This window comes from Calonectris borealis, chromosome 3 (assembly GCF_964195595.1).
Source record: "Calonectris borealis chromosome 3, bCalBor7.hap1.2, whole genome shotgun sequence".
Lineage (NCBI taxonomy): Eukaryota > Metazoa > Chordata > Aves > Procellariiformes > Procellariidae > Calonectris > Calonectris borealis.
The window spans coordinates 12633106-12921463 of record NC_134314.1 but is presented as its reverse complement, the minus strand read 5'-3'; the positions used below and the strand labels follow the sequence as shown (position 1 = coordinate 12921463).

At 39.5% G+C, this 288358-nt stretch overlaps 5 protein-coding genes across 21 annotated transcripts; 3 read left to right on the top strand and 2 right to left on the bottom strand.

Annotated features, from left to right (window-relative positions):
* The first annotated feature begins 78785 nt into the window (after positions 1-78785).
* Positions 78786-169404, top strand: VSNL1 (visinin like 1). 6 transcript variants are annotated; one of them, XM_075145017.1, is made up of 5 exons: positions 78786-78927; positions 79477-79610; positions 118668-118834; positions 167275-167490; positions 168431-169404. In XM_075145017.1, the coding sequence occupies exons 3-5, from the start codon at positions 118673-118675 to the stop codon at positions 168626-168628; spliced, it is 576 nt and encodes a 191-aa protein (XP_075001118.1). In that variant the 5' UTR covers positions 78786-78927; positions 79477-79610; positions 118668-118672; the 3' UTR covers positions 168629-169404. The 6 variants fall into 6 exon arrangements, with proteins under 6 accessions (XP_075001118.1, XP_075001121.1, XP_075001122.1 ...); XM_075145021.1 differs by lacking the exon at positions 78786-78927 and adding an exon at positions 78992-79083; XM_075145018.1 differs by lacking the exons at positions 78786-78927; positions 79477-79610 and adding exons at positions 79623-79925; positions 80929-81136.
* Positions 169405-172830: 3426 nt separating this feature from the next.
* Positions 172831-208467, bottom strand: SMC6 (structural maintenance of chromosomes 6). 3 transcript variants are annotated; one of them, XM_075145002.1, is made up of 28 exons: positions 208324-208467; positions 205557-205707; positions 202848-202996; positions 201502-201619; positions 200611-200716; positions 199305-199441; positions 198696-198757; positions 197704-197784; positions 196048-196149; positions 195743-195862; positions 195540-195638; positions 194005-194151; positions 193523-193611; positions 192859-193023; positions 191698-191876; positions 190448-190649; positions 190196-190310; positions 188096-188256; positions 186242-186377; positions 185238-185318; positions 183166-183336; positions 181203-181340; positions 180302-180447; positions 179472-179597; positions 177935-178040; positions 176456-176608; positions 174625-174722; positions 172831-173284 (listed from the first exon to the last, which is right to left on the bottom strand). In XM_075145002.1, the coding sequence occupies exons 3-28, from the start codon at positions 202989-202991 to the stop codon at positions 173176-173178; spliced, it is 3291 nt and encodes a 1096-aa protein (XP_075001103.1). In that variant the 5' UTR covers positions 202992-202996; positions 205557-205707; positions 208324-208467; the 3' UTR covers positions 172831-173175. The 3 variants fall into 3 exon arrangements, with proteins under 3 accessions (XP_075001103.1, XP_075001104.1, XP_075001105.1); XM_075145003.1 differs by lacking the exon at positions 208324-208467 and adding an exon at positions 207855-208154; XM_075145004.1 differs by lacking the exon at positions 196048-196149.
* Positions 208468-208485: 18 nt separating this feature from the next.
* Positions 208486-230573, top strand: GEN1 (GEN1 Holliday junction 5' flap endonuclease). 10 transcript variants are annotated; one of them, XM_075145009.1, is made up of 15 exons: positions 208487-208719; positions 211971-212168; positions 213960-214146; positions 215367-215543; positions 217374-217484; positions 219831-219904; positions 220416-220507; positions 221329-221479; positions 221597-221633; positions 221732-221812; positions 223117-223247; positions 225044-225105; positions 225658-225801; positions 226029-227171; positions 229277-230573. In XM_075145009.1, exons 2-15 carry the CDS (start codon positions 212008-212010, stop codon positions 229357-229359), a joined length of 2634 nt encoding a protein of 877 aa, XP_075001110.1. In that variant the 5' UTR covers positions 208487-208719; positions 211971-212007; the 3' UTR covers positions 229360-230573. The 10 variants fall into 10 exon arrangements, with proteins under 10 accessions (XP_075001111.1, XP_075001110.1, XP_075001107.1 ...); XM_075145010.1 differs by having other exon boundaries at positions 208486-208605; positions 214025-214146; positions 226029-230573; XM_075145006.1 differs by having other exon boundaries at positions 226029-230573.
* Positions 230574-245686: 15113 nt separating this feature from the next.
* MSGN1 (mesogenin 1) lies at positions 245687-246202 on the top strand. Its single transcript, XM_075148019.1, has one exon. It carries the CDS (start codon positions 245687-245689, stop codon positions 246200-246202), a length of 516 nt encoding a protein of 171 aa, XP_075004120.1.
* A 9611-nt stretch (positions 246203-255813) lies between these two features.
* On the bottom strand, positions 255814-268586 carry LOC142079937 (uncharacterized). Its single transcript, XM_075144615.1, has 21 exons — positions 268564-268586; positions 268259-268311; positions 266623-266715; positions 265127-265254; positions 264306-264449; positions 263544-263627; positions 262820-262987; positions 262655-262751; positions 262335-262558; positions 261322-261475; positions 261038-261246; positions 260834-260951; positions 260465-260670; positions 259883-260000; positions 259019-259188; positions 258164-258237; positions 257959-258086; positions 256983-257172; positions 256405-256546; positions 256024-256120; positions 255814-255887 (listed from the first exon to the last, which is right to left on the bottom strand). The coding sequence occupies exons 1-21, from the start codon at positions 268584-268586 to the stop codon at positions 255814-255816; spliced, it is 2694 nt and encodes an 897-aa protein (XP_075000716.1).
* Positions 268587-288358: the final 19772 nt, after the last annotated feature.

Sequence of the window (288358 nt, the reverse complement as noted above, 5' to 3'; positions counted from 1 at the left end):
CTATAATCATAGAAAAGATTAATCCTCATTCTGGATTCTCCCTGCCCCGTTACCCTGTGATGCCAGGTCAATTGGGTTTTAAAACATTCCTCAGACTAAACTTTCCGCAAAAGATCATGATGATGACGGTTGATGAGGAGCTCAATATGACCCGGCAATGTGCGCTTGCAGCCCTGAAGGCCAACCGTATCCTGGACTGCATCAAAAGAAGCGTGACCAGCAGGTCGAGGGAGGTGATTCTACCCCTCTACTCTGCTCTTGTGAGACCCCACCTGGAGTCCTGCGTCCAGTTCTGGAGCCCCCAACATAAGAAGAACACGGACCTGTTGGAACGAGTCCAGAGGAGGGCCACAAAGACGATCAGAGGGCTGGAGCACATCTCCTATGAAGACAGGCTGAGAGAGTTAGAGTTGTTCAGCCTGGAGAAGAGAAGGCTCTGGGGAGACCTTACAGGAGCCTTCCAGGACCTGAAGGAGGCCTACAAGAAAGCTGGAGAGGACTTTTTACAAGGGACAGGAGAAGGGGTAATGGCTTTAAACTGAAAGAGGGTAGGTTTAGATTAGAAATAAGGAAGAAATTCTTCACTATGAGAGTGGTGAGGCAATTCAACAGATTGCCCAGAGAAGTTGTGGATGCCCCATCCCTGGAAGTGTTCAAGGCCAGGTTGGATGGGTCTTTGAGCAACCCGGTTGAGTGGAAAGTGTCCCTGCCCATGGCAGGGGGGTTGGAACTAGATGATCTTTAAGGTCCCTTCCAAGCCAAACCATTCTATGATTCTATGATTCTATGATTCTATGATTGATCTTCCAGGATCACATCTATGCCCATTTTACCCAGTTGCCAGAGGACTTACTCGGCAGGCAGGATTTTACTTCTTTTCTCCCTGCTGGTTTCAAAGCAAAGACTTGGCCACACACACCAGAATAGGTTTCTAATTCTCCAAATTCTTGGTTTTTCTGAGAAAATTACCCTGAATCTACCATTTTTTACATTCTTTCACTTAATTTCTTTAACTACTGATAAAGCCACAGAGAAAGGTTGACTTTTTAGGCTCTTGGTCTAGAAGTATTACGAGTACTGAGGCAAAATAATCAGATTCAAGTCCCTTTTCCAGGGATTAATTAAATACCCAAAGCAGAGCAATTTCCATAGAGTTATTGAGTGTTGTGCATCCCTCCACCTATAGCACTTCTTTACATATATTTTTTCCAGCTATCCAGAAAGTCTGGTCAGAATATGCAGAGGTACCTTATCATCCCCCATGAACTCCCCCATGAACCACTATATGTATATAGATTTTGCTTGGGGGAAAGTTAGGTTTTGTGGTTTTTTGTTGTGGATTTTTTTTCCCCTGCTTTGAACACTGAACTCCAGAAGAATTTTAAACAGCAGCACTAAGCAATTCTAGCAAATTTTCATTCATTTTGTTGCTTTTATTTTGCCTAGAGTTTTCCCTGTAGATATCAGACATTGGATGCTATACGTCATGGTTTCCACAGAGCAAAACACCCAAGAGTTAAGCATTTCAGCACTGATCTTTGTAATGCTGAAGTTCCTTTGCAGATTTATCTTCAGGCATACTGTGAACCTGAGTCCCCTATAGCCTTTCATAAAAGGCTATAAAAGAGATTCTGATAAACAAGGAAAACTGTGTACTAAAATCTGAGCCATGTTGAAATGTAAGCTTCTGGGAATACCATTAAAAAATAAATCTAAGACAAAACCCAAACAGGTCTATAATGCTTAGATATACATTCTCTCAACATAAATAAAACTTCTTTTTCAAAACTCTGAATGTGTTGTTCTCTTGGTCATGGGCTTCTGTAAGTAAATCTGAGAAAGGCAATACCAGCAAAATCAGCTGGTCTCTGATGAGCTAGAAATGTATAGATATTGGTACTCTGTTCTAGACAGTGGCGCCTTTAAATATACCTCCTTTAACAATTCTTTAGAGATAACAATAAATGAAAAATTTTTCCAGCAAGCTCTGCCATGAGATATAACAGATGGGACTGCATAACAATTTTAGCTGACGCTACACAAAAGCACTGCTCCCTGCTTCTTCTGAGCAAGGAGCCCCATGCTGCCGCACAGCTTTGCTGATTTGGCTTCCAGGTGGAAGCGAAGAAATGTTCCTTCCTCAGAAGAAATCCCAGCCGTTATCATTTCAAAACAAAACACTCATTAGTAAGCAGGCTCTGAAAATCTCTTTGCACTGAGTTTTGGTGACTTTCCAAAAGACATTCCCAAAACTTTGAGTATTTCCTTGTTTGCTTACTCTGAACAAAACATCAATACATTTTAATTTCAGACAGCACTGGACAGACAGACAATGTACAAGCCAATGTACAGCCAAAATGGCCTTTCAAAGCATTTAGCTTCTGTGTTGCTACAGCTTGATGCAGATGTCCCTCTGATCCCACTCAATTTTTATAAGCATGACAGCTCATGGGGAACACACTCTGTCCAGGTACAGACGAGAGGTAGAAAGAGGGGTCATGATCTGGAGGGTTCCCCCTACCTGCTGCATGGTCATTCATCCCTGTGCAGAACTCTATTCTGGCAGCAATTTTTCCTATAAAAGAGATGAATCAAAGTAAAATCTTTCCAGCTTGCTTCCCTCCCTCCGTTGTCTTGGATGCCAGATTTTTGCATTTTTTTTTAAGTACATCAAGAATGATCTTTCGTTCAACCTATACCTTGCTTTTTAATGCATTAAAAGCTATACTTTAGGACTTGGAAGAAAATTTTTTGAACTAAAATGGAGGATTCAAAGTGAGTGTTCCAGTGCTTGCTTCTCCTCCCATTTCCTTTGATGTGATCCAGGAATAACTCAAGGGGAATGGAGTTGCATTTTATCAAAGTTAGCATAAAAAAGGTCAGAGACAGAAGGTCTGAAATGAATATATTGGTGCTTAATATAGCTAGCAGAAAATGTTCAAGAGATTCAGGTTATTATAGCAGAAAGACTTGTGATGACTGTAGATTGTTTGTAATAGTGAAGCTATCAGAAGTTTGTGCCGTATGCTTTTAAAGTGTCGGTCCTTTCTCAGCCTCTACTTCTGTTCCAACTGCTTCTCCAACCACACAAGTGTCCTTCTGATCACAACGCACTTGGTAGTCAAATAGATACAATTATGTACCACAAACTCTGGGGCCAAACTCTGTGCTGCAAGTGGGATGTTCTGGTAATAACGTCAGATGTGAGAAAATACAGCACAGCCACGAGGCTAGAGGGACACAGCAGGCTTCAAACCCTTCGGAACAAAACAAACCGTATTATTTTCATGAGCTGAACTTAAATAAAAAACTCTTAATGGAAGAATTACTTCCACATATCTCCAATTTGTAAGTTGACGATATATTTTCTTTAATAAAAGTCTTTTTCTTCAGATTTTTACTGTCATACATACGTGATATCAAAGGCAGAAGCTGACCTTTAGATATTGACTGAAGTGACAGTGTAGGAACGGGCTGTGAAAAGACGTTAATGAGGATCTTCATTATTTCTTCTGTTACACAGGGTAGGGCAGGCATGCAGAAATCATTCTGCAAAATGTTGATTGCTGATGACATTGAACAAGCTCATACATATCCAAGATAATTCTCGTATCCCAGATGAAGCTTTTATTAATGGCTGCTATAAAGACCTTGAAGGTTTTGTGGTGGGTTTTTTTTTTCCTTTGACAGGTAACTTCTCTTGAGAGAGAATAAACATGAACTCAGTAGTGCCAGCTACCTAGGTGGGAATGAATTCTTGGTTACAGTGAGGTCTTTTTCACATTGCTGCAATAAGGTGAGGGTATCATACCTGCCTTAGATCCCTTTATACAGCCAGAGGTATTAAAGGCACCACAGAGTAAATGTGAATCCAGACTTTATTTTTTAATCGGTGCATTCCTTCTCACAGAACCGACATATTTAAGACAACTCTGACACACTGACTTTGCTATGCTTGCCTTTCCAAGTGACCTCCTTTTCCCTTTCACCTGTAAACTTCCTAAATGCGCTATAAATACCTGCTGCCTGAAGGTTTTCTTTCTGTTTCATCCCAGTGTCTCCCCAATTCATCTTATTCCAATAACATTTAAATCAAATTATTCTTGTCAATAGGAGTTGCCTAAGTATCTGTTTCTGAGGGAAAGTATGAGGTAGGTGTCTAAGCTTCCATTATAGACAATGAATTGAATTAGTACAGGCAGTGGAGTCTAGAGAGAAATTCAGCTGACAAGAAGCTTAATTCAGTTGACTAAAACGTAGGTACTGAGTGCTATTTTAGATGCTCTAAGGAACTTGAGACACATTGACATTAGGCTGTCAGATATGACAAAATACCTACAAGACACCACATATATCCTTGAGCAGTAGATACCATAGTAGAGACCAGGTAAGATACCATAGAGCATCTCAGATACCCCAAGATGCCAACATCTAGGCACCTGTATCCTGCCCTGGGTGTCTATTTCACAATGAAATATGTTCTTTAAGCCATATTTATAATCATGTTGCAGCTTTTTTTTTCTTTTTTAAAAAAAATGCCATACCTCTTTTATCTTAATTTAATTTCTATCTATCTTACAAATTTTGAAACTAGGAAGCCTTTCACGTTATTAACGTCATGAGTTGACTGAAAGGGGCAGGAAGAAAATGCTCTGCCAGGATAAAAACTAGAGACAGTTGTCTTGCATCAGTTATTCAGAAGAAGATGAAGAAGAAAAGCTTAATGTCAGAGAAATGCAAACTCTGGGCAGATCTGTTCTGACTAACATAGGACCATGGAATAGAGAACAAGTCTACATCTCTTCTGCTAAACAAACCGCACCAGGACACATTCCCTGGTCCTTTACCTTACTGCTGTAGCATGATCATACCCATATATTATCTTACCATTTATGGCAGAGTAACTGCATCCAAACTGTGGAGAATAGTTCCTGTTCTGTTTTATTTCCCAAATGGAGCCTGAAATTGTGGAACTTGCTAGTTGCCTGACTGTCAAAACCAATCAGACACTGTTCTAACAGTTTAAACATGATCAAGTTCCTTTGTTTAACTGAATAGTACTGACATCCAAGGCATAAAAGGAGCACTCAGAGATGACAAAAGCATTGCAAAGAAACTAAATGAATTTTTTTCATCAATTTTTGCTGTAGAAGAAATTGAGTGGATTCCCACACAAGAACCCTTGTGGAGGATGGAGGGACTGAGCAGTGAATTTCTCTGAAATTGAAGGAACAGAGGAAGTGAGTATGGTACAAGCAGACCAAATGAACTCCAATAAATCACCAAAACCAGAAAGAATTTATCAAAGTATTCAAAAAGATCTGAAGGATGGAACAGCTGAACTACTAACAGCAGTGTGTAACCTCTCACCAAAAACTTCCTTGATACCTGAAGAATGGAGGCAAGCAAACATGATGCCAATCTTTAGAAGAGATTCCTGGGAAGGTCAGGGGAACTTACAGGCATGTAAGATGAAAGCTGAACAAGACAAAGCAGTAGAAGCTATAATAAAAAACAGATGTGAAAAATAAGCTCTGAGAAGAGTCACCTGTAAAGGGGACACTTGCCTCGCAAACCTCTTGCAGTTCTTTGAATGAGTCAACCTGCATATGGATAAAGATGAATTATCTGATTTTTCCCTATCCTTTTGATACTCTCACCAAAAGCTTTTAAAGAAATTAAGTAGTCACAACAGAAGTGAACATTTGCTAGCAGAAGAGAAAATGTGCTAGGTATTTAATATGGCTAAATAATTGGTAAAAAGAAAAGAAACAGTTAAGGTTTCCTAATACTGGAGAGAGGTCAACAGTAATAGAGGGCTGTGCTATTTAATAGTTTTATTTAAAAAAATGAAAAAGCAAGTGAGCTGTGCTATGACAAAGTTTCATGTTACAAAGTTATTCATGCTAGGAAGAACAAGGCCTAATTGTGAAGAATTACATAGGCCTTCATAAGATTCAGTATCTATGCAATTAAATAGCAAATGAAATTCAGTGTATATAAACGTAAAGCAATGCACATGGGGAAAAACAATCCTAGTTTCACATAAAAATGATGGGCTCTGAGCTGAGCATTAGCAGTGAGACCTTGAGATTATGATAGATAGTTCCTTGAAAACATCAGCTCAGTACTCAGTAACAGTCAAAAAGAAAAAGTAAAAAAAACCCTCCCAACTGTTAAGAGTTATTCGTAGAACAATAAAAAATAAGAGAACAAATATGACTGTGCCACTATACAAATCCATTATTCACTCATGCAGGAACACTGTGTGCATTTCTGGTTTGTTCGTCTAAGGAAGGGCATATTCAAGCTAGAAAAGGTTTAGAAAAGGTGATCAACAGCGTGGAAGAGTTTCCATATATGGAATAATTGAGTAGGCTGGGGGTCTTCAAACCTGAAAAAGAGATTGCCTAGGAGCGTATGACAGAGATGTACAAACACTACATGGCATAGAGACAGTGGAGATGAATTGGCTGTTTACTATCTCTTCCTGTATGTGTTTAAACTCAAAAGGAATTTTTGGACTGAAAGATTATACAGTTTAGATGAGACTAAAGAGTTAATAAGTGTAAAAAGGGCTGCCTAATATTATTGATTTATTTCGTCTTTTTAGATCTCAATTTTGCAATACTTAAAAGATGTAAATTTTATTTTTGTGGAGAGATAAAAGGGACATATAATTCTTTGCATATTTCTTTTATTTAAAAGTCCAATATTTGGGCAATAGGGATCATAAAATGTGCTACATTAAGCTTATATTATGCAACATCCTTTTTGTGTGATGGAGCCACACTGAATTATACAGGAAACTGGGAATGATGAAGCATTATTACTAACAGATTATTGTATCATTCTTCACTTTTCTGTATTTCTGAAATAATTCTAAAAGCAGAAATAAACCACAAAGGAACATTATATTTGAGAATGAAAAATACTGAAAAAATATGCATCATAAGTAAAGAGGAAATTATACTTTGGTGAGTGTGCACACTTGCTTTTGTGAATAGGTATAGCTATGCTATAGCTATGTTATAGAGGTTCTGTTGCTCTTATCTGTGACCCTCCAGGGCGAAACAAATATTGTAGGCAGAGCTAATAGTTTTTATTAGACCAAAAGATATGCTCAGAAAAAGCAGAAAAGCTTTCAGGCACACAAGCCCTGCAGATATGAAAGAAGCAGACAGAAGTCTGCTTCCAATGCTTTAATAAAGCACTGACTTCCTACAAGGTCTGCCTGCTAAAACCTAGGCTCAAGCCAGAGTTTTTGGAGCCCAGCAGATGTACACAAATGCTCTAGGGGACAGATGATCAGTGTGGCTACCTCCAAAGCTAGGAGAAAATAGAGAGGTAAAAAGAATGATGGTTTCATGGAATGGAAGGAGAATCAGACAAAAATGTTTCCTGAAGTCCTCCCATCCTAAACTCATCCCTTCCATACTCTTTTTTCTAGCAGAAGGCACCTTGCACTTCCCCATTAACCTCTCTGAGATTGTCCTGTTCTTTCAAATATGACTGTGCTGGAGAGAAAGAACATGAACGTTATCTTAAAGAAATTGCAGGGAGAAAAAAACCTCAAAAATGCAGATAGGGAAAGAAGGCAAAATAAAATGTATTTGTGCTCAAGAAGAGCTATGCCACAGCTGGGGTTTTGTTAGGAAGACTGTTGTAGCTGAGGATTTACAACTCATAAACAGATATGTGTGAAATCTTTTCAGAAAGGATCATCACTTGGTCATTTTTATGTCCATATAACTTAATTCTGCCACAGAATTAGCTTTTTACTACCAACGGTAATTACAATATCCACATTCCTAAAGCTAGTCTTTTTATTTGGCATCAAATTTATGAATGCAAATTGCATACAAACGTTGAAATTTATACAAAAAATGCTCCAGTCAAATACCATGAGAAGTAAACAAGAACATCATTTTAATTCAGATTTTCAGCACAATTATTTTTCATAGGATTGGCAGGTGGGATGATGCATTATGCCACACTGACAGAAAGGGAAAAGCACAACCCTTGACCTGAGGAACACACTGTAGGCACCATGTTTTCACTGCAGATAAGTTGTTACACTTTTCAGATCATTAAACTGTTTAAATTAACCTTTGAAGTTTCTTCGCACATATTTGTCCATAAGCTGTTTAAGCCGCTACAGCTCAGTGCAACAATGAAAGGCAGAACTGTAAACAACATATTTACCATCAGCATTTCCACTCCATCTAATCCTCTAGGTTTTTGTTACCTTCCATCCATGTGAAAGACAAAGATTTAGCCCTTTCAGAATTACACTATTTTGTATAATAAAAGACATGTAATAAAAACCAGACAGCTATATTATTGATTTTTATTATTTTGATGCTTTCTTTTGAAGTGTAACATTTTCATCATTTCAGATCCAGAAATTATGGTGTCAAAATGCAAGCCTGAGCAACCCCATTCTTCATATTTTGTGCCTGTTTTCTTGACTCATGTAGATGAAAATAGGACTTTTCCATAAGCATTGGAGTATGTCTCCCTCTCCTGCATCCTCCCTCTGAAATGATAGTCCTCTCTCAGGACATGATATGGCTCAAAAAATGGGTATTTGGGGAAAATCTCTTTGTATTTTTGCCCTCGGTTGACCTGGCTCCCTATTATAACAGAGTTAAATGGAAGTGATTCCCATCTCTCTAACTGCATGGTCTGCTACACATCCCATGCAAGAAGGGATTTCCTTACTCCAGAAACATATGCATTAAAAACATATGGGACTTTTTGCTATACTTCCCATATTTTTTAATATGGGACATACATAGGATGTAAAGCTGAAATAGAGGCAATTCTCCTGCTACCCATTCCCTTCCCAGCTCTGCTCATTACAAGCCCAGAAATGCCTCCTGGACATCAGTAGCGGTGGGCAAGAAGGACAGATCCCCCATCAGCTTTCCCTTCTCCAGGCTGAGCCAACCCCGCTCTCCCAGCAGCGGCACTGCCCCAGATCACTGGTTTTCTTTTAGCAGACATCACCCTGGGCCAGTGGCTGGTCAAGTCTGGCATGGTCTGTCTGTCGGCGTTATAAATTCCTTTTGTGGATTGCTGCAGGGATCCTGGCATATTATTATGATGGAGACATTTATGCTAGATGCTGCCCTGACACACAGAATTCAATAGGACAGTAATACTGTAAATGAAGAAATAGGTTAGTCGTTATGGAAAAATAAGAATACACACCATTTTTGATAAAAATTGAACCTCAACAGCTTTAAATAACTTGTCTGAGGTCAGAATGAACTGAATTATGAAATAAGGCTAGTGAAATGTCAACCCTAATTAGTGGCTGTCGTTAAAATAATAGCACCACAGATGAAAAATACGTATTCAAAGAGTTCAGTGATAAATGCTAACCAGGGGAAATGTATTTGGATATGGATACTATGATGTTTTAATGATACTGTTTAGAGATGAGTTTTGAAGAACAGCTGCTTTCAGAATAATTTTCTTGATAATTAAGGTGATTTTATGTAAGTACCACTAATGCCACAACAAGAGTTAACACAGAAGATAAAGGGGCTTCTTGTTACGAGGAATTTACAGACTAAGTGCTAAAATTAATTTTGAAGTCTCCATTTTTCAATTATGAATAAAATTAATATAGAAATAGTCAGTGAGCACTGTGTTGCAGTAATTTAAACGCATTTTATTTTACTTTGCATTTCAGAGCAGTCTAAGCAATTACATTAACAAAATGTTGTAAAAAAATCTCAAATGGCATTTTGTGTTGTTCTGTAAATGTATGCTTTCATATTTTATTTTATTTTAGGATTATTTGGAAGAAGGGTCATCACTAAAATAATTGAATTACATGCTCTTGAATTCTATGGCATTCTTTTCCTAGTTTTATAAATGCAGATTTGTGTATATATCTCAGGAATACTTTTGTGAAAACTGAACCAGAAATATCTACTTCGGAGCACTGGAGTAGCTGATAACCAAACTGTTTCCTCAAGTGTCACATCTTCCTGAAAGCTTCTTCTGCACTGCTGGATTCTTTCATTCATTTGCTCATCCAAAAGATCAATGTTAATCTTCTTTCTTAAGGAGATGAGTAAAGAGATGAATGTGGCTCTTGGCAGCCCTTTGAGTGCTGCCACTCTTCTCATTTCTAGACAAATACAGGTAAGGCCTTGTTCACCAATATCAGTATTACAGACACATCAACCCAGAAGCTTCCCTTGTTAAATTTTAATTTATATTTATTCATGGAGAATAAAGGTGGGCTGTAGGAATAAAGTTTGCTTCTGGATTACATCAATCTATGGTGTAAGATCAAAGTCAGATCAGAGCTAGGCTGAGAATCAGACTGAAATTTCATGAGAGGCTGACATGAAGTTTGAACCTCATATGAAAAAAAAATCCATTCCTCTGGTATTCAAAGATTTTCATATTCAAGATTATCCTTTTCCCCTCTAAATTAAATTAAAATAAAAACATTGAAAGCATATTTAGATGGGTTTTTTGATTGAATTTGTTTCTCTCAGTTTGAAAGGGGGAAATATACTCTTAGCTTTAGCTGCTGTCTTGTTTCTTTTATATTTACTTATTGAGGGGCATTTACGCCTATCAGTATAAAAGACAGTGCTCACTTTTCATATTGATCCCAAAATTGTTCCTGTATAAATGGGAATTGCCTCATCTCAGCAGCCTAATCTTAGATACATTTTAAAATAAGTAGTATGGAAGAGGAGAAGGAGAAAGAGCAAGAGAACAAGAACTGGTATGAACAGAAATGTCTGGCGGGATATTATATTTCCCTCTTAACCTCGTCAGACCCGGTGTACACACCTTTCCAATTAGCTATAACAAACCTTGGAAAGAAATCTGGCTTTCAAGCTCACTGAAAAAATTTGGTAGTCCACATATCCTCAATCACATACTTTGAAATACAGCTACAAACGCTGAGGGTAATTGGGTGTGAAAAGGCGGTCGCATCTAGCTGGAGTTGGGTCACTTTGGGATGTCACGCTCTAGCACAGAGCTGGAGCGTTGGATTAGTGAACACTGACAGTTGTTACTTAACAACTAGGGTTTTATAATCTAGAAAAAAAAACCAACCACATGTTGGTGTTAGGTTATGTAAAGGAAACTCTTTAACCTCCAGTAGCCACAACGTATTCCTAATCCATTTGATGCAATGGCTTTAACCTTTGCTAAAATGCGAAAGTGATTTGGTCCATATTAATTAAATCATGAATGCCCCACTAATGTGCTAAGCTCGTCACATGTTTCACTGTGTTAAATCTCGCCAGACAACACTGCCCTGGCAACATACAAAGTTATTTTGCCTTGCTACAGAGCAGTAACACCTCTTACAGAACCACGGGCAAGTCTCTGCTAATAAAAGAAACAGGGCTGGGACACGGGAGCGGGGACTCGATCATCTGTGCTGTTAAACTGTTAGGCTGCTCCCTGACCGTTTTGGGGCACCGTTCAGAAGCTAGCAGAGACTGGGCAGCACTTCCAACATGCAGTCTTCATGTTTTTAAGGATAAAATGATTTAATAGTACAGATATGGGCTATTCTATTCTACAGAATGGTCCCACACTTGTTTAATTTCCTGGTACAGACGTAGCCACAAGGTCTGCCTCTCTCTTCCCACTCCACCGCTAGCTAGCTAGCTAGTTATTTCTCTTTCCTTTTAAAACCCTTCTTTCAAAACCTCTTCTGAAAATTGCCAAAGTATGTCTTACCTGTTCAAAACAGGCTTGAAACCTGGACTCATCACACTGTGGCGGGATTTCTTAAAACAGCAGCATGAGTATGAACCTGAATGTAAGGAAATTTGAGCTCAATTGCTATCTTCACTAAGGATGCTATTTGAGACACCGAGCAAAATAATTAGGTTGTGGGTAAACCTTGTGTAGAACAAGATAAATCTGAAAATAGATTATATTCTTTGTATATTTATCTTGAATAAAATACATAATAATATCGATACACATTGACAGCATTAATAATACAGATGTGTTTTTGTATTCTGGTATTAAGAAATCCCTAATATTTTTAATGATTTTTTTCTGATCAGTTATTTTCTGAACATTAGAAAACATAACATATGGCTTAAATCACCTACAAAATATTTTTAAATTTTGTAACTCTTTAAATGGTTGCACAAGGCAGTTTCATAGAATAAAAAGAGATCAATGATCTCCACCATAAGAGAAGCAATAGGACTTCAGTGATCTAAACGCTTTTAAACCTTAAAAAAAAAACAACCTTATATTGCTGGTGAAAGATAATCTAAGACTTAGCAGATGGTCCTAGTTATGATTTACAGACAATCTCTCTTAAAAATGCATATATTTTTCCAAGTCTGAATTTCTCCACCTAAAATTTCAGTGAGAGAGGAGTTTGTTTTCCTTATTTTGTGTATATTCCACACAATATATTTAAAATATTTCAGTAATTAAAGCAAAACATACTTGTACTTGTTTTAGTCTCTGAGATGTAAATCCAGAGACTGAAAATCCTGTTGTGTGGATTCCCATTGACGTTAACAAGACCTACACCTGCAACCTGGAGAGTTGAGCTGAACCTTTGCAACAAGAAGAAAGAAACTTCATTTATTTCTAAATTAATTCCTCCACCCGGAGAGGCAGAGTATAGCCTGCACACTGTACTCATGCCATGCATCTGGTTGTAAGGCACTCAGTTGTTCTTTATATTTCTGATTTCTCATTGTGGTGGTGCATTCCCCCCCCGCCCCGTCCTTTTCCCTGGGCTGCTCGTTGATCTCAGGAATTCCCATGAAACTTCGGCCTTGGTGCATTGAGTCTGGTGGTTGAGCGCTCCTTGACCATACCAGAAACTCTGCATGGCTGAGCTGGGAACGTACTCCCACTGCCTGGCCCAGGTGCCACCTTATCTGAGTCGTAGCTCAGTTGTAACAACACTGAAACCTTCAGAATTTTAGTCACTACTGCCTTGGACTGTGGCCAGGATGGAAATTTACAGATGACTAAAGTCAATCATTTTGGGCACCTATAAATGGTGGTCCTAAGTGAGACCCTTTGAGCTCTCCTGGACCGCAGCGGGCTGCACCCAGCATCTCCCTCTGAGTGGAACGCTCCTCAGAGTTTGCGATCTCCCCAGTTTGTGATATTCGGAGGACCGTCACCAGCTGGCACGGGACTGGGCTGCAACACTCCTCGAGGCTCAACTCTTGAGAAATGCCAAGACATTTTACGTGAGTATTTCACTGAACTCGAGGGAGATTTTTAACAGGTATATCATTGTATATTTATCCATCTTTGCATCCGTGTGCATGCATGTGTGAATTGATGGAAGTACCTGCTAGCAAATATAGTCTGTTAAAATCTTATGATCTATCTTAAGATTGTAAGTGAACTTTAGACTACTGCTAAACACATATAATCCCTTAGACATATACCGTTGACCAAGTCTGAAACTAGGGGTAGATCTAGCCGGGTCTACTCTGAACCAAGTGACTCAATCGGAGAGTCTTCCTTAACCTTTTCATTCTCGGCCTCTGTATAAATCATCCCAACTCAGTTCTAACACGATACCCTGGTTTCAGCTGGGATAGAGTTAATTTTCTTGCTAATAGCTGATATAGTGCTGTGTTTTGGATTTAGTATGAGAATAATATTGACAACACGCTGCTGTTTTAGTTGTTGCTAAGTAGTGCTTACACAGCCAAGGACTTTTCAGCTTCCCATGCTCTTTTCCTTTGTATGCTTCATCCATGTAGTAAGTGATCGAGTGAACCTTGCCATCGAACTCTGCTAAGTCGTGCTTTTATAAATTTCTATTAAAATCACTTTCTGTTAATAACTTCGACAGTGATTCTTTGAGCGGCCTCTAAATCACCCATTCATGACACTCATCCTCAAGTTTTTGTTCACACATACGAAGGGAAGAACAAGCAAAGCAGATTTCGTGCTATCTTTGTATTTTCCAAGGGATGCAAAACTGTAGTATACTGGTTAATCTACTCCAAAATGTGCTGTGATGATACCCTGCAACATTGACTCAGACTACCTTCACATGAGTCAAGTGTGTCTGAGACAGACAACTGATTAGTTTGGGAAATGGCGAATAATAATAATTACAATAAAAAAGCATGTTTGGACTCAGCTCAGACACCTAGCAAGAACATGACAGTAATTACTCATCAGCACTTTCACCTGCAACTATATGCAAAAGGATTTGTGTTTTATTAGGTATAACAGGCAACTGTATGCAAAAGGATTCACCTGCAACTATATGCAAAATTATTTGTGTTTTATTAGATATAACAAGTCTTCCAGGAAAGGAGTGAGGCACCTTGACAGCCCATACAATGGAGAGTCAGAGCTCTCCCAGGCATGCAGTGCATGTGCAATGGATAAGCAGGATTTCATTTTCTAGTGCCTGTCAATCTCAGACCTTTCACAAACACAGATATTGCTTTTAAGGTTAAAAACACTGAATTACTTAAATCTAAGAAACTGGCTGCCAGCTATGCACATTAATCGTTTATCAACAATAGTTTCATTTAAATACATTATGCTTACAGTGGATAACTGGCAGCTACCTCACCATCACCACTAGTGTCTCTATTAATTCTCTGTGAAGTTTGTTCCGCAATTACTGATTTTCCAGGTGAGCTGATAAGCAACTGAAAGCTGAACAGCTACAGTGAGATTCCTGAGGCATTCTCTTCTGTTAATAATGTCAGAAAACAATCCAGAAGGCTAACAAATTCTTACAGTAAGCTTCGGGGTTTTTGCATACTCTTTTACTAGAAATAAAAATTACTTGAATTTTAAGATATTAATATTGGAACTAGAACATGATCTTGGTAGAGATAAAAATCTTCCTATTGATTGCATCTCTGAAATGGCAAATGATAGACAGAAAAGAATTTTTGGTAGCCAGGTACAAATTTTCTCCAGTTCCTTTCTCTAAAACTTTGAAACATCTATAAAATACTAGGTAAAGAGCTTCTTGCTATGATCTACTCTAATAAAAAGTTTGCAAAAAATCATGGATAAATTATGACCATTTAAAATATATATATAAAAAAAAAAAGAATACTGTAGTATCTCTTGCATTTCTAAGCCAATCCTGCTTGGTGATATTTTTGTAATTCCGGGGGGGGGGAGAGGGGGGGAAAGATCAGAAAAAGCTGAGACCTTCATATCCTGCTAGCATAGAGAGGGCAAACCAATTTCCAAGAAATAATCAGAACTAGAGATAAAGCTGGCAGGTTAACCTGATTCACCCTTTTCACTGTGCTACAGGACAGTGAAAATGGGAAGGGGGAGTGGGAGAGGAGAGGGAATAGAAAAGAGGGTTGCAAAAAACAGGTAAATGCCTGTCCATGCTGAGCATCTGGACCTCAGACAGTCACAGATGCAAACTCAACAACGCTGTGGCTCTTTTACAGGCTTCCTAAACACTAATTAACAAAACTTCAAAAGCAAGCAAAAACCCTGAATGATAATATTATCCCTTCAGTAAACAAGGGTCCAAGAAAATATATAAGCTGAAGAGTTTTGACATTCTCAGCACTTTCCGTGACGTTAAACTGGAAGAGTTCTTGCAAATGCTGTATTTGATGAGACAGGACCAGCATGTCCTCTTTTGGGTTTACACCACAGATGAGGAATAAACACCTGGCTTTGGTTTTTTACTTTTTAATATAAAATGATCAACATGTCATTTCTGGTTTAATATAAGTGCAAATATATAGACTGAGGTTCCAGAGCAGGAAACTAGTACTCACCACAAAACTGGAGTGATGGAGTGATGTACTCAAAAAGTGTCAAACGGTAACAATACAGAAGTTAAGAATGCGTATAAAACATAACCTTTATAAAATCTGACTGGTTTGACATCTTCTGTGTTAATTTGGGAGGAGGGAAGTTACAAATTGTAAGCAATAGTGGAGCTGAAGATAGCAATCTTTCAGGATGAAAACATTACTAATTATTAAAAGACACCTTTTCAACTTTTATCTCACTTTACCTTTTACCTCAATTTCAAAAAAGGCATGCATGACTTTTAGGAAGTAGTTAATATTTACATATAGCTTGACAAAACTGTATCCTAGTATATAAATAACCAGAACGTTTCAGCATCATTTATTTATCTGAATCAGTCTTTCCCCAATTCACTCCTACTAGACTATAAACTCCTAAGGACAGAGGTTGTGGTTCCAGCTCCTCATTTACTTCCGCAAAAGGTGGAATTATAATGTCTACCCACACAGTTCTACTACTTTTTCCTTCTATTTTATCTTTTTAGAGGATCACCGAGGTTTTCATTTCCACTCTCACTGGTTATGCACTAGTGTTGGTTCCCTGAGGTCTAGAAAGTGATTTCTGTGTTGCTGTGGACTTAGCTGAAAGCCAGGCTCATTAATTCCTATAAATTGTTTGAGTGAATCATTTCTCATACACTAAGACAGTTCCTTCCATTGTTATAAGACAAATTTCAAATGTCACATGTAACATTTTATTTTTGTGTGAAATATTAAATTTCAGCAGATACGAAGGATCAAATTAAAGCCTTCTCTAATTTAACTGATTTCACCAAAAGCTCACCAAAGTTCAATTTGCTTTTGATCTTCAAATGCTAGAAGAGATTGGTGTGATTACATGGACTTACATAATGGAAAATATATATAACAAAGTGTGGAAGTAAATTACATGATCATTCTTGCATTTTACTGAATTACACTGAATTACAAAGCAGTTTTTAAAGTTGTTTTGGTTTGGTTTTTTTTTCAGAAAATACTGGTCTATTGGAACTGAAACTTTTTGCCAGTGTGTGATCTTTCCCAATCCTTTAACTGGGACAATTTTCACAAATAAAAATTTTAATTACACAGCTCACAACATAAAAACCTATCCATCACTTATATTTTGATTTTTGGAACACTTTTTGGAGATGTGAGAAAATCCACCTAGATTCCCTGAAGTCCATTGATGTTACATCTACGTGAAAGAGGATTTTGGGACGCTCTCTCCTTTTTCCCCATACCCAAGAATGAAAATAACCTTGATTTAATCACAGTTCAGAACAGGACTGTTTTTTTGAAATGCTGAGATTTTGCAAGACTATTTTCCACTGAGACCAATAAGCAACATGAAAAGTTTTTAAGAGGAAATTAATGGTACTATGAAAACACACATATCAGTATAGGGAATATGTATATCAGGGGAGGATAAGTTTCTCATTCTCTTCACCCATGTAGTATGTTTATTGTCCATGGAGGATACTAAGCTCATTGGGAACTTATCACTCTTGCTGACTCCAGAGAGATTTCCCTTTTTAGTATGTATCCTTTCCCTTTTAAAATGTATCATGGTAACAAAAGCTTTAGACTTGGAGTCTATGTTTTACATATATTCACAGTAAAATTGAGAACATTGTATTCTTTCTGCTTGAGACAGACAAATACTGAACAGATATTTCCTATAGCTTTGGGGCACAGAAGATTTCCACTAGTACAACATGGAAGTTGCTTGCACTAGGACTGTAGTTTCAGAATTTTAGTACCCATTACATTATTAGAAATGTTTGCAGAAGAATTTTAATCAAGAAATTTTATTTTACATTTTAGGTTTCTAAAATTCAAGTGATTATAGTAGACAAAAAACTGAATAATTATTTGACCAACTTTTTGTGTAACTGTGCTGCCTCATACAAATTAAATGTATAGCTAAATCAAATGGGACAATATGAGTTTATTCTGGGCTCTGTTTTCATCCTAACAGCATCAGTACATATCTTTTCTGTGCATTTTATTCACTGAATTGGATGAACAATTACCATGTAATGGTTATTAGGCCATACAGACAATAGTTTCCCAACACCAATGCCCAGATCCAGGGCAGCGTTTGATTTGTTTGCATAGATGTAACTTCTGGATCCAAATCATTCTCAGGATCTCTATTGATGGTGAAAATAAAATCCCAGTGGATGACTGTTCCATGCCAATGGGTGCTCTTTGACAGTCAATGTTACATTTCTTTAGAACAATTCTCCTCCAAAACTCTGAAGGGGAAACAGAACAGAACAGAAACAAATTTGAACAGAAACCAGGAGAGGAAAGAGCCAGAAGACTTCTGCCACCTACGCACACATTAACCTTGTTACAACTTTTGCCTGACTCACTGATATTTGACATGTCTTTTCGTATATTCTAGGATTTCTTTATTGGATGTAAATGCATGTCAGAGAAGTTCTTGGAAACAGAGGTTCAACAGAAGTATTGCTTTTATGTGTATGTCCCTTAAGGACCTCATTCAATGCCCACCTGATCACATTACACTGCACATTAGCATGGTGTGTCCTTTCTTTCAGAAGAATTGGTATTTTTGCCATTTACGCATAATTACATAGAAACAGGTTGTTCTTAGTTTCTGTTGCAAATGAGTGGTTTAGAGGCTGCTCAAAGAATCACTGTTGAAGGTATTAGCAGAAGGTGATTTTAAGAGAAATTTATAAAAGCACGACTTAGCAGAGTTCGATGGCAAGGTTCACTCGATCACTTACTACATGGATGAAGCATACAAAGGAAAAGAGCATGGGAAGCTGAAAAGTCCTTGGCTATGTAAGCACTACTTAGCAACAACTAAAACAGCAGCGTGTTATCAACATTATTCTCATACTAAATCCAAAACACAGCACTATATCAGCTATTAGCAAGAAAATTAACTATACCCCAGCCAAAACCAGGGTATCGTGTTGGAATTGAGTTGGAATGATTTATACAGAGGCAGAGGATGAAAAGGTTAAGGGAGACCCTCCCATTGAGTTACGAGGTTCAGAGAAGACCTGTCTGGATCCAATCTTAGTCTCAGACTTGGACAATGGTTTTTGTCTAATACCAAAAGGGTAAGGAGACCCTCCCGTTGAGTCAAAAGGTTCAGAGTGGACCCGTCTGGATCTACCCCTAGTCCCAGACTTGGTCAACGGTATATGTCTAAGGGATTATATGTGTTTAGCAGTAGTTTAAGGTTCATTCCCGATTTTAAGACAGATCATGAGATTTAAGCAGACTACATTTGCTAGCGGGTATTTCCATCAATTCACACACATATGCACACAGATACAAAGACAGATAAATATACTAAGGTATACTTGTTAAAAATCTCCCTCGAATTCAGTGAAATACTCATGTAAAATGTCTTGGCATTTCTTAACGGGCAAAGGATTGAGCCTCGAGGAGTGTGGCAGCCCAGGTCCCGTGCCAGTTGGTGACAGTACTCCGAATATTGCAAACTCGAGAGTTTGCAAACTCTGAGGAGCGTTCCACTCAGAGGCAGATGCTGGGCGCAGCCAGCTGCGGCCCAGGAGAGCTCAAAGGGCCTCACTTGGGACCGCTGTTTATAGGGTCGCAAGATGATTGAATTTAGTCATCCGTCAAAACTCTCAAGGTTTCAGTAACAATAGTATTGTTCCACTTGAGCTACAACTCAGATAAAGGTATCAGGGGATGACAATTATCCCTGCTCTCGTCTTCCACTTGGGCCAGGCAGCGGAAGTTTCTGGTACGATCGGTACATTCCCCAGCCTCAGCTACGCACGAGTTCCTGATACGGTAAAGGGACGCTTCACCACCTGACTCATTACACCAAGATCAAGGTTTAATGGGAGTTTCTGAGATCGTGGAGCGGGCCAGGAAGGCAGGGGGGAATGCACCACCACAGCTTCAAAAGAAAAAAGAAAATCTATCTACCTAGAACATTTACTACTTTGTACCCTTTTCACAAATTTTCTGATCAAAAAAAAACAGGTTATGATAAATATGCCTTTCATCTTTTTGTCAATGTTCATTCATCCCTTTGCAATTTTCCTGCAGTCCCAAGAGTACAGTACAAGAAAATGAAGGATAGCAGCATGAATCATAGCTAACGTAATCTGAAAAAGATAGCAGTGCATGCTTAGGAATTTTCCTTTTGTTTCAAGCATTTGAACTTCATTTATCCACAAACACAAGAAGATGGACTTGCCACTCTCTTTCACCTCCAAGGACAAAAGTAAAAGTGAGCTTCTTCCTTTAGAAGGAGGTTTATAGTGATACCCCACCTACATCTGGTGATCTTTTAAGGAAATTTAATTTTTAATCCTGTCCAGCCAGGAAATGCCATGCTGTACATTCACTAACTGGACATTCTGCTTCTTTCTGTCATCTGAGGCATCAGAGCCTTTCTAGGAAGACAGGATTGCCATGCTACCTTTTCTTTGGCGATCATATGGATGTTTTTCCAACTCAATCTTAAGTTACCCTTCCAGCATATTATTTTAGAATAAAAATATGTTGAAATATTGTGTGTCTGAAACCAGAGCATTCAGAACTAAAAACTTACTTCATTTCTCAAAAGGAAAAATAATTAATGATCTAGTCAAGAATCTGCTTTTGAAGTCATTCCTTTAATATCCATGATATGTTGTTTGGTACCAAATTCATGACAAAAATTTACGTATGGATATCAAGGGGATCATGCAAAATGAGAAGGCTTAATTGTTGCAACTTAGTGAAAGTGCATAATGTGAAGACATAAACTTCATGATTAGAGAGTGAATCACTTTCCATCTTAGCATTCAGACATTTCCCATCCTTAAAAATAATCCTTTGACCTATTTGTTATAATCCTTGTCTCTAACAACTTCTACTTAATTTAACATCCCATTGTATCGGCTGCCTTTCTCTACAGAACCTCTCTTGCTCCTTTCTCTCTGACCTATTTTGCCCTCAGCTAATGGCAGTAGCCCTACAGTTTTTATTTTCTTGTTGCCTCTTCTGCCCCTGACTTCTTCCGTGTTGTGCTCTGTTCCTGGTAGTGAGACAGGCTCTCCTTCAAACCCTAGCAATAAAGTTTCATCTATGGCAAAGCTTGCCAACACCTAATTCATATAAATGTCGCCTCATCACTTACTTACAAAGTTTTCAACTAACCCTATAAATCTCCTTCCTGAGGGCTTGTCTACTATTTGATATAGGCAATGAATCTATATGCATGCCCATCTTGTCACGTAGCACACTGCCATTGCCTAAGAAATCCAAATAATTGATACCATGTATGAGTTAGACGCTATATTCACCTCAGCTGACTGTAGGTACTTTAAGTGTTTTCGTTAGAAGTTTGATTGCCTTATGTATCTCCTCAAGTCAACAGGGAAAGATGGACATCACTGGAAACAAATCAACTCAACTACAGTTTGAATTGTACTCTGGAGACCCATTCCTGATTTAATGCCTAAATAAGGTAGGATGAATTTGCATTTATTGAACTGTTTGATATCCTAATTGGCAAGTTTGTTGGTGAAATAAATAAATGAAAGATTAGAGTCTGTGTATCTCACTTCCTGAACCGCTTCACTGTTTCTAAATGGGATGAGCAAACCCTCTGAGTCAGTCCTAGTACCTCAATAGAAACTCTGCTGACTAACTAAGCAAGAGGCACAATTTAAAAAAAAAAAAACACGTTAGCACAAATTAGCAGCTAATTGTTGTGACAAATAACCTGCAAGGACATAACAATCATTGAACTATTTATATAAATAATAGAGCTATATGATTTCACTATTGGACTGCTAATTCCAGAGACAGAAATAGTTTTTATGCCTCGAAAATTCAATGGGAGAGTAATATTTCTAGCATATTTTGCATTCAAAATAAATTGTATTCAATTAAAATGTTTTATCAGACTTTGTCAGCTGTAGCCTATACCAAACATAGAGACAAAACACACTAGACATCTCCCTTTTTTCTTAGAGTTATTTACAGTTCTTCTGCACATATCCAAAACCACAGTACTCTGAGCAAATCCTGTTTCCCACCCAGGGCTGATTCAGAATTTGATGTTCCTCTACTCTGCTGTAGTGCAGCAGACATGATTACGTCTTGTTTAGAGCATATTTAACACACATGCACAACACTTAGGATCTCAAAAGAAGCAGGTATGATCACTTAAGCAAACAAAATCCAAAGAAAAAGATGGAGTCTGTCTTTTTTTATAATAACGTCATTGTATTTGGAGCACTCAGGAAAGATAAACTCAGTTGCCACCTTATCCTAGAAATATGACCCTGTCACACAGCTCAGGCTCTGCTCGTTTCTGAAGTCAAGAATGTGACACTAAGCAGAAAAGCCTGGACCAAAAAGAGTGCAGGTAAGCAGCAACACCATAGCACTCATAACACAGAATGTGATCTGGCTCTGAGCCTAAATTAGGATACATTTCTTAAGTGAGCTCCTAATTTCCCAGCTGAAACTAGTTTTTCTTTTTTTCTGCTCTGTTAAAGTGCAATCAGTTTAATTTAAAATCACAGTGGTTTCAGCAGAGAAGCAGCACCAAGTTGTCCTTCCCAACAGAGTTTGTTCTGCAAACATGTCTTTGTTCTAGTGGTGGAAAGTCAAACAGGTTTCAGCTGCAGAAGAGAGAAAAAGGAAAAACCCAACTAGCAACTCTCTCCTGAGAGGCAAGAGGACTCATCTCTGTGGCCACTGCCTACTGATACTGGTATGTGGCAGCATGAACACTTTTTCTCCTCTGCTCCAGTGCAAGTTAAATAGATTAGTATAAACGAGCTATTTGAAGCCATAATGAAATAAAACAGAAGTCCAGCATTGATTCCTGCTGTATCCAGTTATGGTTTCAACACCCTGCCTACAAAGGCACACCATTTTACAAGCTTAGGATGCTATTTGTGCAAGTGCATGACAAGTTATATCATCCTACTTGAACCCAGGGAAATGTACAGTGTAAGTGTTCTTTGGGACTGTTGGCTGATGGCTGGCAGCTAGAAGGTTGTGCTGAGTGCTCAAAAAAAATATATATAGTTTACGTCAATAGAAAGATAAATTGTCCCGAGGCATCAAAACTCTGTGTTGGTTCTATCCCAAACACCACTGTCTATTGTAAAGGAAGGCACTTATAAAATCCAACGGAGGGTGATGACATGATTGAATTCAGACCAGAGAGTTTAATGGATGAAATTGCAGCAGGAACTAAAGCTTCCCTAATGTGGAAGAACTGAGCACACCTGAGAGCAATTAATCCTTCTGAGCCAACTTTAATTTAATGTCAGAATGAATGCATACCTTGATATTTACTATGCCAACACCTAAGCAGGTCCCCGGTGGCAAGATAGCATTTCCAGTCATCATAAAATGAAGTTTAATGATTCTAAATACTTTCAAGAAGTTGACTGGGTCAGCTAAAAAATTTAATCTATCTGTGATACATATCACCATGAGATTTAAAAAATTATCACTATATCTTTATGAGCTATGTATAATAAAGAAGGGGGAGAGGGATTCAAGGTTTTTCCTTGCTGTCACAGAAAGGAAGAGAGTGACCAGCAGCTTATTCTCTCTCCTCACAAGTTCATTAATCTTAATTTGTAACTTCCTGCATGAGAAAGAAGATACGGTTTTTTGGTGGTGGGAAACTATTATCTTTGCCATGTTCATGTATATGAAGCATTATGCTCTGGGCCACAGAACAGCCTCAACTCAAAGATAATCGCTGTTGGAGCGGGTCCAGAGGGGGGCCATGAAAATGATCAGAGGGCTAGAACACCTCTCCTGTGAAGAAAGGCTGAGACAGTTAGGGTGGTTCAGCGTGGAGAAGAGAAGGCTCCGGGGAGACTTTATTGCAGCCTTTCAATATACAAAGGGGGCTTATAAGAAAGACAGAGAGAGACTTTTTACCAGGGCCTGTAGTGACAGGACAAGGGGCAACAGTTTTAAACTGAAAGAGAGTAGATTTAGATTGGACATAAGGAAGAAAGTTTTTATGATTAAGGTGGTGAGATCCTGGAACAGGTTGCCCAGAGAAGTTGTGGATGCCCCATCCCTGGAAGTGTTCAAGGTCAGGTTGGATTGGACTTGGAGCAACCTGGTCTAGTGAAAGATGTCCCTGCCCAAGGGGGGTTGGACTAGATGATCTTTAAAGGTCCTTTTCAACCCAAACCATTCTGTGATTCTACGAAAGATCACCGATGTTGATGCAAGTTATACTTCTGGCTTTGGTACACCTGGAGTGAAGCCCGTACGTCCACTCTTCATGACAACCTTGAGCGCTGCCCTCCTGCAGAGACCGAAACCTGCAACACTCCACTCTGTACCCCCTACAGGCAGGACATCTAAGCTGACAGGCAAAAGATACACTTCTTTAACGGGTGGAGTTTGTTCTCTGCTCCTCATGCTAAAACTGTACCTTGTAGTGTGAAGACACCAAAGAAAGGCAACACACGCTTCCAGTGGATCCATGGACTTGGTGCTTCCCCTGTATTCTAGAGAAACTTCCTCAAAGGCTATAAGCAGCATCCATTTAAATATTTTTTGAAACTTGATCTTTGCAGAGGGACAAAGTCACTGTTAAAGGCTAGATGTCACAGTGCTTTTGGGTCCTTTTGCTGTGTGCTTTAGAAAGAACAGCCTCTTTCTTCCTCCATCCAATTTATGCTTATAATGAATTCCCACCTGTAACTGCTCGTCTTTCTCTGGTGGCTTACACCTGGTTGGAATTTGACATGTGCTAACAGCTTCTTTTTTAATCAGGCAGTGAAATGTGTAGCTCTCTGGAGAACTGAATAAAAAAATCCCGCATGCACAGCCTGGCAATAGGGGTGTAATAACTCCCTCCCGGATCCAGCAGCCTGCCATTAAGTGAAAGGTGCACCTATCTCCCTCAGAGCATTTCTTTCAGATTTGCCTGGAGAAATACTCCAAACAAAAGTAAAGGAGCAGCAGTCATTGTTTATACAAAACTTTTGCATTTACAAAGGTATTTCAGTTATATTAACTAAATTAACAAGTTTTCCTGCAGTCAGCTGAGGAAAATGAGGCACTTCTGCCCTGATTCAGCTTTCAGACAGTACAAAAAAGGAGTAATGTCATTCCACTTATCTTTTTGGCACCAGAGAAGTAGCAATACAAAGGCTGAGCCCAATGAAGTCAGTAGTGATGCTAGCAGCCATTCGGTCTATTGATTTAAAATGGGCTTAAAATATCTTTTTAAAAGGGCTTTCCGGATCACTTATTACGCATAGCCTGGAGATGTCTGCCTGTGGTATTATTTGTAGCAGTCTTGAAGTCTAGTGCCAGGCGTTTCAATTCTAACAGTTAAATAACGTAATATGTGTCTGAAATATGTCACTGAATTTATACAGAATGACAATTTGTGATCGTCATTATTGTCACATTACTACACCACTATTGCTTTGGTACATGGTAGCACTTTCCATACATGTAGATGAAAGCCACAGCTCCAAAATGCCCACCTCAATCAGAATATTAATTACAAAACCAATCTGAAGCTTTACAGGGTAGATGTACTGAATCTCTGAATTTGCAGAAACAACCACTTTGTTATTTGTCTAGTCTGAAGAGTGAGGCTTCTGACTAGTTTTGAGATAATGAAAAAAAATTTGTCCTGGTTCCAGCTGGGACAGGGTTAACATTCTTCCCAGTGGCTTGGGGGGTGTGCTGTGTTTTGGGTTTGGTATGAGAGGAGCGTTGATGGCCCATTGATGCTTTAGTTGTTGCTGGGTGGTGCTTGCACCGGGGAGACTTTTGGTTTCCCTTTTCGACCTCCCATGCCCTGCCACGTGCAGGGGAGGCTGGGGCGGGGGGAAGCACAGCCAGGGTGGTTGATCCCGCGGGCCAATGGGGTATTCTGTACCATGTGACATCATGCTCAGTATAAAAACCGGGGGGGGGGGGGGTGGGCTCGCCCCCGTTCGTGACACGCGGTCGGCGAGCTGTTGCATTGTGCATCGCCTGCTTTTCTGTTATTGTTGTTGTTCTCATTGTTATTATTACTGTTCTACTTCATTTTATTTCAATTATTAAACTGTTTTTATCTCAACCCGGGAGTTTTCCTACTTGTGCCCTCCCGATTCTCTCCCCCATCCCACCGGGGGGGGGACGGGGGGGGAGCAGTGAGCGAGTGGCTGCGTGGGGTTTATTTGCCGGCAGGGGTTAAACCACAACAAAATTATATACCTTAATCATATCAGAAATAAGGTTAGAGATCTGAAGAATCATTCTGAATCTTGGTAGTTCCTAGCTTCATCTGGAGGTCTCCAGCCCATAAGTAATCAATGGAAGTCTCAAAAACATATAATATAAAAACGTTGCTGGGAAGAGGTGGGAGCTATCACTCATAGCTCATAACTAAGTCAGGAATGGTAGACCAAGGTATTGGCCTGATTTTTAATTGCTTTTCCTTTCAGACTTGTCAGTAGAGACATCATCTGAATGATGATGAGTAAGATTTTTTGATCCAAGTTCTGTCATATGTAGGCAACTCTACCACTCCAGTGCAGCCTACATCTGATTTTCCTTACCATGGTGTTATCTGGAACCTTCCTTGGACCATGGCTCCACCTCTGTGCCAGAGTTCCTGGGAATTTAATGCTTGTGGATTCCATGACATGGATACTTAATAACAACATTAATAAGTGCTGGGACTACATGAGAAGTACGTTAATTCAGCCTCTCTTCTTTCAAGTCAGGAATAATATGTTACAATAAGTCTGCAGATTCCATAAAAAAGTGTAACTTAAATTCCATACATAATAAAATTCATTTATGTTCTCCAAATGCATTTAGGATGATTTAAATACTAACCACTTTACGATCTCAAACTATGCAGAGGTTCACTTTTAATTCTGAGATCAATAAAAATTAACTATATTTGGTGCCAGTATAGCCCAAAAGCTTTTGAGACATAATGTTCATTAAAAAAGGAAGTCAGAAGTTTACTGAAGGAAGTTTATTAAAACTGTCATATCTTACTAACACAGTTTGCTTATCAGCTTTTCACCAAGCTTTTAATTTTCTAGAACAAACAAATATATCAGCAAGATCAATTTCAGTTTGGCCATTTAAAATGGCAAGATTAAAAACCAGGCTCAAACGGAAATAATTTGCAACTTTAACTACAGAGAGTGTATCATTAGAGTGTCCTTTAGGCAAAAGAGTCTGTCTTTTATCAACATGATGTATGATGCTAAATCATTGGATTTCAGTTCACAGGGGAAGGTATTCCTCAGTGCAGTGATGGGCCCTGAGACAAATGTGAGTTTAGTACGTGTTTCATTTTTAATTCTCCCTAGCAAGAATGTGAAACAGATAAAATAAAACTCTATTATCACTGGTAGAGTGGGATCTTCATTTTAAATGACCCCTTAATACATTAACTGGAGGAGAAACAAGATAACTTGATGACTTCATGTAGAAGTACTTGTTACTGTCCAAAGCTTGTCTAATAGCAGCATATTCTTATGTCACTGTTGCTCCTGGAATGACACTCAGGTCACTGCTATCTGCTACAAGTTAAAAAACACTTACTCTCTGAGGACAGCTTTGGCCTGTGTGGGTTTGTTTTTTTTTTTTAAATCTGCATTCAGGCATCAGTGTATAATTTTCTTTGTTGCCAGCACATTCACATTCCCCTGTTTTTCTGACTGTCTTTAAATGCCTGCCCCTGTGTCCTCTGCATTGCAGGCAGTTGCTGTGGATTGTATTGATCTTAACTGATGCTGGTGGATTGGTTTTCCTTAGTTCCCGGTATAAATTACAGAAATGTCATCCACGCCCTGTAAAATATTTGGCATAACATCTCTACATAGAGGAAGAAGGGCAGTAATATCAGAAAATACACTTTTCTTCTTTTTGCATTTATTGTAGCTGCCTCAGTTTTCATTATCCTTCTTATCCAGTTTCACATGAAACAGTTTCTTAATATGATAAGCCATGCCTAGTGATGAAACAGTCTGCATTTTAATAGGTTTGTTGTTTAAAATGTTAACACCTTCAGCCTTTTGGGGTGATTGGCCTAGTTTTAGCAAGCTTCTTGGGGGTCTTCATATCTTCTATTAGGGAAACCATTAGTAGCAGCTATAGCAACGTATCTTTTAAAAACCCAGTGAAATTTATTTAAAAGGTAGAGGTATTATGCATGCCTGTGCTGACACTTGCTTTACCTTGAATTAAACTTGAAAAGAACAGTTTCATTTATTCCCAGTCTTTATTTTAGATGCTGTTTATCCTTGAAGAAATGAGCAATGTGGGAAACGTGCTATCTCTCAGTATGTGAGACCAAATCAGACTGATCAGCCTAATTTTATAATTCTTTCCATAAGAGCAGACACATACATTTTAATTTTCTTTTCCAGTAGACCATGCAGAATGCATTATTTTTCTTCAGATACATCTAACTCTTCAGTGACCACAAAATCTCTACCACGCTCAATGTAAGTAGCACCTGACTCATGTCAGATATATGGGGCAGAATGCAGGTTTCAAAATCCATTTTAAGCAGCTAGCTAAACCTAATCTCCCTAGCTGTTTAGCTTTTTTTTCTTAAGCTTAAAGTGCTAAAAAAGTACCTCTCTGCATGTCAAGCCACCCTACTGTCAGTAAGTGGATACCAGCCCAGGCCCAAGGTCCCAGAATAAACAAACGTCTCCCTGAGGTGCCTCTGGGATTTCATCTGCAAAGTTTCTCAGACCGTATCAGATGTTGACAGAAGCAGATACCCAGCAGGACACATTTGTGACAGCACTATCCACCTTTTACCCTGCCATTTCTCTGTAAAGTGGGATGAATTCTCTTTTCAGCCTTTCAAGGTCAAATCTCCATCTCCTAACCACAATAGGTAGCTATTCTTGAAGGTAAAATGAGGATGGAGGAATGATATCCTACTCCTCCCCACTGAAACGGTCTCACCATGAGAAACTAGCTCAAATTTCTTTAGACCACAGTGTCAATAACATTAAGTAAAATTATGATTAGGGGATTCACTTGGGAGCAGAGAGTTGTGTCCTGGTCCACTTCCAGAAAACTATTTGTGCATTTTCTTATTAAATATAAAAACAATTCTAGGAACAGGAACTATACCAAAACCATCAATGGCTCCCTTTCAGCTGAGTGTCTACTGGTCAAATTATTAAAAAAAAATTCCTTCTAAACCTTCCTTTTTGGTCCAGTGAGCTCTGTGCAGGACCTGTCTTCCTACAGGTAAAAATGGCCTCCTCAAGGGCTGGGAAAGCCTCACTGCTAAGGTACTTTCAAGTGAGATAGGAAAAGTTGGTTTAAATCTAAGGCAAAGCAGCAAATTGAAATGTTCTAATTATCTGAATTCTGTATTTATGTAAGTATATATATGCAAAGGTATGTGTCACCGCATTCAGATGTACATTTATTGAGCTGGGAGGAAGGTAAGAGTTGGTCTCTGGAATCCTATCAACATATCACGTCAGCGGTCACAAGTTGTGCCTTTCCTCCTTCAGTCCTGCTGACTACCTTCTTGTAGAGAAAATATTTCCTGCACAGTTGCTTCCAGAAAGAAATTGTGAGCGCCTCTTCCCAGGCTGTGGAGCAAAAAGGACAAAGGTGGTCTGTAAACCCATGTGAGATATCTGAGACCATAAAAGAGGACTAAGACCTAAGAGGTGCCCTTGTTTTCAGCTTTTTCTCACCAGCTCTAGGTGGTTTTGCTCAGCATCATAACTGTTTTGGGTCTGTTCTGATGTAAAATTTGATAGGAAATTAGAAATAGAGTTTCTTTGAAAGAAAGGTGAAATAACTCTCTTTTTGAGGGAGTTTTAACATTTGACCAGGGATGTTGCAAGCCCAAAAAACCAGTTTTGACAAAAGAATGTAATGGTTCTTTCTGAGTGCTAAGTTGTAAAAAGTTTATCTATATCTGCCTTAAATTTCTTCCATTATGACTTACAGAGGGAGAATGGATTCAGCAGCACCCAGGGTCACTGTGGCACAGTGAGGTTTCAGGAATTTAAGCAAGTTCGGTCGGGCAGCTCCTGGCAGTTGACTAGTTTGGGTAGCATTTTCATAACACTTACAGAAAAAGGCTAAGTCTGAATAAGCTGATTTGTGAGCTTCAGGTCATCCAGACTTGCAGAATCACCTCACATTTTCCTTAAGGCTATCACCAAAGATATCAGGAAGCTCCGAATCTCGGATGCTGTTTGGTCTGAATGAAAACTAACAAATTCACTTTTCAGGTGCAGGACACAGCTCTGCTCAGTGAGACCGATTAAAATAAAAGCAAATTTTTCTCCTGTTCTCCTTGTCTTTCTTATCCTTGTTTTCAGTATTTGGCATGAAAAAGCTCTGTGCAGTTCTATGAAAGTCACCTTGAAGCCTGATCATGTGCCTGCTCCTCCAAAGAATCTCACAGCTTCTCCCGCCGCAGAATTGCTCCCGGTGTGGTCTCTGCCTCTTCCTCCCTCAGCTCCAGAAGTTTCTCCCTTCCACGAACGCTCAATCTCCCCTGGAAAGAGCAATCTCACCTCTGTCTAGGGAGCTCCTCCTGAGGGCAACAGCCTCGGAAAGGCAGTCTGGGGCCTCCCCTGCTGCCCGGACGCTGCCGTGATGCCAGGCCAGATCACACACTGTACCTAGGATAAAATGCCAACCAGAAGTGAAATACTGTCCTTTGCTCTCGGGCTGAAGTACACCAGCTTGAGTTAGCAGTGTAAATTCGATCTGTAATTGTCCCCTAGGGTTAAACTTGAACTTTTAAGACAAGCTTAAAACCAGCTGGCTCTTTATAATAAATAACAACTTACTATTATTTTGAGCCTGAGCTGAGGCCATTCCTTGTCACACAATGCTGACATGCCCTTTGTGTTCAGAGGTTTTACTTTCTGGCTGAAACGTTAAGTCAGAACGCTTCTATCCCTTAATGCTCTTCTACTCCTTGATTTTCATTCATTAATTCCTTAATCCTCAAGTACTACTTCTTTAAAAGTAAGGTTTTTGTCGCAGTGCCCTTGGCCAAACACCAAGTTGGCGCTTGGAAAATTTTGCCTAACTCAACTGGAGCTTCTGCTTGCCACGATGGGATTACCTGCTGTCTCAAACTGCTGCGTGGTGCTCTTCGCCGCAGTTCACAGCCAGCTGCTCTTCAGTGATGCTGGTAACTGTAAATTACACATCCCTGTAAATTCACAGCACTGTTGGGAACCTGTTGGGAACCTGACAGAATGTATATGAATGTGTGTGTGTGTCTGCAGTAGATACAATATCTAAAAGGTTGTCTTGGAGTAAGAGAGATCTGATAGAGCCAGTAAGTCCTCTTTCAAATTAGTTTTACAGAAGTAAAAAAAAAAAAAAAAACAACTTGGTTTAAAATGTACAGAAAGTTCCAAGGAAAGGTATTCAGTTCTCACACAATTACCTTTCGGCTGACCTTTGCTAGATTTTAGTGAATTAATATTAATGAATCTCCAGAACAAAAGTTATTTAATGAGAAAAACTTCTTAACACAGTGTTTTGGCCACTGGAAAGCTACTTCCTAGTTGCCTAATAAACCTATTCGCTAAATTTTAGAGTAAAAACACAAATGTAAATTTAATGTTAATGTATTATAATGGAATTTTTGTAACAGATTATGGTAGATTGGGAGCTTCAAGTTGAAACTTGCTTCTTTTAAGAGATTCAAGTTATTTCATTCAAACCACAATTAGACTTCATTTACCCTGTGATCTTCATAGTTTCTAATACTAGTTTCATTTTCTCACTCATAATACCAAAATCATAGTACCCCCAAATAATTTTCCCCTAAAGGTATTATTAGATTATTTTATGTTACTGTTATTTAAATAGGAAATATCATTAATAATTTTGTCATGTTTTCATTATATATTCTTTATGTTTTAATTACAAGAAGAACTAAGAGCTTACAGTTTAATCCCAGCTAATGCTGGTTTCACTCTGTTACAAAATCAGTGGCAGTGAAGAGCAGCCTGAAAGAAAACATCGGTTACTCTGATTACGCGTCGGACCTGATCCAAAGTACACAGACTAAATTATTGATGTCCTACTGACTTCAAGAGGCTTTGAATCAGACCCTTTGAGAAGCCAATCAATAGTGTCAATCACAATTGGGGATGAATAGCCAAATCAGTTGGTTAATCAAGGAATTCAAAAATGTTTAGATGGTTACATAAAAGCTGAACAATGCCAAGGAATTTGGTAAATTAACATTTTGATGAGTCACGTTAATTTGCCTGTGCTACATAGAGGAAGTGTAGGATTTAAAAGCCTTTTAGAAGAAATGTGTTGAAATTGCTGTGTGTCTAAAAAAAGCGGAGACATTGTAGGTGCAGAACGGTGGGTCTGCAGAGAAAATAACGATTTATATTGACTGTACTGATAATATCTTTTTTCATGGCATTTCTTTGTTTGTATATCCTCATCTCACTGCAATTTCAGGTTCTCAACCTTCATATTACTTTGCAGGATCAAAACCAAATTTATTCTTATCAAGTAAATTGTATTAGTGTGTTGTAACTGAAAAGAAAATCAGGCTTTTTCATCTACTGTAAAATAACATATAAGCCAGCCATGAATCTATATGAAATCGAAAAAAAAAGAAGATACTTTCATCTTAAATTTAAGAATAGTTTATTACAGCTGACAAGTGCTACATCTCAGATGAAACTTAATTTTGGTAAAATAAACTGCTGGATGATACCGGTTACTTTCATCTGCTAAATACTGTTATTTTCTTATTATAAATATGCGAGTTCATGTGGCTGACTTCTGTGAAATTGCAGATCTATGAACAGATGAATAATTACAGAATATTCCTCTGTTTTATTGAGTTTCAGTTATGCAAAAAAAGGTTCCAAACAGCATAAGCAGCATTCACATCTGCCCCCACTCAGAAAGCGCAGCCTGCCAGTCAGGCAGCACGAACAAAATGCTTCACTGCTCTCTTTGTTCAAACAGTACATTCACAAAAAGTACATATTTTTCAGAAGTTTGTGCAAATATGTTGAGTTTTACTCTTCTGGAAAGATTAATACGAGCCAGTGTTTCGAAAACATATTTGCCTGTTATTTATTTTGCCCCCCTTCCTCTTTACAGATTGCTTGTACGACTCCCAGATCTACATCGTATAATCTCATCATCTCATTACTCATAATTTTACACAACGCCATTATTCATGGCAGCAATCCTGTAGCCGATATGAGGAACCAGATAATAATATGGGGAATTCAGCAGCTTGAGAAAACACAGGGTAGAGTGCATCTTCTAAAAGTGCACCTTGGTGTGGGTTCCTGAGATAATGTTAAGTAAAGGTTATCAATAAAAAATAAGGTTTCAAGTGATATTTGCTTAAGCTTCTCCCCAAGGAAGGATGATAATCATTCACAACGGGACCTTGGAAGGTGCTCAATGCTGCCAGTGCAAGTTCAAGAGCATTGTCTGTCTCCGCCTGCTTCAACGAGACTGAGCACATCAGTACAGATACCCTGTTGTCAATGATTTGGGGATCATTAAATGGACATCATGAATTTATTGTCTTTCATGAAAAAGAACATTTTCTGCTGAAGTGTCTTAGATTCTACCCAGATAAATAATCAGGAAAAATAGCATTAATATACGCTCTATGTGACAAATATATGAGAAAAAAAAAACAGTCCATCTCCCTCATTTTCTAAGGAAGATACAAAAGGATCCAGACTCTGAAAGTGCTTATATAGGCATGTCTGTGTGGCTAGGAAGTGCTGCAGAGACTGCGGTTGCTGCCCCTTTCACCTGGATTGTAATCTGGCAGCTCTCCTAGAACTGGTTTACTAAATCGAGAAAATTACAGAGAAGGTTACTAGCGGTTGATAAGATTGACAGTAGGGAGCTTGACAATCAAATCAGTTTAATCCCAGTCTTCATAACAAGAAGAATGTTCCATCTGATAATAAACAAATTATAATACTTTCAGTAGTTTCCATAAGACCAATACAAATTCAGCACAGCATTCAACCGTGGATACAACAGCATTTGATACAGGCAAAGGAATAAAAAAGCAAAAAATCTCACAATAAAAGTGAACTGAAACATTACATCCTTGTGAACAAAGATGATAATGTGAAGTAGGAAATACAAGGACGGGAGAAAAGAAGTTGAAGCCATTTTTCTAAATTAATTAAATATGAATGCAGTGTGAGGAAGAAAGCTTCTAATAGACTCAGTACAATTTCATAGAGAGATGTAATCCCAAATGCTGCGGTTTATCACCTGATATTGCTGGATTAAATATGTTCATAAAGAGGACCTTTACTCCTCTAGGCATCTCAGCTCATGAGAGGGGCAGCATAAAGGAGAGTTGCACTTCTGCTTCAAAACACTCATTGACTAGAGGAGTTGCCTTTCAACTCTAAGTTTTCTCTGACACTGGAAGAGAATAACAATGATTCATAATGGGATTTGTTCAATTGACCATTAGCCATCTTACACTAACCATTTAGATGGGTGAGATGGTGCTGGAAGAAAGCTGTGCTTTGAGCAGTGAACAAGCGTTGCCCATGCCAATGGGTCAGACTCAGATTTATCCCACAGCTGGGGTTGACAAGAGAAGCAGTTTGGGCATATGACTGCAAAGCAACAAAGATATTGGCATCATGACAGCTAGCAGAAATAATAGCATGGCTCAGAAGACCATTTCCAGTTTAGTTATATCTAAGCTTAACAGCTTTTATTAATTTTTGTACTATCAATCATGCTGAAAAAAGGAGAAAGTTTTGGAGACTCTCTGCTAGGTAAGAATCTATTGCCAGTTTTTCCAACAGTACCATTATGGCACCAGAATCATACCTTTTCTAAGCAGATATACTTGGATTTGATTTCTCTGTGGAGTGGATTTCAGTGAAACTGAGACTGAGTACTCAGCTTCTCTTACTTAACATTTACAGTAGTCTAGGAACTGAAGTGATGAAACAGTCAGTAAGAAGTCAATTTATTCTTCAAGAATCACAACTCATTACTAATGTCATCATCTCAGAGACTAATCCTCCTTCAAGAACTGATACTAACCTGAGATTGAGATGGAGAACAAATTCTCCTGGTACACGCATAGCTCCTGCTCCAAGAGTGACTGCACCCTCTGCAGAGTTCAGAGCTCAGTGACATAGGAATATTAAAACTTTTTTATGTACAAACAAAACCATTTGGAATTATGTTCAACAAGGCCATGTGGAGATAACAACAGCAGTTACAGTGTGCATTTAAGAACTGGGATCTCGGAAACAGTATCTCAGAACAGAGTATATGACTGCTGCAGTGACTGTAATGCGTTCTAGCAGAAGTTGTTCCAATTTCTTCTTCTTCTGAAGCTCTTTCATCTTGTACAAATACTTAAAAATTCATGAGGAAGGAGGCGAGAATGATGTAACGGGTTCAATGCTCATGCACTTACTGAGAAGGTGGAACAAGCAGCTGTCAGTTCCTGTTAAAATAATTACACAAAGTAGAACGTCTGCAGTTGAATGGCTGAGTAAAGGTACACCTAGAACATGCACCAGGCAGGCAGACAGTGAAGAAGTGCTGTTTCTTGAAGGAGGATTTGAACTTAAGCCTCCAACATATTGCACAAGTGTCCTGACTACTCACGGAGGGCAATGTTCTTGGCCAGTGTTGTAACTGGTGCTTCAAATTTAGTGCTGTATTTCTATTGTTAGAAGTATCTACACTGGAAACAAAATGTTATGTTTGATATTGAACTAAATGTTTTCTTGATCCACAATGAATATTTTTCAGCCTTTCATTACATATGAGAAAAACGTCAAAAAAAAACTGCTCCGAAAAGAAAATCTCTAAAAAAAAAAAAACAACCTCCAATTCAGGCATTACTTTTCATGTTTGGCTCAGCTACCGAACAAAAAATAATATATTGAACAGTATTAAAAGAGATCACCCTTCTTATAAAGAACCAGCATGACATAAATTGTCAGTAACTCACAGGAGCACAGTAAGAACTGCCACAGTATAGAGTGGGACAAGCATGGCAAGAACAGACGCAGCGTCTCGCCATGGATACAAAGTCTGTGCCACAATAGACAGCCCAGCAATGTCAACAGGCTATGGCAGGGTTGGCTTGAAAAGCCATTAGCAGCCCAGCATCAGCAGCGGGAAGCACAGCAATGATAGATGAGTGAGCAAGAGGCAGAAGAAAATAGTGGTTTAAACTTTTAAAAACCACAGTTTTCTTCAGAACAGTAAAGCCAGGAGACAGAGAGTCGCATGGCAACATGGGGATCAAGAGGGATATTTGTAACGTCATCACCTCCCTGAATTTCAGATGTCTCAGTGCCAGTGAAACAATATCAATTGTCATCAAATTGGGAAGCCCAATACCACCTCCTTGAAACACAGCGAGTGCATTTGGTAGTCCAGAATAATTGATGATGACAGAAGATCTCTGATATCACATCTTTGGACTATCCTGAATGAGTTGTTAGTATTTCTGACAGACTTCTACCCCAGTATTGTCCAAAAGTGTCCATCCGCTGTTACAGGGATATTCCTGAGCTCTTTTGAAAAGACTGTCAAGGGCAAAGCTGTAAGTGACTGTGTATGTAGACCTGGTGCAAAGACTGACAGACTCCTACTACTCCTGCTTGTGGTTGCCCAGGAAGTATCATATACCTCCCTGTCCTATAGACAAGTATCTCAAGGAATCCTTAAGGACCATACCTAGGAATCAGGCTGAATAAGAATTTTTTCCAATATTTTCTTTGACAGAGAAAAATAGGTTGATGCAAAAAAATACTACAAGATATGGCCCTAGGAAGATCTGGCAATAGTCAAACAACCTCACATTTGACCAAACAATAAAAAGAAGAATATCAAAAAAAGGACTTGATTCTCTCTCTTTTTTCACCGTCTTTTTCATTGGAAGCTTCAGAAAAATAGGAGCCTTCATGCAGTGGGACTGCATGAAATATTGCTGTACTTTGGATTATTTTGTGCCATTAATGACATAGTTCATGCAGGTAAAGATTCATTCTAGAAATAAAAGTAATTACAAATACAATTCCATGTTCAATATTATTCATTCAACATTTTAGTAAACGTTAAGATTCCCATAATAAGTCCTAACATTTAACTATTTTTATTCCCTATAAAATCTAATTTCATTAGCTTACCTGGGAGATGCAGGAAATACATTATTCCTTTGTTTTTGAATGGGAAAATATGTTCAGCAGTGTGCAGCTGGAAACTTGTTTGTACGTATTCCTGGGGGGAAATAAAAAGTAGGTGGAGAATGAGTATAATGAAAGACTTGATACAAGCTTGGACTGCTGGTTTTTTTAATGGATTTTTTTTTTTTAACAGAAGAGCACAAACATGTATTTTTAAAAGCTGTATGAACAAATAAGAACAGCTCTGGGCAGATCTAATCTGCACGGCTAGCACTTACAGTATGCATTAAAGGATTCAAGCTGACATTGACCTTGGCAGCACTTGCAAAGGAAGAATATGCACAAGGATGAACACGTCCTACGCTGTGTCTTCAGTTCTGTGAACAGTCTTGTATTTTTTTTTTCAGTATTAACTATGCTTATTTCTCATACCGCCATTCTTTGTACCCTATAATTATTTTCAAGAAATAACATACTAAATACATGGGATAAAAGAAGAGTAGCATAGTGTAGTATACAAGCATAATTCAAGCCTTCATCATCTTTTAAAAAAGATCCTCTTCTGAAAATATGTCAAAAAATTTTTTCTACAGCTTTCCCCCATCCTGAAAGCTTTTTTACAGATACATCGTTAATGACAGGGTTTTTAAAAAACAAATAATAAAATAGACATATCAAATAGAAAGATACACAAAAAATGAGCATAGAACTATCCACAAATACTTATTTCATAGGGAGCAAAAGAAGAGTTATTGTTTTAATTCTCATGGCACTATCCTTATGGTACTGGCTCCAAAATCAATACCATATTTAAGTTCCCTCAACCATCACACTCCACAGGTTCCTGGAAACTGAACATTTCGAACACTACTGGTTTTTTATAACCATTCCTGCTAACCATTCCAACGCTGGGCAACTCTGAACTGCCAGTGTTAACATAGGCTTACAGAAATGTGGGAACCTCTCCCAAAGTGAAAATGGTGGACAAGACCAGTAGTCACCAAAACTGGTCAGTTATGGTGTACTTCTGAGGCACAAGCATATAACTTTGGCAAGCCCAAGCAGGTAAGTTTTGCTGTAGCTAGGTTGATCATAGGAAAGTCCAGCTCTAGTTGCTTTCCGCCATGCTGCCAGAACCTTCAGCAAATTCCGTCAGAAAAGCAGCTATGGAGAGGGAAAAAAGCGAGGCAGAAAGAAGAATGAGTTGATACATAGGGTAAGGGGCACAAGGAGCTGGCTCCAATGGCACGCAAAACATCATTCGTTTTCTCAAGGAAAAGGCTGCTCCAGAAAAGGTGGGAATGTTTGGAATGGATGAGAAGAATAAAACTCGAGATCCATCTTCAGATTAATCTATAGGATATTATCTTTCCCATGGTCAGGTCCCTGCCTGCTGCACATATATAACCCATCCCTTCCCTCATGCATCCATCAACATACTCCTCCAAATAAACAGAATTATTTTAAAATTGGAAAGATTCCTTTATCTACAGTGTAGAAGTAATTTGCTCTCTTTGAAAAGGTTACTTTTTTTGGTCATTTTGCCTTCATTAAATGACACAGTAATAAGCAATAAATAAAAGGTACATTGACAGACTGAAAAAATGAATTGTAAGATCTTTGGGACAGGAATCAAATCTTTGTTGCAAGATTTTGCAGTAAACAGTGAGTTTGTGACCAGAGGTCCGGGATGCTGTTGGAATACAAACCTTAGAATAACAGAATTTCAATGCCGGAAAACACTTTAAACAGCTATCTATTTCACCCTTAGCTACAAATAATAAATAAAAAAGATTTTTCAACTCTTGCAGTCCGTTGAAAACACTGGCTCTGGCACATGCTTTCCCTAAGTTCCCTCGCTAATCAATGGAGAGAGACAGTTCTGTCCCAAAGGCAATTCAGGTCACCTAGAGCCTACCTTCCTGTATTGACTGGGGTTTCCCAAGTCAATTCAATCCGTTTCCCATCTCTCCACGTGTAGCCATAACGTCTATTCAAAACTGTGAAATATATCATTGTCAATACGTTGCATTAGAGGCTCCAAAATGTCATTGTTAATGAAAATACATTTTGATTATACTTTAAAACATCGTAGGTTATACATGTACATATACATATATATATCCATGCCGATGCACTTATTTTTCATGTTTCTTTGGTAAGCTTTGCATATTTTTGCATATTTAAGCTTTGACAGAAAGTATTTTAACAGAGAATTAGTCTAGGCATCTTTCTTAGTGCATACACTGAATATAATTTATATTGAATTTTCATTATGACTCGTGGCTAAAAATATTTAAATAATTCAAGGGGCCTTGTTAAAGGGGAAGATGTTAAATAACAAAATGGAACATACACTTCTTTTTAGCTATCAACGCTTAGTCTCTTCTACCACGGCATTGACTCAGATCACATATCAAATGGTAGCATATATTTTGTAAGACGACTATTTACTTTGGTTACCTTAAGAAATCATGATGAACTAATTTTACTTGTGAAATTAATCATAACTTGTAAATGTTAAATTGCTACATTTCATTTAGACAGCTGTCAGCATTTCGTCTATCACCCAAACCATCAACAGACAAATGTTGAAACCAGTGTCCTTATTTCCATTTTCACTTGAATCATACTTAACACAAATAATTTTGAATAAAATTAACTTTATTTTCCCAAGTATTTTTAAAATGTATTTTGAGTTTACCTGACACTCTGTCTAGAAATGCTCTACTGATGGCTCAGCAGGAACACAGCAGGTAAAGAGACCTCAGTGGCTTGGCTAGGGGACAATGGCAGGTATGTTCTCCAGTGGTGTGTGGGAATAATTTGGTGGGATGCCCATGTTGGGAGCAGAGTGTTAAGATCAAAACTGGATGTGAATTGTAAGAGCAAAAGTTGAGCTCATCCTTAATTACATGAAGCTTCTTGGTAACGAATATTCACAAAATGCCCTGGCACCATCTTGCTTATATGCAGTCATTCCAGCACTTCCCTCAAAAGTTTGTTGTCTAGTCTTGTTTGGAAACTGTTTTCCAACAGACGAAGGAGTAACAGGGCTTCATCACCTCTTTCAATTCAATTCCCTGAAAGAGACAGTAGCTATACTTCTACTATACAGGTGCTGTTATTAAGCTGGATTTTAACAATCTTGCATTTGTTCACTTATTAATCGCCCACATTTATCCAAAATTCACTGAGAAGAGCAGTGGTAGCTTTGCATCCAGTCATTTAAAAGGCAGACAAAAAAGATACATTCAATTACTATTTATTAAAAAATCACATGTATTGGTACATATAACAGAATTCAAGGCTTTCAGTAGGCTATAATTGAATCCTTTTGTATTAAATAAGACATAGCTAAATCTATTGTTCTAGCAGCTGATAAAAATGATTCAGAAATTATATTTAAGCTTTTCTGCATAATTATTAAACTATAATGGCACTTAACATCTGCATTTCTGTTAGAGTCAGCATTACTAAGCTTAGAGAATTCAAAAAATATCACCAGATACTGTGTCTGCAATGAAAAAATTCAAAATCTATACACATTGCTTCAATAAAATATGCAAAGACATATGGCGGGATCTTTGCTTGGCATATACCCGCACGGCTCCAGAAGTCGATGGAACAATGCCAATTTCTATCGCGGATTTACACAGCTGAACGCTCACGTGCTTGTCTCCAATGTAACAAGGTACCTGAGCTTTTCCAGTTGACGGTGGCTGGGGAAGCTAAAGTTGGCAGAAGGCCAGCCTAGCATTCCCAGTGCCAACTCTTCCTCTGTTATTTAAGACGAGGGCATGCTGTTAGCTGCTATCTCCAGCTGAATCATCAGTGAAGCATAAAGTGTACATAATATCTCAGCTGGACTATTCTTTCTACTTGTCTGCATGGTCCGATTTTTGTTCTTTTACTTGATTGATTGTCTGGTTTTTTGTGGTTGGGTATTTTTTAAGTTTGAGAATACAATTTTGTATTTCCAGTATATTTTCTGGGATATTTTGGGACATTCTTGCACAAACTTTGCACCATTAAACAGAAGGAAGTTTGCCACTGAGTATAAATTCAGTGAATTAAGGCTGTCTCTTGTCCCGAAAAAGTGGCCTGTTTACCCCTGTATTCTGCACACAAGAGCATTGTAGTATTTTCATATAAAAGCATCAGACAGACATTTTTTAAAAACAGGTGAGTTCATTGATTTAAAAATAAGCATGTTTCTGAATTCTAAAAATTGTATATAATATAGATAGTTACCACCTAAGTCTTGGATATTTCAAAGATATTTCCTATCTTGTATCAGACTTTGTATCTTAACTTTTTACTAGACAGCAAAGTTCTTCCGTGGAAGTATGATTTGCTGTATAAACAATCTTGAGGTAATTTAATGGAATCTTTCCTTGGGATTGATTCCTGCAGATTTTAGTATAATCTGAGTTTCCAGGCATCCCAAAGTTTAGTATAAGGCAGAACAAAATCACCTAGGTATTTCAAGTAACAGTGTATTCTTTAGTTTCAGAATGAGCTATGCGAACAATCATTACAAGTACCCTTTGGTGGGGTCACATCAGCTCCACACATGACTTCACAACTTTTATTGATGTAACTGATTTCAGAACAACGAAGGCCATTTTCACGACTCCATGTTGGACACTAATAACAATCAGAGTTATGAGGCCTCCATCCTAGACATTTAAGGCCTTACCCCTGGACATTACAAACTCTGATCAGCCTGTGGTGTGGAAGCTGGTGGTAGACACATGTGCTCTGGTTGTCATCCTTGCACTGATCTGTAAAGTTCTATGGTTAGTGGCTTTTTTAAGGTGGTTGACACCCAGTATCACCATGCTCTGAACACTAGGAGTGCCCGGCTGTGCTAGGACAGAAATGGTAGGCATATTTCCAAGCCATGACCATCAGAGGTGCCCCACAATTATTATAAATGCAGTGTTTTCATTGTATTCCCAAGTTTCATTTCCCAATGCAGGAGGAGGACATGGGAAAATGGCCCCTTGGAGTAAAGATATCTTTTCCCTCTGGAGGTATAGGACAGGGAATGGCACAGCCAGAGGCTTTCCCAGAGAGATCAGAGAATGTGTTGTAAATACAAAAGTATCACTTCCATATTGTGAGAAATCCTCCTACTGTAAGCATCAACATTTACAAATCTGAGATAGAGAAGCTATTGTCAAGACGTCATTCCTGAAAGCTAATTCACGTTGGGCAGCACTCAAGAAACTGTTTGCCCAACTGAGGACAAAACTCCAGGGGGGACATTCAGCTACACATAGACCAGCTCTCCTTGCTCTGTGCCAGGTACACAATAAAGAATGTTTAGCTAAAGAATTTTGATCAGTTGCTACTTACTGGGATCCAGAGAAACTTAAGCTGATACTTCTTACAGAGCTCTGAGAAATCAGCATCCCTTTACTGTCTCTTCACAACTGATAAAATCTAACGACCTCACGCTTACAAGGGCTAACATGAAGTTCGAGGAAGACAAAGCAGCAATGCTCAGTTGCCATTGAGGGGTTGCTACCAAACACAAGTCCACAAGCTCCTCCACACTGTTACCCTGATCTACAATGCCAAGTTATCCTCTCTGATTGCTGCTGCTGCTGGTCTTACAAAGCATAGTCCATCCCGTGTCTGCTCAGCTGCCTGAGGCTCCTCAGGCTCATTTGCACATTCCCAAGGGAGTTGACTAATGGCCCCGCCTTTGGACCTGCTTCTGAATTGCTTCTGAATTTGTTTTCTAGTTGCCCATTTGTTTAGCCCTGCTAAACTTTTACATAGAATAGGTCTACCGATAAAGGAAGGATAATTTCTTGTCCTCTGACCTCCAGAAATATGCTTTCCATTAGCATGGACTGTCTTATGCTTGCATCATCAGTTTTTTAATGGGAGGTTAGTAAGTTTTACTGTTTAAAATTATTTTTTTAGACCAGGTACATAGCACTTACTACACCTTTTGGACAACCCATGGTCCACAGATAAGTTTAGAAACCCTTGTTTTAGAACCAGCAGTTCCTAGAAAAAAAAGTTCATCTGACATTTTTGTTATTTCATATGCAAATAATAGAAATTATAAACCAAATTATAACCATTTTCTTAGATTTTATTGTCTCATTGATTTCTCTCAATATTTTGTACTGAATTTCCTTTTCTTATTTAAGCCCCTATAGGATAAGCATACTGATATATTTACTATTATATATGACATACTCTGAAGGTTGCTGCTAAATAGATTAAACTGTGTAGTGACTTAATCTTTGCACTGTTCCTATAGATTCTGTAGAATAATTTATCTAGATGTATTTCGCTATTAATTCAACTTGCTCAGCTTTCCTTGTGTCAACTGCAACCAAGTAGTATTATTTGTACTGGGGTTTATCATCATTCCATCACTATTCTGTAATGCTTGTTATACTGAAATTCTCATCCACTGCAATGTAAAATATGCTCTTTCTAAAAACCTTTGTGCAATCACATACAGAGGGTTAAAAGCTTTCTTCTGGGTATCTGTTACTGGATTACTCTTGTTTTGACACTTCAGTGATTTTTTTTTTTTCAGACTTCACCCACGTTGCTTTCTTGCTGTGCTCTTATTCAGTTGAAACTGTCATTATTCTTTATTAGATAACACAAATATCAGTCTATTAACAATTACTAACAGGTGTTCCTAACCAATATCTGTATGCTTTAGATCAGCCCAAGTTTCCCCATTTTCTGAGATATATAGCTTCCAGAATTTATGTACCGCTATTTTGCCTCCATGTTGTATGCAATGGAATCTGTACCCTCAGAATAAGACATTCTGTCTGTAACATTTATACTTTTCCTCCTTCCCAACTCTGCACTGAAATTCAAGAGTTTTCTTTGTCTAATGGGACAAGTGCATGGAACAGAAAGTACATCAGAGGAAACGATTATGAAGCCTAAAACATAATCTTCCTATTTAGTAATCTAAATTTAGCTTCCTGAAATTCTCTTCTACACCTCTCTAAACATTTGTAACAAATCCCTTTAAAAATATGAATTGAGTTTTTAAAAATATATAAACACACACAGAGGATTCTAAGAATGTCTCAGTATGACAGAAAATTTCAACTGTATATTTTAATAGATAAGAAATACATGTCAAATTTTATTAATATTACATAAACTTTAAAAGGACCTCATCTTTCCATTAAAACTTCTACTAGTAAATATTAATTATAAATCCTTTTGCTATCAAATATTCACAGGAGTATTCCTAAATAAATCACTAGCAAATACTGCAATATTAATATCTAAAAATCCCATAGACCACAAAGATCAAACTATCAACAAAAAAACTTAACATAAAAACATTTCAACAGTTTTCAGGCAGAGTGATTCTATTTGAAGACTGGTAAAAGAATCCAGTAAGTCATTTCAGATACGGATGAAGCTGTTTGGGCCGAGCTTTTCTTGACAGCCCAATCCTGATGGGGCCCTTGCATGTTTTAAGAGGCTGTACTCTTATAACTTCACGTGACAGAAAGTATCCTATATTAAAAAAAAAGGAAATAAAAAGTGAAAGTAAAACCAGAATTACATATGATATACACCAGAATTACATACTGCCAAGATATGTAAATTAGATGAACATTAATTGCAGCTTCTCAGTCCTTTACTACATCCTGTCCCATCTCCATTTTGTTCAGCTGTCTAACATATTCTTTTGGGTTGAAATTGAAATGCTGACAGCTGGGTCACATGTAGATTCCTTCTAATTAGAAGGATCCTCAACCTAACATTACATAATTTTCCTAACAGACTGGCAAAAGCATATAGTTTGAACCAATTACCATTCCGGGACAAAGGGGACATGCTGAGACGAGCGTGCTTTAATATCTACTACTAGTGTGAGGTATTTAGATGTACAAATCCAAATTGCAGAGCCGGGCATCACTCTTCTGGTGATAATAATCATGATCGTCTTGTGCCACTCATCTTACAGAAAGTAGGACAGCAGGATGTGGATTTTCTGTTCCATAGTCTATTAGGTAAGGTACACACCATCTAGTAATCTGGAGCACGATTCAGTCATCCTTTAGAAACTGTTCTGTTTTGCATAAAATAATATACTCACTGGGGAAGAATGGAAGACCATGACCTTGTAAACTAGAAATTAGGACAATGAGTCATCGGAAGAAGTAATAATCACACAAGAAGGTGTCACATTTCTCAAGATCCTTTCCAGTTCTATTTTCCATTATTCTATAAAATGATGAAGCACTGAACCATTAGCTAGGATATCAAATAGTGAGCCCATCAGAGCCTTAGGCACTCAGCTGGAATCCTACTAAAGAGAGAAAAAAAAATCTTTAAGCCTTTCACAAGAATTTCAAATGATGGGATGAGAAAAAACCCATAGCTCCATTCTGAAGTCAATGATGAGATAGTAGTGCTGCTATGTCTTTTATAAGACTCATAAGGGTGAGTTGGAAGAGGAACTGCATGCACTAAAAGTCAATCAAGTGTTATGGGTTTATACGTAGCCAGTAAATCACGGTAGTTAGTCATGCTGAATTGTAAAACTCCTGAAGTATAAATCTTCTTGTCCCACCTAGGTATCTCCTTTCCAAAACAGTCACAGTTTCTGAGGCAACAGTCACTTCATGTGACCAAACAGTGGGATGCAAAACAAAGAACTCATTGATACCAGCAGTATAAAACCTGTTCCTCCTAATCTTCTAACTATGAGAGCAATATGTTGGATTAAGCCACAGAGTCTTGGCAACTAAATTGGCTAAATTAACAGGCTTGGATTCCATAGCAGAAACAGAGTGATCATATCCAAGATACATAACCAACCCAATCGTGTAAGAGCACATGTGATGGCTCAGAATCCTACTGAAAAATAGAGGGAGCCAGCCATACATCAACAAAACTGACATTAACTCCTATCAGTACAGTAAATATAGTATTCCTCTGACAAAAACAGATATAGTCCTTGCTTCAGAATAATCTCTAAGGCAATGTTCAGTGTAAATGGAAGAGAACTGTCTCTGCCAACCATAGATTACAGCACAGAAGCAATGTACCTCCCCAAGGAAAGAATATACTCAGCAATTCCCTGTTTGCTATCAACTGAGAATAATGATGAGGGGAACATTACATTTTTTCAGCTCCTTCTACTGGAAGCATATTAGATGCCCATTGATTCTGACAAAGCTCTGGAAATAAGATATAGAATGCCTTAGAAATCTGCCATCACCCTAGAAATCTGCCATTGCCCTAGAAATCTGCATGATTTCTCAGCAATCATGGGGAAAAAAGAAGTCACTCATTGCTAAGGTTTCCTTCCAAACATTTCCGGAGAAGCTCAGATGGGAACTTAAAAAACACTAGGAAGCAATGTAAAGGGAATAGTTACTGCTAATGGCAATGGAGAAAATGTCTGTTTTTCTTCGCCCTTGGCCTTGTGGTCCAAAACAACAGGGCAAGAAGAAAGGGAAGATGATCCAGGTTCAGTAATCTTCTGATCTTCTGCAGGAGCTACAATCTTCCATCTAGCAAGTTTCAATGCCACCTGAACAAAACTTCCAAGAAAAAGATGTTAATATCAACCACCTTGTGCTGTTACGCACAATATAGCATTCTGGAATTTGAATTTTCCCTAAGCAATAACAACACCTACTACAAAAGTCAGAAACTAGAATCCACCTACCTCAAAAAAAGAAACAAAACACCACGTTATAGAGCAGTGATACACAGTAAAAAAGTAGAGAAGTATTCTCTGTAAAATTTTGCATTTGGTATATGAAGTATTATCAAAAGATGACACATCTTCAATAAAAAACAGGTGAAAAGAACACCAGAAGTCATCTGTAAGTGTTCAAGATTTTCAGTCTCATTATTTCACAGAATGGCCTGAATGAAGGAAACAACTTTCTGAATTCTGAGAACAGTAAAGTGTGCATCAGTTTTAAGAGGTGCAATGGGGAATAAAAGTGAAAATATCTATACACAATTTGACTTAGTGAAACAGAAGTTATCTATAGCCTTTTCCTTACAATGTTTTAGTATTTCATTTCAGAATAAACCAATAGCCTTGTTTTACTAAATGTTTCCAAGTGTTGGAAAAATTGCAAAAGCATGTTTTTTGAAATCCTAACAGATCGATTGGCACTATCCTTCTGAATTTCCTTCCACAATGTGTCCAAAACTACAACTCTTCCAAGAAAAGTATATCAAATCATGTTCTCCTTGTAGTATGTCTTGGCTATATCACAATGCTTGGAGGCCCAAAGATGTTTGTTCCAAATGGCTCCCAAACAAGCAAAAAAGGAAACCCCACATTGTTAGAGTTCTTTTCTTCTATCCGAAGACAAAAAGGCTGCATGACTTGTTCTGTGACCCAAGCCAAAGATAGGACAGCTTTCTAGTAACCTACAATTAAACAAAATGTGATTGCTATAGAGAGAAAGCTAAAAAGGGAAGAAACAAATCAAATGTTTGAGAAATAAGTTTATTAGCACTGGTATTTGTGGTATAAATAACAGAATAGTATTACTCTTACCTCCCTCTTTCTGTAAATAATAGTTTTGTTCCTTAAGAAGTGTGCAGGGTAAAAAAGCAGGGTCCCATGTGTATGGCTTTTTATCAGCTGCATCAAAATAGTCTTAAAGGAGAAGCATAAATGCGACATTTAAGTTTTTAACTAATTTCTATAAACAAATAACTAAGTTTTTTTCATCTAGTTACTAATTTGTACTTCTTGTTGATGTCAGTAAAACATATATACATGTTATGGGAAATATTAATGAAGCTACAAAGTCTCACTCTCAGAGGCTTGCCAAAAGCTATCTATACATCTCATGAAGTTCTCCTTTGCATAGATCATAGAATCATAGAATAGTTTGGGTTGGAAGGGACCTTTAAAGATCATCTAGTCCAACCCCCCTGTCGTGGGCAGGGACATCTTCAACTAGATCAGGTTGCTCAGAGCCCCGTCCAACCCAACCTTGAATGTTTCCACGGATGGGGCATCTACCACCTCTCTGGGCAACCTGTGCCAGTGTTTCACCACCTTCATCATAACAAATGTCTTCCTTCTATCTAGTCTAAATCTACCCCCTTTTAGTTTAAAACCATTCCTCCTTGTCCTGTGCTAAAAAGTTTGCCACATCGTTCTTATAAGCCCTCTTTAAGTACTGAAAGGCCACAATAAGGTCTCCCCGAAGCCTTCTCTTCTCCAGGCTGAACAAACCCAACTCTCTCGGCCTGTCCTCACAGGAGAGGCGTTCCATTCCCCTGATCATTTTCGTGGCCTCCTCTGGAACTGCTCCAACAGGTCCAACTCTTTCTTGTGCTGCGGGCTCCAGAGCTGGACACAGAACTCCAGGTGGAGTCTCACCAGAGCAGAGTAGAGGGGTAGAATCCCTCAACCTGCTGGCCACACTTCTTTTGGTGCAGCCCAGGATACGGTTGGCCTTCTGGGCTGCGAGACCACGTTGCTGGCTTATGTCCAGCTTTACATCCACCAGCACCCCCAAGTCCTTCTCGACAGGGCTGCTCTCAATCCCTCCATCCCCCAGCTTTTATTGATACCAGGGGTTGCCCCGACCCAGGTGCAGGACCTTGCACTTGGCCTTGTTGAACCTCATGAGGTTCACACAACCCCACTTCTCAAGCTTGTCCAGGTCCCTCTGGGTGGCAGCCCGTCCCTCAGGCCTGTCGACCGCACCACTCAGCTTAGTGTTATCGGCAAACTTGCTGAGGGTGCACTCGATCCCACTGTTTATGTCACTGATGAGGATATTAAACAGTACGGTCCCAATACAGACCCCTGAGGGAACCACTTGTCACCAGTCTCCATCTGGACATTGAGCTGTTGACCACTACCCTCTGGATGCATCCACCCAACCAATTCCTCACCCACTGGACAGTCCACCCATCAAATCCATACCCCTCCAGTCTAGAAAGAAGGATGTTGTGGGGGACCGTGTCAAAGGCCTTACAGAGGTCCAGATAGATGACATCTGCAGCCCTTCCCATGTCCACTGATGTAGTCACTCCATCATAGAAGGCCACTATGCCCCTGCCTGACTCAGGCAGGACTTGCCCTTGGTGAAGTCATGCTGGCTGTCTCAAATTACCTCCATGTCCTCCATGTGCCTTAGCATAGCTTCCAGAAGGATCTGTTCCATGATCTTCCCAGGCACAGATGTGAGACTGACTGGCCTGTAGTTCCCCAGGTCTTTCTTTTTTCCCTTTTTAAAAATGGGGGTTATGTTTCCTCTTTTCCAGTCAGTGGGAACTTCACTGGACAGATGCAATGATGCAGTCTTTAATCCTCTGATGACATATAATTTTCTCCACTTGGATCTTCTTATTCCAGACTTAGGCAGAAAAGTGATCACTTAGTGAGCAATTTATCCAGTATCTAGTTAGGTTTTCATTCTCTGGGGCAAGGCATTCAGGTGTAACTTGCAGCACATTACACTGTTAAAACTCTACTGAACAGAATTCCCTCTGGGGCTTTTCTGTGACACTTTTCTAATTGCTTCACAAACACTAATTACCTTCACAAAACCCCTGCAATTCTCACTTTATAAATTTAGAGCCATGTCCCTGAGAAATTGATTTCAGAGGCCAAATTTGAGATGGCTGCATTTTTATCAGAGAATTTACCAAATATGACCAAAGCATATCTCTTATTGATTTTATTTGCAGCTGTGAGAACTCATCACTTCTGCAAACTGAATTTCAGTACAAAATCTGATAAACACAGTGTGTTGAGTGGCTGAATAATTTACTTATCACTATTTGTAAAAGAAGGTACAGCATTCAGATGGTTTTCTTCTTGGTGTCCTCCCTTACTCATTAAATACCTCTTGATTCTGTGGCAAATGGGGTATGAGTGTTAGAGATTACAAAGCAGATTTCCCACATATTGTTTGAAGTGGGGATCCGGTTTCTTCAAGAAAAAATAAGATTAAAAAAAGGCAGCATCTAAACTTTAAACAAACATAACTTCAGTACTGCCTAAACTTTCTGAGTGCCTGGCCTGGAAGCCAGAACCATAAGTGAGGCACATATGCTCCCTTTATGGTGGATGGAAAAAGTTAGGTCCTTCAAAATAGGCGGCTTTACAAGCAATGAACTAGGCAAGAACTGCTTAGGGCAATGCCATAAGAAAGATTAAGTGCAGAATATGTTGAGAAACCTACTGCTGCTTTCTGAGCTTAAGATCCTTAGTGCAGCAAACTGCCTTCACCTATCTGGGATCTATGGCCCAGAATTAACTACTGAGGACAGGTAACTACCACACACTTTAGAGAAATATGCAAGTATCACACATGACAAGTAGTGCCTACCACTCATGAATATACTCATATGTATCTTTATTAATCTACTACATGAACTTGTGTTAAACTGCCTATTTTCCCAAACTAATGTTCTTTAAATAGGAGATATTAGTATCCATGTCAGATGCAAAAACACGTAAAGGTTGCAAGACTAGTGTTGTGTTCACTTCTAGGTCTTAAACAAACCAGAGAGATTTAACAGGTGACTGTCACCACTGATCACCTAGCTCCAAAAGAATTTTTTGTGACTATTTGATTTCTCATTAATATGGTCTTCTGAATATTATGCAAAATCCATTTTGAACAGATGAAGCTGATTTTCATGACACTACAAAAGTTTTCAGTAGAACACATCCCTGGAAACATTCAAGGTCAGGCTGGACTGGGCTCTGAGCAACCTGATCTAGTTGAAGATGTCCCTGCCCATGGCAGGGGAGTTGGACTAGATGACCTTTAAAGGTCCCTTCCAACCCAAACTATTCTATGATTCTATGATTCTATGACATCAGTTGTAAGGAAACTGTTATCTCCTTTGTGAATATTGTATCATGTTTTAATTGAGCCTTTTCTCTCTGTAAATGTGCATCTTATTGAATTTTTGACTCTTTTAGAGACTTTAGGGCTTATTATGATGAACTGCAGGACAAGAGAAATAATCTGTAATGGAATTTGCATTAAGACAGGTTTGAGCAAGCCTGAAACTGACTGACTGAATTCTGAGCTACAACTGCTATGGCACGGTGTGCAGGTAGCAGTAGTAGTGTAGGTTTTTTGTATTTGGCTACCCATAGGCAAGTACCTTTTGTCCGTCAAACCTTGTAAAATTTCATGAAAACTCAGTTATTGTTATGGAATTATTTGAGTTGAGAAACACACCTTTAAAGCAAACCAAATATTGCCTAAAATTTAAACTTGCTTATTAACATAATAGCCAATAATACCATGTGCTTACCTTCTGCAATAGGTGAATGCAGCAATTCTTCACTTGACAGTCTTGAAATACGGTATTCCTCAGATACTTTTTGGTCTTCATTTTCATTTGATATCTTTTCGTTTAATGAACTTTCATTACCACCAGTTATGTTTTGCCCTTCTATAGTACCACAGATTGGAGAAGAATCTGTTTTCTTTTGAGAAACACTTGTAACATTTTCATCTATCCCCTCAGAATTATTTAATTCACAATAATTGTTGTGTGAGTTTGTTTCCAAACTAGATAAATTGTTTTCATTTCCCTTGCTAATTTCATGAAACATATTTAGCTCTTCTAGGACTAAATCAAATTTTCTCTTCAGTTCAAATTCATCTGTGATTTTATTTTCTAAAGGTAAATACTTATCTTTTACATCTTCAGGACATCCATTGTTCATTACAGATAAATGCATTTTTAATTTCTCTTCTGCAGCAATGAATGTTTTAGATTCATCTTCTGAATATGACATAATCAAGTTATTCATTACAGTCTCACATTGACTTTCATTAGTTACATGCAGTTGTTCATCACTTATCTCTTCCTGTTCTTTTACATATTCAAGATGTTGTTTCAAAGTTGCTGGCTCTAAACTGACTGCCTTATCGGTCTGCGTATGCCCTTGTAAAGAAAACTGCACTGTTTCTTTAGCCTGTAATTGCAAGTATGCATCTGTCATGGTAGGACTCCCTGGGGATGGATATTGTATAGTGGCATGATTTTTTTCACTTTGTTTTTGTTTGTCTGCACTTGGGGAACTCCTGCAGTGTCCATCTCCACTTATTACTCTATCTTTATTGACAAAAGAGCTGCTACCTAATGGCAAAGTGACAGACTGATAATCATTTGAGGAACTAGGAAATAAATTTTCAAAATTTAAATAAGTATTTCGGTCTTCTACTCTTTCTTTTTTATTTGCTGAATGTGGGCTATGTGTATCTGTTTTATTGCAATATTCAGGTTTGATAGTTTGGCTATCTTGTAACAAGAGAGAATTACATTTTTCCATTGTTGTTTTTGACTGCTCAGGTAGAATTAAGACATCATTTGATTTAGCAGGCAAATTATGAACCTCTTTTGAACTAGTGACTGCATTTTCTTCAGACAACTTTTTTTTGACAGAATTGTCTTGGTTTACAACCAGGATCTGGTCAAAGTCTTCAGAATCAGTAATAAGGGGAATTTTTTCATATGTGTCAAAAATAGAGAAAGATTTTTTAGAAAGAAAATTATGAGAATTTATTCGCAACTCTTTTGACTTACATTCTTTTCTGTGATCATTTATATAACCAGAAGTACCCAAATATTTTTTCATGGTATATGTGACTTCATTTGTGACTTCATTTGTAGACGTTATGCAATTTCTACATCCGGTAGTATCGTGTTTCTTATTTTCACATGAAACAAAAGGGAAAGCTTTAAATGTTTCTCCATGAAAAGAACTATTAAACATTTTACGTGGTTTCTTCTTCTCCTGCTTTACTGTAATGACTGATATATTCTGATTTGTACATTTACTATTTAACTTTTCAAATTTCAGTTGTGAATGGGGAGGAAAGTAACTCCAAAATCTAAGATTTGCTCCTATCAGATATTGTATTTTTGTGATATTGCAGCAATACATCTTGTCTAGTGAAGAACAATCAAAAGCGCCCTGCAGAAAGATTAGGCATCTAGAAATTAAAACTTGCTTTTTCATATTGTTTTTGTGACTGACCGACCTCAAATAGGTGCTAAACCCTTCACTCCCTCTGGATAAGAGGTGGTGCTTTCTGACATGTCTTCCCTTACATAAGCCACTTTTTTGGCTATGAAAGAGGGTTCCCCTTTTTAGGAAAGTGGACTCTCCTTCACCTAAAGATCTAGAAAAATGTCTTCTCTGCCATTCATTATGTAATTCAAAACCAATGCTTTCCACAAATTTAGAACTTACAAAGTCTGGAAAAGGTTCATTTTGTTTATGAAATTCTGTGTTTTGCCTCAAAGTATTATCTGTGCATGAGTTTAACTGATCTTGCTTTCTGCCACAGAAAGGGTGTTTCTCCACTTGCATAGACTTCCCTTCAGTTGGCAATAAAGTATTTATGCTATTGAAAAAGGAAGCAAGAATTGTCTTTAGTAATTCCACCTTCAGATGCTTTGAGACAATAGCCAGCAAAGAAATGCATATTTTATTATTGTGGTTCCTATTTATATTGCTCTTTACTAGCTCTTGAGCATCACACTGCTCGTTTAATGTTTCACAAAAATGAAACAAATGTGCAATACTGCCATCCTGACACATGGGCATATCTTTATATAAAGATTCAGTCCATGTCCTGACCCATCCAAACAACATGTTTTGAAATGAAAACTTTAACTTGAACATTTCCTTTCCCCTAAATATATTGTAACTCACTTTCTTATCTCGAAAATTCTGCACAATAATGCAAAGACAATTACTTTCAAATATAAAGTTTTTCGTTAAATATCTTTTGAAATCAAGTATTTCTTTTGTAGGGAGTTTTGACTCTGCTTTATACGAACTAATATCACTTTTGGAATTATGCACACCACCGTGTATGTCAAACTTATTTTTCTCTAATGCTTTTGTTATTACTGGAATACTGGTCTGTACATGAAATGTTCCCGCGTTCTCATTACTGCTTTTCCTCCCCATTCTCTTCAGAAGATCATTATAGCTGATACATTTCTCATTCTGAACGTTTTTAGCACTAATGTAAATGTGAATCTTTGACTTCTGGTCATCATCACCATCTGAATTCTCCAGCATTTTATCTTTGAAATCATTTTCAGCAAATACTTGATTACATTCAATGTCAGCACTGTTGCCTCTGAAATAAGTTACAGATACTTTTCCTCCTCCTGCCAAAGCACTGTGCCCTTGTTTGCTAATTGATGGGTAATTCTTTTCTTTACATTCAGAAACAGCAGTTGAAGCTTTTACACTGCTTTTATCATTTTGCAATTTCTGTTTCCCTATCTCAGACATTTTTTGCACACCATATATCTGTTTAGATTGCATCAAAGATGGTTGGCCTTTAAAATTCTTCCAATCCGTCTCCTTCAAGTTAGTTGATGGCATTTTACTATTTATTTTATTTGAAATGCTGGGAAGTTGAAAATTAGGGATTTCCAGTGGTTGTATACTTTTAAAAGGTTTTAATGTTGGAATTATATATGATGAATTATTTTTTTCTTTATTATCCCTTTCTGCAGTAGTTTCATTATCACTACTGGAATAATCTTTATCTTCTGTAGAACATACTTTTTTAAGAAAATTATTTTTCTCATGTTCTACGTGTGAAAACACAGAACTGGTACCACATAAAAATGGAATTTGCAAAAGCTGGTATTGTTTCCACTTTTTATCAGAGACAGACTTATGACTTAACAATTCCATCTGAAACAGGTTTCTGTTTAAGGGTGTAACTAAAGAATTTTGTTTGAGTTCATTATCACCATTTCCTTTATTATTTTGTTCTATATTGTTCTTCTGCTGCACTTGGGGTGGATTTAGTGCATGTAGATTTTTACATGTGTTAGCGGTATTCCACACATTGTGTAATTCTGTTTCAAGAGGCCATCCATGCACATTCAAAGAAATGTCATCTTCCATAGTAATTTGGTTTTCATTTTCAGGACTCCATTTTTTGGTGGACAGTTTATTTTCTGATACTCTACATGGCAATCTTTCACTACTACAAGTTTGAAAACAGAAAAACTCCCTCATACAAGTTTTTCTTGCTGTATCACAACTTTGCTTTTCTAATGACCAGCTCTTTTGTCTTTCTGATAAATATATAGGTTCATGTGGTGATGTTTGGTATCTGTTCACACTATGTATGCTTTGTTCTAAGTATTGCTGCTCCTCCTTCGTTATGCTTTTTTGATTAGTTTCTATTTTAATTCGCTTTGGATATAGGTAGCATTCAGTTTCATCTGATGATGCAGATAAAAATCTTTCAGAATATGTATTTTCCATGCTCACAAAAGTAAGTTCTATACGTGCTGAGACAGTCCTGAAAGTTAAAGAAATATTAAAGTGTTAGGCATAAATGATCTTTGAACGATTTCCAAAATGTACAGGACACAAAATTAGTAATTCTATCATCCATACATGTTACCACATAGGTATTTGTTCTGTATACATTACAGGCCTGAGATAAAGGCAGGATCATTGAACATTTAAAACCAAGATCTAGAATTTAAGATAGAAGTTATTTACTAAAGTTGCAGATGTATACAAAATTAAAATGGGTGATAATTTCACTGTGCCAACACGTTGCAGAGATTAACTGCATTTTTCATGCATTTGTCACAGTGTATTTTTGCCAAAAATGAACACTGAGAACAAATATCAAGAAAATAATGCCCACTGATGAACTCTGCTGAATCAGAGGAGTGGACCTTTTAAAATTGTTAAAAGCTGAAAGAAATTGCCAGTTTTGTCTTCACTGTGTGATAATTTGTAATGTGGAATGTAGGCAAGTTTATCAAAAGTCCTCAGGTATGACAAAACATTGTATCAGATTGTATCTTCATGTACAGAGAAACAGTGGTGCCGCAGGCACAAATCTAGGTTGTTAAATGCATTGGTGCTTGCGATGTTTACGTGCACGTCTCTTCAAGTTAAATGCACCCAGCAGCTTCATTTAAGAAGTGATCTACCTAGTGTGTGGAACATAATTTGAGCAAAATGCAATTTGATATACCGATTGAGGGATTTTATTATACTTGTAACAGACTGGTTCACCAGCATCAGTGAACAATCCAGTCACCGTGCAGAGTTGGCCTCAGAGAGCCAACAGGAAGGCATTCAAAACGTTTCATGAAGTATATATTTAAAGGAATTAATTTTTTATCCAGGACTGCATGATTCAAAAATCAAGTAGCATTCCTAATTGGACAGGTTTACTTCTTTAATGACACAGGAAAATCCAGGAACAGTTCCGTGATTGCGGGATATGCCAATGAAATGCAGAGAGAGAATGAATCCTAAAGCTTGTGTTTTTCTCGCCTCCCATCACAAGGCTGCTCCCTCCCCTCTCTGAGGAGGCTTCCCCCTTGCTGAAGGTGACAGGTCCCCTCTGCCCTGTCCCTGAAGTGGTTTCGCTCTCTGGTAGACAGCCACCCTCCTCCCTCCTCATCGGATCGAGTTTTACCGTGAGGGAAGCCGTCTCTCCCTCCTGGTTTGTGTAACTTCGTGAGCTTTTTTTTTTTTTTTTTAGTCTTCCACAGTGACTGTTTTTCCCCTCCCTGCAGCTGGGTCGCTTCTCTCTGAGTCCCTATCCCGCCCTGAGGTGCTTCCTCGGTGCACCCCTCAGGGGCGAGCACCCCCTCAGCCAACTTGCCCGCCCCGCCCCGCCCCAGCCGCCTCTTCCCAGGGCTCTGACTGCCCAGCACCCCGGCTGCCCTCTGAGCTGGGGACACAGGTCCGTTTCAGCTGGAAACCTGGAGAAGCGGAGCACGACCCTCGCGGTGGCCTGACGGAGCGACCAGCCAGCGGCACTGCCGCCGCCGCACCGCCACTCGCCGGCGCTGCCACCCGCCCGCTCCGCCGCTCCGGGCGCCCCAAGGCGGGAAGAGCCTCGGAGGCGGGAAGAATCCCTCCGCCCCGCTCCTCCCGCAGAACCTTGCGGCTGAGGGCTGGCGCTGGCCTCGGTACCGGCGTGTCCCTCCGCCCGAAAGAAAAGAGGCCGGTGGCCTCTCCTCGCCCCCGGGCTCCCAACGAGAAAGGTGAGTTGGGATTTATGCACCAAAGACTGAGGCGCATGGCTGCCAAGACGCTGTAGAAACTGCAGTTTGGTTGGAAAATCCTTTCTTTGGTGCCTGAGCAATGAGGGTCACCGACCAGCGCCGAGCAACCTGCCGCCAGTTATTTCTACAAGCTGGATGTATTTTTCTAAATTGCCTAAATCCAGACGCATGAGATCCTGCACGTGCAAATGCTCGTGTCTGCAGCCCTTTTCCACAACCCTTCCCTGATTAACACACAGCAGGGAAGACATTGCTTCCCTCATCTTTTTTTTTCACAGTAGCAAGCGTTGATTCAGCCAAGGACTTTATTCCAAAAATAACAAGCATTCATACAGCTTCACGCTTTTGAAATAGGTGTTTCCTCTTCAAGCGCTGAAATTTCATTTCAAAAAGGTTATTTTTTAAAGTTTGTGCTAAACCAGCGGGTTGCTTTAATACTGTTGAGGATCAGCAATAAAAATAGAAACATCCTTAGGGCCTGTTGCTGCAAATATTTTTTTTAAGGTTTATCGTCCATACTACAGTGAACAAATCCACTGAAGCCCAACAGATCCCTTGTTCCTGGTAGTAAATGTTACACACAGGAATTGTATAGAACTGAGCCTTGAAATAGTGTTCTCTTCAATATTTCTGCTTTTGTAAATAAATCTAGCTAATAACTGCTGTCTAATACTTAAGAAATAGTATTAATTGAATCAATCTTTAGTTAACAAGATATGGTCCCTGTCTATTTTCAGGCAACAAATAGTTTGACTGAAATCAACTAAATTACATTCACATTTTAAAACATTTAAAAAACCATATGGAATGAAGGTCATGATATAAACTAGAAATAGGATTTTAAAGCATGTAAGAGAGCAGCAGATTCACCACGGCACTTATGTTTGCTACTCCTCTGCATTGGAAAAGCATCTAGGAAGCATTCCTCGAAGACAAATTATTATATTCTTCTGAAGTGGAAATGCTGTAGTGTTCACAACTCTTTCTAACGTCTTCTGAATAGAATATTCCCCCACTTGCCTGTCAGCGTGAAGTCCCTTTGTATGCATGGTAGGTTGCAAGTAAATAGGAGTCAGTTTAAAGTTACTCATGTCTTTGAACAGTGAAAACAACCAGAATTACATGAAAAATAAAGAAAACTGCTTTTTCTTGCATCTACACAGCTATAAATCAAGAGTGCTTCCAGTTGTTTCACATCTATGGCTTACTTTGTTGTATATAACTTAGATACATAGCATAAGCTGACAGACTTCCACTGAAGCATATCCTGCATGCTCTGCACTTTTCAATTTGCAACTCATGAAAAAAATTTATTCATACTACTTGTTTACTGATAGTACAAATTGAATATAGCATATTTCTACTAATGGAGTGGAAAAAAGGCATAATTGCTTTCCCTGCTACTCGGTTCAATAATATTTTAATAAGGTGTAAACACCACATTTTTGTTGTAGAATTTTGATAATTTCAAACTTTCACCTTCTGTCCATTGGTTACATCTCTATCACACTTACCAGGTATATAACTATTATTATACTATGTTTGCAAGTTGACAAAGTAGCTTGTAAAGCAGCTTTTTGATGAAGTCAGCAAAGAAGTTTTGGCTTCTGACACAGCAACCAATTGTCAGAAATGTTCCTTCACTTCAAACCATTATTTAAAACTCTTACAAAAGGTTTTGTAGCTCTCATTCTCTTTTTTCTTTTTCATTTCTTTTTGTTGAAAAGTAGAAAAGAAAAACATTGCAAAACATCAAAAAAGAAAGGTCAGGAATAAATATTAGGACATTAAGTTAAATACCAACAAAGACAGCACCAAAAATAATTATGCTATTCTATGTGATCAGTAAGATGCTAAAATTTGACAATCTTAATTTGTCAAGTGAAACAGTGCAATTTGGCTCAAGTCCTTTATCTCAATTTAGCTGTGCTAGCTTAATGATTGCAGCCTTGTCCTTACAATTCATTGTAAGTAAACTGCCTTTTTAGAACATGAAATTTCAAGACTGAAGGACTGTTGTAATCCATCAGGTTTCTATCATGAACCGTAATGCCAAAAATTTCCACTCTGAAAGTAGCTCACTTTGTAACACTGATTCATCAAAGGTCATAATCAAGATTCCAAAGGGAATTTGCTGCTTTACTAGGAAAAGGTTCATTTTGGTACTTGTCTTATGAAGAGGATATTAGTCATTAACATTCTTAAAACTGTATTTTACAAATTACCTTTTTTTGTCATCTGACTGTTGCGTGTCACACAATCACTTCATCATTAAAAGTATTCATAAAAAAATTTGGTGTGTGAAAATGCTTTCTATGCTTTCTATCACAACTGCTGTATCTGCAGCCCTAACTCACGTACTCCCTATTGTCGTGGTTTAACCTGGCAGGCAGCCAAATACCACGCAGACGCTCGCTCACTCCCCCTGCCCTCCCAGTGGGACAGGGAGAGAATCGGAAGGGTAAAAGAGTGAGAAAAACTCGTGGGTTGAGATAAAGACCGTTCAATAGAACAGAAAAGGGAAAATAATAATGATAATGATAGAATATACAAAATGAGTGATGTACAATGCAATTGCTCACCACCCGCGCTGACCGATAACCAAGTAGCGATCGGTACTTCCTGGATCACACCTACCCTTCATATACTGAGCATGACGTCACATGGTATGGAATACCCCATTAGCCAGCTGGGCTGGCTGTCCTGATTATGTTCCCTCCCACCTTGTGTACCTAGCTCAGTCAGTAGGCACAGGAGCTGTCCTTGGACTAGGAGGGCACTTAGCAACAACTGAAAACATCAGTGTGTTATCAACATTCTCCTCATACTAAATCCAAAACACAGCACTAGGAAGAAATTTAACGCTATCCCAGCCGAAACCAGGACACTATCTATCCATGTAATTTTGAAATAACTTAAATAAAAACTTCAGTTCTTCCCTCTGTTCCGGAGTAATCCATATTGTTCCCAATAACTAATACTGACTGTTAAGCTTGCTAAAGGTTCTTTGGTATAATAAAGATAGAACTTCAACTTTATCCAATGTACTTTAAATCGTAAGGAAGCTAATGTGTCTCTGTATGCATTGCATGTATTAATTCCCTATTCTCAGCAGTGTCCATACTGACTAACAATGAAAAAGCATCATGTAGGACGTACACTATGTTACTTCCATGTGTATGCAAGTGACAGTCCTAGAGCGATTCAGTGCTAGTTATGTTAGTCCTTCAAAGCTGGACCCAGAATAAAACTGTCCTGAAAATCACAGACTCCCTGAAAAGTTATTTAGTAAAAGTCTACTAACTGCTCAGTAGCATTTCTTGAGATGCTATTATTTTTATATTTCCTCCCATTATTGTACTCCATTTTTTATTTTCCTTTTTGTTTCTGCTGTTATAAATGGTGACAACTCTTTCATGACCATCACAAAGTAGCCCTCGTAAAAGAAGAAAGCTGCTCCAAAATTGTTTTCTCTTGTAGCCTCATACAGAGTTAAATTGAAAGAAAAATACTGCTGTAAAACAAGGGAAACAAAGCATGTGAAGATTCACAGGGAGCAATCCAGAAGGCATTGTATCTAAAGCTAAGAGTAACAGGGAAGTGCAGGACAAAGGCCCCCTCTTCAGCCCTTGGAGAAGGGAGTGTGTCTGACACAGACCATCTTCTCCCTGCACTGGGCTGTCACTGCTGCCTGACTGCCACGACGACGACTTGAAGATGGTTTGGTGCTCTGATTTCCGCTGGTAATAGACTCTTCTGTTGCTTTCAAAGGGGGTTCTTCTACATCTTGAGGGATATGAAAAGAACATGCTTAAATGGCGTTTAAGAACTTACGCCAGCCCTATTTAACTGTAGGGTGAATCATACCCCTCTATGACCCCTTTATGAAGTCAGTGCTCGACTGCCTCATGTCCTACACATTTGACAGCTGTCACTTTGAATAAAAACTGCTGTTTATTGGACTTGATATTTTGGACACATTCTCTTCCTATCACCTGATACACTGTTTGATGATACGCTCCATTGCTGTGACCATATCATCCTCTATTATATTAACTCCCTGTACAATCCCGAAGGTGTTCTCATTTTCCAGCTGAAATACCTTGTTTGTAGCTTAATTCCAAAACAGAAGTAGTAAAAAAGGCATTTTCTATACAGAGCACTAATCACAGAGATACAAAGGATCTTCATCCAATTTTATCCGCCACTATCCACCTTCTTCATAAAGGGCAGTGAAAATAGTTCTGCCTGCCAGACAGTTCAAAACCTCTTTGTTGAAAGTCTGCAGTGCTGCTGAATTCAGGTCACACACATCCAAAGGCACTCGGAATGCAGTGTTCTTCTTTTCATGCTAGCAGGGCAATTAACTCAGTCCATATGATCCCTAAGCCTGATTTACTTTTGCTCAAGATACTGCATAGAACATACAGGCTTTTTCATAGAGCCACAGAAAAATTTAGGTTGGAAGGAACCTCTGGAGATCGTCTGGACTACTCTGCTCAGAGCAGAGCCAACTTTCAAGTTGCATCTAACTTCAGTCCTTGATCAGGCTGCTCGGGGCTTTTCTAGTCAAGCTCTGAGTATCTCTATGGTTGGAGATGCCGCAGTGCCTCTGGGGTGCTTGCTACAAAACGGTAGTTATAGCACTAAATTTTAAGCAGTCCATCTTCCCTTCTCCAGTGTTGCTGTCTTCTTTTAGTCTGTCCCGATGCTTATCATGTACAGACTAACTAAACCATGTGTAATACATGAGTATTCACTTAGTCTTATAGCAGTATCTATTTCTGATAAAAATCTAGTTAAGAATAACAGATTACATTTAACTAAACAACTCTTTGATGTTGATTTCTTCTTTAAACACATTGTGAAGATACAAAAATCTACAATTCCTGCTTTCCTCTTGAATTTTGTTTACAGCTAAGAAGCTATGTTTGAGAGTCACATGGTAAAGCTAAGTGTTAGCCATATCTGCTTATCAGTAGTTTTTTATGTCCTTGGAAATAAGCCTGGCTAACCACAAACACAGCACCCCTTCTGCCATTACTAGCTGGGTATATTGTAGAAGTTGCAGGGCTTAGCTGCTCAGGCAGCTTCTCAGGCAAGTGGAGCCATTTAAGAGGTGATAACGTATTGCAGAAACTCACAGGAAGCACAGTCTATCTTGGGAAGTCCCCAGTGTAAAAGCTAAGTGTGAGCTGCACCCACATAACATTCTGCCAGAGCATATAATCGAAGTGCAAAATATCCATGGGGCAACTGAGAAGTTTTGTGAGATAGTTTTCCCTGTATCGATTGCACCTCAGTTCCTGGACAAGGAAAAAGACAACTAAAGTAGGTACTCTACTGTCTTATGGCATTAAAAGCAGTGCATTAAAAGCAGTGCAGATTACTGATTTTGGTTCCTGAACTTCCACACAGAGGTATTTGGCAAAGTGCATAATGTATTGTTTCATGGTAGTTTGGGGATGTATCAGAGGCAGGAAAATAAAAAACTCTCCTAGTTCTACTATCAGGAATTCTGAAGTCTTGTTCAGCCACTTCCCATCTAGCTTCTTAAAATTACCCAGATTATAATTCCTTTTTCATTGGTGAGAACAAGATGAAAATTAAATGTGCAAGATGAAAGTGCCTTTTGAAGTGGAAAATCAAAAACTGAAGTGCACTTTTTAATAGTGTGTATTTAGTCTCTACTTATGGCCATCAAACTTCATATGAAAACAAACTGATGGGCTTGACAAAGCCTTTATTTGTTCTCTTTTTATTTCTAAAAAAACCTGTGCTAGGAACTATGCTGTTCAACATACTCATAAATTACCTGGAAAACTGCGTAAGACAGATCACAGTTATTGGAGGTACTCAAAGTTATAGTTGATCGCGAAGAATCCCAGAATCATCCTGCAATACTAAATGACCGCATAATAAAAGTATAGATAAATTTCTTTATTGATAAATGAGAGCTAATATGTAGAAGAAAAATAACCCTAACTGTACATGTACATTTAGTATATATTTACAAGCTACTACTACTCGGAAAAATAGATATGGGGGAATCTGCAGACAATCTCTGAAAACAGTAATTCAACATTCACCAGCAGTGAAAAAAAGGAGTAAAAGTACGAAATTATCAGGAAAATACTATCAATATTATATTTCTATAATCCACAGTATGTCCAAATCTTTAATAATGAGTGGTACTCCAGTCATCCCAACTAAAAAAAAAGATATAATAGAACTGGAAAATGTAGAAAAAGCAACAGTGATGATCAATGTAAAACAACTCTCCTATGAGAAAAAAACAAATATACTGGGACTTCTAACTGAAGAAAGGAGATGATTAATGGGGAACAAGATACGATTCTATAAAGTCATTGGTAGTATAAAACAAGGAAAAAGAAAAGGACTATTCATAGAAACGTAAGAGTGGCCATATTGGATCATACTCAGGTCAGTCCAGCCCAGCATCCTATCTGACAGCAACTAAAAGCTCAGGCATGTTGTAAAGAGAATAAGAACGGGATAAAACATGTGCATCTCCTAAGAAGTCTCAGTCTGCAACCATTTCTAGTTTGGTCACTGTCTATGTATTCAGGATTTCCATGGATTTCTTTTCTATACTCAATAGATTTCTTTCCAGTCTCCCTTTAATTCCACATAAACTTTTAGCGCCCACAAAATTTGGCAACAAAGAATTTCACAGCTTAACCTCAATAATTTTAAGAACAATCCCTTTTTATTTATTTGGAACAAGTGCTCTGCTTTGACGCCTCCCTTTCTTGTGTTGAAAGACACAGTGAACACTCAATCCCTGTATTCCCCTGCCATGCTATTCATGTTGTTCAGACCTGTATCACATCCTGATCAGGTATCTATTTTCTAGATCGAAGAAGAGTCTTATTTGGTTGATCCCACTACAGAAGCAATTCCACGCCTTTGATCATGCTTGGTGCCCTTCTCTGAGCCTTTTTTAATTCTACCATATCCTCCATAAGATGAAGGATCAGAAGTGCATATAGTGGTAAAGTTGCAGGTGCTTCACATATTTATGCAGCAGTAGACGAATATTCTTTGGTTGTTTTTTATTCCTTTCCTAATAATCTTTAACATTCAGCTTGTTTTTTTGATTGCTGATGATCACTGACATTTTCATTGAATCATCTATCATAACTTGAAGAGCGGGCTCCTCTGCAATAAAGGTCATTTCAGAGCCCATCATTTTAAATTTGAAGCTAGGACTGTTTTTTCCTCCTCTGCAGCAGTTTACATTACTCCAAATTGAATTTCAACTGTCAGTTTATTGCCCCATCTCACACGGTCCTTCTACAGTTCTTCACACATGGTTCTCATTTTTACTACTGTAAATAAGTCAATATCATCAGTAAACTTTGTCACCTTGCTATGCATTCCCTTTTCCAGATCGTTTTTGGATGTGTCAAATAGGGTATGAGAAATTCCTTGCAGGACAAGAACTGGGATGTATCACTAAAATCACTGTTCCAGCAGCTTAGCACAAACAAAATATAGTACTTTTCATATATAATGAAATTGTGGAACTTGTGGTAGCATATAGTGATGAGGCTCAAAGGTATAAGAGGTTTCAAAACTAATAAAATGAAATTCAGGAAAGATACTTCCATAACCTATTAAGCACAACGCCTTGATTGCAAATTAAGATATAGAAAATTGCAAAATGTTGATTGTCAGAAGTTAGAGGGTACTAAGTGAAGGATTATTTTATATTTGCATTGTTTCTGATACACTTTCTCTAAGCATCAGCTACTGGCCAGTGTTGGAGACCATCTACTGTACCAGCTGTATACAGATCAGACATATACATCTGATCCAGTATGGCCATTTTTACATTCTTTTCTTAGATTTGTATTTCAGATTGTTATTAATGCTTCAAAAAATGTGCCGTATTTTTACATTTTCAAGAAGATACTGTATTCTGAAATGTGCTACTTATGAAAAGTAATCAAGCCTAATTATTCATGAAATAGTAAAAGACTGGCCTTACGAACTCAATGCCCATTATGCAGGTTGAATATCCATTCCTCTTTAAATTTGTTGAAGATTTTTGAATGAGTTCTTCCTTTCTTTTTTGATTATTCCTGTTTGACTACTTCCAAAAAGTATATTTCTCCAGTGATAAAAAAGAAGATATGTTGATCTTTCAGCAGGCAGAAGAGCATAATGGTAGGTTTTGACTTTGAGAGCAATTGATTGGAAGTTGAAGAGCACATTACTCCATGGCAAAAGTTTCAGAGGGTGCTTTCATTACACATTAGCATCCCATAAGTTCTTCAAAATTAAAATGTCTTATTTGGACATCAGAAACTCTTTGCTGTAATGGGATCGCACATAATATTTCTTAGTAAAATATCTACTCCCAATTATTCACATATGCAGTCCATGACTAAAGCTCTCCTCCAGACACATGTTCTTCTGTTCCTATATATCAGCCATGATAAATATTTTCTGAATTCTTTAATTTAGTGTGATTACAACACATTTGCCAACCATGAAGCAAGATTTAAATATCAACAAATCAAATGTATTGCTTACCCTGTAAGGGAATTGGCAAATTGTAATTGATAGACGCATTATTTTTCTTTTTTATTCTCCCCCACCATCCTGATCTAATAAATAGTATTAGTTGTGAGCATTAAATGTGGGCATAAAACACATTTGTTTAGTCAGGTGTCAAAATGCAGTTGTCGGGGGTTCACTTTTGGCAGGCACACAGAATTAATAAGTAGCTGAAGTGTGTCACTGAGCATGTGGGCAACTTACGTGTTCCCTGTTAATTTTGTAAAGTCTCCAGATGTCGTGGCTGTTAATATAAATAATGTGGGTGGAAGCTGATTCCTGGTGTTCCAAAAACTGGAAAAGATTTTGCTTCTGAACTACAGAAAAAACTGTTCTCTTAGGTCTCAGCTGTCACCTCAAAATATAGTTTACTATCATCATACCAAAGTGAAAGCATTTTTATAATATATGGATCACATCTGTATGAGCCTTGTATGTTGGAAACTGAAATTCTTATGTTTCTTTGGTTCTAGTTTAGAAAACATCTAACAAAGAGGCACATCTAGGACATCTAGATGAGGTACATCTAGTACATCAGAACATCTACTAATGTGCTGATTTAATGTACTGGATCCTCCCTTTTTATGACATAGTTTGTATAACTGGGCATTTAAAAACTGTCTTTTCATGCATTTAATATGGAACCATTAGGAGTTGATTATGGCTTATTGTGAATAAATTATCTACTATATTTAAAATGATGACTAAAAGATGAATGATGTAAACAATGTTGACAAAGCTGAAACTCACTTAACAGAGAATCACAAAGGCATGAATACTGTTGCTAGTATTTGAGGAAACTGTAGGTTATAATGATGAAATGCTCTAAATGGCTGATAATCAAAATGCAAATATTTTTCCCCGTGGAAGCACAATTCACAATTATCTGTTGAATTTGGAATATTCAATAATAACACTTAGACATCTTGTGCAGTATTTGTAAAGTGAAACCAAGTGAACCTAAAATGTTTTATCTAAGTTAATTTTAAGCATAATGGATGGCACTTTCCTCTTAGTATCTATTAAAGTTATCTTAGTCTGAATGAGACTCTCATAGTATAACAACATATATAAAATACTGTAGATCAAGATGCATATTTTAATTTGTTAGCATGTAAGATTGCAAAGAATAGGAAAAATTAGTAACATGATACGTTAAAGCATGGGAGTGATGATAAAAAATGTTATGTGACCATTAATGTGACCAATCCTTTACCTGTTAAAAATAAATACAAAATAAACAAAAATAAATAAAAGTTATTTTTGTTTTTAAGAAGGGAACAGCGTAGAATGCCACTGTTAGGCAGTGGTTCTACAACATAAAAACAATATAGAATTCTTCCTTTTTATTTCTTTAAAGCTTCGACAATCAGACAATGGGTTATTATAATAACAATCACTGGCTTTTTCTCATTATGTTGGAAAAAAAAATAGTGGCCCTTTGTTCATGTGATTTCATTATAAGATGCTTTCTGACATATACCATGAAATCACAGTGTAGCTACAATGTTAATTTATACACAAATATTTATTTACAAAATTCTTTCCAGTCACAGACACAGAAAAACACTCGAAGAAGGGAAAAGTACCTAAAGTAGGCAAACACAGGGATAAAACGTCCATTCATCGGCACTCAGGTCTGCCCATCCTGTTGAGTGGGCTGGATGGGAGTATATTTTCCTGTGATTCCGGGCTTTCCTGACACTGCTGTAAATTGCAAGAGCATGGTATCTGTCTTCAGCAAGCCCAGGAATCAGGCATAGCGTACAGGTAGGTAGGTTATGCCTCTCCAGTGTTTCACAGCGTGTAGTGATTTGATATAGCTGAAGGTCAACGCTAGAAATGAGACATCCTAGCAACTGGTAAATGGTTTCCACACTGACTGCTTGCTAAAACAACTGCTAGACTATGTTGATTTAATAAACGGTTTGCTTTTAAATTCAGCAATTATTCTTTCTAATCTGTTTTCATATATTCAGGTGTTGGTAGTTTGAAAGAGATATGGAATTTCAGTAATACTCATGGTATGAATAGAGATCAGTTAATTATTTTGATCAAAATCTCCCTTTTAAATGTTTTTCACAGCCTTAGGAAAAAAAAAAAAAGGAAAAGGTGGAGGAAAAAGAAATTGAACAAGGTCTATTGGGTCCATAAATCCAGGAAGAATTTAATGTTCTTTTTTCAAGAATATGAATCAGAAATTTGTGTTCAATAAAAGCCTTAGGGGGAAAAAAAATCTTTAAGAACATGGAGCTTTTTCTTGAGGTTCATGCTGAACAACTGCAAAATTAGATAGCTTCCAGCTCCTGCCTGGCACAATCTTAAACATGGTCAACTATCAACATATGACATGAGAAAGACTGCAGGCATTTCTTTCTTTATTATAAAGTATCTTCTAAACTGATCAGCGTCATTCTCACATAAAAGATACACCAGTTACATATATATAGTTTTTATACTTGTGCAAAATTATTATATATATTATTGTATATCATAGTTATGTACATTTATAGTTTTATATAAAATGCATTCTTATGTGTAGACACAGGTATACATTAAAAATGACGGTTATGTAGGTCTTTACAAAACCCCTACATGCAACCCCCATTTCAACTGTGGATAGAAATTTAGAATAGACTCAAGATGAGAAAAGAAAGCTGATTAAACACCTATGAAATAGTTCAGATATCCTGTTAAACTTCAACAAATTGGTAAAAGGGGCCACTCCGTAGAAAGGCTAAAAAAAAATGAAACTACCCAGCTGCCTAAAAAACAATTAAGAGGCAGGTAAGTAGCAGCCTAAAAATTTTATAAACAAATTTTGTGGTGAAGACAATAAATCATTTAACACATGAGATTGGGCAGTAAATAATGTAGATTTAACATTTTTGTGTGTGTGTGTACTTGCATATACACGCACCAATTACATATATATACTAACCCACATTTAAACAACTCTGATAGACCATAAGATAAATTTCTCAAGAGAAACAACAGAATCTCAGTTATGCTACTGTTCACATTAAATTAAATGGGTCAAAACACTTATTAGTTTATCATTAATTTGAAATGGCATCAGAGTGAAGGATCATGAATTACTAGCTGTTTTGCAAAGACAAGGAATCTAGAACAGAATATGACATTAAAACCTAAACTACTGCTTTCTTAGAATATTGCACCTTAAAGGGATCATCCTGGTAATAAACAAATGAGCTCTAAACTCTGGGCCCTTTCACTGTGTAGCTAATTATCACCTCACTTCTGTAATTTAAAAGTTAAATGGCCAGTGTGGGACACTCTCATCTAGGTGGTGATTCATCTAAGTCTCTAAAACAGAAAAGATGTGTTGCCATGTGGTGGTATCTCCCCAACTACAGAGAGAGTGTAAACCCATTTACAGTAACAGCAATTTCTTTACCATAAAGATTAAATTAGGTACAATTATTTCCATCTAAACTGCTGAAAGATCAACATGCTGTAGGTCCAAGAGGTAAATCTGCAATTGACCTATTACCCATTTCTTACCAAACTTATCTAAAAGATAAGATTAAAACCAGAGTACTGATTAACAGATTATTAGACTCAAATGATGGCACATGGACTGGATCTCCCTCTGTTTTCTAAAATACATTATATCTGCAGAAGAGAAGATATAATCTAAATTAATGCAAATTCAACAGTGAAGCAACTGGGTCAGCGGGGTAGATCCCACAGATTTGAGCACCAGGACTGACATTTTTACAATTAGCGATATTTCTTACCAGTCTGAAAACTACAGGGTGCTTCTCATGTAACCTAATTTAGGACATCTGCATCTGAGCTAACCACTCAAAGTTCCCTCTGTAGACAGTGGGAAAAAATAGGCATTTCTGGGCTGACATTAAATCTCAAGTATTTTAGATGTTTAGGAAGAGAGAAACGATTAAAAATGCCTATTTGTTTTAACTGACTATACTGGCAGCACAGGGTGGCTAACTCAAACGTAGAGGGCTACTCTGATGTCTAAACTCAGTTAAGTGAATCTTAGCCCACCTGTTTGCAATTAGATGCTAATCATTTGAGAAGTTAGTAAGGTATTGCTTCAGAAAAGGCTGGAGAGAAAATAATGCAACAAAAGATTGTGTAATCAACTGCATTGCAGAATGCAAGGTCATGAACTTTAAAAAATTTTGCGTATAGGAAGCAGTTGGACCAGGGGATAAATAAATCTGGACTCAGGGATGCATTAGCATGACTGTCCTATTGCTGGAACCTAAGTAAGCTCATTCAGGATTAGGTCTCTCTCTCTGGAATAGCATCATGAAGCACAGACATGTCTTTTGACAAACACTGTTCTTTTATTGACTGTTAACCAATAGTTAAGCTGTCACTTTTCCACTAGGCAAGCTCAGCGGGATCACAGGGGGAAACATTATCTTCACTGAGACCGATGCTTGCAACAGATATTTAGGCTGAGCTGTCTGGGCTTCCTCTTGAGTTTCTAGATTGTGCATGCCCGCAGAGTTGCTCTACTCGTAAATGAGAGAGCAGAACATGCTCTGCATTTATTAGTGGACAGCTCATCAGAGCAAAAGGAATGAGGAACTGCCTCCCTCCTCTGTCTTGTCCCTTCATAAGGCAACTAGTTAAGAGCACAGGAACTGCATGTTGTAATCAGCTTCTGGAAAGCTCATGGTTAAGGTACTGAAGAAATGTGAAGAAAGGATCTATCTTACCTATATACACCACATAAACACATACACATCCTAGTATACGTGTACAGGGTATGATGAATCTTTGTCTAACAATGTATGCCAAAGTACAGTAAATTAAATGGAACAGGTCTAAATAGGTTTGCTGTGTTCATAGACCTATTCAGTTCTTGTCTAGTTATTTTAAAATTATTTATGCTCACAAATTTTTAACTGGGAAGATATTAGCTCTTTTGACTTAGAACAGCCTTCAGAGTAAACCATTTTCCTTATAAAATTCTTTTTAAAATCATTATCCAAGGCAAGGGATGACAGGTGTATTATAGAGACATTTTTTAGCTACTCACCTAACACTTCTGATCTGGAGAGACAAACTACTGCTCAAAAACTCAGGACTGTTGAGTCTAATAACATTACATGAAGTAAAATACATTCAGCATTTCCCTAGACCTTGTTAAATCTGATGAAAAGATACAATAAATAATGGTAAGTTAAAATATCTAGTCTAAGTCATCTATTCTGGGTTTATTAAAACTCATCCAACTCAATATTGCTTTCATTTCTTTGCTGTTCATGCCGTGGTACAGTGTTATATTACAATACACTACCCAGTTAGCAGCAACCGGCAGTCATATAATAATGAGCTAGGGGCAATCTTTTTTTTGCAGTGAGTTGATTTTAAATTAATTTCAACTTACTCCATGAATTTTGCTTCACCTCCGAAATTACAAACACTGATGGCCTCATTATTGAACAAAAAAGCACCTGGGAACGACTTGAAGTATGCTGACCAGTAATTTAGACATCATGTAGAAAATATTTATGGGTACAAAAATCATGATCAGTAAAGAATCTGAAAATTCAAGGAAGATTAATTGTACAGCGTACAGTACTGTATAACATGAAATAAACTACCAAATTGTTAAAAATAATTAAAAATCCGTGTTAAAGATGAAAAAAGATTTTATGCACATAGCAAACATTTACTATTGCTATATTATACCTAATTTGGATAAGCTAAAAAGTGCATGAATATTTTTCATTAATCTCCAGATACATAGATATCTCAAGCAATCACAGAATAATAAACATAGCTAGAAAAGTTGACAATGCTTATTTGAGACAACAGTTTTGCAAAGTATTGTTTGAAGTGTTCTGTCTTCAAGTCTGTATTGCTACAGAATCATTTGTTTATGACAGCCACACGGACTGTGGCCCCTTTTGCTTAGTTTACTTTTCTAACAATGCTAAACAAATCGCAAGAGCAAGTAAAAATATTAGAATTCTCTTTCTCTTAAATAAGATAATAAGCCATTTGAACTTTAAAATATAATATGTACACAGCTAGTCTCTTTTATTTTTTGGTATAACCCGCCTCCGGAAGCAACCAGCCATTCTAGAAGAGGGCTTGTGCCCCAGGTAACGGCTATTCAATGCAGCAGAGAGCATGGTAGATTCCAGGGATGAAGGAGAAAACAGTGATGCAGGATGGTCAGACGGGGACCTGAGAGGGAAGATGGAACAGGTGGAGATTTAACAATAAGGGCTAACCACTGGGCTTCAAAAGGGAGTAGAAGTTACTCAGAAAGGCTCAGGGAAGCATAAACACTTCATAATAGTATCTGATGTTGGGCTAAACCATCTAGGATGGTTCTCACATGTAAAGAGTTTTCAAGCTCAGAGTTTTAGGAGGCACGTTCTGAGAACACCACCCCTCTTCATCCTCCCCCATCAAATATAATAATACATCAGCACTTGCATATCCCAGGTGCTCCCTGAGGTCTGACTTTGGGGGAAGGCCCTTGAATTCTGCAGCAAGCACACATGATGATAGGATATGCTACAGAATATTTGGTTACAAGCTTAAAAAGTGGTGGTGTTTTTTTTTTATTTTTGTCACATAGAGAAGAATGAAAATCAATCCGGTTATCTCAGTATTAATAATTTTAAAATATTTTTATATTATGCATTTTTATAAATATTTATAAAATTGTATTTTAAAAGTTACTTCAAATTCATATGCTGATGTTGCACAGGTTGCTTTCAGTGTGGCAATACATTTTTCATCACTGAATGTGAAATAAATTGGGGTTCTGTATTAATGCTATGGGTGAATATTTTTTCAAATATCTAAAGCATAGTTAACTGTGGAACTCATTGCAATAGGAAGTTACAGAAACCACAGATATAAATTACTTCATAATGACAAATTAATGACTAAGACGCTCATCAATTATAGAATCATAGAATCATAGAATAGTTTGGATTGGAAGGGACCTTTAAAGGTCATCTAGTCCAACCCCCCTGCAATGAGCAGGGACATCTTCAACTAGATCAGGTTGCTCAGAGCCCCATCCAACCTGACCTTGAATGTTCCCAGGGATGGGGCATCTACCCCCTCTCTGGGCAACCTGTGCCAGTGTTTCACCACCCTCATTGTAAAAAATTTCTTCCTTCTATCTAGTCTAAATCTACCCTCTTTTAGTTTAAAACCATTCCCCCTTGTCCTATTGCAACAGGCCCTGCTAAAAAGCCTGTCCCCATCTTTCTTATAAGGCCCCTTTAAGTACTGAAAGGCTGCAATAAGGTCTCCCTGGAGCCTTCTCTTCTCCAGGCTGAACAACCCCAACTCTCTCAGCCCCTTTCCTCACAGGAAAGGTGTTCCAGCCTTCTGACCATTTTTGTGGCCCTAACAATGCCTGCTAAGTGTCCTGATCCAAATGTAAACTCCAGCCCTGCATGTTCCTAACCTCGAAACTACTAGAAAGGGTGGTGTTCTCATGAAAGAAACATTGTGTAACTGCTTTGCTTTTAATAAGCTTTTCTTAAATTGACAACTCCGATACCACGTACCAGACTAGATGCTGTGCGATGTATTTTGGGGAGAGAAAGAGCAGCATGATTTTGAGCAACAGAGATGTTGGCAATTAGAAGGGTATGTTTAGAGGACTGGCACTTATTTTAGGGGTGAATAGATATAGAAAAAGATGACCTAGTATTACAGATGGCAAGATTTCATTGCAAATGAAATTATGAAATAATTTTTCAATGTTTTGTTTAACATGTCTTCTCTCTGATGAGCACCTCTGTCTGTTGGTTTTGAACTCACTTTATGTCCAGTAGCCTACTTTCTGAGATGCATCTCCACTCTTAGCAGTACATCCTGCCTTTGCGATTATGGTCCAAGAGTGCTGATTCACTGCTGCTTCCTCAAACCAAATTATATTAAAAAGTATTACTTCTGAAATACAGACTATTATGAGAAGTCATCGTGTCTAACAGTGCAGTTTAATTATAAAAAGAAAACTACCTAAATGTCCACCAAGATTCGAGTACATTTTGTCCATAAGCAAGTAAGCAGTCCTGCTGCAATCTTTATTCCTCATCTACACTCCCTGCCATTTTTTAGTAGAAAGTACATTAATATCACAGCATAGAAGTGTATTATTAAACACACAGGACTGTACGACAAACATTAATAATAAAAATAATGACAAAAACGCAAGCAAGCTGAGTAAGATAATCTCATGTCCAAAAATAGGTTAGGTAGCATCTTGTTTGTTTTGATGTGTGTTGGTAAAACTAAGTATTTAATTATTAATAAACCTATCTGAAATTTGTGGCCTTTTCCTTTATTTTTATTTCCTTTATTATTTACTATTATTTCTACAGCTGCGTTCCAATTTTTAACATGTCACCATTATAATATTTTAGCTAAGGACAATCACTCGTGGATCAAATAAGCAAACAAAGCCCTCTTGGAACATCTCAAGACTGCATGACCGTTTTGACTTCACAGGAATTATTTTGTATATGTAAGAGTTCTGCCTTGAGCTAAATGGCAGAGGAAAGCACAATGCTATGTTTAGGACATTTGTAGAAAATGAAATGCTTCTAAGTTTTGTCATTCCTATCCTTCTAAACAGCCATTAGTTACTTGAAGCTTATATTTCTCAGGTCTAGAATGTCAACCTTTTATTTCCACTTGAGCAAATGCCTCTCTTAAGAAGAATAACTGGAACAGCTTCTGTGGGAAACAGCCTGCTGGGGTAAAACCTGGGCTCATGCCATTTAGCTTTAGACACTTCATTTAGGTGCCTAAACTTAAATATATTTTTTCTTGACTCTTGGTAGCCAGGTTCCCGGTCTGAATCACCCTGTCAGAGCTTCTTTTTATTTTCATTGACACCAGAGGCAATGCAAGGAAATAGGCAAGTAATTTAGCTATCAAATTTAGGTATTTAAAGTTAGGCATTGCGTGTACTCCACAGTTGTGACTGTATTATACAACATCAGCCACAATGTTACATAAATGCTACTTTCTTTACATTTCATTCCATGAACCCGAGAAATTGAAGACTAATAAATAATCTCATTAATAAAAAGACTGAATTATAAATGATTTGGTTTGACACATGCAAAAGTGATCTGTATACATAAAATCATTACATTTCATAAGGAAGAAAAATTGGATTTATTAGTAAAGTAAGTACATTTTGGTTTATCTATATTCTTAGAGGCATTATTTAAAAATGAATGAGAGATTAATGTGAAGGATAATACGTATACATAAAAATGTAATTTTCATATAATTATCATAGCACATTAAAGAAGCAAGACAATCTACAGTCATTTTGAAACTGATAATCTCGGTCACACTCATTGTTTGCTGTTGGGTATCAAGAATCTCACCCTTTTCCAAATGCAGTGTGTTGCAGCAGCTTCTTTTAATCATAAAGCCTTGAAGCAGCTCCCTTCTGCCAATCCTTGCAGCCGCATTGCTGCTTTCAGTTCCCCATGTAACAGACAAGAGTATTTTAGCGTGCAGAAACTGCATGAAGGGAACACAGAAGGGAGAAAGGAAATACTTCCTTCAAAAGGCCTGGCAGATCATAAAGTATACAGGTACTGATGTACATATAGACCCAAATCCCTTCTCATTATGTTTATACTGGTGTTGAATCTCGTAAAATATATACGCAAATATATTCTTAGCAAGTATTGAGCATAAAAGGGAGAGGGAAAAATGCAACCCCTGAAAAGGTATTCTGCTATTAAATTGGTATCCGTAAAACAGGAGGTCATGCTAAAAAAAAGTAAAAAATCTCATTACTAGTAAGCCACCTGCTGAGACAGTGACTCCTCTCAGAGACTACTGTGTCTTTTAATATTGAATTCTCTACTCTGGAGCAAAGAAGGGAGAGAAAAAAGGAGAGGAAGATCCTCGAGTTCATTAGATTTTGAATTTCCCTCTAGAGATGCCTATCTATCTCCCTTGACAAGATCAGAGGCTTAGGGCATCACTTGGCTTCTTTCAAAGGCATAAGCAGAATGTTCAGGATTCAAAGCCTAAAGGAGACCCGTGTAAGCTGTGGCAGACTGTAAAAGGAGCATGTACCTACATTTTTGTGCTATTCATTCATATGCTAAGAATTCTTATATTTACACTGTTCATTCTGATGCTAAAATAAAAAATATACACTAAATAGAAAACTTGGGTCAGATCCTCACTTTGTTTAAATTGCTGTAGCTCCATTATGAGCAATCTGTTCTTTAGGTTTAAAAACCATTTAAAGCTGCTAAATGGCGACAATTAGTTTCATTTGCAAAATGCAGAGAACTGAATAGCAAGAAAATGAAAAATCCTACAATTATTTATGTGATAAGCAAGTGTAGTGGCTCTAATTCTCCACAGTTTAAAATACAATATTATCATTTACATAGATTAAAAATGAATGTTAAGTGGCTGAAAATGCCAATGGTCTGAACTGGTAAACTTTCACACCCAGCTTACAAAAGCCTTCAGGTGTAGGACAGGAGAGTGTAAGACATGTCATAACAGCACAATTGCTGATAATGTCATTATTACCTTTTTAATGATAACCCTATGCACGGTTTAATAGGCAACATTTATTAAATTGTTGATTTAAGGCAAAATGAAGCTTCTTCATGGGCATAGTGGACGAAGCAGTAATACTACAAATGGGGAGGTTTTATATATATATTTACTTTTCAAATGGGATTTTGTATTGCATTGTTACTGTGAACATGAAAAAATAAGCCAAATTTTTCTATAATAAAACCTCAGAGTGCTTTTTTTTTGAATGAGTATCATGTTTTCAAATGCATTTGAAAACACTGTCTAAGTAACCTGATTTTATACAGAATTATCTAAATATAGACCAGGAAAGTCGTCCATGAAAACACACTACACAGTATCTTTTGCTTAATCTACACTTTTTTACAGTAGATGGGAATTCTGCCACTGAATTAAATAATGAAAAAAAAATTACCACATATGAAAAGTTCTATTTAAATGTGCAGCAGCCAAAATGTTTTAGAATTCAACCTATACTTTTTGCTTTTTGAGGGCAAGGAAATGCTCAGCACCTTTTTGAAAAGCATGCCCCTCAACAATATTGAAAGGCATGTCATCTATAAGTGCCAGTTACCCAGCAGACAACCCTAAGCTAGCTTTCAACCAGCTGACTGATATATTGCGACCTCAGTAGCTGTGAATGAATGAATGAATGAATGAATGAAACAGCAGCAAAACCCAACTAAGACACCAAGTAAATACCTGGTCTTACAGCCAACACAGCGCTCTGCACTCCCACAGCTACACTGCTGCCACTAGAAGAGTTACCAAGATGAGGTGAAGTCATGCAGAAACTGCAATATGGACACAATCAAAATAGGTCACACAGAATTAATGCTGCGCTCTGATGGTAAAAGACAAACTTATAAAGAAGTGAACGAAAGACAGAAAATATGAGGGAACAATGTGGTTAAAACTTATCAAGCAGATGCCACAGCACTCTAACTTTCATCATGCTAAAGATGATTATTAATGATCTGGCGCCGAGCAAGCAATGAGGTAGCAAAATATGAAGATGACAGGAAATAATTTAAATTAATCAGAACAAATAAAACAGGAATTTCAGAGATACTCAGCGAAGTGAATCACCTCCCAACTGATTGTTTGTGCTATGGCTTGAATAAACCTAAATTTTTAGCATTTTCAGGCTGCATTTTTTCACGTATAGAAAATCAAAATACGATCTGAGGAAGAGGAGTGCTCTGGGAAATTCCGAGCATAAAATCATAAAATTATTGTCTTATGGCAAAAAAGTAAATCTGGGTGTAAAATTAATGATTTTTGCTTATCACACAGGTAACTAATGAATTCAATTGTCTATATTAGCAAAGTGAAAATATTGTATCTTCATGTGCATTTGTACAATATTTAACGCATCAGTTTGAGTTATAATTGAATTCTTCGGAATTTCAACAAAATAAAAACTCTTACCATCTATCATGTATTATACGGTCTTCACGTTTTTTTTTTTTTCCTGAAATAATGAGTAGCAAGATAAAAATGGGCATGACTCTTTTTTATATATGTCATTATTTTGCCTTCCTTTCACCTCCTTGCCGTATCCATCTGCTTTTCCGGTACTACACTTAGGACATGCTAAATATTCTTAATTTATGTGTTGTAAACAGTCAGCAACAGAACTTGCCATGCGTGAAAGTAAACATTCATGTATGTCTTTGCCTTAGAAGGGGCCTACCGATTAGTTATATGCTGTGCAGTATCTACTGAAAGAGCCCTGATCTTCACTCCTACGGAACAGCAACTACTACGACAGCATCAGCGAGGGAAGGGCAACATCAGATGGATTTTACGTTGAAGGGAAAGATCAGCTGGATTTTATATCGAAGGGCTGAGCAAGTCACGCAAGTTAAACCATCTAACATTAACTTCCACGCTGTTGCAAGAAGCTTGTGGCAAGGAGCCACCAGCGAAAGCCTGGCTTGCAGCGCAAGATGACGCCTCCACACGTGCGTGATGGCTACAGGTGGCTCCACGCACGGGACGCAAGTGCCATCAACCCCGCCGCAGCCGGCACTACCTCGTGTTGTCCCCACGCGTGCGTGACGGGCACGGACGGGTCCCGGCGCTGGATCAGAAAGCCGCCAAGTGACGTGCAGCCCACGAGGCGAGGCCACGTCCCCGCGCACGCCTGGCGGCTAGGGACGACGCCGGGCACCGGCAGCGCCTGGGCAGGCCGCGGGCTGTGCCGCCGTTCTGCTCCCAGTCACCGGCAGTGACCGTGAGCCCACCCCGCGGAGGCGGCCGCGGCAGCAGCCCCCACCCCCGCAGGGGGTCCTGCCCCCTCTCCCCGCACTGCCCACGGGTTCCCGGCCCCCCGTGCCGCTCGCCCCGGGGCTTCCCCTCCTCCCTCCCCGCTCCCTCCCGCTCGCGGTCCCTTCCCGCCAACGCGAGGGCTCCACCCGCCGCGCCCGCGCTCCCCCTCCCTCACGCCCGCGGTGGCGGCGGCCGGCCGCGCGCATGCTCGGGGCGCGGGGCGGCGCGTGCGCGGGGCGGCGCGGGGCGGCGGTCTGCAGTGCGGGGCGGGCGGGCGGCGCGCGCGGGGCGGAGCGGGGGCGCGCGCGGCGGCGGCGGCGGCGGCGGCGGCGCGGAGTGAGCTGCGGCGCGAGCGGCGGGCGGGCGCGCAGCGAGGCGCCGTCCCTCCGGCCCCAGCACCCCGGCGGGACCCCGCGGCCCAGCGCCCTCCTCCGCACCGCGGACAGCTCTCGGCGCCCTCTGTAAGTGCGCCCCCGGGGGTACAGCGGGGGCCTCCGGGCTCGGCGCGGGCGGGAGCCTTTCCCGGGGTGCCGGCGGCGGAGCTGCCCGCCGGGCGGCGGGTCGGGAGAGACGGGGCTGCCCCGCGCGGGGCTTTTCCTCCTGGGAAGGCGGCGGGGGTGCGTGCGAGCGCGGCGGGACGGGGGCGCGGCGGGGCTGAGGCGGGGGCTGCCCGGGCGGCGTGGTCAGCGCGGCCGCTCCTTGGCGCTCGGGGATCGTCCTCACCGGGAAAGTTGATGTGCGCGGCTGGTCCTGGCTGCTGCGTGCGCGGGAGTTGTCGTTTCACGGGCGAGATGGAGGGAAGTCGTGTCCGCTGCGATTTGCCGTGAACTATTGCGAGATAAGAGACCGAATCCCGCATCGATCCGGATATACATACCGACAGCATCGCAAGGAAGCGCTGATCTGTCGCTTAATAATTTGCGCTTGGAGATGTTTTGGTGGAAGTGGAAGTCTTTGGCGTTCTGGTTCGTTTGAAGAGAGATCGCGAAAAGGTCGTTATTTTTTTCCAGTAGGGGAAAACAAACAAAAAAACAGACCGTGTGAAACCGAAGAGCAGGAGCAGTCCTCGCAAGGTCATCACACCACTGGGAAGGCAGAAGTGCTCCCCATCCTTGCGATCGCTTTATTGATATTCTTGCTGCCTGTAAGAGATTTTTTACTTTATTATTTTATTTTGGATAACATGCCAGGTGTTTGCAGGGCGGGCCTGGGGTTGCATTTGCGAGTGGGTGCGCTCGCCTCGCCTCGCCCCTCCGGCGGGGTCGGTGCGGGGTGGAGGTGCCGCGCTCCTGCTATTTACTTGGGCATCAGTCGGAGTGAAAATGGAGGTGGGAGGAGATAGCAAAAGCTGGCGTGCGGTCCGAGTCATTTCCCACACGAAGGCGTGAGGAGGAGGAGGGAAAGGAGACGACAGGAGAGAGAATTTCGTTTCCAGAGATCAAAACAAAAGGAGGAGCAGGTTGAGGCAGATCGCGAGGAGCCGTGGGGGAAAGCGAGGCGTTTTCCGCGCTGACCCGCGCGGAGAGGAGTGCGGGGGCTCTGCGGGGGCCGGGGGCGTGCGCGGCCGCGGAGGGAGGGAGGGAGCGCGGGCGGGGGGCCGCCTGGCCGGCGCAACTTTGCGCGCAAGCACCGCTTGAAAATGAGTTGTCCGCCCGCGGGGAGATGCGCTGTGTGTGCGGGGGCGAGGGGAGGCATGCCCGCCCGTGCTCCGGGGGGCTTCTCCCTCCTCTTCCCAACCCCCCGCCGTGAAGGGCTCTTTAGCCCTCGGCCCCCGCCGGGAAGCGCCGGATCCGGGTGGTGCGGTGTCGGGGGAGCGCGCTGGGCACCGCGCTGCGGCGGGGACGCTTCCCCAGCGCACGGGGGTGCCGCGCCGGGACGCGGGGGCTCTGCGCCGGGCGGGGCGGGGCGGGCTTCCCGCCGGCGGGGGCTGCTGGAAGGGCCCCCCCAGCGCTGCCTTCACGCCCGCACAGCCCGCTCGCCGCGCACCGCGGGTCCCTTCGCCCCGCGCCCCCTCACTGCTCCTTGCCCTCGCCAGGGCTGCCCGTGCCGCCGGGTTCCCCGGTGCAAGGCTTCCACACCCCCGCCCGGGGGTGTCCCCAGCCCTCCGGAATCGCCCGCTCTCCCCACTGCTCCCACGGGGCACGCCTCGCCCCCCCCTCCAGCCGGGCGGTCCCCTTCCTGCATGAAGCCACCTGCAAGGTCCCCCCCCACCCCTTCTGCATTCTGTCCCCAACCCCATGAGCCTTTCCTCTGCTGGGGTGTCCCCCCCGGCGCTCCCCTGCCTCGCCCCGGCCCGGGTTGGCTGCTCCGGCCCCCGACGTGAGGAGAAACGGTCGGAGATTGGGGGAAAGGCGGGGGGGGGGGAGCCTGATCTTATGCAACTGCAGACCCCCCCCTTCCCGCCCCTGAGGAGCCTGTTCAGGGGCTTTTCGGAGGTGGGACGGAACTCTCCGCCTTCCCAGGGCAGGGAAGGGGGAGCCCGAGCCCGAGCCCGAGCCCGGCCGTGCGGAGCCTTCGGGGCAGCCGGAGCTCCCGCCCGCTGCGAGGGACCGCCGGGGGCAACCGCGCTCCCAAATCCCGCATCGCCCGAAGCAGCGCAGCAAGGCCGGGGGAGGGGGGCGGCGATTACCTACACCATCGGGCTTTTCGGCTGACAAAGAAACCGTGCAGGTAACAGGTTAATTAAAAAACCTGCCCTTTTCATTAAAATTGAAATGTGGTTACTTGCATGCCAGAGCCTTGGCCAGTTAGCAAAAGGCCAAATGTATGAATAAATTCCATGTTTTTGTACAGAAGATGTTAATGTAGCAGATGTGTTTAAGAGATACAGGTACTCCTCCCAACAATTCTGCTAGCAAAATATTTTTAGCAATATTTTGTAGGGAGTGTTTCTGTGGATAGGTGTTCTCTTCCTTAATGTATTAGAAAGTTCAGCTCTTAGAGGTACCACCACCTCTTTATGAAGAAGATGCACATATTTACTAACAGGAATATGATAAAGAACAGAATCCTCACAGTCAGAGAAAAATAAGTATGTGAGGAAGCTCAGTCTTTGTAAAATTCACTGGCCCTTTCAGAATACATGCTTACTAGTAGTTTGTTTCTATGACACATTTTCAAACTCATTAGTTTTCACTACTACCCTTTTACTTGACAGAATGCCTTTTTTTTTTTTTAAAGAACGCAGTTTATTTAAGAGCATCAGTTTACTTGGAAGGTCTTCCAGTACAGTGTTATAACAGCACTATCCATTTCAGGTTTGTGGACTGCGATCAATTTTAATTAAAACTTTAATTACATTTTGCTTCTCCATTCAAACAAAGCATGAAGTAGTCTGGGCTAATGCTGCTGTCAAGGAAAAATAAGGAAAGATGTTCTTAATCTTCATTGTGTATTATTCCTGCCGTTTAATTAAGGACTGAATCCTTATCCTGTTGGGCTCAAAAAGAACTTAGCCACAATTTTTTCTGACATAAAACTGCATTATTTAATCAATTTTCTACATTGCCCTATCTTCTTGCCCCATACAAATGCATACCCATACATAGAATTACACCACTGATTTTCCACTGATTTTTCGACATGCCTCGTGTTCTGGAACGTCCAGCTATTGACAGCACATCAGCTGTGTCGTCGAGCGACATCTACTTCAGACTATCACAGCATTACGTAACCTCACAACCGCAGAGCAAATGCCAGAGATGTCCCTGCTGCTGTCAGTCCCATTTTACAGTTCCCTATGTGCGCTCCCCTGGTGTAATATACCAGAAGAGTCATAGCTGATATCGCACTGCAGTACCAACCGGAAGAAAAATTAGGCTCTGGCCAGAATGGTAAGGCAAAGTCTAACTGGGATGTGATGGGATGGACGGGGCAGAGCAGAGCGGAAGAGAAGGCTGCCGATTCGGCTTGCAGAAATCAGGCTGGCTGTGTAGGACGGAAGCGATGCAATGAAGCTGGCTTTGGAGCTGTTTGGAAAAGGCGCCGCATGTGTCCCAGGGTGTGACATCCTGCTGACTGCAGCGTGTCCGGGGGTGTGCTGGGGATCCCCCCGTGCCTGCCAGCACGGTCCTTCTCCAGGGCATGGGGAGTGGGCTGCAGTACTGCGCCCTGTTTCTTGTCTTTTCAGTGTGTTGGGATGGTATAGCCCTCTTGACTTTTCTTTCTGTCTGTACTCCCAGTACAGCTGCAGGCAGGATCTAAAGCTAAGAGAACAAATTCCTTTTAACAAACACAGGAATATGGTGAACTTTGTTATGGGAGCTTCCAAAATTGTTTACTTTTCAAGCTGTTGTTCTGGTTCTGTTTTTTAGTTTTGAAATTCTAATTTTATGTCTGGCTGCACTGTGCATTCCTGTGTTTTTTTTGTATTATATCTGTGCCTCACACTCGTACTTTAGGTATTCAGTTCTGTAAATTTTGCAGATTCCTGTGGATTTCCAGAAGTTTATGTCACTTGGGCAAATAATGCTGGCTCATCCTCTAACTGTGAATTAAACAGCAACATAGACTAATTGAAATTAGAGTTAGAAAATTTAAAATATGAGAGGCGCATTTGTTTTTAAAGTACTTAGAATTTAAACACATAGCACTTACCATGAGAAACTGTGCTCTTTGTCTGTGGTGTCAAACATTTTCAGCACTGGTCTTCACCCCTTGTTTTTAATGCATATTGTTTTACCAGTGTGGATTGGGGCTGAATACCCTTTGCCATTAGAGTGGTCTAAAAAGAAGCTTTTTTCAGTGTTTTTGATTGCCAGTGGATTCTGCACTTTAATTTTGTCTAACACTAATAGAGAAGAGCAACCATGTGGTCTTCCTGCATTATTCCCCATGCCTAATTTTGACTCGGACTTCACTGTAATGAACCTAGACCATTTAATCTGTCCCCATTTTCTTGTGGGTCCACATTACCTGCATTTGCATACCTTTTGCCATTCTATACATCCTTTACCTTTCTCTTTGTTCCTTTGGAGTGTAATTTTGTTTCTTCTCTGATCTCCGTGTGCCTTAGTTGCATCTTTGGATGCCTTTTCGCTTTACCAATTATCTTCTTCACTGTTTATTTCCCTTAATCCTTGGGAAAGATCATGACTTACTCTATAGCTTCTCTTCGTGGCATCGCGGAAAGCGTTGCCTGAGACACAAATACAGCACGAGTAGGGAAGGCTATGGGCATATGTAGTGCTGTAAGATGTAAGGATCCAGATGGGCTTCCATCACAGAGAGGCGCTTTCTTACCTCAGCTGCCACTCTTGTCTTTATTCATAGAAAGAGAGAATCTTATCTTTTGAATTTTATACTATTGCTCTGAGAGTAATAGCTATAATCCTTTCCAAAGATAATGAAACAGATAATAAGAAGGGTACTTGTTCGTGGAATACAAAATCTCTGGCTAGTGTTTCAAATCCATAATGCTTTTTAAGCTATGATTTAAGTTGCTAAGAATATATATGTATTTTTTCAATTTGTGTTTTAAACTTCACGTGGACATTATTCACAGGTCTCTGCTTTCAGGAGCTTTTCCATATTTAGATATGAATATGACCCAAAGGACAATAATACACATGTAGGAAATTAAGGCAGATTATTAGAGATGGTCTTATAGCTGAAAGTTGTAAAAAGTAAGTAGTTTCAAGGAGGCAGTTGAAAGAGAAGGAAAAGATAGAAATCACTTGATACTCAATTTCACTGATGTGTTTATAAAAATATCAAGCTGTTTTCCTTTGTGATTACTCAGGGGAGTAATCACTTACTGAGGAGGGTAAGGAACAGCATATGTTTTGTAAGATAACTTGTAAAACCACAGTTAATTGAAATAAACAGTGTTCATTGGGAGTGAGATGACAAATGCATCTTTTGTTGACCTAAAAGTGATGTATTCTGAAACTCTGATATCGAGGACAAAGGAAGAAGTATTACAGAGCTTACCGAAGATTTTCTGCCTGGAACGAACCCCATTAAGTCACATTTTCAATCCCAGACTACAAATTTAACAAATTTAACAATATAGCTTCCCCAATTTCACTGTTTTGAAAGAGCAAGAGTTTGATACATTCTTGAGTTTGTCGCATCTTATGATTTTTGAAGTCATGAGAAGCGATAATTTGAGGAAATCAAGTGGCTCTTTTAAGATAATTATAATAAAATAATTTCCTACTAGGAAGATAAAGAATTTAAAATCACTTTCTTTATCATCACAAAGCTATTTGAGGAAAAATATCTACACAATCAGCATTACAAAAGTCTAAATTGATGTGCAGGAAAAAAACAAGCTGTAATGGTGATTTTTATAGCTTTTACACGAATATATATGAGACACTAAACTTTTTGATTAAAATGACCTTTAATCGCTTTTGACTTAAAGCTGATTTAATTTTAAATGATTGATGATTTCAGAAAAGCATTATTGTTTTTATGCAGCTCCACTGTATAGTTTACTAAATACCAGAAGGAATCACTTTACCTATTTCTTGTTCACTAAGTTAGACCTTCTCAAAGTTCATTGATGAAAAGACGTAAAAACTGAGATCCATGATGGTAAGACTTATAAATGGCATTTTTTTCTGGTCCTACCGAGATATTTTCATACCATAGTTAGGCATAAGAAAATAGTGGAATTTTGTTTACCTCCCGATGAGTTGAATCAACCAGTATAATAACAACAACCAATGGGGTTACCTTGGTTGTTCAAACTTTGATGAAGAATATACTGGCAGCACCGTACAAGTCAAAATGTATACTCAGGAAGAAAACAAGCTGTGATGGTAATTTACAGACCTTTTAGACTAATAAATATAAGGCTCTAAACCTTTTGATGAAAATTATTTTAATTAGTTTTAACTTGTAGCTAAATAGGAAGTTGTGTTCTAGAGGTGAAAGCCTTCAGATACATAAATATTTAACTCTACAAGGGATAATAATGAGAATTTTAGCCAAGTGTCTAGTACAGTGCGTAACATTTGACTCAGCGATACCTCTACCTAGTCTTCTGTTCATGAACCACATATTTTTGGGGAAAAAAAAATCAGTCTTGATTTAAAGACCACAGATAATGGAAAATTTATCTCAGTTCTTCCTAAGTTTTTCTAATAGTTAATTATCCTTAGTGTTAAAACGTACACTTCACGTCTTGGTTCTGGACTTCATGACCAGTTTTTGAGCCAATCAATCCCTGAAGTAGTTGAAAGAATATTAATCTTAAATATGTCAGCTCTTGAGCCAGGTGTGTGTAAAGTATCTATGACCTGATTTTAGTATCTGAAAATAATTTCACAAAGGCAGTATATTACTGGAAATGATTTTTTTTTTTTTAATAAAAGATTAGTGTTCCACTTAGTAGAAAACATTTTTACTCAAAAGTAGGTATTAAATCATTCACTATAAGATAGAATTAAATGGCAGCGAGGAGAGCTGAACATTATCCTTTTGTGGACTGCATTTGAGAATATCTGTGTATTTAATTAGACTTTATTCATAATGGAGTCCTCTAAAATTAGAACATCTTGTTTATAAAAGCTTTTAGAATACAGCATATTTCTGCGTACTCTTATCTGCTATATTTAGAAATACAAAGTAACTGAAGACTCTTAGAGAATGAAATTTGGGATATTAGCAGTTTGAATTAAAATGCTTTTGTTTTTTAACAGAAGTTGATGTACATCGAAACAAATGTAATTTTGATAAGTTAGTAAAAATGACATTTTTACAAGGCCTTAGCACTGAAAATAAAATCAGCTTACATAATGGATAATGCTGCAAAGATTTATTTGTGAAAGTGTTGCTAATATCCAGCACATAACCAGTCGATGTTGCCATAGTTGATGTGCTTTCATTACAACAGAACATAGACTGTACTTTTTTAAAGCAGTCATTTTTAAATTTTTAACGTATAGTTTTTTCAAATGATACAAATGAGTACCGACGTTAAGGAATGGTCTTGAAATACCTGTCTTGAATTGCACTTGGATATGTTAGTACGCTAGGATCTGATCACATCAACTACATCATTGTAAGGTCAAAGGATGCTTTGCTATGTGCTCCAGCAAGCTTGGAATCTGGTCCTTGGCATCCATGCTGAATGAGGAAGTTTAGAAGATTAGCATGCTTTTTGGCCTTGAAATCAGAATATTAGATGTTTTGCCTTGTTAAAACTTTTATATTATGCATCCTTAAATGAGGAGAGTCAGAATCACAAACTGTTTTTCCCATATAAGTACATGAAGTATGTCTGCCGCCTTCTGTCAATGAATTTCTAATGATACAGCTGTATTACTGAAATGCCAGAGTGTTTAAGAGAAGTAGCTACTAAGGCTCTATTTTCCTCCTCAGGTAAGGTAAGTAGATCACAAAGCAGACTTCATCATTCTTCATTAAAAAGTTTTGTTTACGAGAGCTGTCTCTTGCTATGGTACACATTGGGCAAGTGCTTAGCTATTCAGTTCAATGGCTATTTTTTATTTATTTTAATTCTTGTCTGGGGAAATAGGAGGGTTGGAAGGGGTTATGATTCTTTCTATTTTTCTCAAGTGCCTGCACAAAGAAGTGCAACTGAAACACGGATCAATAAGTAATACTGGTTTCTACATGGTTTAAGAACTGAACATTACTCATCTGGGCTTCCCAGTCTGTTACATGAGAATGTAATCTTGAAGTGTCAGCAGATACTAACTCTGCCTCACGTCTTATCTTATCCTTCAGCTTTTACTGATCCCTTTTTTCCTCCCTTTCTGGTTCTGCTTCCTCTCTTTGATTCTGCTCCAACAATCTCCTGTTGCCTAAGAGTCTCCCTCTCCTTAACAATACCTGGCTGTGCATGTTTCACCATGGTGGATGCTCTCTTCATCTTGCTTTTTAACTGTGCTTTTGTGTTTGTTTTTTAGACTATGAGCTTTATAAAACAAGGATCTGGCCTTTGCATATGTTCTAGGAAGTGCAGCTGTATGTATATTTACAGTGCTATAAAGGTAAATATCTTTATTAAAATTTTAACAATATAGGAGATGTTGTAAATACAACCTGTGCAGAAAGATAAGGTGCACATTCAGGGATTTCATGGAGTGACTTTGAACCAATCCATGTCTGATTGATAGCAGCGACTGAGTCCATCTCTTGCAAAGCTAATTAGGATACATTTATTCTGCAGTCGCAAGGTTGTGAATGAAGTATGCTGACATACTCAAACTAGCCCTAAACCAAGTGTGTGATGGACCTGCAGCAAGCCAGACGCAGCAGTACAGCGCTTAGCATGGCTTATGTGCTCAGATCTTCATCCTGCCCTTGAGCAGGTTGCACAGCCTACGCCACGTTCTGCTTTGCCCCGGCGGGGCTGTTTGCAGTGGCAAAGCCAGCGAGTTAAAAGCTGGCTCAGGCACACGCTCTGCTCCAGCTGCAGGGGCTGCAATGTAGATACACCCTAGAACACGTTCTAAACAGCTGGGTTTGTATCCAAATATCTCTAGACTGATATTTTCAAAGAGCAGTCTTTAAGAAGTCACAGTACAATGTGAACAGATGTTGAATACTGCTGTGTTCTTTCTGTGTGTCTGTCTGCTTTGTCCATTGAATCACTCTCTTCAGTGCCCTGACTCCCCGTACCTTAGTGCAAGGCCCAAGATGTAGCTGCTTGCAAATCTGTGCAGTAGGATCGGGGCCTATGTATTTCTTTTAATTTTTTTTTTTCTGGGTTGTGTAATGTCGGGCTAGGAAGATGTAGGCGACTGAAAATGTTGCAGTAATTTAGCATAACATATTCTGTGTTTTTTATTTCTACATACTGTTATCAATGGTCCTTCTATCAGTATGACATAGTAATGCCATAACATCTATGTTATTAATAAGCTTAACAAAATCTATTAATGTGAGTTCTTCAGCCACAAAGCAGTTTGCTTTCTTTAGAGAAGAATGAGCTGGAGAACTGTTTGCAAGTTAATTGCTCATAAGATGATACATTACCTTAGATTACTACCTCCTTCAAATATTTTTCACTATTATTTTCATCATATGCAATTATAAATAAATGAGAAACAGTTTAACAAGGTTCTGAATTGTTGCATGAGAAAACCATGGCAAACATAAAATAATAAAGTAATTCATATTTTGGTATCAGACAGTCCTATCATTGCTTTGTATTGCTGTTGTTTTAATTTAAAAAAAATCCTGCAACTTCATCTGCTTCAAGTATGTGAAAAATACCTATGTCCAACTATGGCTTGAGTTTTAGTGGGTGTCTTATATTCCAGCTGAGGAGAAGACAGAAAGATATTTTGAAAATTCCACTTTTTTCCATATAAATTGCAAGGTGTTGCAATATGTGACTCATTTCAGCTGTATGCACCCCCTTGTTGCCAATAGGAATGTATTGGTGATGACCAATAAAAATATATCAATGTCAGCTCATCTACAGATAAAAGAAAGAGTTCATGAAACGGTCAAGGTTGTTCTGGGATTATATGTAGCAGAGATATTTGGAGATTGTAATTCTCAGTGTCGCCCAGTAAACCCAACTGTTTACTGTTGTCAGCATTGATATACTCAGAAGGGCTTCAACATCCGAAGCTGTGTGAGACAACTACATATTCCCTATTTCTGCAACTCTGCATTTTGTCGCTGAGGATAGTAATTTATGAGATTCCCAATTCTAGTAAGACCTACACAGCAGCTAATAGCCATTTCAGTCTTGTACTTTTGTTTTCCATTGAAAATACCTTTAAGAAGTCTGCAGAAATTGGCAGTTTTTCATTTGTTCTGAATGATCAAAGTTAGTGGTATCACTCTGGACACTTGAGTAATGAGGTACTCTTTTGCAAATGTTGAATCTAAGAGAATGAAGAAAAAAAAAATACAGGATTGTATTCACACAAGTTATAGGGGCAAAGTCACCGCATGTCAACCGTGGTATGGTAATTGGCCATGGTGCAAAAATTGAAATTACAGTAAAAGTGACTTAGATGTGGTTGTACAGTGAAAGGAAAGGTATGCCATCAGTGGGCAGTGGCATTAGCAGCGATGTTGACAAGCACAGACATCAGGAAATATTTAGGAGCAAATGGAAGGGTGACTTGATGGTGCTTCATTATTAAAAATTCCCATAGAGTTGAATGTGAACTGGAAATTTCTTTTCTGAATCAATCCCACCCTGAAGTAGCTGGCCCAGAGTCCAACGCCATACAAATACAAGGACTCATTCTGTGAGGTGATCTGCCAGATCCCTACTGGAAGAATTGGATCAGGGAATGGATTTGAATAGTGCAAAGTACATTCTGAACAACCAAAACACTTCTGCGAGTGATTAGAATTAAATACATGGGAAAAGCTATTGGTCTGAACACATAGAGTTGACTAGAAATGTAGGTGTAAGTGTTCAGCAAGCTCAAAGCCTAAAGGAGATGAGACTTGGGGAAAAGGAGAAGGTGTGATCGTGAATCATGTCAGAGATGTAGGCAGGACCAGCTCTGTGAGGATTTCAGTGCTCTGGAGAAGACATGATAAATGTATCAATAAGGAAGGGGGAAGTGAGGAAAAGGAGTAGGACAGCATTTGACGGTAGCAGAAAGTAAAGATGTCAGCATCTAAGAAAGACTGAGAGACTGAGGAGTGGAGAACCTCTCACAAAAGAGGTGATTAATTCAAAATGGAAAGTTACCAACAGTTTCACCCCTTTTCACAGTTTATAGGTGTTGTGAGAAAACTTTGCTGGGAAAAATGGAGTTGCCAGGAAAAATTGAATTTAGTTATAAATCTAGCTGATTCTTGCCACTTTTCTCTGAACTGCTTCTTCGTATGTAATGGTAGCCAAGCCCTACCAGACTGTAGTAGGGCAAGAGCATTCGCTGAGTTCGGTGCTTAGAGGAGGCCGTACCCAGGTGCCAGTGGCTAGCTAGCTGAGCTGTGGTAGCTTTTTTATACGTATGTGTGAGTGAGATGGGCGACAGATGTAGCTGTTGGGGAAGAAGAAGGGGAATTGAGATGGTTTTAAGTCATATACAAGTAAGTCCTAAAAATGACCAGAGAAGCACCCCTAGTGCAGTCTCCCTCTGGCAGTGAGTTCTGTGTGGGTGCAGAGGAATTTGCTCCTCTAGAGGCGTTTGGGTCATGAAACTAAGTGGGGAGAAGGATTGAAAAATAAAACGTGAAGCATTTGCATAAGACTTTATATGTTCTCTCATCATATGATTCATTGATCGTATGACTGAACTGCTGCTTTTAAAAATCCTGCTTTTCTGCAGTGAAAAAGCTGTTAGTTTGGGGCCCTGATTTTGAAGTATTTAAATGACAAGTTGCTCATTGTTTTGCATTTGTATTTATGTGCCATGTAGTTTTTCACTGCTGATGTCAGTTTTGAACGGGATATGACACCTACAGTATTGGCAAATTTATAGAATTTGACATGATTTCATTCACATTGTATTACATGATGAAGAAACGTGACTTGTCCAAGAGCTTTTAGAAAATTGATGGCAAAACAGAGGATGGAATCCAAGACCCTGATTCTCATAGGGAATTGTAGACCATGTTTTACCTATTTGCTTGATCACAGTGCTATAGTGAAGTTCCTTTCGTGGGAGGAACTCAGTTTGCACTGCTAATTTGAAAGAGGTTGGGCAAAACCTCGAAAACCCTATTTCTAGTTGTTACAAGTGAAGGTGGAAAAACGTTTGGCATTTGTGTAAATTTTTCACCGATAAGCTACAAGTGTTTCACTCCTGTACATCAGTAAAGGCCAATCTTTTCCTCAAAAGAGTTGCCCATACAGTTCAGGTAGTGTTCCCATGTTGATGATTGTCTTCTGCATCTGGCAGTGAGACGACTAATACAAGATCTGCTGATGGAGTGACCACATTTGGGGTTTGAAAATGATGAGGATGCAGACCTAGAAATTTGGGTGAAAACAATGTCCCATTGGACTTTTGGTGTGACACTGGTCTGTCCCAAGTGAAACGCGACATCTGAGTACCCCAGCACCAGATGATCTATGTTCCTGGCAGCGGGAGGATGAATGGTGGCACCAGCGTGGGCTGAGCTCTCCATCCAGCGCAACCCAACCTTTCCCGGGTGGGTCGATATGGTCACTGAATCACATGCATCTGCTAGAAAGGGAAGCTTTCCCTGTTGCCTCGCTTCCCTATTACCACCTATTCCTTTGTGGTTTATCTCACCAAAACATCCTTTTTTTCTTTTCTGGGGTGAAGGGGCATGGCCAGTTTTCTTTTATAATGCCTTGCACATGGCTATCCAAATCCTAGGGTATACACAAGACATTAGGCAAGGAGATGTTTCCAAAAATGAGAGAGGTTTTCTTTGGAGGGTATAACCCTTTTTGGCAGCAGAACTAGATTATGTCAGATTAAAATCACTATGTAATTGTCCTCCCATGGAGTAATGGGACCAATACAGAGCTGTGATTATGGACTCTCTGTGACCTGCTCCTGAGGCTTGTCTTTCCTCTTGGCTCTCTCAGATACTTGGTATGAAGCTAAACAGTGCAGTTGTTTAGTAATATTGGCTATCCTTATAAATTCTTACACAAGGAAGTACTTGTGTGTAGTTGATGAACTAAACATGAAATAGAATTATTAATGAACTAAAGGTAATAATTATTGTATACTTTAAATTTAAATGATTAGGCCACCACCAGTCTAATTTTGGAATATTTATAAAGTGGAAATAAGCAGGTATTTACATCTCTCCCAGGTTCCTATGCTTTTGCTGCTGAGATCTCAGTTGGGTGGTGTTGTGATGATGATGATCCACTTGGACTAGAGCTGATGAGGAAGTGGGCTGCAGAGCACGGATTGGGCTCTTCAAGTAGATAGTGAGGAGATGCATGTCTCCGTTATCTCTGAGTTTTAATTACATTGGATTAATTACATTGCTATATTACATTTACATACAATTATTACATCAGTTTTAATTATCAGTTTAGCCATAGTCCTTGACATATTTTTTCTTCTTAGGTTTTTGCATAATAAAATACAGGTGTCAGCACTCCACTACACATATGAAAACTGCTCATGTACACACAGTTGTCAAAGTACTATGAAAAAATAAGGTCCCAGATCAGTTTCCTGTTTGGATTTGGAGTTACCCTTTAGAAAGAAGCCAGCAACTGACCTTTTCTCAGTTGTATGCTTTATGGCAGACTATAAAATGGTAGAGGTCTCCTATAATTTATAGCTGAATTCCATTTTAGACAGGCTTTGTGGCTTTCCCCCTTGGACACGTGAAGCATTACCTAGAAATCAGTTTGACTGTGAATAAAATGGAATGTGAAGATTTCTCAGTACGGTGCAGTAAACAGGCATAACCAGTTACATTCTGCTAATCTATGGGTTGTGCCCGAGATTTGTCGCTACAGTAAGTGTTGGCAGAAATGACTATTATCTGTTCTTGCTTGTTCCAGAGGGGAATGGGTGTAACACTGTAAAGACTGACATCTGGTAAAAACAGTTTTTTAAAAAGTGCTAGAACAGAAGAAAAGGAAAGGTACGTATTTTATGTGGAATGGTCCAGGAGTTGTGTGTTGCTTGTTTTTCCTTTGAAAAATCTCTGTTTCTTTGGCCAACTGTGGGTGATCGTTACTTCACATTTATTATTATGGCAAAATATTTAAAAGTGGAGTCATTTGAGCACCAATCACACTGGATATAAGCCAATTCAACTCCATCAGGCTCCATTGAGTTGTTATTAAGTGCTGTCAGCCAAGTCCACATTATGGAAGACAAAAGATGAAAATTTGCCATATGTAAGAGTTGGTTGTACAATTTTTTTTCAGCATAGCAAGACTCCGGAGCTCGTACAGCAAACTTTTCAGCTTAGGTGTGTATTCTGAAAGTAGAACTCCACAGTGTGGCGGTTTTTCAGCAAAAGAGCTTGCCAGTTTTATTCTGTACCTGTATTTTCAGACCGTTCAACGGGACTTTTTATCACTCTAAATGAAAAATTTAAAGGTATGGTTTAGCTGTAGTGGGACTTTGGCTGGAACAGCCCTACATCCCATGGCTGGCTGAAGGGGCTCAGTCACTTGATGCTTCGCTTATTTTTCTGCCTGAGGCACTTTGACAGCACATGACAGCACATGCTGTGTCACTGCAGTTTTGCTTGTTCCCAGGGGGGCAGATGAACCAGCGCGGAGGCAACAGCGCTCACCCTGCCTCCTCCTGGGCAGCATGCATCCATCAGTAGGCCAGGCAGCTCCCTGCACTCTGCCATTCCTGCAAGGATTTCTCCAAATCTTCCTTCCGCTCAGCCAAAATAAAAGCAAGCCTCGAGGAGAGGAAAGGCAGAATATGGCTGGTGGGAAGCAGCAAGCAGCCCTTTCTGCGGTGAGCAGATGAAGCAGCTGTTCAAAAAGGAGATTATGATAGGAATATATGCTGCACTAGCATGAAGCTTACGCAACCTGTCTAAATTTTTTCTCTTAAGTTTATCAGATGGTTTCTTCTGGTTTTGTGTCAGGTGATAATCTCCTGTGCATCTGCGTTGTATATATATTAGCTCATGTCTAGACTGCTTTGGAGTGAAATAAGTACTTCCTTGGTTGGGGAATGGAGGGTGTGGAGTAAAGCACAGAGGGTGCTGCTGGGGTCCTGCTTCTGCATCTGGTGTGGGCACAGCCTGCTGGCACCAAGCCTCTGCCTCGGGCACGTTGGGGAGAGCCAGGGACGTGCCTGGGAGCTGGGGCACCGTGGCCCTCCAGCACACAACTCGCCTCAGCACCCGCCGGTTTAATGACAGCTGGCACCTACCTTCGAAGACACTTGAAGTGAATAAAGACCCGAAGACACCACGGACAGCTTGAAGGATAACCTGTTTTTCCTAAGACAAAAACATCCCGCATCACTTATGCTCAGGTCACAAGTTTAACCTCGCATGTCCCCGAGGTCTGTGTGAAGCTTTGAGGAAGAGTTTCTTACTCAGCTATTTCTCACACAGACTCAGGATATCATGCCATTACCTCTGCTCTCTCAGTTGGCTCCAGAAGAGCCTAACTTACTTTTCTCTACATTATTTGTGAAGAAATTTGCAAAGCTACCTTGTATCTCTGTGCAGAACCTCTGTATGGTATAATATGGAGTATATAAAGTTTATAAAGTATTCAGCACCAGTGTGCATAGCTTGTGTGGGGATCTGTGGGGAATCTTTTAAAATAGATTTAATTTAATTTAAATTTAATTTAATTTAAATCTTTTAAAAAGGAATCTACAGCTCACTGCAGGATCTTTAACAATTTTGATTATTTTTATGTGGTAATCCTCCTTCCAGTGCACTTCTGATAAAATCCCATAGTAGAATCATTTCTACGATTGATTATCCATTAGAATCAATAATAAATAATATGAAATTCCTTTCTGTAAGTATCTAGGTCCATGGATCTTACACCTTCTATGTAAAATGAGAGATCATGTTTAAGTAGCAAAGTGAATAGCAAAGAGAAGCTCTCCTGTTCCTGATGTTCTTTGGGAAAAGCTATTCCAAAATAATTTCATGTGTAGATACTCTTAGTCTAGAAAATTGTTATTCTCTGGAAACACAGCTATGTTAATAAGATGCTTTTCTGAAGAATAAGAAAGGGATGAGAGTGTTATTACCTTGAATTTCTCAGGAATACCTTTTGTAGTTCATATCCACTACCGATTTTAGTCTGAATTAATATGCAAGTATAGGCATGTCCATAGTGATTGAGCTATTAGAAGAGTTTGGAAGAATTACAGAAACTTGAAAGATGGCAGTTATCAAGGCAGTAAAAGCAACTCTCTATATGGAAGAATAGAAAGCTAAGCCTGAGCCTGAAACCACAGCTCCATAAATGGACTTACTGCACATCGTGTTCCTACCCACAAAATCCAGGAGGTAATTACCTGGCTTAATCAGGCACAAAAGAAGGGCTGTCCCAGGAAGAAATTACCTCATCCTGAGGTTGGAACTAGGACAAAACTTCCTGGCCCTGAGAAAGGTGTATTTACCTTTCTCAGGGTTTCCATGCTGTGACAGCCCACTCATGAGGCAGTTGGTGGTTAATATCTCCGTTTTGTCTCAGTGACGCAACCAGCCTCAATTCTTTTTCCGAAAGCTCAACGTTGTCTGAAATGCCACCGTGTGACCCGTGGAGCTTGCTGCTCGGGTAAGTGAAGCTTGAAGGACAGCCTACGCAGTTTCCAGGGTGTAGGAAACATTAGGAAATACTGACAAAATCAGTGTGATGAAATAAATAGTATTCTCCGGCTGCTCTTTGTCTTACTTTGAAAACATTACTTTTTATGGCCACAGTTTTCCAGTGGGAACACTGAATGCAGTTCAGGACCAGCTTTGTCTAGACTTCCCTTGGTCCTAACTCCAAGAAACTATTTGGCTCCTTGTTCACTGTAACAGTGCTAGAATTAAATTCTGTTTTTTGATGGAAAATCACCCCGATTTTGTGCCAAAGGCTGCTAATGCTAGTGCTACATTAAAGATCCACATCAGCGTTTTTTGATGGATAAGTAACTGTTGCATTACTTATATCTGTATCTAATATCGTAACTCAGGTACAGCATTTGTGGCACATTTAATGGTATTTAGTTATCTAAAAAGTGCTCTGTCAGAGCATATCTCTGTCAGAGATATCTAGGTGGTGGATGTAGTTTTGCTATTTATATCATAGTGTTCTACAAATACTAACAGCACTGCGCTTCAGCGTGATCTATAGCCATAAACCTGTAAAATAACTCCCAACAGTTCATCTTGATAGTCTGTTGAAATTGAACTGCTCTGACTATACCCCCTTCAGGCTGACTGCCAATCTCATATTTTATCCTGAAATTCCAGGAGGAGACACTCAAAATAAACACTACACTAGAAACAGCTTGCATTATCTTTAAGGTAGTAGCTAGCATTGGTTTCACTTTAGCCTCTCCGTGGCTTTCTTCTTTTGAAAATCCATGAAGTTTGACCTTTTGGATACATTTTGCTCTTATTTATCCCCCCCGTTGTCTACAGTGGGAACTGAATGGATGTAGCTGAGAAGAGAATGGGTATATCGTAGATGCTAACCTGTTATGACTAAATTATACCTGTTAGTCCCATGTTGCCCAGCACCAGCCACTTTATATAGTGCATATCTCCTCACTAGCTTGCTTTCAGGGTAGAAAAATACAGCTATTGTATTTGTGTTCGAGTTTTTTTAGGAGGGGAAAAAAAAAAAGCAACCTGGAAATTACAGGATTATTCCAGGCACCATTTCAGAGATGTTCAGCTTTTTGTTCTGCAAATGCTTTTTTCTTTGCTACTGCTTTTGAAAATAAGCTGATCTTGTAATTCGCTATTAAAGCCTAAAGGGGAATGTGATCAAAATAACTGATCACCAAGGTCAGTATACCCTTGAATCAGAGAGGTTTGCTAATTTTCAACTTCAGTGTTTTTCAGAAAGTAGTGTGTTTCGCAAGAATAGAAGAGGTAGAATGTAGGATTGGGACAATATGAATGCGCACACAGTGCTGCCAATGAAAGCAAAGCTTGCAGGTCTAATTTTAGGCTTTTCAGCCTTGGTATTGTTCCTTACAGTACAGTTATTTTCCATATGATACAAAGCAGTCCTTTTTTCAAGTTTTATAAACTGCTGTAGAGAGCAAAAGCAAGGACAAAGTGAGTATATGTCATGGTTGAAAGTAAATTGAAGTTTAGCTAAGGCTGAGGTTAGCAATGATTGCATATAATTTCTATATTCAGAGGACAATTCTTTAAGAAAAGCAAGAATCTAGAGAAACGTACCATGAGACCTGGAAGTAAAGAGAGTTATACGGTGGCTGAACTGGGACCCTTGGGTGTGACGGGATTTGCTTCAACGTGTTTAATTAATTTACCCTGTGCTTAGATGCATAGTAACTTAGTCCTCTTAAAATGAAGGACTTAGGGGATATCTACCTATCTCCAGGTGCTTGAAACTAAGCATTGTAGATGCAGTGGGGGTGTTACAACTAATTCTTTATGTAACACCAGATAGATGCTGTTTTCTAAAGTTGCCTTTTACTGATACATTCATACAAAATGAGTTTATGGAATTATGGAAATATGATACTGTAGAAATGCTTGTGTTCTTTCCTGTATGTGAATTACCAAGGACTGGAACCACTTGGTACTAAGCCATTCCCCATGGCAGTGTCAGCAAGTCAATAGTACTAACCTGTCAAAACTATTAAAAATACCTTTAAAAATAATAAAGTTAACATAGTCCCCATTTTTCATCCAAGAGAAGCTTATTAACTGAATGAACGTGTGACAATGGCCATACAAGGGCCAGAGAAATCGGAGAACATAAAGCTGTGTGATTTTTGTTAGTAAATCTGGAATGTTTGAAACAGGTTGGTAACTGGCTGTATTGGCAGAAAGACAATTTCTTGGGAAGAGTCTGTGCAGGGGCTGCTGTAACGTCGAGCCGGTATTTTATCCCACAAATTCAGCCAAGATCTACTGCCTCCTCACTGGACTTCACCAGCCAGGTAGTACCTAGGTATTGAGGATTGAAGCACAGTTTGGCTGTGGGCTCTGCAGTTGTCCCCGAACTGGGAGAGTCAGCTCAGCCTGAGCTCAAGAGATGGAATTTTTTTTCTTGCCATTCTAGCTGTCTAGAAGCTAAGTGTTTAGTCTAAACTAATTGTGTAGGCTTTATCGTTAGTCAAACAAGAGTAGGCATCTCCAGAAAGCAATTAATCCCACTTATCTTGCATATATACTTTTAGAATGAGATGAATTGCCTCTTGGTGAATTGGGTGCCTGTTCCTCTCCATTGCGCATTGGAGCCTTGATGACTAGTTTAGATTAGATATCCCACTTCTAATGGCAACCCCCCAGGTAGAAATAACCTGGATTCATCAAGTTCCCTGCTACTGACTATATAATAAGTTCCCTGTTACTATTCTGTGCATGATTTGTGGATGGTGTGTTAGAGAAAGAGTCTTCTCTTGGTTTTCTTTGCAATCATTTCAAATTGGCATTAATAGTACAATTGCTTGGTTTTCTGTAGTCCCTGGTCACATGAAAGTTTTAAAAATTGTGTCTGATTTTTGTTATTTACTGTCATCATCAATGGTAAAAAAACCATTTTCATTCCGTTTCTTAAGGGAACAGATTAAGTTATAGACTGACAGTTTGATGTCCTGGATTCTGGCCATGTTCTCGGAGTCATAAATCAACCTAGCTCCTTTCAAGTTACAGAAAAATAATATTTCTAAAAAAGTTTGGCGCACTGATACTGGAATAGGGTGCAAGTATGACATCAGCGAAGAATGAGCAGACTGTTGAGTGGCTTTATTTGGTGGCACGCACTTATTTGATGGAAACTTCAAGACAGTAATAGGTTGGTTGGTTGGGGGATTGCAGCTCCTCAGGGCTTTCCCATGCCTGTCAGATTTAAGATTTTTTTCCTTTTTTTTTGCCAACAGATCTCTGCAAGCAGAGCAGAGGAACGAATTGATTGTTCCTCTTAACCTTAAAAAGGTTTTTCCTAGATGTTCTGAAAAGAAGTCTAAACTTCTCAAAAAAACTTCTCAGGCTAGTTTTTAAAAGAGAAAGTACAAATGCAAGTGACATCTCTGACCCCAATGCCTTTTCCATTTCCATCTTATCCTTTTGTCAGGGGCAGATTGGCAGCAGCAAGAGTCAGGTTCATTTCTGCATTTGTTCAGGGAAAAACAAACAAACAAAACCAGTTCAAGCCTCCACCCAGAAACCTAGGCGATGAGATGGGTGGACAGTGGTGTCTGCTACAAGTGACACACAAATAGGTTCACTCAACACTGCTTTGTTAGGCTTGGAGAAGAAGGGATATAGAATAACATGTAGAAAATAAAAGTAACAACCTCTCTCCCCAGTAGTTTGAATTCTCTTTTTCTACTTGAGGATATCAAAATTAATCTCTTCCTTAGGGATATTAACTCCTCCCACACTTCTTCCTCTTATGCCACTTTTTAGGTGATTAGATTCACCAAGACCCTTTAGGATCTGAAAACGTTGTGCCGTGCGTCTCACTCACCGTTACCGCTAATGAACGTAGCTGGTTCTCCTGCTCTTCCTGCCCCCTGACAGCTCCTCTCCGTGAGCGTCTTCTCCTCCGACTAGTCCACAGTGATTTTGGGTAGTCGGAGGACTACACATACACATACAAACCCACATGTGAGGGAGGCATTTGTATCAGTCCTGCCTTACTCCCTTCATCTGCATCTCACACCTGTAAATCGGTGTTTCTCAGATGGCTGCCTTGGGTTGTTTAAGCTTTACACAACATAATTATAAGATGCATAATTCACTTAACTTTACAACCTGTTTTTTAACATGAAATGCTCTCAAATATTGTATAGCGTGCAGCATCATTTAAATGTGCTGAGGCCTGCCCCTGGTCCCTCCCGTTCAGCGGCCGCCCCTCTGCAAGATGCTGACAGCCCTGCTGGCAGCCTGGGCGTCCATCCCTCTCCGCTCATCGGGAGTGGATGTGTTATCTTTGTGCCTGAAGATGCCAAGGTTGTTTAAATGTCAATACGATGTTGCCCAGATGAATTTCTCTGCAGTTTAAGCAAGCCTACCTCTTTTTTTTTCCTTATGCATACACCTTGCATGTTATGAATAGCTGCTCTCACTGCTTTTGCTGATGAAAAGACAAAAAAGGAAAAAAAAAAGTGCAGATAAAACACCAGGGGTGATGAGAATTGGCATTGGGTAGGGAATAAGAGCCAGGTAGAAAGGAGGGAGGGAAGGAAAGTGGGAGAAGGAGTCAGGATGAGCTGGTACAGATTTACTGGGACTGGCTTGGCAAGCGTGCTGCCAGGGAGGGGGAGGAAGCCAAAGGTACAGGGAAAAGATTGGACAAGGAGGAAGAAGAGGGACAACTTGGGGCTGAGATTCACAATCAATTTACTGTTACCTAATCTGACAGCAGAGGCATGGTAATACAGTGTAGACGCTCTTAATGCTAAGCATGTCTGCGTAAAACCAGCTTAGCCTATATTTATTGCATGTGTACATCTATATACGTGTCGTTGTTTCTCAGCAACGTTATAGCCAGTAATTTTACTGGGCTATTCAGGCACGTTCCTTACCCCACTCTGTTAATGTGCGCTCACAGCTTGGCACTCACAGCTCCCCAGGACTAACGTTAATATGACATATGATTATTCATGTGCCTGGCTATTTTTATGAAGAATCAAATGCCAACCTGAATGTTTCACAGTGGCAGTGTGTGAGAAATTGCGACCTTCAAAACGCTGAGAAGTGGTACCACGTAAAACAAGGCATGGATGCACAGGCTAGCATTATGAAGTTCAGTGCCTGGCCTGCTTTGTATGCTGGTGTCATATTCTTAGAAAGTAGAGGGGACAGAGTTTAAGTTGCATTTTGAGCAGGGAATGCAACAGCTAAATACTTCAGATGAGATTTGAATAGCTATTTAGGTACTTGATGAGATTTCATAAGAGCACTCAGGCTGCCAGAGGGATGGTTGATACATTTTATACTGAACGTCACCTTGACTTACTTGAATAGAAACGAACCAAGGCAATTAGACAACAGCATCTACATTAGCCAGTAGTCCCGGCCTATAGAAGTCCTTGCATGTCTTTGTAAGTCTGGCTCCTTACACCACTTGCCTTGAAGCCTACATTTTGCCATTCCAAGGTACATGCATTTTCCCACAGAATATAATACAGTTTTTATAAGTGAGAAAAGAGATTTTTGATCCTTTTCCCTGAATCTGTTTCTTGACATACGCTCACTCCCCTCCCCTTTTCCTTGGCCTTAGTAACGGCGCTGCTCTGGTCAGAAAAGATGAAGAGGTTTTTTCCACCATGAAAAAGCAGGCAGATTTCCTGAATATCATTTGTTCTGTATTCCCTTTTGTCTTGGAGATTGAAAAATATTGGTACCGAAAGTCCATCATTTGGAGTCTTGTTCAGTTCCAGAGGAGATTCTGTAACAGGTTCTCTTCATACCGAGTCTTTTTGGAGTAGTTTAGGAAAAAAAAAAGAAAGAAAAAAAGAGTGCTACAACTATAACCAGCTCAAACAATTCTTTGCCTTCTGGCAGCCAACAGTTTTTATATTGCGTCCTCTGACTTGATTTACTAGCTGTTCCAAGCTCCTGGCAAGTGCCACAATAGCTTTTAAGATTACTCTGTTTCTTGCTGCTGGGTTTTGGGGATTTGGGGATTTTTTGTTATTATGTATTTTATTCCACTGTTCACCTTATTCCTAAACTGTATCCTTCATTTCCTTCAACTTTTCCCCTGTATTGTCACACCAGAGAGAGTTAACAGCTCTACCAGTGCAGCATTTAGCATAAGCAGGGCCTGATCCAACTATAGACCTAGTAGATTATCTGTTGTTTTAAAGCTTTAAATCAAGACCAGGTGCCTCTCTACAAACTGTACTCTTGTTCAATGACAAAGACTGGAGATGAACCAGGAATTTGTCTGTGAAATTCTACTATTTCCGTCCTAAACGATCACAACACTTCTTCCCAGGTTGTTAAAATACATGAATCTATGAAATATTTTATCAAGTTTTTAGCCTTTAATGATAGCAACGTGTTTAAACCATCTTCTATCTAGTTTTGAATTTTCTGCATAGTATGGTAAGAGATAGTAGGCATAAAAAGTTATCACACATTTTTATAATTTATGGAGAGTGGGGAAAAAAATGAAATGTATTTATAAATGACTTGTGGAGTTGACTAGTGAAGTGAGAAAGTTTGCATATGATTTGAGATTACCCATAACAGTCAGATTTAAATCTGTCTATAAAGTGCTGGAGCATGATTATGTAATACTGAATATTGGGAAGATAAAACGGCGGGTGGATTTGTTGGCAATAAGAGGAAGTTAATGTCCATGGGACAAAATATATTGGTGATTATAGATTAAGTAGTAGAAATCAGGAGAAGAACTGGGCATTACTGAGGATAGATCTCTGAAATTACCAGTTCATGACAAATAGCAGTTAAAATGGCTAGGAAATACTAGGACAGAGGTAGAAGAATGTTCTACTGTATAAGCATGTGGAGCATCCTATCTGTAGTTATAGTCACTTGTATGATAAAGCGTTAGTAAAATCATAAAAAGTCTAGAAAAAGGGAGTAAAGTTGGTTAGGAACATGGAGCATAGGCTAGGCAGAGTCTGACTGTTTCATGATTGATGAGGAGCAAGTGAATCAGAAATAGTCACTGTTGCTCACAGTACAAGAAATAGGGTCACCGATGAAATTGCTGTATAACATTTAATTAAATTATGAAACTGATTTCCACAGGATGTTGTGGAGACCGAGATATAAATGTGGTCAAAAAGGGATCAGACAAATTCAGGAAAGCTAATTTAATCAGTGATTATTAGACATGATAGTCTGGAGAGTCAATGGAGAGAGAACAGCACCTCCAAAGTATGACTCATCCCATCCTAGGAGAAATGTCTTAGATCAACTTGCTGAATCCCTATCTGGAGATGACTGTGTCTCTGTTGGCCTAAATGTCTATCTTAGTGTAGACACCAAAATCTGAGAGCATTAAAGCCAGGTGATTTTGATCCCACTGTAGATGTTATATTCATATACTAAAGTTGTGGGGCATTTTTGCCATTAAAAAAGCTGTGGGTGCAATTAAATGGTGAACATGACATTGACTATAAAGAAAGGATATTTTTCCATTTGTCATCCAAGATATTTTTGTTCTTTCTTAGCAGCAGTTTAACTTGTGTACCTTACTGCAGAAGTATGAGAAATATGAAAGAGATTATATCATCCTCAAAGTCACTCCCAGTCTCTGGAATCATTAGAGAGAGCAAAAACCATTTTTTATCATAAACCTTTTCACCTCCACATTCTCCAGTGATGAGTGAAGTAATCATGAGGTAATGCCAAGGAAGGCAGTGTTTGATATTTCTACAGACTTAAATAGTCCAGGGTAGCTGTCAATGCAGTTGCAGCTGCTTAGTATCATGGTTGGGAATAAAAACATTTCACCACTGCTGTTTCCTGTCACTTGGGAGCAGCAGTTACTGTGAAAGGTACAGTCGCGTGAATGCTGTCCAGGCTGTTCGTCCTTGCCTGTTACCGCCAACAATTCCCCCTCGACTTGGAGAGATACTCCCTGATCGACTTCAGCAGGACCTTCAAGGTTGTCCCACCAAGTGCAACCCTGCTTTAAAATGGAACTGTCTTTTTATGGTTATTTTTTCTTTTCTGTCCAGCACCTTTGTGGTCCAAGTCCGTGGGCCTCGACTATTCCCATGGACAATTCAGCAACAGACAGCCCTAAGTTAGGAAGAAACATCCTGCCCCTTGAGAATTAGAGTTATATGTCATGCTTTCCAGGATTCATAGCCTATAATAATGTCTTTTTCTTGCTAGGTTTTCTGAAGTAGTTTTTCCAGGGCGTCTTTATCTACCAGAGGTAGGCAGTGAATCAGAACAAAATTTTATTTTCCTAGACCATTTAATGGAACTGCAGACTGGTATTTTGGATTTGCAATTTTGAGACCTTTGAAAAGATTTCTGAGTCAGCTTGTCTGTGCTTAGCAACCTCTATCAATTGCTTTATCCTGGTGGATGATAAACTCAAGGAATTCAGCCAGTATTTTTGGTGAAATTCATAATTTCATAATTTAAATGTTTATATAGCTTTCATTTGTTTTCTTTCATATTTTTATCTGCATCACCATTGCTTTTTTCAGTTTTGTTGGATGCATTGCTATGGCCTGTTCCTGAAGTGTTCCTTTGTAACAGCTTCCCGTGTGCTTTGCTGAAGGAATTCTGCATGCACTGATGTCCAAATCAAAAATGTTGCTAGCATTTTTTTTTGCTCACCTTTTTCCGTCATCGCCATAAAGATAACTCCTGAACTGTGTGTCCTAGAAAAACAGCATTTTAGAAAGTAATCTGAAAAGCAAGCATCTCTAAAGTAAAAAAAAAAACCAAAAACCAAAAAACAAACAATAGACTATCCTTTGCAGCTTGAGGCACTGAAGTTCTCATGGATGTTGTGGTACTACAAATGTGTGATACATTGTATAGGTCTCCTCTGTTTCCTCCTCTTTCCTCAGTATAGATTTTATTGTTCTTGGCCATGGTAGATACTACTGAAATTTAGACTCTGTCTCTCTCTTATTTTTTGTCTATGTTTTATTATTTCACCAAAAAAAAGCATGTGTGCATACACACAGATTCAGCTGAGCAAGTATATCAGTTTTATTAGCATAGCCACAATAACCAGTTGTTATAAAAATTTATTCCAGTAGAGCTCTCATTGAAAAACAGTTGGAAGAAATTGTTCCAATTATTTTTAATGTATGAAATTACAAAACTGTGCAGTCCTTTAACATGAGAGGCTTTCTCTCTCTCTCTCTCTGCCTCCCTTTGGCTTATCTTTTAACAGAAAGACCATATGCTGTGATTCATATTTGGGACTTATGAAAAGTTATATGTTTTACCTTGCTGTCTCTCAGAACTATTGTACTGTATAAATGAATTCAAAACTAGAAGAAATAGCTAACAGCTTTTCAATTATTGCATGCCTGAGATTTTCTGTTTTGTGTTTGTAATTAATTTTTTGTTATGAAGGACATACGCAAGGCTTAGAGGCTTGCCATTAAGGTCGTGAAATAATAATGAGGTTCCTGTACTGGGGACACAGAGTCTCCTCAGAGACAGCCAGCTTTCCTTTTGCTTTGTCCTTTCTGCTCACTTTGCAGTTTCTATCAATATTACTGTCAGAGTGCATTCTTTTTTGCAGTTTCTATCAATATTACTGTCAGAGTGCATTCTTTTTTCCCCCTCAATATATAACCTTGCTAGGAGCTCTGTCATCTGTAAAAATACTTAAATTCTTCCAGGAAGAAGGGTTTGTGAGACTCATCTATATTATCTGTCAGTCTGATTTCAAATAGCAATATTACTAGTGTGTGCTAATTAGTGAGGAAGTACTAGGTAATGATTATGTGCATTATTGCTTTTTGATGCTGGGTTTGCCCGTGTAACAGATATTCTGTACTGAAGAACTCATGTTCTTAATCTGCATTAAAGCCCTTTTTACATTTTTAATTAATTGTGTGCTTCATGACAGAAATCGGATTGGCAGCTCTGGAAAATGAAATTCCTAAAGGAGGAAGCACAATGAATACTTCTAAGTTCAGTTTCACGCTTTCTCAGCCTTGACCTTTTTGCTCCAATGTCCATCGAGGATACTAGTCAAGGCCAACAGATGACTTTGAGATCAACTATGACCTGGACCTCTTGTGCATTATTCTATAAAATAGCAAAGGGGACGGTGTATATGGGCAGGCACAAACAACAGGTGAGCTTAGCAGCTCTCCTTTTGGCACTGCTGACATGACAGCTGACTCTGCCTGTGCTCCTTGCTGGTTGCATCTGTGCTAGCATGAACGGCCGGGACGGCTGACAGTGCGTTGGTTAACACAGCATGGCACACCAACATCAGCCTGTTAAGCTAGATCAGAAGCACCTTATTTCCCACCTAACCTTCAGGTGCATAACAAAGCCGTCCTCTTAGCGTAAATGGGGAGTAAGGGAAGGCAGGCATTTTTCATGGACTCCAGAGGGAGAGCCTATAGATACAAGCTTGATGAACTAATTTAGGTGAGCAGGGTTTCTCTGTGATGGCTTTTCCCTGTTGACAAAACAGGATGCTTTGGAACTTAGCTTGTTTGTTAGGCTCAAGTTAGCTGTCTAAATTAGGTGGGCAAGATCTCACTCAACTGATTCAGCTGCTTAAGCAGAGGTGTCTAGTGCCATCTGAAAGGCCCTAGGGTGTCTGAGACATCCACGTGGAGCTAGCAGATACTAACGCAGGCACCAACCGGGACACCCTGTGTCTAGGCAGCTGAGTTGACCTGAGTGGCTTAAGTCCTACCGACCGATACTCGCTAAGGCATCTCGTCCTCTTGTTGCTGTGAGATGGTTACCAACCTGCCTGCTTAGAACTAGATTGAAGGAACTGAAATGTTATTTCAAATGAGCCATCAAACCACTCTAAGTAAAATTATTACATTTATTCCAAACCATAAAAATAAAAGTGATGGAAAAACTTTGCATTTCATAGTAGTGTGATGAAGGAATTTATGTGAAAATTCTATCTTAAGAAAACATTTTCAGGTTTTCTCCTGTGTTTCTTTGATAGTCACTGTTACTGCTGGTCAAATGTTAAGTGTATATTTTTCCTGTTCAAGCTGTTTACATGATTCATTTGCTCACTCGTTTGTATGAGTAACATTTTTGACCACCCCTCAATGTCCAACTCAAAAGTGTAAAGCCATTGATTTCATTCTGCAGAATTATGATTCATCTTCTCAGTAATGTATTTCCTCTGCATTTAATCATGCTCCATCTGAAGCAGTCACAAGGGATAGTTTGGACGATTGGTTTATAATGAATTTGGGGAAAGCGTTGCACCAATGGATCACTAGCCACAATGATGTTATCACTTTGTTTTGACTTTGAAAGGTTTTTAGTAAAATAAAAAAACGTAATCTGCTTTCCTGCTAACCACTTCTGTTAATATTTGTCGTAATATAGTCATGTGGGTTTTAGTAATGTAGTTGTTTAGCATACAGGTCAAAATCGTCAGTTGAAATCAGCTGATTCACAGCTGTCATAGATGCGTGTGCAAGAGCGAGCTAACTCCAGAGTCTTCAGTGCTCCTTTTTTGTGTAGAAATTGAATGAAAGCAAAAGATTTATGTATTAGCTTATATATATTTCAGTTATCACAACGGTATTTATAGACCATATGCTAATATCGCTACTCAGAGTTTTGTTCCAGCCTTTGTCAGTCATAATTGTCATTACAGGACACAGGAGCATGAACAAGATGAAAAAGAGACCCTATCGCTGCTTTGTGAGTTGGGAACAGAGAGGAAACAATCTAGGCACTGATCTTGCTGCTGTTACTCCCAGCAGAGACTGGAGGAGGGCCATACAGTGCTCACCAAACCCGCCTCTCCCTGTGAATCCAGAGCTATGAGGCAGTACCTTGCACTACTGGACATGGCTGCTAAGGAGGCTGTGGTGGATAAAGAGGGAGCTGGGTATTAGAAATGGGTTGGAGAAGACCAAACTTTAATATAGCATTTAGATGGCCAGAGTGAAATTTCTTATAAAGAATACTGTATTTAATAATAATAAATGATCTTACTCTTTGAGGTCAAGACTTTGCTTGGCTAAGAACTATACTAAGGAAAAAGCAGGGAATGACAAGGGCGTGATAAAACAATCTTGAGCAGCCTGATCTCTACAGTTGAGCTACTTAAAACTATTTTGGTTTGGGGCGCAGGGGGGTGTGGAAATGGGTGGAAAAGAGTTAATTTTTCCATTGCTTTGATGGAAGTAAATAGCAGTTCAGGAAAGACTGCCTGATTTGGTAGACGAGCATGTTGTACTTGTAATGGCATTAATCACACCTGAATACAGGTTCTGATACATAGGAATAACAATCAACCTCAGCAAATGTATATCCTTCCTAGTGAGATCAGGAATGGCATTTTGGTTCTAGGTTATCCATTGTCGATGGGCAAGGTAGGATTTTTCTTGCTTCATTTTAAGCATTTAGAAACTCAGTTTCAGATCTAAGCAAGTTTAGAAGGCTGCCTCTACAATCAGCAGAAAGGAAGAGACCCTTGTAGAAGGTGATTCATCCTGTCTTAAAATAAGCATGCATATATTCATCCTGCCTCTTTCAGACATCTCTCTCTGCATGGGGTGAATCACTCTGAAATTTCTGGCCGTCTCCATTGACTGTAGAGTGACCAAAGACAACTGACTTTTCAAACAGCTAACATTTGATGCGATTAATCCTTTGCAGAAAAGTAGGGCAGTATTGTTTAAGAGCTGTGATGAGGAATATGGATATAAATGAAGAGTGGAGCTTGTACCATTAAGGAGAGCCTAATGACTTATGAGTCAGAGATTCGGTCCAAAAAAGGCATGTGATGGATTCAAACCCAAATTAAAATGAGGCTGGAAGGTGAGCAGTAACAGTATCGCTTGGTAAGTATACCAACTTAGAGAATTTGGTTTTGCACATATCAGACATCAGGGTACAGTGACATTTCAAACTAACAAGAAAGCAAACTGATAGCAAATAAGAAGACCTGCTGTAATACAAGTGGAGAGAAAGCATGTATTACTTTTTTTCTAGGCAATTACAACAGAATAAATGAGTATATATTTAAAAACAAACAAAAACTAAGAAAAAAAATGGATGCATATATGTAAATGTGGTCAAGGCAATGGCTAAAGTCTAAAAACCCTTATCGCCAAGCATGAACCATCAATAGTGTTTCTCTCAAAGAAAAGCAGCATTTTATTTAACACGAGTCTCTACAAATTGACAAAAATCCTGTATCTCAGGCAGAGGAAGTGTTGATCTAGTCTGGCATAACAAAACTAGATGGATGTTTACAGTCTCCATAAATGTTGTCCCATGGTTGCAGAAGCAGACTGGAACCTACTCAGGGAAACGATAATCTTCAGGCATGTCTTGTCAATCTTCCTCCCAGAAAAGAGAAGTTTGCAGCAACCATCCCAGAAGAGGTGGAATACTGTATAGTGGATAGATCTCTGAAATATCTAAAAATTGTATAAGCCCCTCTTTTGAAATGCAAGGCTTGGAAAGTGATCATCTGTGCTGATGCATAACTTGTTCCGTGGCCACTCTGAACTAGTGATGTCCAGGAAATTACGGATTTCTCTGTTAACATATCAGGGCATCTCATGAGGGAAGGCCTATTGGAAACCATATTCTAGAATAAAACCTCAGAGAAAGCAATCAATACCTGTTATATTTGGTATAAGGCATATAACAAACTTGTCACAGCAATCAAGGCTCTGATGTTGGAGCATTCTGGATAATCAGACTAACCATCACTCAGGTGATTGGAATGATATTCAGCATATGAATTATTACAAAAAGGTACAGTAAATGTTCTGCATGCATTTTAAGGTTATTATTTACAAGGACAAAATTGAAGAGAATAGACCAGTGAAGAAAATACTCATTTCACTGCTGAAAAATGAGGCTTCTTCCTCAAGTCACACCTCCTTGTTCCTTACTGATGACCACAGCTGATAGAAGTTGGGCCAATAGCAAAAGGAAACTATGGCAACAGGTGTACTTATGTGTTTGTCTGACACTCAGCATTAACAAGCATATTGTTCTTTTCAGAAATTAATCACTAAATTCTCTAGAACTTAAAAGTCACCAAATTCTGTTGAAATATTGGAGAAGTGGATGTGAAAAAAAAAAACAAGTTTGAGTTATGGCATGCAGCAAAGCTAAATGATGGCGTTAACGAGGAAATAAAAATTGTCTTAAGGACCACTGATCATCCAGAGCCCAAGCTTTCTGTAAAAATATGAACACTCTCCTCCTGGTGGTCTAAAAAGAGACTGAGAGAAGGAGCAAGCAAAAGAGGGATTTTGTCCCTGTCTCTCCAAGTCTAAAGCTAAGTGGTAGAGCTTGGAAGCTCTTTTGAGCACTTGTGTCTTATTGAACAACCCAGATAAGTCTCTGCTTTATGCCACGTACCTCCTCCAATGTCCGCTTGCAAAGGAGGAAAGCCAGCTATGGCATGCTGTAAACAGTTTCCCAACCCAAATGAGAAGAGGGGGCAGAAATAAGACCTTGCGATGTACTTCAGGCCACGTGTCTGCAGTTTAGTTTATACACAAGCTACCGGCTTCAGCATCGGGCTTTGAATAGAGCCCTACTGTGACCCACAAGGGTGCATCAGCAGTGGAGCTACTGGTGAGTCTGGTGTTGACCTTGATTTTCATGTTGAAAATGTAGAGAACTCCCTTTTTGTTTTATACCAGACTCAACAGAAGACAAATCCACACTTCTAATGAAATAAATTCACCTAGAGGAAAAAAAGCCCTACATAGCAGTCGTTGTTATGTTAGAGCATCCTCCTGCACAGCTTTTACCCTTTCAAATGTTTTTTTTATTGCTTGAATCTAATTGGATATCCATCTCATTTCAAATAAAATTTAAAAAGATATCTCTCTCTTTTGCTTAAACCTCTTCTCTCCATTTATTATTCAATTCAGTTGGATAATTGTATTCCTTAATGTCATTACTCTCTGTTTTTCCCCATTTCTTTTACACGGGAGAGATTGCAGGCCTGAATCTGATCTTTGGTAAAGCCAGTAAAGTAATCTGAAATCACTGGATTTATTCCAGTTTTTGCTGTAGTGTAATATAAATCAGAACCTAGCCTGTTTGTTTCACCCTTAGTTTGAGGTTTATGTTATCAGCAGTAAATTGTGACTGCTTCTGACTTCAGTATGGTGTTACACAAACACACAAATTCTTCTTATTTTTCACTGATGGACTTCCCATCATTTTGGGATGGGAAGCGTAAGTTTGGTTAAAATCTCAGAATAGAACCATATGTGTTGTGTGAAGGAGAAAGCTGGTAGTTCAGGGTGAGTTTTGCTTCTGAGTGGGGAGAACAACATGTTCCTGAGGTCACTGATGGGCAATATACCAATATCAGCAAAGTATATTAACGAGTGTGGTTCTGTTACGCAAGGTATATGACAGGGCTCAGGGTTGTCCCTGTTTCATGCAAGCTGGCTTAGAAATTGTGTTGACAACTGATGAGAGGAGGTGCTTCGCAAGTTGCCTAGGAAGCGTAGAATCATAGAGTGGTTTGGGTTGGAAGGGAACTTTATCTAGTCCTTATCTCTCACTAGATCAGGTTGCTCAGAGCCCTGTCCAACCTGGCCTTGGACACTTCCAGGGATAGGGCATCCACAACTTCTCTGGGCAACTTGTTCCAGTGTCTCACCACCGTCATTGTAAAAAAAAAAGTTACTCTTTATATCCAATCTAAATCTATCCTCTTTCAGTTTAAAACCGTTGCCCCTTGTACTGTCACTGCAGGCCTTGGTAAAAAGTCTCTCTCCGTCTTTCTTATAAGCCCCCTTTATATATTGAAAGGCTGCAAGAAAGTCTCCCTAGAGCCTTCTCTTCTCCATGCTGAACAACCCCAACTCTCTTAGCCTTTCTTCATGGGAGATGTGTTCCAGCCTTCTGATCATTTTTTGTGGCCCTCCTCTGGACCCACTCCAACAGGTCCATGTCTTGTACTGAGGACCCCAGTATGCCCAGGTCCTTCTCTGCAGAGCTGCTCTTAATCCACTCATCTCCCAGTCTGTACTGATACTGGGGATTGCCCCAACCCAGGTGCAGGACCTTGCACTTGGCCTTGTTGAACCTCATGAGGTTTGTATGGGCCCACTTCTCCAGCCTGTCAAGGTCCTTCTGGATGATACCCCTTCCCTCTAGCTTATCAGCTGCACCACTCAGTGTGGTGTTATCTACCGTTGAAGCATTGCTGTTGGACAAGGTCATTTTAGTTGTAGCCTTTGGTTCAGATGGGGAAATTCCTCTTCTCTTCCACATGTACTCTTCCTTGGGTACTTACTCCCATGCAGCTTTGGGTATGAGATCGTTGCGTTTTTTGCATGTGAAAGACAGGCTATGGCTCCGGATTTCTTCTTCTGTGAAACAGTAAGTGTATTTGAAGGAATGAAGCATCTATGTGGCTTGATAGCCTGCTTCTATCTATCCTTCATGCTGACATTAGTAGAGAAAAGGCAGTGTCAGAAGTAGCCTGAGGAGAAAGGAACAATGCTGGCAGTTGTCAAGAGTTATAGTTATTATCAGCACACAGCTGGAAATTTGATAAACAGCCTGCTCAAAAATAATATGAAAATTATTCTGTTACTGTAGATTATACACATAGTTCTCTGCTTTCCCCAGCATTTAATTGTTTTTGGTTTTGTTACCCCTGTATATGTATGTATGTTGGAGTCTATATGGTGTTTAATGTACCATTTATAGATTTGTATTGTGTCAGAGATTGCAAAGACACCCACCACACTCGCCTGCTCAATGCCTGGATTTCACATGTAGTCCCCAGGAGTCAGCACGTTCCTGTGGGAACTTGTGGGCTGGGAGTGGGCAGAGGGGTGGGGATGAAGCACAGCTTTCCTTCCAACCTAATGAGTGCCTGCCAGCACAGCTGAGCTGGCAAAGCGAGTGTTGTCATTTGCTTCTGGCGTAGTCCACACGACTCATTCCTGTTTCCCAGAGCCAGGGAAGAGCAAGAAAAACATGCACCGTACAAGGGAACTCAATGCACAAACCTCATGAGGCTGCAGAGGTGTTGATTGACTAACCCCTTCAGCTCTTGCAGGATTACTGGGAAGACACGAGCATGAACATGGGCAGGTGTCAAAGCAGCCAAAATATACGGAGATAAGTTGGGGTAGCCCTGTTCAGTTAGGTGCCTGTGCCCAGGGACATAAGGCGAATCTCCCTGCACTCCTGGAGTCAGTGAGGGGAGGGAGGTGACCGCAGTCATCAGCGCATCTTCTCCAAACGATCCTTTGGATGAGCCCTTTTTCTCTCAGCTACCCGTGGAGGGAATGTAGTGAAACTAGGCAGCTACTGTGGATACCAAGAGTTAGGAGGTATGACTGCCCCATTCCCCCCTAGCTGTTTCACAGAATCACAGAATCGCCGAGGTTGGAGAGGGCCTCTGGAGGTTCTTTAGTCCAACCCCCTGGTCAAGCAGCGTCAGCTAGAGATTATTGCTCAGAGCTGTGTCCAGTTGGGTTTTGAGTATCTTCAAGGATGGAGACTCCACAACTTTTCTGGGTAACCTGTTCCAGTGTTTGATCACCTGCACAGTAAAAAAGCATTTTCTTACATTCACGCAGAATTTCCTGAAGTTCCGTTTGTGCCCATTGCCTCTTGTCTCTCTGGGCACCCCTGAGAGGAGGCTGGCTCTGCCATCTTTGTTCCTCCCAGTTGGGTATTTAGACACACATTGATAAGACCCCCTGAGCCTTCTGTTTTCCAGGCTGAACAGCCCCAGCTCTCTCAGCCTTTCCTTGTATGACAGATGCTTCAGTCCCATCGTCCCCTTCATGGCCCTTCGCTGGACTCACCCCAGTAAGTCCATGTCTGTCTGGTACGGGGAGCCCAGCACTGGACCCAGCACTCCAGATGTGTCTCACCAGTGGTGAGCAGAGGGGAAGGATCACCTCCCTCAACCTGCTGGCCACACTTTTCCTAATGCAGCTGGAAAAGAAAATGGTTTTCTATATCTGGGTTTAAGGAAAGCAAGCAAAACGACACAGAACTGGCTTTTTAGGGACATGGTTGGACATTGTTGGTGCTGCTTCTCAAAGGAATTTGGGTCCTTTTTCAGCACAAATACGAGCTCTTCAGCAGCACGCAGTTTACTCTTCCTCAGGAACAGCCGGAGTTATATTTGTTTGCATTTGGTCCCTTTGAACATTGAACACTTGCCGAGGAGGCCAAAGGGGAATGGAGAGGAGGGGAAAGAGGAAGCAGGTGGGAATGGAGCTGTGTTAGCAACAGTTTGGGGGTGTTTTGAAATCGTTAAACAGCAAACAAGCTTCCCTAAATCATGTTTGGCTATTGAACTTGAACTTTTTTTTTCCTTCTTCGTAGGTCTTTAATAAAATTTTGGTTTGTAAAACTGTGCTCACACTGGCAGTTTAGTTGTGGCAAGCCAAGTGGGAGAGGCAGACCTGATAAACCTGTGCAGGAATTGCTGTAAAATATTCCAGGGAAGAAACCTTGCCATTGGCCAGGAGGTTTGGATGATGACGGTGTGGAGAGCGGAGAGCTTTTGAAACAGCACGAGCATGTGTGGGACATGTGATAGCATTGCAGGAAAGATACCAAACAAAAGATATAAACAGGGAAAATCTTTTTTAAAACTAGGTATGGTCTTAAAACTGGAGGAACCGTCTTCCTCTTCCTGCTTGTGACTTAATGCCCGTTACCTCCAAAGCCCCCGGTAAATCGTATAAAATCAGTTTGCTAAGCCATGCTGCTGAGTCATTTTAGAATAACTTCCAGCTGCTGCTGCAGCCCTTTCCTGCTTCCCGGGCTGGCTGGCGTGGACCTCCTGAGGTCCAGCGGGGCAAAGAGCAGGCAAAGACATCCTCATATTGTCCCTGCCTGCTGCTGGCACAGCCCGGGCGGCTTCAGGTTGGGATCGGTTGTTTAATAAAATTCCATCTTTTAAATCTGACCCTCCTACGGACCTGCAAAAGCAGCAATTAAGGTGTTACTTAATGAAGTACTGAAGTACTACTATACTAAGCATTTCTGAAAAGCTTGTTTCTCTGGGTAGCAGATGGCCTCTTTGCAGCATTTCAGCCAAGAGGATGTGTTTTTAAACTCAACCTTCATTGCTGTTGCTACTTGTGGCACAACAGTAGAGTTTTAGTGTTTTTCTTGATCTCTAATCTGGATTGTGTTGCCCTTGCTAGTATTAATAAGCACTCTCCTGCCAGAGTAATCTCATTGGGAACAGACTTGACACCTTTACTGATGCTAAGTGCCACCCACGTACCTGGTCCCTTGTTTATCATGAATCTCTCCCCCACAATGGTTTGGAATCGAAGCATGTTGCTTTTTTGTTTGTTTTCTTGTTTGTTTGTTTCCCTTTCATGATTTTTGCCAATCAGAAAATGCAACAGGAGATGAATAACAGTGCTTGGATTGTCACATTGCATGGTTGGACGCATGCAAGTTGGAAGCAAATTTATTATTTAAAAGAATAAAATTTACTGAACAAAGAAATGCTTGCAGAGTGACCTTTCCTCCTCTTGAAAACTTAGTGATTGTGCAGCTGTTCTCTCCTGTCTTTTCCTAATGCATATGCATAGTTTTTCAGAAGGAAAAAACATGTTTGGGAAACCATGGTTATAAGTTAATTAAAAATAGTTTTCATTTTAGAAAATTAAATGTGTTGGCAGTGGCATACTCATTGCTAATGGGTGATTGTACTTTTTCAATAATAATAAGAGATTTAATGAAACTCTAGAAGATGTTAGAATATGATTAACTAGATAATCTATGTATTTGAGTTTTTATTCCCAAATAAGCTGGATCTGCCAGAGCCAGAAGTGTGAGTTTATATTTGATAATTATACGAGATTCTTGAGCTTTCTTGCAGATTGTAATTCAATTCCATAAGAAGAGAACTTTAAAATGAGAAGAAAGAATGAGTGCCTCTAATTGCAGGAAGGCGTTGTGACCGGCTTGGTCAGCTTATTCAGTCCCTCGTCTCAAGCAGAGCCCGGCAGATTACGCACGGTACTGTGCTGGAGCAGCAGATAAGAGATAGCAGAACCCAGCAGTCCCAGATCATACCTTCCTCCAATACTGGTTTGGTTCTGTGGGAAAAATAGTTTCTGAAAGTGTTGATCAAGGTGTCAGCTGTGGTTTTCATTTACTAGAGGATATTATATGGCGAGGTACATTAGGGATGGCTGGAAGGTGTTTGGGACTTACTGGACAACCTATGGCAGAACAAGCAGCTGACCAAAACTAGGGACCTGTATCACAGAGGCAGAAAACTGATGTCTTGTTTCGCTGAATCGGATGATAGAAAAGGTCATGTGTGGATATGTTTGTCCAGCTCTTTATTCATGTATTCTTACATATGTGTAGACACACTCCATTTTCTGTAGTCTTTTACGTCCACATTACTGAAAACAACATCGCTAACTTTGGAAGATGGTGCTGAGATTCACGGTTCTGTCTGCTTCCACGTCTGTGTAGTGCCAGGTCTGAGGGCTGTAAAGCTAACACGATAAATACAGAAAAGTTGCTATTAATTACAGAAAAATTGTCAGTCAAAACCACCTGATTTTTGCCCATTGAAGATGCTTTTTTTCATGCGTAAGGGTTGTGGAGTTAAATATTAGTGGGGATAAGAATCCAGTTGAAAAGAGTCAAGTAAAAGCACACTTGGCTCAATTAAGAGAGCCAAAAGATGCCTTATGAATCCACCTAAGGTAGTTACTGTAATTCCTGGGAATCTTTAAGAGTCCTCTGGCTCCTAAGCAAAGCACCTTATGACTGCAATGGGTAACACAGTTTAAAGGAGAAAAAAGAAAAAGGGGGAAATAAACAGGCCCTTTAAAGATTAAAACAAATAAAACAATCTATTGTTTCACTTAAAAGCCATCTGAGCTGGAGCTAGAGAAATAACTGTATTAGTCCACTTTAGTCTCTATGGGATTTAAATTCAGATTATGCCAAATTCAATGTCATACATGAGAAGATGGGAACTTCAAAGGTAAGGCTGGGGCAATTATTCCAAATACTATAAATTGCAAACCCGTCGTTTAGTCAAAATGGCTAATTTCTGGACATCTGTGCGTACAATTAGGCCTATGGCAATTAACTGAAAGGTTGAACTCTCCCATATTTGTGCTAAATTTACCAAAACGTGTGGATGGGAGCTTGGCAAAGCTTCAAAGTCAGTTTAGAGCAAGCAGTGTGCTGCCTTTAATTAACAGCTGGGTGGGTCCTTGTCGCGGGTTTTTGTAGTTCAGAGAGGATGCAGGGCCTCGAGCGAGAAAGCCGCGTGGCATCTCACAGCATTGGTGGAGGAAGGATGTGCAGAGCCGGGGGAAGGAGGATCTGCTTGCTGGAAGCACCCCAAGAAATGGTGGCTCACTTCCACCTCCAGTTACATCTGTGCACAGCACAGTGCACTTGTCTGGCAGCCGCGTCCCGAAGGTGTTGAGGCATTTCTGGCTGGAGTTTCTAGCCTGAGGGGTTGTGGCATTTTGTTCTTTCTGATGACCGAATTTCCCAACTTTGTACCAGCTGAGTGCTTTGACGAAAGACACCTTCCTTCTCGGTGTCGGGGATGTTTGTGCGGCCAAGTCGTGTGCTGTCTCGGCAAAGGGGTTTGCTGCCAACCCTGCTTGTCCTGGTGGGCTGGGAGCTGTGGGAGGGGGTGAGAGCAGACCAGGGAGGGACGTTGCCAAAGGTGACGTGCCATGAGGTGTTTCAGGAAGAGACCTGGTGCCGCTGGTAGTATGGCACCGGGGGATGTGTTGGTCACACACAAACCAGGAGGAATGGTTAACTTTGCACCTGCTCAAGGAAGTTTCCCATAAAGGAAATTATATAAATATATTGATTCATTGGAACAGAGCAAAGTATGTCTTTCTGAGGAGAAAGGAATTTCCCCTTCAAAATAGGGGAAGATGCCAAAAGCAATAGATTAATATCAGGAATGGTTGGTGATACGAACTAGAAATCAATGCATTCAGTGTGGTGCTGTCATTAGAGATAGATACTGGAAGGTAAAAATGGAAATGCTAAGCTAAGCTCAGGAAAGAAATTGTTCATCACTTTGAGGTTCTGTACAGGACAAGTTAAGTACTGTCCGTCATCTGATTAAAAAATAACTGAAGGACATCTCCTGTCATGAAACAAACTGTAGTACAATGTGAAAAAGTTTAAAAAAAAGGATTTCTCAAAAGTTCTCTCACAGGACATCTTTGGTCAAACGTCAAAGGACCTGGAAATATCTCAAGGGGTCAACATGAGTAGTACTGAAATTACTGCATTTGTCTATACACACATGCATATTTTGTGTTTCTGTATGTTTTATGTTTAATATTTGTAAGTATGCATACAAAATGTGTATAACAAATGTAGTGGATATCTCCAGTGTTAACAGTGATGGGACAGAAACCATCTATTGTGTATCAACTATACAGTAAATATATTCATATAAATATAGTTATATATATGTATATATACACATATATGTGCATATATATAAAAATTACATTTGTTTTTCCAGTTTGGTTTCATCATTTTTTGAGACCAAGTGTGTGGACTCTCGCGTTGCTTCCTCCCCGTGGATCATCTGTCCTGTCCACAGCCTTGTACCTGTGAGGAGCAGCTCTTAAACATTGGTGTCGTATCAGGAGAGATTTTCAAGACAAAGATAAAGAGGAATTCTGTGGACATCCCTGAATCTGTGAAAAGTTTTGTTAAATTCAAAGAAAAAGTGAAGTCATCTTTTTCAGCCTTAGTGTAAAGAAAAGCTAGAATTTACCTAACTTGAAGGCAAATAACTCTGTCTCCAGGCCTTAAGACTTCTAAATGAAAGAAGAATGTTGTCTTTTTCACCATTTCAGCCTCTAATATTCAAACATAGCTTAGGTTCCTGTTCACTAATGAATCTGTGAAGTTGTGTTTGACTAAAAGCAGCAGTGAGTACAAAACAAGTGATGCGTTCGAGCTGTCACTAATTCCAGTTTAAAACGTTCACAGCAACTTGGCTAATTGTATGAATTTCTTTCTTTTTAAGGCAGAATGGGGAAACAGAATAGCAAGCTGGCCCCTGAGGTGATGGAGGATCTGGTGAAGAGCACGGAGTTCAATGAACACGAGCTAAAACAGTGGTACAAAGGATTTCTAAAGGACTGTCCAAGTGGTAGACTGAACCTTGAGGAGTTTCAGCAACTCTACGTAAAAGTAAGTTAATAAGTTCCTACTATATGGCCATAGAAGAGGTTACAAAGTAATGTAAAGCAAACATACCATCAAGAACTGCCATTCATTTAGACCACGGAATGCCTTTGCTAGGGGAAGCAATGGTGAAGACAAGGAGATAAATGGGGAGTGCAACCCTCATCATACCAGCCATTCGTATAGCTACAGTGATCAGAACCAAAAGTTTAGGAAAAAAGCTGTGATTTACTCACAAGAAATATACTCTCTGTCCTCTCTTTCATCTTCAAAGAGTGGTTGTGGTCCTGTTCAATAAACCGCACTGTACCTGTGTAGTACCACTGGAATATAAACCGTGTGATTGCTGGACCTGCTCATATAAAAGACTGTACTTCTTTTGGTTTCAGCAAAAGTGGTGAAGTTTTGTAGCAGTAAGTCCTGCAGATAAATTATGCACTGTGCACAAAGGATTTCTTTCTCTAAATTTTAAGTATTGCCTTACTTTTTTCCCTACTGTCTCTTTGCCCTCGTTATATAGGAAAGGAAAACCAGGCTACTTGGTTTATTTTCTTCTTATTTTCCATTATTTTATCAAGTTCATTGTAGTCTTCTCCTTACATTTATTATGTATTTATTCTGTAACAAGAAGAGCATGGGGGCAGCATAAGAAGTGTATTCGTGTTACAAAGATAATTATATTTTAATTCAGAATCGAGTGTCTGCCTAAAGGTCAGAGACTTCAAAGTAATTTTAATTAGGAAAAATATTGGATGGTGATGATGAACACTAGGATCAGAATGGTTCATAAATACAATGTGAGGCTGAATAAAAATAAAAAAGCTTTTCAAATGTAAGTAGTTAATATTGAGCACACTGACAATTTCTGCAAACACGTGGGACTATCTTTCCCCTTAAATGCCTGCTACAGTCCTTTCCTAAATTTCTTCAGCCTTGAACCAGATCACTCTGCGAATTATTAACTAGGCCCTTTTTCTTTCTAATGAATGGTCTAACAAAAACTGCTAACTCCAGCTTACATAAATAAGCTTCTGTCTTCATATTTTAATATTTATAGCTCAAGATGTTGCCTCACAATTCTTTCTTAAGAAACGACTGACTTTTTAATAACTGTTATTTTCAGATGAAAGAATTTTTACTGCCTCAGGTATTGTGCTTGTTACTGGCTGATAATTTACAGCTTCCATTTTAAACAGTACTTGGTGCACATCCACCAAGATCAGACATCTAATAATTTCTCTTACATGTTTCTGAGGAAAGTAAATGGCCTTTACAAAATAGGGGTTACTAATAAAGTACGTCAACTGTTTAACTCTAGAAATCATTATTTTCTTTTTGGCAAATCACAGTAAAGGGATTAATTTTTTTTTTTTAATGATTTTGTGTATTGTGGGGAGAGATAGCTCGAAACTGTTAGGACTTCCTCCCTGCAAAGGGGTGTTCGAAGTGTTCACAGATATTTCACAAGATACTTCACTCATGAAGAAATATCAGAGAGTAAATTCAATATCATGTTTACAAAAATGGTAGTATAAAAAATAACACAAAGAGCACATGAAATTTGGAGACAGCTCTGTAGTCTTACTAAAATGCAATATCTGGCTTTTAGTTTTATGGGCTCATATATTTTTAGATATGCACATCAAATAAGATCGTCTCTCTTGCTTTGGTAGTCATGGGTTTTGAGATCTGCTCTGTAATGGTACTGTCATATATTTAGTCCAGTTTATTGTCATTCTATATATAATGTCTATATACAGGGCTAAATAGTAATTTTGCAGAGGAGAAATATGATTAGCTGTAGTAAATCCAGAGCCTTACTTCTCCTTCTGTCACAGAAATGCTTGTAAAATAATGGCCCTGGGCTCTCCGAGCAGCTAATAGTCTGAGTGCTGTCAGTGGTGGCGACTTCTCCTATGTAGGACGTTCTGCCTGCCCCGGCTGCTGGCTGCAGACAAAACCCCAGATGCAAAATTTGATCTTTCCAAGAGGAGCCACCAGCAGGAGACCCAAATCATTATGATTATATTAACAGCATTTCAGTTCCTTTAATGCATATTCAGGGTGAAAATGTATGAAGCGTGTATTGATTAAAAATTCCTCTGCATGAACTTATAGTTGAGAGGGATGACATTTTATCTCTTGGTCTGAACTGGATTTTATTGAAGAAGATTTCCATCAATAAATATATCTGGAAAAGAAATACAAGACTTATATTCAGTTCAGATTTACATTTTCTTAAGATGACACCATTTCTTTGTTCATGAGAGTTGTGTAGTGCTCTTCCATGTGGATTGATAAAAGGGTGTTGGTCATCAGACTAAGATGCAAAGAAAGCTCTTCTTTTACTCACACACAATAGAAAATATCCTTAGCTTAAAGAGCAAAAACATTTTAGGCTGTATCGGGAGCACTATTTTGAGGTGAATTTCCTGATTATCTCAACTTACTGCTCTTCCATCGTAATTACAGAGTGGGGTGCACAATCTTGGGGCACAGAAACTTCATTTTTTCTGAAGAAATGTAACCAGAAGATGTGTCCTGGGATCACACCTAATGTATTGCTGTATCTAGTGCCTGCTAATAAGCTGGAGTTGGTCTGAAAGAAAACATCCAGAACATGTGTGATGTGGGTGTCAGGTCCTCAACACTAACTGTTCCACTCTACATATTTGCATCAATTGCATTGTGCTGTTTACTGATGTAGATGAAGACTGTATTGACTAAAGGGGGAATTACTCTAGCTTGGCTTGGAAGCCTTTGCTATTGAAGTTTCCATTATGAATACAAATCATGCAGTGCTTAAAATAAATAGCAGTTATACAAATGGACTCTACAGAAAAATTGCTTGCAGTGCTTTTAGTGGAAGTGTCTATAAAAATATTTAGTCAAGAATATCTGTTTTAAATAAGCAGCTAATAGGCAGAAATATACTTTATGCTGTTGCATATTTAGCATTGTTGGCCATCTAACAGATTCAGTAAAAAATATTGGTACATTTTTGGGTGGATAGATTCTTCTTGGGATCCAGAATCTGTGGCAAGCTATTAGGGCTCATGTTTCCCTCCATGTTACTGCATGAGGTGAATGCTTCAGCAGTTTTTGAAATAGTTTGTTGAAGAACTGTTTATATACTCTAAGCCCAGAGCCACAAAGAGACCTAAATGCTGAAACACCGAGTTAGCTGCCCTAACAGTCTGCACAGAGGTTGGGAGGGGGAGAAATTTGTGGATACAATTCTGAGAAAGCTGAAAACCAAGCCAGCATGTTGTAAACAAATGTGCCAATGCAAAACCACAAGGTAATGCTCAGGACAGGAATTTGTATTAAACTCTACATTTCTCCAGGGTATATGCATCTGTTTTCCTATGGGAGTTGCATCTTTCAAACCTCTCCTGCAGAGAACTATCTAGGACATTAGAAGTCAAAGCAAAATCAAGTGACTGGAGTCCTTTTTCTTCCTCTCTTAAATAACAAAGATAATGTGAATGCCTTATCTTTATCACAGTGGTTTAAGTACTCATCAAGCTGTAGGAAACTCTGAATCAATTATCATGTCCCTGTAAAGAGTTTGAATCTGCACTGCTCACCCTCTCATTGTTCTACCTGTGATGAGACAGGCCCTTCTGGGCTGCTGGCAATATCCCAATGAACCCCTTTTTCTGCAGGAAATAGTGATAGGTAGCATCGGACGGTCTGGAACCTACAGTTTCCATCCTCAAAATGAATATCCTAACTATTAAGCTTAACCCTTGCTTGCTTTCTTCATTTTCCTTTTTTCTATCCTAAAAAGTCCTTAATTCTTTTATCTTACATAAAACATCATTAGCATTGTGGGCAGAGAGCTGAAGGAATTAATATGCAAAAGAGTCATTAAAATAAAATATACCAATGAAACATTCTGGACTGTTCCTATCGTTCTTTAGGGTTTCTTGCAGTCTAGAGGGCCAAATACATTTTCCTTCAGATCTTTTGAATTCACTGGGTTTAGATGAATATGCCCTAGAGTGTGTAAGTGTGCATAATCAGTGCTAATGTTCACAGGAATTATGCATGTTTATTAAGTGGAAAATAGGCTTCTATATTGTGATACTTCTTGGAACTGGGTCACTGAACATGAGAAGCATATCCTCTGGATTAATAACAGAAACAAGCACCAACGGTCCTTTAACTGTAAGGGTAGGGTTGGGAGTGATCATGATATAATGCTAGCATTAAATAAAGTAATTTGCTTTGTGAATTTATTGCACATCTATTATTTAGCTATGTTTTGGGGTTTTATAGATAATGTTTAAATAAAAAAAATAGTAACGCCATTTGATTAATTACAATCAAATGGTTTGTCATATTTTTGGCTTCTATCTCACATTTCCTGTCTTGAAGGGAATTGATTTCTAGTCCCTCATTTTAATATGTGTAGAACAAAAGAATCTCAAAAATCTATTGAAATTTAAGTGGGTATATTTGCAGCCTCTTTTTCTCTATCCACATTTTCAAGACAGACTAGCATCTTTCTAAAGATGGCACAGAGCTCCTCAAAATGTTAGGTTAGAGCTGCGTTTCAGGCTTTCAGTGGCTGTGAAGAAGTGGGATTCCAGAACAGCACAGCTGTGTTTACAGATGCCCCTAACATAGATGCAGTTGCACTGACAGAAACTGATTTTCCTGGGATCATCTCTTTTAACTGCAGGAGCTGTGCTGGTTTTACAATTGCGGTTTGGCCGCTTAAGCTCTCCCTATAATAGGAGTACTTTTTAGTTATATTATACCACAGTTAGGTATATTATACCCAATCTAATTAATATATTTAGGTATATTGTACCAATCCCGTATTGCTAAAGAACAACAGCATGTTTTGAAATCAGGCATATTATCGAAAATACTGATGTATCTACTCATACAATGATTTTAGCCCACGCTGTGGCTCCCTTCCAGAAGATCACATCTGGGGTGCTAGCAGTCTTCCTGGACAGTATGACAGTACTTTCTTTGGATGCACCACCTAAAATTAACTGCAACACAGAAAACATGATATGTATTTATTTATAAACACAACTCTCAAAAATCCTTAAACAGGTTAATAGTACTGCTGTGTTACTGAATTTTTAAAACAGTGATGGAATAATAAAACTATTATTGTTACGTTAGAGACAATTAGAAACGGCATTGGATGCAAACAAGTAAAGCAACGAATAGCTCTGATCCAGGGACATTACAAGGCGGCTCTATAAGAAGCAGCACATATGTAGATAGACACATAGAGGCAAGAAAGAAATAACAGTAACATCATTGGCATCAGTGAAGTTTTACTTTGCGGGGGTCTGTAGAACAATCTATGAGGTAAAGATTCTTAATGCATTCTTTAGGCACTTAATACAAATCTGCACGTTTGAGACAATTACAGTAAGATCATTAGAAACAAATGCTCCTAAAGAGTAAAAAACCTTTCACCAGAAGTGCACTGAAAGTTCCTGTGGAAGGAGAACTAATATAGCAGAATCCAAAAGGCAGTATGCTGAAAAGCAAATGTATTTGTGGTCCAGCATTATCACAGGGGAGTGCTTTTCAGAATGAAGTTCATGTTTAGTGCTCCAAAGCTGTATTAAAATTGGGTTCTGATAACTTTAAAAACAAAAGAGATCGCAACTGCTTTTCAACAGGACTTGGTTAAAAAAAAAGGCATGGTCTTGTTGCCTGGATGTTTTCCATGCAAAACTGCTTTTGCCATTATTCCTCCTCCTCCTTCTCCTTATAAACATGAATAGGCAGGTGCTGTGCCAAAATGCAGGTCTACTAGAAAACCACATAAGAGGTTTATTATATGTTTCAAACAGAAGCTGAGATTGTGCTGCATGAATTTTAAAACAATGGGCCAGAATGCTTCTTAAATATAAAACCAGAATGAAACGAACCCCAAAGGCAGTATTAACTTTGAAGCTGACTTTGATTCAGGGAAAGGGAGGATACTGGTAGCGTGCCCTCCTGCTGCATTTCTGCCTCTGCACTGATCCCAGGAAAAATAATGGCTGGACTTAATATCATTTTATGGAACATCTTTTAAAATCTGTTTCTAGTAAACGGAGCTTTAAAGATCAGCAACCATATTGAAAAATAAAATACAGTAGATAAACATGGATTCTCATTTAAGCTGCAAAGTAAAATGAAAACAGTAATTTTCACAAGAGGACCAGCACACTAGATAGCGAACTGTTCTGAAAACACGGCTGTAAATCACAACACTGAGTACTAAGAGCCTTTAATAACGTAGAATGGAGTCAGTTTAGATTGAAATCCTAATCTCACTGAAGCTAATGGGAGTTTTCATTCCTGATCCTTATTTAAGATCTTGAAATTGTTTATCATCGTGAGCCCCAAGTCCTGTGAAGTCTGGTGCAAGCTCCATTAACGTCCAGCCCTACAAGCTGGATCTAGAGTCTGGAGAGCTCCTCTCATCACGTGTAAAGAACGTACACATTGCTAGCTGTCATTTAAAGGCAGCAGTTATTTAAAAACTAAGTCTGTATGGATGAGTGGTGAGAGTAAGGGTCCTGAAGTTAGCAGAAAAACAATTTCAGAGGCAAAGCAGGACAAGTCCTTTTCTTTTTGCAGCATTATGGCTAGAGACTAATTTTAAAGACTACATTATATTTTTCTTTGCTTCTGTTGTGGAGCATGTAATGCCCCATATCCTCCAGACGATCTCTGGAGACTTTGAATCTAGAAAATGAGAAAGTCGGACAACTCTAAGAGATGAAATCTAAATAGCTAAATCTTAATTGCTCCAAATAGCAGCTTGTGGAGTGTCCAGCCTTGTGGGTGAATCTTCCTGATGCTTGAACAATTCAGTAACGTATGCTGACACCCCCTCCATGGGAGGCAGGAATGACGGTCACATGAATCCATAAAGCAGTCCGACTGTCCAAAGGCATCTCCAGGGCTCACAGAGTTAGCAGATGTGTGGGGATGTGAAGGCTTAGTCAAAACCTCTGATTATTACTAAGTATTGAATAGTTCTGTAATTCTGTGGTTATGTGTGGTTCCTGGAGACACTCTAAACTAACATCAAGTCCAAAGCATTGAAGAGGGTATGTCTGGCCAGGGCAAGATGATCTAGCCTGGAATGCTTAAAAATCTCACCATGTACATGCATGCTCTAGTTTCCAACATATAGTCTGATAAAAGAATCCAGGCTGGGTAAATTTTCCAACAATAACATGCAAATGACTTTTACTTCATCTTTTATTTTGAAGGAAGCTCACCAGTTCCAAAAACTGCCATGCATTTTTATAACGGACCTTGTTCCATTACAGCCCACCTTTGCTCTGTGTTGGATTTCTCAGAGAAATCAAAACGATGAATTTGGGATACTGTAATTATTTCTGTAGCAAAACACTGAATTCATTAATATGGTTATGCTTTCCCTGAAGGGTAATACAGAAGGAGTGGTGCAGCTTGGATGGAGACAGCCATTGTTAACAAAAAATTTCAAAGACCTCAAAGAAAAAAAAAACCCAACAAATTGTCAGCTCCAAGTCCCATAGCTGTTATGGTGTTCAGGCCTACTATTTGTTGTAACAGTACTTACTGTACCATTGTTAGGTAGTCCTCACAGCAGTCGTCAAGACTGATCAGTGGTTGACAACCTTTACCCAACCTGTTGCAAAAATCAAGTGTTTGGGACTTCCTTCCTCCTGAAACTTCCTGTTTCCTAGCTCCCTTCATACCACCGCAGCGCCTTCCTTCTCATCACAAGGAAGGGTGTTCATGAAACCAGTGAAAAACCTTGAGGATGTGCAGTGGAGAGAGGGAGTTGTGATAATGGCTGTACTTTTTTCCGAGATATTCCCTTCTCTTGCAATCTAAATAAAAAAGCCATGAATGCAGCATATAAAGTCTCCATATTATGTACGGATAGGTGAGATACAAAAAGGTTAAACCACTTGCTTGATGTCTCTGGCAAGGTCAGGATTGAAATTATTTCACAGGTCAAAATATAAACCTCCCTTATTTTATTTCTTTGCAGGGAGGTTTTTTTCCCTACAGAATGGCATGGGATGGGGTTTCTTTCACTTGCTGGGTTCATACACGCACATTAGTGTGGCACTTCTGGTCAGACTTTAATCGAATGTCTACTCTAGATGTACACTGTGATCTGCAGTCTACAGTTAAGCTGTGACCACATCTTAGTGGAAACCTGTCTTTTAGGTCTTCAGTAACTTTGATTTGGAAAACTGGATCATCCTAAACTTGTTCTGAAGGCTAGTAAGCATGTGTTTTTGTTACTTGAGACAAAGTGAACTAAGGTCTTTCAGGGACTTTAGCTTGTCACATTTCTTGAACTGTAAACATTTCTATTTGTTTAAAATATAAAAAAAGCTGTTTGGTATTACAGGGTTCCTGAAGGAGCTTTTGACACCAGGGGACTTCATTTCAGCTCCGGCCTAAACTAATATGATGTAAAGTATTTTGTTTTAAAACACAGAAGTGTTTTCCTCTAGTATTAGAGTCTGCTTCCAATATCTCACTTGTACCAAGGCTGGGGCTGAAAACAGCGTTCTTGTTTCGTAAGCTACAAACGGGAACTTGGTGCTCTGAACCGAGTCCCTTCACCCTGATGCGACGTCTCTGACTCCATATCTCAGCTTCACCTCCCCCTCTCCTCCTGGGGAACTCACTGGTCCTTCAGGAAATTAAATTACCTTAGTGATATGTACTTCCAGAGCTTCCCAGATGGACAGTTGCGAGTCACTGTAGCTGGGTATGAATACTCCAAAAATTAAAGGGCCCCGGTTAGTCTGGATCGTGGCTTTTGCAGCCATGCATTGCATCTCAGCCTGCTCCATCTGTTCGTGGTACTTTGAGATGGCAAATCACTATTACCACTGCCACGCACGCTGCTGTGGGTAGCTATAGCTATGCAGGTAATGAAACATCAGGTGTTTTTACAGGGTTCTGTGGTATGGAGAGACATTTGGGAGCTCGCTTAGTTACCAAGTTAAATGCAGTTTTTATTATTAGGTAGACATCAGTTGAGATTCCAGTCAGGTTTCTACTAATCATAGTCTGAACGTTTCCAGAACGTGGGATATCAACTTTATTTTTCTTCAATGAGAGTAAATTTCCATCTTTTCATGTTTAATTAAGGCTCATAGGAATAGGCTCTTTGCACCGACAAACCTATTGATTGCTGAATTGAGATGACTTACCGCATGAGAATTAGCTAGCTATCTTAATTTTATATTCAATCACAAACAAAATAAAATGAGAAAAACATGTGATTTGGAAGATAAAGTAGTTAACACAAGGAAATTCAGACTGGAGGAGATTTTCCCATTTTGCTGAAATACATATGAGACATTCTCAGAAGAGGTTGGTATGAAATCCACCTGTGTGAGAAGTTGCGAAGTTTGGCTGTCTGGTTGGATGGATAGCCCAGAACTGAATACGCAGCTTTAAATAAAATCTCCCTGTAGTCCAGAGAAACATCAGTATAAGCAGAAGTGTAAATCAACACTACAGTTCACCTCAAAGTGAATATTAAAGTGGGGATTATTTCCATGTTAACAAAGCTATTAAAACAAAAAGGAATTAAAAATTCTGAGGTCATTAATTAAAATAAGATTTGATATGGACCTTGTCAGCAGCTTTCAACAGGAGTATATTCAGTTATGAAGTTATTTCTAGATGCCTATGTCCCCTTTTGTTTGGAAGGATATACCCTAGAATTAGTTATCCCTTACTAGGAAATTACACAGCTGTATGCATACTCATGACTCTTCACAGCTTTCTTTGAACAGTATTCACTGCTTTGCTCCTCCCTGCCAATCTGATCCGCCTGGGAGACGGTTAAAGCCCTGTTCCAATACACATGAGTTTTGACTATGTGATTCCTGTCCCTAGTGCTAATTCCAAATACACACGAACGGAAAAGGAGCAGTCCTTGAATTTGCTTTCATGTTCGCAGGCTCCAGCTACCGCTACTTCTTGTGTCCATGTTGACTAGATCTGTGTCCCCCTTCTAAATACCTTTTTGGTACTGGAAACACTTTTAATTGTGTTGGTGTTTATTAATGTAGCAATTACAGTGCCTTATTTTATAGTATGTGTCAGTGCAGATAATTATGTAATTAAACCATGTAACTGAAATGATGAGTTGTCTAAGAATGGACCAATTAAAACAAGAAATTGTGCTGTGAAAGCCTCATGGGGCACCACAGGTAAAGCCTGCAGATGACTCCAGGAGATGTCCTCCCTCTAACGTGGATCTGTTTTCACCAGAATGAACTCCAGCCAGCTGCTTTTCAGCCAGCTGCTAAAGACGGGTAGCTGGAAGGTGATGCTCTTTGGATGTGGTCCCGGTGAAATGCAGATGTCCTCAGTTCCCTTCAGAGTCTCCCTACCCACGCACACGTGCCTTAGCCCCGGTGGGAGAGGAGGCAGTTGTTCCTCCCACTAAATCACTGCTTCCCACTTTCCCTCTCACAGATGCTGGTGTCACTTTGGCAGGTCGGGTGCCATCCCCTGTACTCCATTAACACTCCTGACTTCATTCAGGAGTAAAACACATCTCCTTTCCTCAGGGTCCAATTTCTCCATTTCAGTATAAAGCAACTTGAGTCTTATATTACACGTGGGTTGGTAAACTTGGTACAAACGTTACAGACACACATTAAACTTCTCCTGGTTTCTTGATTAGGACAAGTCACTTAGGTGGTAGTCCACTGCTGTGAGTTCACAGTTGCTTAGTGCTGACCAAATTCCAAAGTTTTCTTGGAGGAATACAGTCGTACCATTTCACGCATATCTAAAGCCACAGAAAGGTACAGCTGAGCATCAGCTTCACAGTAATGGTACTGCACACACAATTTTCTTCTTATCTCTTTTGTTGCTCATTTGTCCAGAAAAGCGATGCCTTAACACTCCATTTATTGCGTTAGGAACTCATAGTTCCCAATACTTGACTTTTAAAAATATAATATCCATACATGGAATTTGTTTGCGGTTTTGTTTTTCTTTTTTTTTTTTTTGAAGAAAAGTAATAATTCAGATAATACTTGGCCTGAGAAATGTAAATTTTCTGATGTCCAGTATATGGTGGTTCTTAAAAAATCAGCAAGAAAACTGCGGTTAAAGTCTAGAACAGCTCTCTAAAGCATATCTAATGTCTTTTTTTCTTTTTTTCTTTTTTTGAGGTGGAAGAAATGCTGGAATATGAAATAGGATTCTGAAACTAGGAATTTATAATAGTAATAGTCATATTAATCTTGGCTTGAAGAAGCAAGTATTTATCTATCAATTAGTTCTTGCTACAGTTAAATACGGTATATGACAAGGGAAGCCCAACAAATTAGTGGCCTTATGTTAGAATTGCAAACTCCGTGCCGCAAATTAGCCCCTGTGGTGTATTAGTCTATCCGCTCATTTATTTTTAAGATTCTTTTCCCCTGGAGTTTTTCTGTATAGCAGGAAGATGGTGTTTAATGGGCCTGATGTTGTTTTCACAGAGACATAAATTCTGGGGTTTTTCTAATGTACAGCCAAGAGTAGGGAGAGTAAGGACAGTTTCTGCTTCCTGTATCTACTACCCTGGGGTATCTTTGAAACATGAAAAATCATGAAAGAGAGCACATGCTCTAAAACAACATGTAAGGAAACCCTATTTTCACTCTCAGAAAATTAAGTGGCTCATATAGAAAATCACCAGCAGGCCCAGGGCAATAACGCTGAGTTAAAACATAATGCTAACAAAAGGTAAATGGTGGAAATAAGAAGTCGTCCTTGTATTCAGCAGTTTCTTTTAAAGTGATGTACCTCTTTGTTACCTCTCTGTAAGAATAATGACATTTTGCCCAAAGAAATCAAATCTGTTTCCAAAGGCAGAGTTTAACACATTCAGTATAAAAATTACATTAACACGTAGCCAAATTTATTAAAGACTTTTGAAAATTATTAATTTGGCACAAACTTCTAAGAGGCATCCATATAGAAGTGGACTATCGCTGGGAAATTAGCTCTTGAGCTCTATCCAGCGGGTGATTGTCAGTGTGAGATAAAAGAACTGCATTCTGGCTGTCCGAGGGTGGAATTTTTCCTGCACAGGCACAATAAATAGTTTTTGCTAGCAATAAAGAAGCTGCCAAATCAACCTATCTGAATAAAAAGTATGTTGTGCTTTACACATGGGAAAAGTGCTCCGGAACAGTTAATCTCTATGAAAACATTATCCCTGCATTATCGCCAATAGTACTTGCCTTCAGGCAGTTTTCAGTTATTTGTTTCCATTTTCTATACATGTACCCAGTGTTCTTTATTTCCATGTGATTGTTCATCTCAGTCGTTTTCTTTGCTCTCATCTATTCTGGGCTCATGCACATGCATTTTACATATTGCCAGAATACTTTGGGCTATTTTTAAGTTTCCAGATTCATAGAAATAATGTTCTACATAAAATGTTATGAAAGCAAGTACGTAGTCGTAAGAGGACCACTGATTTCTGTGGGATGGCCCGTGTCACTACGGAGTACACCAGTGGGCAAGAACACTTTTCACTTTTCTCCTTTCCTTTTATGTTGAGTAAAAGCCTGGAATGGTATAAAAATTCCATGGAAGTCCTATATATGGGTGATGTGAGTGTGTTCATGTAGCTCGCTGGTTGAAGAAGTGTCTCCCAGGTTTTACTGCCAGCACGTTGGTGTAATAGCTGGGTCAGGGGACAGCTGAAGATGTGTTACTGTGCAGACAAGAATACGTATCTTGGAGCCAAAAGAACAAGGGGAGAAAAAAACTCTTTTCAAGAAACAACAATCCCTAGTTATTGTGTAGATCATTTTACTGTATAACAAAAGAGAGTCGTAACAGTGCAGAAGTCACACGTATAGTGAAGTGGAAGCATTATGGTGGAGGGTAAGAGTTTGACCAAAGCCAGTATAATCCATGATGGACTAAAAATGCACTTTTTGAATTGTTAAAACTCATTTATTGTATTAGGGCCTCAATTCTTGCTATCACTGGGTAAATTCACAGAATGCGATATAATAAGAAAGCAAAAGTTTTCTCCCCTGAGGGACAAAGTGCCGTCCTTCATACTGGAGTGGGCCAGAAGATGCAACCTTGGCATCTCCAAGGTTCTGCACAATCCTGATGGTCAGGCATGCAGAGTCTTGAGCTACATCCCCATCTTTTTCTTAACCGTAATGTGCTTTGCTTTGCTTTTCTTCTCAGCTAGCTCCGCTCTGTCTTTCCTAGGGCACTGGCTAGATGAATGGTGAAGCCCAATGTGGTATGTGTACCTTTGTCCTTTTCTTCTCCAGCTTTCTAATTTCTGCAACTCTGCCTTGTTGGGCAAGGGATGCTGGACTTCAGCATAATGAGAAGCTTGCTGTTGGTTGTGCTCATTGAGTCTATGATGTGCCCTTAAGAAAAGGGCAGTCCAACACCAGAAAGCCAGCCCAATTCTTTATGTAAAGGAGGACCCTATAGCCGAAAACTTTCCTAAAATATGAGTCTACAAGCTCTGGCAAGATTCTGTATAGCAAAATGGAATGAGTGGGCATAGCTGAGTGTTCGTTTAGCCAGATGATCTTTCTAGTGTCATGAGGCAAGTACAGTCAAAATACTATCTACAACTAGCACAGGGACTGTATTGGCAACTTGCTGCAGAAAAGGAGTTATATTATGGAAGACCACTGTTTATGGCATTTGATGGTGTCTTCCTTTTCTAATAGGCAGATGAACTGAGCACCATGTCCAGCCACGGTTGGGGTATGCAGGTAGTAGGTAGCAACCTAGAAGATTAAGTAGTGCTCTGGTTGGTTTCTGGATTGCAAGTTAGGAACGTTAATCTTCCTATTAATCTTCTATTAATCTTGGCCTGACCTGCTTGATATTATCAGATCTTTTTACTTCTTTGTTTCTTTTTCCAGCAGCTGTCAACAAAACAGTATTGTGTATATTCTGGGTTCATTAGACTACTTCTCTTTCTTCTCTTCCGCTGAATCCACTGTATGTACATTAGTACCACTGAGTCTATACTACATAATTAAAAAAGAAGAAGAAGAAAGAAATTATCACAACTGCTGTGCTTCCAGCTAGAAGAAACTACCTGAGAACCTTTTCCAAATTATCATTCCGTTGATTACAGCCTTACAAAGAAGCTTCTCCCAGAGGCTGATCCAGCTGTGGTTAACTCCTAAGAATTTGCAGTGACTGGTTAACATGATGGAGCCAACTGAAAGTTCAAATGTTGTATGACACTTTTGTATAGTTCCTAAAATGGATTTTGTCCACATAGACCTTGAAAAATCCAGTATTATAGGAGAAACACATGGGACTATGTTATTACTGGAGAGCAAAGGCATCTCCAATGGGCAAATCATCTCATTACAAGATAGATGTATCAGAGAGATGGCAGGAAGGAACCTACCTACCTGTACCTAAAGGGTGCCAGCGAGCTGTTAAATGGCTAGAAGCGGGAAGAGGAATCCAGACACTGGTGAGAGGTTTTTGAGAGAAAAACAATTTTACATAATAAATTAAAAATTAATCCCAATTACAAGATATCATAGAGACTTTATAATGTTGTTTGGAACATATAAGAATGTTTTATATCAAGATCTCATAATGGTTTCTTAGCAAATAGTGAAAATCACAGAGATAGATAAACTCACTTCACACGTTTTTTGTTGATTGTTGTTAAAATGAAGGACACACTGTAGTCATTGGCAAGATTTTCTTCCCCTTTGGTGGAAGCAAGATGAAGTCCTGTGGACTCATATGGACAAAGGGAAAATAGAAACTGAGATATATGAAGAATAAGTTATAAGAATAATACTTTTAGGCATTTGTAAACTCTTCCTTTGCTTAGCTTAGAACACATTCATACTGAAAAAAAAAAAGGTTGTTTCTGACTTTTTATTAGTTTTATGATAATTATAATAATTACTTTAAAAGTCACAAGCCAGGAAATTCTAAATGAGACAGTATAATTAGAATATATAACCATAATAATGCTTCCTTCCATTACTCACTTGGGTATTGTGAGGCTTAATTAGTTAATGTTTGTACAGCAGTAAAATGCAAAACACCATAAAAGTATTAAGCATTTTTCCTGGTTCGGTTCTTCAGTATAACTGGTTATCTTTCACAAGGTTCTTAAAGGGCGACAATTTAAAAATATCTATATAAACCAAACTGTATTTTATATCTGTCTTGCCAGTAGTTGGAGTAGCAAATCAGTGTTTAATTGCATCAGTATTTCTCATGAACACGCTGACACTGTGACAATGGATTTGACCTAGAAATATTTGTTGATTATCATATTTCTGGGCCCTGCAACAAAATTGAAGTGTTCTCATGGGAGCCAGAGACACAGCTGATGGAAATGAATAGAGAATGAGTGACAGAAGCTGACAAACCATCATATTTAGAAGGGAGAAAAAATCACAAATAAATGGTGTTCAGTTGGAATAAATAAAATCTTTTGTCAAATGTTCAGAACAGGAAAATCCGTTATTTCTTCCTTTCTGCTGAACAGAGTTCAGTGGGAAGAAAACCTTGTGCAATGTGTAAATCTGCAATGTATAAACAACAAATGGAGTTAGAACTCAGGGAATGTGGCACTGTAGACTAAAATATGATGTTTTAAATTATCTCTGGGTCAAAGGAGTCCCAAACAAGATCTGGGTATGAAAAGAACTCCTTTAAGAGTAAGACTGTAAGAATCAGTCTGGGTTAGAGGTGGAAATGGATTTAAGTTAATTTTCAGGAGATTATTAGCACCTTTGGGGATGGTATTCAGAGCTTGTGAGTTAAAATCCAGGATGTTCTCCACTAGATCGCTGTTATTTAATCACCCTCATCCCTGCCATTGAGCTTCAGCACAGATGTAAGGGTTAGGATTAATTTTGCCATCTGAAGGCTAGTTTGTCATTTAGGATCCACTAGAGTCAATGGAAAGAGGGAGGCGTTTCCAGAAGATTATTCCTTTTGTCTGCCTTATACACAAAACACCTTCGTTTCTTTAACAGCTAATGGGCTGAAGAAGAGTTCTCAAAGGAATTAATGTGATCTTAAACATTTATTTTTTGAAGAAATTAATGATACTATGGAAATGCCGTTCTCCATTCACTGTAAAGGGATTCTCAAGTTTCATAGCTGTCTTTCAGACTTGGACAATTAGCTTTTAGATGCGTAAGCTAAATTGCATCCTCCATGTGCAACGAATTAGGCCTTAAGTCTGTAATGATGAGCATGGGCACAACCCTTAAGGATGTTATGCGCCAGCAATGCAGAATATCCTTAAGCACATGTAGGAGGGGACAGTCCTCATCATTGACCTGGCTCATGATCATTTGTTTCAGTCTGGAGACCATTTTAGGTTCCTTCTTGCTGATGGTATCATAAAGTGAAGAAGCTTCAGTTGTAATCCACATGTTTCTGTGAGCATATGAACCTGTCAAATACAGATTAAACCAGGTATTTTTTTAAGCAGAGATGGAGTGCTAAGCAGTTGGTTTTGAATCCACATGGACACTTGGATCAGTGCTTTTAAAAATAAGTTTTAATGAAAAAAATGGAGATAACATGAAATCCTAGTTCTATAAAGATGGCAAAAGTTTTGCAGTTGACTTTCATGAATCCATTATTTCACCCATGAAATGAAATGGAGTGTGGTCTGTTATACTGGTAATCATATGACAGTTAAAATACTAGAGTGATCAATACATAAAACCAATCATAATTAAATACTGACTCTTGGTTTTTTAACCTCAGTCTCTCTATTATTTAGGCTGTGGCAGGCTGGTTGGCTTTGTATTCAAGGCTGTATTTTGTTTGGAAAGAATTGTTCTAATCTAATATTGCCACTTACTCCGCTTCCAGCCGATTTATAAACTTCCACTTTTAGCAGGCAAGAGCTTTCCACTTTTGTAACCGCGAGAATTTCCATTATTGCATTTACATGTGTCTCAGCTGCTGCTAAGCAACAGGGCTGAGTTACCTGCCAAAGCTTGGATTTAAATCCCAGGTCTGTAAAAGGGATGGACAGAAATATAGCTGTGTAATATACTTAAAATAAGAAGTGAAGAATGCGTTTTTGGAAATACGTAGAAATGTGAACAATTCCATTCTAGAAACATGTAAATAAAGGTAATGTAATGTGTTAGGGAAAATTTAGAGAGTCAATGAATTTGTTACGTTTAGGTGATTTGTTCTTGAAAATAGACTGGTTTTGCTTTGCCGAATCTTACCACGAAGTATTAGGTCTACATGCAATCTTAGATAATGGGGAGCAAGGAGTAGGGAGAACATGAAGCAGAAAACTTAATTGAATGCATATAGTATTCCTAAATAGAGCAAGTTTGATTCGTAGTTTTTTGTATAGTGGTTTTGCTTCTTCTTTTAAAGACATATGTATTTATGTTTGGATAAGAAATGAGTCAGTCTCAAGTGCTTTTCAAAGACTTGCTTGACTTTCTTTTCTATTGGTGTTTTTCTTTTCGGTCTCATGCCTTTGGCTTGACAGGGCAGAACTGTTTCTAAGAAATGGTTTGGATATTAGAAATGCTGTTGCAGTTCATATCATTAGCATTGAAGTCTAAGGGTGCATGATGAGTAGTCTTTTGATGAGTAGTGCATGACAAGGTCTTTTACATGGTCTTTACCCTGCAGACCTTATAGTTTGCATTTAAGAAGGAGGCGGTGGATAGGGGGAAATGGACCATGAGAATAAAAGTCAATAATGAAACAATACCAAGAGCCCCAGAAGTCACAACCCAAATGCAAGCTGACCATTGTCAAGCCTTGGGTAGCCACAGACAGATTTCAAAAAGACATTTTGAAGAGGAGCAAATACCCTGCAGTGGGTGTGCACTGGAAGAACGCGTAATGTTGCTTGCTCCGAAACTGCAGACAGTGACAGGCAACATCACTGCGTGAAGGGAAGAGCTGGTCTGCATTTGTGCCTTGGTACAGTGAAGAAAGAGGTACCACGAAGGCTGCAGGTTGAAGTGACAGGACAGGTAAATGAATTTTGCAGCAGTGTTGGCATGGTGTTAACAGTGGAAAGATAAATTTTTGTAGGACAGAGAACGTTGTCAATGTTCAAACTGTTCAAACTGTTTGGACAGAGAAAATGTCAGATTTCTGTCATGTACAAGAGAAGCAGAAGTTCTTTATTCTTCTCTGAAGTTTGTTCATATTTTTCCCTGCTTTTGAAAGCATTTTATAATTCTTTAAGGCATTCCCTCCTTTAGAATAACAAAACAAGCCAAGTAAAGTGTTTAACTGTCTTCATTAAAGAATTTAAGAGAAGTTTCCTACAAAATGCTTACTCTTTCCTGCACTTCAAGACACAGTCTGATGAGAATATAACATCATAAAATGTCATTTTAGACAGGTAGTTTATGCAGTAAATTCCTAATACTTTCTTTAGTTCCCTTGGTTTACTTGGAAATGATGTGTATACATGTAATCCCTTAACACTAGAGCTGTAAGAAACAAAGCATTTTCACATGTATTCATGTACTTTGGTACACACTGTTCTACTAACAAAACTGTTGAAATGAGGCAACAAAACTGTTGTGATATTTGGGGCAAAATATTTAGGCTGTGAAAAACAATGAAACACAATATTATGCAGAAGAAATGATACTAACACATTTATGGCTGTGGAAAACAAGAATAGAAGAACTGAATTTGTAACATAATTTTAAAAAATTAGGACAAGTTTATCTTTCTGTAATAAAACTGCACTGTATTTTTTAGAAAAAAAATTGGCAACTGACATGGAAAAAGTGGCATACAAGAAATCAGATTAAATCAATTGTTCAATCTAACTGAACAGAGATTTTTTTTCCTTCAGCACTCAGGTAACTATGTCCAGTTTAGCTATATTTCCCCTGTCAGAATCACTAGTATGAAGTCTGCAATTTATCCATTGGGATTTATGTATTTACAGTCTGCTGGGGAAGAGTCAATGTATTCCTTCCTCACCTCCTAGAGATCTCTGCAGGGGTAGGTGGGCATGTGCATAAAGATGATCTGGTTGATACCGTTTACTTTACTTTCCAAAGAATTTGATGAATCCCTTCACCAAAATGAGAAATGAGTGTCTCCTAGATTTTGTCAAGTTACAGAAAAGAGGTAGGCTCCTCCCCAGGATCATCCAGAACAAGGATCCCATTTAAGCTCTCTGATTTGATCCCATGTGAAACCTGTCACTCTCTGTTGACTACAGAGGACCTCTGGGAAAAAAGTACCCCTCGGATAACCCCAGCCTTTGCAACTGCTCCCTTTAATATCCATGCTGGGTCTTTAACTGGATTTTCTGGATTCCTGTGTTTCACAATGCTTTATTATTTTTGTTGAATATAATATGTTAATGCTGTTTTAAAGGGCAATGTATTCTCAGCCTTAACTGTCTTTTCTTCTGGGGATATATTTAAAGCTGTAAGGAGAAGCAATGGTAATCTCATTTGAAAATCTTGCTGCTATTCTCAGAGCAGTAATTGATATCTCACGGAGTATGGCTACCTTTTTCTGTTCTCATGTGTATTATGATTCATAAAGGGGGATCTTATTACTCCTTGAATAGCAGTGCCTGAAGGCACCAACCTGAAGTGCTTGGAATAAAGAGATTGTGTCATTGGCACCAGTGGAGAAAAGCCATGGGAAGAAAAATAAACCTCTAAATAATTTGATTACTTCTCATGCCAGCACTTCCATTAAAGCTCTCACCTGGGCTCATGTGTTTTAACTTAACTGAAAGAATTTGAGCTAATGTACCCAGAGGGAAGTTGAAATGCAAGATAACACTAAGACTAAATAGCATCATGGGTCACAAATAAAAGACTTGTAAGTAAAACAAAACCAAAACAGCTAAAAAATACATGTAGACGTGGTGCTTCAGGACGTGGTTTAGTGGTGGACTTGGCAGTGTTAGGTTAATGGTTGGACTTGATGATCTTAAGGGTCTTTTACAACCTAAATGATTCTATGATTCTATAAAAAACACATCTGGATAATATCAGTCAAGGCAACCACTTATCGTTCTTCTCAGTAGCCCTGTTGAAGTGGAGAATGGAGGAACTGTGCCCCTAGGTTAAGTAGCCAAGAGAATGAACTCCTTAATCCCACTGATTTCGGGTGAGAGCAGAGCCTCTATTGCATCTGCTCTGACAGCGGGGAGTTGTGTTTGCCAGTGGTTTTGCTGGCAGCTGTGTTCGCAGTGACCCCAGCTGGGATTCCCGGGAGACAGGGATTATGTTATCGCTCCTGAACCAGCAGCTTTTGAAGCTGGGACCGTAGGGCAGATCCAGAAAAAGCAGGTAGTCTTTATTCCTGCCTTCTTCAAACCATCACCCCAAAGTGTCCTTGCAAATTGCTATTCTGTGTTGAAGGAGTAAGAAACAGTGCTGTGAAGCTGGCAATGCTGTTTCACTTACAGATAAAATAGGAGCAGTCTGCTGCTAAAATAGTCTACTGGTAAAATAGGAAGAGTCTACTAATAGAGGGAGAAGTCACAATCAGATGGACAGTTCTAGTAATGGACAGATAGAAGGAAAAAATAGTCTAAAAGCTGTGATGGTTTCAGTCACCTGTCAAAACAGTCTTTAATTCCTCTGGAGAACCACCCATCACTAAATTAAGAAGAAATAAATCATTGGCTGGTCTTGTGAAGCAATATTTGAAATCATTAGGACATGTCTTCCTCTCGTTGGCTTAATCTTTAAAAGACATCTTCCTTTTGTATATAAAAGCACTTTTCCGACAAGAAGGCTTACTGATGTCAGTGAGCTATCCCTCCACGATGTTGCACAACCAAGAGCATGTGGTTGTTATTTTGCCTTCTGTTGCTAGCAGAGGGCTCAACATGTGATGTGTGTAATCAATAAGCTGTGTAAGCAGTGGCTGTTCTGCACGGCGAGCCTTATTTTTTACAAGTCAGGCTCCCATTTATTCCAGTGGGTTTGCTTGGGTTTGATCTCTTTTTCTCTGTGCTAACTTGTGAGGAAACCATACTTTATCTGCCTTCAACAAGAAAGAGGGAGCTGGAACGCATGATTCGGTGCTACATCCTAAACATCCCTGTGTTATGCTCTGGCTTCAGAAGTGAAATCCGGGTGCTAACAATCTGCATAAAGGAGATGAAGCACTTCCCAAGCAAGAGCTGCCAATTGCTTGTCAGTGGTCTGATTTGGAAAAAGTAACATAAACAGTTTGCATAGAAGGAAAATAACGTAGGAGAGAGTTTGTGCAAAAGACGTGCACAAGACTTCCTGGGTGTACCAGCATAATATAAATGTTAAAGAAACAAAAAATGTACAACTAACCTAACCAGACAGATTCAACAGGAATTAATTTTTCTTTTTTTAATTCACACAAGGTGTGTGTCTAGGCGCCTGCTCGATGGGTAGGGCGAGCTGAGACACCTGAGCCAATCTTTGAAGTGGAGAGCTGCTTCTCCAATGGGAAATGTCCAGGAGGGGGTTTTAGGTTAAGCCCTGCTCCCAGGAAACACTGCGTCCCGTGACCTGTGCTGGAGGCGTCTGTGTCCCTCAGTTCTTGATCCCAGAGTGGAGAGCCCTTCCTGGAGCAAGGCACCAAAACAAATACAAGCCTTTCCACAAAAGTAGTGTTTCTGCCTCCTTTACAGCCCCCAGCGTAGTGCCTAAAGTATACCGGGGGGTTGACGTGTAGTCTTACCCCTACTTAAGAGGATTTAAACTTCGTTTTCCACACTCCCATTAAGGTCCCTTGACACTTGGTGTTAATGTGTCTTTGTCAGTCTCCCTCAACCTCTTCTACATTATGCTGAACAAAGGGGAGCAGCACTGCTCTGTCCTGGGTCAGAGCTTCTGGCCGAGGTCACTGGTCGGTCCTAGAGTTAGTCTGTCATTTTATATCTGTCTGGACAATATGTGCTGTCTCCTTTCTTAAGGAAATAAAGATGATGTGATTGAGCTGTGTGTGTGTTTGCATCTGTCTTTCTGATTTCCCCTAATGAGTTTTGAATCTGTGTCCATGATTCATGCAATTTGGACAGAGGAATAAAAGTCTCAATGCAAAAAAAAAAAATTCCTGCAAGTTTTGTATAATAAATATCCACATGAGGCCAGGCATGCCTATTAATACCCTCACGGAGGAAAGACACCAACATGCACTGAAACTTTCTTAAATATCAGAGAATTCACATGGGCACTTAATTGTGAGATGCAATGATGAGTTTCTCTGAGTCTGCTGCTCAAGAGGTTATCTGTCCGCTGTTTAACAAGTTTAATAGCTCGTTAAATATTGTACTTAATAATGAAACTCAATTATTAAAGAGTTTAATAAGATATTTGATACTAACTCATTAAGATTATGAAGCCTATGGAAGCAATCAAGTTCTTGTTTCTCTCCCATTCTCTTAATAATTTAAAATAAGATAAAAATGTATTAAATTATTTTTGTCTTCTTATTCTGATTTTAAATTTATTGCTTAAAATCTAGATTTTAATTAATAGCCTTACATACAGATTTTGATAAACCTCCCTATCTATTGTAAGTTTGTAAATCAAGGCTTCAGGTATGCACTACAGACTATTTTCATGGCTTTTTAGTTGTGCTGTATCCCTTAACGCTCCAGTGATGTGATACAGTGATTGTGTGTGTGTAAGAGGACTTCATTAATAAAGGTAATAGCTCTTTTTAATAACTGAATTTGCTCAAATGCCCCCACATTTTAGAAGCATTGTTAGATTGACCTTTATCTGGCATTCATGTCTGATTTTCGAGGAATGAACAGTTCAGTGCCTCAGACAGCATCACGTATGTTCATTTCTTCCAGTCGTGAATCCACAGATGATATCTAGTGACTTCACTTCCAAGTGTTCCCCATCAGAGATATCTTGAGCAGCATCACACAGTTCACTGCCTGATGAACTGTATAGCCTGTATGAGAAAAGAACCGCTTATAAAAGCAATATAACTAGGTTTTAAATAGAAATAATATTGGCAGGCAACACATCAGTCTTATAGTACAGAATAACGCCGATCCCTTCCACTGCCAGACATCAAGTCTGTTGGTCCCCATGTAAATTCAAGCGGTTGAAAGATACGCCAGAGGAGACTGGGCTATGTTTTCTGCATCACTTGTCCATCAGTGTCGTGTCATAAATGTACTCCCCTCTTTGTAAAACTACCCAAATGATCATTTCTCAGGTTAGATCATTAAAATAACCTTCTGTCTTTCTAATCTGGGATGACCAGCTTTAAATGAGGTTTGGGGATAGGGCTTTCCATTTGCCTGCTGTTATCAGCTAGTGGTGATCGTATTGAAATTAAAAGTCTCTAGAGCTAAGCTGCTAATGCCATAAATGATTGATTTATTATCGTTCTTTGGAAATGAGTTTGTCACGGAAGGGAGCTCGAGAAATCTGAAATCTCTCCGTTGCAGACCAAAGGCGACAGGTTCTTAGTTAAAAAAATAAATAATTAAAAAGAAGCTAAGTGTGGCTGTGGCAGTTAGTAGGGAGCACTGAGAAGGGCTGGGGCTCTGTGGGTGCCTTTGCAGCCGCTCGCAGGCAGGGGAGGGCAGGAGGGTCCTGTGGGTGGGCTTTGTGCCAGGTGTGGTGGGCGATGGCTCAGCTGCTCAGGTGGAGCAGGTGCCAGTGAGGGTGATGCACTAAAGGGCCCCTCCGTATGTCCTTGTCCTTACGGACACCCTAAAGACAAGGGAGGAATAGTGGCAAGTCTTGGCGCAGTGGGGAGAGCTGCTCTCGGCGGGGGACGACCGCAGCTGGTCCAAGTGGTCGTGCAGGTCCCAGCTGCTCCCTGTAGGAAGGTGTTCCTCCCTCCTGGTTCCCTCCCCGTTCCTCTGGTTGGCTGTGCAGGACTGACGGCAATATTCCCTTTAACATCTAAAATGCCATCTTGTTGTTTCAGATCAGATTGGGGTGAGGATTTTTGAGGAAGATAAGTCGATTTCAGCAAAAACTCTTCAACATGGAAGAGCTCTTGACTACACAGCCTCCCTTGGGGGACATGGTTTGCAGAATGAGCTGTATAATCTAGACATCAGCAGCACAACTCAGAACTGGGCTACCAATTGTAGCACCTTTCAAAATGAAGAGCTTTTAAAATGCAAAATGCAAGAAATTGATATACTGGAGACTCTACAGTACGCTTGAAAAAAGTAGTTTCACTTAACGCTGAAAAAGCCTTTGGGATACAATCCCATTTCATCCAACCTGTTTGCAAATTAATTATGCTAAGCAGGTTCTTTTAATTACATTGCTTGAAGGAAGAGCAGCAGAACATGTAAATTCCATAAGAGAGAAAGCAAAGGTTTCCACTGCCAATTATGGAGCTAAATTCAACAAAGGCAGCTGTAGCATGATGGGCAGAATGTGATTATTTTAAATGAAATCTAGAGAAACTCCTGAATTCCTCATTTTTGTTTTCGTCAATGTCCTGCAGCGCTCAATTGTATCACACTGGGCATTTTTCCAAAGTATTAAGACTTTCTGCTATGCAGCTTTTGTGACACAACAGCCTGTAGCAAGTTAAAACACTTGGCTCTTGCTTGGGAAGGGTATTGTGTACTTGCACCCCAGTGGAGGTCTGTACAGTGTGCCGAAATGTTTCTCCTTCCTCGAGGTTTCTGAGAAAGCCAAGCAAAAAGTGTCCGGTACTCTGTGTGGGGTATACACCACCACCATCTAGTGGTTACCTTACAGCTTGATGGGTAGCTGGCTGGAAAGTACTAAGCAGAATTATCCTGGAAATTGGGAAAACTCTCACCCGGGTCTGTTCTACCTCAGTACATTTCTGTATCATTTATTTGTTTACTTAGGGAAAGTACTCAAAGAAAAAAAATCTAATCCTGTTGATAAGACTATCTCTGTTTAACAGCTGGAGAGGCTATTTGAATGATCAGTATAGAACTTGCACAATTCTAAAATACAATATGAAAGAGCATTGTTCTTTATAAGAAATTGATGAATGCAAAATACTTGGAAATGTGACTCTTGTGTGTCACTTACACAGTTCCAAAAGTGAGTGGAAGAGTTTTAAAACGAAAATAAAAAAACAAAGCATGACTTCTTTTTTGGCATGTTTCTTATGCTAAGCAGATAAAATAGCACTGGTAATTGTGAGGAAGAAAGTCTTAAAACCATCATTTTTAACTCTAAGCTATTGTGAATAGGCATATATTTGATTTGTCATTTTGGCTAACAAATATCTTCAGATAATTTGACTATCACATATAAAAATGCTGTGCTTCATATAATAGCATGAAGAGTGCATTGTTCAAGGCTTAACCCAAAATATCCATGCAGGATGTCCATAAAATGCTTGAAGAGTCAGTCTGGTTAGACAAGATTGTGTTCAACTCACTTAACTTTTGTCATGTTGGAGGCTAAGCTAGTTATACATTGGACACCTCCACTAACCACCTTCTGAGAGGAGAATTCATCCTACCTATTCCAAGCATCCTCCTATTTTAAGACAGATGAGTCTCCTGTTGGAGGTGATTGCTTCTCTCCAATCACTGTCGAGGGAACCTTGATAACTAGCTTAGATGGAATATCTTGGGACAGATAAAGTGAGATAAATCTCATCCAAAACAACAAAGTCACAGTTATTGGGGGGGGAATCACAATTTCCTCTTCCAAGTCAAAGTTGAATTTTTAAACTTAGCCTTTACTAAAAAAAAAAGTAAAAAATAAGAAAAATCCTTTTATTTTTTAGTTAAATGTAGAAATTAGAGCTCTCTGTTCTGATCTGCAACTGGGAGGATCTGTCTTCCAAGCTGTAGGATAATCTCTTCTCTCACTTCCTGATGTTAATGTTGGATATTTCACATGGGCTCTGGAAATTCAGGCCTTTCTCTTATTCTAAAGAAAAGGCTTTGAAAAGGCAGCAGTAAGGAGTTCTGTTTCTTATTCATCATTTCTGGGTGGACCCTTTATTCCAATTACGTGAATCACAACTTCATCTTCTCCCCACACCTTACTTCTCGGTTGGTGTATTGCTGTGACTCTTAAGAGGGACCCTGGGCTGAGGGGCAGCACAGGTTAGCGAGACGTGGCCACATGGGCTGTTCGTGCAGTCCGTGGTGTCCGCTGCGACCCACCTCAGAGACGGTAGTGGGACCAGCAGTGTACATAATAAACTCCTCTCTGGACCAAGATGTGAAAACCAGGGAGCTCCGTGTGGGGAAAACCCATGCTAAGGTAATCTTCTGTGTTGTCATCCTCTAAGCTTGTTCAGAGCTCCTTCTTCCCTCTCAGTCTCTTTTTTGTGGCCTTGATCTGCTCTCGGCCTTCCTTCCCTGGCTCCATGGCTCCATGTGTCTGCCCCTCATCTGCTGGTCCTGGCTTCTGTGCTGCTCTTGTTGAAAATAGCAGGGAGAAGCCCTGGGCCAACGTGAACTGGCGTAGCGCTAGCACGTCAGTGGAAGCACCAGCTGGGGAGCTGGCCCTTGATCTGGGTTCAAGACAGCAGAGTTTCCACAGCTCTCTTTGAACTGTTTTTTGCTTTCTTTATCCTCTGTTCCCTGACAAAGATTTATTACCCTTGAGATATCTCAAGTTGACACTAATAGAAAATGAAGCTTTTCGGTAAGCTTTTCGGTAAGAGGTCCTCTCTCAATGCCCAGTCAGTCCTTGACCTTCCTGCCTAGACTTTTAACAGCATTACAGTTCTGTTGATACGCTTTATTTTGCAGATACCACTAGCAATTAAACCAGGACCACCATCTCATTCTACGTCGCTGCCAGACAGCTGCAGATATTAATGGCTGGAGTTTGCTATGACCAGAGCTGGATTAAAACTGGTGACCTACATGTGAAAGACTTTGTATCTCATTACCTCAAGCTATTCACCCCTAGATTTCTTTGAAACGTAATGCTGTTTCCTGGCTTGCTCTTACTAATCATGTTTGCTGGTATCTGCCTGCTTTATTCAGTGGAATGTCTGGGGATCGATATTCCATGGTCCTCTCTCTTGTATCGCACACAATTTTCACCCATCCTAATTTTTTTTCACTCTGATCGTCCTTAAGAGATCTAGAAAGTGGATAATAACCCAGGAGTAAGAAGATCAAAGCTTTTTACATCTAGGTCGCTACTAATAATCCAGTGGTGGTCATTACAGCATATGTTTAGCAGCTGATGTAAATTCTTTCAATCCTCTTCCTTGTGGTCACAAAGTGAAATGTGCCTTCATTTTGTTGGCACTTCTGGTGACTTCAGTGGGTGTTGGGCTAATTAAGAACAAATCTGTGAGCAAGGCGTCTATTCAGGATTTGACCCTGGTTGAGTAAGCTGCTTGGTGACTGCAGTCGTTTCTGTAAGATGGAAACCAAATAAAGATCCAGTGTTGGAAAATTAAGATGCTCCAGGCTGTCAGTACAGTTCAGACCCTGCCTTGCCATGTGCTTCCATTCTGGGGGAAGATTGTTGGTGTGGGGGTCCTGCAGAAAGCCTGCAGCTGCTGCATGTTTCCAGAGAATACTGAATATGAAGAAATAAAGGTTCTAGGCAAAGATCCAAAGCGGGGTCGTTGCCAGGGTTCAGTCTGCATTTTAATCCGCTAGCATACGAATTTTCCAGACAGACTGGTTCAGCAATTCAGATGGTCCCACCCCGACTCCTGGACAAAGCGGGCGAGACACATGACACATACACGTGTAAGAGGGAGCTCTGTATGCGGCATAGCTACTGCCAGATACAAAATACCGTGAAGGAACAGAGAAATGCTTTGAATTCTGTCATGCGTGCTTTTGGAAGGAGAGTGATGTTATTAGCAGTGAGATTGTCTCCTGAAATGGAAATACATAATTCAGTTTGTGGTTCAGTTAGTTCTATTAAAACTTTGTCTTTATTTCTGCTGTCAAAATACATTTAGAACAAAACCTTCAAGTCGAAGGCAGGAAAGATTAAATTGCTCTTATCTTTTCAAGTTAAACTGAAAAGAGATGTTGGTGGAAGGGGGTTCTAGAGGTAGAGCAGTGCCATAGCCTTTTTGTATCTGCTCCCCGGGCAGAGGGAGGACAAGCCTACAGGATCTCGGGGCAAGCTAAGGAGGGTGGGGGAATCTTCCTTCCAATGTCATAAATGTTTCCAGTGAAAACGGTCACTATTTTCAGGGCCCCGGAGCTCTGCCAATTCCCTGAAACTTATTTGGATGCTGCCTAGCTTTTAGCAGCCCAGAAATGTTAAGCGGTGTTAGACGCAGGGGCAGTACGAAACTGGCCCCCCACGGTGGAAGCTCCTACTAGGTCCTTCATGCTTCATATTCTCCCTTAGCTTTGGACAATCTTTAAGTAAAGCTGAAAACCTGGCTTTAAATAATGCAATGTAAAGCAATGAATGATGCAGTATTCAAATGTGAATGACTAAGTAAATGGTTGGGACTTGTTCGGAAACATAACACAGACATAAAAGCCTCATCTTAGCTCATTGGTTGGCCTTGGCATTTGTTTTTAATGCCTAAAACCAAAAACCAACCTTTCCATGGAGAATTTGGAAGAAGGTCAGATTCACAATCCAAGGTATGTAGAAACCAAGATCTCACCTGCTTTACATGGAAACTGTAATTCCTGGTCTTTTGGGAGCAGCCAGAAATTTGCCTGCCCTGTCAGTAGTGCACTGTTTGCTCTCACGACTCAAGAGGTAGATGATTCAGCTGTGCTCTTTCTTGCCAATACCCAAAATTCAAAAAATGCTGTTTCTCATAGTTGTGTCTGGACTTCTTGGTAGTCTTCCTGGGGAGAGTTACGTGCTTCCACACCATGCAGTGTGAGTAACAGGTCGACACCTACTAATGTCTGTATGTTGTATAACTAATATCTGTATGTTGGATAACTAATATCTGTATGTTGCATAACTAATGTCTATATGCTGTATAACTAATTTGCACTGAAACAATGAGCTTTGCACCTTCTGGTGTCAGCCCTGGGCGCGTTGTACATGTGCAGATTGACTCTGCAGTGCATGGGCAGCCACTCCAGTCCTCCTGGTACCTGTCAGACTTGCTGTGCTTCACTGGGGACTCAGTCTGCAAATGCGAGGTGGCCCTTTATCTGGGAATTTGAGTTTTCCTAAAGGCTACTTAAAGCAAATATTCCATGCTGTTTTCCACCCAAAAGTCCCAAGCAGATGGACCCAAAAAGTAATAAGGTGATAGGTCAGGTATAGAAGTGGTGGAGTTGGTAGGTGGCTTATTTATGTATGATCTCGCAAGCTTGTTTGTTTTATTGCCTTGCTTTGCTGGTACTCTGGTGTCCACCCGTGTGGGCAGTTGTGGGATTAGATTGATGCTAGCAAAGCACTTTGGGATCACTCAGATTTCTGTAGGTGTGAAAACAGTTCTTTTTAAAATTGAAAACCCGTTATTAACTACACATCTTACAAATTGGTATAGCTAGCTAAATCTACAGATTGTTACCTCTGCTGAGGCAATGGGAGCATTGATATCTGTCAAGGGAAAAGCACAAACTAGTTTGCTGTGACTAGAAAATGTGCATTGTCCTCTTGTGAAAACAGAGCTCTGCTGCAGCAATAGAAATATCCAAGGATACATTTCAGTTGAAAAGTCAACAGATTCTGCCACTCTATAAATATAGCACAGGTCAGTCATTGCTTTAGACTGACATCTCAGAGAGTGTGCTCATAGGACAACGACCAAATCTTTCCTATTTATGTACACAGGGTAGGAAAAAAAACAGCTTTTTTTTCCCTTGGCTCTGCAGTCATTCTGGATTTTAGTCACTTCATCAGCATGCTGAACTGTACTGTCACCGTTTCGCTGTGACAGCTTCACTTGTATTTCAGCTTCATGACAGGTCTCAAACACGTGATATTGTGACCTCAAATTTGCATCGCGTTCAAGCTTCAGTGCCAACCATCCCTTTCTCTCCCTGTCATTTCATATCAGCAGTTAGAATAATTTGTTGGAGATTGCAGATGTTTATGAATTTTACTGGAAAAGCAACAGGACTGTCTAGTTCATTAGCAAATCTGGAAAGGTTATAGGTAAGTCATTGTTAAAGACATCATGAGGAAGTAACACTTTGAGAATTAGAATCAGTTGAGAATCTCGGTTGAGAATTAAAATCCTCTTCTTCACTGAACTATTCATGTATTCAGCCTATAGTCATGCAATCCTTCATAACCCAAGAAATCACAAAGTGCTCACCTGGAGTGGGATTCAGGTCACGCCTGCTGTTGGGATATATAACCTGTCTTGGGATATATCACCCCATCAAGATGCAGCATCTCTTTCCATTGATGAAGAAGAATGAAGCAATGAGCTTTGAATTGGTATTTGTCAGGCTGGCTGTTAAACTAAATGTGACAGAACATTTAAACACATCGGCTTGCAAAAATATTTTTTCAGCAAACAGTGCTACCAGAATAGAGATAGTATATTCACAGGTGACAAATGTAGGTACTGTGGTACCGATCAGATATCAGGACTGTTCACAGCTGAGTGGCAGTCAGAAATCTAGTGAATAAGAGAACCGACATAAATGGTTTTTGGGGTGGGGCTGGAAGAATTATTGATGCTGACAGCAGGTGGAAATGTTTAAATTTAAGACCTTCTTTCTCTGCCAGCAGGGCTTTATTTAGATTGAATTTAGATGGTTTTCTTCATGAATAACCTGGACAGCTGTGAAAAATCTACCTTTTTCTGTGCTTGCTTTGAGTGTACTCCCACTGTTCTCCGAATTAAGAGAGCCAAAACCTTGACACAAGGAGTCTCCAATTGGCAAACTTCCGTGAAAATACCATTGAGCTCTAGGAGCTTCCTAAGAGTTGGTGGTCTGCTTACACTCTAGCAGGAGAGACTGAGCTATCTGAGCTACAGATCCTTTCCGACACTTGCGTAGAAAGGAAGAACAGAGCTACCTTAGAAAGCAGTTTCTGATTGACTTTCATAGATTTCGGTGCTTTCAGAATTCTCTTTCCAGCGTACTCAGACAACCCAAAATACTGCTGCTGACTGCTAATGGTGTTTGCTTGGGTGAGTGCTTAAAATGTTCAATTTGAGAGCTCTGGTGCTGTGGTTTAGGATTTAACTTCTTTCTCATGAGTTGTCTCTGCCCAGGGTCATGGCAGATGATGCTGCTTACATCTGCCCTGGCAGTTGGACTAGGTATCCTCTGGGCTCCATCCCAGGTGCAGGAAGAAATGCCAGTGTTGTGTTTTCTAGTTGGACCCTAGACCCCAGCCTGGAAGACAATCTTCTCCATATTTTGACAGCACTAAAAAACACTGGTGCCCATTAGCTTGGTTGGCTATTACTTTTCTTTAGACATGTCCTGTCTAAGGCATATTTAAAGTTTCTTCTCTCCTATTCTTTAACAGGGACTATATACAATTCTCCTGTGTTTCTTGTTGGGTAAGTATTTGTTACGTCCTCAGACACTGAATTCCCTGGCTGGTTTGTTGAAGGTCTTTGCCTGGGCAGTATTATCACCCTTAGGTATTTGGTCGTCACTGAGGAAAGATGCAAAGAATTTTGAGACTTCTTTAGAAGGAAATCTGACTGTAACCTTAGTTATGGAGATGCTGCCACCTCTCCATAAAGAACTCATGCTATGAGAAGGGGGGCTTTGCTCTATTTTTATGAGAGCGTGAACTCTAAAACAGACGAAATGCCAACTCTGTCATATATTTTAAATAAGATGCCACATGGAGTCTCTGTGAAACTAGTTGCATTCTAGAGACAGCTGCCTTCAGAGAGTGGTTCATTGAATGCCTCTCGCAGATGATTTATGTAGCGCTTAGAGGCTTGAAAATCCTTTGACCACCAAGAAGACCCTTTAAGCCAGGCATGTGATGAGAAAGGAATGCAATAGCAGGACAAATTCAGAAAAGCCCCCACGCTGGAGAAGATGCCTAACTGTTACTTGTATGATACTAGCAACCAGTCGAGAGAATGCTTTCTTGGTTTATTCTCATTTTCTTGTAACTTTAGTTTTAATTTTTTTTTTTTGTTTGAGAATTTAACATCTTACTAGAATTAGCTCATTATTTTTCATCCTTAATTACATCTGGTATGAAATGTGAGTCTATCAAATAAGTGTGAAATATATGTCATTACTTTTCCTCTAGAAATAACTTGTCTCTAGAGAACATTATATGCAGTCGACTCATAGAGGAGATATGAAGGAGCTTGGGAGTGACAGGAATTGGGCTGTATCTCCCAGCTGTAAACTTTAAAAGGACATTTTGGGAACTGGCATCACCAAGAACAGTGTTCCTGGGAGGATCCCTCTTGGCAAGCATAAACCATCATCCTTCTGGAAAGCAGTTGGTAGCATAATAGTTTGGACATGATTACATAGTTTATTGTTCAACCATTAATGTCTGTAGGGCTTTTTATTCATCTTTATTGACTCTGGGGTACAGGAATATTAAAGATGATGTGATCTGCTGCTCTCATAAGATAAGAGAGCTAATTTATCCAAAGGCATGTATGACTAATCCTCCTTCGAATTCTCACCCCAGTACTGAACTCTTTTTTTTCCATTATTATTGTTATTGTATTGTTGCATGCTTGCTAAGGACTGAGTAGCTGTTGTGTATTCATGAAAGCCTACAACCTGATTTATTTAACATGTTTACCAGAATACTTGGGGGAAAAGTCAAATCTGTTACTCACATTCATTACTCAGTGTGGAAAAGCAGCAGTTGTTCCCCAGTGTGAGCTAGTTACCGTAATTATACTGCTGGGCAGTTCAAATTGCATCAGTCTACATTTTTGAGCATATTTTTGAGGTAATGTTTATTAATGGGAAACATTGATTTTGATACATCCCTCTAGTTATGCTTTGCCTTGTCTATAAATAGACCTTGTATTTTGTTCTTTGCAAGTGGATTTAGTTGGGCTTTCAGGTTTTTAGAGATTTTTTGTAGCTGAGGGGAAGAATTCAAATAGATCTGATTTTGAAACGAAATTGCAGTCACCACTACAGTGAAGACATGGGTTTTGCATTTGTCAGGCTCAGAATTCTATGCGCAACTGAAGTGGTACTGGTGTCTTCAGTTGGTCTGGTGCACAGAGGGTAACTTAATCCAAAGGAGAACGTGTAGCTACACTGAGCTTGTGTGATAAATAAAGCAGCAAGGAATCAGCATTAGCGACACATATTGCTTAAGTGCTTTTTGTTGTGTCTTCTTTTCAGCTGATTCCAATTATGTTATTGAAACTTCAGTCATTATAATGGTGTCAAATAGTGCATGCAATGAGGTATCCTGGTGTTGGAAAAATGGGCCTGGATAGCAGCTTTCTCTGCAGCATGCATATTGATGTATCTTTTTTGTTAGTATAGGTTTGTTCACCTTTTTAGATAAAGGTAATTTTTAATTAAAGGTGACTCGTTCTCCACAGATTTTAGAATTTATTTTATACTATCCCTTTGTATGGCTGTTTATGGCAGGTCTTATTGCATTCTAGTGTTAAGTCATTTATAGACTATGTATTTGAATAATTATAAGATCTTAGCGGAACTAAGTGGCAGGTAAACTCAGCTGCTTGATTTGCCTGTAACAAAAGAGGCTGCTCTACCCATTGTAGCTTTTTGCTTCGGTGGAGCACATGTATGATGGTGGTTTTCTCATGGCAGAAAGGAGCTGAAATTCAAAGGTACCATGTGCCAAGGATTTAAGTTACTTAAGCAGGCAAATGCAGGAGAGAAGGCAACCCTGCCTCTCGCTTGTCGTGCTTTAAATCAACAAGCAGCATGTTCCAGTTTATACTAATAGGTTTACGGATTTCTTTAAATGAGCCTTTGTGGTCATGTCTGATACCTGGAAGAGTGAATAAAACCATAGAAACCTACTGGAAGGTGGTAATACAAAGTTACAGTACTGAGGAAACAGAATCTGTGGGTAATTTTCCCCCTCCAAACATCTGGTTCATTTAAATTAATCTCAGAAGTCTGCATCCCCCAAGAGTTGACTGGAGCAGGAGGGATGAAACTGGGGTGAAGCTCTACTCTGTGGGATTATACTAACTTCTTTAGCTGGCCAATTGCCTAAAAAGTAGACACCTTGGAGAACCATCTAGTACTGAGTATCGCTGGCATCAATATCCATGTTTTATCTGTACTGGCTCACTAGCACAGTCAGTACTAGCACAGAAACAGCATATCCAGGGAGATGGTATCTCTGTGTGAAAGCAGTGACCCATATGGCCCACAGGGAGTTTTTCTACATCTCTTTCTACAGATGGCAAAGAACGTAACTGATGGAAAAAATAATTTGTATACAAAGAGGATTTCCCCCTCTTGCACCGTTTTAGACAAGGAACAAGAATGTAATGCTCCTTTACATCCTTCCATTCATCCTTTGAAAGTCTTTGTTCAAGATCCTTTCCCCTTAGGGGAGTTCATCTGTGGAGCTAATAGACAAGGAGACAGTGTACCCGAGAGCTGTCGTTGTTTGAATACCTGTGGTTTATTCTAGACCTGCCCATACTTCTTAATTCCCAGAAGGTGACACAGTGGGCTGTGTCATTCCCTTCTCCTTTCCCACCCATTGGAGCCTTCCAGGCTCCTTGCACTGACTTTTCCTCTTTCTTCTTTCTTGTTCTTCTATATTGAGCCTTAGGTTTTATCCAAATGCTGTTCATCCAAGATTCCTAGATATCATGATTATCAATAACAGCAATAATAGTACTGTTATTCACATGGAACTACACATGTGCACAACACTTCACATAAATAAAACTTTGTTTTAAATGTCAGTGGGCTCAAGAGTGTTGTCGTCTTCCAAGACATTTTTTCTAAGCAAGAACTGATTTAGTCCACTCCCTATATATATATAGATATATACATATTTATATGCATGATCCTTTGCACCAGAATGCTGCTATTTCAAAGTTTTTATATACTATTGGACTTGTAAGTCTTGGGATTGACCTTTCAAAAGGTTTGTGTTATAAGAGAAAGCCTGAAATGGAAGAAAATACATTGTCTTGCAAAGCTGGAATCTTAAAACTGGACTGTGTTTAGAGAGTCCTTTTTTTATTATTATTATTCATAAGAACAGAATTGGAAGGATTACAGATGGATGGATCTCCTGAGTAGGGCTGTACAAAATTTTCAGAAGGAAACCTGAAAACCTATCTGCTCACAGCTTCATTGCAAAAGAAAAGCTTTGAGACAGGCCTTGCAGCAGTTAGCAATGTGGACTCATTTCCAATTTCAAATGATTAGCAACTTCATTTTAGCACAGTTCCTCTGTGAGTTGTTGGATTGTTTTGAAACTCAGTAGTGAAAATAAAAGTCAATAAGATATGCCTAGGGACAACAGGGAAAAGAAGGATGATACCAAGTCATTGCCCACCTGCCTCTTACCTATTATGCTAAATATTGCTGCTATTGCTACCATCCTTCCTGCCTCTCACCTCTAATTTTGGGGTCCTTTCCATTCCCTTAGCGCTTCTCCCTTTTGTCCCGCATGGAAACCTTATTCTTCTGTTCAACTCTGATCAGGTATCTGTTTGTGTGCCAAGACCACAGGAGCGTAGGGACAGATGTTGTGTGGACTCCAAGCAAAGAGATGTCATTTACCCAGGTGGGTTCCCAGGTGTGTCGTTAACTCTGCCTAGCCCTTAGGCATTGTTAAATGTTTTGGGTACAACACAAAAAATAGCCACTCCCAGTCCATTGCCTAGGGCTGGTTGGGCACAGAGGGATGAAGTGCACGCCGCTGCACGCCGACTGACCTGGAGACTGTGGCTGTAGTCCGGTTACTTATCCTGTTACCTGGGTTCCTATCGGGACCGAGCTGCCCGGAGGTGCAGGCTGAGGTTCCCTTGTCTAGCCTGTGATGGCAACGAGCAGCAGGGCACACCGATTTTGGGAGCAATCAGCCCTTCCTATTTTCTCTCCTTGAGTACTCAGTGCTTTTCTCAGCAGACCAAGTTCTCTCAAGGTGCTCGTGGTACCATAAAATTTTCCTCTTTTTCCACTTCTTTGGTCTTTCTGGACTTCAGGTTGTAGTTTCCTTCCTTGGATGGAAAGGTGTATAGACTGCTCTACGGCCAAAGGTTTTATGAACTGGAAAAGGTATCTGAGTCCACCAGATATCACCAGTCCACCCCGCCCTGGAGTGAGCTGTGCTTGTAAGGGAATTTATAGTTCTCCCCAGAAGTTACAGTTATTTGTTGGTAACTCCTGAATTAGCAGGTTTTGCACTCAATATCAAGAAAAGCGATTTTGTAGTTTAGCACTCACTGAGATCTTGAGGTTCAAATCCTCAGTTCTCTGATACTCCCAGCTACAGCCATTGTCCTTCTCTCTCTGCAGTTTCCTTTCTGCAGCACTGGGCTGTAACAACTCCGTGTGTATAAGAATTTTAGGAGGACATATTACATAAGTACATGAGACAGTCAGATATTTCAGGCACGAGAATTTTTTCTGCAGTTCCATCTGTATATTCATAAGATGGTTGTCTCAGACTTTAGTGACTCGTGTTTCAAATCCCTTTTTGGCTAGAAATAGCACGTACTGATGCTTCTACAGTCCCGTTCTTTTGGGAAATTTGCACTAAGAACTTCACAACACAGCAGGCACAGCATTCAAGTTAATACTCTGAACCTTTGGAGCCAAAACTCACTGGGAAAATAAAGCCTTTTTCAGAAATAAAAAGGAGTCAGATGATCTTTACTGGGGAAAAAAAAAGGAGGGGGAAAAAAAAAAAAGAAATGTCCCAGATCAGTGTATTCTCCATCTGGTATGTTCCCAGATTCCTAAAGAGATAACATGGTGTCAAGAAAAAGGATGTTGTAATTAGGCTGGGGCATAGCTACAGCACAGCAGGATCCTGACATTGTCATAGCCCTGTGCTATCGCTGACCTTGGGGTAGTGGAAGACTGTGCCAAACTTAAAATAAATAAAGTGTTCCAGTGCTGCTGCTCAGTTAAGGCAGATCAAAGAGAAATAGCATTTAATCAGCAGTAGTCGTGGTGTTATGCATTAGCAATACTAATTGTTTTGACGACAATTCTCTCTGAAGATTTTTTTTTGTTAGCACTGAGTAATAACTGATCTGCTAGTGTATTGACCTATAGCACTACCACAGCTCAATTAAGTTTCTTACTGTCCAAATCTAATCAGAGAAAAACTGAGATTGAAAATCGATTCATTTCCTGCTAGTTAATGACTAATTCCCCACAAATGTGAATATAGAGATTAACTTTTCAGGTTGAAAGTTTTTTTTAGAGTTAGACCCTGCCAGATGGATGTTTGAGGAGAAGCAGCAGCGTGGCTTCTGTTTTCCCATCCATCTTCCTCCAACCTCTTGGCCTATGCTGGCTGTAGCTTTTTGTTTTTTACTGTGGGTCTTGCCTTACCATAGCCTGTGGTGTGCGCTTGTTCTCTGGTCTTTTAACTTAACCTGTGTCTCACACAATTGCAAGGCACTGGTATTGATAATTCAAGGTCAGCTCCTAAATTCTCATATATTTCTTCTCCATATCCTTCAAATGAGCATTTCTGCAGTGGCTAAAAACATCTGCAGGACAGGGTGACTTAGTCCTTAATAATAATGTAAGAGCTAGTCACTGTCCTTGGAGATCTGGGAAAGGCAGAGACTCTTCTCTGATCCCACTTCAGCCTCTACAAGTTGTGAATTTTCCCTGTGAAGGGGAGAAATTAGATTTTTTGGCTCTTCTAAATATTTCTTCTTTATGTGAAGAACTAACAGCTGCTTATAAGCTCCCCCGTGTGTCTATATGCATATGTGTTCACAGCATTAAAGCTACTGAGCAGAGACATAAGCAGTAAACATCTATGAGGTTTGGCAGTTCTCCCTAGTTCTTGCTAGTTGCATGACTCCCACTGCAGCAGTATCTGAAACAGTCGCAATCCATTGCTGTGTTTATCCTCACAGCGCACCTCTGAGGGGGGGACATCTCACGAATTTGCACATGGAGGTCTGAGACCTGGATCTAAATAGTCATTTAGACTCTGGTCTTTGATGGTCCTCGAGATTATCCTTTCCAGAGGCTCAAGCCCGTGGCTCAGCTGCTGCTGAAACCTATAGACCCACGGCTGTGGATGCTGCCCACTGCCTTGGGACCCTCCGGCAAGCTGAAACCAGGTGGCTGGAGGCAGTTTTCCTAGGTGGGACATTTCTACCTTACACTGCGGGTGTGCTTAAGAGTGCAGCTATACCAGACTCAGCCTCTATGGGGGCAAAAGGCCAGAGGGCTTTTACCGTGAAGATTAGCTCTGGGACAGTGTATAAGGTTCTTTTTCTCATGTTTCTGTATCGTTCCTGCTCTGCAACTGATGCTTTATCCCTGATGTCTTTTTTTAATTCGCCTCGCTGCAGAAAATACCGTGCTGGTTTCTGCTTTGCAGCAATGAATTTTGCCAGTGTTGAAAGGTTCGGGTCTGTATCCTGTCAGCCCGAAGCCCAGATTCATGCGTGTCGATCCATTGTAATCCTGTGGGGTAATCTCTTTCCTGATACTCAGCAAAACATAATCAGACTCTTTTTTTTGGCTGACTCAAGAGAAGAACTTGATTGCTCCAAAGGAATCTGGCTGGTAAAACCCATGCAGACCTGCAGTACTGGGTTGTGGTATTGCATGCTCCGATCCTGCATTTTTCCAGTAGGTCAGCCCAGTGGACCTTTTGTTTGTGTAAAACACAGTAAAAAGGCTAGAGTCGAGCCAAAAAATGGCCTTTCTCCCAGATGCTGAGCAGGGACTCACATGCTTTGGGTGTGAAGTGCTTTGGTACATGTGTGACAAGCTGGAAGGAGATAATAACACTTCAAAGATTGGTTGGGAGAAGAGGCAGAAACAGGAAAGCTGATAATGTTTTACTCCCAGTAAAGGCAGCTGTAGGAGGAACACAAAATGAATCCGACTTCTGAAGCCGTGTAGCTATATTAACATGCAAGAGAAAAAAATACATCAATGCAGTTGCTTCATTGTGTATTCCATCAGCAGAAGCTGCAGTCCTACACATGGACAGTCTAAGCATCATCGTCTGCTTTGATAATCTTGCTGTTTCATGGGTTACATTAGTGCCTAAGAGTAATACATTGAGCTTGGATTTCAAAAGGTACAAACTCTGACACAGTAGTACCATTTTTATTCATTTATTTGTATTTTGGAAGATGGAGGAAATACAATTCACTAACCATGAACAGAGTTTGTTAGGAGTATGCTTGTTCTTTCCAGCTTCATCTGCAAAGTAAAAATAGCTGAGCAAAAGAAATTTTTAAGCTAACTAGCCTGGTAATATGCACAAGATGTGGCTGGACAAGGTTCTCAGCTTTGAGACGTTTTCCACAAAACCCTGCTGCTACTCCAGGCAGTTTTTACATGCATCATTAACCCACAAGACCCAGCCAACCTGCCCATTTTCCTCTGGCTGTACCGTGGTGGAGCAGAGACCCGGGATCCCCATCAGCCCCATTAGTGCAGCATTTGCTTCAGCTCACGTGGAGATCAGTGGCTTCAGTGCTGAGCTTTTAGACCTCTCCTAGGGTTTCTCTGCATAATGGCATGATAATGTAGAGTGGGGAGGAACAGAGAATAAGGAGAAGACTGAGAAGAGGGTCCCATCTGTACCACACATCTGAACATCGTGTCTGGATCCGTTACAGCATCTGTTACAACTCTAGCACAGTGTAGAGACATGGTCCAATTCCACCCCCTTGATTTCAGTAATGAAATTAAATCGTTGTAATCCTCACGTTATTTTCAATGCATATGAAGAAGACGGCCCCAGACCTTTCAAAGGCATGTGATGTGCCTGACTGTGCTGATGTGCTGCTACTTTGTGGCTGAGAGCTGGGAACAGGACAGGAACATCTGTATCTCTGGGATCCAAGTCCCTTAACGTTTGATTAAGTTGGCAGCATGCATAGCTGCTGAAATTACTTCTGCTTCTGTGGAGCCAAATTCTTGTGTGCTCGTTCGTTGCCTGATATGTCTCTGCAGTAAACTTCTGTCTTGGAGAGCTCTGAGACTCAAACCCTCAGTGGTTATCTAAATGCATCTAAATGCTTTTCATTTAAAGGGCCGTTGGGGATAGGAGCCACAGAAGGACTTCAGCACAGAAAGGGGTGGTTAATTGCCTCTGGGAACAGGATCTCCAAAGTCTAGACAGAAGAGTTGTGTCAGGAAAGCCCTTGGAAATCTACAGCCAAAACATTTGGACACCTTAAAGTGGTGAGAGACCTGGCTATGAAGGCAATTGCTCAGTACCCTTCACTGCCTGTGTCCCTTCGTGGGTTTTGCCTTGGTTGCCTAAAGGCCTTCGGGGGTCTGGACTTGAATAACAATATTTGGATGTGTTTCAGTTCATTAAAGATCTCATCCAATGAATAGTAACTCAGGGAAAAACCTTTGACAGAACTAGAAAGTGGTATGGAAATGCTTTCAGATTTAGCATAATCATAGGCCCAATTCAAAACCTACTGAAGTAATTGGATCATTTGCATTGGCCCATACTGCTAATAATATACATTGTGCTTAGTATTGTAGCAGTTTAGATGCAGATGAGAGGAAAGGAGAATTGTGAAAATCACCTGAGTTAAAGTGGATTTTTAAATATATTTAGTGGGGGAAATGCTAGAATCCAAATCTTTTCTCTCCTGAAGGAGTTCCTCAGCCACTAATTTGTTAAGAACAAAGTTTGCTCTCTTTCTGATCCCTTTAATATTAGTTCATACAAGCTGTTCCCAGTTTGGGAACTCATCGTTCCCTGATCCGTACTCTGCTGTAGCCGATGCTTTCTCCTGAGTTGCCCATTCGGCTTGTCTCAGATAGGGGAGGGAAGGGAGTGTGGGGTGTCCACGTCCAAGCTGAGACCTTTCAGCAGGGAAAGGGTGTTGCATCATCCCACTGCTGTGATTTTGGAAAGCCTGTTTTGTAGGCAAGCACTGAAAACGCTTGTTCAGCCAAAAGTATGTCGAAGATAGCTAAGAAGAGGCCTAGACTGAGAATTACAAGGACTAGAAGTCTCCCCGCTTAGCACTGAGAAGACTGACTTTGCAATAAAAAACATTATTTGAGCTTAATGATCCCTCTGCTCCCCCAACAGCCAGTGAAGGGACAAGTCTCTGACACCTAATTTGACCGCTTCAGGTGGCTCTTTGGAGAAGCCTCTCTCCATCGACCACAGAGCGATGCACGGCACTGATCCAGGGCCATGCTGTGGCTCTCACACCCCAGGCGTTCCTGCTCACAGCCCCGTCCTGCTCGGCCTTCCCTGTCCCTGGTCCCTCCCCACTGGTCCCCACCACCCTTGGCGGGGATGCTCTCTGCCAGCCCTCTCTGCTCCAGCGCTGGGCATGGAGGCAGCTCACAACCTGTCACATACATTTCACTGGCATTGCTCCGGAGAATAAGGGTGAGATATAACATGAATAAGAGGGGCACATTGTGCCTTGTCCATTCATAATCCACACGTCCTCAGGAAGTCTTGAAAATGTGTCTTTATCTATTTTAAAGGTGAATCTGTCCTGACCTGCCCTTGAGCTGTGTATTCCCAGGGCAGTCACATCTCTTCCAGAAGAAGGACAAATGTACTGGCTGTGTCTTTTTGTGCTGCTGTGGTTATGCTCTTGTTACAATAGTTCTCAGTTTTGTACAAGGAGGTGCTGGCGGGCACAGGCTGCAGCCCTGCAGGTCACCCTGGTGCCAGCGCGGCACAACCTTCCCAACGGGTCCCGATGGTCGCAGCCTGTACATCTCTTCCCCTTCTCATGCCTTAACACATGAAGTGCAAGAGCACAGTATGTTATAGTAAGTTACAATTATTTTTTCTAAAGGAGAGAATTTAAAAGTACTCTTTTTTCTTATCTCCTCGACTCCTGTGTTTGTACTGCTGGCGGGAGCCCAGACCTTCATCCTCTTGAAAAACTAGTGAGCAGCAACCTGCTCCCCAGTCATCGCAGGCATCCCCCTCAGTGACCAAAATATCGCCACAGCTTTATCTCATAGTGAAAATACCCACAGCATTCATGTACGGTAGTTGCAAGCAGATTTAACGCTGTGGCTCTGCAGAGTGGGAGACCGTATCTGATTGATGACGTACGAAGCTGGGGATAAATCCTCAAGTCTGAACTTGGTCCCTCTACAGAAAAGGTTGTCGGTAACAGCTATTACAGCTTTTGAGCAAATACTTCAAAGGGTTTCTCACTTCTGAGGATCTGTAAGATGGGGCTTGACCAGCAGCTATCAGCGCCTGGGTTCAAATTTAAGAGGTTTGCTATAAAAAAGACCAGTCTGAGCTTCTACCAGCAGCCAAACTTTCTGATTCTCAGAGTGCTCATGTTCTCCACTCACAAAGGTGAACCGGGTGCCTAGCAAACTTACTAAAGGGAGGAAAGAAAACCCTAACAAAGTAGATAAAAAGGGTAAGTAACTCCTTCCTAAAGTGTAACAGAAACAATTGTATAAGGTGTTTCCCATGGGAGCCGACTGCTCGGCTTGTTTCCCCGCGCTGGCCCCGACGATGCTCATGCTGCTCCTTGCACTGGCCGTGCCGCTCGTCCCTCTTCGCTGCTTCAGCCCTCGGCAGCGCGTGGCAGTGCTGAGCCGCGACCGGGGCCTCTCAGCTCCTGGGGGAATCGGCAGCTGCTGCTTCCGTCTTCTCCAAGCCTGGGATACAGAAGCCCCATACCACCTCCTGCTCTCCTGTGCTGCACTCCAGGTCCCACCTCGGTGCTGGAAGCTGTGACCTTACATCAGTGACCAAATCGTCACCTGGGCATGCGTAGGCAGCATGTTCAGCTTTCTGTACGCTACTCTAATTCTGGTTTTCTCTGTTTTATAGCAGAATTTCCGTTTTAATAGAAATGCGTCTCAAACATGATAAAACATCACATGAAAAACAAAGCACCTCTCAGGCCTGTCTATAGAGTCTCTCCGCCTCATCCCACCAATCAAGGAGAGACCCTTCTTTTTTGGACCCCCCCCCACTACTGGGGAATTTGGGGAAGTGTATTGGGTTTGGTTTTGTTTTTTTCTTTACGTTTTAGCCGTATGCTAAAGCTTTAGCCATATGCTTTAGCATATGCTCTATGCTTTTTCGATAACTCCCTCCCAAAGATGATCTGAATAGAGTTGGTCACAGAGTTGTCTGTGAGCAGCATCACTTCAAAGATGCTGAAGCATCTGCAGCCAAGCAGATAAATATTTCTAGATATTTGTTCAGTTTACCCAAGACTTAAGTTATGTAAAATTTGTAGATGCTATTCACTAGATATTCTTATTCTAGGACCCTTTGAAAGCCCCCCATGTACCAGAAGGGTGTCCAGAAACACTCTGGGAGCTAAGAATCTTCAAGACAATCTTCTCCTCCAAAATTTAGAAGCAGAATAAGAGGGATTTTTTTTCTATTCCTTTTTCCTTTCCTAACTGGTAGTTGTCTGTAGAGATAACACTTTCTTTACACACCAGCATGTTGATCTCACCAGTCAGAAAACGCACAGGCCAAGCAAGAGATGAGACTAGAGAAGCAGAAACGAAGGAATGACGAGTGTTTGGCCACCTGTGGAACTAACTGCTGTCAAAAGCCCAGGCAGGTATAGTTTGCCTTGGGTTTTGGATGAAAAGGGTAAAGCAGGAGATAATGCTGGTGAGTAGAGTGCACTTCTCAGTGGTACCATTACAGCAGAAGGGAACTAGTTGCTTTCATATGTAGATCGATCACCTGCACAAGGGTTTGCAGAGGAGGCCAAAGGCTGAAGGCACTGACTTACCCAGTGGCTGTAGCCTCTGAAAATCCCTGTAGCCTCTGAAAAGTTGGTGTTTCTTTACTTGTTTCTGAGGCGTTCACTGAGCTCGTGCCAGAGTGCCATATGAGGCGGACTAAACCACTCTCCTCATATTCCCCCTGCCAAAAACGGGTGTTTGTCTTCCAAAGATCCCTGTTTCCTATTGCCACTTGGCCCAGGCTAGTCTTAAAGTAGTTAAAGTCTGTGCCTTTACACCTTGCTAAGGCCTCACTGTATTTTAATAGTCAAATAATGTTTTACCAGAGCTGGCTTCTTCTGCTCTGCAATTGTTTTGGTTTTCTTTTACTCCATTTCTTATTTATGAATCATTTCAAAACCGGCCAATGGAAGTCTTCAAGTAGGTTTTTAAACAAGTATTGGCAATGTTTTTTAGTCGTTCTGAGCTAAAAATAATACAAATCAGCAGGTACAGACTGGAGAAGAGTGCCTTCAGTCCCTAAAGGACCTTTTACTGCATTTGCTCCCTAGAGGGGGGCAAATAGAGAGGAAAAAAAAGGAAAAAAAAAAAGGCATCATTTCCATCTGTTCACCTTACTAGGTTGTAAATGCCAAGGCTTAGCTCTGAGCAGTGCCACCACCTTTCTTACTTCAGAAGAGAAAAAGTTGTCCTCTTGCCTGTGATGAAAAATTTAGAAGGATTCTTTTCTCCCTGCTATGTGAGGTTAACGTTATGACTGACACAAGAGGTAGGCACAGCTTGTTTATGCTCCTCTGATGGGAGGCTGAATGATATGTTCGTGTTTCATAGAATCGTGGAATCATAGAATGGTTTGGGTTGGAAGGGACTTTTAAAGGTCATCTAGTCCAACCCCCCTGCTGTGGGCAGGGACATCTTCAACTAGATCAGATTGCTCAGAGCCCTGTCCAACCTGACCTTGAATGTTTCCAGGGATGGGGCATCTACCACCTCTCTGGGCAACCTGTGCCCGTGTTTCACCACCCTCATTGTAAAACATTTCTTCCTTATATCCAGTCTAAATCTACCCTCTTTTAGTTTAAAGCCATTCCCCCTTGTCCTGTTGCAACAGGCCCTGCTAAAAAGTTTGCCGCATCTTTCTTACAAGCCCCCTTTAAGTACTGAAAGGCTGCAATAAGGTCTCCTTGAAGCCTTCTCTTCTCCAGGCTGAAGAACCCCAGCTCTCTCAGCCTTTCCTCATAGGAGAGGCGTTCTATCCCCAAGAATAATTCTGTTTCCCCAAGAATAATTTAGAAATGGTCTTCGGCATCTCCAGCCACTGACCCCTCCTAATCCCCCACTTCGTTCTTGGGCTCTTGAGTATTTTTGGGTGTCTACCACTTCTTAGCCATTTTTGTAGGTGAGCCTTTTCATTGTAGTTTAGTTCTTTGGTCCCACCAGTACATTCGTACCATTTCTCAGTCTGGATCATAGGAGAAAGCACCTGAATGTGTTTTGTTTCTCTGGATGGTGAAAAGGACAATCCCAATTCCCTCTGGCTGCTTGCCTTTCTGTTACAGGCTGCGGACTGAGAGTCACAGAAATACCGATCGGGCCGCATCCTCAGCAACAGTCAGCTCTTAACCAAAATGCTTGGAAAACCATAAAATTTTGAAGTATTTTGTTTCGTAACCTATACGTCACAGGACAGTGATCAGTACAGATTTAAAAAGCAAAAGATTATTCCAATTGTCTTTTCAGCTTTGAACAGCCAGCAAGCTCCTAAGAAATGACGGGGGGGGGGCAGTGGAGAGCTGGTGGAGCCAGGGCACAAGAGCCACGTCTTAACTTCCCACCAGTGATCTGCAGAAGTGTACATACATTTATACGCACACACACGTAAAAATAAATATCACCTACGTTAACATCTCCAGTTGATATAGAAGTCGGGGGAAAGGTAGATCATGAAGAAGAGAAAGCAAGGAGCAGGATTTTCAATAACCTGCAAATAACGTTCAGGTTTTGGATAACATTCACATAACTTTGTACTGACACAGGTGAACCTAGACTTGTGAGCCGAAGAGCCTTCCTGCGGAGGAAGCTCCGTTTGCTTTGACAAAAGGTTGAGGTTTGCACTAGAAGAGCAATTCAGCAAGGTCTGGTAGTCGCTGCAGTCCTGAGCTGTATCAGAGAATCCATATGTCTTTGTATGTGTTTATGAGCTGTCCTGGTTTCGGCTGGGATAGAGTTAATTTTCTTCTTAGTAGCTGGTGTAGTGCTGTGTTTTGGATTTAGTGTGAGAATAATGTTGATAACACACTGATGTTTTAGTTGTTGCTGAGTAGTGCTTACGCTTGTCAAGGACTTTTCAGCTTCTCATGCCCTGCCAGCGAGAAGCTGGGAGGGACCATAGCCAGGACAGCTGACCCAAAATGGCCAAAGGGATATTCCATACCATATGATGTCATGCTCAGTATATAAACTGGGGGACTTGGCCGGGGGACAGCGATCGCTAGTCGGGGACTGGCTGCGCATCAGTCAGTGAGTGGTGAGCAATTGCATTGTGCATCACTTATTTTGTATATTCTTTTATCATTATTATTATTATTTTCCCTTCCTTTCCTGTCCTATTAAACTGTCTCTATCTCAACCCACAAATTTTACCTCTTTTTTTCGATTCTCTCCCCCATCCCACTGCGGGGGGGGAGTGAGCAAACAGCTGTGTGGTGTTTAGCTGCCTGCCAGGTTAAACCGCAACAGTCATATGTATAGTCCTGTACTAGCTACTAAGAAGAAAACTAACTCTATCCCAACCGAAACCAGGACACGAGCCCAATCATGCTTACCATACCAGAGTCCAAAAATTTTTCAAGTTCAAAAACCAGAAAGCACAGAAAGAGCTGCAACAGGTATTTACAGCTCCATCAGTTTGGATGATCAAAACAGAAATGGGCTGGGTTGAGCAGAGGCACATAAGTTACATTTTCAGGAGGAGACAGTACCAAATGCCTCTTTCAGCTATTGGAGAAGGGGCGTAGAAGCAGCAGGTGGATGCTGATCCATACAAAGCCAAATGAGAAAATAGCAACTTCAGCAGCAATGTTAACCTGGACAAAATACCACTGGAATGGGTACAGCGTCCCTCTCTCTCAATGCCTCCGCAACATGATCAAATATCTTCCCAAAAAGATACTTGGGAACTGAGATGGGCATATTTGATACCTCTTCTGGGAAAATACAGAGATTTGCATGCCTTTGGGGGTAATTCACAGCAGGGCAATACTCTGAATGGGTGGAAGTGGGCAAAATTTAAGGAAGATTCTGTATTGACTATAATGCCACTGAGCCAGAGAAGAGGTTGTATAGCAGTCATACCTCTACAGCAACGCAAAGGTTATCTGGAATTGTGTCTGAAAAGTGTCAGAGAAAACAGTAAGTTTAAAGGAAACTTTCAGGTTAGGACCCCTTTGGCAATGCAGCAGTGGCTCCTGACATGACCCATGTGGCCACAAATCTGTTGCAAGCAGCAGGCAGTGCGCTAAGTTTTGCATTTTTTAGGGCAAGATACAGTATCCAAATGGTCATTTGGCCTCCTCAAAGGAAAAGCAGCAAAGGCTTGCCATATTCTACATCTGTATTTAGTCAGACAATTAGTAGCACCCATTTCTGTATACGCTGTGAGATCCCTAAGATCCTCCGTGGAATCTGGGTGTGTTGTTCAAGAGCTTTCACAGCTGACCGCAGCAACCATCAGCCTGCAGTGAAGGCTCTGGACAGGGAAATGGAAAATTTAAAATGCAGATCCACTTCCTTGGCTGCCACTGAAGTCTTTCCTTCAAACTTACATTATTAAATGCAGTAGTTACTAAGAATTGGAATTCGAAAAAGCACAAAATGAGATGCCTCTCAGATTGGGAGTAATGCACGTTTATATTTTAGCAGCATGAAAACCTCCATGAAATTGTGCTGGGAATATAGAAACAAACATTACTTGTGTACAATCCCTTCACTGCAATGGGACTTCAGCACTGGTTTAAAACTCCCTTTCTTAGGAGGTATGTTTTCTTGAGTCTGGGCCACAGAAAGAACAACTACTGTCTCAAATATCTTAAATCAAACATTACTTTAGAGGAAAAAATGATCACCTGAAAACCTACATGTTATGGTCATTTAAAAGATTTTGTTAAGCTACAGTCAGTTGCAATGTTCACTGATAATGGATATTAAACATGACAAGCATTGTCCTTTAACTGAATCTCAGTTCTCATCTTACGTACTTGTATTATGTTGGTTGGCAGAAGAGAACATATGTCCCTGTTTTTTTATGCTATGTGTGGCTTATTGGGTTTTTTTAATAAATAAAGTTACATAACAACAAGCCCACACATCTACTTGGTTGCAACATGTCAAGGGCTGGTTACTCCCAGGCAGAAAAAATGCTTCTAAAATGCACTTTGGTTGCTGTATTTCAGTCAGAAAATACTCATAGAATCTCCCATTTACACCCAACTTCATTTGAAGGTTCATGTAGTTAATTAGGCTTTAAATTGGGGTTAAATGTATTTGTAATAAGGTTTGCAGTAAGCTAAGAGATTTTTGTAGAAATGAGTTTTTAATAACCATTACGCTGTAACTGTTATGGAAGCTTACATTGCGTATCTTCAGTTTCACACAAAGCCCACCAGCAACTCTTCATAAATGCCTCACTTCACTGTTTTGCAGGCAGGCACATAGCTCGCTCCCTCGCGTTGCCCACAGTTCTATTTATTATTTTATTTTGCAGTTCTTTCCATATGGAGATGCTTCAAAGTTTGCCCAGCATGCCTTCCGAACCTTTGATAAAAACGGAGATGGGACCATTGACTTCAGAGAGTTCATTTGTGCACTGTCCATCACCTCTCGCGGCAGTTTTGAGCAAAAGCTGAACTGGGCCTTCAACATGTACGACCTGGATGGTGATGGTAAAATTACAAGAGTGGAAATGCTGGAAATTATAGAGGTGAGATCAATATGACACTGAAAAAGAACACGTCTGAACATTAGTAAAGTTTGATTACTTGTTCACATACCGTGTAGATTTTAAGCGCACAAGAGGCTGTACTGGATCATTAAAAACATACATTACATACATTCCTCCTATACTGACTCATACCTAACTGATGCAAGCACACTAACATTTTAATAGATGTAATCTTTGAGAATTGCAGAGTACATATGTGCACATAAGCTTTTAAATATCAAGAGGTAATTTTTTTTTTCTGATGAACGGATTAACCATAAGAACAGCACAGCAAAGGATTTCCAAAGCCCATCTCAAAATCACTTGACACCCATGAAATTGCTGGTTTGTAGCTCAAGTAACTGAAACCTTACTGGAGATTAACTTTAGATGATTACAGAAATTTGCAGGGATAACAACACACTATTTTAAGTGAGCTCTCACAGATGGGCTTTAAGATGACCACAGCATATAACAGGAAGGATAAGTTTACCACCCTCGTCATCTGCCGGCTACTCACTGCAGTAGTTAATACCAGATTTTGCTCACATGTACACATAAAAAGCTATTAAAAGGTGATTACTTCTAAAACTGATTATTCAGAATTTATGTGAAATATTTCAATGGAGTGACTAAAAGCCAAATGAACAGTTGATCCAGAGAATAGGTTACAGAGAATAGTTTTGCACTGTGAAACAGAAAGCCAAAGAAATTCATTCCAGGATGTAAAATGCAACCACCAAAATAAATGTACATCTAAAGAAAGTAAAAACACATTCTTCCTTGTTTTAAGTATATGGACATCAGATTCTAAGAAAAAAAAAAATCTTTAGGGAAACTGACAATCATTTTATTGTTGGAATATCTTCCCAGAATTTGATCACATTGAAAAATCAGGTGAATTTGTGTGTTGAATTTTCTATTTGATTTCTTTCCAAAGGCCATCTACAAAATGGTGGGCACTGTGATAATGATGAAAATGAATGAGGATGGTCTGACGCCTGAGCAACGGGTAGACAAGATCTTCAGTAAGATGGATAAGAACAAAGACGACCAGATCACACTGGATGAATTCAAAGAAGCTGCAAAGAGTGATCCTTCCATCGTATTACTCCTGCAGTGTGACATTCAAAAATGAGCTTGTGTACAATGCGTCATAGACTGCACAGAAGTTTAATGTTCCATTCAGTTTGCAGCTATTTCCACACACACAAAAATTTGCTTGGACTACCTATAAATGGACTTGCTTCTTGTGTTTGAAACACTTGTGTGCATGAGAATGTCATTTGCTAAAGAATTTTAAAAGTATATATTATAAAAATAAACTGCCACAACGTGATGTGTGCAATGTCATTTCATAACAACCCTATTCCTCTGAAGCCTGTGCAGCAGTCCTGTGCTGCAGTGAATTATATTATTTATTGTTCATGTTTTACTGATGCTAGCTCTGTGTCTCCTAGACTGAGTAATGTTAGTGACACTGAATTCCCATGGTAATGTTAACTGTTTATTATAAATCATGTCACCATTCTGCTGTAAAGTAGTACTGGACAGACAGAGGGGAAGAGTTCCTCAGCTCTTAAGTCTGATCCACACATGTGCTTGTATTGTCAGTGGATATAAATGTACTTCATTTGCATGCCTTTTAGGTTTGCCTTAATTCTTACCTCATTTGCATCCCTTCAATCTGGAAAGAGCTATGTCAGAGGAATGCAGTATAAAAAAAAAGAAAATTCTGCTAAAATGATCCCTTTAATTAAAAATATATATAAATATATATATATAATGTTTAAAATATTGTTTTATTGGAAGTTTAAAGGTTTTATTGGAAGTGTATTGATCTTTGCCTGAATTTTCAAAAGCTTCCACAGAGGTTGCAATATATATGTCCCAAAATAAATTTATAACATTTGACCTTTTCCCCTAATTCTTATTTCATGTCTTCAGCACGGTAATAGGAAAAAAAAAGTTCAATCTCTTTAATTATCTGTCGCTGTACTACTGGGAAATACCTATTTCATTATGAAAGCATGAAGAAAACTTCTTTGCACTCACTCACTCACTCGAAGAGTCATATTATACGAAACCAGAAGTTGTAGTTTTTGCATTTACCAGCAGAGCAGCTGTTTATCCTCTAAACTGCTAACGCTAAGATTTAACAGCATACCTCCTAGACCTGTGCTTATGTAGCTTTTTAAGCTAGCTGGAAATGAAATACAGTTTATTTGCTTGGCCTAAACCTGGTCTTCTAATGTTTTTCCCTCCTTAAGTAAGAGTCTTTCCTCTTACCATATGACACTAAACTACCCCAGGTTTAATGTAAACAGACATGTTGTTAAAAATCATTACTGATAAATTAACCATAAAGTATGACGATTGAGAAGTATAGTGAAGGGAACCACCTTCCTCCTAATTCTATGTCCATCAATCAAGTTTATCTCTATACTGTGGCAAGTACAAGTTCTGCACAGCCCTGGGAAAGCAGCGAGAACTAGCAGACTGCAGAAATTGCAGATAAGAATCTTTCCTACATCACATTTCCCAGTCACTTTAAACAGTTGGTTGCTTGCAGGATTACAAAAAAAGTCTGAACATCCTACAATTGCATGTTTGATATTTCTTCTTTACCTTATGAAGCAACGAGACAGTACTCTTAATAGCTAAAAATCAAACAATAAAACATGACACAAACTAAATAATTCTCTGTATTTTCAAATTTAAAAAGTGAAGCTCATCTTAAAATTGAGGGGGGAAAAAACAACAACAAAAAACAGTTTTACACATTTTGCTAACAAATATGGGGGGGGGGGGGAAACACAGAAGCAATTATTGGCACAACCATAGCCATCCTCTCATATTTAAGTTTCTTCATATTCCAAGCAAACAGCACAAGGCAGAAATTTCAACTACCTTTTTTAATACCAGAATTTTACTTAGACTACACAGGTAATAGTCTTAGCAAATTAGAGAGTGGTATACTTTGTACATTTGGCTGTAACTTGAAAATAAAACACACATTCTGAAAATGATACATACTTCTGAGAATGATAGGACATTGTTTCCACTTTGGCTTAAATTACTAGTTGTAGAGAGGATGTTGAATAGTCCTGCGAATATATGCCTCTCTGGTTTACATATACTTATTAGAGAAGCAGTACCTCATTCATCATTTCCTTGCACCTCGTGTAGCTGGACAGGCTCCATTTACTTTAATGCAGTGTTAAGCAATGCATTGCCATCCAAAATGGCCAACAGCTCTCACACAGTCACAGAATGTAACATCAGCACTGCAGCTCTCTCTGGAGGCAGCTGGTATAGTAAACTCTGTTTTTAAAGTACCAAGAATAAGATTGTTTTGAGACCGTAGTAGGGTCACTGCAAAAATAAGTGCATCCAAGCAAGTGCTTCAGTAATTGTTTATTCAGAACTAATCCTCTACCATGAAAACGGTTGCTTATAATAATTATACAGTCAGGCACACATTTTCATCAAGTACAGTGGTAGATTAGAATAAATACAATATATTGATTTGAACCAAAGACCAGTATGTTGCCAACTGCTCCAATATTTCAACTAAGTCTATAGAAAACTTGGGAGAAAGCTGAAGTGTTAGCTCAGTAGGAATGTGATAATTTTCCTTAAGCTCTTTTCTCCACACAAGTCGTTATAAGAGTACTAATGAAGATAAATGCTTTTCTCTCTCCTGCCGCTGCACTCTTGCTTTATTTTTTTGGATGCTGAAGAAAATCAGGAGGAAATAATGCGTTGCCACTCTATCATTTCATATTGTAAAAGGGTCTGTCTAGTTTTATTATAAAATCAAGTCAAACTGAATGTGACTCCCAGTACAAACAAACTGGGCTTGTGTTCCAAAGTTTTGCACTTTGTATGGTTGTTCCCCCCCCCCCCCCGATATTTTCACATAATCCTAAAACAAGTTGTAAGTATCTTTAATATATATTCTATCAAATCACAGGATTATGGAATTGTTTCATTTGGTAGGCACCTCCAGAGGTCTTGTTCAACCCCCTGCTTGAAGGAGGTGCAGCAACCTATTCAGACCCCGACAGCCTCCAAGGATGGAGATTCTACAGCCTGTCAGGACAACATGCTCAAATGCCTCACATCATCATGAACAATCTCTCCCCCAGTTTATCCAGCCAGAACCTCCCCACTTCCATTTATAACCGCTGTCTGTCTCAACAAAAAGCCCTGTTTTGTCAGTAACCTCCTCAAGGCTGCTCTGAGTCTGTTAGCCCATTACCCCAGGCTTTCAGAAGTAAATATCTGAAGCCTTTAAAAGATCACTAGATTTAATTCCTAAAGTTAGAATGCACTAGAACTGCAGTTAGCTTTCTCAGTGTATTTCCTTCAATTCTGCACTAGCTTCCATATTTTAGAGATACCTACAAGTTTAATACATGCTTGCGTAAAAACTAAACAACATTGAAGAACACAAAATACCATGCAGCGGCTAAAAACAAATTTGGCTACAAAGTCAAGTTAAAACTTACACAGCAATGAGGTTTTATTGAGGAATTGCTATTCAGTAAATAACTGTAGGAACTGCAGAAGTGTTCTCTGAATAGTCTCAATGGCTTTTGTATCCCCGTAACGCCAAAAAAAAAAAAAGAAAAAAGAAAAAATATGTCTAATGGCTGAACTCTAAAAAGTGATTGTTTTTGAAGAGCTCCCAATAATTTCAAGTTCCTGGAAAAAGGAGAACAGAAGAGAAAAAAAGTTAATCTGGGGCCTGGTTCTTCTTTCTCCCTCTTATCCCCAATAAATGCTTGTACTATTTAAATAAAGCAAGTTTATTTTATTTTAACTATTCTAGTATAGTCCTGGGGGAGGGTGGGAGGGGAGGGAGGCAGGGACACCCAACAAAACGCAGGCCTACAATGCTTTACAAAAGTTACTGTATTATTTCCCAAAATTATTCTTCCACGTCATTTGTCTGTATTGGAAGGACTTCTGTCACTTTAGTTTGTTACAATATAATTAATATCTACAAACTTAGTCTATACCTGCAAACTCAGACTGTGCAAGAACTTAGTTTATTGGAATTAAGAATTTAAGTTTATATAGCCACAATTTGCTAGGTTTTGTAAGCTCATGTGCAAAGAAACTCAAACTCTTCCCTATAAACTCTTTAGGAAGAAATAAAAGCATTTTTTTCCTGCCCAGAGAACATACTGCAAATAAATTCGTCACTTCTCTAATTATGAAAGTATACACGAAAGTATAAGTACAAATAGTTTCTGAGCTAGGAAGAAACCAACACTTTTAACTTAATGCTAATTTTAAGTGTGTGGAGACACTAAAACATTACCACAAGTATCAGTTCTCACTGTTTATTAAAATATTACTCCATAGTTATACAAAATATATTTCATATTTTCCAGAAGAAGAAACAGAACAACTGATAAAAAATTCTACTAGTTGGTACTAGAATTCTAACTAGTTGGTAGTTAAAAATATCAACTGAACATTCAGGATTTTCTCATTATCAAAACTGTGCTTATTCTTGGTCTGTACACATACAGTAATTCTTAAAAAAAAAAATACAGGAACATCTTTTTCTGAGGGTATCTAACAAAAGATCCTCTTATCCAGCATAAAAAATTTACACACATCATTACACATATATCCTCAATAGTATACCATATTCATACACAGAGATACTTATTGATCTTCCTCTTTGTCATTCCTATTTTGGAAATTCAATGTTTTTTGGCCTCTTTCAGGGTCTTGCATTCGGAGGATTCGAATACGGGAACTCGTAGGCAGAGAACTAAAAATAAAGTATACATCATTTAAACAGTGTTTCCTCTCCACAAATTTTAGTATTCCATTTGATTCTTTCCATTACATATTTTCCTTTAAATAACTCCATCTTTTTTCTTTGACAGTTTTAAAAAACAGTAACATGGGGTGAAGTTCTGGCTTCACTGAACTGATACTGGAGCCAGACTTCAGTAAAAGCTTGAGGTGAAGACAATGACTGATTTCAATCATGTGATTTCTAACAATTAGCCTACCTTAATTATAGAAAAGGTACTTTAAAGAGAAACTCCAAACGAAATAATGATCGAATACAGTTCATACTTGCCTTACAGATCCTGAAGTGGCACACACTTTAAACATGTATAATCACTCACATTATAACCAAGAATGAGCAAAGTTACTAAACATACATTTATGTTTATGCTTCTCCACTGATTATCCTAAATGTATTTTTTCTGAAGGTGCTTCCGTACTTTTGTTACATTAAATGTTGGCTGAACATGCAACATCTAACAAAATATGACAAAACCAAGCTGCACTTGAATTATTAAAAAGTTTTAAACAGTAACTATACAGAAAATTCCTATTGTTTATTCAATACAGTTTCAGAAATTCCCCCCAAAGCATTTCCACTTAAACAACAAGAAGTAGAATACCATTATTCTACTTTTTATAGATTTTAGTAAGGGAAGACAATTAAGAGTAAATCAACTTCATTTTGAAGACTGCTTAACTATCCTACGCAGGCTTCACTGATTACGTTTGGCTAATAGAGAGAAGAGTTGGCTGTGTAAGGTTAGACAGTGACTGTCCCCTTAAGCTGGGCATAGCTTTGCCAGGGACTTACATGGAGGTTTTTAAAGAATTTTGGGCTACTAGATCAAAAAGAAGAAAACAAGCAATAAGTTATTAGTTTCTAGATCAGTGATATTTAAAAAAAAAAAATCAACTCAAATGACAAACTTCCTGAAAGTACTGTAGTATTAAAAGGAAAAATGGAAAAATGCAGTGTCTTCTGTTAATTTTGGGAGGGGAGAGGGAGATACAGGACTAAAAGCTACCAGAAGCCTACTTTACCACAATAAAACATTTCAAAAAGCTGTTCTACTTAAGATAAACTGATTCAAGTTCCACTAAACTACCATATTAAGAGATGTTAAGTAAAGAGGAGTGAAAAACCTATTAAATTCCCAGAACCATCAGCAATGAACTGCTTAGTTGTTGATGTTCTACTGCTACAAACAGCAAAATTTCTTTCTCCTCATATTTACTTTTTTCAAGTTATACTCCTTGCAATAGAACTTCCTTGTAATTCTTGTACCAGGAAATATAACACAACGTTATTACCTCATGCTTTGTGGGGTGAGCAAGATGAACTGTCGATGATGCTGAGAGTCAGCCACCTTAAGAATCATATCCATTGCAATTCTTCTGTTAACCATGTCCTAAAGACAAAAGATGTATTAGGTAGTGATACTGACTGTGTACTTCACTGGCCTATTATTGCACAAATTAGGACAAATGCTTAAGAATAAATTACTTAGAAAATACCTTAATAGAAAAACCTACTGGAATTAATTCATATACAGTAAAGCTTAGCTAAAGAAAAGTCTAATAAAAACTAAGCTGGAGAAACATTACGGTTAAATTCTAAAAGCTACAAACTATAGTCTGGGAAATTCTTAAAACTCTACTTTTTACTATACGTGCACAATAGAAAGTTTCTATCGGAACAATCACATACTCCTATCAGCTTTGATATACATTTAGTAATTCTTACTTTATTGGTATGCTGAAATGAACGGTATTTTAGTAATGTTTCCTATAAAATCCTGCCTCAAAATTACCCAAAAGGATTTAAGGGCTGCATGAAACCTAAGATATTATGTAGCTTGTTTTTATTTTGATGATTATTGTTATTGTTATTATTTTTACTACTATTTTGAAAACAATCTTAGGCATTAGGCTTACTGAAAAAGATGTGTAATGGGAAGCTATTATTAGCAGGGGTTACACAAAGCTCTGCTTCTACACAGTTATACGTGAAACCAGGTGTCTCCCTTGCAAATATGCTGATGGAGTCCTCTTGTGGTGGGTCTCCAGGATTACACCAAAAGTAACTACAGAACGTGGAGACAGTAAGGTTGCACTTACTGGCACAGCAGTGGAAAGACAAGTTGTGTGGAATTATTTATGAAATAGATGACATGAAAGTTCTCTGCAGGGCCTACAGTTCTGAGTATCCACCCTTTTCTGGACAGATGGATAAACTTCTGCACAACTAACTTGTAAAAGAGGACCTAAGCTTTGGAAGTCGGCTGAAAAATGACTGCTTGACCACCTTAGATGCATACCTTCCTTTTTGAAATTCTTTATATATAAAGTATATTATCTTTCTTTCCCCTCTGGGTCTGTGATTCCCAGTACATAAATCATTGATAGGGAAGGGACACTGAAGGCAAAATGAAAGAATCCAGTAACAACTCTTTGTCTCACAGAACTAATTCTTTTCTCAAACCATACCACACCGCATATTAATAAGAAGGAAATGAAATAAAAATATATTAAAAAAATTGGTTAATCCAGGGAAGCTGTACACAAAGGTGAGGTTTATCAGTTTTAGCTGACATTAGTATTTACTATTCATTATTCTGCATTTCAGCATCTTGGAAAGATGCTACTAGGTGAAGTATAAAACAAGTTTCTGTGTAGCAACAGTGAATTTGATTGCTACGCTTGCTCTGAAGAAACCACATTGATCTCAAAATTGGTAGAAGCCAAAGCACATGCTAAGCCCAGAACTGCCACAGCAATACGCAGAGGCAACCTGTGACAAACACAATAACAACTACTTGGTGAATTAATAAAAAGTTGTATTTTATGATTTTTGCGCTAAACTAAGGTTTAAGCATGTAAAGTAACAGAGATGCTCATAGCTCTGGGTACCAACTTCAGAAACAGAGTAAGCTTCAAAAGTCACTAAGCAAAGTGAACAAGATCCCTAACAAGTTTTGTTTGGGGGTTTTGGGGGATTTGGTTTTTGGGTTTGTTTTTTTTTATTTATTATTTACAGTTAACTATAGTGTTTTAAAATCTAATCAAATACAAATAACAACCGAACTATTTCACTAATTCATACAAGTCAGAACAGCAAATGTAGTTTAAGTTCAAACTATACCATGTAGACATCAAACTCATCCAAGCATCTGAAAGGAGATTCGGTAATGGACCACAGAGAAAGAATGAAACAAACTGTTGAGAAGGAACGTTCACCTCCTGATAAAGATCTCACATCATTAAGGGCAGCTTTGTCTTCCTCTCGAGGCTGAACCTTGAAATAAAAATATTAGAAAAATTTTTAAACCCGAGATGGAGACTTACTAACAGAATCATAGTCTTAACGGCAAACACATCACACATGAACAGATAGAGATCACCTGAGAACAATTTTATGCACTCCACTGGCACTGCCATTCTGGAATGGGACAGCTCCTAACCATTTCATAACACATTTCCAGGATCGCTGTAACTTTCTCCACCACAGTAAAATACATTGAACAGATTGAATGACTCTGCCAGTGTTTTCTTATTCAATTCTCTATTTTTAATAGCTATTAAACAATGTTTAATAAATGTCAACCAGTGTAGTTATATTACAGTAAAATCCAATGGTTACCAGCTACAATAGAAAAGCAGGTAACTGATTTACAGCAGGAGTTTAAAGGATGAACAGTTTCTTTACCAGAATACATGAAACATTGTGAACAGACCTTTGGTTCCACTGATTATGATGACACCTTGTGGCACTCCTGCTTTAAGATTAAACTTAAGCATTTTCCTGTCCTGTTGATTATATTACCTTTAACAAGCTAAGCAGGAAAATAAGAATTATTTTGGAGTGGGATCTTTTGGTGGGGTTTTTTTTGGGGGGGAGGGGGAGGGAGAGCAGGTGTGTTTTCTTTTTTGTAAATTTACCTTCCTAGACTAAATATAGATCTCTTGCATGAGAAACATAAAACATCAGCTATAAAAGTGTTCTGATAAAGCCAGGTAATGACTTGATGTTTCATGGATTGAGTTTGATACATATCCTTCACCTGTTTAATTAGGACTGTATCAACACATATTTATGTTGTCACTACACATTTTCCCCCTCAATGCCTAAAACTGAAGTCTCCCACAGAAACAAAAGTAAATACCCCCATGACTAAAACTTTTTGGGAGATATGTTAAAAGATACGAACTTACAGAATACACAGAAAAAACGTAATATTGAAGCTTTCAGCCATTAAATGTTGTTTAAATAACAACTAGAGCCAATCAATTATACAATCACACAAATAAAGGCAAACTTCCTATCAATGAAATAGGAATGAATAATTTCGAAAGACTGACTATGATGATCAGCTAGTGAATTCTTATCTTCAGCATAAGACCAAATTTATTCATGTAATCTAGCAACATGCCTATATAAGATGGTAATATGGTTTTTGTTCTTGCTTGTTTTCAACAACATCCTACAATTTAGCATATCATATTCTGGAGAGGGGAAAACAATTTATTCTATCCTTTGCAATGCATGTTCTAGCAGCTGACACTAAAAAAAAAATATTTTCATTATATATTATGGTAATTAAAGTAATATAAAATAACTTACTGTTATTGAAAGTGTCTCATTCTTGTGATCAAAAAGTATTTTTCCAGAGCAAGCTCGAGCACGTAATAAATGGTCAAAGTAGAGTTTGCATCGTAAAGAAAGGAGCCTTAAATCAGTTAAATCAAACAAATAAACATTAGGTCAGTCAGTTTTACAATACAATACAAATATCTGACAACAGATTTTTATCAACAGTTCCACATCATAATCTTAAATATTAAGCCCTGCTCCATTAATAACATTTTCCCAAATCAATTACATTCTTGAACAGTTGACATTCAGTACAGGACATATTGGAGAGAATCACTGACACAAAGTTACAAGGTAAGAAATCCAAAAGCATAGGCTTTGTATTTTCTAGAAGACCACTTCAATAGACTGGAAGCTTTTTACACTCTTCTTCCACAACTTCTACAGAAAACGACCACATTCCACTTCTTTCCTATCCAGTTTAGGACTGCACAGTAAGGATAGTAAAGAATGTACGTGGACTCTGCTATACTCCAGGAATTAAAGTGTTGAATGTTAATTTCTTCCCCACCCCCTTCCCCAAAATTCTAGCATATAATTCCCCTAATGGACAATATATCACAATTCCTTAAAGAACTATGGTTCTTTAACACATCTTAGAGTGGGATTCGTACTCAAATTTGGGCAACAGGAACAAGATTCAGTTTGATATATATGGGCACCGTAAGGTAAGCACCAGATTCTGCAGGTAAATCTTACCCACTAGTATTTCTAGACTTCCACCTGCAAAGGTTGGGATTCTCCTGATCATTACTAGTTGTCAGGATCATACTGCCACCCCACCTCCAAATCCCAGATCAAAAAGTACAAAAAGCAGCGCCAACACAGATATCCCTCAATTTCTGCTGAAGGGAATGATAAACGATAAAGGACTGCACTGGAAAACAGACCATCAGTCCTTTTGAAGGGAGGCCATCACAAAATCTTTATTGATAGGTATAGGATACTAAGCGACTGAAGCCAGAAAGAAGGGGTGCACTCCCACTACATACACTCCATGACAGAAGCAGCTGTCAAAATTGCAGAATCTGAATAAAGATCTTGAATTTTTTTTCAGCACAGGGCAGAGAAGCAGTGTTTGGCCCACAATGAAATTACATGAGCACAGCACCACTAATTATACTCCATGAAAATGACTGACAGTCCAGATGATTTCAATGCTAGTATGTTGCTGATATTTTGCTGACCAAAACCAGCACTGAAACACTGAAACAGAACTGCCTTGGATTAAGTCAGCATAGTCAAGGCCTTTGGTGTGAAGCAAAATAGAGCCTCCACTGATGACAGTGTTTTTCCAGTTGTCAGTCCAGGCTGCCTCTAAACTGTCAGGCATGATAGTATTGGATCTGGGAGCAAGATTAAGTTAGAAAGATTGTTGTGAATACCACCTTAAAGATATCTCATTCTCACAGGTCTGCTCTATAATTTTCACCCTGGAATATGGGCACATACTTAGATCTACGTATTAGTTTATCTGAAACCTGAAATTACAGTAAAATTAACTCACCTTAAGAATTGCCAATATATTTTGAATCTCTGTGTCATTATTTCTTCCAGCAGCCTAATAAACGTCTTTAAATTCTTTACTTTACTGTTTGCATCCTCATATCTTTCCTTTGCATCATGATATTGCCTGTTTTAATTAATAGAAAGTATAGGATCAACATCCATTACATTAAAACCGAGCTATTGTTGTAAATGCTGAAAATCAATTTAATAATCAAAACATTCAAACAAAAACTTTCTTGTGAGCATCTATGTTAAAGCTAAAAGCATTTGATGTGTCAAGTAAGACACTGTTCACAAATGAAAAGTGATCAAAAATTAAATTTTATTTCTATTTTTAATTCTTTTGAAAGGAAACTCTTACACTAAGAAGAATGAATGACTGGGCGCCCCATGCTCAAGAATATCTGAGGTGAGTGATTCCTTGAAATACACTGCAGTCAAAACCTCAAGTAATTACCTAACTTCTGCATTAGTTATTCAAACTAGGAGTATGCTTAACGCCCACTGTATCCCAGAACAATGGCAGGTTATGCTCACACCACGTAGTCATAATTAGGATTCATCTAAAAGCTAAGAGGGTATTTAATTATTGGTAACTTCATATACATATAGTATAGACACTGTCTAAAATCACTAGAGGGTAGTTCAACAGTCCTCAGCCTGTTCAGTATTGGTTGACTGAGCAATCAGCACAGCATGTTTCCATACCTTCGTACATGGTTTAAGTACTAAAAACACATATAAATGCATTGTGAATGAATAAGAAAACTTCTTTCTCGTATCTTTTCCATCTTACCTGAACTACTTTAGACATTAAAGATGACTTACTGTACTATTTCTTCTCTGTTTCCATGGCGATCATTTTCTGAACTTATCCTCTCTCTCAAGCGATTCATTTCTGCATCAAGACTCTTAACAGTTCTGCTGACCTCTATGCGCTCTGAGTAGATTTGCCTAGCTTGTGCAATTTTTTCCTAAAGTAACGTTTGAAACTCAATTAATGGTTACATTTTTTAAAAAAAATCTGTTTAGTCTTCACCACAAATATTTTGTGCTATGGAAAAACAAGGTCTCCAAGCAAGAACAATGTTTTTGTATCGTTCTTTGTGTACTTATCACAGCAAACCTAGTTATCATTAACAATTTTACTAACAACATTTATAGATAGGTAGTTATTTCGGTGCTAAGAACTGTAGCCATCTGAGATCTTTAATATGTTCACAGTTATTTAGCTAATACAGATAAATAAGGAACTAAATTCATCATATTTAAATAGGACAGTCTTCCAAAAGTCTTTGTGGATGTGATTTCAGAGTTAGTTAATAAAGCTTGATTAGATAAGTCTTCAAAAGATGAAGTATGAGGTCTGTGCAAGGAAAAAACTAGCATCCAAAAAAAAACAGTATTATTCAATTGAACTTAAAACACAAATTTTAAGGTTAAGTCATTTTAATCTTTTCATTGCAAAATACAGAAGAAAGAGTCCTAGATAGATAACCCCTAACTTATCTGTCAAGACAGAAATGGTGCTCTGCCAGACAAAAAGAGGCCTAGATTCATTTATACAAAATTACTTGATTTATATGCAGTCAGCTTAAGACACAGCTGAGAGAATACTCAGTGTAGCTGAGTATTAATATGGTCTGTATGTTGTACAATTGGAATGATTACTAAATATTAGAAGGATCATGACCATTTGACTTCAATAAAGAAAAAACCCCACATCTACCTCTAATTCTTTTTCTTTGGCAGCTAGTAATTCTTTATGTCTTTTTATGCCAGCCAAGTGTTCTTTCTGTTTGTCTTCATAGTGCTGCAAACGGCGTTTACTGTTTTCCAGTTCTGAGTCAGCTTGGTTTAATTCATCCTGTTTGGAATAAATGAAGATGTGATAACTGAGCTGTTTGGGGTAGATTCCTAAGCATCTCTCTAATGTTTACTGACTTATCACAGGTAATTATGTTGTTTTTAACACTGTCTAATTTATTTTGCTTTCAGTAAGACTACTCCTTCTAAAGTCCAGGAGCTTTAACAGCAACTTATCAGAAAGTCTATACTCAATTCTGACAAGGACATAATAAATCCTTGTAATGTTTTCAGGAATCTTGAAAAAAAGCCATCCTTTCTCCTAAACCTCCAAAAACTACATTTATTTTATACACTACATTCTAGCCAGAACTTCTGATGCCTGTGTGACCTCAGCCAGAACTGCATTTCTGTGTGAAAATTCAGTGTCCTGCTATACGTATAATATGATGTAGACTACAGCAACTTCTATACTACATAAGTATTGATACAGTTGAAGTGGTATATCTTTCCAGAGAACCAAAGAGGTATAAAGAATGACATAAATCTGAAGACAATTTTCTTCCTCATCCCTGTCAAGGGGGATGGCTTATCTTAAAAAATAAAAAACGACCCCAAACCAAACAAAAACAACAAAAAAACACCTCAAAAAAAACAAACAAGAAAACCAACCATAACCAACAATAACGGATGCCCTTACCTTTTTCTAATCCTGCCTTAAAGCCACAACTTGCTATATATCAACAGTTCATTAAACAACTGTAGACAACCTAGCAGTACTAAACTAATCCAGTCTAAAATGCTTTCAGGGATTTAAGAGTTGCCCTCTACTGTGTTTAGTACTCTTAATAACGAGCAATAATGTTCTAATATTAGAGGCGCTTAGGGACATGGTGTAGTGGGCATGGTGTGTTGGGTTGACGGTTGGACTCGATGATCTTAGAGGTCTTTTCCAACCTTAATGATTCTATGATTCTAATATTCTAAATAAATCTATTCTCTTTCCTTACACAGTTGTTCTTTTTAAACAGAACATATCTTTAGAATTTCCATATTATATACATTATAACTAACATATTTATCAGTTGTTTTCTTTACCTGCTTCCTTCCTCTTTTTGTTTGCTCTTGCTTTTTTAATTTGGGCTGACTGCAATATACAATTTAATGAGGCCTATAAGAGATTGCTATAGTAATCTTTCTAAGTTTTTCCTCATTCCATCCTTCTACAAGTTTATGACACTGTAAACATGCTGGACTCTGTTATTTCTGTTTTCCATTTTCAAACTATTAATTCTTCTTGGCAACAGGAGATTGCCTTCTATTTGCCAATATCAGACTTTGCATGTCACCACTTTGCTATTTATCTTAAGTCTTGCTATTTCTCTGCGATTTCCAGATGTCCTCTGTAGTCTTGAATAATTAAAACTATGTATTGGCACCTTCTGTGATTATGCAACTTGACAGAATAACAACCATTTCATACAGAACTTCAAATGCTATTTTGAAAACTGAACAGTTACGAACACTCTTAGCCAGGCCTTATCAAAAACAAATAAGCCAAAACAACAAATGTCATGCACTAAAAAGGAAAGTCAAGGAAACTGTTTTTCCTTCCTTTTCAGTCCATGACTAAAAATATCTGGAAACAAACTCTCTTTAAACATAAAACACTATAGCAACTACATTTAACAGTCAGCATCATCTTCAAAATATTGCCAAGCTTATTTCTTGACACGCTTTAGATGGAATGTTCTATTTCTATTTTCATAGGTAGACCTTAAATGTATCAGGAAGGAGCATACTCTTTTCTCCTGCCTCCTTTTAACCTCATTCCCCTTGCCACACAAAGGGAACAAATTAAAAATACAATAGGAAATAATTGCTACCTTAAGTGGACCAGCAATTTCTTCTACTTGATGAATTTTTTCTTTCATTTCTTCAAAATTTTTTTCAGCCACCTGGAGAATATTTTTCAGTTCTTCCATTTTTTTGCTTTGTTGCTGCATATCTTTTTTTACAGATTCCATCTTACCCTTATTTTCTTCAGCTTCATCTTCCTGTCAAAATATATTAAAATGAAGAACAATAAAAGGAGACATACATTTGCAAATTACTGTACAAGATTTTATTTTATTATCACTATCAGGGTACAAGTTTACATGCAATACTCTAACTCTAATAAGAGTACGAGCAGCTTGATGTAGTTGTCACTGAAGTCCAAAAGGAGAGACTGACGGATCTTGCAGGAGAACCACTAAATCAAACTGCAAAACAAAACGTGGAATTTCCTAATTATCTGACTGAAAATTAAGGGTACTTTATTTGGGAGTTGTGATGAAAAGACTAAAGGGGCTAGGATTTTGTGAAGACTTAGCCATGCTAATATTTCATTACAGTAATTTTTTAAACAAAAGAAGAAGGTAACTTCCCTCTGGATCTGTGACAGAGTATATACATCCAGTACACAAAGGAATACAGGAAGAGAAAGTGGATCGTCACTATTCCCTAGAAAATTATACCATTCCTAAAGAATTATCATGATACATACTTTCTGATTCAAAAAGACAAATATTCCAAAACCTGGGAAAAATATGTAAATGAAACCTTGTATTGCTAAGATTCTTTTTCACAATCAAACAATTGTGAAATCAAGGTAGCACTGAAGGATAAATACCAAGTGAAAGAACAACAATTAATCCATAGTAGTGGTCAGAAAGTGCGGAAAACAGAAAAACAACAAAAACCCAGGAACGGAATAAGGAGAAGCAAATATATAAATCTACCAGTTGCGTAAGGCCATTATCAGAAGGCAACGGTAAAAATGTTGATGTTGAAAAAGCAAGTGTCCAATAATTTTTAAACAGGAAGATATTCTCCTACAAAAAGGTAATAGACTATTTTTCCACCTCACCGAAAGGTCAAAGAATATACCTTTTTTTAAACCAACAGAACTAGATTATCTAGAAAAGAGAAACCCTACAAGAGCTTACAGAATCTGTACTGATCCCTTACATTTTAAGTAAATTTTGAAATGTTTACTTACAGTGAACAGTGTGTGCACACACACTGAAAGACAAACCACTGAAAAAGTGTGAATTTGTGCCAACACCAGAAGTGAAAAAAAAAAAAAATCTGGGCAATTTAGCCTCTCGCTGATCCCAGATAAAATAGTGGGAAAACTGGCACGGATTTTAACTGAAACAACTGTAGTCAGGATTACTATTAACACCTATCAGCATGACTCTCAGAATTTAAATCTTGGTCATATATACATTAGCTTATTACAAAGCAACAGTTGAAATTCATTGCCACCATCACACAAATCACAATAGATAATCAAACATTCTTTTTTCTGTTCTCAAACTGCTGTGCATACATTTTAAGAATACGTGGATAAGAATAAGAACATTGAAGAAACCATCATACCACCATGATCCTTCCCTAGGGTGATATATGAACTTTAAAACTTCTGCATGGTGAAGCTACAGCTAAGCAAGAAACTTTGGGTTCAGGGCAGAGTGGCAGTGCTGTGACATAAATTACGCTCCAGAGTGGCCTTTACCTATGCTTTGATGGTGCCACTTCTGACCTCCAAACCTACAGCACCATTTCTCCCTAACCAGTTTTACAGCACTGCAGGTCTGGAATGAGGAAAGAAAATGCATGGAATATCCCTTTACAACACCACCTTGCCTTCCATAAACCTGCAGTGTTATTGGTCTGAAAAAGGGCAGAAGTAAGAAAAAAGAAAAAAAAACCAAACAAACACCAACCAAAGAAAAGCTCACCAAAAATAAAATTATGCCACTGCCATAATTGTAGACATTCTGTAAAGTGTTACATTCTTCACTATTTATCCAACTTGTACACTAGTTGAAAATCTGCAGTATTTGCTTATTTCAAAACACTGCCAACATTAAAAGACATTATTAGACAAAATTTGATGATCTATTCTTACTAATGTACGGATGTCCACTGACTGGTGTTCTTCCATATTTTCAAGATCTGCTATTTCTGCATTTGTTGTTCTTATTTTTATCTGAAAAGAAAAAGAAAATAAATATTCTTAAGCTTATCTAAAGAGAAAAGTTCACATTTGTTCATTTAAGTAAACGCAGAAAGCAAGATATTTGGTCTTTCAGTTTCATTAGAGCCTACAAAAGACAGAACTCTTCCCACTTACCTATGGAATCCAGTTTTATAAGATATAACTTGTTCTGAAAGTCACATGCACTTTAAATCATTAAGTTACTATTGTATTTCCATTCAACATAACAATTGAATAAAATACATTTTATTTTTCCTTCAAATATTTATCTTCAGCAATTTGAGTCCATGTGCCAGGTTTTTTGCTGGTTCTTGTTTGTAATTTACTGAATATAGCCTTATATAGTATGTATTATCTTACACTGGCTAACTGTAACATCACTGGCCACCACAAATATATATCCTACCTAGAACTACTGGAAAACAAAGACAGACGACTAATAGTTGTAAAATGGTTTATAAAGAAATTAAAATTAAGAAAACTTAAAGGTGAAATATTCAGCATATTAAAAAGGGGTAAGAATATAAATGAAGAGCATGAAGAGAAACAAGATTCTGGGAATGAAGAGGCAAGCCCAACAGAAATAAAGGAGGGGGAAGCAGGGAAAAGACACTTGCATCAAATATTGCAACAACTTCCTATCTGCGTCAAAAAAGCAGTAGAAATTTGTGAGATTTAGCACAAGAGGAAGAAAAAAAAGAGATATCACACAGAAACAACAGCATATGCTAGGACTGAGGTGGCCTCTGTCGTTCTGTCCTAGATGATGAAAGCATACTACAAAAGTAAACAACATGAAAGCAAACAACAAAAGTAAGGATAAACATTAAAAACTCAAAATATATTGCAGAAGTCAAAATGAAATAGGGAAAGACTGACTAGTTTCTAAAAATTAACACTGTACCTATTTTTACCTGTAGTTCTTTCTGGTGCTGTCGATGACCTTGAAGATGATCTTCATTCTGCCTAATCTCATTTTCAATGGAATATAAATGTTGCTGAGATGCTGTCAACTGTGCCTTTTTGTTTTCAATTTCTTTCTCCAAGTGACTTTATAAACAAAGCAATATCGAGATATTATATATTAAACAGGTATTATTTATTACACACACACAGAAATACACAAATAAAAACTAAATGCATGACAAGACAAAGGGTAAAAATGCACTCCCCTAAAAAAAAAATCTTAAGTTTGTTATGCATTGGATGGTTTTAACGATCAATAAAGAAACACCAAAGCTCTACAGCAGAACTCATAGTTAATGACTAGCAGATAGCTGCTTGATGGTCCTAGTTCAATGCCTAGTGGATAAACCATTCATGTAATTTGAACTATCTGTAACCTCTGTTAGCAATTTTTCAAACAGGCCAAATGTTTGAACTAAACAGTGGTGTTACTTCTAAAAATACTACTGCATCTTGAGAGAAAACAAATACTTTGACTAGGACAAAACACTTCCAGTCAGAGAGAAAATACATTAACAGAAATGTGAAAACAATATCGTATATAGTCTCATACTTTTCCTTCTACAAAGGAGGTAATGTCCAGCGATTTCCATAATTAATTCTTTCAGTTTGTGATAAAACTATTTGAAATGCAAAACAAAGCTATTTTTTATTACTATTTAGAGATGGCAAAACTTTGATAAGTCTTTCACCCCTGCAAAAGAAAGGGGAAGCTTTACTAATATTACAGTAAAAAAAATAATCTTAATACAAGTGTTTAATCCAACTTTTTTTATAGATGCATGAAATGGGCTGATTAAGTCTGCTCCCAGAAACAGTGTTTAATAAATTGCATACACTATTCCAGATAAATGTGTCATTGCTTTAGTTCTGAAGTCAAGGGGGAAAGGTGGGAAGACATTTTTCCTTTTTAACTGGCCTACATCATTCCCCCATAGCAATATTGGTAATGAAGTGTTTATAACACTTTGAAAGTTAAGATAATCTTTGAGTGAAGTTCATTATATACTGACATGAACAAAGTAGGGTTACTGACATATTTAAAACTTTTAAGTTTACAGAAACATTTTTTACATTCAATTTAGTCTACACTATCAGCTATTAATACTAAAATTAAAATATTTACTTAATATGTCTGTAATATAACGTGAGCCTCAAAATAAAAGTATTCTGTTGTCACCAATTTGCTTAGTGACAGTTCAAGTTTGTAAACTTCGAAATATGTTTGGCCTTTTAAACTACCATTTTGAAAGTAATGAGAAAAAAACACACTAAAAAATAAAATGGGAGGGGAAGTCAAGTTTATCAGAGATACCTACCACGAGTGAAGTCAAAAGCCTGAGAAAACACAGATGCAAAGTTTTAAACCAGCAGGACTACCTGTGCCAACATAACTTTGGTTTGAATAATCAGGCTTCCTTTGCAGTAAACTATGATACCACTGTTCAGGTATTAGATTTTTAAAGAAAAAGCTTTGACTCTATACTCTTTTTCAGCAAGCGTAAAATAAAAAGGAAGGTAGCTAGATTTCCTGGAGTATTCAGCACAGAAAATCCCTACTTGCTTGTCAAGATTTACATGGCACAAGCTGAAAAATATCTAGGTACAACTCAGGTTTGCACCCATCACAGAAAGGCATTGAAATAAAGAGGTTTTCCAGAATTCTCAGAAAGGAAGCGTAAATCTCAGACAGAAAATAGAGAGACTGGAGAGTAGTGTACATGCAAATAGACAAATAGGCAATTCCACTATTCATGTCAACAAGTGCACTTTTTACAAATACAACATTGTAAGATGCTAACCTTATTTCTGCTTCAACATCTTTGCTTAGGAACTTGGGTCTGAGGTAATCAGAAGAGTAATACCGTCTTTCAAATACCTGATCACCTTCAGCAGTGAAAGCTTCTCTACAATTTTTTGGGGGCCGATTAAACTGCATTACTTCACGAGCTTTACGGCTACTCTGAAAAATACAATGGCCTTATCACACCAATAGAAAAGCAACCATCATTAAAGATATTAAATTAACACTTGTCTGGAAGTTCTCACCCAGAAATAATTTCAATTCCTAATGAGAAATAAGAAATACAGTAATGAGAGGATGTGAAAAAAAAAAATCTATAATGTCAAGAATCTGCTTTTCTTAGTTGAGTAAGACATTTATGTTCTCAAAAACCACCCACTTAGTTTAGCTGCCCATTTCTTTTATTCTATTACAAACTTATCTGCCTTTTAAGTTCCACAGTCTCATCAGTCCCTTATAATTTGCCATGGGAAAAAAAATCACTAACCAAAAGGTCATTATGCACAGGTATATTTAACTATCAAAAGTGGAATACACATACAGGAAACAATCTTCCAAAGAAAGCTGTGAAGTACATCAAACAATACTCAATTAAAGTTTGGGGAAACATGCTAGGAAAAAAAAAAGCCAAAATATTGCTAGTGCCAGACTAAGTGGTCACAAGTGCCTTGTCGGAGGCAATCATGTTATCCATTCAGAAGTATTATTTCTTCTGCACAATACCCATTCAACTTCTTTCAGATTCAGTTGAAATTGTTCAGGTAGGGCTCAATGACAATAATGTTATGAAAATCAGTGGTTAGGCAAGGCAGAGGGGGAAGAAAAAAATTAGGATTCCTGCCATGAGAAAAGCCTAGAAAGTCCAGCTGTCCAGCCCGTTCAGTAACGGCCACGCTTGCTAGACAGTCAGCTCTGCACTAGACAGAGCATAAACTGCCTCTTTTCCAGTAGGAATGTCAGAGGACAAACTGGGACAAGTGGTTTTGGAGAAAAACAAAATCCACAAGTAGTAAGCATCATTAGTTTTGCTGCTTATAGAAAACCCTGATTTTTTTTAAATAAAAGATTTGCACTCATCTCAAATGCTTTAACACTGCAGAGTCCAAGGGGGCTCTGGTTGTTGTGGTAGGTCAAAAATAAATTAGGCTGTGAATGCTAACAGGCAGCTGACAATTTCATGTAAAAGTAGGTGGTTGAATATCCGAAAGGGAACTTTCAAACTCTCAAGCACAGGCCTGCTACAGCCACAACTGATACCTAGCTACCAATTGCTAGGTACAACTGGTAGGGGCTGGTTGCAAATTTTGGTAACACCTGGACTACGCAAAACTGACACATGCTGAACCCACCAATTAATAAAGAGACATGAGACAGAGACAGCAGTTAGGAGACTTATCACGTGCACATGGACTATTTAAACTGGGAAACTAGAGTACTTAGAGGCCCAGAAAGGTGGTGGTGAACATCCCAGAAACAAACAGGTAAGATCCTGGAAACACATAGGGAGAGATCTGTAGAGACAAATCCCAGGGAATGCCAGGGACCTCGGCCAGCAACAGCCCAAACGGATGTGAGCAGCTGCACAGCAGGAACCGGTAAGATTTTCTGCCTGACCTTCCCAGACCAGCAGCAATCTCCCTCCTGGGGACAGAAGTTGAGACCTATAAAGGTAGCGTTGTAGGGGGCAGGGAAACAAGTGTGTGGAAATAAGAGTAAAAGCTCTAACCTTTCTGATTCTTAAATAAATCCCAGTATCTAAATCCACTATGGGTTGTCAGTTTACTCTGTGTCGCCCACGATAGAAAATAGTGAATTAGGATACTGACAGTTTATTGAATGCCAAGAGGGCCTTACTGGGAGCCCTACAGTGGAAACGTACATGTGTGTGTACTGCACTGTAACACTGACAACTGATACCGTCGAGGTCTACTGAGCCATCAGGGTCCTCACCTCTCCTCAGAGGGGCAAAAAGGAAAATAAAATAATCTTTCTCTACCTCTTTTGTCCATTACAGACACTATCAGTGAAGGTATCGTATATGCTCCATACAAAGAGAAATGCTTTTCTTTAAAGACCAATAGGGAGCATAGAGCCTTACTTTAATCAGCAGGATTGTTTCTATACCCCTCACATCAATCAAACAATTGGCAACCACTGGATGATCTATTTCCAACGCTGTGAGAACCGATGGGAATTCTGGATGATGAACTCCTCTGAAGAAAAGAAGAAAAACCACCATTCATAAAACTCACATGAGATTCTTTAAAAAAAAAAATTAAAAATAGTTCTTTTCAACTAATAATAATTTGAACCATCAAGGCTAAGCAATAAAATTCAAAACATAACTTACCTGTGTCTAACATCATAAACTTTATTCTGAAATTTATTTACAATTATTTGAGGTCTAAATCCATGTGGATAATATTTTGACATCAGTAGCTGAAGAGTTCTTTCATCACTATGATTATCACAGCAAAATGCCTGAACTAGGCTCTTTAAACAAGATTCAACAGCCAAGGTCAGTTCAGCATCTTTCGGATGAATGAAAGCACCTAAATAACCATAAGAGACAAGGACTTAGGAGCTGTGTTCCATAACAAAACATCCAGTAGTGCTTTTTTACCACTCAAGGTTTTTGTTTTGTTGTCTTACGGGTTTTTTTAAGAGTCTAAAATAAACTTTTCTTACAAGAAGAAAAAAAGAATTAAGATAAAAAGATAAAAATCAGACAAGCTACCCTGAGGACACAGACATATAATTTCTCTTCCCATAGAGACACCTATACATATTCAGAGGCCTACACTTTCTTCCAAGTTCTTTGACAGGTCACTACTAACCTCCATTAAGGTACTAACTTTATGGCAGCTCAGCAGAAGTATATCAAAGCAAAGACTGCTTATCAACAATTTAATGCTTTAAGGTTGAAGGCAGAGGAACAACTATGCTGCAAGTTAAACAAACATGAAGATTTCCATTATATCACCTGTATTCAGTAGTACATGTGTTTACACATTCTTACCTTGCCGTAAATGCCAAGTACTTAAGTACTTGGCCTTTAAACTTATATCCAGAACATGCTGAAGCCATTACTCCCATTCACAACTGAAAACAGCATTCACTATCAGAGCTGGTCAAAAAACTAATGAAACCAAAACTTTCCAAGAAAACCTCAACTGTTCTGTCTGAGTTGCTCCATGCAAAACATCTCAAGTTTGACAAGCCCACAAGTTAGCTGCTGGATATTTTGAAAAAAGTCTGTCCAAGAGCTGGACAGCGCTATCCACCAAGGAACAAGTAGCCAAAGCACAGTAGTCTGATGCTTAGCGGGTGTGGGGGAGTTGGAGGCGTAAATTGAAAGTTTACCATTGTAACTACATAAAATACCTTAAAAAAAACAGCTGGAAAGTGAGGAAAAACAGTTGATGTTAGCTAGTTCATGTGATGAAAAGGACAGAAGCAAAAGATAACCTACCAGGATAAAACCTTAGTCTAGAAAGTACAGAAGAAATATATATCTGAAGTTCCCTAAAGAACAAATAGTTTTTCTAAAAGATCGCTGGAAATATTCTAAAGGCTGTCTTTTCCAGCAGTCATTCTTACCTAAAGGTCCAACAGGTTTGTGTTTAAAGCGCCCTTGCCTATAGGCTGTTTCAACAGCTTCAAGAAATGCTGGTGCATGTTGTCCAAATCTTTTCAAGGTGTTTGTTTTACTATCTTTCAGCTCTCTCAGCTGTTTCTGCTTGGCATCCAGTGCTTGTTTCGCATCACAATCTTCTCTCCTAAGAGAACAGAATTTTTTTCAGTAGCAACAGCTTATGAAGCCTTAATTTGATTAAAATAATTATAAAGTCTCATTTTTCAAGTACTAATAGGACAGTGTATCAAGACCTCAATACTTCAACATACAGCCAGCTACACACATCCAACAAAAAAAGACAAGACAGACAATTACTACTTTGCAACAGTTTTACAAAACTTATTTCCAACAATTTATAATAAATTTATTTTATTTCTAATTATATGCTTCAATTTCACTGTCTTCTACAAAGGCCTTCAACAGAAGGCAAAGTAACTGTTAGTCACAATAATTGATAAAAAATGTTTAAACTAATACTTCAAATGCAGTAAGCAACAATTCTCAAATCTCTTAAGACAATAAATGACAACATCGCCATAATCCCCTCTGGTAATCATTGTTCAAGTTCAGGTTTCCAAATCAAAGCCAAAGAGTGTTTGAGTGTTTGGTTTTTTTTTTTAGTTCGGGTATGGGCTAAATTGGTATTTGAACCACTTTCTTCAAAGTCTCTATAAATTTGCCTTTAACTATAGATACAATAATTACCCCTAAGTGTATCTATTTCCTTATATTGTGTTATATATCCTGTGACATCATATCAGGATGTACTAGTGTATTAAACATGAAAAAATTTAAATCGTAGTCCGCCCATAGGATGATAAGAGAATAAGGGACAGTTGGTGTGAGGAAGAAAGAAGGTATTAAACTGACAGTATGGTTTTATAGCAGGCTTTAAATTAGTAATACCTTTCACCTTTAATGACAAAACAGTTTTCTTGATTTTCCAAAAGTTTTTAAATTAAGTCACATTGTGCCAAAGACAAAAGTTTAGCAAGTTCTAAGATAAATTAGGGAAAAAAAAATAGAAACTGAAGCCTAATACCTCAGGGAATGCAGGTACATGAGAAGGGACCTCTTATAACTTAAAACAAAGGAAAACAGTTACATTCAAAAGCATAACTTACCTAAGTCTAGCATGTTCTTCCTTACACTTATAAATAGCCTGCTGAAACTGATCCACCTGTTGACCAATCATTATTTCTTCATCATGGAATGCCTTTAACTGTTCCCTTAAGTGTGCGATTTTCCTTTGACTTTCCAATTTTTCAGGCTCTGAAACCTGATTAGCACTAGAAAAGATCATACTTCAATATTTTAAAACCACACTGATGATTTATAAGTGACACAAACTTTGTTTTATTATGTGTATCATACAAAAAATTTATGTATCAGAAAGTTATATTTAAGATTCTGTGCATTTACAAGACCCACAAAGTGTAAATATATTTTTTTTTTTATTTGTAATCACAAATAACTCTCCCAGTTATGTTCCTATTACATTTAGTTTAGGATATATTTGTTTTGCAACACCATGGAAGCTAGAAAACGTATATTATCACCAATGAAGAAGAAAAGCTTTTTTTCTGCACAATCACCTCATCACCTTCTAGTCAAAATCTTGGTATGCAAAGAAACAGGATCAGAAATATTTAAATATTTAACTGGACCCTGCTTAAATTTAAATAAATATTTTCTGTACTGCAGATTTTCTCATTAATCAGAAGAGCTCACTCCCTGCATACCTATACCTTAATAAACATATACTGTAATCACTATATCTGTATTTACCTGCTTTTCAGTTCTTCAATTCGTTTATTTAGCTGTTCATCATCTTTTCCCAGACGTTTTAACTCAGTTTTGAAACGATTATAAAGTACCTATGAAGGAAACAGGATACAGTAGTTTAATAAACAGAAGCAAGAAATAATTTCAAGAAGAACTACAGTTTTGAGAAAATAAACACTGAACTGCATCAAAACAGACAAACATAACTTGAATTTCAAGAATGTGAAAAAGAAGTAATAGCATAGTTAACTTGAATGATATTTCTTTTGACCTAAACTTAACACTGCTTAACATCTGTGTAAAGATATAAACTCTATGGCCCGCAAACAGAAACTACTTGCATGTCCAGCAGGAAATTGCACCTATTTTGAACTGCACTATGGATTCAGGGAGCCTAGACTCGGATGGAGAAGTACATATGGGTAGTACATGGATAAGATCAAAGCTTTAAATTGGTATGAATTTTGAAAGTTCTTTTTGCCTACCTCAGCTTCATTGACTGCTTTTCTTCTTGCCTGCACATCAGCCTTCAAAGAGATACACTGAGGATGCAGGGCTTGTGCTTCTTCATTTATTGTTATCAACTTGTCTTGTATTGCTTTGTATTTTTCTTCTGCTTCATTCACTTTTACCTTTGGTGCAAAAAGAGAATAATACACAAGGAGTAATGAAGCGAAATTTTCTTCAAAACCTCTTAATGCTACAGAAGAAATCTCTTTCAAAAGAATCCATCTAACATGTCTCATTTGCCTTTTTTTTTGTTAAAAAAAATAAACCAAGTCATTGCCACTATGGATATGCTAAGATGAAAATTAATAAAGGAAAATACTCAGGAAATCAACCAATTACCAAATCTGGGAAGTAAACCGCAACCTTCTTTTCTAACTCATGGTTTACTCAAACACAGGACTCTTACTGCAATAAGGCCAAGTATCATGATATGAAAAGAAGTGAAACCAGTATCTGGACAACATTCCTTCAACACTACACAGACATGTTCAGCCACAAAGTAAAAACATCTCAAATGTAAAACAAACACATACTTCTTTTTTTTAAACATTAAAAAAATAAAAATCAATGAAAAATGAGTGCCAATTCAGAAAATTTGGTGAAGGAGTTTTAATAGACTGAAAAATTCAGAAAAACGATGCCTATCTCTGCAAAAGATGTATTTCATATGTGAATCTGAATGTTCGGCAAAATTATTCTTTCTGGCTACCTACAGAAGTTTTAAGTACCATGCAAAGAGGCTGTTAAATATCCAGATGTCTCCTGAAATCAAACACTCATCTTTTCTACAGGCAATGATACCCAAGGAAACCTACTTGACAGATCTCTGAAAGATGCTCCAACGTTACAGAAATAGGCACCAAGTAAGTACTCTCAACAATAAAACAGTTTAAATTACTGTTCACTGGTATATGCAATGCTAGTCCTCTCAAATTCCCAGTCAAAATAATATAACCCTTACCTGAAACAAAAGTATCAGCATGAAAACGACACCTCCCCCCCCACTAAACAACAGAAAACAAAATGTCCTGATATTATCATCCAATGAAATATGGCATGCAAATGTTACTATTAAGTTTTAGAAGGCTAAAAAGGTGTATAAATGGGAATGTTCTTAGCTGCTTGTGAAAAGCTAAGATGGCCAGTTTCAATAGCTTACAAGCTAAAGGACAATCATAGTTTAAATATTTTTATTCTTGAGTCAAAGAGCCAAAACTAGAGTGACATATAGAATCATAGAATCATTAAGGTTGGAAAAGACCTCTAAGATCATCAAGTCCAACCGTCAACCCAACACCACCATGCCCACTACACCATGTCCCTAAGCGCCTCATCTACACGCCTTTTAAATACTTCCAGGGATGGTGACTCAACCACTTCCCTGGGCAGCCTGTTCCAAGGCCTGACAACCCTTTCAGTGAAGAAATTTCTCCTAATGTCCAGTCTAAACCTCCCTTGGCGCAACTTGAGGCCATCTCCTCTCGTCCTATGGTTTAAACCGTATACGTACCTGGCATTCTTCTAGCTTCTGAACAAGCTTCTCTGTATCTCCTTCTTCAGCTCTGATGCCTTCTTTGATTGGCTGTATTTCTTTTTCCATCTCACCCACCTAAATAGCGGCATGTATTAGCATATATCAGAATGTCTGCAGCAGATTGGGAATAATTTGAAGTACGTTTCATATGAGGAAAAATATTTTAACAAGACATTTACCACTGCCCATGCCATTTTATGTTTCAAATCCTCAAGATGATTTCGCATCTCATTCACAAACCCAAAGCTTTTGTAACGTTCCTTTTTTTCACAATAAAGGTCCTTAAGTTCTTGAAGACGCTTAAAAAAAAAAAAAAGAGAGGTTCAATCGTAAGTGCAAAAAGCTGTGATATAATACGAAATCTTGGAAAGATTTTTTTTTTTAAATTTAATGTCACCGAGACCCAATCAAATCAAAACTATGCAGCTTCACTCCTATAGTTATTTCAGTGCTCAGATCTGTACTAATAATTACTTTTACATACGTCTACTCCTTGTTCTATCTGAATACAAGTATTTTCTTTCGTTTTCATAATAGATGAATAATCTTCTTTCATCTGTTCCAGCTGAGTTGCCTTCATAAAAAACTAAAAAGGAATAAAAAGTTGCAGATGTCAGATTCAGCAGCTTATCTAAGTGAACTTTAAATAATTACCTTATAAAGACCACTCATCCCAACCTCTATGCATGCTGAATGATACCCAAAGTAAAATAACTGGTGGGGTATTTCTGAATAATGAACTAACTTAGTAGTGTCCTAAATTTTTTTTAAATTTATCAATGTCTTTAGAGAAAAGAAACTTCAAAAAATTTGTTTTTGCAAGTGGATGACTGCTACAATCAGACAGTGTACTGGGTCTGGCTGGAATGGAACTAAGTTTCTTCATAGCAACTATTATGGTGCTGTGTTTAGATGTGCGACCAAAACAACGCTGAAAACACACTAATGTTTTAGTTGTCGCTGAACAGTGTTGGTATAGCATTAAGGCCTCCACTGTTTCTCACTCTGCCCTCCCCGTGAATAGACTGGCGGAGTGTGCAAGAGGTTGGGAGAGGATACAACCAGGTAGATGACCCCAACTAACCAATGAGATATTCCACCTCAAAAAACGTCGTCATTGTTGTGGTTTAACCCCAGCCGGCAACTAAGCCCCACACAGCCGCTCACTCACTCCCCCCCATGGTGGGATGGGTGAGAGAATCGGAAAAGGAAGAAAACTCGTGGGTTGAGATAAAGACAGTCTAATAGAGAAAGCAAAAGCCGCTCACGTAAGCAAAGCAAAACAAGGAATTCATTCACTCCTTCCCATCGGCAGGCAGGTGTTCAGCCATCTCCAGGAAAGCAGGGCTCCATCACGTTTAACAGTGACTTGGGAAGACAAACACCATCACTCCGAAAGTTCCCCCTTTCCTTCTTCTTCCCCCAGCTTTATATGCTGAGCATGACGTCATATGGTATAGAATAGCCCTTTGGTCAGTTGGGGTCAGCTGTCCCCGCTGTGTCCCCTCCCAGCTTCTTGTGCACCCCCAGCCTACTCACTGGTGGGGTGGGGTGAGGAGCAGAAAAGGCCTTGACTGTGTGTAAGCACTGCTCAGCAACACCGAAAACATCCCTGTGTTATCAACACTGTTTCCAGCACAAATCCAAAACACAGCCCCTTACTAGCTACTGTGAAGAAAATTAACTCTATCCCAGTAAAAACCAGCACAGCCATGCTCAGCAATAAAAAGGGAGAGGAGAGAGTTTGGGGGGGGGGTTAGTCATCTTTTGCTCGGGAACTGGCTGGGCATCGGTCTACCTATGGGAGACGGCGAGCGATTGCCTTTGTATCCCTTGTTTTGTTTTGCTTGCTTTCTCTCTTCTTCCAGCTTTTCCGTCATTTTTTAAACAATTTTTATCTCAACACACAATTTTTTTTTGCTTTTACTCTTCCTTTCCCCTTTCCCCATCCCAAGCAGGGGGTAGCAGGGAAGGGAAGTAAGCAAGTGGCTGTGGGGTGCTTAGCTGCTTACCTGAGTTAACCCACAACAGGTCATTACAATTAAGAATTCTGATTTTTTTTTTTCCTCCAAATGCCACCTCTAAAAATTTAAAATCAGTATTTTAATGTTTAATCAAAATGTTAAATAATTTTTCTTACCTTGTACTTGTCACCTTCATTTTTAGACTGTAAAAAGTGCTTACTCATCTCTTGGGTTAAAATAGACACAGGATTATCTACCTGTAACAATAAATTACTTTCTTTTTATTTTAAGTTTAAAAGTTCTCATGTAACTGCATATCCATAAAAGTGAGCGAACCATCTCCTTGCTCCACTACCCGCAACTCAGTCATAAACTGAGAGAAGCAGATCCAGAAATTAAGATTTCTTCTCCCCTCACCTCTTTTTTTTTTTTAAACAAAACAAAAAAACCTCACAACAACAAACAAACAAAAAATTTAAAAAATCCAACTCCATCAAGTACAAATTAGAACTGCAACGACAACTAAGGAACTGTTTCCAGGAAGATAACTGACTTCTAGAAAGATAGTGCCTGTTTTTTCCATTTATTTAACAAGATCAGCATTAGGAATTTTGTCCAATGCTGTTTAATTTCTCATTATTTAATTGATTGAAGTATTGCATTTAATGCAATGAATTGCCTCATATTTTCTTACGGAAGTTTCCACAAAATAAAATCAATGGATACTAATAGAAGTTTATATTATTTGAAAGGCTGAATATGTTGAATATTTTAAACTTCATGTGCACTACCTGATCTTTCCTTAATCACTTCAGTAGCAAAAGCACACTCAAATTTCTGCAACAGCAAAAACTGAAATAACGAGCAGAAAAAAAGCGCTCCAGATATGAAAGAAACCTGCATATGCTAAGATTTTCATTAACAGGATACATGACTCATGGCTCACAGATCATACCAAATACTTATCTGTCTGGGACAGAATCTTATTCTGCATTGTATGAGGTATAAATTTCAATTTTCTTTTGCCGTTGCATTAGATCTTGAAAGAACACGGAAGAGATGAACCTCTCTCATTTAACGAAATGGAATATTGTTTTTTAATTGAAAAATTATAACATCACATGCTGATGTCTTAAATTGCACAGACTTTAAACACTATAACAATTACCTGTATGTTAAAGTGATCCAGTATTCCTATGAGTTCCTCTTTTTTTGAAGAAATTAAGGTCCCTAATGGTAAAAAAAAGAAAGAAAAAAATACCAATAGGTCCAAAGCAAAGACACATAAAATGCCTTAGCCTTTTGTTCAATCTAGTGGTTGTTAGTAAATGTAAAAACTGAGATTAGTATTTTTGTAATGCAGATTTAGTCCTAAATGAGAAACACTATTTTGTTGGGTTTTTTAATCTTGCCAATATATTTACATTTCTACACAAAGTCCCTCCTTGCCTCATAAACCCTCTGTGACAGAATTTAGGTAAATCAGCAAATTCAACAAAAACTCAAAAAGACTAAAAACTATGCTCAGCCTCATCACACAAGCAGATTTTCATAAAGACAAATACTGTATGACCTCACACCATGCAGAACCTGACACAACTGCTTTTGACATGCTAAAATATTCTTAATCTAAGGTAAACACAAAAAAATGGACAACATCATCCTTGAATGATGAATGAAATGAGAAACATCATCCTTTACTAACATCAAGGCATGTAAAGCAATGAAAACATTTAAAGAGTTTCTAAGACTGAGAACAAAACAAATTATCACCAACCAGATTTGCTTTTCAGTCTATAACTTCTGCTTCCATCCAGATTAATGCGCTGATTTACAATAATAGAGGCACCATACACTTCTGGTTTAAATGCATCTCTACCTTGGTTTCGCAATGTTATGGAAATATCTGCAGAACTAAAAAATACAAATAATAAAAAAGACAACTGAAATTAGTTCAAAAATCTTAAAAAAAACAAACCACAACATTCTAATTTTCCACAAAAATTGTCCTGTGTTGTACAGGTCACGACTGGAGGTCACTCATAGTGCCAAATGGAACAACATATATGTATGTTGTTTGAACCAAAAAAGCCTTGGAGACACATGGCCAGAAAGGCTGCCATACACTGACTTGTTTGCACCTTCTATGCTTCAGATAAATCATGAGCCAAAAGTAAATAGTTGTGAGAGCAGATTTCCCCCACCTTCCCTTCCCATGTGAGTGCCCCATCTTTACGTTGCAGAATCAAGTTGCTTTTTTGCTCTCCTGTCCCCAAATTGACTTCTGTAGAAAACAATTGCTTAGCTTCTACAGCCATCCCTAACCAAAGTAATCTATAGCAGAATGCTTAAGGTGTTCTTCTAGAAAAGAAGAGATGTGGTTTCAGTTCTGAATTCAGATTTTCTATTTCTCAAGTGAACGCTGAAACATTAAGTTATTATACATAAGGCAGGTACTGCCAACAATTTTACTCCAGGCACCTCTGAAAGGAAAAGCCTGGGGCTCCGAGTTACAGCTTTATGTAAATGTAAACTTTTAAACCTCCTCTCCTATCTTTTTATTGAGTCCCCTAAACATGTTATCCCCGCTTTTACAGCGGACATGAATCCACTTCCTGCATGTTAAATAATCCACCTATATGTCAAGGTCTTTATATTGTATATTCATTTATTCATTCAGAGAGACAGAAAAATAATTAATCTCACTGCTCGCAGGACAATGATAACTAGTTTCCTATGAATTTTTTCTAACGAACTCAATTTTTCTGTAGGATATTCAAGTACCTCGTGGAAGTAATATGCAAGAACTGGGCAATATGCAGACATATCATTATGTTAGCTAGTTCAGACATAATGGTATACTACTGGTAAGTTACTGGTAAAATTTCTAATGTGGTTTTTGTTTGTAGTTTTGGGGTTTTTTGTTTAAATATGGTCTCTTCAGTGTTAAGCTTTTTATTCAAATCTGGTAGATCCAATAAGAGAACAGACAAAACGAAGGTGAACAGAAAACTGATCAGTTAACTTGAATCACAATCACTAAACAGCATGTTCAACCTTAAAACTAAAATAGTTTTACTTACGTCTCTCCATCTCGTACAAACATTTTTAACGAGGAACCTCTATTAGTTGCAGTGGCTTTTCCACCAAGTCCAACAATAAGAGCAGTTAATACAGAACTTTTTCCACCTGTAATAGAAGCATTGAACTTTTTTTAAACTGAAGTTCTTCTAACTCTTTATCCGGTTCACTCATATTACAGATTTTTGTTTGCTTATGTATTCATGCACCTAAAGTCCAAATTCTGTCTTTATTGAACAGACATACAAAATAGCGATAACTCTAGAAAAACATCTGCCACTTCCCAAGGTTCTCCCTAAAAAAAAAAAAACCAAACATGCTGAGCCAAACTTCTGTTACTTCTATTCAGCAATTTGCATTCAACAAGATGTCCTATCTCAGGAGGGAAGACTCTCCTCTTCCTTACAAGCATACAGAAAACACGTATACAGCAAAAGAAATCAAACACCCATATCATTCATATAACTATCTGAAAGGTTTTAAGCGCTCTTTCAAAATTTATGTTTAATCTTTGAAATTCTCTTTCCAAAAGAAGTGAATTTACACAAGTAAGTATGATTTCCTTCTCCTATAATATTTTCTGCATGACATATACTTGGACAATTACTGTGCATTTAATAATAAGTACATTTAGTTTAAATATAAATTTATGTATGATTTAGCTATGAAAAGTTTTATATTCACATTATCTTTTGCAAATCTCCGAATTTAAGACCTAACTTTTTCACCAGCCTTGAACTACTGGGATAGACCTGTGTGGCTCCCAAGTCCAAAAGTGAATTCGCCTCCATTCCTAAAAGATGGCTAGCAATTCTTTTTCAAATAAAAATTACATATTCCAAATTATTAACAAAAGTGTTCTTTGACAAAGAAATGATGCAAGTAATACTTACTTCCATTGTTTCCAACAACAAAATTGAGATTTGATCCAAACTGAAAAGGCCCTAACATCGAATGGCACATGAAGTTCTTCAGCTGGATACTTTCAATTATCCCAACTTCCCCTACAGTCTAAAGAATTAACAATTAAGACTGCTGTTATGTATGCATTTTAATGAGATACAGTTTATCTGTTTTAAATATAATGAGAATTCAGACAACAGTATGATATAAAACATCGATAGTTACAAACTACAAGAAAATCAGAAGGGTTTCATGACACTATGAAAAGTTGCTTGCTACAGACCAGTTACGTAATAAAGAGGAAAACAGTTACCAAAGCTGATCGCTCACCCATAGTAACCTTCAGTTCTCCCCATAACTGACTTATAATTAACACAATATAAAAGATTAAGATCATTGATTCTATACAGTTGTCAGAGCAGTAATAAAGACCATCATGGAAAGACTTTTTTGTTACTTGAATAATACCATTTGTGAGAATTCTTAGCACAGCTTAGAAGGAGGGAAATTAAATTAGACCAGGAAGGAGGAAACAAAACTAGAAATGGAACAGCCCACTCTTCAACTGGTGAAGTATTGTTTTGACAAGAAACTTTAGTTTTATCACCAGTGCTTCAGAAAAGCAATGTTTTCTAATAAAACAAAGGCCTCAGGAAAAATAAACAAACCAATGACACAGAACAGCTGCTGTTCAAAAAAATGAAGTGAGGAATAATGCTTCTGCGTACCAAAAATCAACCACAGTGTCTCATAATACACAAGACACTGTTTGCAATCTCAGAAATTATTTTTAAAAATCCTCCATCAAATCAGAATTCATCTATTACAGAAAAGCAGAAAAAAAATGGTATTCCTGTTTTCAAGTTTCATTTCCATCAAAATATGCACTTCAAACACTAGATTTTTTTAGTCATTTGAAAGTGTCGGCTATGCAAAACAAACAAGTATTTGGTGCTTCTTTTAGTAAATAATTTGTTTTCTAAATATTTTCTCTGCTTTTACTACAGCCATAAACCAAATATACTGTACTTCTATGAAACAAAACCTGTTTCCTTTATTTGGTTATTTGACAACTTCAGTAGTATTCATTCTATAAAACCAGAGTACTGTTATTTTATGATCAACTGTTATAAATAACTACATGACCCAAAAGACATAAGGTAAGAACGAACTCATGCAGAAATCCTCATCCCAGACATTACCTCTAGTTTCTTTTATATTGGTTCCACTGAAGCCTACATGCAAGACATTTATTTCAACGTCAACCAAAAGCACAGAACTTTTTTATATCAACTTTTTCTTACATCCCCCCCACCCAACTTTTTAAACAACTTACCGACAGTAAAGAGGAATTACTATCAGCTGATGACTCTGAATTTTCTTCTTCATTAGACTCATCGCTGTGTTCATCTGTGTATTCTTGTCTCTGTCTTTTGTGGGATCCAGGGTTCGAAATACTTTCTTCCTTTCTCTTACCCATGAGTACTGAAAAATGAAAGTAACGAAAGATTATAGGTTTCAGTCTTCTAGATGAAAACATATCTACAGATGATAGCACTGACATATCGATTTATTTACTTTTATAAAAGAAATATTAAGATCATAGCAAACATTGCAACAAACAAATAATCTTTCAGAACTGAAATCTCAGTGAATTTAAGCCTAAGCTTATTACGAAGAAGTTGTATTAGAACAAAAGAAACACAACTTCAATATTCTCATCAAGCTGAATTTATTTGTTGATTAACAACAAAATCAACCTTGATTCTGTTTTCTTTAGTACATTAGACTTTGGGATATTTGCTAGAATTGTTTTTGGTTAGTGATGGAGTTGAAGATTAAGTTGTAAGAAGTACATAAGTGTCATAGTATGATCAGCAGCATCCATGCAGGTTTGATTAGTGAGCTGCGCAGCCAAAAAGAAAATGTATTAATTATGTCATTGACAAATGCCTAAATAGTAATATGCAGAACACATAAAAGTGCAATAAAGGAAAATTTAGAATCATAGCACTGTTCCTGTGCTGTTTCTTGCATGCAGCCACCCTGCTTTTGTGAAGCAGTGTAATGTGACCCCAGTAAACAAAATGCTGTTATTTTACTAATGAAGGATAATAATTCTTTAATATAGAGAACATATGTATATGTTTCCTCTACAAATGACTAAATAACGCACAGACTTCCCGCGCTACTGACTGGTCAGAAATGAATCTTGCAAAAGCAACAAGGTCTACTAAAGTCACATATAACTGAAAGAACAAGCATCAAGATTAGTCAAAATCTCACATTTTCTGTAACTGTACCCTTAGGGCATGTTTTTTATTCCCCCAAAAGTACATATTACATTCTTCACACCTAGAATCCCAAAGCACTACACAAAACATGGGCGTTCACATACTTTTGCCCAAAGTAGAAGCAAGGTCCTGTTTATACAAAGGCAATGCACAATATTTTTATTTGCCAGTAGTTAAGTCACTTCCTGGTAAGTGTCCAAAACAGGCTAAAACTGACATCAGCTGCATAGTTTTCTGACATCAAAAAATTTCTGAAATGGAGTATGTTCTCATACTCAGACAACTTTGTTACTGGAATTTAACCTAGAGCTCCCTTCTAGGAAAGACTGCAACCAACTTAAATGCATCTCACCAGTTGGAGCAAAATTCAGAGGCATTAAATGTAATTAATATCCACTGCTGTACAAAGATCACTGCATGACACACGGCCTAAGAGTAGGCTGAGTTTATTTACAAAAATAAATAAATAGTATTTTTTTTTTTTTTTAAAATGCCATGGGGTGCAGGAAAGGAAAGAATGACCAGCATTAGAGACATTGTATGTCCAAAGTTGATACCATGTGTCATGGTTTGAGACCAAATTGACTGTGTGGAGACTAAACACACTGGGGGCTTGGATACAAGAACACTTCTAGTCACAGATACATTTAACGATAACGAGTGACCACTTCTTGTCCCACAGGACAGATGGGACGATCCAGGAGAGAAGGTAGGCAGGTCAGATTAACAGTTCCTAGCAAGATCTCCTGTGTGCTGCAGGGGAGATGACACGGTCCATGAGAAAGCTGGGTGGATCAGCACAGCGGTTCCAGCTGTGCCATACACAGCCTCAGGGCCCCATGGAGCCCCCTCGTTAAAGCCCTCGGGCCCTCCCAGAGGTTCTCTGTGGGTCTTGCTCCACATTCTCTCTTTAAATGTTTTAAGATTAATAACTTGAAGAATCTAGAGAGAAATCAATGAAATCAAGACTGTTAAATTACAACTTTAGTCATAAGAACTAGCACTGCAATGGAGAGGAGCAGTCTTTCCTCCCTCTGCCTCTTCTGTTTCTGTCTCATCCCCCTGAGTTCAAGCAGCTCTTTGCACAGCAGAATAATAAACTGTCTCAAGGCACTGATTCTACTGAAATTAATGTAGGAAAAAGCTTTTTTCTTTTTAAATGAGGTAAGTTTCCCAACCATTTCACCATGCAGATCTGTACATTCGGGTAATTGTAGAGAAAGAGAGTGCTTCTTTGAGCAGCTTCTTTTACTTGTGTCAGCTTAATATTCTGGTCAAACTACAGCCTGTTTCCAACTGACGGAAGGTCAGATAGCTCATACAACCAAGGATCACAGACAATAGCATTTCTTACATGAAACACCACAGACACTAAATTTGTTACATCATTACAAAGAGTATTTAATTTCTATTCTAGATATTTGTTGACTGTTTTATAAAATACAGTGTCTAATAATTCCCTCATTAATTTTCTTTGACACAGCATCTAAATGATAAAAAATAATACGCATCTCTTTCCACTAAGTGCAATGAACAAAATTCAAAGCAATTGCAGAAATGCAATAAAATTCCCACCAGACATTCTTGCAACAATTTTGTATGGCAGGGATTTCAGATCAAATACTGGATTATTATTACTATGTCCACTACCTATTTGCAGGGAATACGTCACTTCCATTTTATATTATATAGTTTAATACCATATACATAGAAACCAAGGAGCAAATACACTTCATGATTCAGTTACATACCTTTTGTTATGCTACTTTCCTACATAAACATGTCTTTATGCTTAAATTACTCAGACCAGGAAAGAGTCGCTTGTATGCTCTTGGAATTTATTCATCACCCAAGTATGAAGACAAGCATTCATTAGATCTGCTGTTCCATTGAAATCGCTCTCTAGAAAGAAGGGAAAACACAAGATTTAAATGTTGCAATTATTAATGTCCAAACTAAAGATCAGGGCTATGAGTTCCATCACTGCAACATTTGGACATTTAAGAAAAAGAGTGTAAGAGTGGAAAACAGAACAAAATAACCTAGAAGAAGGCTAGAAAATAGAAGAAAACTCACTCATGTAATCTACGTGTGACAAAGGCAAGGGACAGAATAGTCTGCACCCCAGAACTTTTGAAGACCTAGTACTGCAAACAAAACTTAACTGGAACTGCAAGCAAACTTTATTAAAGTATCCTCAGAAATTATTATGACAAGTACCAGTGGATGCAATACCTACATTGAGTACAAAAAAGTCGGAAGAGAAACTGACTGCAGCAACAAGGAATCCACTAATAAGACTTCCCAAGAAACAAAGCTTTAAAAGCTAAAGGAAGAGATAATCCACATTAAAAAAATAAAACACCCACAGAAAATGACACATACATTTGAATTTTATCTTTAGATCATCTTGACAGTTTTGACAGAAAAAACTGGTTTTTTACATTAATTGCTCCCAAAACTCTTGCACCAAGACACCCCTAATTTTCTTCATTAAGTTTTAAATTGAAAAAAATAGTTGATTTCAGTCTCAGCGCCACTTACGATGACTTTAACAACAGTTTGGGAATAACTATTCAAGGCAAAAGAAAAGCAGCCAATCTGACCTATCTGAAGATTATTAAAATGTGCAATACTATATTGGAAACAATTAAACTGACAAAAACATACATTAGTACAAGTATTTTAAGATATGCAATAGACTAATGGGAAGCCAACAATGGACACTATTGACTAATGTTAACAGAAGGGTTTTTTAATGGACCAGGCATCATATTTAAAAACTGAAGTCTAAATTTATGTTTATATTGCAATATAAAGTAGGACTATGTTAATGGAAACTTGTGATGACAGAGTCAGGAGCATCAATAATTCAAATGAGAACCTGACTGTTATTCAGAAAGACAAAACAAAAGTACTGATTTAATAGAGAAAATGAACTTTACTATCATTGAACGTAAGAGCATACAGTTAGGAGTAAAAACTGGAGCTATAAATTGGGAACAAATAAGGGCAAGACAGATCCAATTATAAAAACATCACAGGATCACTACAAATTATTACAAGTAATTGTCATCCATGTAATGAGAGCACAAAAGAAAAACGCAATCCCCAGATGTGTTGTATAAAACTACTAGGACTATTACACATTATAGTAGAAAAGTGTTTACTCTGTTAACGTCAAAGTATAGGAAAACAGAGGCTACATCCACTAGAAACAACACATGCTGATGCCCACCCATGTTCCAACTTAACCAATGGCATCCCGTTCCAGTTTCCATTGCAATGCAGTTCTACAACCGTTTTCCCCTTTCCCTACCTGGCTAGTCACAGTCGGCCTCATCCAGAGCAGACACAACCAACCTACTCCCACCAAAACCACTCCACTGGTTTTCTAGCAGCTTGTGTTGGCCTGGTGTCCATGTAAGGTAGGAAGCAGCTGCCACTGACATCTACTTTAACCACTCTGCACCCAGACCAGTTACAACCCCGATTGCCTTTTGTCCAGTTAGCAAAACAGAGAAAAGACATCAGAGCAGACCTACGGCAGGATGAATGCAAGATATGGGAGGAAGCACGGGGTGGAAGAAGAGGAAGAAAAGAGTTGCGGTCTTCTGCTGATGTACAGCACATTACATTTGTTTAAACAGACACAACAATAGCAATAAATAAATCACAAATTAACTCTAGTGGTTTATAAGAACGAAGGAAGGGAACACGCACTATCTGTTGTACTCGAAGGGCACATATTTCAGAGAATCGAAGTCAGAAGCGTAGCTTCACACACAGCAATGGAGCGCCGTGTATTTTTAGGGGCTATCGGAGCCACCAGATGTCCCGCGTTAGACTACATGACTCTGACGTTCACGACTCCCCTCCGAACACATTCACAGCCCATGCATAAGAAGTCTATACCATCCCACTGGGACACTGGAAAAGCACTGCCTGACAAACAGGAGCACGGAAGGCAGCTTCGCCTCTTCTCTGGGGAAGCACAACGGAACGAGGGGGCAGAACCCCCGCCCCCGCACCTCCAACCCCACGGTTACCTCTTGCTTGGCCCAACAGTTTCTCCGCTCACCTCCCAGAGCACCGACACCGGCCCCTCCGCGGCTGGAAAGCGCGGGCAGCAGCCGCTCCCCGGTCCTTACCCGCTTCCCCCCTGCCTCCGCGGCGCCGGCTGCCGTCGGGCAAAGATGGGCGCCCGGCGGGGAGCCCTCGTACCAGGCAGAGCAACCACGCCAGACAGCGGGTGACAAAAGCCAGCTCCGACTGCGAACGTGCCCCCGCAAAACCACCTGCCGCAACCACCCCGGCGCAGGACTCCCGGCCCGACCGGGCGCTGCCCTGACACAGCGCGCCGGGGCGGGGGCAGACGACGCCGCTACCCTGCGACCGACCTCCCTCCCTCCCAGCCGCCCCCCGCTCCCAGAGAGCAGAAGCGCGCCCGGCCACTGCGGCACCGGCCGCCAGGGCCCCCCAACCCGCCCCACCTAGGACGCCCGCCCCTCACCCTACCTCTCCTCAAGGCCAACACCGCCGGCGGGGCCGTTACAACCGCCGCACGCTCCAACCCCAGGAAGGTCCCGCGCGGCGCGAGGGTCGAGCCAGGGGGCTGCACAACCGTCCGGGTGCAACGGAAGAGCTGCCGCGGGGCGGGGCGGGGCGCGGCGCCTGCGCGCTCCCGCCGCCCACCCCGAGGGGGCCGTTTCCGTGAGCCCGCCATTTTCGAGCGGGCGGAGCTGCGGCTGGGGCGGCGCCCGCCGGGGGCGACCGCTGGAGCTGCGCAGCGCAGCGCGGGTGAGCGGCCCCGGGGGCTTCTTCCCCTCTCCTTCTCTCTGCTGTGCGGGCCTCGGGAGCTAGCGGCTAGGCCTCCTCGGGTATCCCTGAGCCTCTCCGGGCTCAAACCGGGATGTAAGTTTCTACTAACGCTTGTCTAGAGACCGCTCCCGCCTCGCCCGGCCGCGCTTCCCCCCCTCCCTTCATGCAGCCGGTGAGCCGCCTTCGCTGAGGAGGCGTTGGGGGCCCTCAAGGTGCCGGGGCCTCGGCCTCGCAGGCGTCCGCTGGCGGGCGGGCAGGGGGGAGAGGAGACCCCCAGCCTCAAATCTGGAGTCCGGGTGTTGGGCCTGCAGCCCCCGGTAGGGAGAGCCCTCCGGAAGGCTGTTTGTCCCACAGCGGGTCAGGGGAACGTCTGCGTCTGTCTGTGGTGCGGTATTATCGCTAGCTCGGATGAGGGCGGGAATTTTAAATGCTTGTACTCAAGATGCCTGTGCGTCTTGTTATTTCGCTTTCGGGCAACTTCTCGCTTTTGTTTTCATCTCGGGGGGAAAAAACCCGTAGGAGGTTGAGGAGGAATCTGCAAATGCTGAAGCACTGCTGTGCTTCAGGTGCTCAGGTGTATTGGCAAAGCTGTGCCAGGTGCTGGGGTATCGCAGTAGCACATAGAGGGAATGGGAGAGTTGTTAAAAACGTATCGTGGACTTTCTTTTTTCTTTTTTTTTTTTTTTTCCCCTAAAGCCCTCTGGGTCAGACATAAAGCATATGCTTGGCAGTCTTTGCAAGTTACCTTGATAATGAGTGAAAGCCTATCTGTATGAACTAAACTTTAGTGTTAAATGTCTTCTGTAGTTATTTTCAAGTAACTGGCTTACTTTTTTGGCTGTGTAAAAAAACTTTGTAGAGTAGAATATAATCTTAAACCACGATTTATAAAACGTAAAAGCTATATAGCTATAGCACATTTTGGCCCAGTGAGAAATTGAGAAGGTTTTGTGTGGGGTTTTTTAGTTTATATTTCCTGTCAATGATCTTATAATAGCATGGTATCTTCAGTGATTTGTAAGTATATGAAAAAAATCAGGTTCAGTCTCCCTTTTTTGGAAGTTACCGTCTTTCTCAGAAGAGTGGAGGATTGTGATGAATGAAGCTCCTCAATAGACAGATCACTCCTATTGAAAGTAGTAGATCTGTTTGTATACAGGATCCAGATCTAAATATTTTGCTGAATATGCTCAAAAAAGCAAAGACTGGCAGGTCTCACAGGCTGTCATAATTCAAACCTTAGGTATATATAGAATGGGGCTAAGGAAAACTTCTCAAATAACAATACCTTATAATCTCATAATGAAAAAAAAAAGTGAGGTTTTCTGTAGTTTTCAAATTTTTTGTACTTATTTTTTTCTTTATTATTTGTAATCTTATGGAACATTGAGTGTTAGTAGTGTATTTGTCTTTCCGTTAATTAAGTACCACATGACATTCCATAACAATATTTGGAAACCAACTACACAGTTTTTTAAAAAATGTGTATTGACGTAGACTGGCAGGAGCCAAATGATAACATCAAAAAAGACATTTTCCTTTTTTTGCTAGGTGTTCTCTTGTTAAATCTTCCTAAAGCTGAATATCACACTTGTCTTTTGAGAAGGTTTGGATGCCTTTTGTTAGCCTCCCCTATGCATCAGAGAGATTGATCACCCTGGACTTCAAGAAATTATGCCATGTATTTGCATGCTTTATTTATATTTTTAACTCATTTTATGTGCTTGAGGTATAACAACAACAAAAGTAATACATTATGCCCTGTATGCATACAACTAAAATAGGTTGAGTGATTAAAGTATGGAAAAAATGGATTAGAGAAACATGATTTCTGTTGAAAATAAATCTTAACATGAGGACTTGATTTAAAAACAATCTGGAATTCCTGCAGTGCAGAAATTATGTGTTATTGATTGGCTGCCTTGCTTTAAAACAGTTCTAGAGTATAAAACGACGCACCCTATGAAAACTGGCTTTGTTCTGACAGGCTGTGATGGTGTTAAGTGTAGAAGATTGCTGAATTTAACATGGCCATGTTCACTGGAGGCCGCAAGGTGGCATAGCTCCTCATGTGTCTTAAGCAGATCTCAGAGCACAGGTAGCTAGCTCATCTAGTCATTTATTCAAAGGAGGGTTTTATTTTATCTGAGTATACAGTAGTTTCAAACTCAGGATGAAAGAAATACAAAACATTCCAGATTTTATTTGATTTTTATCTTCGAATATTGAGGGAGAAGAGGGAAAAGTAGAGAAATAAGCGTGAGGCAGACTTTGTACAATAAGACAGTGCAGGAACAGATTGGTACTGTGAGGGGGAAAAGCAGAGTATGTGTTAAAGGCCACTTACAGAAGTGGCAAGGTATGAAAACTAGAAGAATAATGAAAAAGGAAAGAAGGAAAGGAAGAAAATTTAAATCTGGTAATGGGGTAGCATGGAGAATAGAGTTATATAAGTAAAGTTAAATAAGAGACAAAGAAATATACCACCTAATGGGTGTGTGTTTTCAGCTGGTGTTCATTATAGGTAGTACCAGTCACACAATATCAAAATTAAAATAGTAAAAACATACACACTGGTGTGTTTCTGGAATCACAGTGTTATAAATGTTAAAATGTTTGTTGGAAGGGACCTCTGGAGGTCAGTAATGCTGATTCCCTCCTCAGAGGGGGACTTCCACCAGTATTGGATTAAACCAGTAAGACAGTATGCTGGTTGGATGTTGAAAATCTGCAAGAATGGAGATTCTGCAACCCCTGGGCAACCAGTGCTGCAGTACCCTCTCTCATTTTTTTCCTGAAGTCCGACTTGAATTTCCCAAGCCAGAATCTCTGGCTGCCGACCCTTCTTATATCATCTTGGTTTACTAAGGAGAGTTTAAGTTCAGTCATCATTGTAAATATTCCTCAAGTAGCTTTAAGCTACTTCTATTTGAACACAAACATTTTAATGTGAATCTTACCACTTCAGATGAGGAAGTAATTCCCTCGAGAGGTGTGGTTTTTCTTTGTTTTTAAGTAAAACTTGGATTGTGCGTATGTAAGGGACACATGAGACTTGGAAATGAATGATTTCCCCCCCCGCCTTTTTTCCCCCCAGCTGAGTTTGTTTTTATTTATGTTTAGGCTATTAGCAATGAAAATGTGCAGTCCAAAGAAGATATTTAGTAATAAACCATCTGTGAACTGGAGTCACTACAAACTTAGAAGGTTTGATTGCAAGTGTTCTTGGCTCATAAAAGTAAAACTGATAATGACTAAATATTTATTTTCCGAACCTCACATTCATGATATGTCATACTTCATGTTATATTCTGAAAGTATTTTGTTTCGCTTGGTCTTCACAGCTAAAACCTTCATGCTGACAACAGAGAAGCTAGAACAATGGGAGTGACTAATCTGTGGCAAATCCTTGAGCCTGTGAGACAACCTGTCAACTTGAGCAGTCTCAAAGGAAAAACACTTGCTGTTGATTTAAGTCTGTGGGTTTGTGAAGCACAGACCGTTAAAAAGATGATTGGAGTAGTTACCAAGCCACATCTGAGGTATGGTATCCATATAAATTATTGTAGCCAAAAGTCTTGGAGCTGTATAATTTAAGTATGGTACTTATTCCAAATTTAAGACTACCTCTGAAATTCATACGACTGTGTTGTTTTGATTCCGTTATTGTCGCTTGTGCTACATGTGTAAAGGGTTTGAAGTGAAGGCTCAGTCATACTGGCTGAATTCAACTTGATGCTCAGGTGCAAATAGAAGTTCTGGGGCCCAGCCTACTTTGTCTCGAGGCCTCAACTGTAGATAAGGATGAGATGGATGTAAGCAGAACCATGTTTATCTTACTGTGGTATAGCACTGTGATATACAAATTATCAAGGAACACAAATCAACGTGCTAATTCCTATATATTTCTGAGGCTGTGGGATGGAAGGTAGTATGGGAGTTTCAACTATTTCTCGCAGCAGTTTGCATGCTAGTCAATTCAGAGCATACTGAGAGTCATGCATGCTCTAGCCTGATCTGGCTTATAAATTAAAATTCTAGTTAGACCCTATGTTGAATTAAATATGTTTAAATCATTCTTCAGGCTTATGAACAACCTTGAAGAATATGTATGTTTTTAGTTTAAATGAATCACATACTTAAGGGATGAGCAAGTATAAGCAGCTGTAACTTCAAAGCACTGTTTTCTGCAAATGGTGCCGGCAAAAATGAAAATATATGCAAATTTTCATAAATGAGCTGTTATTGGTTAGCTCAAGAATACTGAGTTATTAGATGTTCCTGTGGCTTCTGTTGAATTCAGCTGATATGAAATATCAGCATCTTCTGAGAATAATTTCTTAAAATGTTATGCTTATGACCCCAAATGGATAATTAAGTAAAATTTGAGGCATGACCAAAGTCATTACTTCCCTCTGATAGGATGTCCTGTGTGCAATGGAATGGAAGCATCAGTCCAGATCTCTTATGCAGTCTTTCCAAAGCAAGACAAAGGGATGAACAGATTTCTACCAAAAAAAGAAATGTTTTCAGGCAGTTGGAAATTAAATTGTTTTGCTAAGTATTTTAGAGAAACTTATTGTAAGTGATTGATTTTTATATCATTTATGAAAATAGAACTAGCCTCAAAAGATCGGCTTATCCTTTTTTACTAACAGCAAATGTACAAAATTAAATCTAGAGTGATGGTCTTTCTGTGTCAATCAAAGAGATATAAATGTTTGGTCTACTCTTTTTGAATGTTTGATCCTGGAATTACTGGAAGAAGCATATGCTGTCTGATATTACTGCTCTCAATTTTACTGTTATAGACCAAATAGTTATTTTTGTTCCCTTGCAAAATTCCACCCATCAGTGATGCTAGTTTGCATATAAAATAAATTGGCATGGTAATGGTATCAATAAGCCTGTCTAATACCACAGCATTCAGTCACTCAGAATCTGATGTACCATTATTGGTAGATTTGGGATTAAAATTTGATGTAAAAGAATCAATATGGATATATGTTTGGAAGCAGACTTTGGATATTGAATGTTTTTTATTAAGCCTTTTAAATTTGCTTACGTCTTTACACCTAAAAAAGATCTTTCTTGTCCTTATGTGGTATTTTCTTGGGAATTTTGTAAAGCTGTTACAAGTTCATAGGAAAACAACTTCAACCAAAGACAGGGTTATAGATAAAAGGTTTGTTAGTTTGGGGGTGAGAGGATCATAAAAGGTGGAGAGAAAGCTGAGATTGTTCCTGGGGTAAGCTGCGGGATATAAGGAAAATGTCTGAAGAGATTGGGCTTCGCTAATTCTGCAGCTTATAGAACGCCTTGCTTTATTGCAGAAACCTATTTTTTCGGTTCTCTTTCTTAACATCAATGGGAATTAAACTAGTGTTTGTCATGGAAGGAGAGGCCCCCAAGTTGAAAGCAGACACCATGAGTAAGAGGAACGAGATGCGCTATGGACCTGCAAAGAAAGTTGGAGCTGCAAGAACAGGGAGATCTTTATTTAAAGCCATTTTAAAAGAGGTGAGTAATTCAGGGCTGTGTTTCAGTGTTTTTAATGTGATAGGAAGAAATCTTAACCAAATTAAACACAAGAACTTGAAAGAGTTAATAATTTTCTACACAACAAATTTCAAGAGTATTTTGAATTTTGAGGGAACACATGCCTTTGAAATTGGGCCTTACAGCATCTGTTAACTGTTGTTGTAGAAGAGGGACAACGTCAGTAGAATAAGTTTCTTGTTTGATGTGTTCCTGTGCATGTTATGCTGTAGTGAGCCACAGTCATAATTGAGTGTTTATTATAGAAATTCAGCTTCCTTATTCTTTTATAGTGTTAGTATTGGTACTTTTGGTTTTTTTCCCCTAGATTGGGGTATACGTGAAAACAGGAATGTGTACCTATGTAAGCTAAGCTAGTGTGTTTTTGAAGGGGTCTCAGAACTGTTTTGTAATGTAGAGCTATGATTTGATAAACTAGCTGGGTAGCTAAGAGGATACACTTGTTGGAAACCTATTGAATTAGGCTAAAAGGAAGATTGTATAGTCGTCTTGGTATAGATGGTTGAGACAACTCTGGTTGCAAAGACCTCCTATTCAGTAATTTTCTTCTTAATTCATTGTTGCAGATATTTAACCATTTTTGTCTCTTCAGAATTTTATGAAATAGAATTTATAGATGCTCATGGCTTCAGTCGATTGAATGTATCAATTCATGTTTTATTCTTAATTCTAAAATAAATTCTTTTTCTGAAATTTGTAAGAAGTATATATGAGCATATATCAGTATGTCTTATACTGTGGTCCAGTCTTACTAGGCCAACAGTACTGTACTTTCATGCTTGATATTCTCGGGGAGTCTGGCGTCTGAGAGATGTCTGTGCTAGCTCAGTATTACCTCTTGAGTAAACAGTGTTGCTTTACAAAGATAAATATTCCTTTGTTACTCTTCTTTTGAAAACATCCTAAATATCAATTTAAAGTGTAAAGATTTTTGTGAAGGAGTAACCATTAATCATGCTGTGTTCAAGTTCTGTAACTAATACTTTGCTTTTAGCTGGTTATTTCTTTTAACTGTTACGGTAAACTATATTTCTCCTACAGTAGTGCTTGAATTGATGTAGTGTTCTACATCTACATAGGTAGTGCAACAGTAGCACTGTTCTTGTGTCTAAGAAAATGCATGCTAATAAGTGGATCTAATTCAACATTCAATCTCTTTCCTTTTGGATTCTTTCTTTTAGTGTCTCGAACTGCTGGAGTGTTTAGGTGTCCCTTGGGTTCAAGCAGCTGGGGAAGCAGAGGCAATGTGTGCCTACCTAAATGCAAAAGGACACGTTGATGGCTGTATTACCAATGATGGAGATGTTTTCTTATATGGGGCTCAAACAGTTTATAGGAACTTTGCCATGAATGCTAAGGTAATGTATGTCATCCCATTCTCACCCTTCCTTTAGACTCTTCCCAAAAATGTAAATAGAAAGAAGGAACTTGAAACAATTACTTAGATATTATCACACTTACCCTCTGGTAGTTGGATTTGTTTAAAATGGTACTTTTAAGACAGGAACGTTTTGTTTGATTCACTGGCAGTCTGTGCGTTGGATGTGAGAGCCAAACAACTGAATTGAAGAACACTGATGGTATTGTTGCCTGTGCTTGTAGTGTCCTGTGATGTGTAATATAAAGCTAAGTAGCAAATGGGTTTTTTTCCCCCTTTCCTCCTCCAACTGAGTGAAATAATTGCTTCCTATAAATTTACTATTAGGGCATATGGGAGTGGTCAGCATCCTGGGTCTAATAAGTGTTCACACACTTGCATCTTACACGTTTGTTTTATTATGAATATACTTATAATTAATGCTGTTAGTCTCCAGTTAGGGTAGAGATTGTACATCTATATCATAATCAATTGTTGTGATCATTCAAAAAACAAATCAATTTATGACCTTGAGCTGAAGTGTTCACTTGTTAGGAATGCAATTTTCCAGAACTGGCAAAAGATAACCTCAAATTTCTGTAATTTATACTCTCTCTATAAATCAGAGAAGGGAAGGCGTGTGTTCTGTCTGGTGAATCTAACAAGAAAGTGGAGGAAAAATGATATTGGGGTTGGAATTTTAAATAATGTTCATCTGAAAGACTTGTTGAGAAAATACTTCAGTAACAGGAGAAAATCAATAGAACAGAAAAAAAGTACTATGAACAATTAACTTTTTTTTTAAAAAATAATTAAAGTTGACAGAAGATGATTTGCTTTGATGGCACTGTGTTTGGATTTTGTCTTGACCTGGTTCTTTTCTTTCATTCAACTTTCCTTGTCATTTATCACCAAAAATGAAGGTGGCTCAATCTTTCAGGTGTACTTTGTTACATATCTAAGTCAACATAAAAAAGTAATTTATGTGAGTATGTGTCTGTCAGGGGTATCTGTTCCAGAAAACTGGATTATTTTGGGTTGTTGGCTTGTGTGTGGAGTTTTTTGGGGGCCATGGGGGGAGGGCAGTGTTCTGTGTTTTGATTGATGTTAATCTTGATTTCATGTTGGTGTATTAGAGTCCCTCTACCCTTCTGTCGTGGTTTAACTCCACTCGGCAACTAAGCACTACCCAGCCGCTCGTTCACCCTCCCCGCCCCCAGTGGGATGGGCGAGAGAATCGGAAGGGCACATCAGTGTGTTACCAACATCATTCTCATACTAAATCCAAAACATAGCACTATACCAGCTACTAAGAAGAAAATTAACTCTATCCCAGCTGAAACCAGGACACCTTCAAAGCTTCGGGTGTTCCTTCAGCTCATGTCTAATGTGCTAGGTAACATTTGAATTTTTTTCTTCTTTTTTTACGCAAGTAGCATTAAAATGTTTATATGGATTTTAAAACCTGCAGTTCCTGAGATGACTTACACAGCCACTAGTACTAGATAATGTTAGTTTTGCCACACTTTTTCTACAGGTAGTAAACAATAAAAACACGCCTTGGCTTATTTAGTTTCTTTCAACAGTTGATGCCCATATTTACAACTTGAAATTCCAAAACTGTAGTTATTCATGTGGTGTCCATGCATTACATTATAAATTTTAATTGCTGCTTTATTTTTTTTGCTATCAGACACCTCTTATGGAATAGATCCATTTCCTGCAGATGTGGGTGAATAGGGGTGGGTAACCAATCACAACTGAACGTGACCCAGGGCAGTTCCTTCCCTGATGTTAGTCAAATAAAATGTGCAATAAATTTCTTTCGCAGGATCCACTTCTTGACTGTTACACAATGTCATCTATTAAGGAGAAGCTTGGTTGTGACAGAGAGTCTTTGATTGGGCTAGCTGTTCTTCTGGGTTGTGATTATCTTCCAAAGGTAAGCAATATAATTATTTTTTATTAGGTACTTATAATTTATTGTTTTTCAAGACAGCGTATCGAGGGAGACTTGTGAATGCTGACAAAGCTGTATGCAATGCATGACTACTGAGATCTAGTTGAAGATGATGCTTAGTAAGTTACTGTAAATTTTGTTTGTGGAGGCTTAAAGATAATCAAAACGGTTCATGAACATGAATCTTTCAAAACTGCTATGTATTATTCCAGATTTCTATATAATGAAGGTGAAGGCAAAAGTTAGATGTTGATTATTTTGAGCAAATGTGAGAACCGAGTTGTTTGCTAGGATACTTTGAACCCATTCACGTTAAAGTACATCCCTGGCAGCAGAGTAGCTGTGGAAAATGAGAAAAAACAGCTTTGTCTATGCTGTTCGGAATAGTTAGTGGTGGTAGTTTTGAACTGTAGTTACTAGTAACGCCGGTTCTGGATGGCATTTGGATATATCCCTTTTTAGTTCTGTCAGTTGTAAATATATGATTTATGAAGAAGTAGGAGTCACCTGTTTGAAAGTTTGCCTAATGAATGAAGTGAGGGATCTCACTCATGACTGCTTCTTTTTTTTTTTTTTTTGTAAGCTCTTGAATTTTTTTGGAGATTTTGAACAGAAGCTGTTGTAATGGCTATTTGAAATGGAAAGGAAGTGGGATGAAACTTGATTTCCATACAGTTCATCATACAGTGACTTCAGGCAACGGTTGCTCCCATTCAGGCTTGCAGTGGATATCTAGTTATTCTTAAATTATTGTCTTCCAATTTGATAAAACTGTCCTTTTAAACAACTGATACTGCTGAAAGAGCAAATAACTCTTTTTTTTTTTTCTGAAAGACTTGCTTCTGTTATAGGAATCTTTAAATAGTTTATTATTGTTATTTATTAATAATTACAAAATACATGTATAAAGAGAGAGGGAGTAAAAAAAATAGCAGCTAATCAGTGGTTATTGTAATGGAACTAGCAGCTCCCAGAATGCCAGGTTCTTGCATAGTCCTAAAGTGACACAATTCTGTAATGCCAGATAGGTCTTTGAGTTACTGCAGCACAGCAAAGTGGATAAAGATAGAAACTTCTGAGGAAAGCTGAATTACGGGAGTGCATTGGGAATGGCGATTGGCAGAACAGATGAATGAGAATACCACTCTATAATTGCACTTACTTTGTTGAATATATATCAAAATGATGCTTTCCTTGCAGAAGCTGAGTATCTGACACTCTGCCTGAGTGTCTGGCTGCAGTCCAGTGAGAACTTCTGATTGGTTTTGAACGCACATTTATTTCATATGGTTGCATATATTCAGTTCAGCCATTACAGCTGAATAAAAATAAGCTATAGATTTATTTATAATAACGCTGTAGAAAGCACACTCAATACAATCTTTATATTCAACTGTACTGATTCCTGGCAAAATAGAGTAAGGATTGAAAGAGGAACTAGAAAAGCAGTATGTATGTTTTAAATCATTATGGTTGTTTTGAATCAACTGACTTCCACTCTTCAGTATGTCTAGGGATTACTACAAAGTTCTGGACTTCAGTCCATGAGCTAGGTTCCAGGAAATATTTGCTGTTCCTATCTAACTATTATCCGTAGTGGTCGTCCCTTTTCCTATAAAGGACATGCATACTACTGATGTAATAATGGAGTAAATATCAAAATCAAGAAAGCAGTTATTGAAAGGGAGGAGAGGAGTTCTTTGGGTTTGTGGTTTTATTGGGGTTTTTAATTATTTTTCAGAAAATGCACTTGCACTTTCCTTATCACCTCTCAGAATTGATTTTGCATAAGTGCTTGAGGTTGTCAAATATTAAAAGTTGTTTCTGTTGCCATAAATCATCTCTCTCCTGTGAGTGAAAGCTTTTTGCTGGGTTTCTTCTATTTCTTAAGTTCCAACCTTTTGACTCTAAAATCCAAAAGATCTGTCTTCGTCTTGTCTTTCCAAGACAATTCTGAAAAGTTTCAGCTCTCTAGCAGTTAGCTGGCAAGAATGTTACCAGTGTTTTGTATTGTTGTACTGTTGCAGATAGCAAGAAGGAAAAAACAAACAAAACTTCTTCTGTTTTCTGCTACCTTCTTTCTCTACCTTGTTTTATTTGAGCTGCTACTGAGCCTAAGAACATTTGATGCAGCTTGTGTAGTACATCTGTAATCTGTCACCTTCTCTGACTTTAGAACTTGGTCAAAAATTACTTTTCTCAATTTATTCTCAACATCTGGGATAATTTTTGTCATTTCTCTACATAATGTTATGAAGGCAGTTTTTATGAAAATCTGAATACTTTCTGTTTGTCATTAAGTAATGTTTCATATTTCTGTCTCTGTAGGGCATTCCAGGAGTTGGGAAAGAACAAGCTTTAAAGTTAATTGAGACTTTGCGAGGTCAAAACTTATTGCAAAGGTAAAGTGAAAATTTATGTTGTATGCTGAAATACTTTGACTTTATTCAAAGACTTGCTGGTATGTACTTCAGCTCCAAGACAATATTTTGTAATTCTTTAATTTGGTGGGAGGGGAGAAGAGACTACCACATTCCTTACTTTATATTTGCTAAATGAACTATGTGTTTTGCTAGGCAAGCTTCTTATCCTACCTCTTGAGCTAGCAGATCTATGTTGATATATTGGCAAGGAAGTCATAGGGACTGATGAGAGACTCTTACTGATTTTTGATTGGGTTGTGGATCAGGACATGAGATACCAAATGCTTTCTGTGTTTGTTATCATAATGTGTGTGTCAATACTAGAAATCCAACAATCATATATAATGTACTTTAAAAAAATCTCTTTCATAAAGTAGAAAACTGTTTCTTGGGTAGATGCCTGAAAAATATAAACTGAGTATTTTTCAGTGTTTTTTTTAAGTATGAAAGTTAAAAATATTTCTTAATCCTTTTAATATCATCCTTCTAGGTTTGAGCAATGGAAAGAACAATTTCAGTATGATAATAATCCACCTTTGGTTGTTAAAAGGGTAGCTCACTGTTCTGAGTGCCATCATCCAGGTCAGTGTGAAAAGCGTTGAATTTTATTTTTAGCCTAATTGTTTACTTTTTGTTCTGGGTGTGTGGGGTGGTAGGTGGTGGTTTTTTTGTTTGGTTGGGTTTTGGGGTTTTTTATGACTAGCATTAAAAACTCCTTTTCTTGTCATTCAGCTTCTGGGCTATCTTTACATTTTTAGTATTGTGTATATGTATCTTTATATAAATATTTTTGAGGCTGGGGACTGCCTTTCTTCATATGTGAAACTAGCAGATGGAATGTTATCACAATGCTGTTGTATGATCCCAGATATTTGCCTTTTTAACATTATCAGTAAAGAAAGTATGCCATACTGACAAGCAACTATTTCTTTAGTTGCCTGAATTGGTCTTTCATAAAGAGTACTGAATCTATTAGCATTGCTGGGTTTTGCTTCAGTGTTTTCTTAAAAAGAAATTAATTTAAGGAACCTCATTTTGGTAGCATCTTTGATCAGTGAACTCATTCAAACCCATTACTTGGAGAAGGAAAAGCTTGTTTCAAATACATTACTTATGTACATTTATCACGATGTCACGGACTACTTCTGTAATTTTTAGGTAATAAAGTTTACAGCAGAAGGTCTGAAAGTATTGGGGGAAAAGTCTTCCAAAAAAAAAGAAAACTTGCTTGTCAGCTTTCACTGTAGATATATAAATACAGCTAATGCACTCAGATCTGCTTACAGCTACTATTCATGTCAGATTCATGTGTTCTGAATTTTGTATTTGTACTATTAGCTTTGTATATTTGGAGATTTTGGAAACCTCTTTTCTCCTCATGCTGTGTGCATCTGCTTCTATAGGATCTTACAAGGAACATGAGCACAGTGGATGTAAACTCTGTGAAAGCACTAGATACTGCAAATCCAATGACTCCAAATACTGCTGCCCTTGTGAATGGCATCAGTTGGAGCGAGTGAAACAAGCAAGTGCCGTGGAGGACAATATCAGAAAGTAGGAATGTCTTGAAAATTGAACCGCTTTTCCCTGCGTTCATGTGCAGGGTGAACAATTAAATTCTGCATTTTTCCCATTTGTATTCAGTTCCTAACACGTTTGTTTTACCTGCAGAAAAGCTAACAGTTGCGAGGGCTTTCCATTCTCTGAGGTAACAAGCAAGCCTATTTAAAGATTATATTTTTAAATTAATTAATTGAAATCTCAGGTTTTTGCCCTCTCTTAAACTCTTTTTTGTTTTATCTCAAGGTTATCCAAGAATTTCTTGTAAACAAGAATAAATTGATCAAGATAAAGGAATGCCAAAGGCCAAATTTATTGTCCTTTCAGGTATATAACAAAATACTGGTTATTCAGCTCTGTAGTTTTTTGTTTATTAGTAAGGAAGGCATCTGTGATAATTTCAATTTTCATTGGTAATTTTACTGGAAATAAGAATTAAAGAATCTTGCTACAGCTTCTTAATATATCTCATTTTTTGAAAATCTAAAATTGAAGTCTTTGAAAAAAATCCGTTGATGTAAGGAGGTATGTAGAAAAGTGGAAGAAAGAGAACTCAGAAAAAAGGTCGCTTCACGTTGTTTTGTTTTTCACTGTCCAGTATGACTAGGTTGGATTGCTGAGTGCTACATTATCTATATAGCGTATAAAGTACTATATGGTTATATGAGCTAATATATACCTCAAGGTTGTTATCTTTTTTGTTTTCATCCGCCTTTCATAAAGGTATTGACAGATGCAGCTTTTGTTTTTACTTGTACTTGTTTCATTGTCCTACTGACACAGTGCATATATGGTAACTTTGGGTATTACAGAAAGTCATGATTGTGGACTTCTTTTTTTAATGTTAAACTTTCTTGTCAATTATTTTTTTGGTGTCGTTGAGATAACCAGCTTCTGTATATAACAAGCAGAAGCAGCTTTTATTCTGAATGTTGCCTGTTTTCCCCAAAACAGGCTTGTATTTAGCACAATACTACCAGCTTTCAAGATCAGGGGCCCTTTAATTCGAAGTGCACAAAGCTCAAAAGTGGTCTGACTTATTCCTCTGTCCATAGAAGGAAGGATAAATGTCCTGTGAGGCTTCTTTTTTTTGGGGGGGAGGGGGGGAGGCTCAGGGGAGGGTGATGTTAATATATGCATGTTAGCATTGTTTTCTAGGAGTGACTTTATTTGGTTTTATTGGTGAAAGTAGATCGTTTACAATGTTTCCTTTTCAGGGATTGATGACAGTGAGAGAATTATGTATAGCATAATAGACTGCTGTTGAACAATGTAGCTTTAATGAAAATTGGTGTTCATCCTTCTCTCACATGCAAAATCCGTAATTTTCACAGCTCCTTGCATAGCTGATCTGAATCTGATCAGGTGTTTAGCAACTGTCTTATTCCTACTGCTGCCACTACACAACTGTTCCCTTGGCTTATTATTGATAGCTGATGAATCTGCCCTGTTACGGGTGACTGTTCCCTCCCTTGGCAGTAAGATACCGTTACGCATTACAGTAATGTATAAAAGCGTTCTAGATATTTTAAGTATTTAGTCCTATGCCGCTACTACATAGCTGTCTAAGCATGATATCTAGCAGAATAAGAAGGTTTTAAAGTTTGGGGTGTTTTTTTTTACACTAACAGATATTTGCTTCTGAGAAGATGGAATGGACCAAACATTACGCTTGTAAGAAACTGTTAGCACTATTAACACGTTATGATATGGTCCAGAGAAAATCTGGATACATTGATTCAAAACAACTGCAGGCAATACGGTAATGTAGCTTGATTTCTTGAACTTAATATGTTTACTTCTGCTGCTGGAGGAAAATCACGGGGTTTTTCCTTTTTTACGGAAATAAAATGGTTTTATTCCATCTCTGTTTCAAGCTTTGTGCTCATTTTGGATAGAGGTAAAAATTTAGATCAGTACACCAATTTTTATACTACTACTGCACAAAGTAATACATATAGCCGTTTCCTTTCATTCTAACTGACAATGCCTGCTTTTTCCTACGCTTACTTTCTATTCTGTTTCCTTTGATCTGCACATGAGATTTAGCATTACAGGTTTGATCCTCTGCTCGGGTTCTTAGCAGAAGTTTAATTGACTTTTGTGATTCAAAATAAGAGACTAGGCTTAAAAATTGACATCTGCATATTCAGTCATGATCTCTGATTTCTTATCAGACCTACCAACGGTCATTGTACTATGTGTCTGACGAAATAATTTGCTTACGGTTCTATTCTGCTACCCCTTCTTCTCAAAACAACATTTTCATTCAGGACTGCTGCATTTAGGAATATAAAAATGGCCAAATATCGTGTTACTGAAAATGGATATGCAGGGGAAAAAAACAAGATAAGCATGTAACTACTTTCCCCCAGAATATTTTCCCACCATCCAGGTTTCTGTTACTCAGGGGTTTTCTGAGTCAGAATTAGTACTTCTTATTCTATCAGCCCTCAATATATATATTTTTTTTAAATGAGCTAATCTTTTCTTAAACTTACGTGAACTTTTAGAATCTACAGTGTCTGTTGGCAAACCTGAACTTAACTTCACTGTGTGAAGGGAATTGTGACTTATTTTAACTTTAGTATCTGACGGTTTCATTTCCCAAATGAAACTCAAATTTCCGCCCCCTGCAAAGTCTTGTATTGCAAGAAGGTTAGTTTTTCCATGTTCCTTGATGCTGTTCAAGATTTTATAGACTTTAATTTTGTGGGACAGGACAGTCAGTAGCAATGTGATAGTATCTCTTCTGGGTTGATGTGTCATAGTCTGTTAAATTATTACTTGCAGAGAAGCTGTTCTATTCAGTGTTATCTTTCAAAAGAGTGGAGAGACTGGTTGGGGGCTGCTTTTGGCAGATTTATCTAGATTGGCTAGATAAATTACCAGCACTTACCTTGATGAATGAATTAATTGACATCCTCTGTTTATAACACTTCCTAGTGTTTCAAGAGTTTAAAAGACAGATCATGCCTGCTCTAGAAGATGTCTTTTGCTAACAAGTGTTTAAAAACGCCGTAATGATTCAGCAGGAGCCTCTTCACATGTAGGAACCTATTAAACTGGGGTGTAGATAATGTTTTTAGAAAAATCTCATAAAGACTGACTGTCCCTGCTCAGTTCATGTTTTATCTTCCTTCATGCTCTCATGCAAAAGAGATAAATGACCCTGTCTGGTCATTCAGAAAATTACTGTCTATGGCAACAGCCTTCTCTATGGCATAGTTGAAGATATCAGACTGACGTTTGTAGGAGTCTGCATTATGATTGTCTGTTACAGAATAGCTTTCTGATTTCTTGTTACGCTCCTCTGAGCTGTATCATTAAAAAAAAGAAAAATGTTTCAGTACTCAAATCTAGACCCAAAATTTTACTGTATAACTCATACAGAGAAGTAGCGTATTTCTTAAAAGGTGTATTAATTTCACTATCACAAAATTTTTTTTTTCCTCTGAATTATTACAAATTAGAGTATTGAAATATTTTTAGATAACTTAGATTTTTCATTTTCTGATTAAACAAAATCATTTAATGGGCTGCTTTTTGTTCTTACAGGATAGTCAAGACACGTGTTAAAAATGGAATTCCTTGTTTTGAAATTGAGTGGCAAAAACCAGGTTGGTCTGGTTTCTTTGTACATTATGGAACAAAACAGTTCATAGAAAAAGAGAAAACTATGCTTTAAAGAGGAAAAGAGTTTGACAACATTATGAGGAAACGAAATGTGGGTGAAATTGGAAACTGTTCTATAAAAACAATAGAAAATGTGCATCAAATTTCACGTACCCTGAAAGTAAAAGCAATGCTTAAAAAAAAAATCTACCTTGAAAGCAAGGGACTCAGTCTTCAGGTACTTTCTCTGGTATGTGTTAATAAGACCTGGACTCTGTATTTCATACCTTATTTCACTATGTACCTGAAGCTGTGACTGTTTACTAGCTAGAATTTTTTCTGTGCTGACAGACTTCTACCTTTAGTGTACCCATTTGTGCCAGGAGACTGGCAGAAAGAAAAAGATTTTACTTGTAGCTAAATCGCAAACATTGTACTACTGACCTTTTTACATACCTTCTTTGTACTCGGATAAACCTTTTGTTCTTTGTTTTTCTTATTCCCTACTTGAATATGTGTGCGTATACATGTCTAACATACATTCATTAATTTTTTAGAACATTATGTTGATGCAGAAGATGAGCCTTTGGAGTTGTTTGTAGTCACAGTAGAAGAGGAGTCTTTGTTTCAGGCTGCTTATCCTGATGTTGTTGCCCTTTATAAAGTGGAGAAGTCAGAAGTTCTGAAGAAGAAACAGAAAAGTAAGTCCAAAAGCTTATTTCTTATGAACTTACAGGTCTTGCCAGAATACAAGAAGCAAAAGCAACAAATATTTCTCCCCCTGTTGAGCAATGTCATGTTTCATCAAGATCAGGGCATGATATCTTGCAGGGACTCTGCTTTTATCTTACCATTTTATACTTTAACACTAGGAAAACTGAACTGTGGTTCATATGCCATTTTGATATGCCCTTTTTATTTTTTTCAGACAGGAAAGACAGACCGAAAGAAAAGGAATTATCAAACGTTTATGATGAAGTTAGCGATCTTCTATCTCAAATGAATTTAAAATCTAGATGTGGAATTCTTCCTGTGCAAGACTCCACGTCAGATATAAAAACTCCCCCAGAAGATGAGATACACCAGAGAAGTACTGAATCAAAACACCTAGTGTTAGCTGCAGCTTCCTGCAAAACAACTGTTCAAATGCCAGCATCAGCAGCTGCTCTTCCTCTAATTGCATCGCCTTACTCGCTCTTACAGAGGACATTGGCTGACTCATCTGTATTGCCAGTACAATTTACTAAAAATTCGGGGATGTCATCCTCTTCCTCTGTAACAGCTGGTCTACAACTGAGCAGTATTGATTGGGAAGGAACCTTCTTCAGCACTTCACCAGCCCATGGGAGTGATACCCACGATCCAGTAGCTGACTTAACTACATGCGTGGAACACTCGCATCCACTAGGTCGTGAAACAATAAGAAATAGCTCAGAACATTTTGATGCTATGCAGTCTGATCAACAACACTCTGATAGTGCAGATGATTTGGTTTCAGATGATGCTATGGGACAACTTCAGAAGTGGTCTTTAAGTGAGCGAATACTTAAGAAGACTTCCATTCCATCGAAGCCTTTGTTGTCTGAAGATGTAATGCAACTGGAGTCTTTGAAATGTTTTAAACAAACAAAAGAAACATTGAATCCTGATAAAGAATATGTCTCCTCCTTGTGTCAGTTAAATAAACTAGTGCAGGAAAGTAAAAATGTGCTATCAGAAAACTATGCAAAGGAATCCAGCGTACACATTTATCAAGATCAGTACAAAAAAGCTGGCAGCCTGGGTGAAATGATGCAAAAAGACCGTAATATAAGCAGTTCAACATCTCTAGCCTTTAGTGGGCAAACAGCAGAGATGCTGCATCCTGGGTGTGAAGTGATTCCAGTGTCTGAAAAGCCAGCAGATGTTGTAACTGGCTGTCACATTAAAAAAGCTCATATTCAAACTACTTGGAAAACTTCTTTTAAAAAGAGTGTGTGTCAGAACAAATGTTCTTCTAGTGAAGACAGTGACGATGGGAACATGGCTAAAAATCTGATTTATGAGCAGCAGAAAAGGCAACTGAACCCTGGTCAGTTTAAAAAATGTTTTACAAAGAAAAGGAGTAACATTACTAGCAAAAGAACGAACAGTGACTCAGCCCTTATAATTAAACGGAAGAAGAAAATGACCAATTTTAAAAAAGCTGGTAATAGTTTCTCATTGAAAGTATCTCCAAAACCATCCTCTGTAGGGCGAGTTGATTGTTCCCAAAGTCCAGAGCAACCATTTGAGAGGTCAGGTTCTGGTCCCACACAGCAAGCCAAAAGTGCTCTTCTGACTTATGCATGGGCAGACAGTCCCCTTCCCCTGTCTGAAAGACTAAAAGGAAGAAACAAAATCAATTAGGTTCTCCATAAAATAGATTATGACAACAATTAACTCTGAACCTTCAGCTCTTACAGAGTTCTTTCTCAAAGTTTCTGCAGTATGCTCTATCAATTTTAAGTGGACACAGTTTTCATGAATAGGAAATGCTGTGAAATACTGCATACTGGAGCTAAAGTTTGAAACTCAAATGTTAGCAAAAGTACCAAAGAGCTGATTCCAAGTGCCAGTTATCCTGGATTTGATTACACTCTGAACTTGATACATAAGCATCAGGATATAGTATACAAGGGAGCAGGGAGGTTTGTGCATGAAATAAGAAGGGTTTTTTCCAGCAAATTGTGAGGATTTTGTGTACAGCTATTAGTCCTTCTGCTTATAAAAACAGATTTATTAAAATAGTGCCTGCACTGCTTCTTAAAAAGACAAAGTGATACAGCTCTTTCCAACTGAAATTTTCCATTCTGCTCCACTAACTTAATTTTGCTAGTTTTAAAATGGGTTTTCAAATCCTGGGATGCTGGTTGTGTTGATTATCTCTGAAGGACCAGATAGAGACACACAGCAGATGTATCTTGCAGGGTAGCTAAATTTATATCTGCCATGCCCTATAATAAACTGTTCTTTGAGTGTGTGCATCTTCCAAAGAATAAGTCATGTAAGGATATTCCAGTTTTGTAGCTGTCATATCTAATATTTAAGGAAATTTGATGGCTGTTTTCATGAAACGTTTCTAGTTTGGGGCATTTTTTTCTTAAAAAAGATAGGGAATCCCATTTAATACTCACTTCCACTTATAATAGAACAAAGGTTAAGTTACAGGAAATCAAAATCTAATTATGATATTGCAGATTCTTTGAATAATACCATGTAAATGTTTGTTTTTAAATGGGGAACTTGAATACAATTGCATTTTTGAAAGTATTCTTCCTACCTCTTTAATATAGAAGCAATCTCTGTTCATACACAAAAAAAGTTGTTTTCAACAGCTCATTGGAAAATGCCTCCTTGCCTGCGTTTAAGTGTTCATAACTTTTTCTACGGACCAACCAGAAGGAAGGCCACTTTTATCAAGATATAATGTTAACAATAGAAATTTAGAATATCCATGCCTTAATGAAAATGTCAATTCTTTCTTCATAAAGGCCAAGGCTTTAAAAGTTAGGAAGCTAAATTCCAGATGTGTTTAACAAAAAAATAGGTAGTCTGTAGATAATATAGTCTGTAATTAGCCAAAATGGTAGTTTCTTATTTTCCTCTGTGGACAGATGGAGAAAGTTTATTTATAGTTGATTTTCCAAATGAGAAATGTATTACGGAAATGAGCAAAAAAATCTAAAATATCGGAAACTTATTTTCAGTTTTGAAGATGGTCTCTCTCTTCTGGAGACCCTTAACCACCCAGCTGATGTGAGAGGGTAGCTAGAAGAATAGAATTGCTAAGGAGAATAAGAGTAGCAGTCACCTGGGGAGCGTAAATGGAGAGATTCCTTTTGCAGTGGTCAGTAGTAGAGAGATCAGACCATTTTTTGTGGAAAAAACATTGTTATTGGTTATGTATGATTCTCTTCCTTGCTGCTGATTTTGAATGCTGAAAGTTGGAATGAAGAGTTTGGATTTTCATTAATAAAAATGCCAACATCATGTGAATGAACTCACTTTTGTTCCCTCCCAATATATGAGAATGCAGTCTTTTGTTGGAAGGATCATAAAATTTCACCCCCAGTGTGTGGGTTTCTGTGTTTTAGGGTTTTGTTTAGAATTGGAGGGCAAGAGTGGTTTTTGGAGGGTTTTTTGTTTGTTTTCCAGATCTGGCTGGGATGACTGCTTTAATGGATGATTCGCTGAAAATACTGTGCCAGAATTATGACAAGTTCATGTTTTGCGGATGATGGAAACCAGAAATGAGATATAATCATAAGACATTAAGAACTGCAGAAGGAAGAAAAAAAAAAAAAGAGACTATGTTGCTGATACTGCTACAAATTAATCTGGTTTCAAAAGTACAGTTCAAGTATGAAAAGCAGAAAAATTTCAATTTTTTTCATTTGCAATGCATCTCAATTTTGTGCAAGGTTTCTGCCACTACTTTAGAAGCAGCAATAGATGTGAAAACAACTGTATAGCATGTCCTCTCTCATTTAGGGTGTAGCTGCTTATTGCAGCAAATAAATACAAGAACATTTATCATTGAGGGTGACTGTCGCTTGAATTAAACTTGTGATTTGTTACAGAAGGGATATTACAGTTTTTAAAGTGTTTTGATTTCTCATCTTTCTGTAATTTACTCAATCTAAGGATTAGGGATGATTTTTCTTCTTTGGAACTGTTTTTACTGTGCCAAAGCTGACTGCTTTGCCACCTCTCCCACTTGTGAAGATGATGTTTAAATAAATTGAGCGGGTGTAACAGATAACTTTCTTCTGCAGGAAATATTGCTACAAGATCATGTTAAAGTGGCTATAAATATAAATGAATGTGATGCGTCAGCCTGATGATCCTGAATATATTTTCATTTATCGTCTGTCTTGGTCAGCCCAAACAGAGTGTATCAGGGTGCTTTGTCTAAAGTAATAAAACTATACCTGCCATGGAGGTGGGGCAAGTAAAGGATGCATCGTTCTTCAAGTCCTTTTCTGAAAGTTTTTCTGTAGAACTACTGAACCAGCCCAGCTGATGCCGGCATCCCTCTGGCTTGAATGATTTCTGCAGAGATATAGAGCAGAACCATAGGTTCTGTCTTAGCCGTATAAATATAATTATTTCCACTTAGAAACAGTATTAAACATCTACTTAATGTAGCAAATTTATTTAGCATAGTTTAATGAAGGGAAACATTTATTTGGCATTCCTTGTGATTGTAACTCACTATTTCAGGTCCATGGGCAATCAACCAGAATGGAAAATAAATGCTGTTTACATGGAATACATAACTTAGAGAGCTACAAAAAATGTAAAAAAAAAAAACCCAAACATCCCTCAACGTCTGTATATCCCACCATAAAGCTACACATGCTCTTACTTCTTTTCATTGGAAGATGTTACTGTAATACTTATCAACATGTGTGAACATGCTTAATAAAAGGAAAAATTCATTTTCATTGCATTTACCAGTTTCTACTTTATTGATAGAATTTATGAACTCGGTAAATCTTTTGCTAGTTAACAGAAATTTCCTAATTTGAGAAGGGATTATTTAACTTTGAGGCTTTGCACAGGCACAGTGTTCTTATGTCAAGAAAAGATACTTGGAAATATAGTGGTGAAAGAGACGAATGGCAGCTGTTACTTGAGACAAGATAAAGTCTTTTCATGTCTAAAAAGGTGTCAAACCCTGCTGTATTATATCAGCAGATAAAAGGAAACTGCGGTTAGAGTATTATTGAGAGTTGTTATAAACTGAAGTGCTACTGGCAAAACAGTAAACTCAGCGCTAGATTTAGCGCTTTTTACTTCAGGAAACAAAACACTTTAACTGTTTCAAGAAAACAAAATTACGATGGGTGATAGAACCACTCTTTTCACAGTTCTCTTGCTTATGTATCCTGCATCGTAGCTACTATCAGTACTGAACTTAATTTAACTTAATAAGATTAATCACATATCAAACTTTAAAAGTTCTTTAAACCCAAGCCTCGTCTCCATCCTCCACCCCAATTTCCCTTGACAGAGTTGGAAAGATTTTGTCACTTCAACGGCGAGCACAGCTGGAAAAAGGGACATACCTTTGAAAATTTTGCTCCATGAAAACAGCTACCTATACTAAAATTCCACCTGATGGATATTTAAAGTGAATTAGCTGCCTCACTAAAATACAATGAAGGAAAAGAAGGTAACCAGGGATATTTTAATGCCAAGGTAGTGTACAAGTAGCTGTACGTTAGCATTTATGTTATTTTAATCTCTTATTTTAAAATGCAATTAACTCTGCCAGAGCACCTCCCCAGCCAAGCTCGAAGCCAAGTTAGTTGTACTGCCAAGCATTCGTGACAAAGGTTGGATCCGTGGCAAGCTAAGGGTATTCTTTAGGACGTGGTGGAAGGACCCGTGAGCATGGTCTGCTTTGAATAAATTTGTGGGCAAACTTAGTAGATGAACCCTTACGTGCTGCCTTCTTAGAATCATAGAACAGAATCATAGAATTCTTCCTCCATCCCAACATCCCAGTGCTGTCCTGGCAGTGATACCACATAACAAATAACAGACAGAGAAGACAGCCCAAGCCCTAGAAACTGTCCGAGTTTTATCTGCCGCAAAAACAGGAAATTTGTGGCCTCATTTCAGGCTGAATTCAGGCTGTCTTCCAGTCCAACATGAATGCCAGGTCTCAGAGCAGCTTTGGCCTTTAAGCCTCTGTGTCGCTCAGCCCACTGCAATGTGTTGTAGACGTTTTCTTTGAATCTTTTGAGCTGGTGAGCTAAATTTGCTGCTCGATCTGCAGCTGGGTGGAAAAGAGCCCTGTGCCCAGGCTCAGGTTCCGCAAAGCCCGGAGTTTAACGGAACAAAGGGCTTCAGGGGTTACAGCCATGTGCACACCTACTGTACAGGGGCTTTATAAGACTTTTCATCCAGACTAACATGTTGCTAGTTTTTGTAATTATTGAATGGCCTCTTCACCAAATAAGATCTGCCAGTTAGAAATGTGGGAGATGGTGTATGTTCTTCTAATTAGTTACAGGGCTGATGTCTCAGTATGACCTAGGAAGAAGACGCTGCTGAGAAGGACAGCATCTTTCATATGAGATGCTGGTGAAGGAATTAGCAGTTCATAGATGACTAAATGGCACTGGGCCAGTTTTATTAATTGCATTTTTCTATACCTCAATTGCTTTTGTGGTTTAACTGTGGGTACTACTTCCCTCTGGAAAGCCTGTAGCAGTACAGGCTGCCAGTCTCTTACATCCATTTGAGTTTATAGAAATCTGAAAGTTTTCCAAGAAGCGGGCAACCAGAACTATTGTTTAAGTAGACTTAATCAGGCCTCTCTTATTCTGTTGGATAGACCAGAAAAACACGGGGTGTCTTTTTCATAGAAGTTCTTAATAACTAGAAAATTTCAGCTGGAAGAGGAAAAAACCTGGTTCAGTGCCTTGGATGTGTTCTTGGCCTGGATGGGTTCAAATCATCTGTCTTCTGGGAGAGTAGCCATACCACCCAGTTATGGGCATGGACCCTTAGAGGGTCTGTGCCGTGTGACTTCTTTCCCTTTCTCCTTCACTGATATTTTTTAACAACTGGCCAATTTCAACCAAATGTGATGGTTTCAGGGCTATGAATTTTTGATAATTGCACAGGGAAGGGAGAAAGACTTTTTATGCCTCTCTCAGGGAAACAAATCGTCACTGGCTCTGATGACAGTCAACTGTCTTTTGGCTATCAGGCAGATCAGAAAAGATGGAGGATGCATGGGAGGACATGAGGATGTAAAGGTGGGTTTGCCATGATGGGTTATCAAAGACCTGAGGAAGGTGCTGCTGATATTATGGAGATTCTTAGGAGATACAGCAGAGGAGCAGCAGATACTACAGTGGGGTGGCATAGGGCATATATTAATCCTGAATTCCCAAGCACTTGTGTTACAAGTTTTGGAATAACCTTCTGGGAGAGCCCAAGGCATGCAGTTCAGCAGATCTGCCTTTGTACAAACCTGTGCCAAACTGCTGTCCTCCCCATGTCTGGCTCCCACGATAGTTTTTAGTAAGGCACGTACAGCCCAACATCCATTTCTGCTTCTCTATTACCTTTTTAAACTGAAAATGCTAGCTTTTACAGCGTGGTTTCAGATGCTGGTTTGCGTTCTCTATGTATTTATTTTTAACATCATGAGATGTGTGGAATTTGTAGGTGTTCCTACCATCAAGTCCAAGTGAAGGTGATGGGATTGCGCCCACGCATCTCCAAGCACAAATACACCTTTGTTCTGGTGTCTGCTGGTACGCCATCGTTACAGAGGATGTCACTCTGTTTTCTGGACTTTTCTTAGTTTCTTAGACCTTTCTAAAAATCCTAAATCTTAATGCTTGCAGATTGCTTAGAATTTGCAAGATAGATATTTGGCAAAAATGGTAGCCTCGTGATTTTTGTTTGTCGTTTCTAAAGAAATACTGTTTTCAGTTGATGGTATATTTATATTTTCCCCAAGTATTACTGTCAGTTGCTAACTGTTATGATTGTTAGTACACTAATCGTAAAAACTCACAGAATATGTTATTCTGTTTTTCTGTTTTATGAATATTCTTTTTAGCAATACCATAAGAAAACACTATGATAATCACATGGTTAAGAGGTTCTGAGATATAATGTAGAAAGAAAGCAGGATTCACAATGACATTTTCCATTTTGTTTTGTTTTGTTTGTTTTGTTTTTTTCCAGCTACAAAGGCCAAGTTTGATTCTATTTAAAAAAAAAAACAAAACAAAACCTTATCCAGTACCATCCATGTTGCAGTCTCTGGTGTTAGTGGTTTGGAAGGTGGGCTGGAAGATATCCCATAATAGGTAATTGATTTTCGTATAGCAACCTAGCAGATTTCATAAATAATTTTTAAAAAAACACTAGTCCTTTGTTTGTTCTGTTATCTATAGCCCACCACTGAGGTCTTACAGAAAGGACATTCCTCTCCCCACATTGATAACCTGAAGATTATAACTGTGTAAAATGGGCACGTGGCTCTGGCACTGGAAGTGTTTGAATTTGTACACAGAACTGAAAAATTCCTTCAAGAAAACCATATTCCTTCTAATAATAGTACTGTATATCTTGCAACAACTTCCTTGTAATAGCATATTTATCTTGTAAAATACCAGCAACGTAAGTTTTGGGTTTTTTCTTTTTTTCTTTCTTATTAAAAAACCAAACAAACATTTTGTGCTGGGAGGCCATGAATTAGAGATACAGAAAAAATGACTATCAACAATGATAAACGTCTTCCAACTGCCAGGCCACTCTCACCACAGAAGCCCAAGACTCGGAACTGCTTTGACATGACAGTGAACGGGGAAAAGCTTTCAAAGCTGTAGACTCCTCATGGTGTGACATCCATGTAGGTATCTATATAACCTTGTATAGCCTTCTTATATGAACTCCTATAACCTTGTTACTTGCCCCTGGGGAAAAGACCCCAGTTTGTATATTGTGTTTAACCAATCATATAATTCAGAATATAACCCAAGTAGGTGACTGTGGAGGGACGAATGTTTCAGAGGGGGGACGTATCAAAACTTTGACCAGCAGAAGAGCCGGTGGAGTACAAAGTGTCCCTGGTGCAGATAAAAGTTTCCAGGACGGATGTTCTGGGGAATCTCACCAGACCCAGCCAAGGGCACCTTCTGAAGATGCTTGCCGAGCTCAGGGTCCCCAGTCAGCTCCCCTCAAACAACCCCTTGTCCATCCCGACCGAGAGCTTTCTGATTAAGGCGTATCCTCTTTCAAAGATCCCAGTAAAGCTCACTTAAAAAAAAACTCTCTGCAGTTGTTCGTTTAACAAAACAGAGTGCTAGCATTTCCCCTTATAAATAAGGATTAGGTATAGTGCAATATGTTTTCTAACTCTTGCTCTTCTAGTCAATTAAATCGATCAAATATCCTATTACATCACTAAAACTATCTCTAAAAAACCCCAGACATATTACCTTTTAGGAAAGTAATTATGTTTTCAGAATAATGACAGCGTAAAATAAAGATGAGTATGGCATCTATCTGGAGAACATACAGTTTAGGAAGTGCACATTAAAAAATTCCCCTAAATGTAATTCAAGCTAAGAAGCCAGTTGATAATTGTTAGTACATAAATCACAGCAGCTCATAGTTTGGCAATTAAAAAGAGTGACTTATTGTAAGGACTCTTTTAATAACCTATTGTCACAGATCTCGGTTTAACTTTAATAGCAACATTATGTGATCACATTTTATTTATGGATCATTTGAAGAATTTGTTATGCAGATGTTCTGATTAGTGGGCTATTGGACCATTAGCCAAATAAATCTAAAGGTAATAAAACTCACAGGAAGATAAATGGTTTTCTTTTTCTTGTTCTTTTCAGCCAATTCAGGCTAATTTAAGCCTTTCACAGAATGGTGATAATGAAGGATTTGTTCTCAGCAGCGTTATGGCAGGTGATTTGCATTTGAAAGTTTGACACATTTATAGGCCTTTGATCTTTTCCCTGCAGTGCTTGTGCCCCCGGCCAGACACCTACATGCACGTTTTACCAGGTGGAAGATCTAGGAGCAAAAGTAGCTCTGAGAACTCTGAAGATGTACACTAGAAAAAAATAATTATACAGATGTGTCCAGAAAATATTCTATTGCTGAATTTGAGTGGCCATTATATAACACAAGACAAAATATATTGAACTTCTCTTTTTAGAGTTTCTTTTAAGCTAGAGAAAGTCCTCACGGAAGATTTTAAAGGAATATGGAGTCTGATGTAAAGCCCACCGAGCCGTAAAGATTGGCTTCTTCTGTAGGTTTGAATTTATTGTTGAAATGGAACTTCTCACTGTAGGACTTCAAGAATTTTGACACGAAGCGAACTCAAGAAAAGACTGTGACAGCCATGGAGCCATTTCTTAAATATTATTTAAATTTTTGCTCTGTTATTAAAAAAAAAAAAAAAAAGAGATTAACTCTCTGGGCAGGAGAGCTATCTTTGGGGTGGAAGAGGAAGCCTTCAAAAAACATCAAGGCATTACGGACACCATGAGCGTATGTGAGCAAAATCAAGTCTGTAACCTAGGATATATGAAGTCTGTTCTTAATGTTTACTCTTTGACCCCAAAATAAGTAGACAATCACAAGATTCAGGAGGAACATACCTGAATATTTGAAACAGAACTAGTGTATCCCTCATGATTGTCTAAAATTTAACATAATTAGCTGATTTCTCTGCTGGATCATAATGGTTAACTCCAGGACTGTGAGCTAGGGGCTCATTTCACTCCCATCTCAGACTTGATTCCTAAGGTAGGCTGGGTTCACTAATTAAAAATTGCTTGCATGAAATTCCTTCCTGTGCCATGAGGAAATGATATTTCTCCAAACTGAGCTTTTCCTCTGAAAGAAGATAAGGCTTGCTCGGTTTCTTGGAGGAGGACAGCCTGTCTGATCTCAGGAAAACTCCAAGGATGGAGGTGTCTGACCAAATAGCCGCCCCGGAATACTCTGCCTTTTTAAAGCTGTGTAATGAGTATTGATTAGCCATTGTCTGAAGTACACTGAAAGTAGCAGGGACTATGTAAATGTTAGCTTACTTTATATGTACATTAATAGGGAATCCCCAATGGCCCTTTTGAGTCTCCTTTTTTTTTTTCCCCTCTCCTTCTCTCGCCTTTAAAAGTTGCTCCTACAATCTAAGAGTTAACTTCACGTTGAACGTACTTGAAAATTCAGTTCCCGGTACACTTTGTTCTTCAAAGGAGAGCACTATCCATCTGTGTTACTTTGTTTTCAACTCGTCACAGAATGTCAGATATCAGATAAGAGCAAGAGACTGATGAATGTGCATCCCAGCCTGACAGGGCAGGTCAATGTCAGGGAAATTTAAGTTTCCCTTTTTTCCTTTTTTCTTTTTTTTTTTTTTTTGACTACAACCCATTTGCCAGTGTTTACTTTAGAAAATTGTTTCTCTAGGAGCTCAACTGGCTTAAAGCAGTATTACCTGGAGAATTTAGATTTAATTGTTTTCTGATACTCTCTCCATTTTATACAGTATTTTGTAATAGGACAGCGTCGCAAGCTTTAAGTTGACCACTGTGGTGGGCATCATATAGATCTCTGCCAAGAGGTAATCCCTCCCCTGACACAGTCTGTATCTAAGGCAGGGAGAGATGTGGGGGAGCAGGAGCAGAAGATGGGGGTCTCTATGAGCATGCGGGTCAGTAGCACGGCTGAGAACAGGGCATTTGTGACCTGATTTTCTGTCCGTGTGATTGTGCTGCCTCTCCAGACAGTGCTTTACGGTTCTCCCTGGTTTGCAGCAAACTGGACCCTAAGAGAGCAGAATTTTAGCCAGGACCAGCTGCCCTCAAGATTTGCATACCTGCTGTTGTAAGATCTACCTGCTTATTCATGCATGCCCTGATTTTACACATCCCAATTACCATTAACTAAGCAGGAACTTAGGCAGGGTGCAAACCAGATGTCTGTGTCTCATCAGAGTGACGGGGTGGCCAGCAGCATACAGCTAAATGGGCTCTCAGAGTGAAGGCAAGCTGAGTTTGATTAGTAATCCCTTTTTCCCACTAGTTCTACATTTTATCTTCTCTTTGTTTTACCTTCTCTTCGTTTGACCTAATAGATTTATAAACTTGACTTACTGGCCCATACATAAGTTTTATTGGTAAGAGTTTAGGGTTTTTCCTCTCTCATGTGTTTCAAAAATAGAAATGAAAATAATATAAGAGTTTTCTAACAACGGTGCCCTTCAATGAATGACTTCTTGCAACTTTTCAACCTTAACCGAGCCTCTAAGTATATACTGCAACTGTAACTACTGTAACTATTTCTTCGATAACTTCCTGAAAAAACTGTTTCAAGTGGATAATTAAATGGTTCCTGCTTCTAACGTTAACTTTATTCATGCAACTGAGCAGGTAAACAGAGATGTATGATTCATATGGGCAGAGGATGCTAAAAAAGGCATCATGTTCTACTGTCAGTATCAAGAAGTACCAAAAAGAATGAGACTGAAATCAAATAGATGAAACCTTAAAAAAAAAAAAAAAAGAGAAAGGAAAAGAAAAGATAGAGAAAAGAGGAAAAATAATGTTTAGTTATAGATGGGACAAGTTAGATAAAAGCTGATCATGAGGCAAGGAAAGGGAGCAGGGTCTTCAGTGGTGGAGAATACAGTCCTCTGCACCGTGCCCTTGTCACCCAAACACAACTGTCCTAAAATCTAATCAGGCAGAAAAAATATCGGTGTCTTGTATCACCATAAGTACAGCAGGAAAGCTATGATGAATCATTGAAAGGTCGAAGGCTTGTAAGACTCAGAACTCAATGTGTTCGTTGTCTCGCTTTCTTCCACTGTGAACCTCTGCAAAGAGTTTGGTTGCTCTCCTTTTTGCTCTCCCATCAGGTAGTTGCAGGCAGCAGTGAGGTCTCCCCTGAGCCTTCTCATCTCAGGCTGGACAGACCCACCTCTCTGGACCTCTTTCCATATGCGATGTCCGCCAGCCCTCTCATCAGCTTGGTGACCCTTCTCCGGACTTGCTCCAGCCTGTCAACCCCCCAGGTTCCCCAGGTCTTTCTCCTGGGAAGCCGCCTCCTGGCCAGTCGCCCTGGGCCTGTGGTGCTGCGTGGGGTTATCCCGCCCGGCGCAGGGGTTTGCATTCGCTTTCCTTGCACCCCCCGAGGCTGCTCCCGGATCAATTCTCCAGCCCGTCCCCGTCCCTCTGAATGGCAGCTCTGCTCTCCAGTATATTAATCACTTCCCCCCACTTTCATATAATCTGAAAACCTCTGTATGTGCAAAGTTTACCTATTAAAAATTGGGACTGATTTTACTCAAATGTATTCATGGGACTGTTATAACACTGAGTTTAATTTGTTAGGCAAAATTCATGGAAGCATTCAGAGCAAATGCAAAAAAACCCTCTAAACTTAATATGCCATTCATGTTCATCAGTAGACTGAAGGACGGACTGTTTTTTGTGGGATTGAATGTGTTTAAAATTAAGATTTAGCAACTTGCCAAAAAATTTATGATTGCAGTTTAAAATCAATTGCCCTCACCCGCGGGTTAACCACGTGCTTATGAAAGGTGGCTTGAACAGGCACACAGCGCTTTTTTTCAGAATGTGAAATAGGCAAGAGCTAAATAAAATTTGTAATCTAACACTTGTATGTTGTCTCTTACCCAGACTATCGATCCACTTTATAATTATTAAACTGAACTGCAGGCTGTGCCCAGAGCATAACTTCATTTAGCACCAAGATGAAACATGGTTTCTATTAGCAGCACGCAGCAATTGTGCACATCAGTGCTAGGACACGGGGGAGGAAGAAATGAGCAGATACTGATGAGGAAGCTCACTGGTTGAAAAGGAACAGCCTGAGCTGAAATATAATCACAGCAATTGAAAAATAGCTCCCTTCACAAACACCCAGCTTCAGCTGCACAGCTTGGCTAGAAATAGTCACAACTGAGCTTTTACTGCAATTTTCCTGGCTATTGGAATTTCTTGTAAGATTTACCTAGTTTTGGAAAATTCACCATGCTGCAAAATGAACCATTTAGACCACAGGGCACGGAAGCCCATTGTAATAGCAGGAAAGCAAGAGTACAAACCTTGAACTTCCCCTGGAACCCCTAGGTGCTATCCCATTTTTTTAAAAAGCCCTGTGAAACCACTATCACAGATGGCAAAGGCAATCATCAAGCTGTTCATGGAGAAAGTAAGAGAAACACTTGGAGATAAATGATATTGTACTTTATCATTTATTAATTTGAATGTATGCTTTTGGGTAGAAAAGGAGGCATTGTTGGTGATCTTGAAATATTTGCCACAGGTAACCCTCCACCTCTCCCATGAAAAACTGAAATACCTCAACTTCATTACAGCAGACAACATTTTTTGAAACCAAGTATGAAAGCTGATACAATGAAGCCGCAGTAAACAATAATGGGATTTCTCCTACCGAACCAGCTTCTATTATTTTGATAATATCTGTTATTTTTCATTTTCTGAGCAAAATAAACCTTGTGAGGCTCCCCTTCCTCCCACAGCTTTGCCCTTTCCTTCTGGCTGAAGTAGCCAGTAGACATTAAAGACCAACCACATAGTCGAACCTCCTTTCAACTTCTGTTACAGGGGTATTAAAAAGGCATTCCTAAATATCAGCTGAAAACCACTAGGTAATAAACTCCCTACTTAAAAGGTGGGTAGGTGTAAATTCCACACGTAGGCCTTTTCATCTGGGAAGCCAGTTGCTTGGAGATCAGATGTTTTAAACGAATTGCGGAGCTGATGTCACTCGTCAGTCGATGGAGACTGCCACTATTTGGAGGATCAAATACTTACATTTGAGGATGTAAAGCAAATAGATAGGTCCTGATCCTGCCAGGGCAAGGCCAGAGAGATGCTTGTCACTATGCAAAGCCCCAGTGAAATCAATGGTACTTGACTGTTTCCCTCTTAGTTTGGCATTTTGGAGTTGCGCCCTTGAGAAAATTAAAGGCTTGAAACGCTTAAGGCAGGATTTTTTTAACAGGACTAGAACTGGCCTATTTCTGGTCTTACTACAAATAAATTACAATGTTTTCTCGTGCTAGTCACAGGATTTGTTTGGCCAAAGGTGGTAATAACAATTAGAAATCCAATGTACACATGGTTTTCATTGGTTGTAGTAAAGGTTGTGGGCTCCCTTTCACAGGGCTGGACTCAGGATCAGTCCTGGTTCTCCTACTGCTTTGTTTCCCTCTGGGAATTGTAGCTAGCCATCCATATTCTTTGGCGTATTGACCTCAAAAAAAAAAAAAAAGTCTGTATTTGTTGACCAACTTGCTTATTTATTTCAGTTGAGGTTGGACTGAGATTAAACCGTCTTCCACAAATAGAAAAAAAGCTGTAAAGTCTACTCATTTTTAAAAAATGCATCTATCCAAATTGAGGAAAGCCTTAAAAAGGAGAGAAGCCTAACGTTACTCTGGATAACAAATGTGGTGGATCCTTTCCTTCCTTTATTGCCAGCTTGGGCATAAACCGAGGTGTTCAACACTATTTTTCAGAAGTGTTGAACACCTGCTGCGTCTGCTGAAGTTAGTGAGACCTGCAGCTGCTCGCTCCACGGTTTATATACGGGCGATTGACTCCTCGTCCGCGCCTCTGTAAAGCAGGATGGAACAGCCGCCTCCGCAGCGAGTGGGCGGCGTAGCAGCTAAAACTTGGGAAACCCTCTTGTTAAATAAGAGATGAAGTGACTTTAAAAGCTTTTGGGAGATAGATATTTTTTCATGGTACAAACTGCAAGATGAGGCTTTATCATCCAGGTGCTCTGCAAGGATATTAGTGTGATCTGTTTCTTGTCAATAAAATAAGACGGGACTTCTGTCCTAATTGTAAAGCAGGCTGACAGTTATGGGATTAGTTGAAACACATTTATCCATGTTTACTCTGTTTCAGCTTGCATTCTTCCCATCCGATATGGTTTTTTACTTATTGTTACAAGTGTGTTTCTCCTACCAAACTCACAGCTTGGTGAAAGTATACTCTAGAAAAAAAATGTAGATCAGACTTTAAATAACTGTACACAAAAAATGCATTTATCTACCATACTTGTGGATGACAATGATTATCTGGACAACTTATTTTAAATTTAAAACCTGAATCAGACACATATGGAAGCTCTAAAAATTTTCTATTCTATGGGTGTTTTTTTTTTTTAAATGGAAGAAGTTTTGCTCCTTCCATGCATCCGTGTGTCTCCTCCCTTCTGTAATGAATTCAGAAATACGAGCAGGGAACCCTTCATTTTAAAGGAGATGAAGATTGAGATGTTAGCCTTTATATTTCAGAATAAATTACTGAAATGAAAATCAAAACTATCAGTCAAGCAGAAAATGCCTTATCATTTTTTAAGTGTCAGTTCATATTTCATTGGTGTTAGCCTCATATCTCACTATCCTTCAATGTTTTGACATTACTGACAGACAAAAAGTAAATTCCTAAATTTGCGAGAGGTAGAAGAAAATAAAGATTGTAAACACTTTTTTTTTTTTTTTTTGCATGGATTTACTTTCTAGGAAGGTGCCACCTGAAGGTGCCACTAGACTTTCTTAACTCTTCAGTAAGAGAGCATCAAACAGTCATAGCGTGTAGAAAAATAAACCAGCCTGTAGCCATGCCTTCTTCTGTATGGTACTTTTTAAGTCCCTGTTATAAAACAACGCTGTGAGTTGTTCTACCATTTCCAGTAATTTTTGCCTGGTATAATTGTCCCTACTTTGCGAGATAATTTCTTAACTGAGGATTTTCATACTTGCAGGTGGAAACATCGCACTATCCAAAAGCACTAACTAATCCAAGAACAGCTACATACCATGAGACTCTGTTGACTTACACAGGCTATGGATCTTACAGGGATCATGGAAAGAGACCTTACACAGCTTCCTGATTTGGCCAAAACTGAGATACACTTCATGTGACTACATTTTGGGAACCTGGGGGGCTGTGGGTGGTTATTTCTCAAAATTGAACCTCTGGCTGCGTCTTTACCACTAGAGCAAGCAGGGCCACAGCCCCTTCCCTGGCTCAGAAGACGGGTTACAGCAAAGCTTGCCTTCATATGGGTAAACCCTTTGCTCACCCCTATGCCCTCGGTGGCATCCCCTGAACTGCAGTCAGGCGATGTTTGGATCATAACTAGTTGGGTCCAAGCTAAAATAGCACCAGGGAGCACGATGGTAATAAAACAGGATGCACAACTGCAAGGCAGTTTTCAAGTATGAGCATTAGCCCTGTATTATTTATAGAAAAGCCTGTAATTTTTTCTTGCCTGTGTAACAGTTTATAAGAGTGTAAGCTTATAAAATCCAGTGATTTTTCATGCAACCAGAACAGTTGTCCACATACGCTAATATCGTGCCTTGGTCACTCTAAACATTTACCCATAAGATATAAGAAAAAATATAGCTGTTGCTGTAATTTGCATTACTTTTCCCTGCCTAACCTCATCCCAATTCCTATATATAAGAACAGAAAGATGAAATCTGACACCTGTCATTTACAGCAATAGCATCTTGGACATGCACAAAATCTTTTCCCCCTTAGTGTCTGAGCAACATTTTCTATGATTTACCCATAGATTAGGGGTATAAATGAGCTGGCAACTTGCACTGTTTATAGTCAGTAAACAAGCGACTTGTTGAAATTTTTTCCTCAAAATTTGACTTCATTTAATTAACATTTTATTCCAAAATCAAAACTGCTGAGTAGAACAGTTTATACGTATATGCTCAATACGTGTATTTTTAATATATTTCTATATTTACACACACACATACATATATTTGCAAGCTCCTTTTTCTTGGCACACAGAAGTTCCTCCTCTTCCACCTCCCCCTCCTGATTTTTGTCCATGTGTAGACTTTTAACTGTTGTGCTTAGCAAAAAAGGAAAAGACATAAAATAAGAGCAGGGGACATATCAAATGGAAAAGGCACTATAAACACAAATACGTGGAGGAAAAGAGAAAAAGAGTGGGAGAGAGATTTTAACTGGGACAAAAACGAGTCCCCTATTTATGCTAAATTAGACCTGATGTCTGACTTGTGGACTTGTGACCATTGTTTTGGTGCTCTATGAAACTCATTCAGCTCACTGAAGTCACAGAAAATACCTATTATTCATCTTGTCTTAATTTTAATTTGTAGGTAGGCATTTGTGATTCTTAGGACTGTTTCAGCTCATTTTCCTTAAAGAAGGAGTAAAGGAGAGCTCAGAATACAATCGGGTAACCATAAAACCCAAAGCAATCCTGACTGTGGTGAGCTGTGCCCCGAGTTTCTGCGTGGGGTAGATGTCCACACGTCAAACTGTCTCAGCCCCAGCTGAAATGCTAAAATCCTTCATTTTTTGGTTCTTTCTTATTCATCTCAGCATAAAATCAGTAAGTCTCCTACAAGCTGCTTCCCAACGTTTTGATCCCAAACTCATAAAAATTCACAAAAGCTTTCCTAACGACTACGATGAGTATTGGATTGTTTTTTTTTTCCTGAGTGGTTGTAGTGAGGATTTCACAATCAAAAAGAAATGGTGTATCCCAGAAACCCTCAGCTTGCTTCGGCCGTGTGCCGTTCAGAGGCATTCCCCGCCTTTTGTCAGAGTGGATTATGGTGCACACAGAGATCGTTACACAGAAGGAAACTCTAAAATAAATCCTACTTTTCTTTTTCCTCCAGGTTGGCACTCTCTCTCCCCTACTTTTCGTTATCTATTATACTTTGCTTCCATTATGGGCCGATACAAAGTCACGGCTGGCAGCCGAGCTGCTCAGTAGAGCTGCAGAGCTCAGTAGATTTGGACAGTTTTCCTGGCTCTCCTAATGATTTGCTGTGTGATTTTGGACAAGCTACTCCTTGCCTCTGCTTATCCATTTCCCCAGAGTAACAGACATCATTAATCATCACTGTAAGCTGTTCTGAAGCCTAGAAATGAAAAGTGTTCATTATTAATGCTGTTAACTTATAGGATATACATTTTCCCTTGAACTGCCTAACATATAACTTCACTGTTGCATTGAGTCAGGGCTGGAAAACGTTTTTTTTGGCAGAAGAATGGTTTCCTAGAGGTAGGAAATTTTACAGAAGTAGCTTCTGGTCTTCTCTTACACACGTCTAATCTGTATATTACTTTGGATTAAATTTCTATGTAAAACATTTGTCTGAGTCCAAAGTCTATACCCTGTTTTTTTTTTTTTTTTAAATTACATTTTCCTGTTTCTTTTTTTAAATGGGACTTTGACTGTGTTTGCAATTACAGATTTCCTTTTTTGATTTCCCAGTCATGATTTAAAATAGCAAATGAATCTACAGAGTGCAGGGAATGCATTGTTGTTCTTTCCTCCTTTCTCCTGTTGAAAACCAAAATGATCCAGAGAGAAGTTGCAATCTCATGAGAAGAGAAATCCTCAGAGCCATAACACACACAAATGCAAACAAACCATCTTTGACTTTCACAATTAAGATGTAGTTAATGAGAGACTACTTCAGCAGCAGCCAGTGCAGATCAAATCATTGCCATAGTGCCATTGCCTTCAAACGGTTACACAGAAATCAGGGCTCGGTGGCTTAAATTCAGGGTTTGTGTTAGCGGTCATTATCTTCAAATTCTATGTCTGTAAATTGGTTTGTAAAATTGTTAATTTTCTTTTTCCTCTCTCACCACTTATCCCCCCAGTGCAACGCTACACGTAGATGCGCAGCCTTAATTGATTTAGTTGCAAGAAGATAATCTTTTTTTCCTCCTTTCTCGCTGTTGCCTGTTAGCTTAAAGGCTTTTTAGCTGAAGGTTGATAATTATCACTGAGAAGAAACTAGCACATCAGGAGTTCATTTTCCATCTTAGCACTTGTGGCGCTCCTTTGAACTCCTCTCGCCAAACCCGCGTTCCCACTCTGTCACTTTCCTCCCTCCATCATAAAAAGGTCTCGGCAGCCGGCGGCTCCAGCCTTTGCTGGCGGGCAGAGGGCATTGCTTCTCCCGAGCGCTCCTCCAGCATGGACAAACTGCACGAGACGTTGATAAACATGGAAGATGCTTTGGGTTCGGAGCACTCTGTCTGCTTATCGTCCTGGGACTGGAAAAGCACCGCTGGGGCTTTCGAGCTGCACCCCGTCTCGTCTCCGCACAGCTTATCCCCGACGCCCTCCTTCGAATCCTACTCCTCGTCCCCTTGCCCGACGGCGGCGGAGACCCCCTACGGCAACGGCGGCGGCAGCCTGGTGGGCTACAGCCTGGTGGACTTCCCCCCCGCCTACCTGCCCAGCCCCGGGCAGGCTCGGCTGCCCAAGGGCACCAAGGTGCGGATGTCCGCCCAGCGCAGGAGGAAGGCCAGCGAGAGGGAGAAGCTGCGGATGAGGACCCTGGCCGACGCACTCCACACGCTGCGCAACTACCTGCCCCCCGTCTACAGCCAGAGGGGACAGCCCCTCACCAAAATACAAACCCTGAAGTACACCATCAAGTACATCAGCGAACTGACGGAGCTCCTCAACAGCGTCAAGCGGGTGTAGACCCCACCTGGAGCACCCGCCCCGGCATGCTCAGGGTCTTTACAAACAAAAAAACACCAAAATTTCTTCCTCGCCAGAGTATGGTGGCATGGGGTGCGAGAGGAGGACGGAGCAAGAGGGAGGGAGAGCGAGGGCCGCCGTTGTACGTAGGACGCGATGCTGGAAGGTGATGTAGGATTGCCTAAAAACCTGAGCTACAGGTTGCTGAAACAGAAGTCTTGCTTTTTGCTTTTTTCATGTCTTTTTTTTTTTTAATAATAATAAGCTTCTGAAAAATATTAAACCTAGTCTGATACAAAAGTAAAAAAAAAAAGCCAACTGATCTTCCTAGGATTTACGTATCACTGTTCTGACTGATCTTCTTTTTAATAAGGACAATAGTAAATCCACAGGTTTTAAACTGATTTTTTAAAAAGTAAATGACAACAACACTATAGGAATACTAAGTGTATTGATTTGTAGGCACTTTAAATATTAGGATGAGGAAGAACATGTATAGTTAGTTCAAGTGTTGTCTATTTATCCACGTTTCCACTGTACCTAAAAATCAAGAAACTAAGTAATAGTGAGAACATCTGTGCTCGTAAACAAATAAATATCAGTGTCATAGTCTGTATCTCGTATTATATATCTGATTGATAGGTAAGTAAAATCTAACAATGACTGCTAAATATTGGAAATGAAATATAAGCAAACTGACATTTTGTGTAGATAAATTGCTGTTAAATCCTATCTACTTTGTTAATATATACAGAAACATATAATATTTCTGTATTTAATGTATAAAAACTCCTTGCTTCAATGCCTGATAAATTATGGAAGATATTTTTACGTCAAATTGCTTGAACAAATAAGATTAGGCTGAGTTATCTTCCTTCTCTTCCTTCTCTCTGACATGAAATAAATTGACTCAGGTATCAGAAAGATGCAAAGTTTTATCCTCAAGATGTACTGAAACCTAGGAGGGCTCTAGTAACCGCAATGTCTCCTTATTGAAAGCTATCAGATCAGCTGTTTCCTACACCCAGTAACAGTCGTGTAAAACACACACATGAAGCCCTCCAAAAACCAAACAAATGAGGGCATAGTCTTAATCCTTAATTATTTTGACTTTCGTCTGACAGGTATCACACCATACCACCAAAAAATATGAGTTGCTTTGTAAACCTCATTGCAGACTGATTCGTAAGACTTGGTTGTGCTGAGGCCAGCAACGCGCAGAGAGGAGCAAAACCCAGGCCTGAGTTGTGTGGAGCTAATTAAGTCAGATTAACCTTTTCTCCACAGGGAGATGTAAGGCGCAGAGAGAGCAGCAGCCTTGCTAACAAACTTGTAACAAACTTGTCTCACCGGGATGGATAGATCAGCATATCTGTGTGGGGCAGATGGTTTCGGTTGGTGGATACATCCTGTAGCGGAGCACTGTAAAGCTAAAACTTTATTGCATCCTTCTCCTTTTTTTTTTTTCCTTTCCCTCTTTTTGTTTGTTTGGAAGGAAATACAATTGTCCTTGTACATTTTTTCCTCCAAGGCTCAGCCTAAGCTGACTGACTGCTCTTCTCACATGGTATGTGCATATTGGAGCAATCAACGTGAAATCCATCAGTGTCTCAAAAAAGCAGCTACATTCAAATTTATGCAGGTAGCACCATCACTCAAGATGTAACCACATTTAAGCATATCCCATATGCTTCTGTTTTGTTTTAACCCATTCAAACATTTCTCATAAGCTTTAGGGTTTCAGCAAGAATATAAGTAGAATCATTTTTTAAAGCCCTATAAAACTGTCAAACTAGAGAAAATTTTACGCACATGCGAGATGGCAGCACTAATGTCAGTTTAGCAGTTCTCAGTATAAGCCTGTGCAACTGGGCCAGATTTGAGCAGTTAAAGCGCTTCATAAACAAGGTCAGTCTGGATTATGTTTTGGATTTGGTCCTCGTGGTGTTCAAGGGAGTGAAACTGTATATTGCCCATGGGATCTTGTACAGAACCACAACTAAGCTTCATCCTGAGTCTTTTCTCAAAGACTCTCATTGTCACTGTAAAGGGGTACCCACCCACTAGCGCTGGCAAACCACTAGCAGATGCACAGGAAGATAGCACCTGGGGGTGCTGGTTGACAGCCAGCTGAACATGAGCCAGCAGTGTGCCCAGGTGGCCAAGAAGGCCAACAGCATCCTGGCCTGTATCAGAAATAGTGTGGCCAGCAGGAGTAGGGAGGTGATCGTGCCCCTGTACTCGGCACTGGTGAGGCTGCACCTCGAATACTGTGTTCAGTTTTGGGCCCCTCACTACAAGAAGGACATGGAGGTGCTGGAGCGTGTCCAGAGAAGGGCAACAAAGCTGGTGAAGGGCCTGGAGCACAAGTCTTAAGAGGAGCGGCTGAGGGAACTGGGGTTGTTTAGTCTGGAGAAGAGGAGGCTGAGGGGACACCTCATCGCGCTCTACAACTACCTGAAAGGAGGTTGTAGCGAGGTGGGTGTTGGACTCTTCTGCCAAGTAACTAGCGATAGGACGAGAGGAAATGGCCTCAAGTTGCACCAAGGGAGGTTTAGACTGGACATTAGGAGAAATTTCTTTACTGTAAGAGTGGTCAAGCCTTGGAACAGGCTGCCCAGGGAAGTGGTGGAGTCACCATCCCTGGAAGTATTTAAAAGACGTGTAGATGAGGCGCTTAGGGACATGGTGTAGTGGGTATGGTGGTGTTGGGTTGATGGTTGGACTCGATGATCTTAGAGGTCTTTTCCAACCTTAATGATTCTATAGTCCTGTCATTCTGTGATGTTGATTAAAGACCATCATCATTCACAAGTATACTAGTTTGGTAGATTGCGAAGACTTTTAACCTTGTTCCTTAAATCTTCCACACATGAAACTACAGGTAATGACTATGCTTTTCAGCTCTTGAGCTAACAAAGTGTGTAGGGTCATGGTTAAAGCAGAGGAACAAGGAGGTGGAAGGATCCACTTTTATTTCTAGTTTATCTATGATCTTGGCTGGTCATCCAGCATTGCTGCCTCAGTTTACTCATGTAGAAATGAAGACACTGATGGCTAACGGTTTCAGAAGGCTGCTGCTCATAGGCAAAGCTAAGTAATGCTGTACACAGAAAGAGAGTCCCAGCAGGAGGTACCCTGCAGATTTGAGAAGTGGCTCAGGGTCAGCATTTACCACCACCCCAGAGAAAGTGGCAGGTGAAGGCCCTGAGTGCTGGGCTATAGCTTTTTAAGGTGCCTGTAGAATTCCTCTGTCTCCCTGCAAGTCCAAGGTGAAGCAACAGGCAAGGCTCTGACTTTCTGGATGCTTTACTGCTTCTGTGCCAGTGAACTAGACCTTGCCTATGCCCATTCTCTAGCCCCAGAAGTCCAGTGGCCACTACCTTATTTTAAATAGTTCGAGCTCTAGCACAAGATGGCTGCATCTAAGCTAACCTTGGGGAACAGGCCTTGTTCTGTCCTAAATGACTCCCTGTGCTGCAACAGGACCAAAGACCATGTCCAAGGAGGGGTTAGTTTACTAGAATAGGTTGTACTCTTGCACTGTTTAATTTGTTTGATCCCCTTTCAGGGGATCTCTCCTTGCACCTGCATGTGAGGGGGGGAAAAGTGACTGAGGTGTATGAGTAGGAGGTATAGGTTGGTTCAGTACCTGCCTGTGACTGGGATCTCCTAGGATCTGCCAGGTTTGTTTCTCCCTCCCAGAAAGAAATAAATTCTTGCTCTGCCTGACATAGAGCATGTCTATAAACCCCTTATTTTGTAATACTTCCCCTTGGCAGAGACATTTCACTGATCCAGAGGAAATAGTCTGAATTATTATATTATGATGGTTCAAGTCCTGCAGCTACTAATGTTGGATTTTATTTACTTTTCAATAAAATGGAATACAGTCAAGATTCTTCCTCTTTTCTCTTTCTTTTACCCCCAGGAATTTAGGATATTTAGTTGATATTAAAGAGACCAAGTTAAGTTCCCCATGAAGGGTATGAGATCTAGCCTCCAGGACTGTACATAAGGTCCATAAAGCCATATTGAATTTCAACAGCAACACCACAATAATCCATTAAACAGAGGCAAAAAAAGTGGAACCCTCATCTGAAAAAGTTGCACAAGTCACAGAAGTAGAGGACATCTTTCACAGACAAGCATCTTCTCTCAACGCAATACGTTAAAAATCTACATGGAAATAAAGGTAAAGTAGCAGCCCAACAATCACTGGAAGGCCATGGCTGAGGAATTAAATTACATTACTCTATCCTAAGGGATAGACTTGTTTACCATGCTAAAAAGAAAGAGATACAGGAGAGTGAACTGGGGTTAGTCCCAGACAATGAAGTGAACTCTTCTGGCCCCAAGAGCTCTCCCTTTTCCAGGTTAGCATGTCATTGAAATTCCTTACTAAGGTGGAGAGCAGAACATGGGTACTAAAGAAGAAACCACCACACCACTGTTTTCTACTGCATTGACAGTTTTCTTGTACAAGAAATTGGTACATGAAATCATGTAGTGATACTAGTCATAAAGCTGAAAGGGCAGCAGGTAAGTGCTCAAGTACTAAAGAAAAAAGGGATGAAGAAATTAATTAATTGAAACAGATTTTAGTATGTCAGGAAAGGCCTTGAGATACAGAAACCTGGCAATTTGGTTGAACTGCTGGTCCTTCACTCTCAGTTTACTGAAGAGATGATTTCGCCATCCTGCTGCTCCCAGAGTCAGTTGCTGCACACTACAAGTAGATATTTTGCCTGTTAAATAAGTGCTCCCAGACATTAAAAAAAAAAAGAAAAAAAAAACCAACACACTTTGCTTTGAGCCAGAGAGAAACAGCCCAGACCATGCCTATGCTCTCCCTGCCCAAAGACACTGGAGAGCAGTGCAGTGAAGCAGGCTGAAGGCAAGAGGAAAGATGAGCAAGGGGCACCAAATCATAGGTGAGATGGCTGGACCCCACCAGCTGCTTTCCTGAGGAGCTCTTCATGTTCAGAGCTGCGCCCTTGCCTCCGCCCTGGGTGAATTCCTGAGAAGGGACAAGGTGTGATTGCAAAGGTCGAGTGCTTAAAGTTTCAGAAGCCAGAGAAAAGAGGGACTTTTGCCCCACAGCCACTTCCTTTTATTAGGGAAGAATAAGGCAGGGCAGAGCAGGCAGTTACATGCAATGGATATTAGACAAGTTAACTCCTTTGGTGCCATCAGCCAGGCAGTTGGTGCTGCTGGAGAGAGTTGTTGCTACTATCAACACTGTGAGAGCAGGCTCTGGGTTTCTCCTCATACCTCAGAGACCAGAGGCTGTTCTGGTGCAGCTGGAAGTACATGATACTGCTTCATTTAGCAGAAGGCACACTGATGGAAAGGAGGAAGCCTAGTAGGTATGGTATTAGCCCAGGGTTCAGGAGATTCATACAGCTCCACTCTCCGGGGCAGGCTTTCCACCTGAGTTCAGGTGAGTGACAACTTCTCTGCCCACTGTATAAAAAGGGTGCAGCAATGTGTTGCCTGACAGCAGCAGTAATACCTAGATAAACACCTTGAAGATGTCAAGAAGGTCAAGTTCCCTCTTGGTGGGAAGAGCAAGTACCTCAGAGACAATATTCTCCAGTAGTTAAAAGCATCACGCATGGAAGAAGCTCCCCAGGCAAGCCCTGGCTCTGTGAGCGGCAGAGCTCACCCCCCCACCCCCAAAGCAGAGGGGAGCCCGGAGCCACCCCCCACCCACCGTGCTTTGAAATTCTACTCTGAGAAGCACCACATAGGTGCCAAGAGGTTTTATGGTTACACATTTGGGCTGCACATAGGTGTGTTTGGGGGGAAGAAAGCCTCCTGCTAAAGGGCTTCAGCCAGTTCCTTGGAGGAGCTGCTTATCTGGCAGCTGCCACAGCTCCACAGCCCCTCTGCCTAGGGATGCCAGGGGCCATCCCTCCAGCTCTGCATGGCAGGAGCTTAAAAAAAAAAAAAACAAACCCAAAAAACCAACACAACCCAAAAAACGAAACACACTACAACAAAAACAAAACCCAAAACAATCCACAATATACATACACCCCAGCTTCTAAGGAGCCAGTATCTGACTTACTTTTATTCCCCAACTTATTTGCTATACAACCACAAATGCTATTATTGCATTTAACAGATGGGAAATCCAGTTGTGGAGAGAAGTCCTAGCTCCCAATAAAGCAGCTTGTTTTTAATGAGCTATAGAATTTAAGTCCATCTGACCCCCCTCCCTGATAAAGCCCCTGACTTTTTGCTTCTTTATGCAGCAACACGAGCCTAGGCTTGCCGTTTTATCAGTACGCCAAGTACTGTGAGGAGACCAATTCAGCTTACTTCTGCTTTAAAGCATTTCTTTCAAAGCACGTGCCTGTCTGGGATTTGGGAATCTAGCTAACACTGTGTTTAGGTGTTTCTGGACTCACATGCACAAATGGCAACAGCATTATATAGGAGTGACTAGCTGAAGGCTCAAATAGACTGGTGGCAGAAGCCAAAACTTGAACCAAAGCTTCCCAAATCATTAGATCATTGTCAGAACATGTTTTCTTCTGAATATAGGTACATAGCATTTACTCTTTTACTAAGACATTGAGATTTAAAACAAAAAAGCAAAGCAATATACCAAAAGAGAAAATTAATTGAGCTAGAAAGTGTAAATGTCAATTTTCTTAGTTTTTCAGTATTAATAAGTTGTTGCTGCTTTAAATCACCAAAGCATAGTTTTGAAATACTAGCCATGTCATTGAATATAGACTATAATAAAAATGAGAGCTCTGCATTTCTATCAGTGATCAGATATAATGAGGCTACTTGTAGCACTGACTTATACCATTTATTTGAAGTGGAAATAACTGTCTGCAGTACACTTCTATTATTGTTCCTATTTTCCTATAAAAACAAATCACACCAGACTTCTCTTTTCCCTTAGACTTTTATCATTCACCTGTTGAAATTGCAGAAGACATTAAGCATAAACAAAGAAGATTGATCTCCTTTCAACTTGTGTTAACAGGGATATAAAAATAACATCCCAAATACCAGGGGGAAAAGCATGTGGTCATAAAATATCCACTTAAAAGCCAAAGAGGTGTTGATTCAACACTTGAAGAGGATTTTTTTTAATATATATATATATATATAACCAGGAAGGAAGTTCCTGAATTTTAGTATAAACAGACACCTCTGAGGTGGAGAGAGTATTACTATCATATCTTTAAAAGATTTTACTGATATTCAACTGGATTTTCTGTGTCTTGCATACTGTTGGAAAAATCTGTCAAGAAGGTTTATATAAACCCTAGTCCAACCATGGAGGAGAATTTCCTTGAATTTTCCAACATATCAAAAAGGTAAAGGACCATCTTATCTACTAACACTTCTCATTTTGCAAAATGGCACTAAGCAGAGCTTTTAGAAGAGCTGAAAAGTAGAGCCAGAGTTTACCTGGGCATCATCTTGCTTTTCAAAAACTCTTAAATCCCTGTCAACAGAAAAAGAATCTCAAGATATTGACAAATCTTATGAAAAGAAAAAGTACCTTAGGCAGAATTCTAAATACCAGACTTCTATTCCTAAGTGATGTTGTCCTCTAGTCTTCGTTTGAAGAAAGGAATCAGAAACCCAGGAAGCCACAACCGAGGCCAAGTTAACAGTACAGAAATAGGCTGCCCAGCCTCATGCTTGGTTCTCACAGCAGTCCCTAGTTGCCAAGTTTTTCCCCCTCACAGCTGTTAGAGGGGAGAAGATGGCTCAGGCTACCCAAGGCAGCCCATGCTGCGCTGGTAGAGCATTGTCATGGCAGATGAAGATTGCCGCTCACCTATCTGGAGAAAACATTGCATAAGTCTCATTTCTTGGGATACAGTCAGCATGATGTAAGACACACAGGGAAGTCACCATACCACTTAAAGTGCCCATACTTGTGTTCTGTTAGGTGCAAAACCCTGGCAGCATGTTATAGGTGTGTCCTTTGATTTCTCCATAGATTGTGCCTGCAGACTGAGGAACAGCTAGTACTTAACGCACTGTGTTAACGTAGGGGAAAACACTAAGCATGAAGTCACTGACCTGTCAAGCTTATATGTTCCGCATTTTCCTTTTATTCCCTTGCTGACATATTTACATCTCATTCCTCAATATCACAGCTCCATGGCTTTAGTCTTCACCTACTCAGGAGTAACAAAATAAGACTCCTTTAGCACACTAGCCTCCTCTATTGGAAAATTACTTGATGCACAGCTAGGGACTTGGCATATCTCTCATCATGAAGCCCACACAGATTTTTCCAGAAGTGATAGTAAAAGACATCTACTACAGATATGCTTAGCAGGCAACTGGAAGATAGACAAGAATTACAAACGTGAGCCTGTAATTATAGCACAAACTGTTTAGTCATGTCTCTGTACAGGTATTGTAGCAACAGAGCTATAATCTTTTAGACACCATGCTTTTTCACAAAGTGCAAATAGATTCACAAAATAGTTTCTTGCTCAAGTTAGCCTTCACAGAAATTCCCTGTAGTATAATTCTATGTAATATAAAGTTAAAAAGCAGACACCCATTATTGTATCTTTAGCCCTAAAGGATAATGATTCACGCCAAGCAATAGCTTTCCTTAGAACAGGAAAACACAATATTGAATCTGAACTGTTTTCACACAACTGTTCAGATGCAAAAAAGAAACCAAGAAATTTTCCTCCCATTAAAAAAACCAAAACAAAAAAAAAAAACAAAAAAAGACAGGATAATCTGACAGGAGCTCCTAAGCATCATGTTCTCTAGTAAGGAAGAATCCTCTAGTAAGGAAGAATCCTTAAAACTTTGTGGATAGAGTCCATGTATTAGCGTTATTACTACAAGTCTTCACAAAAAGTTTTTTTTCCTTTAGGCTGACAGCTTACTCAGCTAAGCTGTCACTGATGCTACCTGGGAGTGATTCCCCCCCAAATAGGGAAGACAACTTGACATTGTAGAGCCACAGCACTCCTGTGAGATCCACAGTTTACAGCTTTTCTGTTAATAGCCCCTATAGGATCAAGTATGTTCGACCCCATCTTGCTTCAAAAAACACTTTCCCTTACTGACATTAAGCTCCCTGCAATCCTTTGTTCATACTGAAGCTTTAAAAAAAGCTCAAAGTGATTTACAATTGACTTCACACCGGTTGCCACCTTCCTCCCCCTACCCCAAAACAGATGCTTCCAGCTGCAGAGTGACTAGACACAAGTTTTGGACATGTTAGCTGGGCAGACTAGGTCAGATGCAAGTCACACAAAAGACTAAGGGTTCAACACTGTAGAGGAACACAAGAGAGCAACACACTAATTTAACTTAAAGACAAAGATATGTCCATACTGGTTAGCTGACTCTTTTCTCAGTAGACACCATCAACATATTTTCCTAGTAGATACTTTTGAGATGTCCTTACTTGTAAGTCTGGGCAGGCTGTGCTTGCTTAGGCCACCTAACTGCAACTTCATAAAACTACATAGTTCTTGTTTAGTCTCTGTGGTGTATTCACCTACAGGGAGAAGAGACACATACAGAAACCTGTTACGTTACAACAGCGGTATGCTTGGTATTTCAGTAGTGTAATTTAAGATTGACACCAACCTCTGCTAGTCATTTTCCTTCCTAAGCAGCACAGCTCCAGATGACGCTTGCCCGTGTGGATGTGGTTCTGCACTGCGGTCTAGTGAGACATTTCAGCTTTTCATTCTCTGTACAGCACATGCTAGGACTAGGAGTCTGTCATCTGACACAGCTCCCGAGAGCCACGTTGCTGAACAAAGATTCAGGAGTGACTTGAGAAGTGCCCATTTTCTTACCAAGTCTGTGTTTCCCAGGATTGCATCTCCTTGGACAAAGAAACCCTGAAGGCTGTTGCATAGTGCTGCAGATCATCACACTGCAGTGGAAATACAGCTACAAGACAAGAATATTTATATTATGTGTAGAGGAGTCTTATCTGGCAAATATCTGGTATGTGTACTGACTCCAAAGGAGATGAACTAAACACTGCTAAGTGGCTACTAAGTGGCTAGTGTTTATTTACTACTCTTATAGTGTTATGCCTTCAAGGAGGTGGCCAGTAGCCCCAGGCTGCACCTGGCCAGCTGAGATCTTACACAGCATTTGCTGCATGCACAGCTCCAGGGTCACGTATTGGGACTGCCAACAACACATGACAGACCGGGGAGACATCTCACCTGCTCTTGTAGCAGAGTTGTGCCTTGTACAAAGGTGAACATCCTCACTTCAAATCTCTTTAGGTGCTGAGGAAATTTTACTCTGAGACTATAATTAACTTCATGGAAGACTGTTTTGTAGGAGTCTTCGCTGTTTTCACACCTTTTTTGAGAAAGTGAAAGACAACATATTTAATATAAGCCTTCATCACTTCAACCGGATCTTTAAACAAGTCAAGGAGATGGACTATGGAGGAACTTCCCTCTCTCCGTTTTCCTCTGGCCATAGGTGTATGGCTAGAGCCTTCCCCGTTCATAGTCCCTGCCTTTGGCCATAGTCAGGGTTGCTTCTTGTTCTTTCTTTCCAGCTGGAAGCTGTTAGCTAGAAGCACTTTTGTCCACCCTTATGACCCGCTGCCACCAGAAGGCATAGCCACCGTGCTGACACCGACATGCACTCCACAGCCTAGCAGCAATTGCCCATTCAGGACAAAACAATGCATCCAAGCCGATTTCTGTCCTCTTCCCCTTTCCTCCCAGCTAAGATAAGGGGCCTTGGGCTGAACGGTTACCAAATACAGGAGGGAAGCCCTCCTTACCCATTTATAAGGATGGGCCACTGAGGAAGGCTGTCCTGGCTTTGGGAGTTTGTAGCCCAACAGTCATCCAGGTTTAGTTCCAGTCTCGCATCTTCAGGCTGGAGGAGTTCAACTTCAAAATACAGTGCCTCCCTCAGGTATTTTACCACAGGATACTCCAATTCCTGATAGGGGTCTGAATAGGATTTGTCTAGAAGAGAATATTGATATTAGAGTTTTCTTTTTGCAGAGTAAGAATTCATGAACTCTGCTTCATTCTTCTTTCCACCACCATTTACTCTGGTACAGTAATGATAAAACCTGGGAGAGCATATGAATGTCAGCAAATAGGGATAGGATGGCAGAAAAATAAGAACTGGTAACGAAAGTAAAGATCTGAACTGTATTACTGAGTTCCCAGAAGAGAGCCATTCCTCCTTCTGCAAAAACCTATTGGAGTTAAGATGCTCATTCAAAACTGTCTCTAGAAAGATACTTAAAAAAATTATAAACATGCATCAGTGCCACTCCAGTCAGGGTGAGGGTTTGGTTCAGGCTTCAGTTAGCCTTTTCTGCCAGTGTAGTTACCATTTTACAGCAGTATTACATGTAGCTTCCTTCCCTGACACAGGTTACGATTATTTCGGTCAGTGCTAACTCTGCTTAGCAACACTTAGGGAGTTGATAGGGGAGAAAAGCTGATATCACACCCGCTACACAAAACTTTTAGCATGCCCAGACCAAGCAGGAAACCCATAGGAGTCTGATCCACTATAGATACTTGACCATTTGTATTGCATTCTGGAATGGAAAGCCTCTGTTAGAGGCCTTAAAGAGGTTTCTACTTCATCGTTGGCGATATTCAAAAGTCATCTGGATACAGTCCTGGGCAACTTGCTCTAGGTGGCCTTGCTTAAGCAGGGGGGGTTGGACAAGATGACCTTCAGAGGTCCCTTCCCACCTCAACCATTCTGTGAAGTCTAATCATAAATGTTACCTTTGAAAAGCTTCAATGAAAGAGCAAGGGAGCCAAAGCCTGGCTTAATACTGGGTGGTGGGTTCTTCTTAGATTCATATTGGACATCAACAGTTTGCTTGATTGCATATGAGCATACAAATTTCAGTCTGAGGGAAGAAGTTTAACATTAGATTTTAGAAACCAAAACACCTTGGACAACCTTCTTCTAGGGAATGACACTTACTGGTATACTGGTGTATCATTGCCAGGTCTGAAATAGAGTACATCGTTTTCATATGCCATAGTTGTGCTATTGAACTGAAAGATACAAATCATTGCAAACAGGACAGTTACATTAGAGTTTACTTCGGTTTTGACACAATATCCACATCCCTTCACTTGACTGGCAGATTGCCCTGAGCACAGTATGCTTAGGAATGGCCAGAAATTACCAGCCAACAGCCCTATGCCTACTGGACTAAAGCTGACTACAGCTGACAGCTATGCCATAGTCAAGAAGAAACAGATTATTAGCTAACAATACTTTGAACATGACCTTACACCCCAGAAAGGAGTGCACTGCGCCTAAGAGATCAGTTGTTTCTGTTGACAGAATCAGTGTCTAGCATAAGATGCAAAACTCGCAGAAGTAAGCTGCTTTTGCATTGACCTGAATTTGAGCATGATCTGATCCTTGGTTATTTTGACTGTTTTCTATCTATGCAGAACGCAGGTGGCAGGAACAAGACGGACTCTAGTCTTGGGCCAGGTAGTCATTAGAACACCTTATCAGCTTTTGCAAGGCATATGAGTGTATATCAACAGTGTAAACTCACATTCAACTCCGTTACTACACAATTTGGAGGTGTCAAACGGAAGGCTAGTTTCAGAAAGCACCTCTGGCCTTAAAAACAGTTTTTACCAAATAAGAACTTCTGCCCAACTGAATTTAGTATCCTCAGAAAAGGAGTATAGATTATTACTTATCAAAAAGTCAGCTATGACCTTCTTGCAGCTTCTGCTCAACTCTGAATTTCTGCCAGTTCTAGTAATAACCCTACCCCAATGCAGAGTAAAATTCACATGACTAAGGCCTTACCTTTCTGCTTGTTCCACAAGTGTTCACATTGAACTTGAAGGTTGCAGTCTTCTCTGTCACTAGACTGGGTTTACACTGTCTGTCCCTCAACACAAGCAGGCTGGTGTCCAGGTCTGCAATTCCTACCAATTTCACCGCAGTAATAACCACGGTGCCATTGGGCAGGCACTCTGAAAGAGAAAATACAGTTTTCCATACAAATCAGGACTCAAGCTCCTTTATTCTGTAGCCTAGCACAACAAAGAGGTTCTGCATGGATTTGCTAGCAAGTGTTTTGGCAGCTCATGAGGATTAAGTTTTGAGCAACACTCTGTTAAGCACTAACATTTGATTTTCTTCAAGCTAACTGCCAGTAGGAGTGCACTACATGGGTGAAGTGTGTGGTTTTACTCATATTTTTCCTCCCAGGTTCTCTCTTAAAGGGATTTTTCTAGCTAAGATATTCAATACATTCAATCCAGATGAGTAGCTTTGGAATGATTAATTTATGAGCTCCCTACCCCTAGCCCCCCCCCCCCAAAAAAAAAAGTAAAAAAAAAAAGAAACCCAAACCAACCCAAACAAAAAAACAACCCACCCAAAACAAAAAGCCCAAACCAACCCCAAAACCCCTTTAAGACCTTCATCCTTTTGGAGGTGTGAGGGGAAGTAGTTTCCCACCTCCTTCCCCTTCTCCTGTACTAGATAGGATAGTCACCCCAATCTGTACTTTGACTTGCCTGTGGCATATTACTTTGTAGGAAATCAGGCAGATGGGGTATCATGCAAATATAAACTCTAGAAACATTTCAGACTGCATGGGCTTATGTGACTTAGCTATGCAACTCAAAGAGCCTTAATAGCTAATCCCTAACATGTTATTACGTATTAGCTCTGAAGGTGAAAATCTGCAGGAAATTGAGAAGTCCCTCCTATTGGCCAAGGTGATGCCATCCTTCAAGGTTAAATGGAGCGAAGCCTTTATTCCAGAGGCATGAAAATCCTAGAGATGACAATCACAGGTTAAACGAGAATGAAAACACACTGTTCAACTAAAGTATGCAAAAACTAAGTAGGCAGGTTATCACAAGCCAAAGGTGCGATCAAAGTGCCTGATCAAAGTCAAATCCACAGGAGAGATTTTTTTAATCTAGAAGCTGACACAATGAGTTTTTTCAGCCGTTTTGCAATAGAGTGCAATACAAACTCCATTGCCTATACGATTGTCATTCAAGATAGCTCAGCCTTAAAGTGCCTGCAGAATGTTTTTTTTCTTGACTACTTCTGTCAATATTAACCAAGGAAAATTAAAGTGTGCTTCCAAGGGCAGAAAATAGTCCTCCATTAATCCTTTGAAGCCTGTCTCAAAGGGAAGTATTATTTTATGACCTTCAAGGACATAGTGTATCATGTTCATATCTCACAGCTAGAGCATGCCTTTTAATAGCTACATGCTAGCATCCTTACCTCATAGTTCACATGGGAAGAAAGGAAAGGGACAGAGATTGCCAAGTGAGTGCCATTGTCCTTCAGGCTGTAATTGTACTTCTGCACAGCCTCTGGGGTCAGGCGCCAGTCTGAAATGAAGGGTAGCCAGTTTTGGTCCACATTCCCACGAGTGATAATGAGATGAAGGTTCCTCCCATCACAAAATCCTCTTGCGCTGGGCAGTACTGTAATACAGTCGAGAGTCAGCCAGCATGCTATGTCAGTCAGCCATGTCAGAGTTTAATAGGGCTATTTAGGACTGACAGTATCCCTGGCTGATGTAAGCCCAGTCAACAGCTGAGTTCACAGCCAGGTTAGTACAGTTTTGCTCAAGTTCCACTAGTTTACCTGCATCTTTAACAGTGGACACTGTTATGACTGGAACAGTGAAGGTCTCCCTTGTTGGATGGGTTATGAATGCAAGTGTGACATTCAGGGTGTATGATCTCACGTCTGCTGTCATGTACTAGGGAAACCATATTTAGAAATAAAAATCACCAAGTGACATCATCATTTCTATACCATGGTATGCTGCAGTATGTTAGTACACACCTCTTTCTTAATGCTTGGTGCATCAAACGGAACTTGTATTACATAGGCTTTGCTTCCATTAGCATATCTGATCTCATATGTTAGATATCCGTGCTGAACAGCTTCAGGTACAGCAACAGTTGCCCCCTCAATGGTTAAGTTCACAAGCTCCACATCTGGGAGGAATGTTCCCACTGTCACATTCATTAGCCTCGCACTCAGATTTGAGTCTGAAAAGGAAGACAGTAACATTAAGCTCTTATCAGTACTAAAACCTTCAGTAAATTCAATGTTAGGCTACTTACTGTTGGTTATAGCAATTTCTACTTGTTCAAATGGTGTTTCTATTTCCTTGATGATAGTATGTTTGGTTAGTCCCCATTTGTTATCTTCCCACTGATGTTCCAAGAACAGGTTGATGGTGTATTTTGCCCCATGCTGTCCACTGCTCACAGAAGTCTAGAATTTCAAATCAACACCCTTTGATTAATATGATTTTACATTGAAGTTAAAGTTGCATTGTAGCATCTCAAGGTCTAGCTAGAGCTCCAAACAATTGTCCTTCTCAACTTTGTGGACCTGCTTTGATATTGGGAGAGAAGTCTGTGAAAAAAGCACCACCTCTGAGGAATCATGAACTCTTAAGTGACACTTACTATATCACTATTATTGGCACTTGCTGTATCACTATTATGGGCTCTATTTTTGCTTAAGAGTTTAAGATTATCTCAGAACATTCAGGAGACTTCCTTTTGAAAATTGTCCCCTGCTCCCAAGTTTCAAAGCAATAGGGGCCTTTCACCAGTGAAAGGGCTCCTCCTGCAACTTCCTTTGAAGTTCATTTGTTACAACATTTGCCAAGGATTCAGGCCACTCCAAGCAACTAGATTTAGATCTACAGTCTCAGCCCATCCCAATATCATACGGTCTGGTGGACAAATAGGTTGTTCCTATTCTCTTAAATGGTCTGTGTAAAATACAACAGAACCCATGCATGCTTTACAGTCCAGTTAGGACTGTCTCCAGGGAGTATGACATCAGGACTAAAAGGTGAAAGCTCTGCATTAACCTGAGGAAGGAGACAAAGCAATAGTTCTGTATAGGATTCTATCCATCTGTGCTTGTAAGAAAAGAAATTCTTCACCAAGTGGTGCTTACAAGAGCTATCTTTGGTCAGGACTTTTGGGATTTTTAATATATCCTTTCTTCCCCCTCACCCCCATCCTTCATTTGGAAGGAACAGGATGAAGAATTATTCCTTCCCAGAAAAAAAGAACAGAAAGAGCACTTTACCTGCCATCTAACATAAATTACTAACCTTGTAATAGCCACCTTCTGCACCTATTGGTATCTTCATTGTAATTGCATTTAAGTCATTCGATAACACGTATTTCCTGGAAGCCATTTCTTTGGTAGAGAGTTTGCGTAGATCCACACCAGCTTCAACAAGCACATCTTTAAAGCTAGTTGCTCCAGCAGAGAGCGGCTGAATATATTTTGGAACAGTCCAGATGATTGTTTTGTTAGTGTAGTCCACACCATCTTAGCAACAAGATATGAAAGCTGTCAGCTCATTACTCTAGTTGTAAGTCAGTCCCTGTACATTGAAACACTGAAGTAAGGTACCGCATTTCTCACCTACAGGACATGCCACAGCAGTATCCACCATCATGATCATCCATCGCTGCTTGTAAAATGTACTTGATCTCACTGCAGAAAAGGTAATTCCCTGAGCCTGTAGGAAGAAATCTGGTTAGACCTACACATCCTGGCAGCTTGCTGGGCCAAAACGAGCATACCAACCTCAACCAGCTGAACCTGCACAGCAGTGTATGGTATTCGCAGCAGAACCCTGGTGTCTGTGGTGTTGAGTCCGTAGCCTGCACTCCAAGCATCGCTCACAAGCAGAGCCTTTTTTTCTTCTGGCTGATGAAACACTATTTGCCATATTGAGGCTTCTCCTGCTTTTGCCTACCCAGAGAAAGTCATCAGCAGTTTAAACATTCTGTTCAAAGTAACTTCTTATTTACCACATTGAATGATTTATTGTATTGAACTGCCCAGCAGTTTTGTTGCCTTATTCTAAATACTGCTAGTGTGATACTGCTCCAGCCTTCCCTGCTCAGCCTCTCACATACAGAAAACTTTCCATATTAAGAGCATTGGAGATTAACTGCACTGCTGCATTGCAAATATAGGGTCCAAGAAAAAAGCCTGTCCACAGTTCACTCCTGGTCCATGATGTCTTAGAGACAGTTTTTGTTGCACAGTCTCTTGCCTGGGGAAGACCTGATTTCTAGGCTCTTTGAGAAATCAGTTTCCATTTCTTCCTTGGAGACATGACCTACAGATGTCTGTATTTCTAACGTATAAAATCTCTGTGCTAAAACCATTTGGAACAAAAGTTCTGCCCTTCCTACTTAAGTGCTTTTTGAAAGGACATTTTATACTGTGCAGACATAGAATAGAAGGATGTTGTGCCAGAAGTAGCACTAGCTTTTACTGGGAAGAAAACCTGTAGTTTTACCTCTGGAAAGGCAAGAGTCCAGTCCTCAGGTTCATCTTGAATGAAGTCTTTTACAGTCTGTGGAACCTCCCTCCTGACAGAAACCTAAAGGGAAAAAGCCTCTGTAAGGGGTTTGATGGTGGCACTTGTCTACTGTCTCCAACACCCTGTAAGTCTTTTTCAGTACTTTCAGAACATTACAGGATTGAGAAGGGAGACTAGCATTTCTTAAAGGGAGGTTCCCACCCCTTTCAAGTAAAAAAAAAATTGGCATAAAATGCCATCATGCATGGTGCATTATCTATAGTACACTTGATTTCAGCTTCTTTTTATTTTTAGTATATCTTCCCGTTTCTACTTCCAGTTAAAGCCCATATCCTCTTCAAAGGAGAGTCCTTTCTCCCCTCTGCTCTCTCTTTTCCCCAGCAAATTCAGTAGGGAAACTTCCTTCAGAAAGTATACATTTCTGCTATCATCTCAAATAAGATTTGTTGAGGCAACATTCAGTGAGTTCAATCCGTTAGCTCAACCTTTTGAATATTATTTCACAACTGTACTGGCTATTAATGTTGGCTAGTAGGCTATATAAGCATAATATAAATGTGTCACTAAACTCAAGACGCATGCTGTGCATTCACTACTGAGCTGCTCATGGTGAGGCATTCAAATTCTGTTTCCAATACACATTCACAGTACCTAAAAAGTTTCCAAAGAGAGCATCTTTGAGTATTTACCTTCTTACCTTATTTTAAATACCTTCCTATTTGTAATTCCAGTGCTTACCTCCATGTAGTTACTTTCACATACTACCTCTCTCAGACTCCATGGCCCATAATGGCAACTTGCACTCTTCAGATCAGTTGCAGCATTTTTCATATCAGGAGTATACGATGCTTTGATTTGTATAGTTACTGTGAACACATCTTTCTGCATGGACACAGGGAGCACTTGCTTGTTAGACCAATTTTTCCTAGTTAGGCACCACCTAACCTTGTGAATTAAGAATAACTTACAAAATCCACCCACCAGCCTCTGCACAGAAAAGCAACTCCATACTGAAGCATTACTGCTTTCTGTTTGGTTAACTACATAGGCTATATGTCTATAGGTGTATAGCTACATAGCAACAAAAATACTTTGGGGAGCAGCTTCAACCTTTCACATAGCCCCAGAGCTGGACAAAAAAAAAGCTCCCTGAAATATAGCTGATCTTGTGTTTTGTGACATAATAGCAGTGAGCAAGCAACACAAGCAGCCAAAGCTTTTGAGCTTTTACCCTAACATGTCTCAGACACTAAATACTAGAGCAGAGTGCAACACAGCTGCCAGACAGAACTCCCTATTCTTACCAAAAGAAAACAGTTGCCCTTTAAGGGCATATGTGATATGCTGCTTCATGCGTCCATCTATAGGCCATTCAAATGTCAATACCATGGAATATTATCAGACCTTTGGATACATTTGAGGAGAATTAAATAATTTTCTGCTAATAGATGTTCAAGATATTACAACACCTCAATTAATACCTAACAATAATTTGGCAATCTTTTGCATCAAGGTCATATACAACAGCACTGTAGTCAAAATGCCTATAATAGACTTACCTCTAAACGGGAATGGCAGCTTAGTGCAGAAGCACGAAACTCAATGTTACTCCAGTTGCTGTAAGTTACTGTATAACCACACTGTGATGCCATGGCCTCATCTAGCTCCCAGGCTATGCCAGATTGATCTATGGGCAATTAGTGAAGAACAATATTAATGAGTATAATTCCTGCTCCGCAAAGTCCCTCAGCAACCTGCCCTTGTCCCAGGGTTCAGCTGACCCTGCTCCAGTACAGTCCAGCTGCATGCCCTGGGCTCAGACATAAGAGAGAATTGCAAAGTGGTGAAAAAGAGCTGTAACAAAGTCTATAGGAAGTAAGAAAGGTAGAATTACAGACAGCCTGGGACAGGGAACACTAGCAGCTCAAGGACTGAAGATGAAAAAAATCTCCAACATGTAAAGATATTAAATCCTAAAGAGGCAAAAACCCCAGTAAGCACAGAACAGTCAGTTAGGTCATCAATGTCGAAGTTATCAGGATTGACAGATGATGACAGCCTAGCAACATCAGGAGTCTGATCTGTGGCTGGCACAGGCCATGTTTCTCTGATGTCTGCCTGGCCAACAGAGTCTCTTCAAGGGTCTAACCAGGATGACGAGCACACTAAAACTTAGCCTGGGTTTTTCTAGGCTATAAAACTGTCCTTGTCAGCTTTTTTTTTTTTAAAAAAAAGAAAAAAAATCTTTCTTTTCCAAAAAGAATTGCTTTTTATTTTCAAGCTATACATATCCCAAATGCAGAGTGTCTTTATGTATGGATGAAGATGCCTGAACAAAGAACACACATTAAGTGGGTTTTTACACAAGTTTAATATTCTAGACAGATAGATGTTATGTTATGGACTATATCTAGTTAGACAGCTAACTAGCATGGAGAACTAGTTCAAGGCTGAGTTTACATTTTATGCATATAATCTTACACCTGATGATGTTTATAGCCCAAAAGTTATCTCACTCTGCGCTTCCAGGGCACTCTGTGGTGCTTTTCACTCAAATGCACCACTTGTTGATTACTAAGCCTATAGCCAGAGGGCCCAGCTAATTTTTCTTAACTTCATTAAGAATTTATATACCTCCACCAGGTCCCTTAGCTGTAAGCAAAGAAAGTGGAGAGCCACTAGTGCAAAATCAGCAATGTAGTGCCAGCTTCAGCCGGTGAATTTTCAGAATAGTATGTGCTGTTACTGGGGAACATTTTTACCAGGAGGGAAATGCACCAGCATTAACATGCCTAGAAACTACTATGTGCATTTTCATTTGAGTCCAAAGATAACCATGAATAGACGGTATTGCTAAGTTATCACTCAACAAGGCTATAGGATAGGTTATACAGAAATAAAGCTAGCATTTGGCTGTTACTTACAATGAGGTGCAACCTACTAAGCTCTGTGATCTTAGTATAATCCAGGGAATTCTAGCATAGGAGGACGTCAGAGAGTTTTAAACATTTCACCATGTGTAATTTCCTCTCCAAGTTCTTCTATATCAACTTACCAACAACAGAAAAAGTTAAGTATTTGTCCTCAAAGTATTCTGCACTCAGTGTTATACGCAAAAGGTTCCCCAAGCACTCTGAATTCATGGGTCCTGTGTTGAACATATTGAAAGGCTAGTAAATAGGGGATTAAAGGTAACATATAAATAGAAATTTATTACTTCCTAGACTGCTTTATAAAGTCAGTGTTGCGACAGTCATATTCTAGCACATCTGGCCATGAGGTGTTAGAGGGGTTTCTTTTTTTTTTTAAATCAGCAATACTTCCCAGAGAAAAGCCAGCTCTGAAATTAGTATTCCAATAGTAACTGCCTGGTCAGCTGGCAATGCTACCTGCAGCAGCCAGTCACGGAAATAAGATTTTGGAGCAGGGACAAGAAAGTACTGAATGGGTTGCCCCAATCTGAACACCTTAAATGGAATAAAACAGAAGAAGAAAGTTAAGGAAGTCCTCCCTCCTTCCTGAAAAAGGAGAAAAAACCCTAGAAAACCCCAAACCCCAACCAACCAACAACAAAAAAAAGCCCCAAACCCACACACACCTACTCACAAAAGGAGCCACAAGCCAAGTCAGGATGGGGAGCAGCCGCACCAGCGACCCATCAGCCTACCCTGTTCACCTGCCCAAGTACCAGTACCAGAAGCCAGTTGGCTTATACTGGGAAAGGACCACACAGGAGCAAAGAGGATGGCTTGAAAAGCTCAAGTCCCAAGCTATCACCACAGCATAAACCAGGCTATGGCTGCCAAACCTCTTAAAGGCAGGGAGCAGGTACAAACTATTCTAAATGTAGGACTGGAGACCAGAGAAGACTTTTCATTTGACATATATTTCTAATAAACTGGGATTTGTTGTTTCAAACAACAAATCTATGGCATAGTGAGCTAATGCCAGCTAGACCTTTCATAGTAACAGCACATTTCAAGGGCTTTTTCTTAAGGACTTCAGCACTATACCCTTAAGTTAACCAGAGATGCCAGAGCTGGTCATACTAGGGAACATCAGACAGATGCTGGCAAACATGACCTTATTCTGCCCATATTCCAAGCTACCAACTTGATTCAATGCAGAAGCTATATTAATTGCTTCAAGCTGGATAAAACCTCCTCCAGTATCTTTTTACTTTGATCTTTGGTAAATGTTAATGTGTTTATACAACACCTGCAGTGAGTAGGGCAGATAGTCCTAGAACCAGCTCTCTGTATCTGCTGTTCCGGGACCAGCTCTGTTTTGTGAGGAAGAAGTTAAAGCAGACAACAGTTTTGGTTAAGAAAACTGTTTCTTCTCAAGCAAAGCAAAGATATATTTATAGTATTTAAAATACATATTACATATTGTATGGTCAATAACAATAACTAGGCTCAAGAAAACAAGAACAGCAATAAAGTCCCTATTAATTCATCAGTGCTTGTTACCAGAGTGAGGAAAGGTAGAAACATTTGCTTAATGTAGTGGTACATAAACCTAAAGCATGGCTGTGAGTAGTTACCAACAGACACCTCTATGTTTGGAGTTTCTCAGAAAAATGTGCAAGTATGTCTGCCATACGCTTCTGAAACACACACACAAACACAGATATCACCTATGAAAAAGCCTGGAGATTGTTATGTGAAAGCAGTTTACAGCAACATTACCTGATCTCTCTTGGGTCCATATTTCAGAGATTAATAACCCTATTAGTAACAACCTGTAAGAGAAGACAGGCATTAGCAGTAGCTTCAGCTGTGACAACAGCTTGCTGATGAATTTCTGTGCTCAGAAAGTTCCGGTCTGGATATTAAACTATTCTTAAGTTTAGACCTACAGGTCTAGACTTGGGAATTGTAAAATAGTATTTCCTTGGTCACCACAAGAAAGTTAGGGAAGGTAAATCAGAGAAGTTAATATATTTGATGCCTTAGATAAGACCATTTATGTTTAGCATCCATGAAGCTCTCACCTCTGAACCAGACTCAGCTCCATTGTGCATTTGCTCAGCCTCTACCGGTGGTGCTTTTTCCTTTATAGTCACATACACACAAAAATGTCCTTCATCAGCTTTGCATAGAAATCAAAGCCTTTCTGACTTCTCAGAGTCTTAGGTTAAATAGGAAGGCTGCACCTTTATACTGATGAAACTAATTTTCAGCTGTTTACCCTCCTAACTACAGACCTATAATTCATGTCACCTGTTCATTTGCTTTACTGATTAAACCTGCTCCTACCTAGGTCCCCCCCCATTTTGATGGTTGCTAGCTCCCAACTAGCAGGTTGTCAGGGGGCAGTGGGATAACTGGTGCTGTCCTGGTAAAGCATGTGGCAATTCATTGTTTCAGAGTTACTTTTCTTCACCCTGTCTCCTCTGTGGAGGATTTTGCATAGCCTTCCCCAGACAACTGAAGTCTGCTAGAGGCAACTGTGTAAACTGCAGCTTTAAGGCAACTGGTATAACAAAAAAGGGAAGAAACTGTTGATCTTTAAGGTAAGTGGTCAAACCTAACAGTAAAAGGGAACCCAGCTGCAGGCTGATGAGTGCCACAAACTAAATGAAGACTTTTATTACTGGGTGACCTGTGGGACACCTAGACTAGAAACCATCCCCAAATTTGGGGAAAATTAATCCCAAAACTGTGGAGGAGTGGATCTGACCACAAACAGATCAGAGAAAAGGACCCTGTCTTTGCTGCCTGCTGAAGACAGAGGAGTTACACCTGTGGCCCTGGGTCCGCTTCAGTGACGGTTTCCCATTGTCATTAACGTGGGTGCACCCTGGTCACCGTAGATGATGCATGGGAGTGTGATGTCCCTGGGGCTGGTGAGCTGAAATGCTGATGGTCAGAAGGTGGCCAGGCCACTTAGTGTACAAAGGGGTTGCTGTGGTACCTGTTCACATTTTCTGTAAATGTTGAGCACTGTTTGTGTATAATTATAGCAATACCAGTAGCATAAACAATAATAGCTGCAATGTTGTTTTATTATTGTATGTAATAAAGGGTGCTAGAATTCAGTATTCCTTGCCTTGGTCATCACTCAATTCAGCTGTCAGTCACTCTGTGCAACTACATCCTTAACTCTCAGAGCCATAGTTCCCCTGTGGCTATGATAATTACTCCTCTTTCATGGCTAAAATATTGCTTTGATTTCCCTATTTTCTTTGTGGACCTGTGTATTTTCTAGCAACTTTAACAGGTCGTAAGGAATGTCAACACATGCCATTCTTCTGTTTGAAACACCTTTGCTAAGAGGCAAGCTTGGCAGTGTTTCCTAACGAGAGGTCAGAATTGCCCGCGTCCCTCTCTCCATATATATTTCATATCTAGACTAACCTTATATTGGGGATCCTTTCGTCCTAGGCTTATGCCCGTAACATCTGGGGTTTGCTCCTTCCTTTGCACACGTGAAAGCTGTAGGAGCAGTAGAGCTGGAGGATTTTTTTTGTAATTAACACCGACGTCCTCGAGAGGGAGCCTGAGCCTCTCCGGCCGGGCTGCTCAGCCCGCTCATCCCGCCCGCGGCACCCCCGAGCGCGCAGCCCGTGCGGCGGCGCTGCCTCAGTCTGTTCTTACACCTAACAAAGGTTACACAGGGCTGTTTTACACAGACGTGTATTTATGCTGCTTATCACGGCTAACCTTACTGCACCACCCCCACACCTTCAAGAGTATCAAAAAATTAACTGAATGTAAAACCCAACATTTGCCGTGCTCCAAGATGCTGGATTTTACCCCAGAAACAAGTTTTATCCCCAACTGGTTTGTGTTGCTGTTGTTTCCTTCTGAAATTCCCTATATCTGGTAAGTTTTTAACTTTACAGGGAGTTGTCTTGAGAAGGACTCTCCACCAAGGATACTATCTAAAGAATGGATTATATTAATAAATAAAACCATGATCAGGCAGTCAGGGCTTAAATATTGGATAGCACATCCTTATTTATTATTGTTGGAGTGGAGGCCATTTGAATTATGGCTTTATTTCACTGTACAATGTATTTTTACAATATTACAAAAAGGTTATTACACTTTTCCAGAACTTGATTTTAGGTATCACCAGGGAAGTGCCTAAGATTTCCTCAACTTGCATCAACTCTACCTGACAGTTAAAGCAGATCTGCGCTGTTGACAAGCCCATCACACCAATCGTATGGTAAGTGTTAAAGTTGCGCATGCTTTTCCACCCCAAACAGATTCTAGCCATGTTTCCATTAATCCTTCAACCTGACAATACTCACATGCAGGCTGAGGTTATGGAGCAAAGCGGCATCCTGGAAGTGTCTTATTCACTTTTTGCAGTTTAAACAGGATCATGATGACTAGCAACCACATACTGGTATATAAGGAGAAGTGCAGTAGTCCTGCTACAACTCAGCCTTATCACAGAGGTACTGAAAGCATTACCCATCTAGTTTACACAGTCACTGTTTGCTTGTTTCCTTCTTTTTCTGTTTTTACCAATCAACTGTAGATTAATTCCTAGATACTTTTATGTTTCTGGGTTGTTTTGGTTTTTTTTAATCTTTTTTTTTTTTTTTTTTTTTAGTATGTAGTGCATGTTGTCTTGGACCATAATTATGATTCTGGGCAATACAACAACATAAATAAATCTGAGATTATTTATATCCAATAAATGGATATATCCAATTGACATATAATCCAATTATATGTCAAACCTAAATTACCAGCTGAACTAAAAAACAAGAAGTAGTCTTGTCTGTCACAATTTTAATGTCTAAAGAACACTGAAATCTAAAAGGCTTTACTCAAACTTTATTGCCAAAATGTTCAAGATGTCAGACAGAATTTTCCTTCTGGGCCTTTCAATCAGTATCAGGGCAAGAAGAGGAAGAAATGATGTAGTATTATGCACACTTTCAGGGCTAACTACTGTGTGGAAGCATGTGCTTGCATCAGCATATCCTAATGTTACCAGCCTTTCAGCTGGTAACTGATAATTCTCCCACAGCAAGCAGTGACTGGGCAGTAGGGTCAGGTCATGTAGTGCCATGACCCTTGGATGAAGAAAAAAAGGAGGGCTGTACAATCTAATACGACTATTTTTAAGCATACCTTGAAAGCTATTTTGACTGCATGCAAAAATACATGAAAATTAAAGTCAAATCATAGTTCCCCTAGGATTAGGTAATAGATAATTCTATGCTAACAGGAATAATAAAACCAAGAGAAATTTTGCAGTCTCACCCTTATAAAGCGACCCTTGTAAAATGTCCACAAGGAAATGCATTACTCATTTTCTTCTCAGGGTTGCAATGCAGAATAATAGATATTCAATCAACTACTCTATCTGTCTCACTCTTTCCTCCTCCTCACATGAATCTGTTCCTAGACAGTGTGTTTATGTGCTAGCCTAATTCAAATATTTTCCGTGTAAAAAAACCCAGGGAGACAGAAAACACAGTTCATCTGTAAGTGATATCTGCAAGAGCAGACACATTAGACAGAACGAGGCCATTAACTAAAACTCAGCAACTTATGCTGGGCTGTCTCTGCTGCAAGATATGCCTCCTGTGGGGATACGAACGATTTCCTAAATCATCACTGACTTGATTTTCAGTCCTGCTATGGGAGTACAGTAGAGCTAAGATCCCCAGAGAGTTAGGAAACCATCTGTCTCAGAGTTATGGGTGATTTGCTTTGGCCTCCCCCATATTCAGGGGCAGTATGTACAATGATTGTCAGCTGACAACTCATAGATTAAACCAGGGACCAACACATTTAAAAGGACAAATGTCCCCAGTTAAAGCTTTGTACGGCATGCCACGTTAGTCCTTTCTTCTCTGAATAGGGTAGAGCAGGACATTTGAAACAAGCCTTTCCCCAAGAGTGTCAATCATGACCATATTTTCTTGTGAAGTGCATTGTGTTTTGCACACAGAGGATGCATGAAACAATGCCTCCACCCCACCTTCTCCCCGCTTGTGCTTCCTGAGTGTCATCTCCTTCAATGTGGTAGCGTAAGAGCAGTGGATGCCCTCCCCTGAACCAGCACCATAACCTATTGACTTAGGTACAAGATCTCCTAAAATCGAGAATACCGTTCTCAAAGTTTGTCTGCATCAACAAAACTGGGCCAAATTAAGTGAAAGAGTTACACCAGGAAGTAATTTGGCCCCTGAAGTCCAGTTAGAATTTGAGAATAGGAATTTATGTGCGGTGGAGAACAGTCTGTGGAAATGTCTGGAACCAAATGCAAAGCAATTTAGATTACTGTGATAGCACAAAAGCGCTTTGTGTAGACAATTTAAGACATCTGCCCATGGTCCAGACATCTGTGTGCAATGAATACCATTTTTGAGCTAGCTCTTTATTTATCATTCAGTGATGTCCATTAGTAATTGCTGCCCCCATACAACCCTGTCTTTGTCTATATGTAGTTATATATGGTTACTTGACAACTGTAATAAACAAGGAAACAATTACTTGTTCTTAAATTGAAAATACAATCTGTGATCTAGTTCTATTTCAAATATAGACAAACACATTTTACTCTTCCCTCCCATTCTCTCTCTTTGTCTGTATTTGAAGATGCTATTGCACATTTATATCTCTCAAAGTAATGGACACATAAACTAGCTCCTGTCATGCAGATGGGTCACGCAATATAATCGTTTTGTATTTTTAGCTCATTTTCAGTTTTCATCCTCCTGCGATGCTGAAGAACCTGAAACACTCAGGCCTATGCTCAGGCTTCTCTTCAGACATAGATTTTTTTTCTTTGGTCACTTCCAATACTTCTCTGGTTTTATACTCGCTATTTCACTGATTTAGAATCCTATCTTTTCTCTATTAATGTAAAGTCTTCAAGATCTTGCAATATAATTTACTTATCTAGTAAGTCGGTCTTTGGTGCTATAAGAAGGAAGGACATTTTCTTTGGTGCAAGACCATGCACCAGTACTAATTAGACTTTGTAGCAATAAAGATAACGAGTGAAAATAGTGTGTCATCTTCAGCAAATAAACAGATTTGTTCCGTCTGTTCAAGTAATTCCACACAGTGTCTTATTAGCAGTCAAAATGAAGCAACACAAAACCAAGGGAAGAGTAATCTTCCCAGAGAATCTTTATAAAATTTAACTTGTAAGTCTAACTGTAATTTATTTAAATACAGTTTTATGCTTATTTATTGACGTCTCTAAGGTTTAATGCTGCAGTCTTGAATGAACAACAATCTGATCCTCTCTGATTTCAGTGAGCTTTGGATTAGGCTCTCAAAGTTTGGAGGATGAGGTTGTCTTGTTCCCAGCACACTGTAAACAGTGAAAAACTTTTTTTTATTGATTGATTTATTTTGAAATTTGGAAGTGTATTCAATTGCATTGGTGTTTATCTGCATTGCTCTGCTGATAGAGCTTCATATTGCCTGTGGGGAAGAAGATAAGTTCAAATTTGGATGACACATCTCCTCTCCCCAGCACTGGCAGCCATCCAGTATTAAGTTAAAGGTCTCACAGCACTTTTCATAATGGTTAGGGGGCAACTCTGGCTTTTTGCCAGATTTCTTTCTTCTGTGGAAACAGATTCTAATCATAAAGAGCCAAATGATGAATGACCTTTATGTAGGACCATGAAAGATATGGATAAGGTCTGGTGCGGTCAACATGCTGGAGGGAAGAGGTACCATCCAGAGGGACCTTGACAGGCTTGAGAAGTGGGCCCGTGCAAACGTCTTGAAGTTCAACAAGGCCAAGTGAAAGGTCCTGCCTTGCAAGGTTGGGGCAATCCCAAGAACAAATACAGACTGGGCAGTGAATGGATTGAGAGCAGCCCTGAGGAGAAGGACTTGAGGGTGTTTGTTGATGAGAAGCTCAACATGACCCAGCAATGTGCACTTGCAGCCCAGAAAGCCAACCGTGTCCTGGGCTGCATCAAAAGAAGCATGACCAGGAGGTCGAGGGAGGTCATTCTCCCCCTCTACTCTGCTCTTCTGAGACCCCACCCGGAGTACTGTGTTCAGCTCTGGGGGCCCCGACATAAGAAGGAAATGGGCCTGTTGGAGTGAGTCCAGAGGAGGGCCACAAAGATGGCCAGAGGGATGGAGCACCTCTCCTATGAAGACAGGCTGAGAGAGTGGGGTTGTTCAGCCTGGAGAAGAGAAGGCTCTGGGGAGACCTTACAGGAGCCTTCCAGGACCTGAAGGAGGCCTACAAGAAAGCTGGAGAGGGACTTTTTACAAGGGCATGTAGTGATAAGAGAAGGGGTAATGGCTTTAAACTGAAAGAGGGTAGGTTTAGATTAGATATAAGGAAGAAATTCTTTACTATGAGGGTGGTGAGACACTGGAACAGGTTGCCCAGAGAAGTTGTGGATGCCCCATCCCTGGAAGTGTTCAAGGCCAGGTTGGATGGGGCTTTGAGCAACCCGGTCTAGTGGAAGGTGTCCCTGCCCATGGCAGGGGGGTTGGAACTAGATGATCTTTAAGGTCCCTTCCAACCCAAACCATTCTATGATTCTATGAATATCCCCACCTTGTGTAATGGATTGTGTGAGGAACCAGTCAGTCTCTTGTACATGGAGACTACCCTATGAATGAGGCCAGAGAGGCAAAGCAAAATGGGTTTAACCTCCAATTCAACTCCACAGCACTCTGTGGAAAAGACTATGCTAAAGAAAAGCCATGGTGCCTCTTCCAAATTCCCCTTCCATTTTTTCCCCTTATTATTTTGAGGAATGAGACAAAACTGGAATCGATGCACTGAACTAGAACATTACACTAAGACTGGGTCAATCTGCTTCAGAGTTTCTATGTGATCTTGGAAGTCCCATTAAACTCTGTATCTACGTCCCCTATTTATAAGGTAGGGTTAATAATGTTTCACAATACTGTTAGGCAAGATACAAAAAGTTTGTGAACTGCTCATACACTGCAGAATATGTGTACCAAAAAGCTCATATCAGTATGGAAGATCACTTGTGTTTTACTGTAGCTGCATTATTTTAAATATAATCAATCTAGATTTACACAGGGAAAATTGGCCCTAGATTAAGTATTTTCCAGGGAAGGGAGAAATTTGTGGCATAAGGAGATACTGCTCACATCTTCTCTGTGTTTCATATACTCCCATTGATTCCACAATAAATGTCATTGAACATTCATCAATTCCAGTCAAAAAAATGGCCTGGTAATATGTCCTGGTAATAAGTTTGACATTTGTTTTACTCCCAAATAGAGATAAAGAGCAGAAATAATGAAATACTTAGCAGAAAAGAAAGTTCAGAAGAACTGAACTTCAGTTTGGAAAGAAGAATTCAGAAGAAATTCAGTCTGGAAGAATCTAAGGGCTTTGCTTCAGGTTGCTTTGATATTGGGCTGAAACCTCTTGAGGTTATGTGGTGTCATTTGGAGATTATAGACTAAATGTCTTATCCCACTGTTCTCCACGTGTGGTGGTGCACCACGGTAGCCCAAATTCCCCTGCCAGACTTCCCTATCCCAAAGTACTCTGATGTCTCGATGGATAACAGCCTGTCCCATGTCCTGGAAGATGTTGCATGTCAAGAGGCTCCAGATCATGGAGAAGAACAGGAGATATTCAGCAACTGAACCACAGCTTCCACGAGGTACTGTGGTAGCTGATGACAGTATGCCAATACTAATCATTTCAGAGTTGCATGGACACTTCGTAGTTTGGCAGTAAGTCATGGCAAGTTTTAATATAGATACTGATGTCATCTTGCCGAAAGGAATTACTCTACGGTAATTGCAATTACAATTGAAAGAGTCAGGATGATGCTGAAATCCCAGGATGGGTGAGGGGGTGTAAGCCACCCCATTTTGATTTGACCTTGACTTATATGTTAAGTTTTGCTTCTTAATTTTGCTTTGCTGACAGAAAACACGTTCACTAAGGTTTCAGAATTTGAGTTTAATAAAAAAAAAATCATAAATTGACCCTTACTGATTTCACATAAAAAAAAATACTGACCCAACAGTTCTTTTTGCCTCCATTTCAAAAGAAGCAGCAGAAACTTGTTCTTAATAAACACCCCAATTTATCGAACAATTGAATATTTCATTATGATCTTACTCCTATTACAGAAAACTAGGAATTGTTCTTTTGAAATCAGTGAAGACCAGTTAGGACAAGCCTGGTGTCACATGACCAACGATCTAGCTCTGAACAGGTTCTGGCTGTAATTTCATATGTTAGGAGGGATGTAGAATTAAAGGTTCTTGAAGAGTTCAGGAGTGCTTTTAGTGCAGTTTAGTGAAAACACTTGTTAGCTTATTTGGCTCCTTTCAGAATAGGCTGGGGTTTGACTATGCATTGCCCACAGTGGCAAAATTGCCTTAAAGTCTTCCCTGCTTGGCTCCCATGATCTGGTAGACCTTTCTGTGTTCATGCTGCAAGATGCTGCCCACATAGGAGCATCATTTCAACTACTTACGGGGCTACGCTGTGTACCGAATTGGCTGACTGCACCACCATTAGAAGAAAACATGTATTTTTGCAGTTCTAAATCAGCACTGGCACAACCGGACAGGGGGAGAGGAGCTGGGTTGTTTTGGCATGGGGGAGGGACCGAATATGGAGATGGTATATTGCTACTGGTAACAGATTGTGAAACAATATCTTTTTCAGCATGGTGGGTGTTTTGACTACTTCTGCCAGTTATTGCAGAGACAGGCAGGATCTGGCAACTTTGAATAGTAGGGAGTGTGACTTACTCCTCTCTTGAACGTAGATGACATGGCTGTAGTCAGAATGCCCAGGTGAAGCATCTGTAACACGTGATTTGAGCATGGCATGTAACTACTAGAGAAGCCTCCTGAAAATTGTGGTTTAGATGCTTCATATCCTTGTCTGTTTATAAAACTACTACGGTACTGTGCTGAACTTGCCGGTCCGTTTGCAAGCCTAAGCCTGTGATATTGCCCAGCGAGAGCAAGCCTACCAGATCCCTGATGTAAGAGCAGGAGAAAAACAGGGGGAAGAGCTGGGGAGCAGTGGCTTGACTCTTTTTTAAGATATAGTTGCCATACCCTAAACAACATATAAATATGCTATTCTAGATTTTATACGTATTAGAGGCAAGACTACTACGGCTTGAGAATAAAATCATGTTAGACTTAGCAATATGATTTAATTTTACATAAGTTTAAGGGATCCCCTTTCAATGTTATTTTTAAATTAAAGAGTAGCACTCTGACATCAGTATAGGAGTAGCGATGCAGCTTTTAAAACTATCTGTCAGCCTGATAATATTGCATATTAGTCCAGTAGATGTTCCAGGACTGCTTTTAGAGCTCCTGTGTGTAGCAAGTGAATCCTGCATGTTTGCAAAACAGTTTGCTTTGCAGTCTCTTTATAGCACAGGACTGAGGAGCAGTGCTGATGTTAAGTTGATTTTCTTTTGAGAAAGCACTATGTGCTTTGAATGTCTTCAGCTCCTTAAGGTGATGAGTGTTGTTTTTTCCTCTTGCAAGGCAATGAGCAGTGGCTGGTGTTCAAGAAAGTATTAATAAAATAACAGATTCTGCTGCAACTACTTTAACTCAGATATCTGGAAAAATCCAAGTGTTATAGGGATCATCCAAAAATTTTTCATACACCTGTAGGGGTCAAAAACTCATGTTTTGACACTGTGTTAGAACCCTCATAATTCATCCAGGTAAGTATTTTACTGAGTTCTGTACTATTTATTGCATTTGTACAAGGGGGTGCTACACTGCCATTAAACCTAAGCTCACTGTGGGGTTCATACAAGTTTCCATTAAGCAATCAGGTTGCTCCACAGCTGATTTATAATTGGCCCACTTGTTTTTACTTTGGTAAGCCCAGTCTCATCAGAGACATCACTTGCATCTATGTTCATCTAGTGTTTCCACATCAAACTGGGCATATAAATAGATGTTTGTTGCTGAAAGAAGCAGTTCTTAAAGCACCTGACTCTAATCACTGTAAGAAAATGGATATAGCATTAAAAGGGTTTTCCATCAGGGTAACTATTCACAGCTTCCTTTGTGTAAATGTTAAATGCTGCTCCTTTAATTTGGAGGTTTTCCACACTTGCTTGCAGCGGTATCCTTAAAAATCTCAGGACTGGGAAGAGGTTTATGAGTCCATAAATCCATGTACTTAGTACCCTGCTACTGCAGGCAGTACTATACAATCTATACAATCATTTTCATCAGCTGATTAAAACCCACTCCAAAACCAATCAAATTTGTTGCTCTCTCAAACTCTCTAATGAGAGAATATTCCAGATCTTTATTTCCTCGACATTTGGAAATGTTCTAATTTTTATCCAGATTGTGTTCTTGAGCAGTTTATATTGATTTGTTCTTGTACCAGTACAGCTCTTGAGCCTAAATTACTCTTATTCACCTCCTGGTTTTATTTCTCATTTTCAAAAGGAGAACTCATACTTGTTATTACTCTTCATTTTGTGGACGGAAGCATCCTAGTCTTTCTCGTCCCATCTCTTACACTTGTACTCTCCATCCTTCCGAACATCCTAGTAGCATATTTTTCTGTAATATGGACGATCAGAAGTGAATACAGATGAGGTTTGACCAGCACTATATATAATGATATGAATGTTTCTCTATCTTTACTGAAAATACCTTGAGTTTTTTATGGTCATGTTCTGTTGATGGCTTATAGCCATGCTGTGACCAACTACGTTGATGACATCTTTCTCTATTCTTTCTAGTCAAAACTCTGAGCAGATGGATTCAATAAAAGACATATCTCCTTGCTGCATTTGAACTGCTGGATGTGAAATGGCTCCCACCTTTAAGCAGCACAAAACTGTATCATGTCATATGCCCTGTTAATACAGCTGTATGAAATATAGCTTCCTTACATTAAAAACATTTCCAGAAAGGGCAGAGAAGCCCCACAAAAAAAAGGTACATGCAGTGTGAAACGTAAGCCAGTCATATGCATTATTAAACACTAGTACAGACTGTGTCCTGCTTAATCATTCTTTGCTGGACATTGTACCTGATATTAGTTCCAAGCTGGAACATTCAAAGATGTTAATGTTCTGGGTTCAGGGAGATTTTTGGGGAGACTATAGAGCATACCAAGCATAATGCAACAGAACATGTTGCTGTTTGATGGAAAATTAGATAGCAGCCAAAGAAGACACTGGCAAAGCAGGGCTTTACAGCTGATAGCTAAGCAGGGTAAAACACCCCATTTCATCCACTTTCTCTACTCAACATCTACATTTTTAGCCAGTTTATAGATGTAGTGATGAGGACAGTTATCAATTCTTTCGAGGGCAGAACAAGCATTCCTTCTCGAACATCAATGTTTCTTCTTGGTTTCGTCACTGAGAATGTGTTAGTGTCTCATCTGCAACAGGCTGTGCAGTCATTTTGTTGGTGCTGTCATTTTGGTCAGTGCTGCTTCCATAACTACTAAATCACAAAAAAATAATCCTGTAAATATCCTTTGTCTTAACCAGAAAGAGATTTCCCTGTTCTTTAATCACATAGAATGTGATTCACTTTACATTACTTTTAGTCCTTTGATTTTACGTTTTTAACCTAAGCCATTAGGCTTAAGCTTTTCCTGTAGTCAGTTAGATGAAAATGAGCACCCCTAAAAAAGCAATTCTTCTTATCAGGTGTGTGTCTAAGATACATGGAATAAATCATTTGTCACTGACAGAAGGTGGTCCTAACTGATTATCTTAGACTGAAAACCTAACCTTTGAAGGGATGCAAATGGGTGAACTTCATACCGTTTTACTAAAATACAGTATCTCTAGAGCTGGAAGACTTCTGTATTGACCCTCTTTGGAACTTATATAGTAATTGTGTCAATGGTCTGCCTCCATAGATTCTTCGGAATAGAAACTTTCCAAAGTTCTTAGCTTTTAGTGCTCTATTTTTTTCCAGAACACATTAAGTAAACACAGGATGGCAATGAAGATGTAGCAGTCCCTTCATACGCTCCAGAGATTTTATTTGGCTAACCCAGACCCACAAGAATGTCATAACTTCTTTCATTATTCATGAGAAGAGCATGGTGGAATGCTTTCATATGTAAATACCCTTACGTCTGAATAATCCGTGCTATATGCGTGTATAGCAATATTGATTCCTGGCCCGTTTTTCTCTTAAGTATTGAAAGAAATCTTTCCAATTCTATCTTTCACCCACACAGTGGGTGACTGATGGCAAGTCAGAGAAACGGATATGTCAAGGACTTCAGAGCTGAACAGAAATGCAAAGTAAGAACAAATCCCCAAAAGGAAAGAAAAGAAACTAGAACTAGAAGGAAAAGTATTGTAGATTTGAAGAGAAATAGAAGAAAAGAAGGTTTAAAAGTATCAGATAAGCAAATTGAAACACTGCTATAACTTTAATATTGCTGCATTCATTTTAGTATTACCTTGCCTTCCAAACCCTGATTTTCAGTTTCTTCTATAGCCCTGTCTGTCTTATCCAATCTTGAGGATTTCTTCCTTTGTACTTGATTGTATCACATCTACCCAAATGAAGTTATGAGCTTGGACTGAGGTTCCTAAGGGACTACCTTAGTAACACTGAAGAGTAATAGGGTTGAAAACGAAGAAGAAAGACAGCAAAGAAGAAATAAAGGGAAGAGAAAGAAGGTTGAAGAAAGAAGGTCCCAACCTTCTTCCACTTCATCTTCCTAAGCAAAAAAAAAAAAAAAAAAAAATCCTCTGTAAACTTGTAGGAGAAATGAAAAAATTACATACAATGCTTCTTCACCATTCTTTACGGACATGCTTTTCCCACTGAAATACCCTGTCTTCTTTTACCTCAGTAACTACGATTCTCCATTGTTTTTTAAAAAAGCATAGCACTGTAGAGCCTAGTGTATTTGTTGTAAGCAAGAATTCAGCTGTGACAGGCAAGTTAGATCATATATCCAATGAGTAATTTCTGTATTAATAACCTGTGTAACGATAGCTGCTGCATTCAGCATTTCCACATGAGTTGTCATTTACATATTGTGCTTCCAAGTCCCTGCTTTAGACCTATTCTTCTACAGGTCACATTGTAATTTCAGATTAGTTTGAGTTAGGAAAGGTACCAGGCATTTCCTATCTACCTCAGTGAATAGTGATTCAGTAACTTGCCGTCCACCACCTTCTATTAAACAAGCTTCTGCTTCAGTAACTTGCCGTCCACCACCTTCTATTAAACAAGCTTCTGCATGAATGTTTTCAGAATAAATGACAAACATACTTTCCAGAAACGGAATATGCTTAATGCACATGTACATTTGACTTCTCCGCCTAAGAAATGTGCCAATAGCCCAGTAACCAGTGAGTAGCTGGCACTGATAAATTTCTTTCCTTCTGCTTGATTGAAGATTGTGAAGATATGGTTCACATATTCCTAGAAACATACACAGATGCTTTTGAATTCAAATGCTAGCAGTATTCTTCTCTGACTACTCATACTTTACTACCAAACTCAGCATTAAAAAATCACTAAAAAACTCTGGAGCTCTAAGTTCTGTTCCTGGCTCTGCAGCAGATGTAGTGTTTCCTCAAGTTACTGGATCATGCTGCCTCACGAATCCTTTAAAACTCTTTATCTTTCTCTTGGTAATACTTTGTTATCATTAGAAATATACTATTTAGTGAATTGAAGGCGCTATGTTGCATTATATGAAGTTATTTTCTCAGGCTAATTGAGGAGGGACCCTATCATTTACAAAGTGAGTTTGTCTTCCTGAACTGAACAACAAAAGTTGTAAATTCCCATGGATTTTCTTAAATCAAAAGAGCATAGTCAGTCCCCAGACTGGGAACACAGAAGCAAGTACAGGAGTGCTCTGTTTCCAATCTACCTCCCACCTGTGACAATGTAAAAACATAATATTACAACAGTAGTTCCTCTGATTTGTATGAGAGGGAGGACTGAGCCTCTGTGGATGTAGCACAAACCCCACGTAAAACTCAATTGAATGAGACAATTTGCATCCAGCAAGGGTGCAAATGAAACCCAGAGTCCTGCACTGAGAAACACGTAAGTCAATGGGAGAGTGAAAAGCTGTGATTTGTACGGGTTGTTGTGCGGCAAGTGACACCTCCCCGTGCGAGCTGGTGTGGCGGCCGTGGCTGTACATCAGCCATACTGCAGGGACTGGAAGTGGTGGTGCAGTCCCTGTCCCACGTGCCCTCCTGCGGGCTGGAGTGGGTGGGATTGCAGCAGGCAGAGCAGATCAGATTCAGCTCTCGCTGACAGAAGAATTGCCATTCTAATGGTCTTTTTTTTTTCTCCTTTTCTCCCCAAGAAAGTACCTAAGGCAGTTACTCCCACTTTGTCCCACAGCTGTGCAGTTTAAATTATGAGCATTTGTGGAGGAAGAACATTGAGTCCGTTTGCCTTTAATAGGGTGCCCCTGGTGTAACTGCTGACAGAATTTGGTTGAATGAAGGCAATTCAGGGAAGAAAATAAATAGGGGGAAAAATGGCCAGCCCCTAGGGATGGCAGCATTACACAAACACAACAAACTCATGCACAACAGTGCTCAGGGCATTGTTGTTTCCAGTTTAGATTAGCCAGTGGCAGCTTGACTTTGGATAGGCTCACTGCATGCTTTAGAGAGCCATAAAAAGGATGTAAGCCATTTTATGGGGGGTCATAGTCCCTTCCGATGTAGCCATATGTTCACTAGTGCAAACTTTTCACTCCATTCACTCCACTGGTGAAAATCTTCTCATCTTAAGAGAAAACAACAGTTTTGTCTTCAGTTAACTTATTACCAGCAGCCTTGAGGGAGTTAATATTTGTAAAAACTGGTCTGGATACTTGGTAATGATTTGTTCCAGAATACAAATATTTCTGGTTGACCTTTGGCCAGAGCACAAGATACTGTGAGCCAGCCTTATATACGCCACTTTCCTGAACAGTCTTCATCTCACAATCCTTTTAAGCTGGTGAGCAACATTTAACACCATTTTGCAATATTATAAACCACTGCAGTGCAATGAAGATGATGATGTTATAGCCTAGATTTCCCTTCATCTCTTTTCCCCACTGCCAGCAGCTAAGCTCATGCCCGACACAAACAGCTGCCAATAAGTTTTCCTGCATCAGGAAGCTAGAAATGACCTCTCCCCTTTTCCAGATGAACAAGTCAAGCAAATTCCAGGGCATGTTTTCAGATGAAGATGCAAAAACCTGCCAAAAACCTCAAGCCAGCCCTCCGTGTAAAAGCATGATCACAGCTCAGGGGAGTTGCTGTGTTTTAGTGCAAGCATATGAAAAACTGCTTTGTAAAGGAAGATGCTCCTTCAGACAGATCAGTGCTCAGACACTGCTTATGTGAAAAGAAATCATGATGCATCAAATACAAAAATAAATGCAATTCCTAAGTCTTGTGATATTTCTTGATGCAGATAAAAAAGAGAAGACGTCTGTGTCTGCAGAACACTGGGAGGAGAGAACTGGCATTTCTAAATGTGCTGCCCCCAAGGGACTGGGTCTGTTGTCCAGAAAAGAGCAATGCAAGATCATGCTGATGTAAGGAGCTGTAAGTTATGATAATGCAGGTTGCAGCTTGACAGGCTCAGGGAGAAGCCAATACAGCACGTTTCTGCCCTCCATGCCATGCAGACCAGGACCATGGGACATATCCAGTGGCCACAACAGTGGCTAAGGACAGGGTCACCAGGGTCACTTGGCATGTTGACCTGAGCAATGAGCCCACCACATCCCCCTTTGCCACTGCAGATCTCACTGGGTGTTACAGAAACGTATGTGCCCTTGCTGCCCGGGGAGCTGCCTCTCACCTTCCTGGGCAATTTTTCAGCATCTCGCATCCTCGCCTGTGACGACTTCGGTTGTGTAACCATCTGATGGGGCTGCTGTGCTGCAGTATCATTGCCAAAGTCAGTGACAATATTTCTGCAGGATCTTTCAAATTTTATGCTGAAATCTCCAAATGACCCACTAAGATGACCTCATTTGTCTTCAGGAAGTATTCTGTTCACATTCTTGTATTTGGATAGTTCTGAGATATTCACTCTGCACTCAGTCCATTGCTTTCTCACAAACTTTCTGTAACTAAATGTTGTTCTGTGCAGGTCATTACTTTTGATCTTAATATTACTGCTGGTTAATTATGTTTTTTTGAAAAAAACATCTAGCAGAAATGCAGATTGCTGTGCAAAACATGGAAGGGTTTTTAATATCTGGACAAGCCATATTCTGCAGTGATTAAAACTTCTGTAATTAATTAAACAGGAAGGTGATAAACAGTGCAATTTATTAATGCAATTATACACCACAACTCGTAAGAAAAAGAACCTTTTCTGCACAGCAATAGTAACTTAAGGGAACATTGGTAAACACAATCAAAGAGAAATACATTATCTTAAGATCTCCACTCTCCTCAGTCTTCACAACTGAGGACTCTTGTAAGACTTCAAAATTATTACCAGGAACATAACAGCATGGTGAGTATTTATGTTGATTCCACAACAAGGGGTCATTGAATACTTTTGCTTAAAACATGTAATGAATTCTAACCCGCCCCCCGAAAAAACCAAACCAAACCAAACCAAAAACAGATGAGAATCAGAGGAGAATTTTCTGCAACATTTGTGCATGATTTTTTGAAGGGAAGATTGATTAGGAAAAAAAAAAAAGGCAGAAATAGTTACTAAGCAGATTTTTTTTTCCCAAATCCTGCAGTTGGTTATGTTGATGTTGATGGTTTAGAGGACTTTTTTAATGAAAAGTTTGGAAAAGTTTGCCAAAAGTGAAAAAAATACTTTTCCTTCTGTCAAAATTTGTAACGAGGGAATAAACCTCCATGTTCCTCCTTGGCATTTTTCAAAACCATACCAGCGGAATTGCCAAAATGTTCCATTCTTGAAGGCTGGTGCGGCTGTGCTTTGCAGTTATACTCGGAGCTGGCCTGGCTTCCCATTACCCTCTGCCTTTGACTAAGGCAGAAATGAGCCCTGACAGAGACAACTACTTTGGGGCATAATACGGAGGAGAAATCATTTCCCTCTGCAGCATGTGGGGGGACACTCCACATCTCATGCTGTACAGCCGGCAAATAAAGCCATGTATTTGCCACTTCAGCAAATCAGCGGTAGTGTATCAATAGCAGATCAATCCTGCTCGCGTTGTCATTATCTGCGTGGTGCTTGGCACCCTTGCTGCACAAAAGCGGGAAGGTAAAAGCCGAGCAGCCCAGTTTGCGGGGATCCGCGGCAGACGCAGAACTCGCTCCGCCGCGCTGCCGCAGCCCAGGGGCAGGAGGCGACTGCCTCCAGCCCGCCCCCGACGGCCCAGCCTCGGCAGCATCACTCTCTCCGGGCGGGCTGCCCCTCTCCCCGCGTCTGCCTCCCAGCCGTGGGAGAGAGGGGAACTGCCTGGTGGTGCCTGGTAGGTGGCTGCGGGAGGGAGCGGCGCAGCCGGGTCCTCACGCGTGCTCCGGGGACGGGGCCCGGGTGGGTGCAGAACTCCCCGAGGGCACTGAGCGGGACCCCCCCGCACCCCCGGAGGCGGAGCGGGACTCTCCGGGTGCGGTGTGAGACCCCACGGATGCGATGCGGGTATCCCAGGCAAAGCGCGGGAACTCTCCGGGAGAGGATAGGGACCCCCCGGGGCCACGGGCAGGATCCCCCGGGCGCGGAGCGGGACTTCTAGGGAGCACTGAGCGCGACCGCCTGGCCGTGAGCGGGACCCCGGGGCGCGGAGCGGGACCCTCAGGGGCGGAGGCAGCGCGGCTCCGCGGCGGCGCCCGCCCCGCCGGGACAAGCGCCGGTCCCTTGCGGCGCCGGGACGGGAGCAGGGCGCCGGGGCGGGGGCCGGGGGATGCCCGAGGCCGGGGTGGGGACTCGCCTGAGCCCGCCCGCCGCCGCCTTCCTTCCCCTCCCACCTCGGGCTGCGCGGTGCGGCTCCGCGGTGTCGGGCGGAGCGCGGCGGGGCGGCCGGCGGCGGCCCGCAGCTCCAGGTAGGCAGCGCCGCCCGCCCGCCCGCCCGCTGCGCCCCGGCCCGCGGCCGCGCTCCCCGCCGCGGCGGGGCGGCCCCGGGGCGGGCGGCTTCGCGGCTCGGGGTGCGGGCGTGCAGCCCGACACGGCTCGGCCGGGCGCGGGGCCGGAGGTGCGATGGTCTCCCCTTGGTTTGGCGGGGCAAACGGCCGGGGGAGGAGGAGGAAGAGGAGGAGGAGGAGGAGGAGGAGGGTGGGGGGTGCAGCCCGGTGCCGGGGGAGCCCCGGCGGGCTTCGCTGCTCCGCCGAAGCCTTGCCCTGAACTCTGTGGCTTGGGACTTGCAGCCCCTCTCCGTGCCCCCGAAGGGAGGCGGCTCGGGGGAGGCGGCGGTGGCGGCGGTGGGGGCGCCTCGGCCCCGCGGAGGGGACGGGGCGCGGGCGGGGCGGCCGCGACTCCCCAGCCGGCTTCTCCGCAGCTGCTCTTCAATGGCTTGTGCGGGAGCGGATCGATAGAGATGTCTCTGAATCCCTCGCATTGCAGAGCTCTGCCTTTCTTTTGAAAACACATTTAGCTTAAAAAGTAAACTAGATTTAAGCAGAAAAAGTAAACTAGATTTAATCACTGCAGTAGCCTTTATGACTAAAGAAGTGTGGGAGAAGTCTCTTCTCTCTGCGTGACTGATTTAAAGTAGACTTAGTAAGTTGGGGATAGTTTCCTTGATTTTAGATCCAGGTGGATTTTGAAGGGGCTTTTTCCTTTTATATTAAAGACTTTTCTTATGTGCTTCTGTAAGACAGTAAAAATCCTCACTGCTCATTTTCTGGATTTTCTTGTCAGCTATTGTCAGATAGCTCTGTGTCAATACTATTTCTCTTTTGCCTAATGCAAAGCACAGCTGCTGGTTATTCTGGGAGCTGAACTCAGAGCGTCTGCTGGGGAAGGTAGACCTCAAGATCTGAGTAGCAGCAGCGTATTGATTCCATTAGCAGAATTTACAGATCTACTGACAGATCCCTTTGAACACAGTTGCTTTCCCAGAATTAAAGTTCTCCTCAGAGCATCCGTCGCTGGTCTAGGCCAATAGATGGCATAAGGTACTCAGGCTAACAGCCTAAGAGGATGGCAAGAATACACTTTGTACACGAGCCAGGATTTTCAAAGGGTATGTGTGAGCCAAATTCTGGGTGTCCGACTTGGGATACCTTGGGAAGGTGTCATTTTCAGAGGCATGTCCCAAGCAATGCATTCTTATTTTCCTTGGTCACAGGTGCAGCGTTTTCCAAAATCCTTCTCTGCTCTAAGCAGTTAGGGTTAAATCATCCACAGTTTTGGCAGGATTTGATCAGTGTTGATATCCTAAGCTCAGTAGGAAGCAGAGGTGGCTTTTCAGCTTTGCAGGGTGTGTTAGTTATCTGCTGCTGGGGGGAAGGTGCCCATTGCAGCAGGGTTGAAACCAGTAGTAATTTCTGGTGAGAATGGAGTTTTTTTTAATAAAGAACTGTATCCTCTCCTTGTTGCCTTCTACTTTTCTAGATTTCACTGCTCAAAAAGGTCGTACTTGGGGGAGTAGAAGACAATTGGCTAATAAGGAAAAAACTTGGTTTCTGTATCTAAACTTCTGCTGAGATAGCACTGTGGGTAGGCAGAGATGATTTTATGTTCTGAAATTGTGTAACTTATTTGTGTATAGCTAGGTAAATTGTGATAAAAGAGGTTTAACTGACAGCAATCATACCTAGCTTTTATATGGTATTTGTTATCTATAGATTTCAAAGCAGTTATTTTTATAAAGAAATGCAATATCATTATTTCATTTTTTTTCAATTGCAGGAATTGAAGAATGGGAAAGGT

Excerpts from the sequence above, each read along its gene's own strand:
- LOC142079937 (XM_075144615.1), bottom strand. The coding sequence starts at position 268,586 with ATGGAGCTGAGTCTGGTTCAGAG. Across the intron at positions 262,988-263,543 it reads GGACTCTTGCCTTTCCAGAG|GCAAAAGCAGGAGAAGCCTC; the intron begins GTAAAACTACAG and ends TTCTCTGGGTAG. Across the intron at positions 261,476-262,334 it reads CAGAAGGTGGCTATTACAAG|ACTTCTGTGAGCAGTGGACA; the intron begins GTTAGTAATTTA and ends TTGAAATTCTAG.
- VSNL1 (XM_075145020.1), top strand. The coding sequence starts at position 118,673 with ATGGGGAAACAGAATAGCAAGCTGGCCCCTGAGGTGATGGAGGATCTG. Across the intron at positions 118,835-167,274 it reads TTCAGCAACTCTACGTAAAA|TTCTTTCCATATGGAGATGC; the intron begins GTAAGTTAATAA and ends TTTATTTTGCAG. Across the intron at positions 167,491-168,430 it reads AAATGCTGGAAATTATAGAG|GCCATCTACAAAATGGTGGG; the intron begins GTGAGATCAATA and ends TTCTTTCCAAAG.
- GEN1 (XM_075145006.1), top strand. The coding sequence starts at position 212,008 with ATGGGAGTGACTAATCTGTGGCAAATCCTTGAGCCTGTGAGACAACCT. Across the intron at positions 221,813-223,116 it reads CAAATTTATTGTCCTTTCAG|ATATTTGCTTCTGAGAAGAT; the intron begins GTATATAACAAA and ends TTACACTAACAG. Across the intron at positions 223,248-225,043 it reads AAACAACTGCAGGCAATACG|GATAGTCAAGACACGTGTTA; the intron begins GTAATGTAGCTT and ends TTGTTCTTACAG.
- MSGN1 (XM_075148019.1), top strand. The coding sequence starts at position 245,687 with ATGGACAAACTGCACGAGACGTTGATAAACATGGAAGATGCTTTGGGT.
- SMC6 (XM_075145002.1), bottom strand. The coding sequence starts at position 202,991 with ATGGGTAAGAGAAAGGAAGAAAGTATTTCGAACCCTGGATCCCACAAA. Across the intron at positions 201,620-202,847 it reads GTAATTCCTCTTTACTGTCG|ACTGTAGGGGAAGTTGGGAT; the intron begins GTAAGTTGTTTA and ends TTAATTCTTTAG. Across the intron at positions 197,785-198,695 it reads TGGATCACTTTAACATACAG|GTAGATAATCCTGTGTCTAT; the intron begins GTAATTGTTATA and ends TTATTGTTACAG.